The sequence below is a fragment of the Pelobates fuscus genome, chromosome 7, assembly GCF_036172605.1.
Source record: "Pelobates fuscus isolate aPelFus1 chromosome 7, aPelFus1.pri, whole genome shotgun sequence".
Taxonomy (NCBI): Eukaryota; Metazoa; Chordata; class Amphibia; order Anura; family Pelobatidae; genus Pelobates; species Pelobates fuscus.
In genome coordinates this window covers 37,103,976-37,392,333 of record NC_086323.1, presented here as the reverse complement: position 1 = coordinate 37,392,333, position 288,358 = coordinate 37,103,976, and the positions used below count along the sequence as shown (strand labels likewise).

At 41.3% G+C, this 288,358-nt stretch overlaps 3 protein-coding genes across 11 annotated transcripts; 1 reads left to right on the top strand and 2 right to left on the bottom strand.

Annotated features, from left to right (window-relative positions):
- Positions 1-10,869: 10,869 nt before the first annotated feature.
- Positions 10,870-27,281, bottom strand: ACADM (acyl-CoA dehydrogenase medium chain). The gene is made up of 12 exons (XM_063427230.1): positions 27,189-27,281; positions 22,316-22,415; positions 21,153-21,250; positions 20,908-20,977; positions 20,718-20,818; positions 19,271-19,351; positions 17,737-17,867; positions 16,739-16,847; positions 15,346-15,486; positions 15,132-15,227; positions 12,592-12,840; positions 10,870-11,236 (listed from the first exon to the last, which is right to left on the bottom strand). Exons 1-12 carry the CDS (start codon positions 27,210-27,212, stop codon positions 11,165-11,167), a joined length of 1,272 nt encoding a protein of 423 aa, XP_063283300.1. The 5' UTR covers positions 27,213-27,281; the 3' UTR covers positions 10,870-11,164.
- A 24,084-nt stretch (positions 27,282-51,365) lies between these two features.
- On the top strand, positions 51,366-201,372 carry SLC44A5 (solute carrier family 44 member 5). Of its 6 annotated transcripts, none has more exons than XM_063427938.1 (23): positions 51,366-51,452; positions 127,701-127,749; positions 152,504-152,577; positions 158,945-159,029; positions 161,106-161,190; positions 164,809-164,925; positions 166,118-166,178; positions 168,291-168,414; positions 169,440-169,472; positions 173,933-174,016; positions 174,337-174,449; positions 175,218-175,349; positions 176,943-177,042; positions 177,908-178,000; positions 178,175-178,262; positions 180,899-181,161; positions 181,450-181,544; positions 183,455-183,558; positions 183,644-183,717; positions 184,702-184,772; positions 187,636-187,724; positions 189,727-189,811; positions 201,247-201,372. In XM_063427938.1, the coding sequence occupies exons 1-23, from the start codon at positions 51,443-51,445 to the stop codon at positions 201,357-201,359; spliced, it is 2,142 nt and encodes a 713-aa protein (XP_063284008.1). In that variant the 5' UTR covers positions 51,366-51,442; the 3' UTR covers positions 201,360-201,372. The 6 variants fall into 6 exon arrangements, with proteins under 6 accessions (XP_063284008.1, XP_063284007.1, XP_063284005.1 ...); XM_063427937.1 differs by lacking the exon at positions 51,366-51,452 and adding an exon at positions 57,461-57,615; XM_063427935.1 differs by lacking the exon at positions 51,366-51,452 and adding an exon at positions 111,604-111,767.
- An 11,063-nt stretch (positions 201,373-212,435) lies between these two features.
- LHX8 (LIM homeobox 8) lies at positions 212,436-231,836 on the bottom strand. Of its 4 annotated transcripts, none has more exons than XM_063427930.1 (9): positions 231,610-231,835; positions 229,315-229,392; positions 225,533-225,700; positions 218,693-218,814; positions 218,355-218,575; positions 218,144-218,247; positions 217,537-217,632; positions 216,487-216,670; positions 212,436-213,037 (listed from the first exon to the last, which is right to left on the bottom strand). In XM_063427930.1, exons 1-9 carry the CDS (start codon positions 231,682-231,684, stop codon positions 212,961-212,963), a joined length of 1,125 nt encoding a protein of 374 aa, XP_063284000.1. In that variant the 5' UTR covers positions 231,685-231,835; the 3' UTR covers positions 212,436-212,960. The 4 variants fall into 4 exon arrangements, with proteins under 4 accessions (XP_063284000.1, XP_063284003.1, XP_063284002.1 ...); XM_063427933.1 differs by lacking the exon at positions 231,610-231,835 and adding an exon at positions 229,502-229,533; XM_063427932.1 differs by lacking the exon at positions 231,610-231,835 and adding an exon at positions 229,481-229,522.
- Positions 231,837-288,358: the final 56,522 nt, after the last annotated feature.

Genomic DNA, 288,358 nt, shown 5'->3' with positions numbered 1-288,358 from the left:
TTCTCTACGGCTGCACCCCTGAACTTCTGCGTGGACCTCCCTTCGTCTCGGCGCCACTGGGCCGTTGTCCAGGAGATCATCGGCCTCTACGTGAGAAGTGCTGGGGTGTCCCCGTCGATGAGTGTGAACTCAGGTTCAGGAACGAGGAGGTAAGATAACTGCTGTTTTAGACGGCAGGACCCACTAGGGGTATACCGATTGTGCGGTAGGCCCAAAGGGGTTTTGAATCTGTGTATCTGCCCCCTCTGTCGGAGGGAAGGAGCGAAGGCGCACCGCTCGATCGAACGCTCTTTAGTCAGACCGTTTGATTTGGTTAGTCAGGCGGGGTTCTGGTGTAAATAGCCCTAGCCGGACACCGGTGTCTTGTCTAGACTAGCGTTCTAGGGTGTATATTACGTTCGCTAGGTCGGAGGGACCGGGAGACTAAGCGGCGCCTGTGTAAATTCGGTTCGCTAGTTCTCATCCTATCTGGGCTAAGTGGGAAGGCGTGTAAATTTGGAACCCACTAGACTTTTGATAGTGCGACTAAGAGGCGCCTGTGTAAATTCGGTTCTCTAGCTCGCTATATATGTGGTGATTGGGCAGTGTGGCTAACCAAAACGGGTGTATATAGTTTTAGGTAGTCCATTCAAGGTACTGGCCAATAGTTTAGTTGGGAATTGTAAATGTGTTAACGATTGTTTTAGTAAAGTGTATATCTTGTTAGATAGCGCGAGCTCAGCCGTCTAGCGAGAGTGTTAATAGTGTGTTGCTGTATTATAGTGCACGGTACCATAACCCTGTATATTTACTGACACTGTATATAAGTACTAATCATTGTCGTCCATTGCATGATTAACACCATAACCACTAATAATTGTATTGTGACCTTAACTTGTGCTTTGACCTATGCTAACCGTACTGTAACCGCTATTTGTAAAAGACGATGTTACTGGGGTGTGTTATAGACGGGTAATTCGTATATAGAGAATTATAGCGTGGGTGACTGTATAGTTACGCCAAAGGGCATAATATTGATTATATAGTGACTGGTGTAACAGCTGTGTGTGTACGGGAATTCCCTGAGTGTTTATTGTTATTGTGTACGTTTCACTTGGTAACCGTACCACGTGGTGCTGTTGCCAGAGGAAACGGGTGTGACTGTTGAATAGTACGCGTGTAAAGTATTCATTGTCGACGACGTTCCATTGTTAAGTATGGGTGCGTCGCAGTCAACGATTCCGGATCCCTTAGGTTGTATGGTGAAGAATTTTAAAAAGGGATTCAAAACTTGTGATTTTGGGGTTAAGATGTCTCCTGTACGTTTAGTTACTTTGTGCACTAGGGAGTGGCCTACTTTGGTTGCGGCATGGCCGCCACGTGGCAGTTTGGATCTAACTCTGGTACAGCGCTTACACGTGGCTGTATCAGGTAGGCCTGAACTTTACGGCCAGTTTCCTTATATTGACTGTTGGAGACAGGCCGTAAATGACTCGCCAAAATGGCTCCAGACATGCCACGAGGAGCAGTGTCGCCTCATGGTAGCTAGGACTTGTTCGTCCACTAGGACTGGTGTTAGGCCCATTTTGGACACGCCCCCTGAGTCCGAGATCCCTTTGCCGCCCCCTTACTTTCCGTTAAGAAGAAGTGACGCAAACGCAGGAAGCCCTGCACCCCTCCCCTCATTACCCTCATCCACTTCCGCTTCCTCCTCCAGTACAGGATCCACCCCCCCTCGTACTAAATCTCCCCTTCCGGAACCAGAACCCACCCCCATTAAAAACGAATATCCTGATTTGGCGCCACTTCAGACTTCCGGTCAAGCTTCATCTAGCTCGGCTCGAAGTGTTTTATTTACGACCTTTTCCCAAAACCAACCTCCCACATCCCCATACCCTACCTCTCCCCGACCGGAACCCATGACTGACGCCTCTCTACGTAGCCCCATCCAAACCCGACAGTTGACTGGTGCCCAACAATTAAAGCACTATCAGATGCCTCTTCGCCTAAATCCCGGGTCAGCTTATATCGATGCCGCAGGTCAAATGGCACACGCTGACCCAGTCTTCGTATATGTCCCATTTACCACTACCGACCTTTTAAACTGGAAGACCCATAATTCCTCGTATACTGAGAAACCACAAGCCATGACTGATCTGTTCACCTCAATAGTACAGACGCATAATCCGACATGGGCTGATTGCCAGCAGTTATTAATGACTTTATTTAACAATGAGGAAAGGACAAGAATAAATCAAGCAGCCATTAAAGCATTAGAAGATAGAGCCCGTGCTTTGAACCAAGCTAATCCAGCAGCATGGGCCGCAACACATTATCCCAACACTGATCCCGATTGGAACGTAAATGGTGCTGATATGGTTCAACTCAGAGCCTATAGAGACGCTATAATTGCTGGCATGAAAGCAGGAGGAAAGAAAGCCATTAACATGTCGAAGACAGTTGAGGTGATCCAGAAAAGCGATGAAGCGCCCAGTGTCTTTTATGACCGATTATTGGAGGCATACCGCTTGTATACCCCCTTTAATCCGGAAGACGCAGACAATTCCCGAATGGTTAACTCCGCCTTTGTCAGCCAAGCATACGGAGATATTAAGCGCAAGCTACAAAAGTTAGAAGGGTTTGCAGGTATGTCCATCACCCAACTAATGGAGGTAGCTAATAAGGTTTATATGAACAGGGATACAGAAAGTAAGAAAGAGGAAGAGCGCAAGATGCGTAAAAAGGCTGATATGCTAGCGGTAGCGATCGCAGGCGTAGATAAACGGGGCCCAGATAGAGGCAATAATAGATGGAGTAGGGAGACTTTGAGTAGGGATCAGTGCGCGTATTGCAGGGAAGAAGGGCATTGGAGGAACGAATGTCCGCAAAGAGAGCAGTACGAGAGAGACCAACCCAGGGCAGGCTACGGAAACTTTAGAGGCAGAGCGAGAGGTAGAGGAGGCCCCGGAGGGAGTAATGGTTATAGAGGGAGTAATGGGAACAGAGGAAGTGTTAGGGAAGACAGGTATATTCCAGCAGCGCAAAGGTCCCGCGATAGAGAAGGTAGGGACTTCGTAGGATTGGCTGACACGGTCATGGAGGACTATTGATACCGACCGGGCTCCATCCCCCTTGGTCGAGCGGAGCCTATGGTCGATGTATCAATAGGGGGAAAAAGGAGTGCGTTCATGATCGACACTGGTGCTGAACATTCAGTGGTGACTAATCTAGTTGCTCCTCCATCTGGAAGGACTATTACTGTGATAGGAGCAACTGGAAGAAGTGCTGAAAGACCGGTTCTTAAAAGTCGACTCTGTACATTGGGAGGCCACGTAGTAAAACACCAATTCCTTTATATGCCTGAATGTCCAGTCCAATTGCTGGGACGTGATATGCTATCAAAATTACAAGCGCAGATTACGTTCCTACCAAATGGAACAACATCCTTAAAGTTTAATGGACCTTCAGGTATTATGACTTTATCCGTACCAAAGGAAGAAGAGTGGCGACTTTATACAGTGTTGACTAGCCAAAACCCTAGGAGTGATGAGACATTATTTAACATACCAGGAGTTTGGGCAGAGAACAACCCACCAGGACTGGCCCGCAATATTCCACCTATAAAAATTGAACTAAAACTTGGGGTTTATCCAGTGAGCCTAAGACAATACCACATCCCACAGAAGGCTAAGAAGAACATCCAATCCTATCTGGATAAGTTCATACGGTATGGTATCCTAAAATTCTGTACTTCCCCCTGGAACACCCCATTGCTGCCTGTTCAAAAGCCCGGTACAGATGAGTATCGACCTGTGCAGGACTTGAGAGCAGTCAATGATGCGGTTGTTAGTATACATCCAGTTGTACCCAATCCATATAACCTGCTTGCTTTAATTCCGGGCGGGGCTACTTACTTCACAGTCTTAGATCTCAAAGATGCCTTCTTTTGCCTCCGAATTGCCGCAGAAAGTCAATGTATTTTCGCTTTCCAATGGGAGAACGCTGTAACGGGCTCAAAACGCCAAATGACTTGGACAAGACTGCCCCAAGGGTTTAAAAATTCACCTACCCTATTTGGTTCAGCCCTAAGTCAAGATCTACTGGATTTCGAGTCTATCCCAGGAGAATGTGTATTGTTACAATATGTAGATGACTTGTTGATAGCAGCAGTTACAAAAGAAATCTGTCAGCAAGCAACGCACGATCTACTGCACATTCTCTGGAAGGCAGGATACAAGGTGTCCAGGAAGAAGGCTCAGTTGTGTTTGCCAACTGTCAAGTATCTGGGATTCCATATCTCTGAAGGTCAAAGGATTATGGGGCCAGAGAGAAAAGAAGCTGTCTGCCAAATACCAATACCCAAGAATAGAAGACAAGTGCGAGAATTCTTGGGGGCAGCAGGCTTCTGTAGGATATGGATTCCCAGCTATGCGATACTAGCAAAACCTCTGTACGCAGCTATCAAAGGTACAGAGCACGACCCCTTCTTATGGACCCAAGAACAGCAAACGGCATTTGAAGATGTGAAGAAGGCTTTGATGAGTGCCCCAGCATTAGGTCTACCTGATCACACACGACCATTCTACTTATATGTACACGAGCAAAGAAGAATGGCTGTGGGAGTATTGACACAGTACTTGGGATCATGGCAAAGACCTGTTGCCTACATGTCTAAGCAACTGGATGCAGTGGCCAGCGGACTTCCACCTTGTCTAAGAGCCGTAGCTGCAGCCGCCCTGCTAGTAGCTGAAGCCGATAAACTCACTCTGGGTCAAGAACTTTATGTACGAGTCCCACATGCAGTACAGACGTTGTTGGATTACAAAGGAAATCATTGGTTTAGTAACAGCCGTATGACCAAGTATCAAGCAATGTTGTGTGAAAACCCAAGAGTGCATTTAGAGACTGTAAACACCTTAAATCCAGCTACCCTTTTGCCACAACCTACTGAAAGTCAACATGATTGTTTGGAAGTAATGGATGAAGTATTCTCAAGTAGACCAGATCTTCGTGATTTTCCCATCCAGAACCCCGATGTTCAATATTATACCGACGGCAGTAGTTATGTGAAAGAAGGGATCCGCTATGCAGGATATGCAGTAACAACAATAGACAAGGTGATAGAAGCTCGGCCACTGGCGAAAGGAACATCAGCACAAAAGGCAGAATTAATAGCACTAACACGAGCGTTACAATTGGCTGAAGGTTTAAGAGTGAATATCTATACGGACTCTAAGTATGCGTTTTTAACCACTCATGCCCACGGAGCTTTGTATAAAGAAAGAGGACTACTGAATTCAGAAGGCAAAGAAATCAAGTACGCAGCTGAAATCCTACAACTATTGGAAGCAGTGTGGGAGCCGAAAGAAGTCGGTATCATACATTGTCGAGCGCATCTGAGAGGAGATGGTGATGTAACCAAAGGAAATCGGATGGCAGATAGTGCAGCTAAGCGTGCTGCTGAATCAGGAAGACAGGAGTATGTGGGGCATATAGCTGCTCTAATACCAACCCCACTGTCTCAATGGACTCCAGTTTATACAACTCAAGAAGAGGAGTGGTTAAAGACTGAACCGGGAAAGTATTTGGAGAACAAGTGGTATCAGCTAGAAGATGGAAGAATAGTCATACCAGCATCACTAGCGGTAGAAATTGTCCAAAATTATCACAACGGGACACATTCTGGGAGAGACAGTACTGAAGAATCTCTCAGGAAACATTTCTACATACCAAGATTGTCCAACTTGACTCAGGCCATTGTACGCAGATGTGTAACGTGTGCTAAGAATAATGCAAGACAAGGACCAGTAAAGCCACCAGGAGTCCAGTTTATGGGGGGACTCCCCATGTCCGATCTACAAATAGACTTTACAGTGATGCCTAAATCGGGTGGACATCGTTACCTGCTGGTAATTGTGTGCACCTATTCAGGCTGGGTAGAAGCATGTCCTACTCGTACAGAGAAAGCAGGAGAAGTTGTGAGATTCCTGCTACGAGAAATAATACCCCGATATGGACTACCCTGTTCTATAGGATCGGACAATGGTCCAGCTTTTGTTCACCAGTGCCTACAACAACTGACTCATATGCTTGGTATAAAGTGGAGGCTTCATACTGCATATAGACCCCAGAGTTCTGGTAAGGTAGAGAGAATGAATAGAACTATTAAGAACCAGTTGGCTAAAATGTGTCAGGAAACCCAACTTAAGTGGAACGTTCTCTTACCTATAGCTCTATTGCGAATCCGCAGTACCCCTACCAGAAGGATGGGCCTCTCTCCTTTTGAAATTATGTATGGACGACCACCTCCCGTACTTGGTAACTTAAGGGGGGATTTGAGTCAGTTGGGAGAAGGAATTACTCGGCAGCAGGTTGTAGAGTTGGGTAAGACTATGGAGGAGGTACAGAAATGGGTACAAGATAGATTACCTGTGAATATTTATCCCCCTGTTCATAGTTATCATCCAGGAGACCAAGTGTGGATTAAAGAGTGGAATAATGTACCGTTAGGGCCCAAGTGGAGAGGTCCTTATGTTGTTCTTTTGTCTACCCCTACAGCGATAAAAGTAGCAGAAGTGACTCCGTGGATACATCACTCCAGGGTTAAACCAGCAGCAGTCGATTCTTGGCAAGTTACAGCAGATCCAGAGAATCCCTGCAAGATCCGGTTGAAACGCACTACTCAGTCGGAGTAACGAGGAATTATTGTGGATTACAAATTTTATTGTTACAGGTGTGAGTGAGAAGGCCATAATAAAGCCTGTCCGCTTACCAACACATAGTGTATAAGCCAGGAAAGTCTCGAAGGGACACCTGTGAAGACGAGCAGAACTCCATTCCCTGCAGCCCTCACATCCTGGAAGCTGAGGTTCCATCGCACGGACGAAGACTGAGGATGACGGCGAAAGATGTGCTTTTGATTGTGTTTATTTATATGTGTTTTTATATTCAGGAAGGTAGAGGTACCGACACTCCTAGCTGTGAGGTATGCATTAAGACTACGAGAACAGGTAACCATATTTCCCAAACCCTAATTTGGCATTCACAATACGAGTGTAAAGGAGATGTATCGAGATGTAGATACTTAAATATAGACTATAGTGTGTGCCATTTAGGAGTAGGAGAACCTAAGTGCTTCAGTCCGGAGTATCAACCTCGTACAATTTGGTTGACTCTCAGGAATGGAGATCCTCAGGGGACCCTAATTAATAAGACGGTGTTAGAATCCGTACATTCTTCGGGTGTTCTGCTATTTGATGCGTGTAAAGCGATATCGAGTGGTAGAAAGCCGTGGAATGTATGTGGGGATCTTAGATGGGAGAGGACGTATGGGTCTAATGATAAATATATTTGTCCCAGTAGTAAAAATAAATATGTAAGTCCTAGATGCCCAAATAAAGACTAGAACTTTTGCCCATATTGGTCTTGTGTGGGGTGGGCGACTTGGGGACAGACAGTAGATAAAGACATGATAGTGACTAAGTTGCCGACTAGCCCTTATTGTAAGTCTATGGAATGCAACCCAGTCCATATACTTATTAATAACCCCGACAAGTTCCTAGATAAGTATGGCAATTTATTTGGGTTTCAGATATACGGGACGGGTTTAGATCCTGGGACATTATTGTTTATAGGAATAGAGACTGATACGGTATCCTCCCAGACTCATCAAGTATACCATTCCTTTTATGAAGAGATGAGTATAGATAATAAGATCCCCCATAACGCTAAAAACCTGTTCATTGACCTAGCTGAAAGTATTGCCGGTAGTCTTAATGTTACCAACTGCTATGTGTGTGGAGGTACTAACATGGGAGACCAATGGCCTTGGGAAGCAAAGGAGGTAATGTCCGGTTCTGAGGCAGTTGACCAACTAATATCTACACAAGCCGATTATCATTTGAGTGTTAGAGGTAAATCTGAGTGGAGATTAAAGACCTCCATCATAGGTTATGTTTGCATAGCAAGGAAAGGAATAATGTATAATACTTCTGTAGGAGAATTAACTTGTCTAGGGCAAAAAGCTTATGATGATGATACAAAGAATACAACTTGGTGGTCGGCTTCAAATGTCTCAGAACCATCTAACCCGTTTGCTAGATACGCCAATTTAAAGGATGTGTGGTTTGATCTATCCATCACATCTACCTGGAGAGCCCCAGCAAATTTGTACTGGATCTGTGGTAAGAAAGCCTATTCGGAGCTGCCACAGGACTGGGAAGGGGCATGTGTGTTGGGTATGCTCAAACCATCCTTCTTCTTGTTACCGATTGAAACAGGTGAGACTTTAGGTGTTAAAGTGTATGATGTGAATCATAGGAAGAAAAGGGGACCCATAGAGATAGGCACCTGGGAAGATAATGAATGGCCTCCCCAGCGTATCATAGATTATTATGGGCCAGCCACGTGGGCTGAGGATGGTACCTTTGGTTATAGAACCCCTATTTATATGCTCAACCGCATTATAAGATTACAGGCGGTGGTTGAGATTATCACTAACGAAACATCACAAGCGCTCAATCTTCTAGCGAAGCATAACACCAGGATGAGGACAGCAGTCTACCAAAATAGATTAGCCTTGGATTACCTTTTGGCAGTAGAGGGAGGTGTATGTGGGAAGTTTAACCTAAGCAATTGCTGTCTTCAAATAGACGACGAAGGGCAAGCAATAGCTGAGCTTACTAGCCATATGGTTAAACTAGCGCATGTGCCTACTCAGGTATGGAAAGGGTACAATCCAAGTAGTTGGTTTGGTAGCTGGTATGAGTGGTTTGGAGGGCTTAAGGCAGTGGTAGGTGGAGTCCTACTGATTTTACTGTTGTGTCTACTCCTACCGTGTCTTATACCCTTAGTAGTTAGGTCTGTGCAAAGCCTGATAGGAAGTATAGCAGAGAGGAAGGCTGCTGCACAGATAATGGCGATATATAAGTATAAGGCTCTAGATCAAGGAGAACCAATGCAGGAAGATGAGTGTTAAAAGATTCACATCATAAGATAAGTCTGGTTTGGTTCAAGGTAACTTGCGGTGTAAGCAAAACTAAGGTTATGTGATGCCTCAAGTAATTGTAAAATATCAAGAGGCATCAAAGGGGGGAATGTGGTGGAATCTCGGTAAAAATAAATTTAGTAGGCCGAGATTACCACGTGGCATGTGTACGTGCATATGCTGACGTATCGATCAGTTGGTTGCACGAGGCAAGATACGATCAGTAGTGTACGGAGCATGTGCAAGAATACAGGATATAGTATTCCCCCTCCTCCATTGTGCTGGACAAGCCATGCGGTCAAACAGGAAGTTAATTCTTATTTGTGTTGATTGGTTAAGAGAATGTGCGGGTGGAGCTTAATATGGGAGGAGTTATATGCCTATATAAGGAGCCTGCACTATTGTCCGGGGCTCAGAACTTGCTGTATTTTGGTGACATTAGTCCCTCTGAGTCCCGATCGGTGATCCAATAAAGAATCTCTTCCTTCCTGAAGAAACCTGTGTCCATCTCTCTGTGCTTGGCTTCCGTCAGTTTCTCCGGTATCAGTACCAATTCTAGAACCATAACCATTCTTCTAGACACTCAAATCAGAAGTCCAGAGATTTAAATGGAAAGGCAGATCGCCGAGAGTGGCACACTCCCGACTGACACTGCCCAAATTGAGAGGATTGGCACTGCCGGACTTAGAAAAATACTACCTTTTGGCTCACTTCGAGGCTAATCAGCTGGACGGCCTCACGAGGAGACAAGGAGTGGGTGCGTCTGGAGGCAGACAGTATACGAGGGGACCTCAGAGCCCTACCATGGATTGATAGCAAAGGTGGAAGAAGTGAGGCAGCCCTGAACCTGTTCATCACAGCAATGCTACGCCTCTGGCACAGTCATGGACCCAAACATTACCTGACAATGGAACCGAGCCCCTTACTCCCTATACGGGGCAACCAAGATTTCTGAACGCGACATAGGTTACACAGTGGGTGTATTATTGTCTACTGTACACAGTCCTATTTGTTTATGCTATGTTTTAATGCCTGACCCAATCTGCACTAGGCTGTTCATACTTTTCACTTACCTTTAAAATGTGCTGGAACGAATGTATATGCGCTACCTTACTCTGCCTCAATATCTCATAGTAATCTGCCTAGTGTATACTGTGCAACCTTTATGTATATCAAGCACAACCAAACTAACAAATTTAAAATATAGGGGCTACAATGACACAAACTGTTACTAAATACCACAAATTACTACTTTACACTCCTCTGCGTAGGAGAACGTTTCGTAATCCTATAGTGTACCATTTCAAACAAATTTTAGTAAAATTCCAATACAGTCAATCTGAGTATTTTATAAAGATTCTATGTTTATGAAATACTCATTTGGGGTAGGGGTGAATTTGTTCTACTTTAAAATTTGAAATTCATTTTGCATTTGCTTGCAATTCTTACTTTAGTAAATAACCCAGGAAATATAGATACACATTTTACATGCCATCGATTTATACATATATAGAAAAAAATACAATACCCTAACAGTGCTCCATTGATCATTTCATAGGTAATGCTCTCACATCATCACATAATTTGGGTGGAGCAGAAACAGGGGAGTTAGGCCAAACAGGCATCAGACAGCATTGTTCAAAATAAAATTCAGGCGATATATGAAATCAATTACTTTCAGCATAGCCAACTCCTCTAATGGCTGAATACATTTTACTATGTGGAACACACAGTGAAGGAGAAATAAACACATGTGGGTCCCCTCACCATATTAGACAGTTGGCAAGGACAGAAACCAGAAGTGGAAAACTATCAGATAAAACAGCATGGAGCATTTTTAATGAATTGGAAAAAAAAATTAGATCGATTTTCATGATATAGAAGAACATAATGACAGACTCTGATTTCTGAAAAATGTTTATTCTTCTGAGATGGATTCAATTTCTCATTTAAAAAGGAGGTACAAAGAAGAAATTCATTAGATTACAACATAAAATGCAGCCACTGTATTTTACACATTTTTCTACAAGGAGCAGTAATGCTTTATGTGCCAAACATTCGCAATACCAAAAGGGTTACCACCACTAGTTTATATTCCAATGAAATCTTTGGGTATTGTCATCAAGAAATCTTGTGATTAAGGCATCTTATTATCAGCAATCATAGATAAATGAGTTGTTATGAACTCCATAGCAGGATTCATTCTTTATGCCTGCTTAAGTGCTCACGAGCAATGATGACTCTCTGTATCTGAGCTGTGCCTTCATAGATCTGAAACAAAGAATGACAAATAATAGTTCAACGCAGCAATTCCTTTAGACTGTAAGTGGTTTTCAGCAATGCCCTCACTACAATCTTGTTGATCTTATTTATAGGTCTCATTGACACACTGTGTCACTTTCTACAGGCTTTATTAATGTTCCCATCATAACAGAATTTGGAAATCCCTAAACTATTGTGGGTCGATAAATCCTTGTTTAGCAACCACTGTCTAGGCAATCACAGAAAAAAGAACACCAAATTATGTTTAACCCTTTAAGTGTCAGAAGTGAGCTCAACATATTGTATGCTACATCTCTGTAACTCAAAAAGGTCAAATATTATGCATGACTTGGTGACTGTATCTATGAGACCATCTGATAGAAACAGTCAACTTTTACTCTGTTACTTTCATTGAGAACACGAGGTCTGGTTAAAAGGGATACTATAGGCATCCAGACCACTTCAGCTCATTCAAGTGGTCTTGGTACAGTATCCATATGGCACTTAGTGCTGCAATGTAAAACATTGCTGTTCCAGAATAAAGGCTAGGAATTACCCCAATGCTTTATAAAAAGCCTGTTGGGAGACTGACTTTTTTTTTTTTTTTTTTTATTTTGTATTTATTGTGAATTTAGGATTTAACTAGTTTGAGGTCTGTTTGTATTTTTTTGTACCATGCTGCATATTATTCAACAGGCAGAGTAAAAAGATCCACCTTGTGGAGATGATTTGGAGGTTACTCATTACCAAGTGCTGTCCTTTTTTGAAATTGGGGTGAATATAGTTTATTTGTAATGTTTTTATTTCTTTTCTCAAATCCAGCACTTTTCCCTACATTTTTCAGCTGAGTTTTCAATTAAGTACAGTTCGGTGTTCAGTGAATAAACCCACATTTTGTTTTTAAAACACAGATTATTTCAATGAATTAGATAGAATGGTGGACGTCTCAATGATTTAAAGGAGCATTAAAGAAACATTAAACTGTATAATATTATATGCATCTTGGTATGAATGTCAGTTTGCTAATCACCTTGGATTGTAAGTGATATAGAAATTATATGCACATGGTTTCATTTCCTGTATGTATATACCCAGCACTGTCTAAGCAAACATTGGTTCAGTTGGTCATGAATGTGTGAAGTCCTGCATTGTCTGAGCCAGCCTATTATCCGTGCATTACGTCAGGGTGCCACCTGCAGGCTAAATAGCTGCATGTCTAATGAAACCACAAAAAGGCATAGCCCCGCTAGCTATAAAACAACCACTATTACACTGAATGAGTCATTATATACTGGAATACATTGATAATTCTAAGCTGCTTTTGTTTTGCAGATTTTAACTCGCGATGTAATTATTGCGCTTACCTGGTAAATTTTAGCATCTCTCATTAGCTTTTCCACTGGGTATTCACTGTTAAACCCATTTCCTCCAAACACTTGGACGGCATCGGAGGCCACCTGGTTTGCAATGTCCCCAGCATAGGCCTTGGCAATAGATGCGTAGTACGTGTTCCTTCTCCCAGAATCCACTTCCCATGCGGCCCTCTGATAGGCCAATCTAGCAAGCTCCACCTTTATCGCCATCTCCGCCAGCAGGAAGGATACTGCTTGATGCTGGCATTTACATGAAAAAAAGGGGGTTTGTTAGTTTAGAATTCATCACATTTCACATTATTATTATTGCCATTTATATAGCGCCAACAGATTCCGTAGCGCTTTACAATATTTTGAGAGGGGGGATGTAACAATAAATAAGACAATTACAAGAAAACTTACAGGAATAATAGGTTGAAGAGGACCCTGCTCAAATGAGCTTACAGTCTATAGGAGGTGGGGTATTAGAAACATTAGGATAGGAAATATCAAGTAGGAGTGAAGCAGAGCTGGAGGAGAGAGCAAAGCACTATCCCATAGGAGAGCAAGAGACAGGTATGTAAGGGAGAGATTACTCTGGGAGGCCATAAGCTTTCCTGAAGAGATGGGTTTTAAGGCCCTTCTTAAATGATTGAAGACTAGGGGAGAGTCTGATGGCAGTAGGCAAGTTATTCCATAGGAGAGGAGCCGCCCGTGAGAGGTCCTGCAAGCGTGAGTTGGCCGTACGGGTGCGAGCAGCGGTCAGGAGGTGGTCGTGGGAAGAGCGGAGGGTACGAGGAGGGGCATACCTCTGGATCAGTGAAGAGATATAAGAGGGGCTGGAATTGTTCAGTGCTTTGAATGTATGGGTTAGCACTTTGAATTGACTCCTATAGGATACAGGGAGCCAATGTAAGGACTGGCAGAGGGGCGAGGTGTGAGAGGACCGACTGGATAGGAAAATCAGTCTAGCTGCAGCATTCATTACAGACTGTAGCGGGGCAGTACGGCTTTTGGGGAGACCAATCAGGAGAGGGTTACAGTAATCCATGCGGGAAATTACTAGAGCATGGACAAGCTCCTTGGTAGCATCTTGCGTAAGAAAGGGGCGGATGCGGGCTATGTTTTTGAGTTGGAACCTACAGGACTTGGCAACAAACTGGATGTGAGACTCAAAGGTGAGACCAGAGTCAAGTATGACATTAACACTGAACAATTAAAGCAAGTTCTATATTATTGCATTTGTATTTTTACGGTCTATTTTTTACACATGACATGATTTCACTCTGTAAGCAAAGCATGATCTGAGGCAAAGGGTGCACATTTTAATCTAATTAGTCCATTCTAAGATTTTTGTAAACACTGTGTGGAAGATTGGAGAACACTCATGGGACCAGCTGTGATACATGACATACGTTTATTTAGTGACTTAATTTTGTGATTTATTAATTACACAGCATTGAGGAGATTGTTATTTGAATAACTCTACCCATTGTTTAGCCGCCCTTGATAGAAGGCAGAATTCAGATATGGAAAAAAACAATATCCTTTGGTATGTCTGGAGGATAGGCTTTCAGCTGGGTGCATCATATCAATCCTTAATTATATTATCCTCTACCAAGGGGAGCATAAAAACTACAGCAGATCCCGGTTATCGAAAAGGATTAAATTGCCAACAAAAAGTACAATTAAAATGTTCTCATTTTCTGGAGTACTGGTATATGCTTTTATCTCTTAAAGGGAAACTACAGTGCCAGGAAAACAAATGTATTTTCCTGGCACTATAGCTCTTTATATTGCTTCCTCCCCATCTCAGTGCAGAAGGGGTTAAAAATCCCTTCTGTCATTTACCTGGGTTCAGCGTCAATGTCTGTCGGCGCTGGATTGGGTCCGCCTCCGCTACTCCACCGCGGACCTCAGCCGGCGGGAAAGACCTACTGTGCATCCGCTTGCATTAGGATTTCCCCCATAGGAAAGCATTATACAATACTTTCCCATAGGGATTCTGGTGACACTTGAAGTCCTCATGCATAGTGTGAGGACGTTCAGCGTCAGTTAGGCAACCAAAAGTCGACCAACTATACGGAACTGCCCCTAGTGGCTGTCTAAAAGACAGCTACTATAGCAGGAGTTAACCCATGAAGATAATTATTGCAGTTTATAAAAAAATTGCAATAATTACCTTTGCAGGGTTAAGGGACCTGGGACACTGCACCCAGACCACTTCAATGAGCTGACACTATATAAGTGTCACTTTAACACGCTGAATATCTGAGACTGTTCTGGTTACCACATACAAGACAGATGTCAAAATGTTTTCTGGAGCCGTTTGAAATTTAACATTTAGACTGGAAACAAATACATACAGAAATCGGGTGATTGGCTGGGCTGGGATTTAAGCCCAACTCCTGGTGGTAAATATGTACTCACTAAATCACCAGAGGATCAGCCTGACCATCAGGAACGTGTTTGAACCAACAACATAAATTTGTGATAATACTACGTAGTTAAAGATAAAAGAAAATTTAAATAAAATCGTGATGTTTACTGACCTCAGCAATAAGCCTTCCAAAAGTCTTTCTTTCTAAGGAGTATTTTGTGGCTTCATCCAGTGCCCTCTGTGCTAATCCAACAGCCCCAGCTGCCACCTGTGTTTTTGTGCCAAAAAGTACATTATCAGTCAGGGGGGAAATTATAAAATAAATTAAATATATATCACTTTTTTTGTGCAAAGTTTAACATCTCATAATCCACAAATTGCATTACCGGTGGTCTGGTCTTATCAAAAGCTCCCATTGCAATCTTAAAACCGGCTCCTTCTGTAAGCAGGACATTTTCAGCAGGAACGCGTACGTCTTCAAAAACAATCCCCCTGGTGTCAGAGCATCTCTGGCCCATATTTAGTTCCTGCACTCAAGAACAGACAGGGTGGAAATAGTTAGCTATACTGCTGATACAGATATACATTTTATTTTCCGAAGGATATATTCTTTTACCTGTGGATGACGTGATCTCATTCTAGAGCAAATCATAGCTCAATTTCTGCATGGTGAGTAAATGTTACTTCTTTTGAACAATTTTCCTTTTAATGCAGCTAATTATAGGCTGCTAACTCCTAATTATTACTGTTGGTCCTAAATAAATTACTTAACCCATTCTTTTTGTTCTTTTTTTTTTTACGATACATTATAGATACATGTAATTAAAAAGTATGCTGAAATAATACACTAATAATAGGACAATATCATACCTGATATTCTTGCATAACAGGATTCAGTCTTTAAGCTTGTCAAAGTGTCATGATTTTTGCTTAACCTATTATGGACTGCTGGTTTTAACTCAAACAGTGCAGTATGTCCACAGCAAATGTTTCTATTGTAGAAAGCCAAGAGCCAAAATACAATTTCCAAAAACCCAAGATAATCACATACTACAGTAATTTGTAGCACAACCGGAGAATACAGCATGTTGGAGGGAAGTGTAGACTTATGGAGTAAAACTTTTTTTTTTCTTCCCCTTTCTAACTTAACCCCTTAAGGACACATGACGTGTGTGACACGTCATGATTCCCTTTTATTCCAGAAGTCTGGTCCTTAAGGGGTTAAAGATTTAAAAAAAAAAAAAAAAAAATCATAATGGTACTCCCACTGTGTGCAGGTACCTCAGATCGGGATAAAAGTGTGTTTACGGGTAGAATTATATATCGAATAAAACCCAGTTTAAAGTTTAGGAGGAAAAAACAGCCTCCATGGACCAATATATGATGCTCCTAAATAGTCAACTCTCTGACTGGTCTGGTAAGGTACCTCTGATGCTATAGCTTGCGTGTGGATGTGCAGCAGGAGCGTTAAAAGGTAGTATGAATGTTTTATTTAATATATTATGTTTGCATAATATTAATGCACTATCTATATAAAATGGGGGTCACATCCTGTAGGTTAAAGAAACATTACAATGGTTAAAAACAGATTCCATTTAATATGGATTAAACAGCTCGAACTTTTTAAGACACATTATTTTCAGTTCACTATGTCTTTTTGTTGGACAATTGTAACAGACCCTATATAAATTTCTGGGAGCGTAACACTTTGTGTAATTGTAACAATAATTTATACAAATTATATATAAATTGCACCATCCTGCTTAGAACACTATTTACCTTTCTACCAATCTGTACACCTGGAGTATCAGCCTCTACAATAAATCCAGTGAATGCCTTTCCTGTAGGCACTTTGGGGTCTGAGTTGGTGCGTGCTAGAAGGAAATACCTAAAAAAGAAAGAATGAAAGAAAGAAAAAAAAAATACAGAAAACAACAAACCTTAGAAGATATACTCAGTAGAATATTTTAATACATAGAACAGGTCTAAGGACATCATTGCTCCTTTCATTAACCACTTCATCAGTACTGTTTCCACTTAACCACTCCCAAAACAAATCCAATCAATCTACTTATTAAATAAGGAACACTGTGCACCATTTTACTAAATAAGATTCAAGTCTTCATTTTGAAGGAACACTATAGTGTCAGGAATACAAATATGTATTCCTGACACTATAGTGCTGGAACGCAGCATTAGGTGTCTCGACCGCCGCCTCTCTCTGCAGATTAAGGTGATTTTACGCACCTTTTCTCCCACACCGCGCCGGTCTCACTGCGGTTGGTCCCACCTCCATGGCTGAGATCATCAGTTTTGATGATTTCTGCTAATCCAATGATTTCCCATAGGAAAGTATTGGGTGGCTATTGCACTTGCGTGGCAAAATGCCACTCTGTGCCAATCAGCACCTCCTCATGGAGATGCATTGAATTTCTCATGACCTCTCATGACTATTTCATTGTAGTCTGTGTGCTTTGTACCCGTTCCCTTAGCCCTGCAAGTGAAAAAATTGCAGTTTTAGAGAAATTGAAATGATTACATTGCAGGGTTAAAACTGCCTCTAGTGGCCACTACAGGCGCTTCCTGCTATTCCAAGACGTTTAAAATTACACTGGACATCCTCACGGAGGCAGAGTGACACTAATTTTAGTAATACAGTTTTGTATTCCTAACACTACAGTGTTCCTTTAATTAATCCTCTTTGTATGTCACATGAAACACAATCTTTCCCGTCTTTATCTCCTAAAATATAAATAAAAATAAATATAAAACTATACCAATTAGCTTTTCCACCATTTGTGATCCACATCTTCTGCCCATTGATGATATACTCATTGCCCTTCTTTTCAGCTCTGGTCTTCAAACCTGCAACGTCCGACCCAGCACCTGGCTCTGTTACACAATATGCCTATAGAACACAGATAAAGATCTGAGCTATACAATATACATATTTATTAAAGAAAAAATTAAAATGGTGCCTATTGACAAGCCAACAGCAAACATAAACCAGCTTCTATAATGTTGCACAAGAGTATCATGTTTTCATGAGTAAAAAAAAAAAAAGAATTTAAAGAGGAGAGGTGAAATATGTTCCTATCAACAATAAAAATTTCAGGATTGAAAGTAATGTTTTAGTCACTTCCGAGTCTAGGTAGGGTGATCTGACAAATGTTCACATTGTGAGCATTTGTTCTATTAAAAAAAACCAAAAAAAACACTAATATAACCGTAATGAACAGTACACCATGCATCTTAAAGGGACACTATTGTCATCAGAACAACTAAAACTTAATGTAGTGGTGCTGGTGTCTGCAGCTTGTCCTTGCAGGCTTTTTAATCTAAACACTGCCTTTTTAGAGTGTTTTTATTATTGCCTAGTAAGACCTTTAGTGGCAGTCACTCAGACGGCCACTAGAGGTGGTTACCGGGTCAGTGCTGCACGGTGTCAATGGAGGCGCTGAACACTCCCCATAGAGATGCATTGAATCAATGAGAAGATGCTGATTGGTCATTTTGCCACAAATACGCAATAGACTCCCAATGCTTTCCTATGGGAAAGCATTGGATTGGATGAGATTGTCAAATCTGATCTGATGATCTCAGCCAAGGAGGAGGAGTGGGACTGGGCCAGTCACAACTAGACCAGCGTGGCACAGCAAAAAAAGTGACTAAAAATTGTTAAACAGTGCATTTGGAACTAGAATGTCAGGAATACGACAGTGTTCCTGCAAACACACATTCAATTTACTGTTCTAATCACATTCAATTGGCATCATCTTTTAGTTTCCAAGTCCATCAGGCACCATCTTTATTAAACTTAAATTAAAGTGTGACTGAGACAATCCAGAACATAGTAGCCGGATGTAAGATGTTAGCAGGGACAGCATACACCGTAAGGCACAACCAAGTTCCTGGGATTGTGTACTGAAATATCTGCACAGAATATGGGCTGGACCTGTCCAAATCCAGATGGGAGATATTGCTTCCGGACTTCCAGCACATGTCATTAAAAACACAAACACTGCATATGTTCACTATTTTAATCTAAGAGAGAGGTTATTGTAAGAAGTTATAGAGGACTTTGTTTATTAAGTTGACTTCCCACCATAAATATATGTTCCAGCTTTTCATGCACGGTGCATAGATAAGAAAGCAATATAAATGTAGTATATTACGTTATCCACTCTTTGGCAAACAATGTGAGACGTGACCAACCTACGTCCAGGTCCCTAATTAGAAAGATAATCTGTGCCCCATTAATTGGGGATTCCTACCATTCTATGTGCATGTACTCAATCAGATATCACTTACACACATTAAAGGCTCTTCGGTCATTCTTCCCAAATACTTCTTTTGTTGGGCTTCATTTCCTGCCAGTATAACTGGCATTTGCTATAAAATAAAGAAACAAGACCTGTTAAAAAAACTGTCCAAAAACTGCTTTATATAGTGTCTGCTTCCCAAATGAACAGGTTATTGTAAGAAAGAAAAAATAAAACATTATTTTAGTCTTCCATCATTTTTTATACAAAAATCCCATATTACTGGTATAAAATTGGTTTGCTGAATAATTATTGTTGGAGAAAATAATGGTTTATATATGAGTGTTAATCCCAGTATGCATTATTAGTAGGCAATAACACAGTATTATACATTTTGATCATTCTTTGGTGCTTATAATGGAATGATCATTTATATTTTAAGTAAATGTTAATTATGGACTTTTTTATTTAATAATGAGCTAGGCTGTCCTGGCAAATCATAAATAGTTACATAGTAATCAAGGTTTTTTTTTTTTTTTTTTAAAAAGGCTCAAGTTCATGGAGTTGAACCTTTGAAACAAATCTTTGTATGCTGCAGATCCAAAAAAAGGCAAACAACCCAATTTCAAGCAATGGCCAATTATGTCACAAAAGAGGGAGGGGGACTCTTTCTTGACTCCATAATCACCAGATTTCTTCTTGGATCAACAACCTGTTTATATACGTACATGCTAATGCCTTGAAAATTCAGATTTTCCAACAAATCATGCAGACCTTTTAAAAAAAAAAAATTATCTACAGAATTTGATAAGACAACTTATTTGGAGATTCCACGCAATGAAAGTTACTTAATCCCCAAGTACCCCATGCATAGTTGCTATGGAATGAATATTCGACTGCTGCTGGAAGGTTAGCTCGGCACATTCAGCCTATCATTGCCATCCAAAGTTTGAAAAGTCGATATGCAGCATAGGGCAGTAAACTAGGTGTCAGCATAGCTTCATTTTTTGGAAAACTGGAGTAATATGATTTGACACTAACCATTGTGAAGGAGGGAGGCACGTCTTTACACGTTGACTCTTTCCACCATAAAAACTATAATTAACTGTAGTGGTTGTGGTGGTTAGAATGCCACATTTAAGAGTGAATAAGAAAATCAATTATGAAATTAAATTTGGCGACATATGCACAAAGCAGGTAAAGCACAGTTAAGAGGTCGTTATTACACGGAAACGGGCAATACTGTGGATAGCTGGCAGAAGCAATTGGACTACAAAGATTTTATAATGCTAAAAAAATAAAAATGCATCCTTCATTAGATAACCAGGAAAAAATATATATTATATATGAGCTTTTAACCTAAAAACGGACTTGACAATTTCAAAATGTAGACAAAAAAAAATAGCAAAATTGGAAGACAAGAAAACCTTGTAATTCAGATGCTTTTTAAACACTGCATTTTTTTTGCTCAGTTTTGACATATATAGATGGCCTACCCCAAGTGAATTGGCTTCTATGGCTGTTTGGATCCCAGTGCACCCATAAGCAATTTCTTCAGTAATAAGGCACGTGTCGAAAATCCCAAGGTTAAGGCCTCCTGCCAGGATAATACATGAAAAGGATTGATGAGTTTTAACATCTCAGCTTGATAGCAAATATAAGCGGACTCTACTTGTGGGTACTTACCACAATGTTCAGGTATGTGCCCATTCATCAGGCCAAGCTCCCAGGCCCTTTTAATGAGAGGTACTGGGTACTGAAGTATGAAAGAAACACAGGAACAGAATATATGTTAAACAAGGACTTCACTAAACCATACCCAACTTCACTAAAGAATTGACTGTAAGCGGGCATTTATATTATTTAGTAATGCTAGTCTTTATCGCAGCAATGTTTTGTTATGTTCCTGTGGGCAAACAATCATTATATACCTCTCCAGTTCTGTCATAGTTAGCAGCCACTGGAATTATCTCTTCTCTTGCAAATTTCCGAGCAGTGGCCTGAAACTCCTTCTGCTGCTCACTGAGTTCTGGAAGAAAGAAGTTACATAGTGTAAGAATGCCCTCCCTATACTTCATCCATACAATTCCGTGGACGTTAAACAGAAAAAATTACAACTAGCACTTTCCTGTAACCAGTGTTAATTTTGGTGGCAAATTCCAAATTAGTTTTAGTCGTATTTTAGTCATCTGAATTGTTTTAGTCGACTAAACCTCAAAAGTTTTAGTAGAGTAAAATCTGACTAAAATTGTTAGTCGACAAAATTAACATTGCTTGTAACACTACAGTGTAACCTCAGAAAAACACGAGGGTGCATTGACCCCAACATTACTATTCCAGGGTTCTCGGTGTGTGAAGTTTACCAGGTAAGGGTTCCGAAGCATCCACAGTCACACTATTCCTGCTCTCGCACTGCCTTGTAGTGTAGTGTCTTATACAAAGGCGTGACTACACGGGCATGATTTTTCACACAATATCCTTATAAATGCTATGGAATATACTCTGTGCTGCATTAACCAACGCATTTTGCATCTGCTCCTGTCAAGCCATATTCCAGACTCTCGGTACTGTCAAACATGGGACGTGAGTTCACTCCCAAAGTTTGGCAACAAACATAAAATGTAGCTGATTTTAGATAATGTATAGAAAGTTTGCGTTTCGATTGGTTACTGCTTTTCTGTAAGTAATGAGCTCTGCTCCAGACTAGACAATTCAAAAGGTATTAGTTCAGTTTTGGCATACAATCCCATCGCATGATGCTTAGTTATTTTATAAGATGGGTGAAGATCCTATGATTTCATTGATGGTCTTCTCGGAGTTTCATATGAATGGCTTGGTAGAGCACCTTTAAATTTTTTCTTAGCCATTATTATTAGTAAGTTAAATTTAAGAATGTATATACTTCTTTACCAACTCAGTTAATAAACAATATATTTTCTTTATTTGTTGACTGACAAACTGTCCTGAGCCTCTGCTGGCCAAGAATATGATCTGCTCAGCTCTCCAATCTTACTAACAGGCTGCCAAGTCTTAAGTCTACTGAGCTAATTATAAACACCCTTCGCAATGCCAAAAAAACGTGCTCAAAACTTACCAAAATTAAAACCCTGTCCGGCAGACGAGGAGGCAGATGTTGCGGCATGAGGAGCAGTAGACTGGGCTCTCCAGCCATGTCTTGCAATGTTCTGCAGGACCTGGGAAATAATACAGATTATATATTTGAAATCAAATAGTTTCCACAGTATATAAATGGAACCTCACTGTCATGGCATACAAGTCCCTATAATACCAATGTATTTTCTGGATTGAAACGGCTACGAAATGTAGAATGACCAGACAGTAGTTTATGGACATGCACGGCACTGCCATTGAAGACAACAGGGGGCTGGCTAAAAGCTTCCTGGTAGTGAGGAACTCAAAACACATGAGCTTTACATTAGTTTATTATATTTTCTTCCATTTTAATAACACATTTACATTAAGTATAAGATGGGAAGTTAGAGCACAAGCTCGTACATTGTTTTCTCACCAACGTAATAGCTCAAGGTACTTTAATTCTTTGTTTACCCCCATTAAGGTCAGCTGATGCAGCAGTGCTCCTCAATTACAAGTTTTTGTAATTGTCTCATTTATTGTTAAATCTCCCCCTTTGATAATGTTGTGAAGCGCTACGGAATATCTGGCGCTATATAAATACCAGTAATAATAATAATAATAATATTTTAAAGAGTTAGTTTTCCCTTCAAGAGGTCTTAAAGGAGTACTGAAGTCGCCATGAAAAACATAATTTAAATGAAGTGGTTTGGGTGTCGTGGCCCAGTTATTTTTGTCAATTTTGTAAAAACTGCAATGTTTATGTTGCATGGTTAAACACATCTGTAGTGGCTCTTTTCCTGCCAGCCATTGGTCAGTGGCAAGAGAGCTGGATGATGAAGGCGTGGGAATCTCGGCGCTGGAAAAAAGGTAAGTGGGGGAGGGGAGACTAGCCATTTCTCACTGGCTCAGTCTGTAATGAGGGGGAATTGCAACGGTCACTTGCTCCAGTGCCCAGGTAAAAGGTGGGTTCCGAATTAAAGGGTTTACCTTTACCTTTGTCTGGTTTGGCATGTTTATAAAAGAAAAAAAAAAGTTTGAGACACAGAAAATAGAGCTGGAGACCACCTATTAAGCGTCCATTCTAGTCCATTACATGCATGTGCCCCTTTTAAGAATAGCATTTGGATCCCAAATGCTTGCATTGTATTTACCCAAACTGTTTCTGTGGAATATCCTTTCAGATGTGTTGGCTCTACAACAGTAATCTTGAGGGAGGTTTTTCCCTTCTTAGCAATATTTTGGATGTGACTATCAAGTCCGACCCTGTGTTGGCACATTTGAATGGGTATCCCGTAATGCGTTGTTTAAGACCTGCAGCACTGAGGTTAAACCACAAGATCTGCACTGCCACTAAAATTTGCGTAGCCAGGACATATAAGGATTCTGTTTCAGCTTTCAAAATGTTTATGTCTAAAAGGTTTGTCTACAATACAAAGAAATTCCTATAATGTCCACAATAAGACCTCGTATGTAGTTATAAGCAGGTAGGGGGATGTTCTGTATTTTGGGAGACGCGGGTTGTGCACACAGCTGCAACAACTAAATTGCTTTACATACAGGTGCCAGTGAATGTTTGGCACTGTAGGTCTCATGCAGACTAATTTTTACATCTTCAATACATCCGATCCATTTTCTTTAATTTTCTCTCAGTCTCTTTACGGTTAATCTGCTTATAACAGCACTTCTTTACATTGTATTAATATCCTTTATCGGTATGTTTTACTTTTAGCTTATTTTATTTAGAATATTAGATTCTTATTGGTTGGTTAGTTTCTATTTTGCCACGTTTTTTTCTGTTCTAGAATAAAGAAGGAAAACATACATGGAGAATGAGATCAGGGATGCTTTCCCTTCCTTCTAAGGCTTTATGGTTAGAGTGACAAAATGCGAATATTTATTGTAATGGTTGAATGTTTTGCTTTGAATGTTTTTTTTTTTTTTTTTTTTTTTTTTATACTTTATGCATTTTGTTTGTCTACTGTGGAATATTACTGTATCCATCTCTCCCCCCCTAATAATATTATACATGGGGCAAGTGAAAGAGCAGAGAGAAACCAAACCTGGGAGGAATTGGAGGACTGAGAGAAGCACCCCAGCTAGTCAGGTCGAAGGGGAAGGTCATTTCCGACAGAGGACGACACCCACCACAGCAGTAAGAAAAGGGTGACTACAGCAAAGCAGGGGAAGCAGTTGTTAGGGGGTGAAATGAGGACAGCTGATGTCATAAAAAAAAAAAAACATTAGGTGAGCTGTAAGCACGAGGCCAAGCCCACAATGTTTATAGGCAGAGGCACTGGTGTGATCCTTCTCACAAGATTAACTACAAAGAGTGAAGGGTTCTTTCAATTCAGTGGCAGCCACTAGTATAGACGGTGGACTTTATAGGGACACTAGTCACCAGAACCACTACAGCTTAATGTAGTGGTTCTGGTGCCTATAGCATGTCCCTGCAGTGTTTACATTGCTGCCTAGTAACACCTCTAGGGGCAGTCACTCAGACGGTCACAAGAGGTCCTTCCAAACTCAGTGCTGCACAGTGTACACACTGGCAGTCAGCGTCTCCACGCTCTGTATGGAGGTGCTGAACATTCCCCATAGAGATGCATTGATTCAATGTATCTCTAAGAGGCAATGCTGATTGGTGCAGTGTAGCATTTTGCCACACATGCTCAATAGCATCCAAATGGTTTCCTATGGGAAAGCATTGGATTGGCAGAGATCTTCAAGATTGATTATCTCAGCCATAGAGGTAGGGCCAGATGCGGCTAAACCGATGCGGCGTGAGAGAAAAGGTAAATAAAAACTTTAGCTCCCCAGCCCCTCTCTCCAGGGCGATTAAACAGTGATTCCTGTGCTGTAGTGTCAGGAATACATGTCTGTATTCCTGCACTAGAGCGTTCCTTTAATGTATCATCTGACGCACAACATGTATCAAATCTATGATACTATATATAGAATATAAAAATAAAACAAACTCATTGTCTCTGATTACCATGTTAGTCAATGTACATGGCATATTATAAACTATTGGTATACATGTTAAAGTGCTTTATGTATCTGGACCAGACATATTAGTGACAGTTTATAAAAGTGCTGATTTCTATTCTATATTTGGGAACAGAAACATCTCCCTGGCTCTCACTCAATCAGTTAGGGTGGTTTTATTTCACTTCTGTTAGCTCCACGGAGCTAATGGAAGTGGTAGGCGCGCTGCGCTAGTGCTTTTCAATGGGAAGCACAGGAACTCATGGCTCAAACACAGAGGCTTTTCAATGACAATCCTCTGATTGGAGAATTCCCCATCAGCAGGGTTAGAAGAGAAGATCTGTTGTCTGATGCTTTCACCCCTCCCCTCCCCCCCTCCCCCCAAACAAAAATATTACATAAATAAATACATGCATGTAGGTAGGTTTTCATTAGGGGGGGGTATCTGCTAAATATTCACTTGGGTTATATTTACCCCAATATTATAGCGTTCCCTTTCAATGTTTTTGTTTTCTTTCTTTCTAAAGACTGTATAATTCTATAGGCAAAATCTGATAATATTTGGAGACAGAAATTAGTTCACTCTACATGCTTTGTTTCTCTATTTTCAAACATGTTCTGAGATACACTTATGTATTCACATACATCTAGGGGGGATCTGTGAGTGACACCCCTGGTAAGACTGCTTATTAATTGAACAAAACACATTTTCAACTGCAAATTAGTTGTTTTTTTTTGGAAATAACCTTGACAGTGACAAAGTAATTAATGCTAAGACCAAAACTAAAATACTTCAAACTATTTGGGTTTCAAAGAGCTGTCATTTTTAAAGAAATATGCTACCATTGCCACAACTGTAATCTAAACATTTTCGGTAAAATGTACACAATAGTAGGATTTGTAAATAAAGTAATGTACACATTTTTTTTTACACACACTGCCTTGGCATACACAGGGTTAATAATTCTGCGGATGATTAAATAAACACTGTAGTCACATTGCTTTTCACCTTTGCTCTACTTAGTCTGTATCTGCAGCCTGAACCTTTGTCATAAGGTCAGGTTACAATATGCATGAAAAGAATGCACTTGAAAAAGACTGGAGTCTCATACAGAGAGCTGAATCGCAGGAGATACATTAGAAAACAAACAGAATATAGTAAATCTTTAAACCAAGCTATTTATTGTACCATATTTCCAAACATAATTCTAACATTTCATCCATATCTTTCAATCCTTAAATCTAATCCTAATCTTTAATCCCAGCCCTCTCATCTAATCCTAACCAGTCACACCAAATCCTCATGGTCTAAACCTAAACTCTCATCTCAATTCTTAAAGTCCCATAATCCAAACCTAACTTCTCATTCCATTCCCCCCTCTAATCCTAATCTTTGACCACAAATCCTCACTGCTCCAATCCTAACCTGACCCCAATTTCTACCTTCTCACAATTTAAACTGACCCCATTCCCTCAAATATCTAGTTATAAACTTTGACCCAATCCCTCACCCCTCTAATCCTAAACTCTGACCTAATCCCTCACCCCTCTAACCCTAAACTCTGTCCCAATCCCTCACCCCTCTATCCCTAAACTCTGTCCCAATCCCTCACCCCTCTAATCCTAAACTCTGTCCCAATCCCTCACCCCTCTAATCCTAAACGCTGTCCCAATCCCTCACCCCTCTAATCCTAAACGCTGTCCCAATCCCTCACCCCTCTAATCCTAAACTCTGACCCAATCCCTCACCCCTCTAATCCTAAACTCTGTCCCAATTCCTTACCTCTCTCTATCCCTAAACTCTGACCCAATTCCCCCCCGTCTAATCTCATCTCTGATAGCTGCACAAACAGTGTCCAGGTCCCCACCCTCCCAGCTCCTCTTACCCTGTGCACCCTTAAAGCCGACATATCGTCCTCTGCAGCTTTTCACCCTCTGTCAGCCTACTCACAGACTCCGCCTCTTTTCAGAATAACACAGCACAGCGGCGTACACTATGTACATCATCATATGCAGCCCGGGTGCGCGGCCATCTTTGTTACTGGCACTGCCCTTAAGGCTCACTGCTGCCCTCAGCTGGGAAAAGAAGGATAGTGTTTTCTATGAGAAATATCTTAAATAAAGGGAGAAAAGGTAATTTAGAGCAAGAATAATGTATCTTATTTACATTCTGATATTGTCATCTTGGCATTAAGATAATACTCACCATTTTATGGATTTTAGTATGATCAGTGACCGGAATTGCCTCTTCCTGCCCCACCATGTTCATACATGCCAATGTAAAGCTAATAACCTTATTGTCAGATCTTTCCAATGATGGCAGCTATGATGGTTCACCCATCTGGGAATTATTCACTAAACTGCAAGTCTCAATAAATCGCAAAATGAAAGACAAACAGTCAAATTGAGATGTTCCCTAATTTCTGTAATTTGGTGTTCAGTTTACCAAAATTAAGTATTCTGCCAGCATACATTTTTCTCTCTTCCCCCTCGTTTCTTTCACCGCCATCCCAAAATACCCCCATATCTCCTAAATGCCGGACCCACTTTGGAACCCCCTCTTCCATCGTCCAGGGTGTTTCCCCTTTCGCTCCTGGGAGCATCAGAAAAATAGTGACCGTGTGATTGGATACTAAAGTAGCGCTGTCTAAGATGGTTGGAGTTGGACATCCCAAGATATTAGCTTTCAACCTCTCTCCTTAATGTTGTCCATCCAAAAGCATTGGTTGAAAGTCTAAAAATATTTCTCAGAAGATGCCTGAAATTTAATTTGTGCTTCAGTCTCAGGCCTTCTGGAGTCCTCCAGAATTGTGCCAGACATATCTTAAAAGCCAATGCTATTTAAAAAGCCATGTTATTAAAATATGATGGACATATCCAAGGGATTTCAGTAAACGTCAAATAGGTTACTAACTTGCAAAATGTAGGCCAAATTAAAATTGGAAAAATCTCCCGAGTATAGAACAGAAAATAAGAAATATGTTTATAATAAATTCTGTATGAAAATCACGGGCAATTATATCAAAATAGTTAAAATCATCTTTTTCTATTCTCCCGGTGGATATATTTTCTTTCCGTTCCACAACCACAGGAACCTGTCTCTTCAATATAATAGATTATCAGTGGACATTGCTGGACAACCAGAAATCACATTATTGTATTTGATTGAAAAAAATAATTCTATCAGATACTTTTATGCTAGTTTTATTTTCCTAGACAAAGATACAAAAGAAAGCATTATAGTGTGATAAAATGAACAATTTGGGAAGGGAGAATGGAAAAGAAAGGAGTGAAAGAGATTCAATAAGGAAAGGAAATTGTTATGGAGCTAACTGTAAGAGGAAAGTGATTGAAATGAACAAAGGGTCCAAGTAAATTCTAAAGGGCAGATTTCGTTTTGATTCCGTTGGTAGAGAATAGAGATGAAGCTCTCCATTAGTCTGCAGCTTAGTGTATAATACCGAAGTAAGGAAATGAGAGCTGCGATCTGGAAATGGACTTGATAGACAGCAGTGCTAAAAACCTGTTATGTACATGTATGGGATAGTGTGCACGTAACACGTAACACTTTTGAGAAAGCTGTAAGCGAAACATGTCAAGTGGAGATTAAGGATTGCCTACAAAGGACTGGTTTTATTTATACTTCTTTTTACTATATAGTTCACTTTTAAATAGTTTTATTTATTCTGTTTATTAATAAAGATTCTGTTTTAATACCCAGTCATTCTTGAGCTCCTTATACTCTTACCATCACTCTGCTGTTCCTGATCTACATATATCCCTAGGTGGGGATTGTTCCACCTAAAGCTCCATACAGCTCCATACACTAGAGCAGGTCATTGCTCTAGCAAATGTAAGTAGGTCAAATATTATTTACTTATCCTACTTTTACATACGTACTGTACCATTGGTATACATCCTTATTTTTTTCATATGATGAATCGCACTACCTTGGGAATCTGATACCAGCAAAAAGAAATCCTTAGACGGGGATTGTTCCGTCCAGGCTCCTAAAATAGAGCTTTATAAGCTCTGGAAAACGTGAGTGCCCCTTTGGAATATATCTTTATAACCATATTATTCATAACATACTGCACTATCATTGTACTTTTATTTCCCTTTTTTTAAGAGTAAGACACACAATTGCGAAATCTGCTGCTTCCTGTGTATGTATGATTTTATTATAATAATTCTTAGCGCTGTCCACCTAATTTACTTGCTTGTTTAATAATAGATGGTGTAGTGTGTATAGGGGAGTAGTGTGTGCATAGTGGTACAGTGGGTGCACAGGGGGTGTATATAGTATATGTAGTGTGTAGGTGCCAATGGGTGTTGTGTGTGTGTGTGTCTGTGTATATAGGGGGTTTATATAGGGTGTATAGTGTGTGTAGTATGTAGGACTTGGTGCCAGCAATGTCTAGAAAGACTGCGTATAGGGACATAGATTCAGAGAAAATGTACCGTATGTGTCTGGCATGTGCCTTGGGTGATCCTGACTAACCTGATCAACCATAAAGATTACTTAATGCGCATGACATATACATGCTGGGCTGCACTGATAAGAAAATTTGGTGGAAAAGTTCAGACTATCCATCCCATTGGTAAAAAGGTATAAAAGATGGTGAAACTTGGCACTCACTTGGAGTACTACCCACCTGTAATACAGACAAGTGTTGCTGGTCTTTGCTGTTCCCAGTAGAGTGAGTCCTTCCAAGTCTGACTGCCTGAGTTTCCCCAGTCGTGTGCAGCGGAGGGACAACCAAACTTCTCTAATGGTGATGTATACTTAGGCAGATATCTAGATAATTAAAGGACCACTCTAGTGCCAGGAAAGCATACTCGTTTTCCTGGCACTAGAGTGCCCTGAGGGTGCCCCCACCCTCAGGGACCCCCTCCCGCCCGGCTCTGGAAAGGGGAAAGGGGTAAAAACTTACCTTTTTCCAGCGCTGGGCGGAGAGATCTCCTCCTGCTCTCCTCCTCTTCTCCTCCCCGTCGGCTGAATGCGCACGCGCGGCAAGAGCTGCGCGCGCATTCAGCCGGTCACATAGGAAAGCATTCACAATGCTTTCCTATGGACGCTGGCGTGCTCTCACTGTGAAAATCACAGTGAGAAGCACGCAAGCGCCTCTAGCGGCTGTCAATGAGACAGCCACTAGAGGACATAGGGGGAAGGCTTAACCCATTCATAAACATAGCAGTTTCTCTGAAACTGCTATGTTTATGAAAAAATGGGTTAACCCTAGAAGGACCTGGCACCCAGACCACTTCATTAAGCTGAAGTGGTCTGGGTGCCTAGAGTGGTCCTTTAAGCTGTTCCCTTAAGCTGAATGTGCTCTATAGGTTGAATATTGTTACTTATTAATTAAGACTCTGTTAGTCAATAAAAGTTAATATTGATTATTTATAAGTACTTTGTGTCAGTGTCTTTCTCTTTCTCAAAAACTCACTCATCCAATAGGGTTTTGGTGCCCGCCAATATCTTTGAAGACCTTAGGGTAATTGATTATTGCTTTTTGATATTGGTGCTTCATGAATTTTATGATTAGGCACAACAATGTGACAGGGTGTTTGGCTGGATGGGTGAATGGGTGATGGTATATAACAGGCTGGCAGTAACAGACTGCACAACAGGTACATGCAACTAAATAAGCACAGGTAGAAGAGGATGATGAAGGAGACAGGAATGTCTCATGTAACAGACATGCATGCTGTTAATAAGCACGTTGGAGGAGGTATGAGGGGGGACAGGGGCAGGGGGGGACTGGCCTTCTATATAAATACGCCTTATATTCACACACAAACTGACATGCCTTACAAATACACTCCCACAATCTAACTATACACGTGCTACTGCTTATCACATTTTAAGGCCCGCTGTTATATAGGTGGATCGTGTGAATGAACATATGATGTTAGAGTAATCATTGTTCAAGAGAATGGATTGTGGCAAATATCATGTTAAGAACCTTAACCCCTTAAGGACCAAACTTCTGGAATAAAAGGGAATCATGACATGTCAGACATGTCATGTGTCCTTAAGGGGTTAATGATGGGGGCGGGGCCTCACCGCCATGCTGACCGGTCGCAGGCCAGAGAGGCTCCTGACGACTTTGGTCCCCAATGGCACAAAATGTTACCATTAAAGCAATCTGAGTGACCAGAAGCCGTCTTAAGCACCCAGGCAGAAGCCGGAGCCACCGCAGTCCCTGAGATCGGGAGTTCCAGAGCCCCAGTGAGCGATATGGGACTTTGGGGCCTGCGGCCTATGAGGGTGGAGGGCAGGACGGACGGCCGCCGTCCTGCTTGTGAGCCTTGCCGCCCTGCGACAACCTTGGGATGCGCCTCGCAGGCCTCGCTTCCCCCCCCATGGACCAGGGGGGTTATCCCGGTCCCCATCGGAGGGAAACACTGCCCTACAAAGGCCCTACATCAAGCTTACCTGGAGTTATGCGCTACGAGCCAGGGCACTAAAATGGCGGCGCCACAATCCGTAAAAAGGTCGACGAAACCTCGCCTGTTTGCAGATGGAACCACCATGCTGAGCATCACCCCTACCCAAACAAGCCTGCACAGGGTCCTGCCTGCCGACTACATGGCGAGCGGGCTGGGGCTGGAGATGGAGGGCAGCGTCGGCGTGGGGGGCCCACGCAAGCTCCACTCACTCTATGTCCCTAAGGTCGGGTCTGAAAAAGACCGATCGAAGAAGCCCACCAGCGGTAACCGTGCTAAACCACTGACCCTAGCCGACCACAGCAACAACACCCATCGACTACCCTCAACGCCCGCACACAACAGGCACCGCTAACCAAGGTACAGCTTGCCTCTATCACGAGACTCTTATGCATAGCCCCCCATGCCTCATCACACACTCAGGGTGGCTAATACCAGCCTCAGACTTACCGACTACACCATGCAACTCTCTGTAACATTGCAAAACCGATGGAACCTGCAGCACTTTGTGGACTGTGGCATGCAGAGGGACTGATCTATCCACGCTAAAAAGCTTCTGTCTGAAAAGAGCACAATTGGAGAGGTTTCCATTAAAAGAGAATCTGAACAGATCTGAAACACAACACTTAACGATTCTGCTTGCTGGTTTACTAAAAAAAAATGTGTCTTTAAAAAAAAAAAAAAGAGAGAAAATGCTTTTTGCAGTCAGTAAAAAATATGCAATGCTTACTATCACCATGCAAATGGACTTTGAAGTGTTACTCATATCTACTATCCCAGCATGAGAGCAGATTTTGCACTGGGTAGGGATAAAACTGGCCTAAGTTGGTAAAATATAGTTAGAAACATATAGCGGAAACAGCAAAATGCAGTGTTATCAAGTAAATATATACTAATGTCACAATTTATGTCGTTTTCAGAGTTACACAAGTTTGTAAATAGCATTTTGTGCTGAATTGGCTGTGATGTCCAAAGTAAAGCATTGGTCTGTGTTAAATCGATCTGTTGATAGCTGTATTTGCTAAATGCACATTTGCTTCTTAAAGCGGCACTGTCAACGTCTTGGTACTCCGACAGTGACATCGCTGCTGGGTGTTCGGTGGCTGGGAGGGGGGGTTGGCAGGAATTGAGGTCTATGGAGGATTTTGCTCAACATTCTGTTCCTCACACCACCAGATAAACTTGCATGTGTTGATATCCCACCTGGTGGTATATAAAGTTAATGATAATCTCTGTTAAGCTACAGACCTTGTAATTTAATATATATTCCAGTATGTAACAGCCTGAAAATACACAATGGCTTATGCTTGATAACCTACACATCGCAGTTCATTCTGGCTATAGCTGTTGAATATTGCTTGTGAATACTACTACCTGTTTAAATATAAAAAGTGTGCATGCATACTCGACTACCCCACTGTTACATATGTCTCAATAACGCACGAGGACTGCCATCGGGGTAGCTCACATGCGTCTGTTACCTTCAAATGCACTGTAAAAATAAAGAATTAAAAAAAAAAAAAAAAAGAACCTTAATGATAAGGTATATATCTCCATATAGTTATGTAGATGTAAAAGGCAGTGTAATATAACTAGTATTGTTGTCTGGTAATAGAAGGGTTAATAGGCGTTAGTGAATGCTGCGCTGTATTATTGTTTAGCAGTATTGTTATTTTGTAACAAAGCTTTCACTGTTTGTAACTAAGGCTTTGAAGGCCAGCGCATGTATGAGGGGTTGTCCTACTCCCAATTTGAAGAGTTACCCTCCTCCCAATTAGATGAGTCTACTTGTCTGTTCGAAAAATAGACAAAGAATGGCGTATGCTAAGCCTGCCAAGATAAGATTTCTTTCAGATTTTTTTTTAATTCTCTTTCACTGATATCACGTATATATTCAGGATCTTATTGTGTCCCTGTCTCCCTACACACAGAAACACACAGTGACTTTATGGTGTGAGACTGCAGCCCACAAACCCTGCATACTAGCTCCCTGGAGGTAAATTGCCCCCCTTCCCCTAAGTCAGCCCTCCCAGGCACTTGTAGGCAGCTACCTACTCTGACTACTGGAAAAGACACCCTGTGCTCAATATAAAACATGCTATATGTACATTGAAGATACATAATAAAGCCTAATGTATTGTAATGCTATTACAGAGTTGCCGAAAGGCCCAGATGTGTCTGTATTATGATTTTGTTTGTGTGTGCCTTTAGGAAGTAACTGCAATACTGTGCAAAACAAAGCTTGGAAAGATCATTACGATTATACTGTTATGTTCGATATAATCGTTTCAATTTCGATATGATGATTAAATGGTACCAGCTTGGATAGAATAATGAACTCCGCAATCCCTGAGATATCCACGAATCCAGAGCACAATCTGAAACATTATGCTCTAAGACCAAGAGGGAAAAACTGCTCGAGAGCAAACAGATGGTAATGTTACACGTTTTAATTGAAATAATAATCTATGTCAGATAAAAGAGTATTATGGCAGCAGCTCTAACTATGAAAGGTAACACGCTAAATTTATGAAAATACCAGCGAGACATAACAGCACAAAACTGAATAAACACACCCAGCACGCTCTGCTATGAGGAAAACATGTCACTAAATACAAACTTTATTGTATAAAATGACTTTTTAAACTGTCCTTCATCTGAGTACAGAGTTAAGACACATCTAATGAAACAAACCACAATCCCCGCCGTAAACGCAAGAATACTTTACCGGTTGCTCCTATGGTGACCCCACAGCCTTGGATTTGAGTACAAAAGAAATAAAATAGAATATTATCTGTTATATCACACAGTTTGTTTAGTTATGTTCATGAAATGTAAGCCCCAGTCTTATTTGTTGTCCTGTTACAATTCTGGATTTGCAAGAGCAGAGATGGATGGCCTTGTCACGATGGATGTTTCAAAACTACATCTCCAATGATGCTTAGCCATGGTAGTAGAAGACAGATACCTAAACACTTTTGATTAAAAAAACAATATTCATAGCTTTTCAATCAGTTCCAGGTGTTTCAAGGCTGTGACAATAAAGGAACATTTAAACAAATATGGTGGATGTTATTCTGTTACCGATGCTTTATAGAAGAATGAATGGACCTATTTACAGAGACCCAGTAGGGCAGATTTTAATTGGTGGGTTCCATCTTACATGCAAATGGTATAGGTTCTGTCTGTAATGGCACATGTGAGCAAAACTATTTTGAGACCTGAGCAGGGATTTAGTAAAGAGTTTCTCTAAGAGCTCTTATATTCTCTGATTTTGCTTCAATGCATTCACTTAGGGTTTCCCTAAGTTTAAGGGACACTCCACTGTACAAATGCAAAACAAAGAAAAATCACTGTTTAGTAGATATACCCCAATAAAAACATGTATGGATTGAATTATGTAATTTTGGGTGGATCATATCTAAAATCAGCTTGCAAAAGCTGCTGATCTCTTGTCTGAAGTCTTTGCAAGCCCTCCCCTTCTAACCCCGCCCACACTTTCTGTGGCTGTCCAATTACAGACTTCTCAATGCAGCTTAATGAGAAGTCTTTGCAAGGCAGGTGCTCTGGGCAATTGCTTCCTCTTGAGTTTAACTCCACTGAGCTAACCAAACCAGGAAGTAACATAATCTGATTGACAGCCAGGGAGTTGGACCAAGGTTAATTCATATAAGTCTATTGAAATACACACATTTTGTAAAATGAAAAAAAGAAGACACACTCTTCACACATACAGCACTTCAGCAAGCCGACATGCTTTAGGAGTGTGGATTGTTTCTTTAAGAGGATAATTGAGACATGGACCCCATTCTCACTATGCCTACAGGGGTATCAACTATACCCCGCTGACAAGACCTTAGAAAGGCAGAAACAATTGTGTCTGTCTCTTGTGCAGAGGGAACTTACCTGCATTTCGGTTCTGGACTGCCCTTACGGGCGGAATCAGTGATACATGCTAATAGTGTAGGTTCTCTTTGTAATGGCACAAGAGAGCAACATTTTTGAGACTATTTTGAGATGTGAGTGGGGATTTACGATAGCCAAGATACTGAGTTTCTCTAAGTTTGTGTCCATTCTCAGAGTTTTCATATTCTCTGTTTTTGCTTCAGCAGATTTTAATCATTCATATTTTTATGCCATGTGTGAAAATATCAGATTATGGCTATTTGCAGCAATTTTTGTTGTTGTTGTCAATCTCTATTTCATTTGAGGCAATGAAGCATAATATCACACGTATATAGGAGTTATATATTCGCAGCAATTTATTTATACTCTGCACACAATTGCAGAGAATAACGAGTCTAAAAAATGTGACAAAGTGTAGAGGAGTAATAGGAGAGAATTTTAATTTTGTTAAGAGGAGACTCTAAGTACCTTAGCGATGTGTGCTTCTTGCAGAGTTGTTGGAGTGCAGGAGTGTCTCTCTGCATAGTGTGTTTTACAGCTGCAGCAATTTGCAAACATTGTTGTAATTATAATCCAATCCTCTCAAGTATTGTGAGTGATTCTAGGAATTGTAGAACCTGCCTGTTGAACTACAACTCCAAAAATCTCTGCTATGCAGGGGTTTATGCTATGAGCTAAACACTCCCAAAGTAAAATATATCAGCACCGTGAGCTGAACAGAGTCATATCATGATCTGGTAAGAGCTCACTACAGAAGTTTCAAAACCTGGAGATTTGCAGCAAATGCAAGGCATTTGAACTAAGGTATCATAGCTATTATATTTACTATTTTTTGCACATGCTTTTAAAATAAAAGCCCCTAGTCACTCCCCTCCGACCCCCCAATATAAATACTCTACCTACCCCCCCTCACCCTAATAATAGTGAGGGGAGCAGGGGGGCAGTAAACTAACACCATAACCTGCAATTTGACTTAGAGAACTCTGATTGGTTGATTCCAAGTCAACCAATCAGAGTGCTCTGACAAGTAAATGAAGAGACTGACAGGTAAGTCTCTATATTTACCTGTCACGTCACTCTGATTGGTTGGCTTGGAATCCAACCTATCAGAATGCTCTGAGTCATTTTACACAGCGTGGGAAAGTTCTTTGGAATTTTTCCATGCTGTGTAATTTGACTTATAACACTCTGACAGAGTGTCAAATTATACAGCATGGGAAAATTCCAAAGAACTTTCCCAGGCTGTGTAAAATGACTCAGAGCATTCTGATAAAATGTACAATTAAATATAAGCAAGTAGTAATATAGAAATAAACAAGGATATATAATGCAGAGAGAGAACAATAAAAATAATAATAATATATATATATATATATATATATATAGAACATTCCAAAAAGTCCAGTAAAACCTTAGGATGAGAGAACAATCCCAGTTCTATCTGAGGTTGAGATGTCTATGGAGTAGTGGGATCAAGGGGCTCATGGGATCCGAATGAAAGAGAAAAGAAAATCTAATAGTGCAATAAAACCCAAATAGGTAGCAGCCAATAAAAAGGTCTATATGGTCCTACTCACGTTTTTGAGAGCTAAAAACTAGCTCTAGTATAAACAGCGTACAGTGGTATAATCCCCATTTATGGGATATGTGAGTGTTGTAAATAGATATCTCGTCAGATGGGGACCATATGTAACATAAAAAACAACAATAGTGCTCACTGGGATAAAACCAGGAGAGTGTATAAAAATACCAAATGGCTACTCACATTTAATTGGGCAGGCGCCCCGTGGTATAATCTCCACCAAGGATGCTTTGGAGTAGTATCTCTCTGGAAAAGTAAAACTCAGATGCCAGGTAGTAATATAATAAAAATGGTAAAAAAGATCAAATGGCTAACTCACAACAAAGAAAGTGGTCAAAATACCTTTATTAAAATACAGTTAGTTAAAAATTTCCACAACGCGTTTCTCCCCTTAGGGCTTTCTCAAGTGGATAAAAAACTTGTTATAGATTGTGGAGATACCCTTGGGTACCATCGAGTCTCAGAGGCATCAGCTCTCAAAATCCATTGTATCCCTTATTAGGCATGGTTTCTGTGGGATTAAGGAGATGTATCCAGATATTTGTGATCTTGCCATGGCGTGTTTATAACGAGCAACTTGCGTCTGGGAATAGTTCCTCCACTGGGAGCACCTTCCCCTCAGGGCTCACCATATCTCTCACTCTGGGGCAGGGGCTGTCACCCCTCAGGGTATGAATGGCCCCATGACCCCAGCCAGGAAGGCAGGATTATTTCTTATGGGGAGCAGTGAGCTCGGTTCTGTTGTCAATAAAAATGTTGGCCCCCTACTGTGCCATATGGTTAGGGTAGCCATTCATGAATGGGTTGGTGGTAGTGAGTTGCGCTCCTTCTGACTTGACTATCCATGGTAGGGCTCTCAGGTCCATGCGTATACTATCTGCCTCTAGCTGATCCCATTTTTTTTCGCTGTCAGTTAGCGTCCAGCTGATTATTCTTGAGTAGTGCGTGGCTAGGTAGTATTTTTCCAGATCTGGTAGTGCTAGTCTACTAAATTTTGGGAGCATTAGTTGGGAATGTGCTGTTCTGGGTAATCTGTCTTCCCATATGAACTTTCTGATTGCTGCTTAAATAGGCACTTAAATAGGCACCATCTTGAATGCAAACAGTATCTTTGGCAATAATGTCATCTTTACTGCGTTGACAAGGCCTAGCCAGGAGATATAGTGTGCACTCGAGGTGTGTAGTTCCTCTATTGCTTTCCTTAACAGCGATTGATAGTTTTGAACGTTTAGGTCAGTCGGGTCTTTTGTGAGCCATATCCCCAGGTACTCTATCCACTTGAAGAAGCCCTAGGTGAAAGTGTTTCGATATTTTATATTGTGTATTAATTAAAAGTTTTTGGTCACTACCCTGTGCCAATTATCTCTTTTCTTTTACACTGATTTTACGTCCTGGCATTTTACTTTTCCTGTGCTCCAAGCAATCCTAGGTGGGGATCACCACTAATGCTGATACCATAGAGCAGTTAGCCAGCTCTATCCTTGTAAGTACATTTTTATTCATTTTATCTATTGATATCTGTAACGGAGCTCCCCGTACTCCGACCGAGTACCCTCCGTTGATGGACGCTTCCTAGCTTGCGCCGAGGACCACAAGCTCCGCACCGGACACCACAACCACCGCAGACTCCGCAACCGCCATAGCTTGACTGGAGTCTCGTCGTCTTCCTTCCCCCCTGGATCAGCTTCTGTCCTCCAGGACCATGTGGGAAAGATCTCTTCCTTCTACCCTGTATGAACCTCCAGCATCCAGGAATGTGTGGGGAAGACCTCTCCTCCAAGGAGAGAGTATCAGGAACAAGCTCTTAAAAGAGCTAAGTGATTCAAGCTCAGGGGAATATGCAGAGCATAGCAATCCCCAGTGTGATTATAACAGCTCCCTCCAATAACGAGAAGGGGCTACGTTTTGAGGGATCAAGAAGAACTCATGTTTAATGGCAGGTACTCTGCTTTTATGCAGTGCTCACCTGCAAGGGAGACGCCCACAGGCAATTAGGCATTAACCAATCAGATATCGGTTACATCCCACAGATTTCCTACCCTCTGCTTGGGAGATAATTGAGTTTCTTACTGTATCTACTCAATTATCTCCAAGCTAAAACATTTTTATAACTTTCTCATTTTACATAGTACATGAATAAAACGTACATTTTTATGAACACCACAACTTGTGGAACAACATTTGTGAAAATCCGTTCAGTGGTTCCAGAAATATTAAAAAGTCTCTTTTGACCGACCGCAAGCACATTTTCATGCCCAAAACAGTTCCATGGATTTGGGCTGTGCGGTGGGTCTATTTTACACCGATAAATTGACTAAGTCCCATTCGAACGGGAGTTTGAATCTTTGAACGGGACTTAGTCTCCAGCCGTGGTGTCAAAGAAGGTACGGGTCAGCGGTGTTCGTGCAATTGGGTTGCCGCAAACAGTTCCATAGATTTGGCTGCACACACAGCTGACCGCGTTCGAATACGTTAAAATGGCCGCCGCCACGTGTTCGTTTGTCGAATGGCGGCCACTTCGACGACTTCGGCACTTCGACAACTTCGGCACTTCGACTGCATTCGAAGTGCCAGTTTAAAAGTTGTAACACTGCTCCAAAAATCCATTATGCCCAAATGTAATTCCTAAAGGGCAATACATTCCAGGGCCATAGTCGCAGGGCAGGAGGCTAGCGATCAGTCCTCTCTAATGCCCAGTGGCAAAGGGCAGTTTGTCACAATATCTTTTATATTGAGAGCACTATTTGTTGTCTTTCTACCCCTTTCCTGAGTTTTGGATATCGCTCCTGAGGTGGACACTTGCTGCATATCATATAAGTGGGGACAGGGCCGGACTGGCCCACCGGGATACCGGGAAATTTCCCGGTGGGCCGTCGGCACCTGGGGCCGGGGAGACATTTCGGTGACCTGCGGCCGCAGGGAGAACTTGAATGGCGGCCGCAGGGGAAGCTCTTCTGGCGGCCGCTGGGGGAGCAGGCTGTTCTGTCTCTGCTCCCCCACTCTCGCGCGCTAGAAAGAGACTGGGGCTGGAATATGACGTCATATTCCGGGCCCGGTCTCATTAAGCTGTGCGCGAGGGCGGGGGAGCAGAGACAGAACAGCCTGCTCCCCCAGCGGCCGCCAGAAGAGCTTCCCCTGCAGCCGCCATTCAAGTTCTCCCTGCGGCCGCCAGCACACCTATCAGTCTGCCCACCCACACAGGTAGCAACAAGTATGTATGTCAGTGGGAGTGTGTGTGTGTGTCTGTGTCATGCTGTGTCTGTGTCATGTTGTGTCTGTGTGTCATTGGGAGTGTGTGTGTGTGTCTGTATCATGCTGTGTCTGTGTCATGCTGTGTCTGTGTGTCATGGTGTGTGTGTGTGTGTGTGTGTGTGTCTGTCTGTGTCATGGTGTGTGTTTGTGTGTGTCTGTCTGTATCATGGTGTGTGTCTGTGTCATGTCACAGTGTGTCTGTATCATGGTGTGTGTGTGTCTGTCTGTGTCATGTGTGTGTATCTGTCTGTCATGCTGTATGTATGTGTGTGTCTGTGTCATGCTGTGTGTGTCTGTCTGTCATGGTGTGTGTGTGTGTGTGTCTGTCTGTGTCATGGTGTGTGTCTGTGTCATGGTGTGTGTCTGTGTCATGTGTGTGTGTGTCTGTGTCATGGTGTGTCTGTACATGGTGTGTGTGTGTGTCTGTGTCATGGTGTGTGTGTGTGTCTGTCATGATGTGTGTGTGTGTCATGCTGTGTGTGTCTGTCTGCCATGGTGTGTGTGTGTCTGTCTGTGCCATGGTGTGTGTGTGTGTCTGTCTGTCTGTGTCATGGTGTGTGTGTATGTCTGTGTCATGGTGTGTCTGTATCATGGTGTGTGTGTCTGTCTGTGTCATGGTGTGTGTGTGTCTGTCATAGTGTGTGTGTGTCTGTCTGTGTCATGGTCTGTGTCATGGTGTGTGTGTGTCTTTCATGGTGTGTGTGTGTCTGTCTGTGTCATGGTATGTGTCATGGTGTGTCTGTCATGGTGTGTGTATGTCTGTCCTGGCGTGTGTGTGTGTCAGTCGTGGTGTCTGTGTGTGTTTTTAAAAATAGTGTTTTACTCACCTTTTTTTTTTCCCAACGTCGTGCTGGTCTCCCCTCGACTGGCCCTGCCTCTATGACTGAGATCACCAAGCTTGATGATCTCAGCCAATCCGCACTGACACAGGAAGCGCCTCTAGTGACCGTCTGAGTGTCTGTCACTAGAGGTGTCACTGGGAAGCAATGTAAACACTGCCTTTTCTCTGAAAAGTCAGTGTTTACATTCAAAAGCCAGCAGGGACAGGCTATAGACACCAGAACCACTACATTATGCTGTGTGTGTGTGTGCCTGCTAGTGAGTGAGCTTGCTTGCATGTGCGTGTGTGCCTGCTAGTGAGTGAGCTTGTGTTTTTATGTCAATGAGCTTATGTATATTAGTGAAATTGTTTGTCTATGAGGCTGTGTATCAATGAGCTTGTGTGTATCAGTGAGATTGTCTGTGTCTGCATGTGAGTATGCTTACTGTATAATTACATGTTTTACTCTAAAAGGACCAATATTTTATATTAGAAAAAGCAATATATATATATATATATATATATATATATATATATATTACTCAATCATCTGGGATGGCAAGACATAGCCTTACATATTACATGCGACAATATATGGCGCAATGACTTATGGGGCTGGCATAGATTTTTTTTCCAGGGCTGCTTTGTATCCCCAGTCCGGCCCTGAGTGGGGATTATTCCGCTGTACGCCTATTACGCTAGAGCTGGCTATAGCTCGCATAAATGTGAGTGTACTACCATTATTTCTACTTATAACATATCTCTCATCACATTTATTGCACTATCTGCTGTCCTCCTTTTTTATGTCTTTTTTTTTGCAGTGCAATATAGAATGAAATAGAGGCCTGAGGTGCCCCAAAGGCAGTCCTCTGGCTGAGCTGTACTGTATATTTGACATGCACAATTTTTTAATATAGAGAACAGAAGGAAAACAGCAGTTAAAGATCATGCTAGGTTGGTTATATCATAAAGAACGTTATGTTAGTAGGTTGATTAAACAGGTGTTCATTCTAAGGTAACAGTCTAACATAGTAATACAGGCTGGGTTTGGTACGGTCGGTTAGTTTAAGCTTTCCACAAAGTAATCATGACGGTGCGACACCAAAAAACTGCCACTGGGAGGCGTTATGGCCCACACATATAGCCTAGAGATGTCAGAATTATTCAAGCAAAATCCCTTGCACAATAAAAAAGAAAATTAAAAATACAACGTCAGAAACAAGGTAGATAGCAGGTTATGCATACATTAGCTAACATTAGGTGTAGTCATGTGAGGTGACCGTGAATTCAAACTTAAATGTAACTTTACATGTTCTAGTTCAAGCTAGGCAAATTATGTGGTCTACGTTCATGTATACAACAGTACAGGTAGGGTAAGCATGCTAGTCGGCTGGTGTACACTGGGCATGTAAAATGCAAAACAAGCTTATCAACAATCAAGGAACATAATACACTTATTTGACTGTGGCAAATGAGTATGTGTCTAACTATGTGGATTTGCCAGATAAGGAAAGGCTAGTTATTACCTTGATAGGAACATACATATATAGGTTATGCAACAGAGTAAGGTCAAGCTATTTATGGGTAGCCTGGGCGTCATTTCTATGTGACTGTGGAGACAGCCGTGGGCCCCTCGCCGAGCTAGTCCAGGCTGTGTCAACCGATCCCTACTCTGGAGGCCTGGTCTGCCTGCCCGGGGGATTGATCAAAGCTGTCCTGTGGGTCCAGGCCGTAGAGGCGGGCAACCCCGCCGGTGAGGTGTTTAGTGATGCTCCAGCCCTTAGATTGCACTTGAGTTGTTACTTCCCTGCCGTGTACTTGGTGACCGCCAGGCTTAGGCCGTACGCCGGGATTCCACCCCAGCTGTGGAGATGCATGGTGTCTTGATGTTGGGTCTCCTCTCCTGCCCCAGAGCCTTGTGAGAGCTGGTGCCCTACTGCCACGAGCCTGGGAACCGTCTTGGTCCAGGGTCGTCCCTTTCGGCATGGTGCGGGGAGTCTTGGTAGTCGAGCTGGGTCGTCGTTTTGCTGCTCTCCGCCTGTGTGGCCGGCACCTTCGGGTTTTGTGCCCTGTTGCTCTCGGCCCGGGAAGGCATGTAATGTGGGGATTCAGTAGAGTGGGTCTTAGTGGTGCCCTGAAGAGGAGTTCCAAACCTCCCTTCACCTTCGGTCTCATCCCGCTTGGGTAGTGCGCGGCGAGGTGCCACTGGCTGTAAGCTCGCCATCAGCTTGGCCCAAAAGCGGTCGAAGATTGCTTCCAGGGGGTCCCCTGTATGTCCACAGGTATGTGCTGTAGCAGTTTGCTGTTGCCGCCCGCTTCGCTTTGCCACGTGTAAATCCGCAATCTTGGAGGCCCTCAGTGCCACATTGCTCAGTGCAGTTGCAGGGCCCGTCGTGTAGTGTGGTGTTTGGTGCACTCCGTCTGGTGAGGACCGGGATAACCCCTGCCGGTCCATGGGGGGGGGGGGTGGTTTGCAGTCGCTTGTGACATGCAGCCTTGAGTAGGAAGGCGGCCGCCCTTCCCCCCATCTCCTCCGGTAGGCCTCATTCTGCAGCTGCGGTTCCCGGTCATGCCGGTTGTCGAGTGAGGTGTCAGCAGGTTCGTGCTTACTTCCCCAGTCCAGTTGGTTGTGTAGTGGGCAGCTCTCGTCGCTGTACCCCAAGATGTCAACAGAATTCGAGTCCAGACAGCAGGAGCTCTTGCTGAGTGTGTCTTGTTAGTTTGCCAGTCAGGCCCCGCCCCCCTTTTTATGTCTTTTATATATGCATACGGAGTGCTTGGATTAATCGACTCATCTTTCAACTGAGGATCTTTCATTTTTCTATCAAGTACTTTATTTTGACTCTCATCTATGACTTACAGTCACCTATACAAGAGGATCTCTTACTAGGACAATCTCTACTATTATCTGTATATATATCTGTATATATTTTTTATCTTTGGTGCAACCTTTCCTTGTCTTGTCTTGTTTTATATCCCCAGGTAATGCATGGTGGTGGTGCACCACTTAAGAGGTAACTCCCTCGAGAGGTTTTGCCGTTGTGTCTGAGTGACTGTGATTTCCAGAATTTCCGATTTTGTATGGTTGATCCAGAGATTCGAGACATGGCCGTATTCCGCAAACTGCTTCATGATCTCTCTCAGGGAGGTGGCCGGATTCGTCACTAGGAAGAGCAGGTAATTCGCGTAGGCTAGTACTTTATGATGGGTTTTCCCTGTGTGCAGTCCCTGTATGCCTGTGTTATCCCATATCTTATTCAGGAATGGCTCGAGTGTCAGCGCGAAGAGGAGAGGGGACAGGGGACAGCCCTGCCGCGTTCCTTTGGAGATGGGGAATTGGTCTGAGAGGGCTCTGTTTATTCATAGTCGTGCAGTGGGGTTGTGGTACAGTGCTGATATCCATGACATAAACTTCGGTACGATGCCAGCCTTCTGGAGTGTTCCTATCATGAGCCCCCAGTCCACGCTGTCAAATGCTTTCTCAGCGTCTGTTGACAGGAGTAGAACCGGGGAGCCCCCGTGCCTGGCCTCTGCTATCAGGTTCAGGGCTCTTATCGTGTTGTCCCTGTCTTCTCTTCTGGGATGAATCCAGTCTGCACTGGCTCTAGGTAGGAGAAGAGAGATGCGATTGGCCAGGATCTTAGAGAGTAGTTTGAGGTTCACATTCAAGACTGATATCAGCCGGTAGCTTTGGCAGAGGGTCGGGTCCTTGTTGTCCTTGGGTAGGAGCGTGACATTGGCTGAAGTGAAGTGTAAAGTGGGTGATGCGCCCTCCAATATTGAGTTAAATGCTGTCAGAAGTTTCGGGAGTAGTTTGGGTGAGAACGTTTTGTAGTATAGAAGCGGGAGGCCACCTGGGCCTGGGGATTTGCCAGTTTGGGGGTTTTGAGAAGTACTAGTTCCTCCGATGTTATGAGTGTCTCTAGGGATTCAATGTCCTGGTCATTAAAGCGGATCAGGTATGCTAAATTTAGATAGTGCTGGATCTCCTCCTCCGAGATTTGGTGTGGGTCCAATCGGTATCTGTGTGTAGATTATAGAGGGAACTGTAATATCGGTGGAATGTGCTGGAGATCTGATCGGGGAGGTAGTGCATGGTCTGTGATTCATCCTTGATTTTGAGTATGTATAGGTGCGTCTTGCGTCGCCTGAGCAGGTTCGCCAATAGGCGCCTTAAATTTTATTTTTTTTGACCGTTTGAATAACTTTTTTTTATATTTTTATTTATAAACTTTTATTGTTTACATAAAAGGAAATCACAGGAAAACATAGAGGGGGTGATTTGCATTTCTCACAAACAATCCGTTTACATCATTGAAAGGGACCCATGCAGGGGTCACAGCGTATTATACATCATTACATAACAGTTGGAAATCGTTGTGGTTAACTGTCAGGTACCTACTGCCAAAGAGGGTTATGTATTGCTCGAAAAAGTATGTGTATTGACCTAGGGGGTATTGCCAAAACGATAAGTGATGCCCGGGTCTCTAGTGCTGGTGTCACTTTACAATACTGTGGTGGTAAACATACCACGTAGTACATTATGAACCCAGGACATTGTACCCTCTAGTGGAGTGGTGTTACTTGTGTAATTGCCTTACTATTATGGCGTCTATACAGGTTTCACATTCCCCCTATGCTGAATTATATGAGCTTGGCGGGTTAGGAGTAACTTGTATTACAGTGGGTTGTATTTGTTTTCAGTGGTTACCTGCTGTTTAAGGACGGTATGGGTAAGTTCAAGTTTATCGATATGGGTTGGTTGTGAGCAAGGTTCCTGGTTAGGTGGTGGGTGGCTACTTGCTCGGGATCGGGCCAGCATGGGTCTAGCAGATACTACAGTTAGGCGCCTACATTTGTTTCTATGTTCATGGATCATGAATTGGAAGAGCTGGAATGAGCGTTTGATGGATTGGTTAATTAGGGGCGAGAGTTGAGTTCGCTTCAGGAGAATATCTCTGTATGTATCTTTTGCAAGTGTTTGTTTGTGAAGCCTCTCTAAATCCGCTATATCTCTGCTCAGGTCGATGAGGGTTTGAGTAGATTCACGTTTTCTTGCCGAGCATTTCTCAATGAAGTGTCCACAAAGCACTGCCTTGTGTGCCTCCCAGTGTCAGGGTACTCACCTGTGAGACAGACGGCAAGACGTGGTCGCTCCTGGAATTCCCAACAGGGGACTTGAACCGGGGTACTTGTCTATCCCAGTCCTGCTCTCTACCTCTGAGCCACAGCGGCTTTACCTGAGACTTCTAATTCCGGCCTTGTTCATTCTGGCTTGGCTACTACACCGGGGGTTGCACCATGACTTGCCTGCTTCTCACCTGACTCTGATCTCCATTAGCAGGGTATTTAAACCCAGCCTCGCCCTGCACTCATTGTCAAGTCTTTGATCTTTGTTCCTGTGTCGTACCAGTGTTCCTGTTTATTCTGCTTCGTGTATTTGACCTCGGCTTGTGACTACGTTTATTCTACCTCTGGCATCCTTTGACCTCGGCTATCCCTCGACTATCCTGCTGGTTCTGTCCTTGCCTGTCCTGCGAATTTGGTACTGCATCCTGCACAGCCCCCGTGCACAGACCCACAGGCCAGGTGAATTCTTACCTGACCACCTCGGCCTGTGGCTATCTGCAAGGGTGAGCGTCATATCTGCGCTACAGACTCCCAACTCAGGTAAGACCCTGACACCCAGGTCATCATGACTGATACGTCTGGGGTGTTGTTGGTGGCGAAGTAATCTCTGAGTATCTGTTTTGTGTCTTCGACTAGGGATGGATCTGAAAGGATGGACTCGTTCAGGCGCCAAGACCTCGGGGCAGAGCAGTGGTGATTGCAATTGCAGGCACACCAGGCAATGGTCGAACCAAGTCAATCCTTTAAGTAGTGGGAGGCTTGGAAATGGTACGAGAAAATAGTCCAGCCTTGTGTAAGCGTTGTGGTGGAATAAAATATGTAATCACAGGCTGTTGGGAGCAGTCTCATCGTCCTGGCGCACCGATTGTCCGGTCATGGAGCAGTGGTCGAGCATGTGTCCATCTCCAGGCAGAAAGGGAGGTTGATGTCACCCCCCAATCACCAAAGTGCCTACATGACAGAGCATTCGTTTACGTAGTACGGTGTGGAGGAATAAGTATTGTTGCTTGAGTTATTGAGCTATTTTAAGAGTGGTCATGCATGCCCATTCTAATGTATTACTTGTATTATGCGTCACCTGTATGTATAATTTTATGTAAAATCAATAAAATACAAATCGTACTTTTTTTCTTTTAAAAAACAAATTTGCATTTACCACATCCTCCATTCATGGTAAAGAATTATTTTCCTGGAATGCTCCTGCCAAGCTCTCTCTGCAAATAAAATGATGTTGGGGGTCCATGTGTGGGGCCAGCTCTGCAACAGCAACATTTTCATTGGTCCCTTTGAAATTCAATTTCTTGTGACTTTAAATAGAATATATATATATGGCCAATGGTCACTTAGGTAAGATATCATCCTGGATCAGCATTCCAAAATAATTAGATAATTAAGAAAGTGTGAATTGGCAAATACCAGGACAGGCCAAAACATTGTTACAAAAATAAAGGAATGCTCATATACATTCTCTGTGTTCTGTTCCATTTCATTATAGTCCTTGTGCTTCCGAGATGATGCTCCTTAAGCCTCATCGAGAACTGCTAGAACTCCTTAAGCATCTTTAAGACTCCTAGAACTGGAATATTTGTAGTTTCCTCTGTGACAAAATGACCGTGATATTAAATATTGACATTTCAATAGTTGTCAATCTTATTGGTCAATTTCAGATGGTCCATAGAAGCAAGTGGGGCAGCCCATCCCCCAGTTTATGTTGCAATACAAAATAAAATCTATTGGCATGGTAAGGAGTAATGATGTGTGTCTTAGAAAAAAACAACAACCTTTTTGGTGGCTGAGAGACTGCGCAACTATCCATTTATTGGGTATAGATAACTTAGGCTACCTTAGACTAATGTAATAGGATTTTGGACATCGCCCATTAGCTTTGCTTTGGGTCAGCAGATCCTAGATAACCTTAATGATACGCGACCATATTGTTATGTCTTCTAGGGCTGTCATTGGGATGGAGTCTAGCCTCTTTAAAGTGGTTGTGTCCATATATGTGTATCTACAGGTTTATGTTTTTTTTGATCAAGGAGTGATGTCACATTGAATCATTAAATCAAGACTTGAGTACATGAGGTAAGGTGGACAGAACCAAACAAGTCCCAAGTTATGCCTCATCTTCTTTCAACTTTCACGGGCCAGATGCCAAGAGTCTCTTATATCAACTATATGTATAATTATGCCAGCTATTGGAGGTGCGCTAACATGATCATTTTCAATACTGACACATAGCTGTGGTGGGTAAAGGAGTCACTCCATCATATGAAAGATATTCCATCTTTTTTTTCTCTCCATTTTGGGTTTAGAGCTATAAGAAGGTTGCTAAAAATATCTCTTATATCGTATAAGCCTTAGCTTTGCTAGGCTTATGCAACTCATGTCCCTTCTTTTTAGAAAGCTAGCTGAGCAAAACAAGATAAATACAACAAATAATACCAAACAGAAGCAAATAATACTAAACATTCAGATGTTGCAACCATTTGCCGTTTACTCCACCCTGTCTTGTAAGACATTGTGTATATGTTGTAATACGACTGGTACAAAGCAGAAAGCCTTATTTATTAATTACCAGTGTTGTCATTTTTAAAAGATCTTGGTCAAACAGCAGGAAATGGCTCACCGTGTTTAAAGGCCACAAATTAGAAGTCTCACGATGTGGACATTCCATCCGGCTGAAACCTGTATTCTACTAAGAAACAAAGTCAATGTTCAACTGCCTATGGTTTGCCCTGATCTTGTTCTGACTTCTTTCTCTGTTAAACACAATCTTTGTAATTGTATATATAATTCAATAAAAATCTCACTTTCTAAGCTTGTGATCTGTCATAAACGTCTCACTATAGCCGTGTTGATCTCTGTATAAATGCATCAAGTATATACCGGTATCCTCATGGAATGTAAGCTCGTTCGAACAAGGCCTTCTTCTTTTTGTCAAATATCTCCATTTTATAATAGTACAGCGCTGTGGAATATGTTGGCGCTATAATATTAACAGCTCCTCTTGCACACATTTTGAAAAGCAGAGGAAAATGGGTCACCTTAATCAATGATTCCATGGGTATGCTCACACACATTGTGCACTGCACACGCGATGCCTACCTGTCAATTTAGGAATGTGAGCAATTTTCATGCAATATGCATTTTCACAGATTTTTCAATTCTAAATCGATAATAATTAATGACTTTAATTGGTATTTAGATATGCAAGCAGTGGAGGTTCGTCGATAGGGGCACTTGCAGTAGTTTAGAAACTCTAGGATTCTTTTTCTAGAGGAGAGGGTGGTAAGCCCCCCAAAATGGGAAAAAATAAATAAATTAGTGTCTTGTTAATTCCGTAATAGGTTTCAGTTCTGAAAGGTCCCTCCCCCTCATTAGTAGCTGTTTTGAGAAGCTTGCTTGCGAGCATGTAGGTATGTGGAAAAAAAAATAGGTCTGGTTTGAAATCTGCCCTATTTCAGCAGGTTTTGCACATGCCTAGTGTCCTTTAACCCCTTAAGGACACATGACGTGTGACATGCCATGATTCCCTTTTATTCCAGAAGTTTGGTCCTTAAGGGGTTAAGAAGGAATTTCTGGAATTTCCATTAATCTACCATTCAGGCAGGAGAGCCAACTGCCCATGAGTAGACGCATGCTATTGGCCTCTCTATTCAGGGGCCATTATTGGTTCATAGTACCAGAAGCCATCTTGGAAGTAACACAGAGAGACCACAGGAGCAGCTGCTTGCCTCTGTCAAATGTAAGTGTATACTATTATATATTCCTCTTCCCCAATAGCACTGCCTAAGGACTGATTAGGAAAGTGAATTTACTCAAATATTTAATAAATACATGTAAAGCCAAGGAGGGCAAGTGGAGGGGGCATTTCTGACAGAGCCCTGTGCTACATGTCACTAATAGCTTTATTAATAAATATAAAAAATAAAAACGAGGGTTGCACTCCATCACAAAAAACACAGGGTGCTAACTGAGTATGGGTCAGCATACCCCATTGAATATACATTAAGAGAAAAATCTCAGGCACTTACTGTGATACGTTCAAAGCAACTTTAATGGATCCGCAACGTTTCGACCTGTTTTTCTTTTAATAGTTTGAAGTCCTACTGCACATACCATACCACATACCATCTTCTTTAACCCCTTAAGGACACATGACATGTGTGACATGTCATGATTCCCTTTTATTCCAGAAGTTTGGTCCTTAAGGGGTTAAAGTGCTCAGTCACTCTGTAACTGAGACCCGAGACACTCATGATGTAGCTAGTTTAACAGTTGTGAAGATTCAAACTGCAGGACTGGGGCTGTGACTCTGAGGACTGATATGATTCTGATTTTAATAGATTTTAATCTGTAATCATTGTTGAATCTGTTAACCATGTCAGCTACTTCTTGGCTCTGTATTTCCACTGCAGATTAATTATATTGCCAGCTGCAATGATAATAAGGAGTCTATCAGTATCCCGCTGCCTGAACCCTACGTACATTGCGTGCTGAGAGCTAATAGTGAGTCAGGAGTAGCTTACATGGAGTCTATCGGTATCTTGATGCTTTAACCATGCACACACTGTGAGCTGAGGGCTAATGGTTTAGCTGAAATATTTCTTAACAGCAGAAATATTTAATAGAAAGCTAAAGTTATCATAGAAGGAGCACTACTAAAAATAAGATAATGTAAGGGAGAGCTAGGAATATTGAGAGCTAAATAATTTTACAGAAACATATACTATGTTGGGCTCTTTGTATAGCAGCTCTGTGGAAGTTATGGCCACATTCTCCACCCAGACTAAACTCCCCCCCCCCCGCCAAAAGAAAACCTAAGCGGGGCAGAGCTTCACGTGCGGCAGGGGTGGGGCTTAATTAGGTATAGGGCGGGGCTAAAAGCTCCCACTGCCCTTAACGTCTGCACAATAAGTGGGAAGCAGGAAGGAGCCCCTGCTTCCTCAATTACCAGGTACCAGGAACTGCAGTGCCTTCCCTCCTCACTCCAGTCCATAATGGCAAGAGGTAAGTGTGTATGTGTGTGTGACTGTGTGTCTGACCGTTTGCCTGTAACTGTGTGTGTGTTACTGTATGTGTGTATGTGACTGCCTGTAAGTGTGTGTATGTGACTAAAAATCATATATATTTTATATAAAAGTCCAGTAATAAGTCGTTAAAATTCTGTTTATGTAATCCCCATTAGCAGCTTACTCCATAGCATAGATCTCGATATAATATATAAATATGAAATGAGAATAAGTAAAAATATTGTAGTCTGTCCTCTGCACTTCATATTATTGCATTAGACATCTATTGTACACAATATATAGATTGTCTAGATTTTTTGGAACTTTCTATACTTTTTTGAGAAATGTCTTGAATAAAGCAAATTTAAAAGCACTGAATCTCTACTGTGATTGAAGTGGGACAGACTTTACAATATTTTTACTTTTTCTAATTTCTTATATATATCGAGATCTATGCTATGGAGTAAGCTGCTAACGGGGATTACGTGAACAAAGAATTTTAAAGACTTATTAGTGGACTTTTATATAATCTATATGATTTTTATCAATTATTCTTATTTTTATGTATCTCATCACCTGTGAATTTCTTAATAGATACCAAAGACTGAATTGTGTGAGAGCTACTCTATCAAAAGTAGTACACTCAGAGAATAAGGGATATTAGTATGTTTGTCATATGTTGTATATAATAGGTCGTTAGGTTCCCTATTTCTTTTAACCCTTTGTCTCATCTCTCACATTTTTATTTTAGTACAATTTGGCGCTCCACTAACATCCCATTTATGTGTATATGACTGCCTGTAACTGTATGTGTGTGTGACTCCATGTAACTGTATGTGCGTGAGACTGTCTGAAGTGGTGTGTGACAGTCTGTAATTGTGTGTGTGTGTTTGTGTGTGTCTGTAACTGTGTATGTAACTGCCTTTAAGTTTGTGACTACAAACTACAAACTGTGTATGTGTACCTGTCTGCCTGTAACAATGTGTGTGTGTGACTGACTGTCTGTAACTGTGTGCGTGTGACAGATTCCCAGCACACTGGACCACCAGCATGCCTCCTTATTTGCAAGGTAACAACAGGGAAGGGGGAATTAATATTTGTTTTGAAATAATAATTTATTAAATAATCCCCTATAGAAAAACTACACACCTATATACACACACACACTATACATGATGAAGAGGTATGATCGCAGGTGGGGGGAAAGGGGGTTAGGGGAAGGACGGGGTCTGTGAAGATTTTTCGCACAGGGCACCTAATGACCTAAGGCCAGCCATGATTGTGTCACACACACAAATCATTTTGTAAAGCACTGAGGAATAAGTTGCACTATATAAATGCCAATAATAATAACAATAATAATAATAATAATAATAATAATCAATGCTGTATATACATTGTAGCACACACAATCCATGCTGTATATACACTGTATCACACACAATCCATGCTGTATATACACTGTATCACAGACAATCCATGCTGTATATACACTGTATCACACACAATCCATGCTGTATATACACTGTATCACACACAATCCATGCTGTATATACACTGTATCACACACAATCCATGCTGTATATACACTGTATCACAGACAATCAATGCTGGATATACACTGTATCACACACAATCCATGCTGTATATACACTGTATCACACACACAATCCATGCTGTATATACACTGTATCACACACAATCCATGCTGTATATACACTGTATCACACACAATCAATGCTGGATATACACTGTCACACACAATCCATGCTGTATATACACTGTATCACACACAATCAATGCTGGATATACACTGTATCACACACACAATCCATGCTGTATATACACTGTATCACACACAATCCATGCTGTATATACACTGTATCACACACAATCAATGCTGGATATACACTGTCACACACAATCCATGCTGTATATACACTGTATCACACACAATCAATGCTGGATATACACTGTATCACACACACAATCCATGCTGTATATACACTGTATCACACACAATCCATGCTGTATATACACTGTATCACACACAATCAATGCTGGATATACACTGTATCACACACAATCCATGCTGTATATACACTGTATCACACACACAATCCATGCTGTATATACACTGTATCACACACACAATCAATGCTGGATATACACTGTCACACACAATCCATGCTGTATATACACTGTATCACACACAATCCATGCTGTATATACATTGTATCACACACAATCCATGCTGTATATACACTGTATCACACACAATCCATGCTGTATATACACTGTATCACACACAATCAATGCTGTATATACATTGTATCACACACAATCCATGCTGTATATACACTGTATCACACACAATCAATGCTGGATATACACTGTCACACACAATCCATGCTGTATATACACTGTATCACACACAATCAATGCTGGATATACACTGTATCACACACACAATCCATGCTGTATATACACTGTATCACACACAATCCATGCAGTATATACACTGTATCACACACAATCAATGCTGGATATACACTGTCACACACAATCCCTGCTGTATATACACTGTATCACACACAATCAATGCTGGATATACACTGTATCACACACACAATCCATGCTGTATATACACTGTATCACACACAATCCATGCTGTATATACACTGTATCACACACAATCAATGCTGGATATACACTGTATCACACACAATCCATGCTGTATATACACTGTATCACACACACAATCCATGCTGTATATACACTGTATCACACACACAATCAATGCTGGATATACACTGTCACACACAATCCATGCTGTATATACACTGTATCACACACAATCCATGCTGTATATACATTGTATCACACACAATCCATGCTGTATATACACTGTATCACACACAATCCATGCTGTATATACACTGTATCACACACAATCAATGCTGTATATACATTGTATCACACACAATCCATGCTGTATATACACTGTATCACACACAATCAATGCTGGATATACACTGTCACACACAATCCATGCTGTATATACACTGTATCACACACAATCCATGCTGTATATACACTGTGTCACACACAATCCATGCTGTATATACACTGTATCACACACAATCCATGCTGTATATACACTGTATCACAGACAATCCATGCTGTATATACACTGTCACACACAATCCATGCTGTATATATACACACACTGTATTACACACAATCCATGCTGTATATACACTGTATCACACACAATCCATGCTGTATATACACTGTATCACACACAATCCATGCTGTATATGCACTGTCACACACAATCCATGCTGTATATACACTGTATCACACACAATCCATGTTGTATATACACTGTCACACACAATCCATGCTGTATATACACTGTCACACACAATCCATGCTGTATATACACTGTATCACACACAATCCATGCTGTATATACACTGTATCACAGACAATCCCTGCTGTATATACACTGTATCACACACAATCCATGATGTATATACACTGTATCACAGACAATCCATGCTGTATATACACTGTCACACACAATCCATGCTGTATATATACACACACTGTATTACACACAATCCATGCTGTATATACACTGTATCACACACAATCCATGCTGTATATACACTGTATCACACACACAATCCATGCTGGATATACACTGTATCACAGACAATCCATGCTGTATATACACTGTATCACAGACAATCCATGCTGTATATACACTGTATCACACACACAATCCATGCTGTATATACACTGTATCACACACAATCCATGCTGTATATACACTGTATCACAGACAATCCATGCTGTATATACACTGTATCACACACACAAGCCATGCTGTATATACACTGTATCACACACAATCCATGCTGTATATACATTGTATCACAGACAATCCATGCTGTATATACATTGTATCACAAACAATCCATGCTGTATATACACTGTATCACACACAATCCATGCTGTATATACACTGTATCACAGACAATCCATGCTGTATATACACTGTCACACACACAATCCATGCTGTATATACACTGTCACACACAATCCATGCTGTATATACACCGTATCACAGACAATCCATGCTGTATATACACTGTATCACACACAATCCATGCTGTATATACACTGTATCACACACAATCCATGCTGTATATACACTGTATCACACACACAATCCATGCTGTATATACATTGTATCACACACAATCCATGCTGTATATACACTGTATCACACACAATCCATGCTGTATATACACTGTATCACACACAATCCATGCTGTATATACACTGTATCACACACACAATCCATGCTGTATATACACACTGTATCACACACAATCCATGCTGTATATACACTGTATTACACACAATCCATGCTGTATATACACTGTATCACACACAATCCATGCTGTATATATACACACACTGTATTGCACACAATCCATGCTGTATATACATTGTATCACACACACAATCCATGCTGTATATACATTGTATCACACACACAATCCATGCTGTATATACACTGTATCACACACACAATCAATGCTGTATATACATTGTATCACACACAATCCATGCTGTATATACACTGTATCACACACACAATCCATGCTGGATATACACTGTATCACAGACAATCCATGCTGTATATACACTGTATCACAGACAATCCATGCTGTATATACACTGTATCACACACACAATCCATGCTGTATATACACTGTATCACACACAATCCATGCTGTATATACACTGTATCACAGACAATCCATGCTGTATATACACTGTATCACACACACAAGCCATGCTGTATATACACTGTATGACACACAATCCATGCTGTATATACATTGTATCACAGACAATCCATGCTGTATATACATTGTATCACACACAATCCATGCTGTATATACACTGTATCACACACAATCCATGCTGTATATACACTGTATCACAGACAATCCATGCTGTATATACACTGTCACACACACAATCCATGCTGTATATACACTGTCACACACAATCCATGCTGTATATACACCGTATCACAGACAATCCATGCTGTATATACACTGTATCACACACAATCCATGCTGTATATACACTGTATCACACACAATCCATGCTGTATATACACTGTATCACACACACAATCCATGCTGTATATACATTGTATCACACACAATCCATGCTGTATATACACTGTATCACACACAATCCATGCTGTATATACACTGTATCACACACAATCCATGCTGTATATACACTGTATCACACACACAATCCATGCTGTATATACACACTGTATCACACACAATCCATGCTGTATATACACTGTATTACACACAATCCATGCTGTATATACACTGTATCACACACAATCCATGCTGTATATATACACACACTGTATTACACACAATCCATGCTGTATATACATTGTATCACACACACAATCCATGCTGTATATACATTGTATCACACACACAATCCATGCTGTATATACACTGTATCACACACACAATCAATGCTGTATATACATTGTATCACACACAATCCATGCTGTATATACACTGTATTACACACAATCCATGCTGTATATACACTGTCACACACAATCCATGCTGTATATACACTGTATCACACACACAATCCATGCTGTATATACACTGTATCACACACAATCCATGCTGTATATACACTGTATCACACACACAATCCATGCTGTATACACACACACTGTATCACACACAATCCATGCTGTATATACACTGTCACACACAATCCATGCTGTATATACACTGCCACACACAATCCATGCTGTATATATACACACACTGTATCACACACAATCCATGCTGTATACACATTGTATCTCGCAGACCCCTCCCCACCCCCGGTAAGACCCTCCCCTGGTCCCTGTCATACAATCCTCCTCCAGCCTGCAGCCTGATCCCTTTCTATAGAGAGCCCAGGACTCCCCACTGAGCCTCACATGCAATCACCGCCCGGAGCCCCCCACATGCCATCACCGCGTGGAGCCCCCTGACTGAGCACCATGGGCCGCAGGGGGGGCACTCCTGCCCCTCCGTACGGTGAGTCCCCAATCTGCTCTGCTATCTGCTATGGGGGCTGACACAGCGGGCAGGGTGGCATGATTTGGGCTAGCAATGAGAAGGATTTGGGCTCATTCTGTTTGTGCATGTCACTGCCAGGTACCTGGGTCCAGGTAGGCACACATTGGGGTTCTGAGATTGGCAGTCTGTGACCTGACTGTTGTTTGGGGTTCAGGCTGGCAGGAATCTGGGGTTCATGAAGGCAGGTGATTGGGATCAGGTGACTCCAGGCATGTGTGTGGGGTTCTTAAAGGTGCCATTGCGAGGGCTGACAGGTATTGGGGGTCCAGCTGCCAGTATATAAGGGTCGACATATCCGGGCTGGCAATTAATGTGGGCATTTATGTGGGGTTTAAGCGTTCATAGCTAGATCATGCGGACAGTTTAGGAGATTGGCAGGTATTTGGGGTTTATTCTTGCAGTGAATGGGACTGGCAAATATTTGGGACGCATGCTGGCAGTAAAGAGGGGGCAGGTATTTGAGATTTATTATGACAGTTCGGGGGGGCGCAGGTATTTGGGATTTATTATGACAGTGCAGGGGGGGGGCAGGTATTTGGGATTTATTATGACAGTGCAGGGGGGGGGCAGGTATTTGGGATTTATTATGGGGGGGGTCAGGTATTTGGGATTTATTATGACAGTGCAGGAGGGGTCAGGTATTTGGGATTTATTATGACAGGGGGGGGGGGGGGGTTAGGTATTTGGGATTTATTATGACAGTGTGGCAGTTCGGGATGTGTATATTAGATGCATGGCTGGCAGTTCAAATGGCTAGCAGGTTTTTGGGGTACACGTTGGCTGTGCAGGACAACAGAAGGTATTTTTTTGTGGCAACGTAGGGACCTAATAGGATTTTAATGTGCATGCTAGCAGTGTAGGGGGTGGGCAGATTTTTGGGGTGCTTGCTGGCAGTGGGGGGAATTGGGCCTGGCAGGTATTGGGGTTTATGCCGGCAATGTGGGGAGCTAACAGGTATTTGGGGTTCATGCTTGCAGTAGGAGATGGCAGGTGTTTGGGGTTCATGCAGGCAATGTGGGGGGCTAACATGTATTTGGGGTCCATGCAGGCAATGTGGGGAGCTAACAGGTATTTGGGGTTAATGCTTGCAGAAGGGGGATGGGGTTCATGCAGGCAATGTGGGGGGCTAACATGTATTTGGGGTTAATGCTTGCAGAAGGGGGATGGGGTTCATGCAGGCAATGTGGGGGGCTAACATGTATTTGGGGTTAATGCTTGCAGTGGGAGATGGCAGGTATTTGGGGTTCATGCAGGCAATGTGGGGGGTAACATGTATTTGGGGTTCATGCAGGCAATGTGGGGGGCTAACAGGTATTTGGGGTTAATGCTTGCAGTGGGGGATGGCAGGTATTTGGGGTTCATGCAGGCAATGTGGGGGGCTAACAGGTATTTGGGGTTAATGCTTGCAGTGGGGGATGGCAGGTATTTGGGGTTCATGCAGGCAATGTGGGGGGCTAACAGGTATTTGGGGTTAATGCTTGCAGTGGGGGATGGCAGGTATTTGGGGTTCATGCAGGCAATGTGGGGGGCTAACATGTATTTGGAGATCATGCAGGCAATGTGGGGGGCTAACAGGTATTTGGGGTTAATGCTTGCAGTGGGGGATGGCAGGTATTTGGGGTTCATGCAGGCAATGTGGGGGGCTAACATGTATTTGGAGATCATGCAGGCAATGTGGAAGGCTAACAGGTATTTAGGGTTCATACTGGCAGTGGGGGCTGGCAGGTATTAGGGGTTCATGGAGGCAAGTTGGGGGGCTGACAGGTATTAATGCTGGAAGTAAAAGGAGCAGGCAGCACCCTCGGGTTCATTATGTTGTGCAATGGGCTGACAGGTATTTGGGGCTCATTTTGGCAGTGCAGGAAGCTGGGAGATATTTGGATTCTGGCAATGCAAGGGTTAGTACATATCAGGTGACCTGACAGGTATCTGGGGTTAATGCTGGCAGTACAAGGGGTTGGCAGGCATTTGGGGTTAATGCTGGCAGTACAAGGGGCTGGCAGGTATTTGGGGTTAATGCTGGCAGTACAAGGGACTGGCAGGTATTTGGGGTTAATGCTGGCAGTACAAGGGGCTGGCAGGTATTTGGGGTTAATGCTGGCAGTACAAGGGGCTGGCAGGTATTTGGGGTTAATGCTGGCAGTACAAGGGGCTGGCAGGTATTTGGGGTTAATGCTGGCAGTACAAGGGGCTGGCAGGTATTTGGGGTTAATGCTGGCAGTACAAGGGGCTGGCAGGTATTTGGGGTTAATGCTGGCAGTACAAGGGGCTGGCAGGTATCTGGGGTTAATGCTGGCAGTACAGGGGGCTGACATGTATTTGGGGTTAATGCTGACAGGTATTTGGGGTTCATGCTGTCAGTACTGGGGGCTGACAATATTTTTGAGTCTCAATGCCAGTGCAGTGGCTGGCAAATAGTTACAGCTCTGTCATTGTTTGGATTTGGGATTGTGACATTTTAGTACATTAAGCATATTAAAATCCTAATTAATTTCAAGTATATATTGATGGCTATCAGGTGTTTGGGGTTTCTATTTTAGCACCCTAATCCAGGACACATTACTCAGACAGTGATCCCAATACCTCAAAGTACCCCCCAAAATTTGCCTATTTTCTGTAGACATCTGCAACTCCCACCAAGCACAGCCATACTTACTGATAATGACATGATTTAGAGGTTCCCTATCAGCTGATATGGGAGAAAAAGGCATATAGATCACACAATCACTTCATGTACAAGAGGCACTAGATTTTGTAATGCAACCTCAAGGGTTAACCTATGTGCTGAATATTTTCACATTGTATATTAGTACTGAATCATTATTTTTTGGTATCAGATCCCAGGGGCAGTGGGTGTGAACAGACATCTACAGTAACATATGTCTCACTTGTATGTGGCAGAAGAGCTTGCAATCAGTTTAAACCCACAAACACAGCTCAGAGCACAAACATTGTTGTTTTTTTTTTTTTTTACCAAGAAACATAATTCGTATGTATCACTCTGAGTAGAGCACATAATTATAATTATTATTTTTTTTTAATAAAATCAATGGAAATAATAAAACAAAAAGTCTACTGCAATTAAGATTATTGGGACTATTATTATTAGATAATTATTTAATCTATAAATATCTACTTTGTTTACTCACTAAATGTCTTGTGTATATTTGTGCACTAATTGTAGTCCAAGTATTCTGTGAATCCCAAAGTTTTTCTTTGTTCTTGTGCCCATCCTATACACAATGCATTGTGTAGTAACACCAGTCACAGAACATCCCCTTGTGTCCTTGTGCACTGAAACTAGTCACTAAGCATCTCAGCATTCTTGTGAGCTAGCATCAAATGATGTGTCGTTGTATCCTTGTGCATTCACATCAGTCACAAAGCTTTTCATGTCCTTGTGTTCTCATACTAGCCATAGTGTCTCTGGACTCTTGTGCTTTCACACTTATCACAAAGATTCTGTTTAGCCATGTGCACTCTTTCTAGACACAAAGCCTCTCTTTATCCTTGTGCATTTACAATTTGATCATTGTGCACTGACTCTATTCACAAAGATCACTGTGTCCGTGTGTTCTGTCAGTGCCTGTCCTTATATTTATGCAGTTATTATATAGCTAGGGAGTGTAATACACATTGTAATATTGTGTATCGGTTTGTTTCTGTATGCATATATTTCTGTAACTGTCCATCATTTCCTAGTTCTTCAATAAGTAGAGAATAGTCCTTTTTTACATCAATAATGTACATTTTATGAATAAAAAAAAAAACAGTTTTCACAAATGAGTTTTTATCATTTAATTTAAAAAAAAAAAAATATTAATCTGTGTGTCCATTTAATGGAAAACACTTGTGTATATCGGTGTACACAAATGTATCATTCTGTATTCTAAAGACTCAGATCATTATTAAACAGGCAGTAATTTATCATACCAGCCTGCCATGTTGTGCTGTGATTGCATTAACCAGTTAAGACTTTAGACTGATGGCTTATAGAGAAAGCGCTAATATCTCATCCTGCCTGTATCGTTTACGAATAGCTTAAAATAACCAATTTCTAGTGCGGTTCGATTGGTTCCTGGGATTTCTATCCTTCAGCTGAGAGAGTCCTTAGATGACCTGGACCTGCAGATACAGAGCTGTATTGCTGTGTAACAGAACAAGGTACTAATGGCTCAATAGCTGGAGATTTCACTGTGTAATAAACTACATAACAAACAGAAAAGTTAGCGTATTTTATTGTCTACCAATTTCAGCTGTTTTATGTGATATTGCATAATTCTTAGTAAGTATGACCCAACGACAAGATTTAGGGTACCCAAGAAGAATTAATGCTATTGCAGTAGTATGGAGTCTGTGGTTCTGGGGTGAACGTTCATATATCAAAATGTCAAATAACTCATCGATTTTGGGTTACTGACCCAGTTATTTTTCTTAGTTTATCAAAAAAATTTTTTACAGGAAGACTATAGGCACCCGGACCACTTCATGTTAACGAAGCCCCCCTTTTAACCAAGCAGATGAAACATTGTGCAGGAATGCCTCTGTTTTCTTTGCAGGGTTAACCTGTAATTGTGAAAGCCACTAGAGTTGCTTCCATCAAATAGCAGAGTAAAACGCTATTTTAATTAGATGTTCTCAGAGAGATCGTCTGATTGGTGCACTGCAGCGTTTTTTGCTGCACATGCGCGCTAGCCTCCCAAAGCTTTCCAATGGGAAATGATTGGATTGGCTGAGATCATCGAAAGAGGCGGAGCTTAATGAAGGAGAACAGCGCATTGAAGGCTGAAAGTTAAAGGACCACTATAGGGTCCTTGGGTCCCCCTCACCCTCTGGGTCCCCCTCCCGCCAGGCTCTGGGGGGAGGAAGGGGTTAATCCCTTACCTTTTTTCCAGCGGTGCTGGGGGCTCTCCTCCTCCTTTCCAGTCATCGGCTGAATGCGCATGCACGGCACGGCATTCGCAATGCTTTCCTATGGACACTGGCGTCTTCTCACTGTGAAAATCACAGTGAGAAGCGCGGAAGCGCCTCTAGCGACTGTCAATGAGACAGCCACTAGAGACTGGATTAACCCTAACGCAAACATAGCAGTTTCTCTGAAACTGCTATGTTTACAGCAGAAATGGTTAATCCTAGATGGACCTGGCACCCAGACCACTTCATTAAGCTGAAGTGGTCTGGGTACCTATACTGGTCCTTTAAGTAAACTAGCCTTATTAAACATGGCAGCGCTGGCCCGGACACCTAGATGGTGACTCGTGTGCTATAGCGTTAAAATACATATATGTATACTTAACACTATAGTGTTTCTTTAAATTGTGAAAAGGTGCATTGATTGTAACATTGGAGAGCAGCAAGATTTTCTTACATACAGCACCCAGTCTGTGTCCTCTTTGCAGGTAGCGGGGACTAACTAACTTCAAAAACATTGTAGCTTCATGAAGGGCCAATTCACAGGCAAAGTAAGTGAAAACTCACCGTTTAGAGAACAGATTAATGGTTTTTAGTGAAGAGATCTCTGGGGCCTCCAGCCAGTAAAATAATGAATATTTTAAAGACCAAAGTAGCTGAATTTGAGAATGTTTACAGTTTGACTATTTTCACCTTGGATTTGAAATTCACTTTGAATTCTCACTTTAGTGTATAACCCCGGTGTCACAGTGTAATTAATAGACAATATTAGGGTTTAGGGATGGGCTTAGGACATGGTACAGAGCTAGTTTTAGGAGGGGTTTAATTCAATACAAGCAGGAGGGGGTCATAAAATGTACCCCTGAGCTGAACCTCCGGGTCTTGTTGCCACCTAGCAATGCCCCTGTTTGGGAGCCAGTTTGGATAACAGCACTAAAACAGATAACCCAGGTGGACCCAACCACTATAGGTGTCTCTTAGTGGAGCACTAAGAAAAGCAGACTTACCCCTGTTTTTTTGCATTATATTTTGTGTGTGAAATTTGGGGGTATTCACACGAGTGTGAGCTGCTTTTTCACCTGCATCCATTGTTTGGTTTATCTACTAAGCGCCTTTATAGACAGAGCACTCTTTTCTGTATTGGATAACAGCACTATTGGGCACATTTGATCCTTAAGGCGTAAAAACCTGAGAAGGAACAGTGCGTCTTTAAATCAATCTTATCACCCAGGCAGAGCGTTTGCCAGATGGCTAGAGAGTAAAAATAGAAATATGCAATGCATGGGAGGAATGTCAGTAGATCCAAAATCAAGAGATAAATCTGTTTAAATTAGCTCAACCACTCCCGTGTGTAAATTAATCCTAAAGCATTGTAGAAACTCACATCACATGTGTACCCCATTCCATCAGTGCCCACTGCACAGGTGTACCCCATTATATAATCCACAGGCATATCACATCCAGTGCGCACTGCACATGTGTGCCCCATTCTAACATCAACGGGCATATCACATCCAGTGCCCACTGAACATGTTTGCCCCATTCTACCATCTACAGATATATCACATCCAGTGCTCACTGCACATGTGTGCCCCATTCTCCCATCCACAGATATATCACATCCAGTGCTCACTGCACATGTGTGCCCCATTCTCCCATCCACAGGTATATCACATCCAGTGCTCACTGAACATGTGTGCCCCATTCTAACATCAACGGGCATATCACATCCAGTGCCCACTGAACATGTTTGCCCCATTCTACCATCTACAGATATATCACATCCAGTGCTCACTGCACATGTGTGCCCCATTCTCCCATCCACAGGTATATCGCATCCAGCGCTCACTGCACATGTGTGCCCCATTCTCCCATCCACAGGTATATTGCATCCAGCGCTCACTGAACATGTGTGCCCCATTCTAACATCAACGGGCATATCACATCCAGTGCCCACTGAACATGTTTGCCCCATTCTACCATCTACAGATATATCACATCCAGTGCTCACTGCACATGTGTGCCCCATTCTCCCATCCACAGATATATCACATCCAGTGCTCACTGCACATGTGTGCCCCATTCTCCCATCCACAGGTATATCACATCCAGTGCTCACTGAACATGTGTGCCCCATTCTAACATCAACGGGCATATCACATCCAGTGCCCACTGAACATGTTTGCCCCATTCTACCATCTACAGATATATCACATCCAGTGCTCACTGCACATGAGTGCCCCATTCTCCCATCCACAGGTATATCGCATCCAGCGCTCACTGCACATGTGTGCCCCATTCTACCATCTACAGATATATCACATCCAGTGCCCACTGAACATGTGTGCCCCATTCTACCATCTACAGATATATCACATCCAGTGCTCACTGCACATGTGTGCCCCATTCTCCCATCCACAGGTATATCGCATCCAGTGCTCACTGCACATGTGTGCCCCATTCTCCCATCCACAGGTATATCGCATCCAGCGCTCACTGAACATGTGTGCCCCATTCTCCAATCCACAGGTATATCACATCCAGCGCTCACTGAACATGTGTGCCCCATTCTCCCATCCACAGGTATATCACATCCAGTGCTCACTGCACATGTGTGCCCCATTCTCCCATCCACAGGTATATTGCATCCAGCGCTCACTGAACATGTGTGCCCCATTCTACCATCCACAGGTATATCACATCCAGTGCTCACTGCACATGTGTGCCCCATTCTCCCATCCACAGGTATATTGCATCCAGCGCTCACTGAACATGTGTGCCCCATTCTCCCATCCACAGGTATATCGCATCCAGCGCTCACTGCACATGTGTGCCCCATTCTCCCATCCACAGGTATATCGCATCCATCGCTCACTGCACATGTGTGCCCCATTCTACCATCCACAGGTATATCGCATCCAGTGCTCACTGCACATGTGTGCCCCATTCTCCCATTCACAGGTATATCGCATCCAGCGCTCACTGCACATGTGTGCCCCATTCTACCATCCACAGGTATATCACATCCAGCGCTCACTGAACATGTGTGCCCCATTCTACCATCCACAGGTATATCACATCCAGTGCTCACTGAACATGTGTGCCCCATTCTACCATCCACAGGTATATCACATCCAGCGCTCACTGCACATGTGTGCCCCATTCTACCATCCACAGGTATATTGCATCCAGCGCTCACTGAACATGTGTGCCCCATTCTCCCATCCACAGGTATATCACATCCAGTGCTCACTGCACATGTGTGCCCCATTCTCCCATCCACAGGTATATCACATCCAGTGCTCACTGCACATGTGTGCCCCATTCTCCCATCCACAGGTATATTGCATCCAGCGCTCACTGAACATGTGTGCCCCATTCTACCATCCACAGGTATATCGCATCCAGCGCTCACTAAACATATGTGCCCCATTCTACCATCCACAGGTATATCACATCCAGTGCTCACTGAACATGTGTGCCCCATTCTCCCATCCACAGGTATATCACATCCAGTGCTCACTGAACATGTGTGCCCCATTCTCCCATCCACAGGTATATCACATCCAGTGCTCACTGCACATGTGTGCCCCATTCTCCCATCCACAGGTATATTGCATCCAGCGCTCACTGCACATGTGTGCCCCATTCTCCCATCCACAGGTATATTGCATCCAGCGCTCACTGCACATGTGTGCCCCATTCTCCCATCCACAGGTATATCACATCCAGTGCTCACTGCACATGTGTGCCCCATTCTCCCATCCACAGGTATATCGCATCCAGCTCTCACTGCACATGTGTGCCCCATTCTACCATCCACAGGTATATTGCATCCAGCGCTCACTGAACATGTGTGCCCCATTCTACCATCCACAGGTATATTGCATCCAGCGCTCACTGAACATGTGTGCCCCATTCTCCCATCCACAGGTATATCACATCCAGCGCTCACTGCACATGTGTGCCCCATTCTACCATCCACAGGTATATCACATCCAGTGCTCACTGCACATGTGTGCCCCATTCTACCATCCACAGGTATATCGCATGCAGCGCTCACTGAACATGTGTGCCCCATTCTACCATCCACAGGTATATCGCATCCAGCGCTCACTGCACATGTGTGCCCCATTCTACCATCCACAGGTATATCACATCCAGTGCCCACTGAACATGTGTGCCCAATTCTAACATCCACAGGTATATCACATCCAGTGCCCACTGAACATGTGTGCCCCATTCTCCCATCCACAGGTATATCGCATCCAGCGCTCACTGAACATGTGTGCCCCATTCTACCATCCACAGGTATATCACATCCAGCGCTCACTGCACATGTGTGCCCCATTCTACCATCCACAGGTATATCACATCCAGTGCTCACTGCACATGTGTGCCCAATTCTAACATCCACAGGTATATCGCATCCAGCGCTCACTGCACATGTGTGCCCCATTCTACCATCCACAGGTATATCGCATCCAGTGCGCACTGCACATGTGGACTGTGCCCCATTTTACCATCCACAGGTATATCACATCCAGTGCCCACTGCACATGCAACCTCAACTTGCATATCATATTCAGCACCAGCTACCTCCAGCACCCACCTACATATCACATTCAGTACAAAATGTATATTACTTAAATCACCAAAATGTACAACACATCCAACACCTACATCTCCCTCAACTATATGGAACCCACGTGTACTTTATATTCAGCGCTAGCAGGCACATCACACTGCCTTTTCCTGAAAGCCGCTCTGTCACTTTGCAGGTTTTGCTTTGGAATAATTATTTTTTTTACTCCTCTATCTCCCCTTGCTTTTATGTAATGTTTTAATCCACCTTAGTTTAGTTTAATTATATGTAAGAAGATGTAGGGACTTGTGTGGGGAGTGTGATATTTGTAAAATCTTGGCAATGAACGGATCTTAAGCACATTTCCATTTTAATTAATAAACTAATTTACCCACCATTTATCAGTCAAAGGAATCGGACAGAAGGGCAAACTGCAGACATCATGGACAGAGGAGAACAAAATGGAGGCAGTAAGGTTTTTACATCTTGCGCAAGAAAGAAAAGATAATAAATGTAAATAAAGGCAAATAGCTAAGTGGGAAGTATAATCATCTGATACAAGGGGCATAAGGAAAGGAAAACTGGAAAAATTAACATGTGACTGAGCCACATTCACATATTCAGCATTCGCACGTGTATATTATGCCAGGTGCCCATAAGACACTCGCCACAACAAATCTACACATCTGATCTTTTGACATTGAGTATGACACTGGCAACAAGAGGCCGCATGGAAAGTGATGATAGTCAGGGTTAAGTGTGCAGACCTCTATCACACCAATTACACGGGTAGTGGGCAGCGATATGTAGGACACGGCATACAGTGAGACACTAGGGGGACCACAAAGGTGCCAGGAGACAATTGTAGACAACGTGCTTGGGATTTGTTATTCTTTTTCACTTGTATCTATTATATCTCCATGACATCTTCAAGGGTTCATGTTTAAGAATGACCACAACGTTTTGTAAAGGCTGTGGAACATTTTCAGCTTTTGTGAGAAACAAAATATTAGCACATTGATTTTTGACTTCAACCAATGTTGCTCAAATTCCATTGAGTAAGGCCTCACTAGTGAAGAAACTGCTGATGAAAATATCGGATGCCTGGGGACATCTGTGTGACAATCCATTTACCTGTCTATATTTCAGATGTCATATGTGGGTGGGTGTTTAAAATGCCATCAAGGTACCCGCTCTTTCCATGCGGCTGATCTACGCTGATTCAATTTGATCAGACAGGCAGACAGCTGAGGGGGTGAATTAGAAACATAAAGCAGTCAGTGTGGAAGATTAAATGCGTGTAGATAAGACAATAAACTAAAACACAAACTAATTAATTGCAAAGGAAGTGAGAGCTGTTAAATAATCAGGGGATAATGAGTAAACACTTGTGGTGGGGATGGAAGGATAAGGAAGAGTGGGTGGAATGTAATACAATTTCAATATAATATTCATTTAACCCCTTTACTACTCTGTACGTGTCTCATCGAAAAAATGAAAATCCTTTTTAATTTACCCTGTGAGTGTGAGGTATTGTGAGACTGAGATAGTATATTGTGTATGTGCATCCATCTGGCACTCGGAGTGAAAACAACAATTGCAATTAATATTTTATTTTATGTAAAATCAGATTTAAGGTACATATGTGAAGACAGCAGAGTTAAATTATAAAGGGCTGATTGTAACCACATGCAGTTTGCTTGTATTTTGTTTGTTTTTTTGCCAAACCATTTTTGAGCAGTTTAAAAAAGAAATCAAAGCAAGGGCCTCGTAGCATCCACAGCTTATCCAATGCCCACATACACATCACATTCAGTACCCACATACACATCATATACAGTACCCACATGCACATCACATCCAGTACCCGCATACACATCACATCCAGTACCTGCATACACCTCATATCCAGTACCCACATACACATCACATCCAGTCCCACATGCACATCATGTACAGTACCCGCATACACATCAAATCCAGTACCCACATGCAGTGGTGTATTTAGGATTTGTGCTGCCACCACCCCCCAATTTGAATTTCCCCAACCCCTTCCTGTCAAGGCCGCACTTTTACTGACAGACGCACACTTACTGACAGACGCATACACTCATTGACAGACACACACTGTCATATACACTGACAAACAATGACAAACGCACACACACTCACTGATTTGACACACTGATAGTCAGACACACACTATTACTTGGACACACACTGACAGACACACACCCTCAATGACAGACGCACACCCTCACTGACAGACACACACCCTCACTGACAGACAGCCACACAGTGACAGACATAAACACAATCACTCAGATACACACTGACAGCCAGACACACACAATCACACACACTGACAGCCAGACACACACAATTACTCAGACACACACTGACAGTCAGACACACACACACACACAATCACTCAGACACACTGACATACACACACTGATAGCAAGACACACACAATCACTCAGACACACACTAAGAGCAAGACACACACAATCACTCAGACACACTAACAGCAAGACACACACAATCACTCAGACACACACTGACAGCAAGACACACACAATCACTCAGACACACACTGACAGCAAAACACACACAATCACTCAGACACACACTGACAGCAAAACACACACAATCACTCACACACACTGACAGACCCTCCCTCTCCCCAACATTAATTAATAAAGGTAACTTTTTCTATTTTAGTTTAAATCCACCCAACCTCCCTACATTTGTAAGAGCTGGGTAAAAAAATTTTTTATAAGTAATAATGGAACCAGCGCTTGTTATAAAGTAATTTTTAAGACAATATCAAATTTGTTGATTTATCAGCTGCTTTTTTTTTTTTTTTTAACCTGGGGTCCAGTGGGTCTTCTTGCAGGGAGGGATGCAGGCACTTGGGCGGCTAAGTAGAAATCCAGGCGGGCGGCACTGGCGAGGGAGCACTGATTAGTGAGCTGTCTCTGCCCAGCTTCCTCGCATGCCGCAGAGTGATGCTGGGAGACGGAATATGCCAGTGCCGCCCGCCTGGATTTCTCCTTAGCCGAATGCCGCCAGGCTAACAAGGTATTTGCCTGGGCATTTGGAGGCGGCGTTTTTTGCAGCAAATACGTCCCTGCCCACATGCACATCACATCCAGTACCCACATGCACATCACATCCAGTACCCACATGCACATCACATCCAGTGCCCACATACACATCACATCCAGTACCCGCATGCACATCACATCCAGCACCCGCATGCACATACACATCACATCCTGTACCCACATGCACATACACATCACATCCTGTACCCACATGCACATACACATCACATCCTGTACCCACATGCACATACATATCACATCCTGTACCCACATACACTCTAGTATCAGCATCCAGCAACTACATACACACTGCTTCCAACTCCCTATTGGACATCATCATGCAGGGCAAACAATGTTTAAAATAAAGTGTATTATTAAATATTCAACTCCCATATGACAGTTTTGCTGAGTTCAATGTAATGTTTCAGTCCTCATAAAGTGGATGCAGTCTCATATGAATATAATAAAAGTTGCCTGACATAGTCCCCTACATTACAAAAGATCTGTTAGAATGGCTGCTCTGTTCATCCTCCTATGTGTGTTAAGACCGGGCGCCGTAGTCGCACACTGACATTTCATACTGAACTTTAATATCACAGCTGTATACACAGAGGATCTTTGTTTAACAGGACAATTGGCAAAGCAAAGAACAATACAACAGTACAATTCTGTAACAGCGATCTTTAAAATGAATCCCTTCCATTCTGTTGCAAAGTACTGCCACTTAACAGGAATTTTAATATTATGTTTATATATCTCCTACAAATATGTTTGTAAAGACAAAGAAAAAAATAAAATAAAGCATAGAAATTAAAACGTTTGTATTTACCCTTAAACGGAAACTGATCACCTCCATCATGGCTCCCTGTCAACCATCATTATAAGCTCTGCCTTTTGCTCCTGTTAGTCAGCATAGAGAGAGCAGAGCAAGCGGAGGAGAAACAGAAACAATGAAAATGTAGGGCAAACGCATAAAAGGGGAGGAGTCACCAGCGAAATGCGCCGGCTGATCCCACTGGTTTTCATGTTGATTATCTCGCTATTTGCACTTCAGATCACTTTCTAGAACAGAGCACTTTGATAGATTTGGCCCAGTGTTTTGCTTCTCCTCCTTTGATGACATTTGTATCTTAATTATACAAAAATGAAGCTGGATTGTGATGTCAATTGCTAAATGTTTAATAGACGTTTAAGAAAAAGCTGAATCAGTGGGGCAGACTCTCACGATCTCTCTAGAGCTCCGTACTATATTGCTGATCTGTTTTTCTCTGGAATTTTAACCCTATGTTTATTAGTTTGCCTCAGCCTCTTACTGGCTATCACTGCCTAAGTTGTACATTATGTGTTCCTATTCTGAATAGGCCTTTTGGGGTTCATACTTAAAGATGTTACTATAATCCTTCTCTCTCCTGTTTTAATAATGCCCTATTTTTAATCCGCCCCCCCCCCCCCCTAAAAAAGTCCTACAAAAACTTTTACAAATAAGTTTAACTTACCTTAATCCAGCGCCATTGCAGGAGCAACAAGGAGAAAGGCAGGGTAGACACAAAACACAGGAGAAGCAGAGAATGTCTGTCATCAGTGTGGAATGCGCACAGACAACAGACATAAAATATGCACAGAATTGACATGAGGCAGCCCGGTGCAGAGTTCCAAGCTGCCTGAGTCACTTTTGCTTGGGGTGTAACTTGCCTCTGGGCACACAATTAAAAATAACTCTGGATGTGCAGTATTTCAAACTAGAACACTGCACATCTAGACCCCTACAGCCATGACCACTTAAAAAAGTGGTCATGGTTGTTGGAATAACCCTTTCAAAGAAAAAAAAAAAAAACCCTTGTTCTGGTCCTTGATTGTATCAATGTGAAGTTATAACTTTGTACTTGGCTGACTTTTTCTATCATACCATTGTTTTAATGCTATACTCTGTAGAGGAACATGTCAAAACTATAACGATAAAAGAATACGATTATAAGATGGAAAAACATGGTTAATACAGTTTGTAGATGATTTTCAATGGTGTAATTTCCAGAAATGTGACATTTCTCTTTAAATTTGTATTATGTGCAGCCAGACTGCAAGCAAATGCATTAATTACATTTTATTTAATAATGAAGACTTTTGATAATATTTATAAGGCATTTGCGTAGAATTTTTAACAACCGAGATATGTGTCATGGCATATCCCTGTCTTTCTGTGTTATGTCACCACCTCTCAATCCATGAAAAGTTGATTCTGATGTTATCTGGGATCTGAATGAAAAGACAGATGGAAACAAGCTTATGTTGAACAGCCAGCACATTACTAATGGAGGGGCCTGCAGCAAAGTTCTGCTCCATAGCACTGCCTCCCAACAGACACCAGGAGGCACCACCCCTCCCTCTAAGTAGCATGGTATAGCACTGTACTGGTGATGATTCCTTTAATAATAGGTGGCTGATTTGTGAATTGGCTGCATGATTTAAAATTAAAAATGAAAAAAAAAAAAAAAAAAATCTTCCTAACCCCTTCACCAAGTATTAAACCCCCAACATCAGCATCCTGTGAATTGAGATGTCGATGGGCAGAGCAAAACGAGATTGTCCAGTTGTACGAATTGTGTCAATGGTGTTGCCCAAAGGCAAGAACCTTCCTGGTAAAAGAGGAAAATCCATGTGAAGAACTGGCATGTCAGCGTGGCGTGTGCACTTCAGGGTTCCTGCCAATCACACAGGACAGCCCACTGACGGTGGACCATGTTTCAGTGCTCTCATCAAATCCTAACAGTCTTAGAGTAGTGTGTGTACGTTAGTGTGTGTACAAATAAAGACTTTAGAAGAGAGAGAACGTTTTCCTTTGGGATACGTTTTTCAAACGATTTACACATGTACACATTGGAAATATAGGGACTAAGTCCGCCTGGCCCCCCAGATGGCCCAGGCTGCTTTCATCCATTTTGGCCGTCCCCTCCTAATAGCAGACCTGCCAAAACTACACACAAATACACTTCAGCATTCAAACGACAACACTACACACAAATACACATCAGCATTTAAGCATAACACTGCACCCAAATACACTCCTGCATTCAAACACCAATACTACACACAAATACATGTCTGCATTCACACACTCCATACAAAAATATGAAAACATTCAAACACACGTACACTACTCACAAATGCAACAATGCAAGGATGGACGAATGGTAGATGCCTTAGGAATTGTGGGAGTTTTATGGCAGCTGAAGATCTACCTTTTGGCCATGTGGTTAGCGAAAAATGTTTTGCACCTGGGCCATCTTTTGTTAGTTCCGCCACTGCCTGTGCCCCTTCACTTTATTGAGGAGGTTTTGTGGTCTTCACCAAAATCAAGTGCAGATCACTCTAAGAGCTCCCTTGTTAAACTTTTTAATGACTCTGAGTGCAACAGCCCGTGCTCTGAGTTAAAACACAATGTTCCTCCACCAAACAACATTGCTTTAGTGTGCATCCACTGGACCTCCAGAGATATCACCCCCTTCTCTGACACACCAAGACACCTCTGTAAACACAACACCCACAATCCTCCACACACAATATTCAGCCACCGCACACAACACTCATGAAGAAACTCCATGGGTTTGTTTTGTGTCAGGTGCTTATGGTGTTTGGATGTTAATGAATTAACAATGTTTAATCAGATCATTTCCAAGACACAGAGATGCCTGGGCAGGTTTATTATTGTTTCTGTTGCAGACCACATGCTGGGGGTCTGGGTATAAATATATGTGATTCCCCAATAAAGTGTCTTTGTTTACATCCTTTATCGAGTCTTTGCTGACGTTTGGGTGGACGTGCTATAATCACTAAAGATTTAAGATTAGAAGGGCTGCTTGGCCGAGATACTCAGCCGGAGTATCTCACTATACACTCTACATTCACTCAGTCTTCCCCACACACATACAACACTCACAGAAACACAACCCAAAGCTCTAGAAGTGGTTCCCAATCTAGCACCCTGTCTAGGGCCATGGAAATCTTAATCATGCTGTATGAAAGGTAAAGAAGACTCCTTCAAAATGGCCCACAACTGGATTGATGGCCAAAAGACACTCAGGCAATTTGCAAAAACATCAGGGATTGTGGTGAAACACAAGGGAGAGAGTGAAGAGGGATGCCCATAGAGAACCAGTCTTTGAAAGAGACAAAAACAGGATCCAACAAAAAACATAATACCGTGTTTCTCCGAAAATAAGACCGGGTCTTATATTAATTTTAGTCACACAAAACACACTAGGGCTTATTTTCAGGGTAGGGCTTATTTATTTACGGTACCGGTATGTACATTGAACCCCCCCTTTAATTAATCCACCCCCTCTAATTAATCCACCCCCCTTTAATAAATCCACCCCCCTCTAATTAATCCACCCCCCTTTAATTAATCCACCCCCCCTCTTTAATAAATCCACCCGCTCTAATTAATCCACCCCCTTTAATTAATCCACACCCCCCTCTAATTAATCCACCACCCCTTTAATTAATCCACCCCCCTTTAATTAATTCACCCTCTTTCTAATTAATCCACCCCTCTAATTAATCCACACACCCCCTCTAATTAATCCACACACCCCATCTAATTAATCCACACCCCCCTCTAATTAATCCACACCCCCCTCTAATTAATCCACACACACCCTCTAATGAATCCACAACCCCCTCTAATGAATCCACAACCCCCTCTAATTAATCCACAACCCCCCTCTAATTAATCCACAACCCCCTCTAATTAATCCACAACCCCCTCTAATTAATCCACAACCCCCCCTCTAATTAATCCACAACCCCCTCTAATTAATCCACACCCCCTCTAATTAATTCACATCCCCCCTCTAATTAATCCACCCCCCTTTAATTAATCCACCACCCCTTTAATTAATCCACCCTCCCTTTAATTAATTCACCCCCCTTTAATTAATTCACCCTCCCCTTTAATTAATTCACCCCCCCTTTAATTAATTCACCCCCCCTTTAATTAATTAAGTCCCAGACATAAAATACCGGTATCTACTCACAGTTCAAAGAGTCCGACCACTGGGTGCCTCACCGCCCGGAATGGATCCTTCCGCTGAAGATCCGTGAAGGCAGACTGACGGCGCTGCGCACGTCGTCATCACGCTGCGCACGTTATCATCACGCTGCGCGATGCCGCGGCCCGCAACGCTCCTCCCCCTCCTCCTCATAGAAGAAGGAAGTCCCGCCGGGCCGCAAAGGTAAAATGCCTAGGTCTTATTTTCGGGGTAGGGCTTATATTGCAGCCCACCCCGAAAATTCAGCTAGGGCTTATTTTCGGGGTAGGTCTTATTTTCGGGGAAACACGGTAGTAGAGAAAAAACAACAACCCAAGACAACACCAAAACCGCCCATCAGACCAGGGACTGGCAAGAGGCATGTCGGTCAACTGATTGTATCTTATTTATGACAGCAAACGATATTTCTGCCTTTCTATAAAGTGCACTGTTCAGAGAATGGATTTTGGTTGTCTTAGATCTGGTAAACTAAGAGGTGTTTAAGAGATGTTTAAATACTGATATAATATGATCATGGCCAGCAATGGAAAATGTGTTAAGCAGGAAACATAACATTTGGTTTGCCAGATGATTTCCTGTGTCTCAGACTCTACTTTTGCAATCTTCTCTCAAAGCCGTTACTACACGACATACTTACAATACATGATATGTCACATAAACCACTCCTTTAGGAGAGAAGAAAAATGGATGTTAGGAATGCCCCATTAATAAGCTTGTTTGCAGGTGTACAGAAATGGTAATTGTTTAAGATTTAATCATAAAGTTATTTAGGGTTATATTCACTAAAATAGCCCAGTAAAGTTAACTTCAAACTTGAGTCTAGAATAGCCAAATCGGAAAAATGTTCTCAGTCCGCAATGTTTCCAGTTAAACTAGTTTGCCCCGACATTTACAATTCACTGCAAATTTAACATTTCTGGGCAAAGAAGCTTGTGGTTTAGCGATCTGGCAGTTATTCACTAAACTAGAACTTTTGATGAACTGTCGTGGGGATTGCACAATTTTAGGCAAAATAGGAAAGCCGAGTAGGAGAATAATTGCAAATGATATATTTTGCCCCAAAACGCAAAATTCCCTTAATTATTCTCTACAAATTCTGATTTTGTACATAAACCTTTGGGATCACGTCTTGCCATTATACCTTATGGGTTTCTAAATTCTATGATTTGTTTCAGAAAATAACTACCTGCAAGGCTAATGTATTTATTTTTGTGTACTTTAAATCCGTGTGTTCAAACATTCCCTGTCCTGTAGAATATGAAAAAGAAAAGAGAATTTGCTGATCTGTTGTCTTGCTAGATGTGGAACTTGATATTTTTAGTCCAAACAAGTCTAGTCTCCAGCGGAGCTTTTATTATTAGTAGTGCTATTCCGCATTCAAAGTTTTTTGTTTTCTTCTAACAGTATAAGTCTAGAGGTGTGGAATTTCGATTACAAGGGTTGAATCACAGGCAATTTAGCGACACATTTAAAGCCTACCTAATCCGTTCGTATAAACAGGGTATTTAATAACATAGTACTTGGGGGAATTTTTCATATTTCCCCAGTATGGCCTTAAATTGCTAAAAAAAAAAAAAAAGATATTGCTGATTGATATATATAAATATATATAACAGGCAGATCATGATTTAGAATCCTGTACTGAGTTTGCCTCCTGGAGAATAATGCTTTGTTCACCTTGTTCGCATTTAGTTGTGCCTTGAACTTGGACATATTTATATATGGCTAAGTAATAAATAATCCGTGGGAAGACCAAACCTTACAAACCTCCCCACTAGCTACTGCAAGTTTAAAATGTACTGTTGCACATCAACTACATATCTCAAATCATGTATCCTCAATTCTCGCTGAATTACTAGCTCAGCATGCATGGACTTCCAGACTTCATCTCATAATAATAAATATATTAGTATTTATAGGCCTCAATATCTCTTAACCCAAGTGGCTACAGTCTAGGCATTCTGAGAGATAACCGTATAGTTTACTTGGTTTTTAGAGACAGTTTTCTATACATGGTGCAATTAGCTAAAATTTCACTCTTTTTCGAGAAGAACACAATTGTCGAGCGGTAAAATAAACCCCTTGGTTATACAAAGCTTTTTTTTCTCTGATGCGTGTAATGTATAAGATGATTCCCTTTGTCCTGAGCTATGGGAGTGTGTATTGATCTGTGATAAAAGCCATTGAAGATCAATTTGCAGGATTCTCTCTTCATACAGTAGCTGAAATAAAACCGTTTACTCTACACAATGATCTTAAGCAATGAGACAGTATCTATTGCGTGATATCATCCTGAAGTGGTGTCATCAGTTAGTCTGCAGCAATACTCTGTAATAAAAAACAAAACAAGAAAAATGTTTTCTTCAAATTTTAATATTGCGTGAATGGTGACATATTTTATACCTACACATCTATCCATCCATCCATCCATCCACTAAAATGCCAGGAAAATAAAGTAGCACCATAGCTGTCCACCCCCTTCCCCCCCAGCACCCTCCAACCCCCACCATAGTGCAGATAGGGTTAAAAAAAAACCTTCTGTCACTTATCTCAGTCTATATCCAATGTCATTCGGCCGACTTCACTCCTCCCCTGCTGAAGTGGTCTGGGTGCCTATAGTGTCATGGAGTATGTTATAGGGAGAGTGTGTTAGGTTCCTGCTGAAACCTTTGGGGGATATCCCCTATGAATAATGAAATTCAATAAAATTAACATATATGAATGGAAAGTGGAGATAATACCCTCCTACTCTGACTTTCATAATAGGAAGCAACCCGAAGTAATCTAAGATATATATATATACACACACACACACACACTTAAAACATAACATTTAATAGCATAATCCATAGAAAGTGCAAAAAAGTATTTGCACCAAAGAGAGGCTCAGTGAGCATTGAGAAACAAAAAATGAAATACTTAAGACAATAAATAAATAAATGAAATACTTAAGATAATAAATAACACAAAAGTTTAACAAGCGTGTGTAGTAAGTATCGTAGCTATTTTAGGACACAGTGTAACTGCCGGGAATATCATAGCCACCGCAGCTACAGTGTAACTACCTGTCAGGAATCGTACCTGAGATGGGAGTATTTAACACAGATATGTTTGCTCGCCCTTGCAGATAGACACAGTCCAAGGTGACCAGATAAGAAGCCACCTGGACTGTGAATCTGTGCACGGGGGCTGTGCAGGAAAGGATTCCAATGCAGTACCGACAAGGACATAAACAGCAGGTGTGGCGAAACCAGCTTCGCCACTGTGAACTGGAGAGGCCTGGCTGCTGGCCTTCTACCCGCTGACTATGGCCCCTGGACGTGTTGCACTTTAGAAACTATATTTGGGCAGGTAATAATTTGTATTGCTGCTGCTGGCCCTTTAAAAGCAGCGATGGACATATTGGAACTTTTGGGACTACTGTACCTTTAAGACTGTGGAGCGTAGTACAGTAATCCTGCCTTTAATACTTTAATGTCATGTATGTATTGTTGTATGCAGTTACCTGGGTTATATATATGTACAGCATTCATCTGATTGTTCGGTAGAATCACTCCATTCATTGTATGGAGGAAACTACCGAACAACCAGACCACCCAGGACTAAGTGTGCCTCCAATTACCGTTTGCAACAATGTTGCAAACGGGTAATTGGCAATCATGTAATGTGTTCTGTGTCCTCTGGGTGGCCGCCATTCAGGAAACAACCACGTGGCGGCGGCCATCTTTAACTGCCGAACAGCGGTGTTTTGCCGTCGAGTGTCTGGAACTGAAATCGGACACTCGACTAGGCAAACACCGCTGAGACCTCCAGACTTCCAGGATTTCGTGGGGAAACTACCGAACGGCCCGCCGTTCGGTAGAAAGAAACGTACGAACTAGGGGATTCATACGAATTCCCCTTAGTCTCTATAACCCCAGTAATTCGTATGTTTCATTCACCTGTTTGTGACCGACCGCAGGGCCAAAATGCATGGAACTGTTTTCGGATACTTTACCCATGCGGTCGGTCAATACTTTAAAGTCCCATAACTCCTGAACCATTTATCCGAATGGGCTGATTCTTGCATATGTTGTCCCCCTGAATAAGGGCTATCAGGGGATACCGGTTTTGGAGGTGTAGCATATGTATTTGGGGTACATCCAGGAATTGGGGAAAAAGGTGTACAGTATAATTGTGTTAAGTGTTAATCTAAGGGGAGGAAATGTGTGGGAGGTACATCCATGTGATTGGTTCATTTCATCCTCCCCCTGGGAGTGTCCTGTATGTACTTGTTGGTAATAAAAGCCAGACTGGGTGTCCCAGTCTTGAGTTCTTGCTTAACCCTCAAAGCGATGTGTCGTCTCGGTCTTTGGGGGAATGGGATTGTATGCTGACTGCCAAGAGTGTAAGCCGATGTATGCTTTTCTTGTTCAGCTGTTCCAGTGTTCGTGTGGTTCCAGTCGGGAGAATGGTGTTTGCAGTAGCTGCCTGTGCATCTGGAAAGGGGATTATCGCCTAAACTGGGTTTTATCCTCTTGTAAGTGAAACGGTCCGTTACAATTGGTGGCAAGCGGCGGGATCGTTCCTACAACCAGAGGGACAGCTACAGACAACACTATTTCTGGATTACAAATTGAGGGCAACGCTAGTATCCGTACAGCGACCCTATCTACAAAGGAACTCAGAAAATGGAGAAGAAGCTTCAGGATGTAATGTCCAGTTACGTAGGCCTGTGGGCTGGAGTAGTCCCAGAGGAGGACATGATGAGGTACAGAGATATGGCCAGAGCCAGATTGTGGGACGAAGCCCTAGAAGAAGTACAGTATTCACGAGGGGATCGGCGCCGCAGCAGAAGGCAGCGAATTCTGGCTAGAATGGCAGAGCGGATGCCCCTCCTGAGAAAACAGACCACAGAAAAGTGGGTGACTAGACTCGAGATTCTAGTATACGCAGAACTGACGCTCGACAACGCGTACCAGGCGCTACAGTGGTACGCGGCTCAGTGTGTCCCCAGGATGGCAGAGTATGAGTTCCCAGAAGGCGGAGAATACACTGGCCCCGGTCTATTTTGGGATAATAGTGGTGACGGGGACTTTGGGGAAGATGCCGACTATCGTTTTTGGGACCTGTACGGCATCCGGGAGAACATGCTGGGTCTCTTTGGCGCTGTGGACCTCGAGGCAGACCTACGATATTTGGTCACTAAGGAATGGAACCTGGAGGGGGATTACCTGCGACTCATCAATGAGGCCTGGGAAGAGACAACCGGTCCTCCCGCCCAACAGCAACCAGCAGTACCCGAGGTAGCAGAGTTCCTAGACTGGTCCTGTGAGCAACCCCAGGGAGATGAAGGTGTCATCCTTCCTCCCCAGCGGCAGGCTGAGTTACAGGGGGCAGAGGTTGTTGTTCCTGCCCCCCAGCAGCAAAGTGATGTGCCGGGAGGGCAGTGTGAAGTGAAGGGAGAGGAGAGCAGCGTCCTCCCTCCCCAGCGGCAGTGTGTACCCCAGGGAGATGAAGGTGTCGTCCTTCCTCCCCAGTGGCAGCGTACACCCCAGGGAGATGAAGGTGTCGTCCTTCCTCCCCAGCGGCAGGCTGAGTTACAGGGGGCAGAGGTTGTTGTTCCTGCCCCCCAGCAGCAAAGTGATGTGCCGGGAGGGCAGTGTGAAGTGAAGGGAGAGGAGAGCAGCGTCCTCCCTCCCCAGCGGCAGTGTGTACCCCAGGGAGATGAAGGTGTCGTCCTTCCTCCCCAGTGGCAGCGTACACCCCAGGGAGGCTGAGTAACTCAGCGGCAGGCTGAGTTACAGGGGGCAGAGGTTGTTGTTCCTGCCCCCCAGCAGCAAAGTGATGTGCCTGGAAGGCAGTGTGAAGTAAAGGGAGAGGAGAGCCGTGTCCTCCCTCCCCAGCGGCAGGGTGTGTCTCAGGGAGCAGAAGGTGCAATCCTTCCTCCCCAGCGGCAGTGTGTACCCCAGGGAGCAGAAGGTGCCATCCTTTCTCCCCAGCGGCAGTTTGCCATCCAGAGAGAGGAACTTGTTACACCCTCTCTCCCACGGCAACCTAACCCACCAAGGGGAGATGTTAAGCCCCACAACTGTGCAGATGGGACCGTAGTCTCTGCACTTACAGCACAAGGGATAGGGACGGTCGGTCCTGTTCCCCAGCCTCAGTGTGATGGATCCAAAGGGGAGACAGTCGGTCTCCCCCTCCAGCAGTCGAGCTGTGCACCTAAAGGGGAGACAGCCAGTCTCCAGCAACCAGACGCCCACCAGACTACTCCCGTGGTAGTGCTGGCAACAGGACAGAGTACCGCTGGTCTCTGCCCCCTCAGCAACCCACCAAGGCAGCCTACCCGTCTCCCACCCAGCAGTGGTGAAACACCAGAACTTGGACAAAATCCTTCCTCACCCAGATGTAGTAACCGGTTAGTGTGGGTGGGCTGCTCTGTTATTTCTGTTTTGTGGGTGGGTTGCTGGACTAACCAGGGCACTGACCGGCAGAAAGTCAGGTACCCTGTTAGTCTAATTGGCAAAGGGGAGAAATGTGGCGAAACCAGCTTCGCCACTGTGAACTGGAGAGGCCTGGCTGCTGGCCTCCTACCCGCTGACTATGGCCCCTGGACGTGTTGCACTTTAGAAACTATATTTGGGCAGGTAATAATTTGTATTGCTGCTGCTGGCCCTTTAAAAGCAGCGATGGACATATTGGAACTTTTGGGACTACTGTACCTTTAAGACTGTGGAGCGTAGTACAGTAATCCTGCCTTTAATACTTTAATGTCATGTATGTATTGTTGTATGCAGTTACCTGGGTTATATATATGTACAGCATTCATCTGATTGTTTGGTAGAATCACTCCATTCATTGTATGGAGGAAACTACCGAACAACCAGACCACCCAGGACTAAGTGTGCCTCCAATTACCGTTTGCAACAATGTTGCAAACGGGTAATTGGCAATCATGTAATGTGTTCTGTGTCCTCTGGGTGGCCGCCATTCAGGAAACAACCACGTGGCGGCGGCCATCTTTAACTGCCGAACAGCGGTGTTTTGCCGTCGAGTGTCTGGAACTGAAATCGGACACTCGACTAGGCAAACACCGCTGAGACCTCCAGACTTCCAGGATTTCGTGGGGAAACTACCGAACGGCCCGCCGTTCGGTAGAAAGAAACGTACGAACTAGGGGATTCATACGAATTCCCCTTAGTCTCTATAACCCCAGTAATTCGTATGTTTCATTCACCTGTTTGTGACCGACCGCAGGGCCAAAATGCATGGAACTGTTTTCGGATACTTTACCCATGCGGTCGGTCAATACTTTAAAGTCCCATAACTCCTGAACCATTTATCCGAATGGGCTGATTCTTGCATATGTTGTCCCCCTGAATAAGGGCTATCAGGGGATACCGGTTTTGGAGGTGTAGCATATGTATTTGGGGTACATCCAGGAATTGGGGAAAAAGGTGTACAGTATAATTGTGTTAAGTGTTAATCTAAGGGGAGGAAATGTGTGGGAGGTACATCCATGTGATTGGTTCATTTCATCCTCCCCCTGGGAGTGTCCTGTATGTACTTGTTGGTAATAAAAGCCAGACTGGGTGTCCCAGTCTTGAGTTCTTGCTTAACCCTCAAAGCGATGTGTCGTCTCGGTCTTTGGGGGAATGGGATTGTATGCTGACTGCCAAGAGTGTAAGCCGATGTATGCTTTTCTTGTTCAGCTGTTCCAGTGTTCGTGTGGTTCCAGTCGGGAGAATGGTGTTTGCAGTAGCTGCCTGTGCATCTGGAAAGGGGATTATCGCCTAAACTGGGTTTTATCCTCTTGTAAGTGAAACGGTCCGTTACAGCAGGTTAGTCAAGGGATAGCCGAAGTCAAAGGATGCCAGAGGTCAGGATTACCGAAGTCAGAAGCCAGGGTCAATATGGAGTTGAATTTCAAGAGACTGGAACACAGGAACTGAACACACACAACAGGATCATTGACTTGATAAAGTTCCCAGGGCGAGGCTGTGTTTATATACCCTGCTGATGACTGATCAGAGTCAGGTGAAGCACAGCAATAGATGAAGTTCAGCCCCTAGTGCTGCAGACAAATCAGGATGAACAGGACTAGAAATATTCCCAAGGACTAGGAACTGCTGTGGCTCAAAGGTAGACCTCAAAATACCCAGGTTCAAATCCCCTGTTGGGCGCTTCTTGGGAGACCACTTCTGGCCATCTGGATGTCATGGTGAGAACTGTGACAGGACACCCCCTTTAACAAAGCCCTCCGGGTGTGAACAGGCTCTTCATAATGGCAGCACACCTCATTGTTGGTTTCACTATCTGAATCAAGAAAGTTCTTGTAGTCAAAGTCCCCAGTGTGGAGTCCCCTTTCAGCGTGGGGCTCCTTAGTACCAGCTTCTGACACGGCTGGAGAACAGTAAAGCTCTTCTAAGATCTGGGAGCGGAGTTCGTGGCCAACAATGCCTTTTCGAACTTTTGTAAATCCTCTGTGCAGACTATCGTACCATTAGAAGCAAAGGCACAATCCGAAGGTAGATCTTCTTTGGGATGGCAGGAAGTAGTGATGGTTTTACTAGAAGTAACTTCAGGAGCAGATGCAGGTGACTCTAGAGCAGGAGACGGCGGTTTTCTCATAGAGGCCAAGCATGGGCAGGCATGATGGCTTCTTATAGGACGTAGAAAGGTAGTAGCCAGTCGGAGAGCTGGAGGCCTTGTAGGATGAAAAGGGCAAAGCGTGATAAAATGCCCTATTTCTCCACAGTCGACGCATATGCCATGGCTTCTCCTCCGGTCTCTTTCTTCACGCGTCACTTTGAATTGGACGAGTCCTATTTCCATAGGTTCTTCAGGATCGAGAGGAATATTGGTTGCCTCTGGATTTTTTCTAGGAGCTGAATTAAAATGATTCCTACTCAGAATTATTAAGTGGTGGTTTAGTGTAGCCCTCAAAAAAAGCATATTGCTAAATCAGCTGATGATAATATGAATAAATCTCAAGTAGTAAAATATATTCACAAGGAATTTACTGGGAATAGTGACTAGCGATAATTAGTCTCTCATCAACTAGACCAGGGGTAGGCAACCTTTTAGCAGCACTGTGCCGATATAGGATTGTGATGTCACGTAGCGTGCCGATCCTCAGGCCCGTCACTACCAGGCAAGCTAACCAAGCAATTGCTTGGGGCCATGAGCTGGCCTGGGCCCCCAAGCAGGGCCGGCGCTTCCTATAAGGCTGTAGCCGCCTGAGCGCTCTATAGAGAGCCTCAGGCGGCTGCAGCACTGCCTCTCTCGTCACCTCCCCTTCCCTGTAGCGTGGCCGAGCTCCTCTTCCTCCTGTCAGTCTGGCCGGGTACCACGTGGTACAGGAAATTCAGTTTCCTGTTCCCGGCCGGACTGACAGGAAGTGCACCTTGAGCTCGGCCACGCTACAGGGAAGGGGAGGTGAGAAGAACATAAAGAGGGAGGGGGGGGGAGTAATGTCCATTTTGTTTGGGGCCCCCAAATTCCTTCAAACGGCCCTGCCGATCCTATTTTTTTAAATTGAGGTGTGTGTGCTGCCGTATTCTGCTTGTGTTATATATACTGTAATTGCTTTGTATCGTATTTGTGCGTATATGAGCTATTATATTGTATATGTTCATTAGTAGTTTATGGTATCGTGTATGATACATATGAATGTGGGCTGTGTATGAGGGCTGCTTGTGGAATTGTGTGTGGGTGGATATGTCACATTGTGTGTTAGGTAGTGTATGGGGGCTGTTTAGGGTTTTGCATGTGAGAGGCTGCATGTGGGATTGTGTGCATGTATGTAATTGTTAGTGGTGTTGCGTTTGTGGGGATTGTGTGTATGTTTGTGTGTGGGCTGTTATTCTGCAGGTCTGTGTATATCTAGCAGTGTGGGTGGCTTCCCTGGGTTCCACTGGGGACCAGCTTGGGCAGGTACAGGTCAAGGACAGGAGCTGCAACATCAGCTGTGGGCTGCTCTACTACAGTGTGGATTCCCATTCACAAGTGCTGGGAGGAAGTGATCACGGATCACTTCCTCTAAGTGCTGCAATGCATACATTGAGGATTGTCCTTCACTTCCTCTTTGTATTAGCAGATATCTGAAGTTTCACTGAGACTCCTGACCAGATCCTGTTTGGCTCTAGCAGCCTTGAGTGCCGTGGAAAGACACCTCGAGTGCCGTGCATGGCACTAGTGCCGTAGGTTGCCTACCCCTGAACTAGACAATTGATCTATATGTAATGCTAAAATTAACATCATAACGATAGAGGGCCACATTATGTATAATCATAGATGGCAGTAGCAGAATCAATAATATGCAAAATTATTATTATTTTTTCTATCCTGAGCAGGACAGTCAGTTGACATGAAGAGTTAGGAGAAGGTTTAATTTCTGTTGGAAAACAAATAAATAGAATTAATAGAGATTTTAGGTCCCTGATGTCAGCGTTGTTCTTACTGATATTCGCTATTGGAAAACAGTCCTAACAAAATAATAGAATATTAATGTGTAAGACATCAGATAAGAGAGCAGAAGGAGAGAATGGACCAAAAACATTATTATTAAAGGACCACTATAGTGCCAGGAAAACAAACTCGTTTTTCTGGCACTATATAGTCCTTAGGTCCCCCCCACCCTCAGGGCCCGCCTCCTGCTGGGCTGAAAGGGTTAAAACCCCTTCAGCCACTTACCTTAATCCAGCGCTGGCCTCCCTTGGTGCTGGTGACCTCTCCTCCCTCTATGATGTCAGCTCCCAAGTGGAGCCGCACGCGCATTCAAACCGCCTACAGGAAAGCATTACTCAATGCTTTCCTATGGACGTTCTGCGTGATCAATTCGATTTTTGCATTGAGCGTTGCGGTAGCGCCTCTAGCGGCTGTCAGGAAGACAATCACTAGAGGCTGGATTAACCCTGCAATTTAAACATAGCAGTTTCTCTGAAACTGCTACGTTTACAGCTGCATGGTTAAAACCTGGGGGACCTGGCACCCAGACCACTTCATTGAGCTCAAGTGGTCTGGGTGACTTGAGTGGTCCTTTAAGAGTGGATATACAGGGTAAAATTCAATTCTTTGTTTAATCCTTTTGAAAAGAGTCTTGAAGTAATAGATCCAGCGTGACTCAGCTCTCAACAGAATCTCCCTCTCTCTCCAAAAGAATTAAAAAATAATTTAATTTTACCCCGTATATCCACTCTTAATAATAATAATTTTTTTGGTACATTCTCTCCTTCTGCTCTCTTATCCATCTACACCAAGGGGAATGCACGTCAGGACAGTTTTACATGAGGGTAGCATTGATCTAGGGATGATGCTGCAGCTTTTCTTTTTTTTTTTATTTCTTTCTTTTTCTTGTGCATTAGAAAACATAACAGATGGTCCTGTAGTGCCACGACAGCTAGTACAGGCATTTCAATAGCAAGCATTGTCATAGCAGAATAATACAGCACATTTTTTATAGTTATGAGATTTAACAGACTAGGACTACATGAATAGGACTATATTAGCGTAGTTAGTCTACGTATGCATGCTTGTATATTAGTAACGGGTTCAGTAGTATTTATAAAAGTTAAACGTGCACAGTTTTAAAAACAAAAATAGAACAGGCAAATCAGTATTTCACTTGTAGTTTAGAAATAGTGTGTTCAAGTTGTATAGGTTGTATAGTTAGGGTAAGAGGGTAAACATGAGGCACCTGTGTCTAGGTGCAAGTTAAATTCTGACTAGTTGAAGGGGCCTTTTTTTTTTTTTTTCCCCCAGAGGGTTGTAGAGGAACTGCTTGGGGGTCATGCTCCCCTATAAGTAGGCATAAAGGTATTTCCGGCTGTAAGGTGATGTCACCGCTAGGTGCAAAGTGAAACATATATTTATACGGTGTTATAAAAGAAAGGGTATGTATTTAAGCTGGTGTATACATGGAAAGCCTGTCAGCGTGAGGGGAAGGCTATGTGTGTCTCACCCATCTGTGGTTATCAGCATCCGGCTGATCTTTGCAGGTCGTTGTGGGTCCCTTGAAGCCGTGGGTTAGCGGCGGGAATATGAGTAGTGAACTAAATATTTAAATAAAAACATCTAAGCACTTCATGAAAACATGTAGACATTAAACAACATATATGTCGAACTTTTGTCGGGCAGTCGGTATGCGACTACCCTCCGATTGTCCTGACCGCGTTTTGGGAGCAAGTGGTGTGCGGTCTGTCCTCCGCTGCGGGCAGTCTGAAATGTCATCTCCGCCCCGTGCCTTCAGGTTGTGACCGAGGCATATGTAGACCCCTGGATCCCCCGGGGTATAAAGGTGGTGACGGTCGCTGGGTCCCAGTTGTGTGGAGTGTTCTCCAGGTGGTGCTTGGCCTTGGAGAGTGCGTCGGGAGGGAGTCCCAGCTTCCCCAGGATCGCGGCTGCCTCTTCTAGCGTGTGGATCGTGTACGAAGCCCTCTCATGGGTGATCATCAGCTTTTGGGCCGGTCTCCACCGGTATGTGATGTTGTGTGTCCGAAGCTGCAGTGTGAGAGGCTGTAATGATTTTCGCCACTTCAGTGTGTCCCCTGACAAGTCTGCAAAGAAGGTGAGGGAGGAGTTCTCAAACTCGAAGGGTGAGTGTCCCCGTAAGGCGTTCAACACTGTAGTTTTGTCTTGTCTTGTCTGGAAGCATATAATTAAGTCCCTAGGCGCCTCGGCAGGGGCTCTGATGGGTTTGGTGACTCTGAAAGAGTTATCGATTATCATTGATTTTGCTTGTTTCGGGGGCAAGATTGTGCCCAGTAGGCGCCTCACAAAGTGCGGTAATTCCGCGTCAGGCACTGTCTCTGCTACCCCTCTAACCTTTAGGTTTGTGGCCCGTCTGGCGTCCTCCATAGATGTGACCTTTTGTTCCAGGTCGGCATGGTGTTTCTGCAACGATTGCAATTCCGTTTGCAAGCGAGTTACTTGTTGCCTTGTGTTGTGGGAGTCTGTTTCTAGGGCTCCCATGCGGCCTGTCAGGCCCTGGAGGTCGGTGCGGAGTGCAGTAACGTCCGCGTGTATATCCCGTCGGAGGCCCGCCAGCAGCTCTTGCATGTCGGCTTTAGTTACCGGCGATGAGGTCTGCTCGGTCTGGGATAATGTCGGGGTCACTCTTGGTCTGTGTGGTTCCTGCAAGAGGAGGTCTCCATCCCCCAGGGTGTGATCATCCGAGAAATCGGAGCTGGTATCAGGGTAGGACGCCATCTTGTCTAGTGAGGCGCCATGCGCTTGCCGCCACATGTCTCCGATGGTCAGTCCCAGGGTAGGTTTGTCAGCCCTTTGTTTCTTGGTCTTGCGTCCCATTTCGGACCGGGTTGGTCGGGGGTCCCGCAGGGTTGATTTTAGCAGGTTTTGGGTGGGTTTTGCACGTTTTTTGGGTTCGATTACCCGGAGCTCAAGGGAGATGCGACCGCTCAGGTTAGGTGCTAGGCTCCGCCCCCGATGCTGCAGCTTTTCTAACGACACTTTGGGTTACCACCCAATATTTTATTTTAAAATTATTCTTTTGTTATACTTTTTCCTCTCTTTTATCACTTACCTATTAGTTATCTCCTGTAGACAGTCAGGCAGGGGAGTTAGAATTTATTTAAGGGGTGCCCTTGAAGGCACGATAGTTGATATTTATCTTCTGTTATCTTAGGGGTGCTCATACAGGCACGATAGGGATTTTCACGCCCTACCCTCTCTATCTAGACGTTCGATATATGTTTTTTAACCTTTTTCTCCCGTTTCATTTTTCTGTCTGAATTGACATTTGCTTGATAGTTACATTGTTTCTATTATAGCTATGAGACTTACTTAATATACGCTTGGTAGTTACACTGGTGGCTATGATATTCACGGCAGTTAAACTGTGTCCTAAAATAGCTACAGGGTTGTTAGACTTTTGTGTTATTTCTTATCTTATTAATTATTTTGTTTTTGTTTCTAGACTCTCAACGCTCACTGAGCCTCTCTTTGGTGCAAATAATTGTTTGCATTTTTTTTTGGATTATTTTTAGTTATGCTAATAAATGTTACATTTTAGTTGTATATATCTTAGATTACTTTGGGTTGCTTTATGAAAGTCAGAGTAGGAGCGTATTTTCTCCACTTTCCTTTCATATATGTACGTTTTGTTTAATTTGTTTATTATGTGATGCTCAGAGAAAGGATTGTACTTGGTCTGCAGTAAACTCACTGTAGACTCAAAGCCTATGTATTGGTTCTTGTGGAGTGGGGAATTGGGATATTCTGCATACATCAAAGTTTATTTTATGGACATATGATTCCTGTTAAACTCATGGAATTGTTTTTTTTATGTCTAATTTTTGTTATTTTATCTTTTATTCATGCTTCTTTATGATATTTGTTTTCTACTGTCAATGGTTTAGGGTAAAATACCATTTAATTTTGTACACAGAAATCTGTGTAAACATTGATTACGCAAGGCCCATGTGATGGTATAATTACCAGAATTTACAAAAAAGTAAAAACAAAGATTGGTAAACAAAATTCCTGTTTTACTCGGAAAGAAAAACAGTGTGCTTAAATATATGTGTTTCCTATGTGTAAAAGCATGCTGTCATTTATTTAAAGAGCTTAATGTAGTTATTCTGGTGAGTATAATAGCTCCCATCAGGCATTTTCATGCAAACACTGCCTTTTCAGACCTGAGGAGACCTGTGGAGAGCTGATAATAAGGTTTTAACCCATTCTGAGGGGGCTAAGGGGGAGTGGTGGTGGGGGGGGGGGGGGGGGGGGGGTCAAGCCACCTACATGGTGGGTTTTCACTATAGGGTCAGGAATACATGTTTGTGTTCCTGACCCTATAGTGAGCCTTTAATATTTTGCTTCTATTCACTGTCAAGATTGCTTTATATAAATTAGTTTGTCCTGTTTTGGACTCTTTATATGTTAAGTGACTTGGGAATGGATGTATATTAAGGTGGCAAAGTATTTCCTTCAAGGGAAGTCGGTGATGGAAAATATATGTCAGTGTCTGAAATCAAAGTTTTGGTAATGTGCAGGCTGATATTTTACTTAGAAATGTTTATCGTTCAAGCACAAATGTAGTAGAGGTTTCTGTCTGTGGTGTCAATGGGTGCCGTCTGTGTATGTGGCTGCGTATGTGATGTATTTGTGATTTTGGTGTATGTGCATTTGTGAGGAGTTTGTGTAGTGTATACATGTAGGATGTATGTTCGTGTTGAGAATTTGTGTGCACATGTTGTGTATGTATTTTGGAAGTATGTACGGTGCCTTGTGGTGTGAATGTGTGTTGGTTGTATGCGTGATCATGGGTTTTGTGTGCGTATATACATGTGGGGTATTTGTGTGAATAGTGTGTGTTTCAAATGTGTGTGTGTAGGTATAAAACATGTCAGACTTGCAGACATTCGTTCCATCTCTTGCAGTAATGCCGGAAAACCATATTTAATAAGGGCTCGTTGTTCGTCCGTAAAAAGTACCATCCTGCATTTATTCAGAACACAATGTTCATTTGTCAGGGTTCATAAAATGCATAATACATCTGCAGATATAAAACCCAGTAATAAACAATGAATTTGGTGACTAAATATTATTTGTTTCTGTCCCTTATCTCCTTCCTGCAATATAATCAGAGATGGAATTACTTCACACAAAGTTTTGCAGATTTGAGGAGCCAGTCAGCTAGCGCTAAAGTGAACATTGACCTTTAAAAGTTTCAATATCAACAATTTGGTTTTGCAAACAATATTCAGCTTTTGGGATCACTGTGAAGAGCTGCATTGTAAAGTAAAAAAGCATATCTCGACTCTTCCGTTGTGTTGTGTGGTCTGGTGGTCACAGAATGCCCAACTTTAAAATGATCTGTCCTACAATTTCACTTTGAGTGAGTGGGCACTCTAAGCACCATAACTCCTACAGTGCAATGTAGTGGTTGTGGTATCAGGAATCCCCTAGCACTGTCTCGCTGGTAAGAGTCAAAATAGTTTTGAATGGTATGACACTTACCTGGATCCTTTTGGGGGCTTCAGTTCAGCCCCTCTTCACTGATATCGCTAAAACAAAACTTCCTTCTTCTAAATTAGCAAATTGTCTTCGGATGGAATTAATGAATTGTTGGAATAAATCTCTGTAAATAAATATATTTAAATAAGTAACTCTGTGTGGCCACAAAGAATATATTTATAGTGTGCCCCGGATATCATGTATACATTAGAAATTTGTTCTTGAATATAGCGGTAGATTTTCACTTGTGTACATCTATGGGTTAAGTAACCTCTATTTATTTTAAATTAAGTGATGATCTCATTTAATAGGCTGTAAATTTGTTTAAATTGGTTCAAATGTCTTTTACTATCTCTCCTTCTGTACAATAAAATCCTATTCCCAGCAATTAATCTGTCTTTGTCTGTTTAACAGTCACTTCTCTGTAATGGATGCATCGAAATGAGGTCATATTCTTTTCTTAGAAGTGATGTCATTCACTTGGCACCTGGTACGCATGACATAGCCATTGTTGGTATATAGAGAGTGATATCAGCCAGCTGAATGGAAAACGCTGAATGGTAATCCTTCGCAGGGGATAAACAATGAATATTATTTGGATTTAAAGTGCGAGGTGTCATGTTGAGGGTTGCAGAGCAAAACTCCCTAAAAGTAATAAGAAAAACTAATCTATGAAAGTGGCTCTTCGGATGATCTCATCCTCTTATATTAAAGCATTTAACCTTAAATTATCCAACCTTGGCACTGCCTCTGGAAAGCCTAGGGGTTCACTAAACTGGGTTCTATCCAGTCATTATTTTAATTTCTTTAGATCGAAGCTGATATATAGAATTGAAATTGTATCTTTATTGAAAGATACAGGACACGTTTTATTGGTCCTCAGAGACTATGACGTTAATGTTTTGTGACTGATTATAAATCACTTGATCTTTGATTTAATACTGACCGTTTTAGCGTTATTTCTTCTTCAGCACACATCGGCGGTGTGAGTCCATTAATACCAATTATGTTTGATTGCTTTTAATGTAAAGCCATGCTAATTAACTCTTTGTTGTGCATTGTAAGTACAGTCTGAGAGATTTCTAAATCAGTAAATCTGATTGTAATAACTCCAACTATTAATAATGCCATGTATACGCTCACAATTTGCATGTTTATATATCTGCTAATATCTGCATGGGATGGGGATTGCAGTCAGTGTGCTAGGTTTTATTTAATTGCTTTCTCCCGATCCCCTTCCCATGCTTTTAAGAAGTAATATTTGATTGTGTTTTGTGTTACACTATGCTGTTATATTTTATATTTTGTGTGGTTGCGTCACCACAAATTTAGTGTTTAATGCTATGCTGCTGGAGGCTAGACTTTGTGTTCAGTAATGCAGCTTTGGCATTCTTGCCCCCCACCCCCAAACATGAGTGTTGTCTCTGTTTTTTTTTTGGGGGGGGGAGGCTTGGTGTCAGTCTTTTGACCTGTGTGCTGAATCGATTGGGCCAGTGTCTGTGTAAAGACAATCAGTGAAAGTGATACCTACATGGAAGGAGTGCTTGTTCTTGGGTAGAACATTGGCTTAAAAACAGAGTACAAAGAGTTGTCATTAATGGTAAATTTTCAAGCTGGACAGAGGTGACAAGTGGTGTCCCTCAGGGGTCTGTTCTGGGACCCCTTCTATTTAAAGCGGCACTGTCATGCCGAACTTACCTTTCCTCAATCTCTTCCTCTTCTCCCCCTCTCTCAGGATCTGTTATTCATTTCTTCCATTCTTCTTTAGTTTTCTTTAAAATCATAAGACAAAGTAGGGACTCTGTCTTATGGAGGATTCCTCCGCTTGACCAGCTCTGACCAGCGGAGGAGCAAAGTGTGCTTCATTTCCGCTGGTCAGAGCAATTTTCCCATGATCCCTAGCTTTCCTCCCTGTTCCCACAATGCTTCCTGTCAGTATTGCCGAAAGTCCTGTCACTTAGACAGAACGCCGGAAAAACTGCCGAATTGCATCCTAACAGAATGAGCACTGTTTCTCACTTGGTGTTAGGATGCAATTCGGTACTTTGTTCGTATCGGAATTTCATTCTAATGAATGAAACTCCGATCCTATTCATTGCTGTGGCTGCATCTTGCAGCCGCTTAGTAGATAACTCCCTAATTCCCACGGTATCAGGGAGCTATCTACTAAAAGGCTGAAAGACCTGAATTGGTCTTGAAGCCAAATGTACTAATACTAAGTAAAGATTACTTAGTATTAGTAAATAATATGCCCCTACTCGCTATACCGTGAGTAGGGGCATGTCTAGTAAGCAGTGAGCAGCCTGTGGCTGCTCACTGTAAAAAAAAACAAAAAAACACCTAATAAACCCCCCCCCCTGCGCGGGGGTTAAAGATGGGGGGGACCTACTGTCCTCCCCCCTGGCCCCCACCCCTGCGCGGTGGGTGGGGGCCCTAATAAAATAATAAGGGGGGGGACCTACTGTCCTCCCCCCCTGGCCCCCACCCCTGCGGTGTTGGTGGGGGCCCTAATAAAATGATAAGGGGGGGGGACCTACTGTCCTCCCCCCCTGGCCCCCACCCCTGCGCTGTGGGTGGGGGCCCTAATAAAATAATAAGGGGGGGGACCTACTGTCCTCCACAGGACACAGAGCACTGTGATAGGATGGATTTCAAGCCATCCAATCACAGTGCTCTGTGTCATTTTACAAGCGTGGGAAAATTCCAAAGAACTTTCCCAAGCTTGTAAAATTACATAGAGCACTGTGATTGGATGAAAACCATCCTATCACAGTGCTCTGTGTCATTTTACAAGCGTGGGAAAGTTCTTTGGAATTTTCCCACGCTTGTAAAATGACACAGAGCACTCTGATTGGCTTAAACCAACCAATCAGTGTGTTCTAAGCCTAATTGCAGGGCGGGGCAAGGCTATATAAGCCTTGACCCACCCTGCGGAGCTCAGTACGCGGCGTGCCCTCCATGGGTGAACATGGATTAATTTTTTTTTTGCGCTCGGTTTTTTTTTGTTTTTTTTTTAAAGTGCGACGGGTATGATGGATTTTTATTTGGCCTTTTTGGGGGCTGAAGAAAGAAGAATTTAGAAAAAAGAAGACGTCAAATGGTAAGTTTAATTATTTTTTTTACAGGTTAGTTATTTTATTCCCCCCTCACTATTTTTAGGGTGAGGGGGGTAGGTAGGGGTTAGAATGTTTTGGGGTGGGGGGGTGGGGTGACTAGGGGCTTGGGACCCCTAGTCACCTTGATGGGGGGGGTTCATTTAGGGCCCCCACCCACCGCTCAGGGGTGGGGGCCAGGGGGGGGAGGACAGTAGGTCCCCCCCCCCTTATTATTTTATTAGGGCCCCCACCCACAGCGCAGGGGTGGGGGCCAGGGGGGAGGACAGTAGGTCCCCCCCCTTATTATTTTATTAGGGCCCCCACCCACCGCGCAGGGGTGGGGGCCAGGGGGGAGGACAGTAGGTCCCCCCCCCTATTATTTTATTAGGGCCCCCACCCACAGCGCAGGGGTGGGGGCCAGGGGGGGAGGACAGTAGGTCCCCCCCTTATTATTTTACTAGGGCCCCCACCGCGCAGGGGTGGGGGCCAGGGGGGAGGACAGTAGGTCCCCCCCCTTATTATTTTATTAGGGCCCCCACCCACAGCGCAGGGGTGGGGGCCAGGGGGGGAGGACAGTAGGTCCCCCCCCTTATTATTTTATTAGGGCCCCCACCCACCGCGCAGGGGTGGGGGCCAGGGGGGAGGACAGTAGGTCCCCCCCCCTATTATTTTATTAGGGCCCCCACCCACAGCGCAGGGGTGGGGGCCAGGGGGGGAGGACAGTAGGTCCCCCCCTTATTATTTTACTAGGGCCCCCACCCACCGCGCAGGGGTGGGGGCCAGGGGGGAGGACAGTAGGTCCCCCCCCTTATTATTTTATTAGGGCCCCCACCCACAGCGCAGGGGTGGGGGCCAGGGGGGGAGGACAGTAGGTCCCCCCCTTATTATTTTACTAGGGCCCCCACCCACCGCGCAGGGGTGGGGGCCAGGGGGGAGGACAGTAGGTCCCCCCCCTTATTATTTTATTAGGGCCCCCACCCACCGCGCAGGGGTGGGGGCCAGGGGGGAGGACAGTAGGTCCCCCCCCCCCCCCTTATTACCATTTATGTTTTTACAGTGAGCAGCCACAGGCTGCTCACTGTTTAGTGGGCATGCCCCTACTCGCGGTATAGCGAGTAGGGGCATTGGGGAGATTTTAATCTCCCTTGTGCTATTATGGGGGTCATATTGACCCCCATAGAGTGAGGGGGGGACCTGGGGGGCTTCTGTCTTTACATATTACAAGGAGGGAGCTGCACGTCGGTAGCTCCCTCCTTGTAATAAACTGATCGAACAAACGAACACTGATACTCAGTGTTAGTTTGTTCGTCTGATTTTTTCTATTCATTCATTCGTCTGTCTGATGAATGAATGAATAGATGAAATTCCCGTTCGCATGTCCAGGTGTTTCACTGGGCATGTGCGGGAATCTCAGTGCTATCTAGTGTGGGCAGATGACGTGTCCCACAGGGACTTCACCTACCCACACAAAGATGGCGGCGCCCTGAATAAAGATCGGGGCAGAAGATACAGATTTAAAAATAGGTAATCTGGGGGGCTTAGGGGCATTTGGGGGTGACTAGGGGGTCAATTGGATGTAGTGGAGGCGGGAGGGGGGTTAAAAAAAAAACGGGATTCGGCATGACAGTGCCGCTTTAACAAGTGATTTAAAAAAGATCTTGAAGAAAGCATTGAAAATCATGTTTCAGTGTTTGAGATGACAAAAAAAACTCTAAAGTAATACAATGTGAGTAAGATATTACTTTGCTGCAGAGGGATTTAGATAGACTGGGGGACTGGGCACTCAAATGGCAGATTAAATTTGATGTAGAAAAATGCAGTTTGAAAAACTTCAATAAAAAAATGAATAGTGAAAAAGAAAAATGCAAAGGTATGCACTACGGCGTAGAGAATGTACAAGCAACGTATACCTTTAATGGAAGCGAATAAGGGATAACAACACACAAGAAGGACTTGGGAATTGGTATAGACAACAAACTATGCAACAATGTGCAATGTCAATCAACAGTGGCTAAGGCCAGTAAGGTATTGTCATGCATGAAAAACGGCATTAATTCTCAGGTCAAGAGGGATTTTTTTTCCTAGTTTGTTTTAAACTGTTTTTTTTTTTGCCTTCTTTTGGATCAACAGCAAAAAACAAAAAAGAGGAAGGCTGAACTTGGATGGACACGTGTCTCTTTTCAGCCTATGTAACTATGTAACCCCTGTAACCCCTTTATATGCTACGATAATGCCATGTGTATGGTACAAATAAAATATTATACATAACCCTGCATATGCTATCTGACCATGAATTCTATCAATCACAACATTTTACCAATCTCGCCATGTATATTCTGCCAATCATGATGTGTGTATTCTAACATTCTAACATTAGCACCATGTATATTACCATTAACACCATGTGTATTCTACCAACATACCACTCATATTCTACCATTACTACTGTTTAGATTTTGCCAATCACGCCATGTATATTCTACCAATAACACCACATACAGTTGCAAGAAAAAGTATGTGAACCCTTTGGAATGATATGGATTTCTGTACAAATTGGTCATAAAATGTAATCTGATCATCATCTAAGTCACAACAATAGACAATCGCAGTCTGCTTAAACTAATAACACACGAAGAATGAAATGTTGCCATGTTTTTATTGAACACACCATGTAAACATTCACAGTGCAGGTGGAAAAAGTATGTGAACCCCTAGACTAATGACATCTCCAAGAGCTAATTGGAGTGAGATGTCAGCCAACTGGAGTCCAATCAATTAGATGAGATTGGAGGTGTTGGTTACAGCTGCCTTGCCCTATAAAAAACACACACCAGTTCTGGGTTTGCTTTTCACAAGAAGCATTGCCTGATGTTAATGATGCTTTGCACAAAAGAGCTCTCAGAAGACCTACGATTAAGAATTGTTGACTTGCATAAAGCTGGAAAGGGTTATAAAAGTATCTCCAAAAGCCTTGCTGTTCATCAGTCCACGGTAAGACAAATTGTCTATAAATGGAGAAGGTTCAGCACTGCTGCTACTCTCCCTAGGAGTGGCCATCCTGTAAAGATGACTGCAAGAGCACAGCGCAGACTGCTCAATGAGGTGAAGAAGAATCCTAGAGTGTCAGCTAAAGACTTACAAAAGTCACTGGCAAATGCTAACATCGCTGTTAGCGAATCTACAATACGTAAAACACTAAACAAGAATGGATTTCATGGGAGGATACCACAGAGGAAGCCACTGCTGTCCAAACAAAACATTGCTGCACGTTTACAGTTTGCACAAGAGCACCTGGATGTTCCACAGCAGTACTGGCAAAATATTCTGTGGACAGATGAAACCAAAGTTGAATTGTTTGGAAGAAACACACAACACTATGTGTGGCGAAAAAGAGGTACAGCACACCAACATCAAAACCTCATCCCAACTGTGAAGTATTGTGGTGGGGGCATCATGGTTTGGGGCTGCTTTGTTGCGTCAGGGCCTGGACGGATTGCTATCATCGAAGGAAAAATGAATTCCCAAGTTTATCAAGACATTTTGCAGGAGAACTTAAGGCCATCTGTCTACTAGCTGAAGCTCAACAGAAGATGGCTGTTGCAACAGGACAATGACCCAAAGCATAGAAGTAAATCAACAACAGAATGGCTTAAACAGAAGAAAATATGCCTTCTGAAGTGGCCCAGTCAAGTCCTGAAGTCCTGACCTCAACCCGATTGAGATGCTGTGGCATGACCTCAAGAAAGCGATTCACACCAGACATCCCAAGAATATTGCTGAACTGAAACAGTTCTGTAAAGAGGAATAGTCAAGAATTACTCCTGACCGTTGTGCACGTCTGATCTGCAACTACAGGAAACGTTTGGTTGAAGTTATTGCTGCCAAAGGAGGTTCAACCAGTTATTAAATCCAAGGGTTCACATACTTTTTCCACCTGCACTGTGAATGCTTACATGGTGTGTTCAATAAAAACATGGCAACATTTAATTCTTTGTGTGTTATTAGTTTAAGCAGACTGTGATTGTCCATTGTTGTGACTTAGATGATGATCAGATCACATTTTATGACCAATTTGTGCAGAAATCCATATCATTCCAAAGGGTTCACATACTTTTTCTTGCAACTGTATATTCTGCCAATCATGCTGTGTATATTCTACCAGTCATACCATGTATATTCTACAAAGCACTCCTTGTAAATTCTACCAGTTACGCTGGTAATAAGGGGCTGTCACCTCTATTGAAATTACAGTTCTGCTTTAAGGGATGTCACCTGTCACAAGCATCTTTTGTCTAATTTGAAAAAAAGTTGGTGTTAAAATGGTCTGTTTTCCCTTAAATGTTGAATTGTTGATAATTCAGCAGATTATCACTGTTTTATCACAATAAGACTTCAGTACGTCTCTCTCTCATTTCTGCCTTTTGCAGATTTCTGTAGAATACTTTGTCATTATTCAACCTGAACTTCCTCTAGTGTAGAAGATTTTTATCCCTAATCCAGAAAAGCCGTTTAGACTCAGCAGAGAATTTGCAGGATCTGGATTATATTGATCCGAGGCTCTCCTAAACTGCTAATTTGTTAAGCATTGTTTAGAATCAGATAATCCCTGTGTGGAGGGAATAGAGACTAAAAACATATATTATGGTCATTCAAGAGAATGTTAGAGGGAAACAGGGGTATGGGGGCCCTATTTTACTTTATAAACATAACACAAATAAAAATAAAATACAAATACAAATATACCACCATTTGAAACCTTGACACACAGTGCAGCATGGTGTTGTGTATGGTTTTCTCCAATGCTCAGTAATATCAGGGCTATTTAATAACGTGAGAATTCCAAATTAAGTTAAAATGTAAAGTAGCCAAACAAAGCATCGCTGCCTTTTTCCAGTTCAGCTATTTGACCTTAAATTTGAAATTCTATTTGAATTCAAGTAAAATTCTAATTTTAGTGAATAACCTTGTATATCTACAAATCTGTTTAAAATTGCAAATGAGCAGATATCCTCGAGAATCTGAAACAATTCTTCCAAACAAACACTACTTCTGACTCCAACCGAACTACAGTCTGGGAATCCCATAAATGCACGATTCGGGGCCTCTTGATCAAACACGGAGCACACCAAAAAAAGCTACACACACAGGAGATCTCGGAACTCATAGCTCAAGTAGCGGAAATGGAATCGGAACATAAAGCCATGCTAGACGAAGATGCATACAAAAGACGGACGGCAGTCAGAGCGAAACTACAATCAAGACTCACGGCCAAAATTAAATTCCAAAATTAAATTCCAATTCAAGCTCGCAAGAAAATCGTTCTATGAATATGGCAACAAATGTAGCAAAATGCTCGCTAGAGCCTTGCGCGCCAAAAGACAGAAAAGCTTTGTACAAGCCATCAACTTCGGGAGTGAGTGCTATAGGACCCCCAAGACAATTGCAGAGGCCTTCAGGACGAGCGGTGAAGCTGGCCAAGACGGGGAAGAGCCCAGGACCGGATGGATACACCGCTCAATACTATCGGACATACGCGCAAGTTCTGGCGCCACATCTATTGGCGGCCCTCAACGCGATCAGAACGGGAGATGAGCTGGAACCAAACATGCTCATGGCACATGTGGTGGTGCTGCCAAAGGAGGGGAAGGACACGACGGACTGCGCCAGCTAAAGACCGATCTCCCTGTTGAACGCCGACCTGAAGCTCTTCACGAAGATCCTGGCCCTCCGCATTCAGACCTTCTTGCCGGGGCTGATACACCCAGACCAGGTGGGATTAGTGCGGAGCCACGAGGCCCATGACAACACAGTGAAGGTGATCAACTTGATACACGCGGCCCAACAACAAGCTTCCCCGTCACTGCTGATATCGACGGATGCGGAAAAGGCGTTCGACAGGGTGGATTGGTCCTTTCTCATGACGACACTCGGACAGGTGGGCTTCGGACCCCACATGATGTCCTGGGTCTGGGCTCTCTACCGAAAACCAGCGGCTGGGGGCCTGGTGAATGGCATCCTGTCCCAACCATTCGACATACGAAATGGGACTCGACAGGGATGTCCCCTGTCGCCTCTGCTCTTTGTTCTTAGCTTGGAACCGTTTCTCAACGCGATACGAGAAAACACCGGAGTGCGGGGAATAAGAGGGGCATGTGGAGAAAGCAAAATCTCGGCATACGCCGATGATCTTCTCTTCACAATCACAAATCCACAGACATCTCTACAAGAGATTATGAAAGAATTCGAAACATATCACCTCCTCTCTAACCTGAAAATAAACTACAGGAAATCAGAAATTCTCAACATAGGATGCGATCCACACACAGTGCAGAAGATCCGTACTGCATTCCCCTTCCACTGCAAGGAAGCCCTGGGATACCTAGAAGTGTGGATACCGGCAAAGCTGACGGAGCTGTTTCGGCTCAACTTCACACCTCTCTTGGGAATAATTCAAAAGGACCTCCAACAATGGTCACTTCCACACATCACATGGTTAGGAAGGATAAATATCCTGAAAATGAATGCCCTCCCCAGGCTTTTGTACCTCTTTCGAACACTGCCAGTGGACATACCCAGGGAGTTCCTGGCCAAGGCACGCAGATCTTTTGTCCAGTATGTGTGGAACGGAAAGCAAGCACGCCTGAACCACGGGATCCTGACCCAATTGAAGCTGAGGGGGGGACTGGGACTGCCGGACCTGACTAAATACCGCTGTGCAGTGCACCTACATAGGATCGTGGAGTGGACCCAAGCTCTGGATAGCGATAGAAGGCAGCTTCTCCGAGACCCCTCTGGCGACGCTGCCGTGGGTGCTGAAGGGAGTGGAGGGGATGGTGCCAAGGGACCACCCGACCATCAAAGCCACAATGTCCATCTGGAGGATGTTTGCCCGGAGGGGGAATTTGGCGCTGGAGGTGTACCCCTTGCACCCTATCGCAGGAAACCCGCTATTTCGGCCGGCAGCCTCGCCGCAGTTCCTGACAGCCCTGGGTCTGCCGAAGCAGTGCAGACTAAAACATATAAGCAAAGAAGGGGGACCACCCCAGACCCATCGGGTTTCCTGACCCAATTCAGATACCACCAACTGGCGAGATATGTTAAATCCATCCCAAACCTGGAATCACCAAACAGACAGCTGACGGCCTACGAAACACTGTGCGACCAAGATGCCCTACCGGCACACTGCAACTCTATACTGTACCAAATGATTCTCCCAGACAGAAACGGTAACCCACTACCATACTACACTAGATATTGGGAGAGAGATCTAGGATTCTCCCTGACTGAAGATCAATGGCTAAACGTATTCGTGAACATACACAAATCTTCGATCAACACAAAATATCAGTGCTATCAGTGCGACCCAGAATGCTGGAGATGTGAGAGGGAGCTCGGCACGCAATTCCACATATGGTGGAAATGCCAAAACATTAAGCCCTTCTGGGAACAGGTCCACAGAGCTATCACCAAGATAACGGACGCTGATATCGAACTCACACCCGAGGCATATCTCCTGCACGTCACATCAATGCCACCCACGCGATATAAAAAAACGGTGCTCCCACACCTGATTAACGCAGCGCGCAGCCTTAAACCTAACCATGGAAGACATACAAGAGATAGAGGAGCCTATCCTGGTGGAGGCAGACAAGGCCCAGCAATACCATCAGACCTGGTACCACTGGACGAGGTGGTTGGCGGAGGCGGATGGGACCGAGGGGCCCCGGGGCGGCATAGACAGGGCACTCGCTCAACTCCCCCACCTTTCCCCGGTGTTTCCCCCTCTCCCCGCTCTCCCCCCCCCTCTGTCTACCCACGGGGGAACCGAGTGGCCAGACAGGGGGAGGTAACGGGGGACGCCCTGACATAGTACGACTCCCTCATAAGAGCCTAACCTGAGGGTGACGCACGAACCCATACACCAAAAGACTAAAGCCAGGAGCTTATCCCCGACAAAATAACGACCAGCATCACACACCCATCGACGGGACCAACGGGGGGAGGGAGGGAGGGATGGGATGGGCGACATAACCGCCCGGGGTGACGGACAGATAAAAGGAGGCTGGGAAACTCAGTGGACCGCGGCCCAGAAGAACCCCGAATCATACTGCCATTGACAAGGCAAACGGGAGAAAACAAATGGTATTGCCCATCCCCAGTTAAAGGGCAACAGCCGAGAAGGTGATTGACACTCACAATGACACACCCAATTAGGGTAAGGAACTAGTTCTACCTTAGAGTTCGGTTTCTGTTAAAGTTTACACCGATGTTCATGAATAAAGAGGCAAGGTACACTTCCACATGCAACGCAGCAATCCACGCATATATCTATCAATAACAGATAAGTCCAAAGCAAACCTATGCACAACAATGAGAGGGAAAACACAATCCACTCTACCAAGGCAAAAGAAATTTGTTGACCTCTGTATAACACTATATGCATGTAACAATAAAATGCTTTAATAACTAAAATTGCAAATGAATTTTTTATACTTACAAATTTTTTACTAAATCAGATTTCATATTGGAGGTCCATAGTTTTTTGTTTTTTTAAAATAAGTATTACACTCTCATTGGTTAACACTGAGCTGTCTAGCATGTGTACTGACATCTTAAAAGGGACAGTAAACGTTCCAGAAATCTGACCCACAAACACATATTTTGCTGCACAGAATTTTTGCCACATTATTATTTTTTTTTTTTTATAATAATTTATTTAGGTTTTTCATAGGTTAACAAGCAAGGTTGCACTGCCATAACAGCTGGTGCAAACACATCATTAGACAGAGGTAAACACAAATGTGGTTTCATTTACATGGCACATTTTTGTTATAATAGAGGAGTAAATACTGAGGTAGAAATTCTGGTCTAGACTAGCAATGTCATACATTCTTACATGAGGTTAACTAGCTAGACTAGAGTTTGGGAAACATTTAAGATACAACATGCGCGGTTGTACGCTAACCTATATATATGTGCGATTAGTTTGAAGTCGATTCACTTAGAGAAATAAAATAAAATAACAAAAGGAATACAAATATAGGATTTTGTGTGATGCATCTTGATCTGTATTGCCGCCCATGTTAGTGCTGCTGGTCAGATATGAAAGGGCACGTTTCAAGTAGGCCGCTCCAGGTGGTGAGAGATGCACACAGTGCTGTTAAGTATTACACCTGACAGCATTATACACGGGTGGCGAGTTAGACTAGATTCAGACGGGGGAGGGAAGGAGGGGAGTAATATGGTCGATCGACCATTCGTTCAGAGGGGTGTAATAAGCATACTAGCATTTTGTGATAACAATATAACTATAACTACAGAAACCCTGGTACGTTGTGGTATAGTGTCGGGCATGCTTCAGGTAGTTACTGCCACATTCAGATCTTTCTTGGATCCAAGCGGAACAAAGGGTGTCACCCCTTCTGGGTTCCATCGGTGAGCCGGCTTGGTTGCTCCTTGGGGCACAGCGGTGTGCAGAGAGTCCTTTGGACATACCGCGTGTTTGACTTCTCCATGCAGGATCTGCAGTGTACAAGTCTGATGCCATTTGTATTGTAATCCGTGGTTTTGCAGGAGTGTAGTGAATGGCCTGAGTGACCTCCACCAGGCGAGTGTGCCCCCAGTGATGTCCGCGTAGAAATATAGTTCCATCTATTAAAATTTATAGGGTGAACAGTCTCTGGTCGCTGCATTACTGCAGGTGCCATGGTAGGTACTTTGGCCGGCTTCGGGGCACAAAAGAAGCCATCCAAGTTAATTGTCTTAGCCTGCCGTGGTGATAGCAGGGCCACTAGTAGGCGTCTCAATAAATATGGTATTTCGGCCGCCGGGGTGTCCTCCGGGATGCCCCAGTCCTTAAGATTGTTAGCCGGGCATGTGTCCTCCAGGGCCACAAAACGACGCTCATGTGCCTCATTCTGTTGCTGAAATCCCTGGACCACTTGCTGCAGTGAGGTGATTTGGTCAGAGCAAACACTGGAGGCAGACCCCAAGGCTCCCATTCGGCTTGTTAGACAATGTATGTCAGCGCGGAGCGAGGTGACGTCTGACTGGATGGTCTTCTGGAGGTCTTCGAGGAGCGATTTCAGGACTGCTGTCGTCACTGGTGAAGCATCAGCTTTCTGGATGGCCGGTGCCGGTCTTTGCACCAGAGGTAAGTCAGGAATTTGTCCGATAGCTCAGAGTAGGTTTATGGGTAGGCAGCCATCTTGGGCCCAGTGACTCTGCATGTCTGCCGCAGGAGCTCGGAAATATTTGGTCCCTGCCGCGGTTTATCCGGTCTTAATTTCTTTGTCTTGTGAGCCATCTTGCTGCCTTGTCGCCAGCAGCACTAGAGAGGAACCCAAAATAGAGTTTGGTTGTTCCAAATTGGTAGATTTGGGCCTGAAAATGCAGGAGCTCTTTTGCCATGCTAAGCTCCGCCCTGCCGCCACATTATTTTTAACCTGTGAAATTTCAGAACAGGAATTTTAAAATAAAGCTTTCACAAGTGAACTTTTTGTACAACCTGATTAAAAGTTGCTTCAGACAGCTTGCATGACAATATAGATCATCATTAACCCTAACATACCTAATTTCATTCCATGTTTCACAGAGATACAGCGCCAAACAATGGCTGCCACTTAACAAGCGCAGGTGTGCCCAGGTAAATTGTAATGCTGGCACAATTTGTTCTTTCTGCCCATTTTTTAGGTCACTTTAGCATAAATTTTGGTTAATCACTATATGGCTGCTATGAGAAGCATGAACATTTACCGTATTTATATTTATATGCTTTATTATCACTTAGAACAAAGAGGGGATGTTTTGAACCATATTTTTTTCAAACTTGTAATTTTTAAAGGGTTATTCCAAGTTTTCACTATAACTTTATTTGAATTTATAATGTTCTCTTGGACAAAAAAAGAGTAAACTTACTAGGAATCCAGCGCTTTTTGACGCCTGTTCGTTGCCATGTTACATCACTGCTTCTCATAGAGAAGCATTTAATTGGACCGATCTCCAGGCTCAGAGTACATGCATATGCTATGACCCTAGGACGGGAGGGAGAGAGTGTCAGGTGGACAACAGTAGAAAAATGTAAAAATCCCCTCCTCTTCCTTTCTTCCCTTCCACTTCCTATCCAGCCTCACACACAGACAATGGAGGATCTGGGACAGCACTGAGTTTTACACCCTCTATTACTGATCCTGCAGCTCTGCTATTGAGGCTGATTGAACTACAGAGGGCACTGGCCAGGGCTCCTGGTACGTATCTCTTCCCAGCAGTCTATTTACGCTCAAAAACACACATTATAAGTTCTGAAAACAGGCGCCTGTAGGCAGGTGCCTACTCTGCCTTATGGGAATTATAGCAGTCCCGCTATAATTATTCATCGTCTAAATTCTGACCGAAACCTGCCTTTTAGTGAATAACCCTTGTGGTTGACACGATTACTAGAACAGCAACAGTGACAGTAAATGTTTAGATAGGATTTTAACACATTTAATAATAGTTTTTTTTATTGTTTGATTTAAATTGAAATCTACACTGTAGAAGTCAAGATAGATCATTTAATCTGATAAAACTAAGTGGTATTAGAAAAGAAAGCTTAATGCTGGATAATAAAAAGCTCAGTTATCTGATATTGTCTTTCATGTGTTTATTATTAATTTGAACACTTTATTGGAATTTAATTAATAACCGGATCCCTGAAAAATCCCTTGTATCTTTGGCGAGACGCAACTAATGACAATTAATCACAATAATGGAAATTCGTTTAAATATTCATGATAACAGAGAGCTGAATCCCTGCTTTCAAATTAATTCCCTCCTAAATTAAAGAGATTCTAATTGTATTCATATATATTTTTTATTATATTAATTTAAAAATACCATACTGCATTTTGACCCACATTTTTTTTATTTCCTTAATAAATATATTGTTTTGGTTATATATTGTTTCTTCCATTTCCTGAGTTTTCTAAATTCTATTAAAGATAAATCTTAGCCCAGTTAAACGAGTGAAAGTAAAGATGGTTGCTGCCATGATAATACACATTGTATCTTCATGTGCCACGGAATCTCTTTGCATCCACAAGCAAGGGCTTACCTCTTTACACTTACATAGGAGATCCCATCTGAGACTGCTTGACTCTGAGGCTACTAGTGATGTGAAATTAGCATCTGATATCCAACTGCAGGCAAGTGATGCTAGAAGAGCGTTGTACTCAATGAGCTAATGGAAAATATTACATTATTGCCATCTCACTAGAATATTCACTAATGTGTAAACTGCTGGGAATTCAAAGTGAATTTCATATTTCAGGTCACAAAAACGTATAAACATATTTTAGTCCATCTAAATACCTTGTATATTACTGTCCAACTGTCCATTGTGCTTACTACACTATTTAATGAGACACGGTAGGCACTCAGACCACTTCATCTTAATGGTTGTTTTGGTCCTGCAATGTGGGTGATACATCAATCTTTATATTGCAGGACTAAACACACCTCTGCTGGCTGTCATCAAGACTGCCGCTAGAGCCACTTCCACACCCACAACTGAGTCAGACTCGGTTCTTTGATGTTCATTTGTTTCACGCCAAAAATCCTCCAACACATTGGAGTCAGTGGTTCTTTACGAGAAGCATTTGATTGGAGGAATGCGGTCCTCGCTGCACACACTCTTTTTGGCCACAAAGCTTCTCTATGAGAAGCATTGGATCGGACTGGAAAATTAAGTGGATTCAGCCTACAGGTAGACATAGGGAATGGATGGGGGGAGGTGCTGCAAGGACTGTGTCTTGGCGTTGGAAACAAAGTAAGTTAAACGCTTTGTTTTATTTAATTTAGGAGGGGACAGATATCTAAATATGTACTAGAACACTATAGCATTGGGAATACATGTTTGTATTCCTAACACTATAGTGTTTCTCTAAACCTCTAAAGCTATTCACCATCGCAAACATTTTAAATTAAGAATGTAAAAGCTGAATTGAAAATATTCTCCTAGTCAGCTATGTGGTCAGCCTATCTATTAACCCAAAATCCGATATTCCTTTTGAATTCACTTTGAATTCAAGAGAATTCACCCTTTAGTGAATAACCTTGAGAGTGTATTCTACAGAGACACACATGCTAGATGTTGAGATTGTGGATACATGCCAGAACCTTTTGTTACCTGACTCAATGTGTCAGCATCTGGGGTTAATCCAATTTAAAATCCCTGTAGATCTCCATATGATGAACCATAATTTAAAAGAGCCCTAGACACCCCCACTGCTAACAAAGGAAAATAAGCAATTTATTTAATGGACCAGTAGAGCTGTAGCAGGCAGCATCCACTTTGACCTTGATATAAGTCTATTTCCAGGTCAGTGTGCACCATGCAATGTGCTAGTGGTTATTAAATTACTGTTAAGGCACAGCTTGACAAGTATGAGGCTTCTACACATGGACACAGCCATATACTTGCTGAATGTGATCATGCAATGCTGGGCATCAAATGCTCGAACACACATGCACGGAAAATCTCTTTTGTCTTTAAAGAGACTGTATCAAAAAAGACTTAAATGTTGCCTGTTATTTTTGCATCTAGGATGCTGAACCCTACTGGGAAAACAGAAAAATTGAAAAAGAAAAAAATGTCTGGTTTTAGCTCATTCAACGTTACCTCTATGACTGCAATATGCTGGCAAAAACTGGCTATAAACCATCGATTTTTATTTTTCAAAAACCTCTCCTGTGTGCCCAAAGATCTACAGCGTATGTTGCTGACATTACAGAACTACTGCCGTTATATCAGTGACACACTCAGGAGAGGGATGGTAGCACACCTGATGGTAAAGAAAATCAATTCACAGCCGTTATTGTTCAGTGGAAACATGACTTTAAGAAGGATGATCGCGCTGACTATTTGAATGTCACAGACAATCGACTATTACAGATATGCCAGCACACATAAACTGATCACAGTTTGCAAGTGTTTTAAACTGTTAGAGCTGCGTTATCAGTTTCAAAGGATAAGGTGAAAGAATTCTAGAAGGCTTTTGGAATGAATTGAAAATAAAATGCAGGAGAATTAAACTCAGATTATTAACAGATGCCTAATGCACTCTAGGGCCCCGATTGACCTAGATAGTGTACACAGTAAAATTAACAACTACATGTTTGGAATTTACCAAGTGTTAATAAAATTACCCAATGTCTCTATGAATCATTTGGTGTTGTTATCTTCATTTACAAAAATTTCCACATGGAAATATATCTATAAAAAAAAAAGAACCGGCGCTTGCTTGCAGCTGCTTGGTTTCAGGAAGCAAATAGTGGCTCTGGAGGCCCGGAGACCAGATCCCTTGCGCATATCATTAATTGGTGCCCAACCATGATGAGCTATACTTGGGCACCTCTCAACACAGCTCCTGGCAGCTCGCACTGTAGCAATGCATAACATCACTACAGAGCAGGTTAGGAGGGCACTGGGTTTAGAGCCAACCCGAGTACAGCTACTCAAGGCTCCCTCACTCCAGTGGACACCAGGGATGAGGCTTGGTTTTGACCAAGCTAGTCTATCAATATTCCTAATCTTCATGATCCTAACCTAGATAGTCTATTGTGGTTCCTCTTCTTTATAATCCTGACCTAGCTAATTTATTTGGGTAGTTGCGTTTCTGGTTTTCTTGGCCTAGGCTTGTTATCTAACAAGACTTTTCTTTCTTGACATTGGTTAAGCCTAGCTGTTCCAAGGATGATTAATATATCTACTATCATTGTTTTCCTTTTGTCTCATTTGGTAGGCAACTAACTTATACTTTGAGTGTTGGATCCCATTTGTAACCTGACCCTTGCCTGCTGGTGATAGAGTTGAGTTGTGCATGACTTGGCCAACTAAACAAATTAGTCTCAAATGAAGGACCTTGATTCACATGAGGACAGTTGAGATGATTGGAAACAAAATACTTATTTGTCAAGATTCCCACAGGCCAATAGCAAGACAGATTCTGAATTTAGCATTCTGAAGAATTGGTGCAAGATAACTAAGCATGTGGTGGCTAAAAGCTCCTCACTCACAAAACTTTGAATGGAAATGTTGGCATAGTTGATAGAAACCTCTGCTTTAATAAAAATAAAAAAATAAAACATTTGTTGCATGCCTTTCTAATGGAAAAATACTGTTCTCTTCCAGCCATAACTGAGTAACAATTTGGAGATTTTTTTTTTAAATCTGGAGATTTGTTTTAAAGTATTTATTTTTTAGCTTCTCTTTTTCCTTTTATTCCTGTTTTTTTTAACTTCTCTTTTGTCAGTGTTAGCAATAGTTTCTATCAGCAGGACACTTTGTATTTTTTGGTTTCTGTATTGTTAAATAGCTTAGTTACAGTTACTTGTATGTTTTTATTAACAAGTGTACCATTCTGCAGAATATTTTAGCACTTTATCAATAATAACATATAGAGAGAGTTGTGTACGTCTTTAGTGTACCACTTCCTGTCCCCGAAGGCTCTTACAGTGTCAAGCATCAGGTTTCCATGGAAACTGTTTGCCTTGCAGAGTGAATGAAAAGTAACAATCGGACTGGAGGAGTTGATGCAAATAGGACAAAGAGAGCGAGAGACAAGCATTGGAACAATTGGAAAAAAAACCCCACAATTTTGCATGCGGAATGTGATTAGATAATAAAGAGCAGGAAAAAGGTAAATTTTTACTTTACTGCAAAAACATTATTATATGCATTAATGAGACAGGCAGACAAATGCCATAGGTCAAAGAAAATACATTGGTACTTTTGTGCAAAGACATTTTTCGTTTTCATTCATCTCTACCGATGTCAAAATTAGAAAGCAGAGGTCGAGCCTACAAGTTGCATTTTCTTCACTGGCTCTTTTGCAATGTGTGAACCTTTAAAGGACCACCCCACACTTCCAACCCCCCTCCCCCGCACCTAACCCCCTCCCCCACCCCACAGTTCAGTAGATATACCCGAAATAAATACATGCATGCATATTTTCATGTATGTATTCATTGGAAGTATAGTCTAAAAGAGATTACAAAAGCTGTAGTTCTTATGACTGCAGGCTTTGTAAGACCTCCCCTTTTTTCCCAGGAAAATAATCAGAGGCTTCTCTGAATTAGTCCCGAAAAATGCACGTGCCGGCTAATGCACGCAAGTTGCATGCACGTGTACTGACTCCGTACATGCAGGGGTGCTAACGAAAGTAGGAAGGCTTCTCTCTGGCTGTTTGATTGACAGCCAGGTGGGAGTCCCCTAGTTAATTTATAAAAGTGCTGAAATGTCATAGAAACCAGCACTTTTATAAACTGGGGTTTAATGAGGGTGTTCCTTACCCATAAAGCACTTCAGCTTGCTTTTGGGAGTGTAGTTGTCATTTGAGAAAAAAATTATAATATATGCTAGACCTGCATCTCTCCCTGTATGCTGTGGTGGAACTGGCTGATGTGCTTATTCCCAAAATTCTCTCTATAGCATTACAATACCTGGGACTGGCCTGTGGCTAGTCACAAGTCTTTCTTTGGTCCTGCAGTGGACTGTAGTGGTCATGGTGCCTAGAGTGCCACTTTAAGGTTTCTCTACAGAATGCCTTTTCCCTGTTTTAGTAATGTTCCCCATCACAACCTAGTATTTCTAATTGCCCAGCTGGCGTAATTTCTTTTTGGTGCCACTTGGTGCGTGATACAGTTTTATGCCATCTGATCATATTTTTATGTTAAGATCTGAAATGCTTGTATTTTATGTTTCAGATTTGCCACTAAAAACTATTTATTTTCAAATAAAAATATCAAATTACAAATAGCAGCATATTTTGATATTTTCTGTCTTTCGCTCTGATTTCAAAGAAATATATTTTTCTCCTATTTCCAGTTTGTGTAATCACTGTAGTTTTCACAGGGCAAAAACATATTTAGAATAAAACGTATCCTGTATAAATTTTTTTTGGAAAATTGCAGTTTTGTAAAAAAAAAAAAAAATAAAAAAAGAAGAAAACAATCTTAGTAAAAAATTATTTGCCAATGATTTAATAATTCTAGATTTTTTTTGTGTAAAGTTTTATCAGTTTATTTAAGTTCATCTCATAGTTTGAAAAGTTTTTATTTAAAAAAATAAAATTAAAAAATGACTGAGCAGGTAGCGAAACCTCTAGTTACAAAACTGGGAAGTGCATGTAATCTGCTGTGTGGGTTGGGAATCAAACATTCTTTTCATTATTAACCCAGCCTACTAACAGTAGCAGACGCCTCTCAAACAGGTTTATTTATATCTTAGTTAAACCTTGCTTTGTACGTATGTTCCTAGACTGGAAACGGCAGTTTAATATTTCAACTAAAAATAGTTAATAAGACGAAACACTGCATATTGATATGGGCAACACAGAGGAAGAAAATTACTATGGAAAACACGGTAGGAATAAAAATTAATATTTACCAGCATTCCAAAGGGTCATAGTACAACATATGAAACACTTAGTAACCTCTTTACAGGTTTAAAACCGTCTCTACTGGTTTATACCAAAAAGGTTGCGGAGTTTCTGTATCGTAAAAAGCCAGTTTCATACCTGCTTCCTGGGTACTTCCTTTGAAATTCAGAGCTGGTTGCTATGTCTATGTTCATACATTTTGAATGTTTTAATTAAAAGGCAATATAATTGTCATCATGACAAATAGTGCTGAATATTTCTTGTTTGTAGCCAAATGACTGTATAGATTTTTAATGTGCCATGCGAGAAGAGAATTTTACTCTTTGAGATATTTTTACTGATGTAGCATATAAATAATGTTCTTTGTGTAGTTTAATTTTTTATTTATTTTATGTACATTTTAAAGCACTGGAAAGTGGCTGCAAAATTCTTCAGACCAGTTTAAACTTTTCTAACTCCAGATATTGTGGACTGCATCTCCCATAATGCTGGCAAAGCATCAGGGGAGATGTAGTCCACAGCATCTATACCGAAGGTTGCCTACATTTCGGTTTTCTTTCTATGCTCTATCTTCTCCCCATTGTTGCTGTGCATTAGAATTGTGCAAAAATGAGTTTGTCCAAATCAACATTTTTTTCAAATAAAATTCAAATGGCTCGTCTTGTGAGAGAAGACTATTACTGTGCCCTCCAGAACATGGGGACTGGTGTCTGATACTGCGATACTGAATTCCCACTAGTATCCAATAAAACAAGCATTTCTGTATTTAATTGCTGATGTGTTCAGTTGGTTGGACAAGGGCAAACCTCAAGTCTTTACATCATAACCTTAATCATTCAAGCACTGCTAGGTATGTTTCTTTTTTCTACTTTGTAATTGGCCAATCTAGTGTTCCCTAATTAGAAGTCACATTTTATTCTTGATTTAGTTTTATGCTCTGGGAAGCTGCATGTCTATTCATAGCCGTCTTAAACTCTTCTCTGTACTAGTCTATATGCATGCCTCCCAACCATCCAGATTTCGGTGCGACAGTCATGATTTTCAGGTCCTGTCCCATTGGCCCAACTTTATTTCTTGAAAACCGATAGTTGCTATTGTCTTCCCCGCATTCTGTGCATGGAGTGAAGCAGGGAAGACTTAATGCCATTTTTTAAACACGGTCTGACCCACAGTGCACGTTTATGGCTGGTAGATCTTGTCATATACTAACGGTAGGGATGAGCTTTTTTATTTATTTTTTTTACACATATTTCATTTTAAAATATCAATTTCCTTTCAAAACTTGACGATAGTATTATTATATTGAAAATAGTTTTGAGCAGTATTGAATGGCCATATCAGTTCAATGAGCACTAGGTATGGTTTTCTGTTTGTAGAGGAGTGGTGAGTGGGTACAGCGGTATGTAGAAACTTAGATTCACTGGATAAAATCCATAAAGAACTCAGGTGTGACTACTTTCTAAATAAAGTACTACTCATGATATACAAAGTAACATTCACACCTTCCTTCTACCAGTCTCTCTTTCTATACACCCACGGGTTCTCCTGTTTATTGATGTTCGTTTTATATACAATAATTTGGGATAAAGCCCAGCTCTGTTTTTTTCTATCTAGGTGCTGGTATAATTCTCTAGCATGTATTGTTTTGGATATTTGTGCTCTAAATGCCTAGTTTTAAGGTTCTTGCTTTTAGTTCCCATTACTTGTGTGTCTTGAAGAATATTTCACACCCCATGAATGGGTAAGCTTGTTGCAACAAGAGGAAGAGGAAGATTGCACGTAATATAATTTGAGAATTATTTTTAATGCATACATATAAATGTAAAATGCTGTAAGTTTGGGGGTCTGGAATGGATTAATTCATTTTACACTAATTCTTATGGGAAATGTTGATTCGGCTCTTGAACAAATCGGAACTCGAACAGCCTTCCGGAACGGATTACGTTCGAGTTCCGAGGTTCCACTGTAAGTAGAAAGGTGAAATAGAAACTCCACAGTCCACAATAGATAGGTACCTACCCTGTGCAATAGTGCATTTTGTTATCTAAGAGCTGGGCTGTATACAACTCATACAGAGTTTATACTAGTCAGATACTGTGTCCGAGACTGTGTCTTCACACCAGATCATACAGATAGACTATATTTGATCGCATATACTAAGGCTGTGTAACACAGAGGTTATTTTGTTCTCAAATGCTAGACATATAATCCAATGCATTAAAGGGACAGTATAGGCACCCAGATCTCTTCATCTCAATGACATGGTCTGGGTACCAGGTCCCCATTGTTTTAACTCTGCAAGTAGAAACATTGCCATTCTGCAGGAACAGTTCACAGTGCAGGGTTAAAATGCCTCTGGTGGGTGTCACTCAGGGAGCGTCTATTTCGATCAGATGTTTTTTCTTAAAGAGCATTTGATTGGCACAGAGCGGTCTTTTGCCTGGCATGCACACTAGCCTCCCAATGCTTTCCTATGGGAAAGCATTAGATTGGCTGGAATCATCAAGGCCAAGGATGTGAGGCTGACCATGGAATGAGCACCAAGGCGAGGGAGAAACGGTAAGAAAACTACCTTTTCGCTCCACAGAGTAACCTAATGATTGAGCAGGTCACCATAGCTTTAGGAATACACGTTTGTACTTGTAACCTTGAATTAGTTAGCAAGTATGTATGAGACCATATAAGCATATACTCACCTAATTTGTCAAGAGACACTGTAGTTACATACATGTGGCTTCTAAATGCACTTGAAATAGTAATAATTATTACTTTAATTTATAAAGCTCCAACAAATTCCACAGCGCTGTACAATCGGAAAAACCTAAGTAAAATATACACAGACCAAGAAAAACAAGGGCCCTATCATGGTTGTCAAAGAGAAAAAAGGATAAGTACAGCCACTGGTATAATGTCGAGTGTAGAGATGGAGGAAAAATTAGTTAGATTTCGATTCAGTAATTTCAGAATTTCAGTTCATCCAAAATGTAAAAAAATATTGATGAGGTATGAAAACATTCTTTATTTGTTAATTTCAGAATTTCGTAAAACCACTATTCTATTAATAATAATAAAATAGCATAACTAGGTATAACTCTGTTAGGTAACTGTAATGTGAATGGTAAATGTAACTATTATTAATCAATAGTGTAATAATTATATAGTTACATAGGCTAAAAAGAGACGTGTTCACATTCAGGCTTCCTCACATTTGTTTTTTTTTTTGCTGTTGATCCAAAAAGAAGGCAAAAAAACCCAGTTTGAAGCACTTCCAATTTTGCAACAACCTAGGAAATAGGAAAAAAATCCCTCTTGACTCTGGCAGTCAGATTTATCCTTGCATCAAGCAGTTATTACCCTACATTGAAAGATTATATCTTTGAATATTCTGTTTTTGCAAGTATGCATCCAGTAGCTGTTTGAACATCTGTATCGACTCTGATAAAACCACCTCTTCAGGCATAGAATTCCACATCCTGATTGTTCTTATAGTAAAAAAAACCTTTCCTTTGCCTTAGACAAAATCTTCTTTCTTCCAGTCTAAGCGCATGACCTCTTGTCCTATGTATAGTTCCTCTTTGCAAATAGATTTCCACACAATGGAATGGATTTGTATTGGCCCTGGATATATTAGTATAATGTTATAATATCCCCTCTGATGCAAAGTTTTTCTAAACTGAAGAGGTTTAAATTTGTTAACCTTTCTTCATAGCTGATATGTTCCATTCCTTTTATTCATTTTGTGGCCCGCCTCTGCACTTTTTCTAGTGCCATAATATCCTTCTTCAGAACAGGTGCCCAAAATTGCAAAGCATATTCAAGATGTGATCTAACCAGTGATTTATAAAGAGGCAAATTATATTCTCATGTGGATAATGAATGCCTTTTTCAAGCATGCCATTACCTTACTGGCCTTAGCTACTGCTGATTGACATTGCACATTGTTGCATAGTTTGTTGTCTATAACAATTCCCAAATCTTTCTCGTTCTAACTGGTTTAAAAAAAAAAAAAAAAAAAAAGGTTTAATACTTGCAAATTGCAGCAGGAGTATAATTAATAAAATATACTCCTTTCTTTAATTTGCAAATGTAGTGGACCACGGGTAACCCGACCGGTTACCTCTGCTAGTTCCCTTCCTTCAGCCAGTCAGAAACCACTTAAAATGTACAGAGATCAATTTCCTCCCCCCCAGTAACTGGACGAGACCGAGTTCTGGAGGTACAACAACACTTTATTTACCACACTCGGCTTTTTAAACAAAACCCCATGCAAAGGGTGTACACCACACAGTCACAGTGTCCCCTCCCCAGGGTCCTTTCCCTCCCAGGGGTCTTAGCGGGACACAGGAGTTCCAGTCCCTTTGTCCCCTGTTCCCACCACCCAAGTATAGGTTCTCCCACTTCCGGTGACGGGGGGTCCTCTTCCCAGGATTCACTTTGTCCCCTGTTCCTGCCACCCAAGTACAGGGTTTCCCACTTCCGGTGACAGGGGGTCTTCTTCCCATGAGCCTCGGCACCTGGGAGTCACAGCGCGGGAAAACCACCTGCCTCTTTGACTACCAGTTACAGAAAGCCCGCCCAACACAGCCATTGTCCCCAAAGGATGCCCACACCCAGGGCTCGAGTCCTGCAGGAACGCGTGGGAACGGCGTTCCTGCACTTTCTTTTGAGCAGGAACGCCGTTCCCACTGTTGCTGCAGGACTCATGCCGCTCCCAAATGCCCCCCGTGTTCCCCCTGTCATGGGGGGGCCCGAGAGGTGGCCTAATGGCCACCTGCTGGACCCCCCCCCCGGCGGGAGGCTCTCTCTCTGTCACACGCGGCAAGGGAGATGTGTCGTCTCTGCTCCCTCTCGCCGCGCGCCGTTTGCTGATGCTGGGAGCCGGACTATGACGTCATATTCCTGCTCCCAGCATCAGCAGACAACCCACACGGCGAGAGGGAGCAGAGAGGACACAGCTCCCTCGCCGCGTGTGATATGGAGACAGACGCCTGCCCCACTGGACCCCAGGAACACGTCCACGCCAGCTCTCCAGGTAGGGAGGCTGGGTGGACATTTTTTAGTTAAAAAACAAAAACAATTTCTGTGTGTGTGTGAGTGTCTGAGTATCTGTGTGTCTGTGAATGTATGTGTGTGTGTGTGTGTGTCTGTGAATGTATGTGTGTGTGTGTCTGTGAATGTATGTGTGTGACTGTGAATGTATGTGTGTGTGTGACTGTGAATGTATGTGTGTGTGTGACTGTGAATGTATTTGTGTGTGTGACTGTGAATGTTTGTGTGTCTGTGAATGTATGTGTGTCTGAATGTATGTGTGTGTCTGTGAATGTTTGTGTGTGTCTGAATGTATGTGTGTGTCTGTGACTGTGAATGTATGTGTGTGTGTGTGAATGTGTGTGTGTGTCTGTGAATGTGTGTGTGTCTGTGAATGTGTGTGTCTGTGAATGTATGTGTGTGTCTGTGACTGTGAATGTATGTGTGTGTGTGACTGAATGTAAGTGTGTGTGTCTGTGAATGTGTGTGTGTATGTGAATGTGTATGTGTGTCTGTGAATGTATGTGTGTCTTTGAATGTATGTGTGTGTCTGTGAATGCATGTGTGTGTCTGTGAATGCGTGTGTGTCTGTGAATGCGTGTGTGCATGTGAATGCGTGTGTGTCTGTGAATATGTGTGTGTGTCTGTGAATATGTGTGTGTGAGTGTGTGTGTCTGAGTGTGAGTGTCTGTGAGTGTATGTGCATGTGTCTGTGAGTGTGTGTCTGAGTATGTGTGTGTCTGTAAGTGTGTGTGTCTGAGTGTATGTATGTGTTCTGTGAGTGTGTGTGTCTGTGAGTGTGTGTGTCTGAGTATGTGTGTCTGTGTGTGTGTGTCTGAGTGCATGTGTGTGTGTCTGTGTGTGTGTGTCTGAGTGTATGTGTCTGTGAATGTATGTGTCTGTGAATGTATGTGTGTGTGTGTCTCTGTGAATGTATGTGTGTGTGTATGTTGCGTGTGTCTGAGTGTGTGTGTGCAGGCGTATATGTATATGTGTGTCTCTGTGTGTGCACGCGTGTGTGTATATACATGAATACACAAGTGTATTTTATTATTTTTTTGGGGGGGGGAGAGGGAATCCTGGTAGAGTTCCCACACTTTATTCCCCAGGACTTGACCCCTGCCCACACCAACCCCAGGAACCCCCATAACGGTACCTTTCACGAACAGCCTCCGTGTGAAACCAGGCAAGGGATGCGTCTCCTTTTGGGATACGAATGCTCCCCTTGGTTGGCGCTCATCTATACGAACAGCGGCCACCCTTGGAAGCACTCATTAATTACTTCCCTAGCAGTTTCACACTTATGTTATGCGTTGTTAACATTCTAATTGATTGGTGTGAACATTCCAATGGGCACTGAGTAGGTCCCCGTTCAGGAACCGAACTGGGTGGGCAGCAGTTCACGAATGCTCCCCCTGGATGGCGTTCGTCTTTACGAACTGGCGGCCACTCAGGGGACGGCACACGTCGAGCTGAGAACGTTCTAATGAGCATTCTAAATGGATTATTGGAGTAGTCCCCGTTCGGGAGGCGAATGGATTCCCTTCGTGGAGGAACTCCCGAATGGGGAGCAGGCATTTTGCATGAACACACAGGGTAGTATACATAATAAAGACAGGGGAAATACACATACAACCGGGGTTTCGTCATAGCAAATATTAAAAAATATTTAATAATTACATTATAATTTAACATTAGTTACTTTACCTATGTATCTACCCTTTCCCTCCCACTGTTTCAACCAGCCCAATTAAAACGAAGACATCCATTTATTTTCATTTGTTTAGTTTTGCACTCATAGTGAAATTCAGACACATTAGAATTGCCGAATTAGCTGAATGTTGGACTAAATTCGATTTGCTCTAAAACATGAGGAGGTAATTGAGTGACATGTCAAACAGCTAGAGATGCATCCTACAAAGTAAGATGGAAACTGAGTGGGTTAGTGCTTAGTGAGAATGAAGTTTCTCTTTTTTATATTGGATGGTTAAATGGATAGAAGACTTTTAAACAGGAATGGAGAATAGAACACCGGTGATAATATTTACTTCTTAGAGGGACAAGGAATAGAGAAAGAGAGGGGCTACGTAAAGCAAACATTTGTTGTGTCCAGAGTTAGTTTGTTATATACAGCTGAAACATTTGCCAACCAAATTATATCACCCAAAATATTAATTACTACATGTACATTAAATACATTAGATATAGACGAAATACAATATTCGGCATCAACTATGAATTGTTTAATTCACTGGAAGAGGTTAATGAAACAAATATATAAATCGGGCATCATGTAAAGAAATCAGTATCTGTTTAACACTCTGTTTTATCTTTATTTCCTTCTGCATATGTTCCATCTTTGACTTTCAGTTTCATTACAGCTTCACAGCTTCCATTGATTTTTTTCTATTTTTTCTTTTTTGTTTAGTTTTTTTACATGTAAAGTAGTTTTAGTTCTGATTGTTTGTGCGTTTAATTAGGTTGGAACATTATTCTCCATTGGGTATATTGGCCATATATTTCCTCTTATCAATTCTACAATTCTACACAATTCCAAGTTTAGTCAATATGCAGGCATGGCTGTATGCAGGGGTTAGGCTAATTTACAAGTGTAATCCTAGCACATAAATTATACATAGTTAAACTTGGGTTTTATTATTATTATTATTATTATTATTATTATTATTATTATTAGCAATCCAAAACTAACTGAGGGCTGGATTTAATATTATTGGGTGAACTTTCCAAATGATTTAATTATTTTTGGCTTCATTTTTAAACTGATTTAATTTTATGAAAAATATTAAAATTGTATAACATTTTGATATTTATTGCTATATTTTTTTTATATATTATATATTTTTATATGTTGAAAAAAATATTTAAAAATTTTATCCCAAAAAATATTATTTATTTAGAAAGCGAATCCAACAATCTTAAATTGAGGCCTCAGCTATTCTGTAGTGTAAAAATCTCACTAGTGACAGTTCTGACGTTAAGCTCCTCCCATTACACCTGCTCGTGTTTAGTTGATGCTCAATGTGTCAATATTGAATGCGTTTGAACAGATTGCAAGGCACTTCCATTCACATCACACAGTAGCAATCGCCAGTGATCTCTCTGGGCTGGTAAGTCTGATAAGGGATTTCTGCTTCAACAATGAAAGTACAAAGTCTCAAGGTTAATGGGTTTGGAAACTGAACCTGCAGAAGCATCAGACACAGTATATTTCCTTTGTGTGATTTTACTATATATATTTTTTTCCGGTCCCTTAAATTTGTGATTTTATTAACTAAAAAATTACTTATAGTGATTCGGCAAGCTATGAATTGCCTGACAATATCCCAGATTGTTTAGTTCAGGGGTAGGCAGCCTTTATGTGGACTACATCTCCCATAATGCTCTTACCACCATAATGCTGGCAAAGCATCAGGGGAGATGTAGTCTGGCGTGCCCTATGTTGCCTACCCTGGTTTAGTCATTGCTCTCTCGTGTGTTTGCACTACAAATACAGATTGTTATAAGCCTAATAACAAGCTAACAGCATTGGAGCAATACACCATGATCTCTGATCTCTGAACTATTATAACGGGGCAGATGCAAGTATATTTAATTTGTCCATTGAAATACGATGATGAAAAATTCCAACATTTTATGTAATTTACCTGGCCAGGCTTAGCGCTATGACAGCAAAGTCAAGCAGGTGGCAAACAGGTAACGGATGACAACGGGCTCACTGTTATTATAGAAATCTGGAGATGTTGTTTCTACACTTGTCACACTACCTCTCACTGCCATTTTTATTTAGAGTCATTTTTGCGAGAGAAAATTAACACTGAAGTACGTGATATATTTGGATTCACAAACATGAATCAAAATAGAGCGATGTGACGTGCTTGGCATCAACACAGTGTGTGAACATGCGTAGCCAGCCCGTGGCTTACAGCCAAGATGGGGGCATGTACCCATCCTCCCACTAATCTGCATAGTGGGATATGACTGGTGGCCCCACAATGCTTTGCAGTAAGAGCAGATAACATTCGCTATTAATAATAGTACAATCTGGCTAATGTTCCATGTCATTCCGGATTATAATGCTGTGCCACCCCCAGTTCCGTGCATTCTTTTCTTATGGTTGAGGCTTTAACCTACTGTACATAACAGTTATTTACCATACCACACCTTTGACTAACATCATTTATCACATTTCTGACACCTTACCCCGATTAAGTCATGTAACATGAGCAGTTGTGAAATAAAATAACACTGTATATATTGAAGATGTTTTATAGAAAAGTGGAAGAGTTTTTTTCATAACCCGTGGCTAACTACAAGTTATCTATGATTTAGATTATTTGATTTTTTTTTTTTATTCTTTATTTTTGCAGGTGATGCATTATAAAACATTACAAAATACAAGATACGGATGGCACATGTGGTACACGTTAATATCCAATATTGCTCATTGTATACAAATAGCTAACTTCTGATTTTTTGTTTTTGGTCGATAATTAAACTGGTAGTCGAATCTCGGGTACTGGGCTCTGCAGTCAATATTTCGTCTAAGCTTTGGGCCCTCATAAGGGGTTTATGGTCTATTGTTAGGAGCCCGTCCGATTGCACTAGGGCCTAAGTGACCCTCGTGGTTGTGATTATTTGATTTTTTTATTTAAATTTTTTATTTTTTTGTTGTGCAGTTGAACATTCACAGATATACACATATAAGCAGACAAACAATATCATTGTTTTGAAATAAATGTATTTCAAAGTAATATAAGCAGAGGTGCAGCATCAAAAGCAAGAGAACATATCCGTCATAGTCTGTCATAATAGCAATATGGAGTAAACTGCACTTTTTAATTTATTTTAATATTAAGAGCGAAAGAAAGATAGAAGGCAGCTTAATCTTGAGTATTATTATTTTATTTTTTTTTTTAATTCCAACTATTTTTATTTTTAATATATATTGAATGCCTGGTTATCCTGGCACAGCCAGAGCATACCATGCAAATTAATTTAATCCTCCTGCAATTAAAATGTAAGCCTGCTGACTGCAGTGCATTCCGGGCAGGGCCGGATTAACATAGGGGCTGATGGAGCTGCAGCTCCAGGCCCAGGCCCATGGAATAGGCCCATTTAAAAAAAAACAAAAAAAAAAAAAAACTTTTTTTTTTTTTTTTTTTTTTACACACTACTCTTAGGTTTGCCACCTGACTGGTATTTTACTGGCACAGCCGGTATTTGAGGCTGCCTGGCCGTGCCGGTATTGCATTAATACCAGCAATACAAATGCAGGTATTTTTCTCAGAATAAATGGAGATTACTCTGCAATACCAGCACCGGATAGTAGTGGTCACTGTGTGTGGAGAGAGGCAGGGATAGGAAGTTACAGCATATCCCTCCCTGCCTCTCTCTACTACTCACTGATCCATGAGGGAGCAGCAACACAGCACAGAGTCCAGACAACAGCTCTACAGTAAGTGAGGGATGGGGTGAAAGATAGTAGGGACACATGGGGACACTGAGACACTAGGGGACACTAAGGGACATATGGGGACACTCAGACACTAGGGGACACAGACACTAGGGGACCCTGAGACACTAGGACATATGGGGACACAGACACTGGGAGACCTGGGAACACAGACACTTGGGGACACTGAGACACTAGGGGACAATGGGACACATGGGGATGCTGAGACACATGGGGACGCTGTGAGACATAGGGACATTGGGAGACACTGAGACATTGGGACACAGAGACACTATGTCCCCATTTCTCCCAGTGTCCCCATGTCCCCAGCCAGTGTCCCTAGTGTTTCAGTGTCCCCAAGTCTCCCAGTGTCTGTGTCCCATGTTTCTCAGTGTGCCTAGTGTCCCCATGTGTCCCTATATGTCCCAGTGTCCTCATGTCTGTGTCCACAACTGTCCCCATGTCTCCCAGTGTCCCCAAGTGTCTGTCTCCCAGCCAGTGTCCCCTAGTCTCCCAGTGTCTGTGTTCCCATGTCTCTGTGTCCCTAGTGTCTTAGTGTCCCCAAATGTTGCAGTGTCCCCATGTCTCCCAGTGTCTGTGTTCCTAGTGTCTCAGCGTGCCTAGTGCCCCCATGTCTCCCAGTGTCCCTATATGTCCCAGTGTCCCCATGTCTATGTCCACAACTGTCCCCATGTCTCCCAGTGTCCCCAAGTGTCTGTCTCCCAGCCAGTGTCCCCTAGTCTCCCAGTGTCTGTGTTCCCATGTCTCTGTGTCCCTAGTGTCTTAGTGTCCCCAAATGTTTCAGTGTCCCCATGTCTCAGTGTCTGTGTCCCTAGTGTCTCAGTGTCCCCATTTCTCCCTGTTTCCCTAAATGTCTCAGTGTCCCCATGTCTCCCAGTGTCCCCATGTCTGTGTGTTCCCGGGTCTCTCAATGTCCCCATGTCTCTCAGTGTCCCCGGGTCTCACTGTGTCCCCAGTATCCTAGTGACATGGGGACACACTGAGACATTGGGACACTGGGAGAAATTGGGACACTGAGACACTGGGAGAGTAGGGAACTGGGCGACATGGGGACACTGACACTGTGATACATAGGGACACTGAGACACTGGGTGACTTGCAAGACTGAGACACTGGGAGACAGGGAGACATTGGGAGCAATCCATCTATACATCAGAATCAAACTGTGAGTAGTTTGTTGGTGATTTTACAGAATTTTCTCTGATGTCACTCCTTGTGATTATACAAATGATTAAGGCTGGTATTTTTTCCCAAGAAAGGTGGCAACCCTAACTACTCTTCACATACTCTTGCTTAAAGGAGCACTACAGGGTCCGGAACACAATCATGTATTTCTGACCCTATTATGTTAAAACCACCACCCTGGCTCCTTCTTGCCTCCCTAAGTATAGTAAAATATAACTTGTATTCAAGTCTGCAGCTGTTGGCTCTGCCTCTGAACTGACTGTCTGCTGACATCATCAGAAGTGGTGGTCTGAGCAAATTACAATACTTGCCCATAGGATTGGCTGAGACTGTTAACTAGGCAGATCAGGGGCAGAGCAAGCACAAGTCCAACATAGCCCTTGCCAATCAGCATCTCCTCATAAAGATAAATTGAATCAATGCATCTCTATGAGGAAAGTTCAGTGTCTGCATGCAGAGGGTGGAGACACTGAATGGCAGTGCTGCACACTAGGCAGTACTGCCCCAGGAAGCACCTCTATCAGCCATCTAAGGAGTGGCCAGTGGAGTTATTTTCTCTGAAAAGACAGTGTTTACTGCAAAAGGCCTGAATGGAATGATTCTACTTACCAGAACAAATACAATAAGCCGTAGTTGTTCTGGTGACTATAGTGTCCCTTTAACCCCTTAAGGACCAAATTTCTGGAATAAAAGGGAATCATGACATGTCACACATGTCATGTGTCCTTAAGGGGTTAAGTTTGGAAGCTTAAGAGGGATGTATGGGAACAAAACCTGTGTGGACTGGCTGACAATAAAATTAGTTTAGGTAATGCTGTTGGTCTCTCTAACACTGTGGTATGTCCCCTCCTTTCTTCTACACTCACTACATACACCTTTTCTCTGTCTCAGACTGTATACCAGGAACTTATGCCTGCTAGTAAGAAGATAAGGAGACAAGTGGACCAGCGAGTGCTAGGGGACAGTCCTTAGAAAGCATGGAGTGAGCGCATCATTAGACGCATTTATGTCAAGCTCAGAATGCTGCCTGCATAGTATGCCCTTAGTTGGGCAGCCTGCAGGATTGGCGGGCAGCCTGACATGCATTCATGCCAGGCTGTCCTTCAAATTCTTTGGACAGACATGCCCCCTTTTTGGGCATGTTCTCCCCTTTTGGGAGGTCTGGTGACGTGATTCGCACCAGTGGCCCATCCTTTTACCCCACCCATTGACTTCACTGGACACTGCTGTTAGGGGGTATGGATTTACTTGAAAGATGAAAGCATAAATTAGAGAGAGATTAGCATAGAGTATGTGTTTTCTTATAGCTGCATCCTATGAGTTTCCCTCCAACACCATCTCCATCAGATACATGACGCTTGGGAGGTATGACCGTTTTAGTGTTTTTGGTCGATAAGATTCTGTAAATAGGCCCATCATAATTGTCAGCACCAGGCCCACTGAGCTCTTAATCCGGCCCTGATTCCGGGGCATTGAAAATGCAATGAGGACAAAAAATAACCAAAACAATTCTCAATATGAAAGGTGAATATTGCCAATCAGTTATAAAAGAAAGTACAGTATTACCAGTGGAACACACAAAAAACAAGAGATGCTCAAAAACACGTTAGTGAGTACCCTTTACCTTCACATCAAACATAATTTACATACAATATAAGGTGGAGTATCTTCTTATCTAAACAAATGATGGTATTGCCTAGAGATAAAGCAGAGAAAACACATAATGATGCAATATTGTCTAGGTCATATGGAAGGTACAGGAAATGGGTGAAATATCACTCACAAGACAGGAGCCTATAGAAAAAGGCTCAATTTCCCAGCGTTGTGGGATTTAGGTTCCCACTCCCTTCTTTATACTGCCAGGAGGTTGTAAGTAGTTCAATGTCCTCTCAAAGGTAAGTATAAATATATAAAGTGCTTTATTGAAATAAGTGCACAGATGGTATAAATAAAAATATAAAAAACAAGACCTTACAATTGAAGGTAGACTTGTAGAGATAGTCTCTGGTTACAAAATGCGTTTTGCCTCGTTTAGAAGCTTCCTCAGTTGCTGTAGTTGCTTTCTGTAGGTGTCCATTAATATAACTTGTATTTGGCGCCTTTTTCCTCGGGTAATTGGCCGCGGCACTTCCACTTCCGGGGTTTTGCGTTCCATCGGTGGAACGCACTAAATTGATGGCTAGATGATGTTTCCGTTTTCGGCGTTTGCGTTCCAACAGTGGAACGCATATGTCCTAGTTCCGGTTTTCGTATGATGGAACGCATCTGTGCGTTCCACTTTCGTTCATCCGTTTATGACAGTCTTTATTATGCAATATAAACTAAAAAACAATCTCTCCAATCACGTTTAACTTCTTTGATTGCACAGAAAAACAAATTCTCTGGATTTCGATTGTGGATTTCTTTAAAATGCTGAGATACGCTGTGGGTTTCCAAACCATTTTTAATGTTACGAATATGTTCGGCGATTCTGACTTTTAAAGGTCTAATGGTTCTCCCTACATATAGCAGATTACAAGGGCATTTTAAAATGTATATAATGCCCTTAGAATGACAAGTAAGGTGGTCTTTAATAATGTATGGTTTTTGAATAATGCTCTCTAAATCTTCCAAATGTCTTTTTGTGTTTTTGGTAGTTCTACATGGGAGGCATGTACCACAACCATAAAATCCTTTAAGATCTTGAATAAAGTGCTTAGGTTTTTTTGGGTTTAAATGGCTCTTTACTAAAATATTTTTAAAATTCTTTGCTCCTCTATATGTGATCTTAGGTTTTGTGGGTAGGATTTTATATAAAATTGGGTCATCTTTTAGTAGGTGCCAATGTTTATTTATAGTTTTATGTATGCGTCTATTTTGTCCATTAAAATTACAAATAAAAGGAACTTCGTTAGTATCAGTTAGCATTTTCTTTGGTTTGTATTGGATAAGATTTTCTCTTTTTAATTTTTATACCTCTTCCAATTCTTGATTCAAAGATGCTTCGTTATATCCTTTTTCCATGAACTGGTGTTTAATATAATTAGCCTGTTCTAGATAGTCTCTTTCTAATTTGCAGTTGCGACGAATCCTTAAAAATGGGCTCTTAGGAGCATTATGGAGCCAGGGTTTATGGTGGCAACTGTTGATTTAAATATAACTGTTGGCATCTACTGGTTTAAAATGGTTCTTAGTGACTATCATGGCATCCTGGATACTGATATCAAGATCTAAAAAATTGATATTTGATTCACTGTAGGAGCTGGTTAGGTTAATTCCATAGTCATTGGTGTTAAGATATGTGATAAACTCTTGTAGGGCCTTTGTAGTTCTAGTCCATATGAAGAAAATATCATCTATAAATCGGCAATAGGACACCAAACCCGCCTCCCATGGGTGTCCTTGGAGTGCATATGCCTCTTCCCAAAATGCCATGAAAAGATTAGCATAGCTGGGGGCGAATTTGGTGCCCATTTCCATGGCAAAATTGAGCCTTTTTCTATAGGCTCCTGTCTTGTGAGTGATATTTCACCCATTTCCTGTACCTTGGTGTTATCTGACATGCAAGACCACATCTTACAAAGATAAAATATGAATGTGCAAATATGACTAAGAATAATATCAGGGTCACAAACCAAGAAAGTTATGGTGGGAAAAAATAGCGATTGAAAACCCCTTCCACCTGAAGTCAGTGGATAATCAATACATAGATAAACATAGATCTGAACCATTGCAGGAAAAATATTGCTTCACTTGGAATAAGTAAATATTTGTGTTCACTATCACTAAATATATAGCGCCTACTGTTTGCCTGTAGATATTTCTTTTATAGATCTGAACCAGTCAAACCATAAGACATGCTTTTTCCACAAAAATCTCATATTTGCAGTTATGTTACTACTGCAAGGGATTCTGGGTGGGCAAATGCAAATTAAATCAACAATGATATCAGGGTGTAGGTACCAGTCATATATCTGATGTTATAAACAGCAAAATAAGTAAATGCACACCATTTTCATTATAACATTTGTCTATCAAAGGTTTTCTTAATCTTAAAAACAAAGGTCTTGCCCCAAATTCCTATAATTATCAGCAGATTTGTTCATCTGAAATCAACAAATGAAATCAACAAAGCAATGATCATATTTATCCTCATTACTTTGTTGTTGTAACTACATGTAATTACGTGCATGTTTAAATCCTGGCTTTGTTTTTTTTTTCTACTTTGTAGGCGAGCCAAGAAAATTTGATCCAAAGTTTAAAGGACCCATTGGGAACAGGTAATCACTTGGTCTATTAACACATAAAGAAAGATACAATGAACATTTGTCAATGTTTGTTTTGAGAAGTATATTTTGATCTGCATTAAGTTCACTTGCTTTTGGAATATGTCAACATGATATGTTAGATTCCCAACATATTTGTTACTTGTCTGAAATTATTCTTGCATTTGGCATAAACAAGGGTTTGATCACTATACAGGTGATACTCAATAAATTAGAATATCGTGCAAAAGCTCATTTATTTCAGTAATGCAACGTAAAAGGGGAAACTAATATATGAGATAGACGCATTACATGCAAAGCAAGATAGTTCAAGCCGTGATTTGTCATAAGTGCGATGATTATGGCTTACAGCTCATGAAAACCCCGAATCCACAATCTCAGTAAATTAGAATATTGTGAAAAGGTGCAATATTCTAGGATCACAGTGTCCCACTCTAATCAGCTAAGTAAGCCATAAGACCTGCAAATGGTCTCTCAGTCTGGTTCAGTAGGAATCACAATCATGGGGAAGACTGCTGACCTGACAGTTGTGCAGAAAACCATAATTGACACCCTCCATAAGGAGGGAAAGCCTCAAAAGGTAATTGTAACGGATCGCCTGGCACCCCGACTTGGTACCTCCGTTAAAGGATGCTCCTAGTGCTTCCTGAGGACTCCAAGCACTCTGGCAGACACCACAATCACCGAATCCGAGAAACCTTTTAAATTCTCCCAAGCATATGAATGCTGTAGACCATTGAATAGGAACCATACGAATAGGCTTGTACTCCTAGCAGTCAACTGGAACAGCATGCAATAAATCCTTCCCCCCAATAATGAGACGACACATCACTTTGAGGGTAAAACAGGAACTCTGGACTGGCTCATCCAGCCTGGCTTTTATTTCCAACTCACACATACAGGCCACACCCAGGGGGAGGCATAAAAGAACCAATGACATAGATGTTACCTCCCACACATCCCCTCCCCTTAGTGTGACACATAATCCCATTATGCATACAGTGTAAAATATACTTTTACACAACTTTCATAACTTTAAAACCATACATCACATTCACATAAAAATACATATCCACAATCAATCCATTCAGGGGAACAACATATTAAAAAATGGCATGAATCCGACCAGGGGTTCAAAAGTTACTAAAAGTATCTTTTGTTCCTTTCTGGCTGGCAGAAAAACATCCCCACAATGCACCCTGGTTTCCTCCCTTCTGCCCTGGAGTTAATTGGAGAAGTAATCCAATTACCCAGGACTAAAGGCAGACTCCATTAACCACATGGTTGCAAAACAACATAAAACACTTTAAAATACATAAAGTCACATTTACACATAACACACAGACATTTCACCTATCCCCAGATAGCTGGGATCTGCACGCACAAAACTACCGAATAGCGCGCAGATCCTACTCACACAGTACAATTGCCATGGAGCTAAAGTCTTTCCCATAGTCTTTCATTCTATGAATAGGCTCCATGGTATGGCTATCTGGGGTATCACATACCCATAAAGTCTGGTCCATAGTCCAAAGGCAAGAGGCGGGCAATCAGCCCCCTCCAAGGACACGTGGCGAGGTCGGTTTCGCCACAGTAATTGCGAAGGAAGTTGGATGTTCCCAAAGTGCTGTATCAAAGCACATTAATAGAAAGTTATGTGGAAGGGAAAAGTGTGGAAGAAAAAGGTGCACAAGCAGCAGGGATGACTGCAGCCTGGAGAGGATTGTCAGGAAAAGGCCATTCAAAAATGTTGGGACTTTTACAAGGAGTGGACTGAGGCTGGAGTCAGTGCATCAAGAGCCACCACACACAGACGGATCCTGGACATGGGCTTCAGATGTCGTATTCCTCTTGTCAAGCCACTCCTGAACAACAAACAACGTCAGAAGCGTCTTACCTGGGCTAAAGAAAAACAGACCTGGTCTGTTGCTCAGTGGTCCAAATTCCTCTTTTCTGATGATAGCAACTTTTGCATCTCATTTGGAAACCAAGGACCCAAAGTCTGGAGGAAGAATGGAGAGGCACACACTGCAAGATGCTTGAAGTCCAGTGTGAAGTTTCCACAGTCTGTGTTGATTTGGGGAGCCATGTCATCTGCTGGTGTTGGTCCACTGTGCTTCATTAAGTCCGGGGTCAACGCAGCTATCTACCAGGAGATTTTGGAGCACTTCATGCTTCCTTTCGCAGACGAGCTTTATGGGGATGCTGACTTAATTTTCCAGCAGGACTTGGCACCTGCGCACACTGCCAAAAGCACCAAAGCTTGGTTCAGTGACCGTGGAATTACTGTGCTTGATTGGCCAGCAAACTCGCCTGACCTGAACCCCATAGAAAATATATGGGGCATTACCAAGAGAAAGATGAGAGACATGAGACCGATCAATGCAGAAGAGCTGAAGGCAGCTATTGAAGCATCCTGGTCTTCCATAACACCTCAGCAGTGCCACAGGCTGATAGCTTCCATGCCACGCTGCATTGAGGCAGTAATTGCTGCAAAAGGGGCCCAAACCTGAGTCCATATGCATGCTTATACTTTTCAGAGGTCCGATATTGTTCTATGTACACTCCTTGTTTTATTGATTGCATGTAATATTCTAGTTTACTGAGATTGTGAATTTGGGGTTTTCATGAGCTGTAAGCCATAATCATCGCACTTATGACAATTTACGGCTTGAACTATCTTGCTTTGCATGTAATGCGTCTATCTCATATATTAGTTTCCCCTTTTATGTTGCATTACTGAAATAAATGACACAATATTCTAATTTTTCGAGTTTCACCTGTATACCAAATTTCTACAAACATTGTAAAGTTTTGGCAAAAACAGCCAAGTTATGTTGGAGATTTTCTCCTAATTATCTGTTTTTACTTAAAAGATACTTGTCACCCAGATTTGCTAGCAAATGTATAGATTGGGAGAAAAGACTATTTAAAGATAGGTCTTTCTCCCACTCTTCAGTCAAATGTTCATCGTAGACTCTATGTTGACATGTGCTGTGGTTGCTAAGGAAACTCCCTAGCCAACACTGCTAGCGCTGGCTAGTAAATATAATAACAGAGTGATGCCACTCCTTTCAGACGCTGGCATGTTGGCTGTGGCGGATCAATTTCATGTTTTATCTTTTATCCATTCGTGATTTATGTATCCGAACACTCTACATTAGATTCCCTGAACAAGGACCACCCCGATACCCCCATTAGAACGTTCTCACCAATTAACTTTGTTGCAAAACCACAAGGGAAGTAATTAATGAATGCTTCCCCTGGGTGGTCGCCATTTTGTGTAACCGAATGCACGTGGTCGGCAAAAGAGTGGCAGACATTTTGTCTCCCGAATGTGGGCAGCAGCACTTGGCTGTCGAATGCCTGGAACTCTTTCCGTCTAGGCACTCGCATGAACCCCGGTAAAGGTTATACCGCTGCCCGTTCTATTTCCTGACCAACTATGCGAACGACGTTTGGGAGATGGGAACTACCAACTGGGGGGAGCATTTGCTCCCCGGAATCAAGACAATCCCTTGCATGGTTTTCGCACAGGAACCTCCGAACAGGGACCGGCCGGGGCATTTATTTACCTGGAACTGTTTCGGGTTATCACCTTGTGTCCTGCTGATCAAAACTTTACCTCGGTGGCAATCCAATTCTACTGAACGTATCTGAGTGGTACTTGACCAGTTTCTACACTCAGATCAGAGCTATCCGGGGATATAACTTTTGTGGGGTTCCTAGTTATGATGGGGGTACATTTGGGGTACTGTGTATTTTGTGTAGGTTTTTCTGTACCTGAGAGATAATTGAATTATAGTTTTTCTCACACAATTATCTCTCAGGCACAAAGGATCCTGGGAAGCAACACCCTGTAATGTTGTGTTGGAGAATCCATGTTGGGGGAAAAGCCGTGTGTGGCCTGAATAAAAACAGTTGACTCCCAGAATTTTTAGTTTGGTTACTGGGGGAATGGATGCTAGCATGAAAGGAGATATTAGCGGAGGTAACCAGTCAGGTTACCCGGGGTCCGCTACAGGCAACAAAACCAGTGTGTTTCTGTCACTGACAAGGTTTGCCCGTCTCCAAAAAGGGCAAATCAAAGAAGACCAGAGCAAGAGCAGCGGATGGACCGGAGATGGGTGGTACCATAAAAAGAAACACTCACAAAGCTCTGAAGATGGCAGTGCCGGTACGGAAGTGAGTATATCTTAATATTTTACATTGAATACATAATGTATCTCTGTGATTTATGATGTATTCAATATACGTGGGGCAATTTAAAGGAAACTGAGTTTTACATTGCAGGTTCACTTTAAATATTGCAGCCCTCACATTCATTTTCTTGAATTTGCTGTTAAGTGAATGTAGAAATCTTTATGCATAAATTAGTTTCATCCGAATCAACATTGAACTAATTGATTTCTCCCGAGATTTACCTGTGGAGTCATATTCATTTAATAAGACTCCACAAGTTCATCTGGACAAATTGATTTGTTCGGCATGGGTTTAAAAGGCTTTAGAACAAACTAATTTTTGCACAAGCCTAGAAATCATGTCCGAATTGACATGAATCAAATAGCAAATTTCCATTAAATAGCAGAAATCCAGCCTATTCTCCTGCAGAACATGTTGCAATGCCATCTTTATCAGTCAAATTGCAATCTGATGTGTAATGTGGGCTGTGTTGTGCCCTGTTACTTTTAAATTACATTTGCTGGAGTCAGATGGTGCAATATCAATCTCACGGCTCAATTTCTCTGTTTATTAAACTGTTCGTAAACAGATTAACCCCTTCATCACCAGGGCAAATTGAATCCCTTTATTTCAACTGACAGAGACAAAGGTTGAAGAGGTTATGAAATTATACAGGAATAATAAAAATAAAAGTATACCATTTCTATACTTTTTTTTTTGTTAGTACAGTGAAGAGATGTAGAGGGAACTTGATGAAGGCAAAACAGGTGCTATTCAGGGGCAAAATCTGAGATCAATAGAACATGCCTCCCAATTTTCCCATTATCAGGTGCCTTTTGAAGTTAAAGTAGTGGTTAAAGCCACCATAACCACTACTGCGCACTGAGTGTTCCTTTGACAATATTTATGAGCAAACTCAACTTTTTTAAGCTGTTGGAATCACATCACTTTGAACAATGATACCAGCCTCGATAATTCAGCTTTTGTTGAGCTTAAATACCCATTATCAGTTGTATAGATGTACTATAAGAACAGCCAAGCCTTGATTTGTTTTAGAAGAGACAAGTACGAAGATATTTCATATTTTTCAGACTTGTCATTTTATTAGTTATTCAACAACATTTACACGATCACACCTTGGGTCAGTGGAAGCCCCTGGGTTGGCAGACAAATGGTTCCTGGCAGGGCCAGCCAGTGTAAATTTCACGTTTGTATAAAAATTCAAACCGTAAGTCACAAGAACATGGCCACACATCGTGTCCCAAGGCTCCATTATCTGCCAAACAGATTGTTTTCCACTGCTCAGACAAGTTAGATCTTACTTGCAAGCTTATTTACTAGAGTGTGAATAACAAGGAATTCAATGTGGATTCAAAATGAATTTCAAGCTTAAGACTAAAATAGCCAAACTGGAAACATAACTGACTTGGAGAATTTCATTATAATTCAATTCAATTGAAAGATTACATTCAATTTCCAGTTATTGTTTTTTAACATTTTAGCTAATAACTTCGTTACTTTCGTTTAAAGGATACTGTAGTGCCAGGAATACAATGCTGTATTCCTGGCACTACCGATCCCTCTACCTCCCCCCTCCTACCCAGTAAATAACGGGTTAAAACCCCTTTATTTACTTACCTTATCCCAGCGCCGATGTCCCCCTGCGCTCTGTTGAACCTCCGCCTCCTCCTCCATACCGCGATGTCTAATGCGCATATACGGTAAATGCCGCAAGTGCATTACACCTCCCCATAGGAAAGCATTGAATCAATGCTTTCCTGTGGGGAAAAATCTGATGCTGGATGTCCTCAACGTCCAGAGTCAGATAAAGGACCAAAAGTCTGTTACGAATCCGGAAGCGCCCCCAGTGGCTCTCTGGTAGAGACTTTCTCTGAAACTACAATGTTTAACATTGCAGCACTAGGTGCAAAAGGGACACAGCACCCAGACCACTCCAATGAGCTGAAGTGGTCTGGGTGCCTACAGTGTCCCTTTAACTTTAATGGATTTGTTATATGCACTCAAAACTAAATTACAAAATATAGGCAAAAATAGCTGACAAATTTAGGAAATTTAGGAAAGATTCTTGAACTCTACTATCGCCACAACTAAATTTTGCTTTTTGATTTTCAGTTCACTAAATTCACAAGATTTACTGTAATTTGTTGTTAAAGGGGAAATGTCACTTTAAAAAAAAAAAAAATTGAAATTGCACCCCCGAGTTAACCTTTTCTTAAAGGACCACTCTAGTGCCAGGAAAACATACTCGTTTTCCTGGCACTAGAGTGCCCTGAGGGTGCCCCCACCCTCAGGGACCCACTCCCGTCGGGCTCTGGGAGGAGGAAGGGGTTAAACTTACCTCTTTCTCCAGTGCCGGGTGGGGAGCTTTCCTCCTCTTCTCCTTCTTCCTCGCGACGTCATCGGCTGAATGCGCATGCGCGGCAGTAGCCGTGCTCGCATTCAGCCGGTCGCATTTACATTCGGTCAGCCGAAAGCATTTACATTGAGAAGCACGCAAGCGCCTCTAGTGGCTGTCAATGAGACAGCCACTAGAGATTTTGGAGGCTGGATTAACCCTCAGTATAAACATAGCAGTTTCTCTGAAACTGCTATGTTTATTAAAAAAAAGGGTTAATCCTAGAGGGACCAGGCACCCAGACCACTTCATTAAGCTGAAGTGGTCTGGGTGCCCAGAGTGGTCCTTTAATTTGTGTTAAACTTTTCTTCATGTGATGTTCCATTTCCTTTTAAATATAGATTAAAGCTTTTGCATGTGTCTTAAATTCAGTTCAAGCACAGTCAAGGCACACAATGCAAATAAGAAAGCGTAACAGACATTAGCAGAGATTTACAAAAAGTATCACAGGTCATTTTCATGTTAGAATTTTTATGCATATTCTGTTCCTGCCAATAATTTTCTATCTGCGCTACATTTTTCATGTTTGGCACCCATTCTGAGAGTTATGTCCTGTGCTTCTTTTTTATTGTTTTAAATATTGGATTGATATATAAAAAAAAGTGGGGTGAGGATTTTTTTCCCAACAAAATGTCAGAGTGACCGAGTGGTGTATTTCCTGGAACAAATTTGCAGATTTCTTAGGCCTTCATTTTTGTTTAAAATTCTTCAAATTGTGAAAGCGCATTTCCTTCCTAGTAATATGACTCCTTTGTCTTGTAAATGTAATTAACCCCTTAAGGACCAAACTTCTGGAATAAAAGGGAATCATGACATGTCACACATGTCATGTGTCCTTAAGGGGTTAAAGGTAAAGTCAACAGGAAAAAAGATGAGCAAAAAAAATCTTTAAAAGTGGTAGAAAAACTTATTTTGGCGCACTACAGAAAAAGTGAAAAAATAACCTTGTAATCTAAAGGGGGAAAAGAGTGTGGGAACTCACCCAAGATCCACCCCCTCTAAAAATAATTATACACTTGTATGCAAATATAAAAGCATGCCCAACACACATACTCAGACACACACACATACACTCACACACTCACAGACACACACACATACACTCACACACACGCACACACTCACACACACTCACACATACACACACATACTCATACACTCACACACACATACACTCACAGATGCACACACTCACACACACGCACACACTCACACACACTCACAGACGGACACACATACTCATACACTCACACACACATACACTCACAGACACATACACTCACAGACACACACACACACTCACAGAAACGCACAAATTATTCATATTTTTTTAAATTTACAAATGTCCATCCAGCCTCCCTACCTGGAGAGCTGGTGTGGACTTGTCCCTGGGGTCCAGTGGGGCTTCAGTGAGGTGCGCGGCTGTCTACCTTTCAGACAGCTGTGTTCTCTCTGATCTGCTCCCTCACGCCGCGCGGGCTGTATACTGATGCCGGGAGCCGGAATATGATGTCATATTCCGGCTCCCGGCATCAGCAAACGGCTTGCGAGGGAGCAGATTAGAGAGAGCACAGATCTCTTACCGTGTCTGACAGGTAGGCAGGCTCCCGCCGGGGGTGTCACATGGCCAGCAGGCCACCTCGTGACCCCCCTCCATGACAGGAGGAACATGGTAGTGCTTTCAGTAGCAACGGGAATGGTGTTCCTGCTGTGAAAAAAGTGCAGGAACGCCGTTCTCACGCGTTCCTGCAGGACTCGAGCCCTGGTTTTATACATGAAAAATTGGTGCACATTCACAAACCTAATGCAAATGTGAGAAGTTTAATAAATGATCACCACTTATTCTCTTCTCTGTATACTTTGGCTATGCTGACTGCCAGGTTCAAAGGACAGAGCTTGTAACAATAATTGTCATCGAACCATTCTATATTTAAAGAGACATTATAGTCATCAGAACAACTACAGATTGATTTAATTATTTTGAGTATAGTTCTTTTGAAGTTTAATCAGTCCCTGCAGCCTTTTTGCTGTAAACACTGCCTTTTTGTGGAAAAGGCAGTGTTTACATTTCTACATAGGGACACCTCCAGTGGCTGTCACTCAGATGGCCACTAGAGGTGCTTCCTGTGTCAGTGCTGTCAGTGCTGCACAATGTGTAGCACTGACGTTCAGCATCTCCACCCTCTGCATGGATGCGCTGAACATTCCTCAAAGAGATGCATTGATTGAATGCATCTCAATGAGGAGATGCTGATTGGTCAGCAAAGTGTTTGACTCCGTCCCCTGCCTTACCTCATTGGAGTTAATCAGAGTTGACACCCATGGAAAAGCATTGGATTGACTGAGATTGTCAACTGTGATGCTCTCAGCCAAGGAGGTGGATCAGGGGTGGAGCCAGCTCCAGCAAACCTGAGTGGCTCTGGAAAGTTTTTAACTTATCTAAGGTGGTAAGAGGTGGCTGGTCACCTAAATAGTGGTTTTAAGCAAGTATAACATTAAGAATCCTGGGCAGTGACAGCTCCCCCTTTTAAAAATGATCTATTTGCAAGCAATTTTCCTTGCTGAAGGCAGTAGGTCAACTATCGCGATCGTAGCTGCGACCGGACCAGTCATCACAGGGGGCCGGCCACCCTGCGGACCCCTTGCGACCCCTGCGATCGAGTGCCTGCCACCATGTGTTGCGGCCCCGGCACGCGCAGTAGAACCACCGGGCCGCACGTTAAGTGGTCCATCGGATCTCCTGCTGTTATGGCCACCCGATGGCTATGGATTTCCAGGGGGCCTAGTCAGTGCTGCGGCGGTTTAACAGCGGGACCGGGCCCCCTGAGATGATGTCAGATGCTGGGAGGAAGTTGGTGTCGTGTGGGAGGAAGGAGGAGGGAGTCGGAGTGGGAACTCTGACTCCCATAAGGCTGAGCCACCACTGGACTCCAAGGAAGTGACTTAAATATTTTTTTATATATGTATATGTCTGTGTGTGTGTTTGTGTATGTGTGTGTTTGTATGTATGTGTTTCTCTGTGTGTGTTTGTACATATGTGTCTGTATGTGGTGTGTTTGTATGTATTTGTGTGTCTATGTGTGTGTCTGAGGGGGGAAGGGGGAGGGTAGAGGTAAGGGTGGAGTGACAGGGGGTAGACGTATGGGAGCGGGTCCCTGGGCAATTTTCGCACCGGGGCCCCATGGCTGAAGGTATACTGATAATTTTTTCCTGAATTCACAGTTTAAGTATATGCTGTCCCCAGAGTCCACAAATATAATATAGTACGGGCTAACCTTCTCAAAAACAGCGGTATATCTGTGACTTTCGAAGCGTCTTGTGTTTGCTTAGCGGGCAGACACAACATTTATAAAAGAAAATAAATCCTGCATAAATCTTATTTTGTGAAGTTCTGATCATGAGCTGTTACTCAGAATTACTGCCGGTGGTTTAATAAACTATACGGGGTTTACATAGCACAAGGGAGGCTTGTAACCAGAATCACTGTATTTACTGTTCTGTGTAGGATTAAGGATAACACCCTGTTTCCGCACATCTTGGATTTTGAGAATCATTTTCTGTTATAAGAAATATAGGTTATAACATTGTCATCATTACTTATTGTTTGCTGCTGGCTGTGTAAAAAATTAGTTAATGGTGTACGTAGTCACGCAGTTTAATCCTATACATTGACTCTGCAGATTGGTATACTGGCTTTTCAGGAAGGCTTGGCACACTTGTTTATTAACACTTGGTTATTTTATAAAAGTGTATATGTTGCGATAAAATGACATTGTAGCACTGTTTGGAGGATACGGTTTGTTGTTTACATTGTATTAGAAAATTCATGCAGTCCTTTTATTTGAATTGGTTTCTCTGTGACCATGCATCAATGACCTTGGTATAAAAGTAAAGACTAAAGACTTGTTTAACAAACAGCTACGTATGGAGCAACTGGACTCCAAATAGCACAGTAGTATCCCATAATTCTATTCAAATATTTGTTATTGAATATTTATATTAGAACAAAATAAACATTGTGAGAATACAATTAGACTAAGGGAAAGGGTAAAGAAGGAAAGAAAGGGATACAAAAAAAACAAAAAAAAAAACACTTCTCATACCTTCCCCAATAAGGAGTACAATTGTGAAAAAATATAAAATATTGTTCACAACACGCAGACTCTCAATATAAATATGACATCACTGCAACATAAGTATACATATAAATTCGAAAAATATTCCACATGATATGCAACTGCGACAGAACATGATATATAAAAATAAATAAATGAAAGAATAGAAAATAAAGCTGTCCACAAAAATTGTTGGGGGGGAAGGGGCAAGGGGTGGGGGGGGGGGGAGCGGAAGACGTGTGATTAATAAAAGTATATACAAACTAAAGTAGGCCTTTGGAGGAGAAAAATATATAAAAACAGACCTATAAGGTGGAGGTTAAATGTATACAGTCATCTGAATGGCATTCAGATCTAAGGCTGATAATTCAATAAAAAAAATTATAAAAAGAAAATGTGTTGATTTATCAAAGCTATGTAACATCTCATAGTTCTTAACATGCAGCATCATTAAATGACTGTGGTATGTTCTGATCCACTGGTACTAATTGTGCTCAGCTTTCATTATGGACAGTACCATGCCACTTTACTTAAAGGGACACTGCTGTAATATTTCATTATCATCACATGCATGGTAACATCTGCCCTTGATTGGATTATTTTGAATAAGCTTGTCAAATGATCAAAACCTGGCCTTTGTTTATTTGTTTGAATCACTGTCAGAAATGATTCTAAACTTCTAGAAAAAAAAACACTTGAATTGATTTATCTATAGAAGTCACCATTAACATCTATGGGGAATTTTGAAGACAAATCATTTTTCTTTCTTAATAATAGAGTGCAATAATTTCTTATGCTGAGTCAAACACATTTAATCGAGGCCTCTAGCCTAATATTTTTTAACAATCTTTTCGAATGATCACGATCTGATAGAAAAAGCTTTTCATATGAAAAACCTCCCATAGACTTTAATGGTGACTCCTGCAGATAATTCATTTAAAATGTTTCTCTAACAGAATATAATTATACCTGGTTCTGATTTAAATGGAATTGAGGCCAAATTGTGATCATTTAAAAGTGTATCCAAATAAATTCAATGAAGGCCTCTGTGTATACATTTGTAATAGTAAATAGTGCATACCCTGGTTCACCATTGCACACCTCCCATAAAGCAGAACACTGGTGGGTGGGCCAATGAAGGCAGACCAGTGATACGAGAGTATCACTGATGCCACCCAAAGTATGGGCCCAACTGGAAAAGGGACGAGCTCCCACCAGAAGAATAGGCATGCTAAGATGGGGTGAATGCAGGCCAGGCTGAGATTGTCTGACCCCATTAATGATGGACCATGCAGAGAGAGCCTTTATGCTTCTTCGTCACTCAAATATCCCCTTTCTATTACATTTAATTTTTTTATAACACCGCGCAAATACCTTTTTCTTAAGTTTAGGACTAAGTAAACATAATATGAAAAAATCTTGGGACATCACATGATTTGGCAGATCATTGGCTGGTAACCCAATGGCAAACCCCCCACCATCCTAACAGTGTTCACCAATATTACAAAGTAAATTCCCCTCTTTAGACAGCCTTACTGAGTATAAAGCATTTCAGCAAAATCAGAGATAATGAATTTGCTCAGAAAGCTGCTGGACTGGGCTGTATGTAAGTATCACAAAAGCCGGTTTCAGATCTGACCACTATTCGACTGGCTGTTTTCGATCATAAACATTGTCCAAGCTGTCTGATGGGCTTTGTGTGCCAAAGTGGTGGGATGGCGCAATGCTGACAGATGCCACAATTAAAATAATCTAAAAGAATTCCAAATATGTATCTATTTCAAAATTTCTCGCTTCTAACAGCCAACCCCCACATAATTGCTATATCACAAGGACACTCATTCTTTATTTTGTCTTTCCAGTGTTCAAAGCAATTGTCTGTAAATGTGATCTAATGTAACCGCTCGTTTAATTAGCACATTCTAGATAGTATGCTATTTTTTTCCTCTCTAAAGCATTTAAAAGTTGGTTTCAGCCAAACAAAGTTACGTATGTCATCTTTATAATACTGTGCCAGCCTTAGTGCCAGTGATATTTTGATTTATTGTAAACATTTAAATGGTTGTTGTTCAATGTCTGTGTATAATCCTGAACATAAATTCTCTGTTTTAACGGTAAGACCAAGAACGTCTGATGTATACGAAGGAAAGACTTTGATATCTTTCAATATATCTAGAATAGTGACATTTGTTTTTAGTGTTAAGTGATTTAGAGAGAACTAAGTTATGGTTTAAATGAGATCCATACAGGTTTATTCAGTAACTATGAATGTTTCAATTTCACCAATGAATTTAAAACTATGGGCCAAACCGAAAATGTTCTCTAAGTCAACTGCTTTCAGTTGAGCTATTTTGGCGTAATATTCGAGCCACCAATTGATAACCCTGTGATTGCTAACAATCACTATAACAATTAAAAAAAACTAAAGGGAGCTGAAAACAATGTTTACACAAAGTGCAGCAATTCTAGATTCGAAGACCAAAGTAGAGGGTGCACAAAAAAAAAAAATAACTGCTAACAATGAACAATGAATTAAAAACACTGCTAACAATGAACAATGAATTAAAAACATTTACAATAACAGATGTTGTAATCTTTATATTTCAAGAGCAAGTTAAAATGTTTTAGGCAGTCCCTGGATTATACAGATTACGACACGTGTTATTTGAAGTTTTTTCAATAAATCAAACGACGACCGCCATATTGTAAGGTACTGATACAATATACTTTGTACCCTGCCCAACATACTAAGAATTCTTACAGGGTTATTTGGTTAAGTTTGAATTTTTGAGAATGCAGTATAAACGTCAAATTATCTTTATCAGACCATTACCTTTGATTCCATTGAGTTTCATAAAATGGTTTAAAAATAGAAATAGAAATTGATCGAATTGTTTTCGGTGGAAATATTTGTAGTCAATTTGATTTTGAGCATGTAGAACCTCTGCATGACTTGATATATGGCCAAAGGTGGATGAAATATTAAATGAAAACATAATATATGATATTATATCATATTCCTCTGGCAGTTACTGTTTTTCTGATTTTAATGAAAACTTTGTTATTGTGTTTTTCACAAGTCGGAGATAGTGATGTCGCAAACATAAAATTTTCGGTTTGCGAACGGCGAACGCGAACTTCCGCAAATGTTCGCGAACGGGCGAACCGGGCGAACCACCATAGACTTCAATAGGCAGGCGAATTTTAAAACCCACAGGGACTCTTTCTGGCCACAATAGTGATGGAAAAGTTGTTTCAAGGGGACTAACACCTGGACTGTGGCATGCCGGAGGGGGATCCATGGCAAAACTCCCATTGAAAATTACATAGTTCATGCAGAGTCTGGTTTTAATCCATAAAGGGCATAAATCACCTAACATTCCTAAATTCTTTGGAATAACGTGCTTTAAAGCACGTAAAATAAGGGGGGGGACCTACTAAATAACAATAAGGGGGGGCCTACTGTCCTCCCCCCCTGGCCCCCACCCCTGAGCGGCGGGTGGGGGCCCTAAATAAAGAGAGGGGAGGGACCTACTGTCCTCCCCCCGGCCCCCACCCCTGAGCAGTGGGTGGGGGCCCTAGATAATAATGGTGGGGGGACCTACCATCCTCCCCCCGGCCCCCACCCCTGAGCGGTGGGTGGGGGCCCTAAAAAAACAATAAGGGGGGGCCTACTGTCCCCCCTCGGCCCCCACCCCTGAGCGGCGGGTGGGGGCCCTAAATGAAATTCCCCCCCCAATCAAGGTGACTATGAGTCCCAAGCCCCTAGTCACCCCCCCCACCCAAATCCAACTATCCCCTACCTAGCACCCTCACCCTAAAAATAGTGAGAGGGAAATAAAATAACTAACCTGTAAAAAAAAATTAAACTGACCATTTGACGTCTTCTTTTTTCTAAAATCTTCATTTTTCAGCCCCCCAAAAAGCCAAATAAAAAGCCATCATACCCGACGAACTTAAAATAAAATAAAAAACCCGAGCGCCCCCAAAAAAACCTGACGAAAAAGAAAAAACCCGAGCGCAAAAAAATAATCCATCTTCACCCATGGAGGGCTCCGCGCAGACTGAGCTACGCAGGGCGGGGGAATGCTTATAAAGCCTTGCCCCGCTCTGCAATTAGGCTAAGAATACTCTGATTGGTCCCCCCACCTTGATTGGGGGGGGGATTTTAATTTAGGGCCCCCACCCGCCGCTCAGGGTTGGGGGCCGGGGGGGAGGACGGTAGGTCCCCCCCACCATTATTATCTAGGGCCCCCACCCACTGCTAAGGGGTGGGGGCCGGAGGGAGGACAGTAGGTCCCCCCTCTCTTTATTTAGGGCCCCCACCCACCGCTCAGGGGTGGGGGCCGTGGGGGAGGACGGTAGGTCCCCCCTTATTATCTAGGGCCCCCACCCACTGCTCAGGGGTGGGAGCCAGGGGGGGAGGACAGTAGGTCCCCCCCTTATTGTTTTTTTAGGGCCCCCACCCACCGCTCAGGGGTGGGGGCTGGGGGGGAGGACAGTAGGCATTCCCCTCTCTTTATTTAGGGCCCCCATCCACCGCTCAGGGGTGGGGGCCGGGAGGGAAAGTAGGTCCCCCTTATTGTTTTTTTAGGGCCCCCACCCACCGCTCAGGGGTGGGGGCGGGGGGGAGGATGGTAGGTCCTCCCCCACCATTATTATCTAGGGCCCCCACCCACTGCTCAGGGGTGGGGGCTGGGGGAAGGACAGTAGGTCCCCCCCTTCTCTTTATTTAGGGCCCCCACCCACCAATCAGGGGTGGGGGCCAGGGGGGAGGACAGTAGGTCCCCCCCTTGTTGTTTTTTTAGGGCCGGCGGGGAGGACGGTAGGTCCCCCCTCTCTTTATTTAGGGCCCCCACCCACCGCACAGGGGTAGGGGCCAGGGGGGGAGGACAGTAGGTCCCCCCATTATTGTTTTTTTAGGGCCCTCACCCACCGCTCAGGGGTGGGGGCCGGGGGGAGGACGGTAGGTCCCCCCCACCATTCTTATCTAGGGCCCCCACCCAATAAACACAGGTTACTGGCTATGGGGGGATAATGTATAATAAACACAGGTTACTGGCTATGGGAGGATAATGTATAATACACAGGTTACTGGCTATGGGGGGATAATGTATAATAAACACAGGTTACTGGCTATGGGGGATAATGTATAATAAACACAGGTTACTGGCTATGGGGGGATAATGTATAATAAACACAGGTTACTGGCTATGGGGGATAATGTATAATAAACACAGGTTACTGGCTATGGGGGATAATGTATAATAAACACAGGCTACTGGCTATGGGGGGATAATGTATAATAAACACAGGTTACTGGCTATGGGGGATAATGTATAATAAACACAGGTTACTGGCTATGGAGGATAATGTATAATAAACACAAACACACAAAAAAAAAATAATACAAAAAATAAAATAAAATGAATGCAGCTTCAGAATTAATCTAAATTGTATGCTGTCTAGGAGGTGGGAGGGTCTGGGAGGGAGGGTCTGCTGCTGATTGGCTGGAATGTGTCTGCTGACTGTGCGGTACAGTGTCAAAGTTTACTGCCGAATAGGGGGCGGACCGAACATCGCATATGTTTGCCGTCCGTGGCGAACAGGAACATGCTATGTTCGCCAGGAACTATTCGCCAGCGAACCGTTCGGGACATCACTAGTCGGAGACCCTCATATGGGCATATTGCACATTTTAATATGAATAGATGAATAGACCTGTTTTTAATCAATATAATTTTAAATTCATTAGGGACAATATTTTGCTATTTCCTTGATGGATAGGCCCAGTGTATTAATAACATTAGTCTCTGATGTATTGATGAGCCAAAATCTTCAATCCAAAAGAGGAAGTCAATTTAATCTCATCTACTTTAACTGATGTACAGTAAGATGTCTTGTTCATAATGGTGTAATATATCCATTCTCCCTTTGCTGGAAAAAGAGGTGTAATAAAGTATCCAAGCCTATTAAGTAATTTTTTTTTATTTAATAATTTTTATTTTAACAGAGATCAGATAGTCAATGATTTATGAATAATAATTTGCTCACCTGTTAAATGCAAACATTATTTGTGTTTTTAACAAAGTTAGTTGAAAGTTATTTTGCCAAATACATGAACATGTTTTTTTTTTCGCTGTTATGACATTAATATTTCTAATAAAAATATAATTTGCCTAGTAAAAAGTCACTTTTCTGTTGCACATATTTTACTTCTGTATTGCTTGTAAAAAAAAAAAAAAAAAAAAAAAAAAAAATCAAATAATTGGATGTGGGAAAATTGTAATGGCTATTTTTATTACCGTTCCATTTTTCACAGTGATCATATAATATGAAATATTAATTGAAATGAATTCTGTCTTGAAAAAAATGCTACGTATATAGTGAAAATTCTGCTAATTCAAAAGAGTTTATGTTTACAGTAAGCCATAGCTCATATATATTGTTTTCTGGCCTTTTAGTGGCTAAAATGTACTGTTTTTATCTTCTGCAATATAATGTATAAGGCAAAGCCATCTCGCAGAGCCCAATTTGGCAGGAATTATTTGGAAATGGAAAGCATTCTATCACCTTGTGATAAAATCTAATCACTTGCTTCAGCGACAAGACTGATATCAGCACAGCGACAGGCGCTGACGGGGGAAAATCTCCGACAGACAGGTCTGGATTTCACACAGTCTCCTGCTCTTTTAACAGTGCTGTTACAAATTTCAATAATTTAATATTTCTGGAAGCTAACTTTTTGTGACATGATTCATTTTCCTATCGCCTGAGGCAAATGCAAGTCAAATTGGAAATAAAACTTAAAAACTCTGTGTCGCACACCGCTACCATGATAAATGTGGTTGGAGACGCCTGACAGTTTTTGTAGCAAGGGGACAATGAAAGATGTGTTTTTATTTGTTAATTCTTTATTTTTAATTGTATATACTTGTTTTCACTTTCCCTGTGCCCCTCTATTAACTCATTAGAAAGTGGTGGCTTCAGTCAGTCATTTAGGAGCAATGGGTGCTCTGGGCAATTCTGATGCAAAATTCTAAAGATGTAACAATCAGAGGAAGCATTCAGTTAGTTTCCATGGTAACTGCACATCTTTTTAAAACTTTTCCTGAATTGTTCGCCTACGGTTGCCTTCTGCTCTGACTATGGTCCTCTGCAATTAATGCAGTTAATGGTATTTTTTGTCTGAAATGCAGGTAATTAAGACAGTTCTTCGCTGGATTCTAACCCTGAGATCTGTGTTAATAAATACAAGTAATTGTGCCTTTACACTGCATATATTAAACCCGTGGGATGTATTTAGTCAATGGAATGGAATGTTTTTACAATTTTAGTATTTGCTAAACAATTGCTAGGCAGCTGACAACTCAATACAACCAATCACCCAATTAGACAATAGATATTGTAGTGGTATAGTGCTCTAGAACAGCAGGTAGCTAAAACTAAAGTATCCCCTATGTTCCAGGGGTCAATTGAAAACTGAAATGTTGGTTGCTCGGGTATGCCATTTCCTAGACTGGCTCTCTTAGGCCTGAATTCTTGATAGAAGGGGACTCTAAGATCCTAGAAATGTAAATGGTCAGGTACTTTGTGGATGTAACATTGACATCTCATGAATGTAGTGTCTATTTATTAAGCAGGTTTCCAGGTGGATAATAAAGAAAGAATGGGAATAGAAGATAATGATAGGTGAGGGTGCTAAAGCTATGGCCGCCCAAGAGAGTAGATCCTGTCCTGTAAAATAAACTGGACCATTATGGAAAATGGTGAGATGATTTGGTGAGCATGGAATCATGGGTGTATCACACTTGTGATGAATTGAGGGAAATGGCATTGCATTGAGATGATGTATTGAGGGAAATGTTCATGTGTGGGACAGGGCTTCGTGTGATGATGAAAGAGAGAAATATATGTTGTTAGAAACAGAACCTGTATGAGCTGTATATTTACCAAAAGGGACAGATCGGGAAACTGTACTTGCACTACGGTTCTTTAACTAAGAGAAACAGTGTCTGCAAGATGGATAATGATAATTTTAATGTAGGAGAAAGTTATAAATGCTGCATGCTTTATAACCTGACTTCAGACCAAATTAGAATAGCCATTTCAGATTTCTGACTGTGCCCAGGTCTGGTCAGATTATTTCCCAGCATTGTTGTATCACCTTTGAAGGGACACTGTAGGCACTATAGCCAATTAATCTCATTGTTTTGGTTATTGTTCTAGAGCGCTGTCCCTTCTTTCCGCATTAAAAGATTTAGTTTAAAACTTTATATGGTTCTTTGACCTCCAATGGTCCAGCCTCGTCTGCAAGGTGCCGCTAAAGCAGAGATGACAAACTTCCTTCTAGCCATACTGATTCATACTAACAATAGGAGCTGTTATAGGCAAAACGTAGTCATTTGACACTCTCAGTCAATCACAGCTCCCGATTGCTGCTCCCTTAACTCCAACAACACAAAGGAGAAGGGTTGCCATTCTCCGTGACGCTCTATCTCTGCCATTCTCTATGACGTTCTATCTCAGCTATTTTATATGACGTTCTATCTCAGCCATTCTCCATGACGCTCTATCTCGGCCATTCTCCGTGACGCTCTCTCAGCCATTCTCCATGATGCTCTATCTCAGCCATTCTCCATGACGCTCTATCTCAGCCAATCCCCATGACGCTCTGTCTCAGCTATTCTCCATGACGCTCTATCTCAGCCATTCTCCATGACACTCTGTCTCAGCCATTTTCTATAATGCTCTATCTCAGCCATTCTCCGTGATGCTCTATCTCAGCCATTCTCCATGATGCTCTATCTCAGCCAATCCCCATGATGCTCTGTCTCAGCCATTCTCCATGATGCTCTGTCTCAGCTATTCTCCATGACGCTCTGTCTCAGCTATTCTCCATGACGCTCTGTCTCAGCCATTCTCCATGATGCTCTATCTCAGCCAATCCCCATGATGCTCTGTCTCAGCTATTCTCCATGACGCTCTATCTCAGCCATTCTCCATGACACTCTGTCTCAGCCATTTTCTATAATGATCAATCTCAGCCATTCTCCATGATGCTCTATCTCAGCCAATCCCCATGATGCTCTGTCTCAGCTATTCTCCATGACGCTTTGTCTCAGCTATTCTCCATGACGCTCTGTCTCAGCTATTCTCCATGACGCTCTGTCTCAGTCATTCTCCATGATGCTCTATCTCAGCCATTCTCTATAACGCTCTATCTCAGTCATTCTCTGTGACGCTCTATCTCAGCCATTCTCCATGAAGCTCTATCTCAGCCATTCTCTATGACGTTCTATCTCAGCCATTTTCTATGACGTTCTATCTCAGCCATTTTATATTACGTTCTATCTCAGCCATTCTCCATGACGCTCTATCTCAGCCATTCTCCATGACGCTCTATCTCAGCCATTCTCCGTGACGCTCTATCTCAGCCATTCTCAATGACGCTCTATCTCATCCATTCAACATGACGCTCTCTCAGCCATTCTCCATGACGCTCTGTCTCAGCCATTCCCCATGATACCCTCTCAGCCATTCCCCATGACGCTCTCTCAGCCATTCTCCATTATGCTCTATCTCAGCTATTCCCCATGACGCTCTGTCTCAGCTATTCCCCATGACGCTCTCTCAGCCATTCTCCATGACGCTCTGTCAGCCATTCTCCTTGACGCTATGTCTCAGCCATTCTCCATGATGCTCTGTCTCAGCCATTCCCCATGACGCTCTGTCTCAGCCATTCCCCATGACGCTCTCTCTGCCAATCTCCATGATGCTCTATCTCAGCCATTCTCCATGACGCTCTGTCTCAGCTATTCCCCATGACGTTCTCTCAGCCATTCTCCATGACGCTCTGTCTCAGCCATTCCCCATGACGCTCTGTCTCAGCCATTCCCCATGACGCTCTGTCTCAGCCATTCCCCATGACGCTCTCTCAGCCATTCTTCATGACGCTCTGTCTCAGCCATTCCCCATGACGCTCTCACAGCCATTCTCCATGACGCTCTGTCTCAGCCATTCCCCATGACGCTCTCTCAGCCATTCTTCATGACGCTCTGTCTCAGCCATTCCCCATGACGCTCTCACAGCCATGCTCTATCTCAGTCATTTTCCATGATGCTTTTATCTCTGCCTTTCTCCATGAATCTGTATCTCAGCCATTCTCCATGATGCTCTATCTCAGCCATTCTCCATGATGCTCTGTCTCAGCCATTCCCCATGACGCTCTATCTCAGTCATTCTCCATGATGCTCTATCTCAGTCATTTTCCATGATGCTTTTATCTCTGCCATTCTCCATGAATCTGTATCTCAGCCATTCTCTATGAAGTTCTATCTCAGCCATCCCCTATGACGTTCTCTCACAGCCTCGCTCTATCATTCTCTATGCCAGATACGATAATAAAAAGTGAAATATATACAGTATATATTTTTATATACATTATAAGATACATTTCTCCAACACACTTCCTATTTCAGAATAATCTTACCAATCTCAAGCTCCCATGTTTAGACTGTCCTTGAGTCCTTACACAGCAATCTGTCCAGATTCCATTTACCTTGAAATTCTTATGTAATGTTCTGTCAATCTATTAGGAACACATTATTTTTCCCCACACCTTGTTGGTTCTTTTTCTTTAATCTTTAAATACTGATAAATATAGAGCTGTGTTATTCTTTAACAGCTTGTGGGATTTTTTTATTTTAATGAGTATTGGCATAGACATTAACAATGATCGATATTCTGCAGAAGGTCTGGAAATGATGGTATCAGACTTAAACATGCAATAAATTGTGAAACATATATAGATGGAAACATATTTATTTCGAACCATACACACAATATGCTCACTTCATCTCCAGCCAACGTATTTTTGTATTGTTTGTATTGTTTGATGCTGTACATCACGTATCTTAAACCACTCCATCACTCAGAGATTGCTGAACTACAACTCCCATGATTATCTGGCCATTTACTGCTTTTAAAGAAGTTGGGAGTTGTAGGCCAGCAAGATATGGGGGGGGGGGGGGGGTCTTTTTTTATTTTTTTTATTTTTTTTATTTCTTTATTTTTGGTGCAAATAAGATTAACAGACATTCCTGTGGTGCCACGACAGCAGGCACAGGTGAAGTGATGCTTACAAAGTCGTGGTAATATACAGTTGCACATTTTTTTTTTTTTTTATGAAATAGGATAACATGTTAAGGAAACAGACTAAAAACATAAGCTTATTTCACAAGGTCCGCATAATAACAGTGAGTTGGATCATAAAGATCTGTGCTTATAAAGGTCGTAGTTAAATTCTCGGTAAAAGTAATCAGGTCGCCGCAGTGTGCATACTGACACCAGCTTTAGACTCAACAGAACGTACAACATATAGCATGAGTATATAAGGCAATATAGTATAACGATTAGGCACAGATATAACATGAATGGCCATAGTGCTGCACGTGTTATAGACAATAAGCATTTCTCGTGAACCATTAGCATAACGATTAGGTAAAAATAATGTACAAGATAGCAGTAAAGTAGTGATATATACGTAGCTTTTTGAGGAAATAATCATACTAGAGCCCTTGCTTATACCCACATGCTGTGTCTCCCCGTGGCTGCTAAGGAATACAGGGAGAGAGCAGGCCATATAAGTCTAGGTAAGATATAAGAAATGCACGTTTTAAATTATACAATACGATAATTTCAAGAGAAATCTCAGGCTAGGCATGCTAAGATTAGTAGCGGCAGAACTAACAGTGTGAAGTGAGTAATTAAAACATGCAGATTCAGCTATGTATTCACACTCCGTTGTAAAAATAGGATAAAAAATAAAAAATGAGAGAACAAGAAACAAACATGGAATGAGCAGTGAGTGATCTGTCCCGATGTTCAGCCCATACCCTTTGGGGGTAGGATGTGATCATGCTTACGATCACCGATTCGGGACACCTGGCCCTTGTGCGAGATTCCCAGTCCCGGTAGTACACGTGAGTGAGGGCCTGCTATGGGCATCAACCCGTCGGTAGCCTGTCTGAAAGTCACGGGTACCTGCCGGTAGGTTCCATTGGTGAGTCTCCCCTCTGTACCCTGTGCTTGCTTGTATGCATCTCTCAGGTAGGGGATTAGGTTCTTGCCGGTTCCCATATGTTGCTGCACTTTGATTGCTTGATTATGTCCCTTTACTCCGCTGTCTCTGTTGAAGAGGTCGGCTCTCACGGTGCCCCGTGGAGTGTGCAGCCGCACGGTCTCCCTGGTTGCAGGTAAGCCCAGTAGCATGTTTGAGGGGGAGGTGGAGGCCGTGGAATGAGTTCGGAGGAGGCCTGAAGTGCGTAGCCGGAGCCCCTTTATTAATGCCGATTCCCTTCGCAGGGTTTGATGTTGAGCCCAGAGGGTCTCCTTTGCCCGCCAGGGTTGTGCATTAGGGTGTTCAGGGTGGCTCTTCCGGCGGTGCTCCGAGTGTAGCAAGGTCCGACGTTTAAGTTTGTGGGCCCGCCGGGAGCTCCGTCTAGGTTGTCGCCGGCTGCCGGCCCTGAGGGAGAGTGGGCATCCGCGGTGGGGTTTCATCGGCAGTACCTTCGGTGGGCTCAAGGCCCTTCTGCGTGCCTCCGCTAGACGCTCCCTAGCCGCCACTTTCTCCCAGAATGCGGCCATTATAGCATCCAGCCTGGACTGAAGGTCGGTTCTTTCCTCATTTAGTGCGCACATGGCGACGGCCATTTTGCAGGACTGTGCGTCATCTCTCTGCTCATATGCTGCTTTCTCTAGATTCTGTGCCCGAGTGTGTACCCTTAGAGTTTGGCCGGGATAACCCCCTCCGGTCCGGGGGGGGGGACAGGGTGCTTGCGGGTCTGTTTCTTCGGTACATCGATTGGGGGAGCGGCCGCCTCTCCCCGTTTTCGTCGCTTGCAGGCCCCAGCTAGCCATATTAGGTTCCCGGTCACCGAGACGCTCGGGAGAGGTGTCAGACTAGTCACCAGGTCTTCCTGGATGCAGGTAACGAATCCCGGTTCTGTTTGTGACACGGTTTTAGCACTTTTTCGGCAATAATCGGTGGTTTACTCGGGAGCTCTGCTTTCAGGCGTCTGCTCTGCTTGCTGGCTTAGCCCCGCCCCCCGGGGGGGTCATTTTTTGAGATCCCTGCTGTATATTTATAAAATATCATACCTCCCGCTCCCACCGGTCCCTATTAAGGAGGGACAATCCCTATTGTGGGCCCAAATTCCTCTGTCCCTCTATTCTATCCTAACCCCCCTTTTCTAGGAGCTCCATATTGTTGGTGTGTCTGAGGGTATAGCAGAGCAATAATACTCCCAGTAATGTGTCTTTAATCTACAATAAATGTGTTTAGAAATCAGTCTGTGTAAATAAGATACATTGCTCTTGTTCTAACATACAGTCGCTCCCCTGACCACACTCCAACTACATCCCTAAACTTAAAGGGACACTCTAGTCACTACAGCTTAATGTAATGGTCCTGGTGTCGGTAGCATGTACCTGCAGCGTTAGCACTGTAAACGCTGTTTTTTCAGAAAAATGGCAGTGTTTACATTTGGTGCCCAGGAACACCTGTAGTGGCAGTCACTCAGACGCTGCATGTTTGATTCAATGCCTCTCTTTGAGGAGATGCTGGTTGGCACGTGCGCAATAGCCTTTCTATGTTTTCCTATAGGACTGGTGATCTCAGCCATGACAAGAACTGCGCATTATGGGCGCAAAGGGAAGTAAAATCACCTTTTTAATGCACAGAGAGGGGGTGGTCACCTTAACAGCCACGTCAGCACTATAGTGTAAGGAATACATGTTTGTATTCCTAATCAGGGCCGGCGCGTCCATAAGGTGGCACACGTGTTCCTGACACTATAGGGATACTTTAAAGTCTCCGCCTTTATCCAATTGAAGCGTTGGGAGGTATGCAATAAGCATATTCTCTCCTGTCAGTTTAATATTTTTGTGTTGTTTAATATTGTTCACTGTACATACGATATGCACTTACTTGCTTGCAAAATTATTTATTTTTCTTATATTGTTTTATCAATAGACACTGTACAGATATCCTTTGCTGCATTATATTTGTCATCGTGATCATAGGATACATTGCACTAGGAATAGTAGGTAAGTGTCTATTCCCTCCCCTTATCTATCCTGTGTATTCTCTATACTCCTGTTTCCAGGTATTAATCAGTCTGGGTGTTATCCTCAAACCAGCAAGAGATTTGTTGATTTGTTTATTTCCTCAATGGAAGTGTAATAATAATAATAATAAAATAACTGAAGAGAATGTCTAAATTATTATTGATATATAGATTAAAATGCTGTCATGTTTTGTGAGCACGCTATAAAATATTGCAAAGTTTTTTGTACTTGTGAATCTGACACCATAGCTGAAATGTGCAGAATAGAAGGCGAGATACGTTGCCTGTTAAATTATTAAATTGTGATGGTAAAAAAACAAGACGCAGTTTAATGTTGCAATATATTTTCTTTGCAATTATATTATTTTCTTGTCCCCGTGTCTATTTTAATAATTGTTGATGGAAATATTGCAAATAGTATTGCAGTTGTGAATGGTAGAAACAACAAACAGAGACCCTTCCTTAGTTTGGTAAAGAATATTATCCCTAAGAAACACTACACCTATTGCTCTGGGGTTGGTGTGACAATATATAAAAACGTTTATAATATAAAACTTTACTTCTTTACTTTCACCAGTTAGTATCTTGAAGCTAATCACTTATTGCATAGTATAGTTTATACAACTCTTCATTTATACAATGTTACAAAATTATTCTAGCCCATTATTATGTCAATACACATATCTTCAGGAAACGTGTTATAAGTGTCTCTAATTGCTGCCCAACCACTGTTCTGTCCTATCAGCTCACTTTATATTCATTGCAATCTCTAAAAAAATGGTGTAGATTCAGACTGCAACCAGCTCAATTTCAAAGATTTTAGGCTACACAGGTGAAGATGCTTTATGCCCCCACTCTCCTCGCACTCTTCTACCCCATGATTGTCAGTCTCTCACATAGGTATCATGAGCTTGTTGCCCTGTACCTAGGATGTTTACGTGAGAGCTGCACAATCGTGAGTTTCACACCCAAAAGACTTTTAATGTGGCTGTCGGCACAACATTTGAGAAACACCCACTACTCCCTTCACAAAAATCAAACAATACACACACACACACATTCTGTTGCACACATACATACACATCCTCAGAGAAACATAGACACATAAATACGCACACCCATAAATACACATTTGCACACATACACACACATGAACATTCTTACACACACACACACACATATAGATTCTCATAAACCCACCTAAACATTCTCACACACACAGTCTCACAAACGAACAAATTACTTTTTATCCTCCCTACCTCAACCATGGGGACCTGGAGTGGATCCTCTTCCTAAAGGCTAGTATGGTCTGCCAGGATCACCGTGCTCTGTCTGAACAGCTCCCTTGCGCACCTCGCAGTGACATTACGCGGCATGTGAGAGAACTGTGCAGCCAGTGCACAGTGTGACCACAGCTCCCTCGCTACCACCCCCGTTTTCCCCCTAGACCTGGTACATTTTAGTAAGGTAACCACCTGTAGGTGCCCACTTTGCCTTAGTGAAAGCTCAGAAAGCACCCTGGGTCCCTTAGACTCACGCCAGCCCTGAACGCAATAGTAAAGTGACATTTATCACTGAAAGCCACGTGAAATAAAAAATAAGCAATGTTTACTCAACATAAGGTGCTGTTTAAAGTACCCCTTAATGCGTATATTTACTGGTGATCTTGCCAGCACAGTTCCAAAGGTTTCTTTGTCACCCACATATTTTGTAGAAGTCAAGTCTGTTACGGTTACATAGCTCTAAATTGCTCTAACTCTGCCAAACCCATATTCACAGATGCTGTGTTTTGCATGAATGCTTTAGTAAATTGCACACAGCTTGGCAGTTGGGTTGTGAGCATATTGTGAGTGGATCTGGTGGGGGAGAAGATAGTGAATTCTGAATGCGATCGGATATGGAATCTTTTTAGTGCCTTTTAAATGGACAGACCAAGCAGCAATATCCCTTTATCGTAATGAAATGATTTTGTGGCACAGATGCTGCACCTGCAGCCGCGCAAATGAAAATCGTGCGAGAGACATAAAAAGTTTACATTTTGCAGTTTCCACGTCTTTAGTGTCCGTCACTCAGGTAGGGCGACTTCCAGATTTGAAAGATGTTTCACTTCACGACAGAAATTGCATCTAAAATTTTAACGGAACACTTCAAACACCAAAACCACGACTGCACACAGCAGTAGTTATGGTGCCCTCACATTGTAAATAGTAAAGCAATTTTAGAACAATTTGACTATTTACCTGGGGTCTACCGAGCACTGCTCCCTGCCTTCTCACAGTCAGAGGTGAGAACCGTTAGTTCCTGCATGGAGCTTCCATTAGCTCTCCTGAGCTAAGCCCTGCAGTGCATGCAAAGCTCATTGGCTGAGAGCATCAGCTGATCACTCTCAGACAATAAACTAAGCCCTGCTCTGCCATGCCTACCTCAGAGCTGAAAGCTTCTGGCCGAGAGGAGACAGGAAGTGGCGCATGAATGGCCCAAGATAAGAAGTCAAACCATTACTAAATAATTTGACTACTTACATTGAGGTTGCCAGGGATCACCCCTTCATTTACATATATGGACCCCCATTTGCATCCATCCATTTGGTGACATAATACAGAGAGTAAATTTGTGGAACGGTCACCATTTACAGCAACCATGAAGTAAATATTATTTGCCTTACAAAGTATAATAAAATAAATAAATGGCTTGTCACTTGCAAAACAATAGACTGTTGCCACGTTATATTATTTACTGAAATTAGAATGCAAATTTCGAAGCTAAAGGCATTAACGAGAGGTGAGGACAGTGCCTGGTGACAATAGTAAATGTCACTAATACATCACACACGATGCGGGTTAATATATATTGCAAGTAACTACATGATTTGCAAAGTACCAAGCTTAAAATGGACAATAAAGCAGGTCGTTTCCCAGTAAGCAACGGACCTTGTCACATAAAATCCAAAGATTCTATCGCCAGCAATTTGTGATTGACATTATTCTCTGCATTACCTTGGAGCTGCTTGAAAAGCCACAGCAGGGCTACAACACAAATCAGTCCTAGAAAAATCTATCCGGCTCCTTCTAATTAAATTACATGTGAGTGTTGAAAAACAATTAATATTACGCCATGGAGAGGTCTGTTGTTTCACTCCTGGTCAACTGGTTAAAGGGCAACTGTAAACTCCCATGGCACAGATTAAACCTAATCCCAGATCTAGACTGTGCTGTTGAATACTTTCAATCTGAACACCTTCAAATTTGGAATTTGCATGCCCCGCTGCGTAAGGTGAGAGTAAAAGGGACACATATGAATTGGATCACAGCTGACCTCATCCAAATGTACCAGTTTAGGGATTCTTTGTGGTCAAAGTTCAAGCATACTGGCTACATGATCACTCTACATATAGACAATGGCGAAATATATGCACAAAACAAACAAAATTGGCCATATTTCTGTGAAAATCTGAACAATAACCTATCAAACCCTAGAAACTTTTGGAAAGTCATAAATCAATTACTAGCTCCCCAATCCACTCCCAACCCTCCAATGTCAAAGTGGATAACCAAACCCTGCAACTACCCTTATACGTAGCAAATGCCTTTAACAATTATTTTGTCGGTTGCTCCACTGCCCTGATTGCCAAGCTAATAAATGACACACATCCTGAAAAGACAAATGTGGATCAGGCCCCACTAAATTTGCAAAGGCCCAATATAGACAAGTTCATTTTTAGACCTGTACCTATTAGTGTCATTAGAAAAACACCTTAATAATCTAAAAATTAAAAACCAGTCCGGACCTGATCAAATCCCAGCAATGCTGTTGAAGCTCAGTGCGCCGGCAATTGCTAAACCCGTCGCAACCCTAATTAATAATCCTTGGTGTCTCGTTACATACCAAACTTTGGAAGACTGCGAGAGTAGTGCCTATCCATAAAAGTGGTGACACTACTTTGGTTTCTAACTATCGCCCAATATCATCGGTATCGGTATTGTCAAAAATCTTAGAAAAATGTGTCCATAAGCAACTTTGTGAGTATTACCAACAATCAGACTATCTGATCCCTGATCAAACGGGCTTTTGCTAGAATCACTCCACTACAACTACCCTATTAAAAGTTTGCAATGACATCCAAACTGGCATGGAACAAGGAGACCTAACTGGAGCTATTTTCCTTGATTTTGCAAAGGCCATTGACACAGTAGACCACAACATTCTACTGCACAAACTCAAAAACTCAGGTATTGGTGATTGTTCGCTAACCTGGTTTCAATCGTATGTATCGGACCGCTCGCAATATGTGTCCATTTCTGACAGCGACTCCCTCCCTCTCCCAATCACGTGTGGTGTTCCCCAAGGTTCCATTCTTGGCCCCCTACTATTTAGATTATTTATAAATGATCTGCCTAATGTCTGCAAATCCTCAAATGTACACATGTACGCAGACGACAAAGTAATCTATGCGAGCAAATCCAATCTACCGCAGCTTGAGGCTGTGCTCCAAGACCAGTTTACAGAGGTAGAAAAGTGGATCGCAAAAAACAAACTCTTCCTAAATACTGACAAAACTGTCACAATGATCTTTGGAACAGTACCTAAATTACACAAATTACACAATTTCCACCTATCCATCAAAACAAATTCAAATAGCACACTGAACGCAGTCCACTCTTTCAAATACTTGGGTATGTTGTTAGACCCCAATCTATCTTTTGGCCTCCACATAGAAAAACTTGCATCTAAACTTTATCCAAAACTAGGTGCCCTGTACAGAAACAAATCTTGCCTAAGTTCTACAGTAAAGGAAAAGATTGTACAGCAAATGCTGATACCAATTATTGATTATGGGGATGTAGTATCTGCACTGCAATCCCACATTAATAAACTCAATAATTGTATAACTTGACGATTTGTGCTACAATGTAATTACAGGACCCACTATTGTAACATGCTAAAATAACTAAACTGGCTGTCGCTGGAATCCAGACGCACCCTTCATCTTCCAGCCTTGTGTTTAAGAGCTTTTCTGGGAAACTCCCGCCCTACCTGAGCAAAATGCTCTCCTCGGCAGTTCCCACCTCCTATAACCTCCGATCCGGTACCAGCCCTTTATTTAGTCTACCTCAATACAAAAAGAAAGCAGCCCGATCCTCCTTCTCCTACAGAGCACCGCAATTGTGGAACGACCTCCCGCACAATTTAAAATGTTCCCCAAGCCTAAAGTCCTTTAAGAGATCCCTCTCTACATACCTCAAAACAGAATGCACCTGTCATGGTTGATTATATATTTCCTACCTGTCCTATGTTAAATTTTGTGTATTAATATTGTTTTTGTATTTTATTGTACCATAATGTATCAATGCAATGTTTTGTAGACCCAGGACATACTTGAAAACGAGAGAAATCTCAATGTATCTTTCCTGGTAAAATATTTTATAAATAAATTTCCCTGAACAGAATATTATGTTTATGTATGTCAATTCATTAATAATCATGCTTCTGTGAGGTTTACAAAAAATAAATTAAATGTAGAAATCTACATTACTGTATTACTTGCATCCTAGAACTGGGTGCCTCCATCTTGCATTCCTTTCAGTCATTGTTATAAGATCAGTGCTAGAGAGGGCACAGGAAAAAGGAGGAACTGAAACAATGTTTCTATTTCTCCACCTTCAGTGCATTGCATGCCTTGTGTGTGCCTGGACTAAACTGAATTGTGATGTCAATTGCTAAAGCTTTGAAGGGACACTTTAGTCACCAAAACAACTTTAGCTTAATGAAGCTGTTTTGGTGTATAGGTCATGAATTCTCTGCTATTTATGAGTTAAATCACTTTGTTTATGCAGTCCTAGCCACACCTCCATGCATGTGACTTACACAGTCTTCCTAAACACTTCCTCTAAAGTGTCATCTAATGTCTACACTTCCTTTATTGCAAATTCTGTTTTATTTAGAATTATTTCCTGCTCTGTTAACAGCTTGCAGGAGCCTCCTGTGTGTGATTCAAGTTCAATTTACAGAACAGGAGATAAAAATGTTTAAAGTAAGTTACAAATGATTGAAAATTAAATTATTTTGTTTTCATGCAAGCTGTGTCAGTCATGGGCAGGGAAGGTGTGGCTAGGGCTGCATAAGCAGAAACAAAAGTGATTTAACTCCTAAATGGCAGTAAATTAAGCAGTGAGACTGTAGGGGCATGATTTATAAAAAAAAAAAAAAAAAAAACTGCTTCATTAAGCTAAAGTTGTTTTGGTGACTTTAGACATTTTTTGTATCGGCCATTAGTGTCTATTTATTAAATCAGGTAAACGATGTAGATGCATAGAATGTTGACATCTGTCACATGTTTGAATTTGCAGCATGGATTCATGGGGATCCAAGGAAGATCGTCTACCCAACAGATAGCTATGGACAGTTTTGTGGACAAAAAGGAACCCCAAATGAGTGAGTCCTTTAATTTATGCTAATGATGCATGTCACCGATGCTGGTTATTGGCCACGAAGGAGAATATTATTTATTGTGGCTGTTCTGAGGAGTGACTGGCAAGCTTTGTATAAAGAGCAGTTCTTCCAGGGAATTTCTAAATGTAGAACACCAATGGCATCCGCCTGAACATTCCACTGGTATCCATAGTGATTGCATCATATTTAGAACTTTGCTACAGAATTACAATTTATATATTTTCCCACTGTATGTGAGAAGGAATATTTGTGCATTGTACCATAGATTGTCCTCCATCATATCACAACTATGCATAGGCATATAACCTTACCAACAATTCTACTGTATTACACTGTGTACTGTGTGGGAAAATGTATTAATGTCAATCTAATGTTAAAGGATCACTCTAAGCACCAGGACGCATTTGCATGGTTGCAAGGTTATAGTACAGGGAGTATGGTGCACGGGATATCATACAAGCACACGCCATTTTGAGAATGGCTTATAATGGCAGCAGATTTAATTGTCAGCTCCACTGCTCAGACACAGCAAGGAAGATTATTAATTCATCAGAGAGGCCCTAGCCATCCCCACAAAAGGGGATTTAGGCCAGAGCGCAGGTTACGTTCTCTTTGTTTTTACTATGTATTTTAAGCTGTTGGATACTAAGCTACTGCTGCTGTAAGCGCGGTGCTTTATCTTTGTGCAGCTAGTCGCTGGCTCTTCTGATCACTGCACAGAGTCTGGCTGATCAAACTGCAAACTGTACTGTGTATACATTAATACATGTCCTGGTAAGGCTGGTATTAGTTTACTGAGCAGTTCAACTAATTCTGTGGGATGAGTCGAACTCCTACTGGAGGGGATAAACCATTTATCCCATAATCCTCTGCTGCACAGGGTTAAGAGCTTAAATCTGAGCCCACAGACCAGAATGGGAGCACACTGATTGGCAGAGACTCTTCCTGGTCTGGGAGGGGTTATTCTATTTCTGCAGACAGCCTTTCTCTGCAGTGCAGCTCCAGAATTATGCAGTTTTTATTTTAACTTATACATTTTTATGCATGTTTAATGCATCATCTGTACATTATAGAAAGTGAATAGGCTACTTATATTTCCAGGATTTAAACGTTCTCACATACGACAGTTCCTATTAAAATGTCAAAGCGTGTGGGAGTTAAATGCCTTCATTTTACTCCACAAAATCTGTTTTCGTGCAAAAGTTTTACAGAATAAAGATCATATTTAGAGCTTTAGATGACATTCTTACTCTTTAAATAACCAGTCAAATAAGCCACTTCCTACAGTAACAGTCTGTAGGAAAATATGAAAAGAAGAAACAGACATTTGTTTGCTGCCCCCTTGTGGACACTGATTTGTATGTATTTGCAGCAAGGAGCTGAGGATCTGCTCTAGGTTTGAGATAATCCCAATGTATTTAGTAATGCTTAATGTAGATAGTGTATTGAAAATGCAGACTTGGCAATGTCCATCATGTTCGTAATGTTGCTGAATTTAAAGAACACTATTGAATGGATTTAAAGTACAGTCAACAAATTGATTTGGAGTTTTTGCAGTATATTTTTTACAGTGTCTCCAATGCAACGTGTTAATGTTATAGTGCATGGGAGTGTCCCTTTAAATACTTTTTAATAGACCAGAGGGTGTGCAAAATTGGGCAATTGTCCCATTCGGCTCCTTGCAGAATATTATGGTAAACGTAGATCATCAGCTGATTTGCCAAAGGTGGGCACTCTTGATGTAAATATAGAACATTTTCTGTTTTATATCCCATGATTGTGGTGAATTATTTTGTGCTGCACGCACTGTATACAACTTGCTTCAATTATAAAGAATCATTACGTCACTTTTTCCTGTTGCCATATTTTGGCAAAAACAATAAAAATGAAATAGTAATAACTGCCTTAACACTGTGACGAAGTGATGAGTAACATCATAATTTCCCTTTGGAAATGTATTTCATTGTATTCTTGCACATTATTTTACTGAGTACATATGGCCGTTGCACACAATAATGAACCGATCCTTTTTCTCATTTTTAATCTATTTCTGTCCAGGAACAAGACGTACTTGATGTATTTTAACATCCTCCGCTGCGCAAGTCCTGTTGTGCTGATAAACCTGCAGTGCCCTACGACACAAGTAAGAGAAATGATAATAAAAAATACCGGGATTTGTTGTATCTTTTCCAATGGCAACATCTAGCTCATCGGCCACCTCTTAAAACAGAGTTGCCGACAATTATATAATAATGTGAACATTTTTATAAACATACTAAACTATCCTTGAATATAACATATCAAACTTTATCTTTGTATTTTCATATCCTTTTTGAGTTCTTCTAAGTTACCATATAATATTTACTATATTTTAATGCTGAGGGGAAATAGGGTCTAAAAGCTTTAAACACTATTAAACAATTAAGCATTGTTTGTAGCAATAGATATTGCTGAATAATAATTATTTGTGTCCTACCCTTATTTAACACAATTACCTTGAACTGCCCTCTTGTTGGCACAGCCACCTTCCACTTCATGTTTAGGTGAGTGCAGCCCTCCTGACTTTGTATATATATATATATATATATATATATATATATATATATATATATATATATATATATATAGAGAGAGAGAGAGAGAGAGAGAGAGAGAGAGTTGTAATCAAACTTATCAAACAAAAGAAATTAAATTAGCTCAACACAATTAATGCTGGTGGTTTCCCCAAAATCAACGGAAATTGCATCTTATAATGATTTCTTCAGTCTCAAAATTATTCAACCCCTTCATGGCAAGCATCTTTACTATGTAGTAGAGCACCCTTTTGCTGTTATGACCTGCTACAAATGAGATGCATAACCAAACACCAACTTCTGGCAGAGTTCCTGAGGAATCTTAGCCCATTGCTCATGAGCAATAGCCTCCAATTCAGTAATATTCTTGGGTTTGCGTGCTGCAACCGCCTACTTCAAATCCCACCAGAGATTTTCTATGGGGTCAGGTGACTGTGATGGCCACTGTAGAATTTTTCAGGACTTCTTCTGAAACCAAGTCTTGGTGGAATTTGAGGTATGCTTGGGATCATTGTCCTGTTGGAAGGTCCAATGACGCCCAAGCTTCAACTTGACGTTTGGCATGATGTTTTCTCTTGGGATTTCCTGCTGCTTCAATGAATCCATCTTGCCTTTCACACACTGCAGGTTTCCAATGCCAGAGGATGCAAAGCAGCCCCAGAGCATCATCGAGCCACCACCATGCTTAACTGTAGACAGAGTGTACTTTTCAGCATATATTTTATTTTTCTTCCTCCAGACATACCGCTGATCCATTAGGCCAAAAAGTTCCAGTTTTGTTTCATCGCTCAACAGGAAAGAATCCCAAAACTTTTCTTGTGCTTTTGGGTCAGTAGTGGTGTACATCTTGGAGTTCTGGCATGCAAACCTTCTGCATTTAGTATGCACCTTACTGTGCCTGTTGCCATCAAGACATGCTGCAGGTCATTTGTATTCACTCAAGGGTTTTTCACAACCTGTCTAATCAGAAATATGGTTGCAGCCATTGATAGCTTCCTTTTTCTGCCCCGTCCAAGTAGTATAACCACTGTTCCTTTAACTTTCAAACTATGATTCCAACGGTGTGTCTCTAGGAACATTCAGTGCCTTCGCTATCTTTTTGTATCCTGTTCCATGTTTGTGAAGGGACATGATCTCTTCTCCATACTTTGAAGACCATTCTTTTGCCATATTTCTTTTTTTTAATTTATAATTCTTTATTTTTGCATGCCAATAGACAATGATCACAATCCAAATAAAAACTGTGCGTTTACATCATGGTCATGAAATACTTCTTACAAAACGTTGACAGGTATATAAAGGACCACAGCAATCGGCAAGAAATTCCCAGAAAGTCATTGCAAAACCTATGCATGTCTACAGCAAGAATTTATGGTTTTGTAAAGTATAATAGAGAACTGAACAATAATTGAAAGAAGAAAGAAGTATAAAGGGTAGAAAGAGCGTTGAACCAAGCTTATGATTCCCCCCTGTCTCTGGCGAGCGATAGCCATCTGAACGGGTCGCATTAGCTATGTCGAAAATGCCCTCTAGGAGATAATCCCAGTTCCATTATCTGGCATGTGCCTAGTACATAGAAGTCTTATGCGAACAGAAGAAAGGTAGAGGAGCGGGGGTGGGAAGGAGGAGTGGGGTGGAAAGGTGGAGGAGAGATGAGGGGGGGTAGGAATGCCATCAAGTGGAACCAAGCAGGAACATGCGAAAACATCCCGTGTGGGGTCCTATTGCACCTCTCCCAGTCGGGGGATCTACCCACACCTAAAGAGTGTCATACCAGAGGCGGGGTTCGGGATTCTGTTAACCAGGTCACCCCTCTCCCAGCTCCCGCCTCCCCCACCCCTCCAATTCTCCACCGCATGAGCTCCTAACCCCCTACACTGGTGAATGCCAGGGTCATCTCTCCAGTTCCCAGGAGTGCTCGATTAATTGTGTGTCATGAGATCTATAGCCTGTCTTTATAATTGTGCCAGGGTTCCCAGATTTTGTAGAATGAGGCAAGGAAGTTATGTAGGGTCGCTGTCGCTGAAAGTTGATCCATTAAATGATTATCTTCTATTTTGGCCCTCACCTTACCCAAGGACGGTGAGGTGGGTTGTAACCAGTGGGCTGCAAGGACTCGTCTTGCTGCTATAGTGATTATATTGTATAATTTCTGTTCGCGGTGGGTCAGTCCCTCTAAGGGCTTGGAAAGCAAAAACAACCAAGGGCCCAGCTCGAACGGCCTACCGAAGACCTCCTTAAAGATGATCTGTATGTCCCCCCAGTAACGTGTCAGAGCAGGGCAATCCCACCACATATGCGAGTACGTCCCTTTCAGTCCGCACATCCTCCAACAGTCATTGCACATCCTCCAACAGTCATTTTAAGCAGCTGTACAGGGGTGGTGTGCCTCCTAAAGAGGATCTTATACATCTTTTCTTGTGAGACGACACACACACAGACCTTCGCTGCGGCTTCCCACATATCCTGCCATTCATCGCCATCAATGACCCTCCCCCCGCACAAGTCCCTCTCCTACTGATCAACATACCTTAGGGAGACTAAGTCATATTTATAACATGTAGTCATAGTGTGTATTTATCACAACTCTGCAACAAATACAATATGCATTGTTTTTTGGTTGAGGGATTGACATTGTGCAGATAAAATATGTTGTTGGTCTACATGGTGTGTGATAGTATACCATGTGCAAAAGGTGTGCGTGCACTAATGTGCGCATACAGCATGCATTATGTTTACATTGTGTGCGATGGAATAAATAGGAAATACAGCTATATTTCTAACATGCAGTCAAGCGTGACACTCAACAAACCCCTAGCCAGTTCAGATATTTCAAGTTTTTCAGCTCAAGCACACCTGGTGCAACTAATGAAGCCCTTTTTTTTTGCGTATTTGTGCTGTTGTGAGAGATTTTATTCAGGGGATTGAATAATTTTGAGACTTAAGAAGTCATTATAAGTTGCATTTCAAGTTAAATTTGGGGAAACCACCTAAAGCATTCGTTGTGTTGAGCTATTTCAATTGCTTTAGTTTGATTTGTTCATTGCAAACAGCTGAAATTATGTAAATTTTGACAATAAACCTGATCTTGATTGAAAAGCCTTCTTGAAGAAGGGAGCTTGCAGTAATTATTTAAAGGTTGAATACTGCACATAATATACGTCTGAGTATGTCTGCCTCTTTTCCAGCTCTGTGTCTCTAAGTGCCCAGACACCTTTGCTACCTACCGGGAAACAAGGTCTAATAAGAGCTACTGGGATTATTACAAACAGTTCTGCAAACCTGGATTTGATAGAGTTGGGAAGGTGAGTGGTTAAGCAGAAATACACAAAATAAAAACAAATATTAATTTACTGTATAAAATATCTGGAATGAAAGTGATGTATTAATAGGGGTAAAACATGGAAAGTGTGGATCTGCTACGTTTGTTACAGCCTTGTATACGAAACATACACTAATCAGCCACAACGTTAAAACCACTGATAGGTTAGGTGAATCACATTGATGACATCGTTACAATGGCACCTGTGGAGGGGTAGAATACATGTGTTGGCAGCAGGAATAACGGGCAAGCAATATCACGTACCACCTACCTACAGCTTGTCACTAACCATGTACATGGCAATGGTGTTCACTGACAGCTGTAGCCTCTTTCAAAAGGGATTAATTGAAGTGATTATTGTGTTGGGAGTCTCTGGCAATGCCCTTTTTTTTCATTGTTTGAATGTTTTTTTTTGTTTTTTTAATTGTTATACATTATTCCGCAGCAGACTACCCCCCATGTTCAACTAGAGATAATGAGGAAGTATTAGCCTGAGCAGCAATGGATGGCTGTGATTGGCTGAGGGTGTCAGCTGACCGCATTCAGTCAACTGTTGGCATGATTTGATATGACTATAAGGAAGTGTATAATCTCTGCCTTAGCCACACCTCCAGTCAGGGCTGGGCTGTGGGTACCCAGTTACTCTTATTTAATGTAAGACTAATTAAAAATGGTTTAGCAGTGAATGGAGGGCAATGCCAGAGGATTCCTGGCACTATAACCACTTAAAAAAATGGAATAGTATAGTGAATGCAGTGTTCCTTTAATAAAGTTGTGGGAGGACTCTAAACCGACTGACAGCTGCAAAGGAAAGTGTTTAACAATGATTGACAGAGAGTCAAGATTTAAATACCTATTTCCAGATTCAGATTAAGTACAATGGTGTGGATTGCTATGTTTACTCTTTTTTTTCAAATCTCACAAACACATATTTGCTAAATATAAGGGAGAAATATTAAGAGATTGGATGTGATTGTTACACTTTAATGTGAATTTGGGTTATTTCTCTGCCGCTTCAGCAATGAACATAGTTACACTATTACTGCACCCCCTGTACATAGTTATAATAAAATATATTATGATAAGAAATATGATAAAGCATACGTCTTGTAATGAGAGGACAATGTTTCCACAATATATGTGATTACATCTATTCACTTACTGTGTTATCTCAGTCTGTTGCAGAGGTTCTAAGCAATGAAGATTGTCCTTCAATGTTAATTCCCAGCAGGCCTTGTAAGTGGCAGCCATTTTTATTATTTCATTATTTAATGTATAGTAAAGCACGTGCTTCTAGGCCTACATAGATGTCTATTAATATTTTAATAAATACTAATTATAGTTACATAGTAATCTAGATTGGAAAAAAAAGACTCAAGTCCATTGAGTTTATCCTTTAAAACACGTCTTTTTATGCTGTTTTTTTATGATGTGATCCAAAATCACCACCTTCCCTCCCCACCCCCTCCAAACCCTCCCCCGCCCCCTCCCTCCAACAATTTAAAGCAATGGTCAATTATGGCAAAACATGGGGGAATCAATTCCTTTTTGAGTCCATAACGATAAGATTTATCTGCGATACAACAACCCACATACATGTTAATTGTATCCTTGAATATTCTGTTCTTCGAAAAAGAAAGCATCCAGACCTTTTTTAAAAAAAATAAAATATATATATATATATATATATATATATATATATATAAAATCTGATAAGACAGATTCTTCAGTCAGAGAATTCCACATCTTTATTGCCATAGCTGTAAAGAACCCTTTCCTCCGCTGTAAGTGAAAACTCCTTTCTTCCACTCTCAATGGGTGACCTCTTGTCTGTAGTATATTCTTGCTAATGAACAGATTAGCACTCAGTGGTTTGTTCTGACCCTTTATATATTTGTTTTGTGCTATCCTACCCCTCTAGGTTTATTTTTTTTCTTTTAAGAAAACAAATTGAAGTTTTTTTAGCCTTTCTAATTAATGATTTCCATATCCTTACTAATTTTGTAGCTCCCCTCTGCACTTTTTCTAGTTATGCAATATTCTTCTTTAAACCTGTTGCCCAATTTCTTTCTTTAAACCTTACCAGCCTTTGCAGTCACAGATGGGCATTGTTCACTACTGCCTAGGTTATGATATATAATTGTTCCCAAGTTCTTTATATTTAACGTTATCCCTAACTCAACCCAATTTAATGTAGAAGTTGCTTGTAGATTATTTATTTCAGAATGCTTGAGTTTGCATTTATCTGCCACTTGCCTCTAGCTTGCCCAGTCCCCCAATTTATTCAAATCCCTCTGTAGATAAATTACTTCATGTTGAGACCTAGTTTTTGTGTCATCTGCAAACACCGACAAGTGACTTTCATTGTCCACTGGACCCAGGACAGAACCCTGAGGCACTCTATCTTTAAGCTATTGTGATACTCAATAACACCATTTGTCATCTACATCAATTCATTTTCACTTTAATTTTAACCTTTTGTGTGGAACTGTATCAAAATGCCTTAGCAAAATTCAAGTAATTCACATCTACTGGATCACCCTGATCTACTCACTTCTTCAGAGAATGCAATTAAAGGAACACTATAGTCACTTAAATTACTTTAGCTAAATAAAGCAGTTTTAGTGTATAGATCATTCCCCTACAATTTCACTGCTCAATTCACTGTCATTTAGGAGTTAAATCACTTTGTTTCTGTTTATGCAGCCCTAGCCACACCTCCCCTGGCTATGATTGACAGAGCCTGCATGAAAAAAAAGCTGGTTTCACGTTCAAACAGATGTAATGTACCTTAAATAATTGTATCTCAATCTCTAAATTGAACTTTAATCACATACAGGAGGCTCTTGTAGGGTCTAGCAAGCTATTAACATAGCAGGGGATAAGAAAATCTTAATTAAACAGAACTTGCAATAAAGAAAGCCTAAATAGGGCTCTCTTTACAGGAAGTGTTTGTGGAAGGCTGTGCAAGTCACATGCAGGGAGGTGTTACTAGGGTTCATAAACAAAGGGATTTAACTCGTAAATGGCAGAGGATTGAGCAGTGAGGCTGCAGGGGCATGCTCTATACACCAAAACTGCTTCATTAAGCTAAAGTTGTTCATGTGACTATAGTGTCCCTTTAAGGTAGTTTGCCATTATCTGTCTGTCATAAAACCACAATGGTTCCTACTAATGATATTGTTGTTCAAAATGAATTCTTGATTATTATCCTTCAACAGCCCTTCAAATAATTTCCCATGTTCATGGTTCTGTAGTTTCCAGGTTCAGCGCTTGACATTGTTACTAATTGTATATGTGTGTGTTTATATGATCAGAATGCTGTTTTGTCCCCCCATAAAATCCTAGTTCTGCAGAGGTGCTTCCCTGATTTCTCCACCAGAAATGGCGTGCTAATGGTCGCAAATAAAACTATGTTCAAAGATGGAGATGATCAAATGAGAAATGTGACAGATCTTCGCGAGGCGGCAAAGTAAGCATTTATTAATTATTTCGCTTGGTAAACGTAGCCAAGGGATGAGCTTTCTTACAAGTGATTCATGTATTTTTTGTATAGTTGAAGATGCAGTAATGATCATTAAAACATTCTAAAAAAAAAATTAAAAAAAAAGAAAAAGGAACTCAGTATGTATCAGATAGGAGATGGGATTTGTACACTTCCTATGCACTTTGCACATGTAAAGAAAAGCTTTAGAGATTAATGCTGCAGCATGATAAAAGATGGAAAGGAATTGTCTCACTGTTGCACTGTAGCTTCCTCTTAGTGGATAAATGACTATAACAATAAAAAGCAATAGCAAAGGCATATTTGTAGAATCCATTGGTGCAAACACATATTTATTATTGAAGAGCAATTAAAACCACAGGCATTTCAGGATCTACTCCTTTATCAATTAGAAAATGTGAGTAGTGGGATGTTGTGTGTGTATAGGGGTGGAATAGGGGCTTTATTAAAATAATTATAATTAATAAAAATAGTTTTTTTTTTTTTTAAAGATATTCAGTCACCCTACCTCTTTTTACCTGCAGGTAGGGGGGGGGGCATTCTGGCCCATGGTTGATCAGTGTCCTGGATAATGTCAGGGGGAGGGTACCCGCAGCTTCTTGTCTGCGCCACAATGTCAGTCTGACTGACCGTAACTTGGGAGACAGCAACATATGGTCTGCACCTGGCAGAGGTGCAGACCGGAGTCTGCCTGGTTCTCCCGCAGCATTAGAGCAGAAAAGACTGTGTTGGGTCCCCACACCCGGGGTCACACTGACCAAGCTGCCAAGTTCCCTCTCGGTATTGGGCCCTCTGTTCGTGACAAGTGCTCGATAGGCACGGACTCTGCTATAAGCTAGAATCCAGCTGAACAGGTCTCCTGTGATCTGTGCATTGTGTGTTCCTGTATTAAATCACTGTTTGTTTTTGTTTAAAAGTGTGTATGGAACAAGCATAAATGAACTGACATCATCTGGTTTTATTTTCATCACAGCATTTATTTTGTCTTGTAGCCATGTAAGAGTCATTCAACATGGAACTAAAAGGTTAAAAAGCAAATGTTTTTCGTAAATTTTGTTCATTGTACGATTACATGTGTTCAGCTGGGACACAGCAATACTAACTGCAGTAATGTATCACAACACCAGGAGTTTAAAATTTAACAGAGAAAATAATACATAGTAATCAGACACAGGGAAACATCTGGCCACACCTCAGATGGCTGCTAGAGGTGCTTCATGGGGCAGTGCTGCACTATGTGACTGACATTCAGTGTCCCCTCCCTCTGCATTCAGACACTGAACTTTCCTCATAGAGATGCATTGATTAAATGTATCTCTGTGAGGAGATGCTGATTGGCCAGGGCTGTGTCTGGCTTGTGCTAGCTCTGCCCCTGATCTGCCTCCTTTACAAGCTCAGCCAATCCAATGCTATCCTATTTGAAAGGATTGTGATTAGTTCAGATCACCACTTCTAATGATGTCAACCAACGAGGTGGACCAGGGGCAGAGCCAGCAGCAGCAGACTGAAATAAAGGGGTAAGGGGGAGGGGAAGGCAGGGCAGGGGGACTAAATGGTGTTTTTAACACTATAGGGTCAGGAATGCATGTTTGTGTTCCTGACCATATAGTGTTCCTTCAACTCCTCAATCACTGCAAAGGGGTCAATGGAACAGGGGGTCCATAGCACTAGCTGTGTTTTGTCATGGAGGGGTCATAGGGTTTCTGACACATTTTATGTACCAACATTCTGTTATTCTGATGAATAGATGGGCGATGGGTAGAGTGCTGCAATTGAGGTTTCCTATTCATTTCACTGCATTGAAAAGCTGCATCACAGTCTACAGGACATTGCAGAGCATGCTACTGTATTGTGATTGAAAGATTACATCCAGACAATCTAGATACAAACAGAAAAAAACACCCATAAGAGACAAGGAAATTAAATGTTCTTCCCTTCTGGGTAGTCCTACTGAAAAACAGATTTAGATCAATTAAAGTATAGAACGTAAAGGGAAGAACGATTCTTGTTTATCTGTAACACAGTTCTGTTTAGAACAGTAGAAGTTCGGAGAGGGCTGTTAACCTGGGGAGATGTATTTTACATGGAGTTTAAGGTGTCAGGACATGGCTTTTAATCTGGGGAGATGTATCTAACATGGAGTTCTAGGTGTTAGAACATGGCTGTTAATCTGGGGAGATGTATCTAAGATGGAGTTGGAGGGGCCAGGACATGGCTGTTAATCTGGGGAGATGTATCTAACATGGAGTTGGAAGGGCCAAGACATGGCTGTTAATCTGGGGAGATGTATCTAACATGGAGTTGTAGGGGCTAGGAAAGGGCTGTTAATCTGGGGAGATGTATCTAACATGGAGTTGGAGTGGCCAGGACAGGGCTGTTAATCTGGGTAGATGTATCTAACATGGAGTTATAGGGGCCAGGACAGGGCTGTTAATCTGGGCAGATGTATCTAACATGGAGGTGTAGGGGCCAGGACAGGGCTGTTAATCTGGGGAGATGTATGTAACATGGAGTTCTAGGTGTTAGAACATGGCTGTTAATCTGGGGAGATGTATCTAAGATGGAGTTGGAGGGGCCAGGACATGGCTGTTAATCTGGGGAGATGTATCTAACATAGAGTTGGAGGGGCCAGGACAGGGCTGTTAATCTGGGGAGATGTATCTAACATGGAGTTGGAGGGGCCAGGACAGGGCTGTTAATCTGGGGAGATGTATCTAACATGGAGTTGAAGGGGCCAGGACATGGCTGTAAATTTGGGGAGATGTGTCTAACATTGAGTTGGAGTGGCCAGGACAGGGCTGTTAATCTGGGGAGATGTATCTAACATGGAGTTGTAGGGGCCAGGACATGGCTGTTAATCTGGGGAGCTGTATCTAACATGTAGTTGGAGGGGCCAGGAGATGGCTGTTAATCTCGGGAGATGTATCTAACATGGAGTTGGAGTGGCCAGGACAGGGCTGTTAATCTGGGTAGATGTATCTAACATGGAGTTATAGGGGCCAGGACAGGGCTGTTAATCTGGGCAGATGTATCTAACATGGAGGTGTAGGGGCCAGGACAGGGCTGTTAATCTGGGGAGATGTATGTAACATGGAGTTCTAGGTGTTAGAACATGGCTGTTAATCTGGGGAGATGTATCTAAGATGGAGTTGGAGGGGCCAGGACATGGCTGTTAATCTGGGGAGATGTATCTAACATAGAGTTGGAGGGGCCAGGACAGGGCTGTTAATCTGGGGAGATGTATCTAACATGGAGTTGGAGGGGCCAGGACAGGGCTGTTAATCTGGGGAGATGTATCTAACATGGAGTTGAAGGGGCCAGGACATGGCTGTAAATTTGGGGAGATGTGTCTAACATTGAGTTGGAGTGGCCAGGACAGGGCTGTTAATCTGGGGAGATGTATCTAACATGGAGTTGTAGGGGCCAGGACATGGCTGTTAATCTGGGGAGCTGTATCTAACATGTAGTTGGAGGGGCCAGGAGATGGCTGTTAATCTCGGGAGATGTTTCTAACATGGAGTTGGAGGGGCCAGGACAGGGCTGTTAATCTGGAGAGATGTATCTAACATGGAGTTGGAGGGGCCAGGACATGACTGTTAATCTTGGGAGATGTATCTAACATGGAGTTGAAGGTGTTAGAACATGGCTGTTAATCTGGGGAGATGTATCCAACATGGAGTTGTAGGTGTTAGAGCATGGCTGTTAATCTGGGGAGATGTATCTAAAATGGATTTGAACGTGTCAGGACACGGCTGTTAATCTGGGGAGATGTATCTAACATGAAGTTGGAGGGGCCAGGACATGGCTGTTAATCTGGGGAGATGTATCTAACATGGAGTTGCTTCCATGACATTCTTAGAATGGAAGACACTGTGGCATATAGGGGAGTTCAGACATTGCTGTGTTCCTTAGCTGAACACAATGCATGCAGCCCGACACTCGAACTAGGAGTGTAATAATCGTACTGTTCGCGGGAACCATTTTCTTTCACAAGTTGCATTTAATGCGGTAATAAGTGTGTGATGGTGGAAGAATCTGCCCATGTCTGACGATGAAACACTCTACTGTGCTTTGGCTTTGTGCATGAGAAGGCAGTCTGATTAATGCTTATTGTAAACTAGATTGGTAAAGCGCTGGCACATGGCTAAAGTCGCACTGTGGGCCCTATTCAATGTGGAAATAATAACAAAAATATGAATTACTTAAAGGACTGCTACACGTAAATGGGAGGATTTGGGGAATAATTGGTAGAATAGAGTAGGGATCAACCACTGTAATTTTTCCAGAGCCAATGACTTTAAGCGGTGCTGATAATCTGTACATTTAACGTTTTGAAAAAAACGCAACACAAATCTGGCTTCAACTGAACATGCGGTCAGCAATCACACTCTTATCACTCTCAGGCAGCCAGTACAGGCCGGGTTCAGCAAGATCCTAGCATGTACAGTGCCGTTACTGACAGCAGTGGGGTTAATGCAATCACACTCCTATCACTCTCAGGCAGCCAACCCAGTAAATTATAGTAGATTATTCACTGTCTCACATCCTGGGATAAAGTGAGGTTGCCTCTTTGGCTGGCGGCTGGAGTTTCCAGATGTGGAAGACGGTGTGCGGTGACTTAGAGAGTTGAGCAAGTTATGTGTAATATCGGTAAATTCCAAGACCGACACTAATAATCAGAAATATGCCAGATATCAGCTCCAATAATCATCGGAACTGATAATCGGTCTATCCCTAGAATGCAGATATTACTGTTCTGTTAGAGTACAGGAAACGTGGGAGTGGGATGTGAAATACAATTCCCATAACTACCTGTAATTCAAAAGGAGAATTAACTATATGCAGTGGCTATATGCAGTTTTCAAAGTTCTATGAAGAGTATCTGAATATAAAAAATCTTTATTTGATTGACTGAAATGATGGCGAATTGACAAAGTAATTCTAACTTTTAGAATAAACTAGCCCGGATGGATAAAACATAGTATAAAAATACTGGTGATTTTTTCCATTTTGGCCTATTATTTTTTTATGTCAATTCTTCGCGGTTCTCTGTTTGGTCGATAAACCCCTTTATTATTTTCACCCTTGTTTCTTTTGGAAAAGATCATTATAAACAAGTTTTTTCTCTTAATCTTGTTTAGAGAATGACTAAAGACATATTGAATATGGCCCTGTGAATTTTATTTTAGTGACTGATAACTAAAAATCTTCACAGTTGGTGTATAACATCTGTTTGCATCTCCTTTGCCTGCTACAAGCATACAGCGCAATACTAATGTGATCTTAACCAAGCCATATGCAAAACGAGCTTAACTGGAGCAACCTTAGCCGTTTTACCAAGCATTAACCCTGTAAGTGACAGAGAGGTGAGCAGCTGATAGCTTGTTGCTCCAACACATTGAAAAGTTAATGCATTTTGCTGTTGGGAAAAACCTAAAAAATAAATCATGTTTTTAAAACACTTTCCTTTTTTTCGTAACCCAAGTGGTATCAATAATGTGCTCGATGCAAGGTCAGTCGGGATGAAGATATTCGAGGACTTTGCAAGTTCTTGGTACTGGATATTGATGTAAGTGATTCTTTTTCAACTTTTCCATCTAAGCGTAAACTTAAAAGCAGGATGTACCGGACATATCTTAATTATTTGCAGGCTGGGACAGTTTATGGAAACACAATCTGACGAGAGGAATTTTTTTTTTTTGATCTTAAAGTGCTCATGTTTAACAAATCTATGCACTTTCCTATGTCAAGATACATAAACGATATTGCAAACAACAAATAATCTAATTTTCTCCGGAGACTTATACAGTCGATAGATCTCGCATACCTTCCTAACCCTAAACAAACAGACTTTCCTTAATGCTTTTTTTTTTTTAATTCTCTTTCCAGAGCCCTTTTTATCGCAATGGTTGTGAGCCTGCTTTTCTTAATACTTCTGAGGTTCACAGCCGGCGTGTTTTTCTGGATTTTTATTATTGGAGTGATTGGAGTTGTGGGGTATGGTAAGTGTAATATTTTACAAATCTATTTTAATTTGTGTGTGTTTAAAATGATCTCTCGCATATAAATTGTAGACTAAATGCCCGGATGTGGTAACAAAGTGATCAGAAAAAAAAAATCTAAAATAATTGAATTGTAACTGACACTCAATAATATCTTGAAGTTGTATAGTCTGCCTTTAGATCCTTATGTAGTTATTTACTAAAGTGATAATTGTATATTTATTTAAGGCCAGAGTGACCAAACTGGAGAAATCTAGCTATGCTTCCAGCTTGTCCACTTTGGATTAAAATTTAAAATGAATTTTAAATTCCTGTTTAATTCCTGACAATTCTCACGTTAGTAAATAACCCCGACAGCATGGCAGGCCTAGTTATTTCTGTGTCTCGGTTTTCAATAAATATTTCCACGTTTCCTTTACTGAAAGCATTGAAAATCACTTTTAACTTTTGCGATGCTCTGATTTCTTTGAAATGTGTTTTGAATAACTAGCAAATGACGTCATAGCTCCAACTCAGTTAAGTCTAGGCACAGTTAAGGCACGCAATGCAAATGAGGGAATACATTTTCTGCACAATGTATACTTTGAATGATATTTCCGTAAATACTATGTTCTAATGCAGTTTTATGATAAATGCTGCTCATGCGTGTCTGCTACTTTATAATTCTACAAGTGTGGTAATATGAATCTCTCCTATTCACAGAATAAACTGAGTCTGTGCTGTTGCTTGAAGTAATTTGCTCTTATTGAATACTGTTACCATTTTCAGGCATCTGGCGCTGTTTTTATGAATATTACAGCTTAAAAGGAGTCCCCGGGGCTAATTTAACCATATATGACATTGGATTGCAGACCGACTTCAGGGTGTATCTCGAACTGCAGCAAACATGGCTGGTATTCAGTAAGTACGATTGTGACGAGATTATGGCTGTTTGAAATGGGAAATCTGTTTCCTTAAATAAGTCTACCCATATCTGGACCTTAAAGGCACACTCTAGTCACCAGCTTAATGTTGTGGTTCTGTCACAAGGAGACTGTCCTTGCAAGCTGAGCAGTGTAGACACTTCCTTGTCTTGAAATTATGGAACCCCACTATCCATCCTCTTTTCACTTATATTGATGAGAGGCCCCCTCATTTTAGAGAGTGATTTCAAATCTCAGAAGACAGTGTCCTTAAGATATTTGAGAGACACATAGGCCTCTATTTAATATTGTTTAGATAAACTTTCCAAATGATTAAATATTGTTGGATAAACTTTTCAAATTACCTTTTCAACATATTAAAATATCAAGACGTATATCATATATAAAAAAATATATATTTTATAAAAAAAAAAAAAATAGATTTTCTCACCCCTCCTTGGTGGTATGTTTATTTCTCATTCTTGGGTCCTCTACCAGAGTCCTGGGAGTTTGAGGGTTCCTAGCTGTTCCTAGAACTGCACTCTTCTGGACAGCGATCTCAGCGATGTCCCACCTGGAATCTGTTGAAGCCACTCCCCCAACTTGGGAGTCACAGCCCCGAGTGCTCCTATCACAACTGGGACTACTACTGCCTTCTCTTTCCACATTCTTTCTAGTTCTTCTTTCAGTCCTTGGTATTTGTCCACCTTCTCATGTTCCTTCTTCCTGATGTTATAGTCACTGGGTATTGCCACATCCACCACGACTGCAGTCTTCCATTCCTTGTCTACCACCATGATGTCGGGTTGGTTGGGTTTGTCTGTCTGGATCTTGAAGTCCCACAGGATCTTAGCCCTGCATTTTTCAAGAGAAATCTAGTGTCACAACTGGAATATATATATATATATATATATATATAATAAAAACATTATAATAGTTTTTATAATATTAAATCAATTTAAAAGTTTATGCAAAAATATTACATCATTTGGGAAAACCTCTCCAACAATATTTAATCGGGGCCTTTGAGTCTGTAGTGAAAAGTCCAATATTTTAGTCCATTTTTAAACCCATATGGCATGACTTTTCAAGTGATTTTAAAGTTTCCATTAAAGACTTCACAGATTGTATGCATGATTTAGATTTTATGTTTACGTTGTCGAGTCATGCATTTTTTAAATACATTTCCTAAATTTTCCATGCTAAGTCCATGGAGGTGATTGTCACCAATTTTTGCATCAAAATAGCGATCTTGCTATGCATTGTGGGTGCTATAGCACACTATGTTAGCAACACGCTTGTTCTGCAGTGTGACTATTGCTTTAGCCAAACTGGCCACATATGGCAATGGATTAATGTAAAACATGCTACGGTGTAATAGTTTAGTCAATTTGATCTGGTGGGAGAAAATATCAGACTTTAACATTGTATCTAGTTAAATTAAACAGATAAATTTTCTTCCCTTTTGTTGGGTTTGTGAAATTCTAAATGATGGATCACTCTGTGCAGTGCTATAGCATGGGTTCTACGTTATCGATTAAATAACATTGTTAACTGTGACATGGGACTGAACCGGACTCTTTCCTTGCAGTGATAATTCTCTGCATCGTTGAGGTTATTATCATCCTGATGCTGATCTTCCTAAGAAACCGAATCCGAATTGCAATCGCACTTTTGAAAGAAGGAAGCAGGTGAATGGATTTCCTGATTACTGCTGAAATCTATATTTCAATTGGGTGTGAGGAACATTGCCAGAAAACACAGCAAACATGTAACATCACAGAAAATGTGCAATTTAGTATAAAACGGTGCATGTAGCCTAAATGATGTTTAGTAGGGTTTTCGATAAGCTTTGCCACTTATTACATAATAGCCACGGTGTTCATAATTAACCATCACTGAACTGAGTTTTTTGGGTTTTTTTTGCTAACATAAACAGCAATAAAGCAATAAAATAAACATTTATATTTATAATTTTATAGCTTTATATTTGTAAGTGCCACTCAGGTTCCTGCATTAGAACGTTTTTTTAAAACATTAGTCCAGCAAAGTTCTAATAGTGGAGCAATCTTCATGAAAACTAATAGGACTTTCTTGCTGGTTGTTACAAGTTAAAGGCTCTGCCGCAGAACTGCTTTTTGTTATCAAGTCTTGTGATTAAATACTAATTGGTGCTTAAGGCTTAATTAATGTGGGATCTGATGAATGGAGTGAAGCTATTGTCCTACACTTAGGCTCCACCTGACATTCTCAGCTAAGTGCATCTATCACCACTAGAGGGAGCTGCAGGTCTATTTTATTTCAGCAATAAGCACTACTGTATATTTGAATAATGCACTTTAAATTATTTAATTGCTGACAAACAGATGTATTTTAAGGAACTTCTACAATTTTCTTTAAACTTATCCAGGATTTAGAATAATGCATTAGTTACATACTGGACAGCACACCGTAATAAACTAACTCAGCCCTTTAGAATATAACCAAATCTAGCTAGATGGGTTATTTATATCAGCCTTAGTCTTTAATATTGCCTGTCTCTACTTTTAATTTCAGGGCAATTGGATATGTCATGTCTTCGCTTTTTTACCCCATCATCACCTTTCTCCTAATTGCGATCTGTATCTCCTACTGGGCGGTCACTGCAGTGTATCCTCTTTGTCAGTAACAAATTTTGGCGACACTTTTGTCGTTATGGCATCACACTCTTGCACCTAAGTTCCAGGGACTCGAAAAATGCATTTGATTGTATTCCTCAGCTCCCCAGATTTTACAAATATAAAAACGTAATCAATGTAACTGATTTTCCTTAATTTACAACAGTTTTATGGCCACTTCTGGGGAGGCCGTATACAAAGTTATGGGCAATAAAACGTTTTGCAACTACACTGGTTCTACATGCATCCCAGAGGTTAGTATGGTACAGGGGGTGTATATACGCAGAGAAATCCATGTACAGGTTGTGTGTCTGTGTTCAGGAGTTACACGGGGTCCCAGTTTGAAGCTACGTGTACAGGTATGGGATGGCATCAACTAAATGTTTAACCCCTTAAGGACACATGACATGTGTGACATGTCATGATTCCCTTTTATTACAGAAGTTTGGTCCTTAAGGGGTTAAAGAAAGGAACGAGACTTAGCATAGCTTACAAAGGAAGTGATATAATCTGTTCACAAAAACAATTACCGTATATACTCGAGTATAAGTTGGGTTTTCCTGCTCATTTTTGTGCTGAAAAAACCCAACTCGACTTATACTCGAGTCAATGTCTGTATTATGGTAACTTACATTGCCATAATACAGACAATGGGGCTGTGTAGGAGGGGGGCTGTCAGGAAGCTCTTACTTACCTCTCCTGCAGCTCCTTCCTCCTCCGCGCCGGTCCGGTCAGCTCCTCTGTCAGCTCCCAGTGTAAGTCTCGCGAGAGCCGCGGGGTCATAGCGTGGCCGCGAGACTTACACTGTGACTTGCAGAGGGAGCTGACCGGACCGGCGCGGAGGAGGAGGGAGCTGACAGGAGCTGCAGGAGAGGTAAGTAAACGCTCTCTGCCTGCCCCCCTCCACTGAACTGCCAATGCCACTGGACCACCAGGGAGTGAGAGCCCCCCTCCCTGCCATGTATCAAGCAGGGAGGGGGGGCGAAAATACAAATACATATAATAATAAAATACATATAATAATAAAATAAAATAATAATAAAATAAAAAATAATTAAATAAAAAATAATATAACAAATTTTTTTTATTAAAATAATAATAAAAATGCCCACCCCCCACCAAGGCTCTGCAACACACACACAAACACACACTGCATCACACACACACACACACACACACACACACACACACACTGCACTCATACACACACACTGCACTCATATACACACACTGCATTCATACACACACTGCACTCATACACACACTGCATTCATACACACACACTGCACTCATACACACACTGCACTCATACACACACTGCATTCATACACACACTGCATTCATACACACACACTGCATTCATACACACACTGCACTCATACACACACACTGCACTCATACACACACACTGCATTCATACACACACACTGCACTCATACACACACACACTGCACTCATACACACACACACTGCATTCATACACACACACTGCACTCATACACACACTGCACTCATACACACACTGCACTCATACACACACTGCATTCATACACACACACTGCATTCATACACACACTGCACTCATACACACACACTGCACTCATACACACACACTGCATTCATACACACACTGCACTCATACACACACTGCACTCATACACACACTGCACTCATACACACACTGCATTCATACACACACTGCATTCATACACACACACTGCATTCATACACACACTGCACTCATACACACACACTGCACTCATACACACACACTGCACTCATACACACACACTGCATTCATACACACACACTGCACTCATACACACACACTGCACTCATACACACACACTGCACTCATACACACACACACTGCATTCATACACACACACTGCACTCATACACACACTGCACTCATACACACACTGCACTCATACACACACTGCATTCATACACACACACTGCACTCATACACACACTGCACTCATACACACACTGCACTCATACACACACACTGCATTCATACACACACACTGCACTCATATACACACACACTGCACTCATATACACACACTGCACTCATACACACACTGCATTCATACACACACTGCATACACACACACTGTAAATAAATATTCAATTAATATAATTTTTTAGGATCTAATTTTATTTAGAAATTTACCAGTAGCTGCTGCATTTCCCACCCTAGTCTTATACTCGAGTCAATACGTTTTCCCATTTTTGGGGGGTAAAATTAGGGGCCTCGGCTTATATTGGGGTCGGCTTATACTCAAGTATATACGGTATTTATTTTTTATTTAAGGAATTAACACAGGTTGTTTTTTTTACGTAAACTCACTAATTAATTTGTACACCAGAAAGACATCTAACATTAAGTTTTATCTGGTTTGAGACATTTGGTTTTATCTGTCAAATGCCAGTCTTAAACAATATATTGCTCTTATAGGGTTAATGTGGAACATGTTGGTGCTTTGAGAAAAAAAAGAAAATGAAAACAAATAAATAAATAATTATACTTATAGTTTAGAATGTATTAACCATATTAGTCCAGTAGACAAGATGGCAAAATATCCGAGTACTGCAGTATGCAACAATACCTTTTTTTTTTTTTTTTTAAACTAACATAATACTTTTAAGACATTATTATTGTGAAGACTTGCTTCAGGCCTGAAGAAGTGAGTAAAACTCTTGAAAGCTGTCTTTTAAGTATTATGTTAGTCCGATAGAAATGTTATCATTGCATATTACAATACTCTGGTACATTGGCAGATGTGTATAGATATAATTTAATTATTTATTGTTTTATCTTTGATGTAAGTGTTTTTCTGCATCTGTCTTATATGTATATTGTTTTTTGTTTCCCCACTCTCAGACGTTCAATACAACTAACATAATTAAGACGTGTCCGGGAACCAAGTGCACCTTTGCCTTTTACGGGGGTGAAAGCTTTTACTATCAGTATATCCTGATCTTTCAGCTCTCTAACTTGTTTGTCTTCTTATGGCTGGTGAACTTCTCCATCGCTTTGGGTCAGTGTACCATAGCTGGTGCCTTTGCCTCCTATTACTGGGCTTTTAAAAAGCCAGCAGACATCCCGGCTTGTCCTCTTTTCTCTTCTTTTGGACGAGCAATAAGGTGAGAAATGCATTGGTAATAGAAGCAATGCAGACATTTTGGTTTTAGTTTTTCAACAAAATGCAGTGTGTGTACACGTGTTGTGTATTTTTTGTGAGTGTATTCACACTATGTAGTGAATGTTTTTTCTAGTATACTTTTTAGTAAATGGTTTTTCGAGAGTCTAATTGGGTAGTGTGCACTTTTTGGGGAGTGTGAGTTTCTTTATGATCCCAGGGAGTGAATATAAACAAAACATTGCAATCTGTTGTTTTCTAAAATAAATAATATAACCTTTTATCGTATCAGATACCACACGGGCTCTCTGGCATTAGGATCACTTATCCTCGCACTCGTTCAGTTTATCCGCATAGTATTGGAATATTTGGATCACAAACTCAAAGGTAAGAAGTCTTCATGCATGAACATTGGCTTCTCAATACATCTCTCACACCATGCTTGGTTTTAGCTTTTCGATGTTGAAGCAGTGTTAGCAGTGTGTTTAAACACTGTGCAGCTGAACAAGTCAACACTTTTTTGAGAGAATTACCAATACTAAGCTCAGTTTCAGAAAAACAATATTTTGTAATTATTCTCATTCATAACCAGTCTTCATTCTGAAATATGAGGTTTTTCATATATCCACTTAGTGGAGACCCCTTCACTTCTCACTCCCTTTGGACTTTTTTAATCCTTATTCCCAAGGGTTCTATTTATTTTTACATGATCTAAAGGGACCTATTAATTTCTATCCTAATGAGAGACCTAAGCATTTCTCTATGTCCTAAGGAGGAGCAGACCAGCAGAGAATATACACAACCGACTCAGCAGGCTAATGACTTGCTCTGCTTACTGAATAGTAGACATATCATTTGATTTCAAACAAACTGAAATTCGTCTGAATTTTGAGTGATCGCCCAACTATCCGAATTCTGTATTTATTTTTGTGAGTGAGCAATCAGGTGAAAAGGCAATAATCATACATAACACAATAAGTAGCAGGCGTCTGTGAAACACAGCATGTATCAATGCAGAATATCGCACATCGGTGCATAAGGGCAACCTGCTCCCTACATCCCCGTGTCTTTCTGTCGTCTTTTCCTCCCTAATCCCTAGTTCCCAGTTTCTAGATTATTATTATTTTTTTGATAACCACACTCATTATCTAGCTAGGCCTCAGGTTGTGTGTGGTCTATAGGAAAGCTTGGTGTTGCCTCCACATTGCTTTTTACCTGGTGGTGTAAAGCGCTGTCCGAATTCTGTAATTCTGAATAGCCATGTGATCGAATGACAAAATAAATAAAATGGACACAAATATTTTAATATGATTAGTGATTCAGACTCCTGTCCGTGGCACCAAAAAAGATCATAAATATAGCCACTTAATGTTGATTTTGTTCACAGACAAATGAGAAGTGACCAACAGAGGGGAAAAATATATTTAATAAATATACAGCATATCAATATAGATTTTATTTCCGTTTTGCTTCTCCTTTGCCATTTATTGGTTACTTTTGCTCACTTGACCTGTAATTCAATTGGCAGGAAAATGCTCCTATCGTTGTACTTGAATATTTATATTATGTATATTTTGTAGTACACTGATTGGCTCATTTTAGTGCTCGTTTGGTTAACCCAAATCGCTTGTCCAGAATTCTTGTGCAAAATGTGTCTGAAATAACATTCCTATGGACAAATTTCAGGCCACAAAAACAAAATCTTTGTTTCCAGACCAATAGATTCACCCAAACAAAATGTTTCTGTCATGCACAAGTCTATTGAGTAACAATTTTGCTATAGACTTCAGTTAATTAATTTCTGCTCAGTAAGCAGAGTAAATTCTGCTAGGAGAATCCAGCACATGTTCTTTTGAAATCCTGTTCATAGGCTCCATCTGTGCTGACCTCTAAATCTCATCCAGTGTGAGCTGACTTTCTGGTCCTGCTGTTGGGGTGTGAGTGCCAATGAGGACCTTATTGAGGAACCAATTCAGTGTTTTCTATTTAGCAGAATGATAAGTAATGATGAGTAATCAACATTATGGGCAACATTCTCCACAACAGCTGCAGTGCCAATGGTTCCCCATCACTGCTTTAGTTCATAACCCTACACATATCATAAGCGTTCTCTCTCTCTCTCTCTCTCTCTCTCTCGAGCAAGTAAGTGAAATGCGTTTCCAATGATAGCTAATCGGTTATTCATCACAGCTGATAAAACACGTTTGATGTACTGTTCCATTGCAATTTTACAGTTTCTACGTAAAGAACAATAATACAAGTCAGAAGGGATTAATTACATGTATTTCTTTCTGTAGCCGCCCAGAATTCCTTTGCAAAGTTCTTACTTTGCTGTCTGAAATGCTGCTTCTGGTGTTTGGAAAAATTCATAAAATTTATCAATCGAAACGCCTATATCATGGTTTGTATTCCACTTTATTGGTTAATAAATTCAGTTAAACGCCCTCTGTCTTCGTTACGCTCACCCAGCTATGCTTGTCTTACAGATCGCTATTTATGGGAAAAACTTCTGCACTTCTGCAAGAGATGCATTTTTTTTACTTATGCGGAATATAGTCCGGTGAGTTTGTGTCGTCCATCTCTTAGCACCATGGGAGGGCTGGCAATTGGACACAAAGGACATTTTCCCCTAGGTTGCTAACTTATAGGGGATGTGGTTTGAGCAGCATAACACCTATAGCTAATTCTAGTCATTATCGTGGTATTAGTCTATGGGCGCCGTCTCTGGTTTTACTTCTGTCCCATTGGTAGGTTTAATACTCAAATCCTGTTCCCTCTGCAGTCACCCTGACATTAATAATTTTTATAGGTAATGTAATGTAATTTCTACAATATCCAAGTGGCTGCAGTGGCCTGGGTGAGGGGGTAGACTCGTAGCACCACAACTAACACAACAAGCTGTTGAGATTGTGCTGCTTAAAGTGATCCTTTTATAGTGTCTGTTTTTATGGAAATGTAGTCATTATGAAGATTTGCAGAAATGTTGACATCTCTAGAGTGCTACATCTTTCCGATCCTTTATCATTAAATCTATCCTTTCTGTTTTACAAAATTAGAAGCTTGCATTCTGGCCACCAGGTGGCAGTACTAGATCCTTGAGCCTTTCGTGATGGGGTGTTTGCCCACATGAGTGTGTGCCTCCACTGAAAGACTGCCCTTCTAAGCTGGTGTATATTATGCTGCCCATAGACAAACAGGACCTCCATAGGCTCATTATATTTCATTATATTATATTATAGTAATACGATTATACCTGGTTAGCCACTAATAGCAGTGTAAGAATCCTCACAATCTCTAAAATACCATACAGCACCAGAAGATCCAGGAATATATTGGACTAGTAGTCGCTAGTAGGATATATGGCAAGACACTAAAATATGTCAGCAGTTATCCCCATCTTTAAATGGCTGGTTTCCATCTTAAGATGTGCATCCCAGAACACAGAAAGAAACAGAACAATTGTTTCATTTGCTGTAAAATGTATTTAATGTTGTTCTAAGCTGACATGTGGGTCTCAATACTCATTAAACTCGTCTGTTCTCAGGGTCGCTGTTTTGGACAAAGTTACTGATTTCTTACTGTTTTTGGGAAAGCTTCTTGTTGCTGGCTCTGTTGGTAAGTTTCTTATCATCGAGGGAACTCTAAATTAGGAAACTCGTAGAATTTAGGGGCCAAGTCAGACCTCCCTGCCGCATGCAGCCAGTGGGTTCTGCGAATGTTGGAAATATAGTTGAAGGATTGACCAATACTAAGCACAGCTCTGGTGGAATCTTTCAAAAGTGCCATCTTAGAAGTCAATAACGCTAGAAGAGAAGGGTTATGAGAGGATCTCTCCCTCTCTGCCTTATCTAACATAAGCAGAAGGGGGCCAACAGCATCCGCAATTTTGAACTGTATATTGCGAAACGTCTGATCCATGGGATCCCCAGAAACACTGCTTCCTGTATTGGATAATAGTGCTGGATCAATTTCAGGAGCCACTTGTGCCTGAATGTCAGGGATATCAATATGGTTTCTAAGGAGTAGATCATCCTCTATAACTATTGGGGATCTAAAAAGTTAGAACAAAACAAATCTATACAACACCAAAAGGAGGAGTATAAATCAAAGAAGGGGGTAGCTCATAAATACAAAAACAATACAACCTGTCTGACAGGGGATATTCTTGAAACAATCTGAGAATAATAAAAAAATCACACAATAGTGAAGTATGTAAAAACAAAGGTGGCTCAAGCCCCGGAGGTAGAGAACTTACAAGAGCCACTGGTGATCTGCGCTTATCTCCCCTGAATATTCCACGGGGTGTCTTTAAGAAGAACTTGTCTTTCTTGTCACAGGTACAGTATATATGTCAGATCCTCAGAATGGAAGAAAAACCATATAGGGCAATATTGTAAAAACAGAAATCAATTTATTACACTGATTGCACTTACATACACACTGCAGTCAGTCAGCATATATCCACTAACAAGTGGAACCATGAAGTATCCTTAGGACCAGCAAACAGAATGATGATCACAGCGCAGCCAAAAGATGTACACAGTACACTTTTTGATATATCTAAAAAGTTAGTTTGGCAAAATCCCTGACTTCTGATTTTTGTTCGATGGCCCATCTGGAATGAAACAATTTTGAAGTGAGCACTTTACCTAAAAGGCTCACCCTGGCCATCTGAATGTTGCTCAAAGTCCTTCGTTCAGTGGAAGCTGCAGAGCGAACCACCTCTTCAGACTCCCAATCAATCTCAGGTGATCCCTGTCTGGAACAGGACCGGCTTACGGAGGATGAATGAGCAATCGCTCTTGAGGAGGACGGTGACCGCACTCAAACGAGTTTTATCCCTTTTGTGTGAAAACTGCTTAGAAACCACAAATGAAGGAAACACATGTTTAGCTTTTGGAGGTACTGTCCCTTTAAATTGTCGACTACTCAAACGAGAGTGAGGGGAAGAGGGACCAAAATCATGTTCATCAGAACTTGAAGAAAATGAAAGGCAGACTTTTTTTCTTTTACAAGTGACTGAGACCATATCCTCATCAGAAGATGAAGAAGAGAGTTCCCTGGCAAGGAAGGCTCTCTTATGGAGCCTTCTAACGTTGATGGGGCTGTCTCTAGGAGAGACATCCACCATATCTGTAGCAGACACAGAAATTGAGTCCTCCATCAACGTTGTCATTTTAAAATCTGAGGTGATCAGGGCTGCCACAAGCTGCACGGCTGCCTGATCACCTGATTGGCTAGAAACACTGTTGCTGTGCAGGTGCACAGCACGAGCGTTTTTAGCGCTGCAAAATATTTCTCCTAGCTTTGTTTGGTGGTTATGCCTCCCGGAGGGACAAAAATGCTGATGTCTGCTAATTTGGGATCAGGTTACTCCAGGTCTAACTTAATTAAGATCTGGGGTTTAGTTAACAGACCCCAGGAGTATGTACTGTGTCCTAAACTGTTTCTACACTGCACTTCTTTCAAAATGCTAGTAATATAAAGATTCTGTAATGGGACCAGGCATTCCATATTTAGTATTTTCTGTCTCAGTACTGTGCTACTATACTACTCCGTTCAATACTTTGCGTATCGTATGGTGGGGGACTTTACAGTATTAAACTGAAATATTGAATCGTGAATAACATAAAAAGCTACTTTTTTTTCTGATGGATAAAACGTATTTAGACTTCTTTATGTAGACCACAATGAAACAAAGGCAAAAACAGGCCAATAGGACAACGTTTAATGTAAGAAATGGAAAGATTGTTTGACAATAACACACTGTGTGTCCAACCCCATAACTTTCACACACTTTCCTGAAAATCAGAACGTTCTTGGAGATCAGGCTCCAGCAGATTCAGTATCTTCTTTAGATCATGAAGATACTACAGTTCGTAAACAAATGTACGTTTATTAAAAACGAGTCAGAATATGTATTGTTCACCTATATGGGTATCTCCTTTTTAGAGAAACACAAGCAATATTAATGGACCAGTAAACGTTTTTGGGCTAATTCGCAATTCCCTGATCAGTTCCCAGTAATTCTTGGTTTAGTGAGTAACACTAATAAAATAAGGTAAAATATCCTTTTTAGATAAAATATGGTAAAATATCCTTTTTAGATAAAATAAGGTAAAATATCCTTTTTAGATAAAATATGGTAAAATATCCTTTTTAGATAAAATATGGTATAATATCCTTTTTAGATAAAATACGGTAAAGTATTCTTTTTAGATAAAATATGGTAAAATATCGTTTTTAGATAAAATATGGTAAAATATCCTTTTTAGATAAAATAAGGTAAAATATCCTTTTTAGATAAAATATGGTAAAATATCCTTTTTAGATAAAATATGGTATAATATCCTTTTTAGATAAAATACGGTAAAGTATTCTTTTTAGATAAAATATGGTAAAATATCCTTTTTAGATAAAATATGGTAAAATATCCTTTTTAGATAAAATATGGTAAAATATCCTTTTTTCTTTGCAGGAGTCTTGGCTTTCTTTTTCTTTTCAAGAAGAATCCCGGGGATCAGCAGCGAAGCCCCAAATCTGAATTACTACTGGGTACCCCTGCTGGTGAGTTTAGTTTGCTACAAGTTCCATGAGCAGAACATGCGTGCAGCACATTCCAGGCGGCTGGGAACTAATTTATTTATTTATCTATTCATTTATTGATTTCAATCAATCAATCATGAATAAACCATAAAAAATGGTTACATTCTATGCATTAAACAAACTAAAACGACATTACTTTGTAATTAACATTACCAGATGAAATAAATAGAAAAAAGAAAATTAGGCACAGCGTATGAACATTTTGCGCTGTGATAACCAAATCTATTTTCTAATACAGTAAATGTTGTTGGTTTTTTTCATGTTTTAAGCAAGAATAGAGAGGACAAGCATCATGCACATCTTGTAACCACATATGTTTTAGAGCAGGTTTCCCTAAACTCCGGCCCTCCAGATGTGGCTGAACTGCAACTCCCATGATTCTCAGCCTATCTATTTCATTAATAGAATCATGGGAGTTGTAGTTCAGCCACATCTGGAGGGGAAGCCTGTTTTAGAGTGCAAGCTTCCTTGCACACACCTTCGCTACCTTATTATACACCTAATAGCCTGCTGTGGTTTATTCACCATTTAAACATTCTGTGAACATTCTGGAAATTATATTTGATCCAATTAATCTATTCTACCTGTGTGGATTTCAGGCAGCATAAGTTATATTTTATTTTAGTACCATATATATTTTTCTTAAAGGGACACTATAGCCACCAAAAGAACTTTAGCTTACTGAAGCAGTATTGGTGTATAAACCATGCCCTTGCAGTCTCCCTGCTCAATTCTCTGACATTTAAAAGTTAAGTAACTATGTTTATACATCTCTAGTCACACCACCCTGCATGTAATGTGCACAGCCTTCCTTAATACTTCCTGTAAGTGAGATGTAATATTTATACTTGCTTTATTACACAGTCTGTTTCATTTAGAATTTCTTATCTCCGGCACTGTTAATAGCTTGCTAGACCTTGCAGTAGACTCCTGTGTGTGATTTCAATTTACAGAACAGGTGATAAAAAAAGCAAGTTAACATCTGATTGAAAATTAAACCATTTTTTTTAAACACATGCTGCATGGGCTAGGGCTGCATGGACAGAAACAAAGGTGATTTAACAATATTTACTCACAAACTGCATAATTAAGCTAAAATAGGTTTTGTAACTAGGGTGTCCCTTTAGTGTATTCATTTAATAGTGTACAGCTAGTTATCTATGATATGTTGGCGCTTTATAAATGCCAGTAATAAATAAAAATACATTTATTTATGAGTATACAGTTACCGTGTACAAAAATATATCAGCATAAACTGCTATAATGGACACAATACACACATTTTAAATGAGCAACAGTTTATCAATGAAGTGAATAGCTCCCACACCATAAATATAACAAAGCGCTACGGAATCTGTTGGCGCTATATAAATGGCAATAATAATAATAATATGTTAAAATGTTTGTGTACAGTATAAATAAAAAAGACATAATAAAATATCTGATAAGCAGTAGTTTTGGCATCTTCCACAAGGTGGCGTGTGAGCCCAGAATGTCTGCAGGCTTTGTGAGAATCCAATGGTAATTCAAGGTGAATTTAAAATGGAAGGCCAGGCTAAACGAACTAAAAGCATAGCTTACAGATTGTTTTACATTTCAACTATTTTTACCTTAAATTGTAAATTTTAAAAGCACTTATTGTGGAATATTTATCAGTGTTCTGAAACGTGGCAGTTTTTTTACATAGTAAATACGGCCATTTTCACTAAAATTTCCATTTCAGAAGATTGGCAGATTAATACTGGCGGAAACATTCTGACACTTTTCTGTGGGAAAAAGTGGTGAAAACATTCATAAATTGATGATTTATCAGTAAAGTCTATGAGGCTTGTTGTGGATTAGAAAACGTCTGTGGAGGGTTGTAATTTAATTGGAGGGAGAAAAATGAGGTCATGGCTGATTGTGTTGGGATAATTAATGCGGGTAATTCATGTTTTAACCAAACTATTTATATTCACTACAGACTGTGATTGTAGGATCTTACCTGATCGCTCATGGATTCTTCAGTGTCTACGCAATGTGTGTCGACACACTTTTCCTGTGCTTTTGTAAGTATTTTTTTAAGTGTTTTTTTGCATATTTTTGTCATTTTCAATAACATTTTTCAGAGGACACTCGCCTTTCTCAGTCCGAAAAACAGTCACAGCGCACTGTGCCAAATGTACATATGTGACCCATTAAATAATTCCATGACCCGCTTTTGGCATATTTTCACATACACTTTGCATGTGATACCGATTTCAACATTTTACTCAGTAATGGAAACAATATCATTTGTTGTTAAAGGAAGACTGTCAGCATTTTCCCCACTATGCGCTATATTGCAATACATGCATATAAGTAAACACCTTGTTTCAGACCCATCATTAAAGGGCTACTCCAGTGATCATGACCACTTTGCACTGTATCCTGGTTTACCCATCATTAAAGGGTTTCTCCAAAGACCATGACTACTTCAGAGTGTTATCCCTATGCTGCCAGAGATGTAATAACACCTCCAGCAGCGCCAGCGTCAATGGGGCATATACAGTATTGGCAGCTGGTGACGATTAAAGATAGTGGGGCACTGCCCCTCTGACCAATTTAACCCATGAGATGCCATGCCATGCCCTGTCGGTAGCATCTCCATTCATGAGTGGAGTGCCAATGTCATAGTTGCAATCTATTTTTTAAGACAAACAGCTGGGCCGTTTTCAAAGCATATGCATGGAGCTTCTGCACAAATAGCCTGGAAGTTCATCTGTCCCTCCCTTTATAGCCAGTCTATCCTAACACATGACTAGTTGCCGTCATTCTGGGCTAACACATGCCAGGTTCAGCCAGTCTGGGCTACATACCTCGCAACATTTCAAATGGATAAATAGGGCACTGTTATTTTAGGGGTGTGAGTGGGGGTGTAGTCAGCGGCAGGGCTGTTCTAAGACAATCTAGGTGACTTAATATCAATTTATGTGACTAAAATGTAATTTACAACAAGAAAACTATATCTCTTTTTTACACAGACTAAATTCTAAATACATGTAGTGTAGACACATTACTAGGAGTATTATTGCTCTGGAGCTCTTTATAGACTCAGACACACCAACAGTATAGAGCTCCTAGAAAAGAGGGACATCAGGATAGAAAAGAGGGACGGAGGGATGTGGGTGTAAATAGGAACACTTCGGAGGGACTAATACATGAATAGTTCCAGTCAATCTTAATAACACAGGGCTAGTTCCAGTCCGTCTTAGTAAGACATAGCTAGTTCCAGTCCATCTTACTAACACAGGGCTAGTTCCAGTCTGTCTTACTAACACAGGGCTAGTTCCAGTCCATCTGACTAACACATGGCTAGTTCCAGTCCGTCTTACTAACACATGGCTAGTTCCAGTCCGTCTTAGTAAGACAGAGCTAGTTCCAGTCAGTCTTACTAACACAGGGCTAGTTCCAGTCCATCTTACTAACACAGGGCTAGTTCCAGTCCATCTTACTAACACAGGGCTAGTTCCAGTCTGTCTTACTAACACATGGCTAGTTCCAGACAGTCTTACTAACACAGGGCTAGTTCCAGTCTGTCTTACTAACACAGTGCTAGTTCCAGTCTGTCTCACTAACACAGGGCTTGTTCCAGTCAGCCTTACTAACACAGGGCTAGTTCCAGTCGGTCTTACTAACACAGGGCTAGTTCCAGTCCGTCTTACTAACACAGGGCTAGTTCCAGACCATCTTACTAGCACATGGCTAGTTCCAGTCCGTCTTACTAGCACAGGGCTAGTTCCAGTCAGTCTTACTAACACAGGGCTAGTTCCAATCTGTCTTACTAACACATGGCTAGTTCCAGTCTGTCTTACTAACACAGGGCTAGTTCCAGTCTGTCTTACTAACACAGTGCTAGTTCCAGTCTGTCTCACTAACACAGGGCTTGTTCCAGTCAGCCTTACTAACACAGGGCTAGTTCCAGTCGGTCCTTCTAACACAGGGCTAGTTCCAGTCTGTCTTACTAACACAGGGCTAGTTCCAGTCTGTCTCACTAACACAGGGCTTGTTCCAGTCAGCCTTACTAACACATGGCTAGTTCCAGTCTGTCTTACTAACACAGGGCGAGTTCCAGTCTGTCTTACTAACACAGGGCTAGTTCCAGTCCATCTGACTAACACATGGCTAGTTCCAGTCCGTCTTACTAACACATGGCTAGTTCCAGTCCGTCTTACTAACACATGGCTAGTTCCAGTCCATCTTAGTAAGACAGAGCTAGTTCCAGTCAGTCTTACTAACACAGGGCTAGTTCCAGTCCATCTTACTAACACAGGGCTAGTTCCAGTCCATCTTACTAACACAGGGCTAGTTCCAGTCTGTCTCACTAACACAGGGCTTGTTCCAGTCAGCCTTACTAACACAGGGCTAGTTCCAGTCGGTCCTTCTAACACAGGGCTAGTTCCAGTCTGTCTTACTAACACAGTGCTAGTTCCAGTCTGTCTCACTAACACAGGGCTTGTTCCAGTCAGCCTTACTAACACATGGCTAGTTCCAGTCAGTCTTACTAACACAGGGCTAGCTCCAGTCAGTAAACTAAGACATAGTTAGTTCCAACCAGTCTTACTAACACAGGGCTAGCTCCAGTCAGTCTTACTAACACAGTGCTTGTTCCAGTCAGCCTTACTAACACAGGGCTAGTTCCAGTCAGTAAACTAAGACATAGCTAGTTCCAACCAGTCTTACTAACACAGGGCTAGTTCCAGTCAGCCTGGGCTCAATACAGCCTGGGCATGTTTCAGCCAATTTCGGTTAATGCTGATCTAGTTTCATCCAGCTCCTGCTTCCCCATCTGGGGGTATTGCCTCTCTACTTGTGCCTAGCTCTTAAAATTTCTGTCTGTGATTTCTGAATATTTCTTTATATAGGACTGCTATGTATTAAATTAAACATTTCAGACTACAAATTACACCTCTATTAATGCATCACTTGATGGCCAGGAAAGATTAACTCATCCCATACTGTGGTTGAATGCAGAATGAAGGCACCACGGATGAGTGGGTACATTGGTTCTCATTATTCCAGCAAAACAGCTTTAACTCAAACAATATAACAAACTTTGTCTATATAGAAAAGTTTGCCTGGGAGCATGGACCCAGGGATAAACCCTTTCTTAATCGCATTGGGGTACAGCGGGTCTGAATAGAATGTGGACATATCTGGGAGTACCTATGTATAACACTACTATAAGCTGTATTGCTTGATTTAACATAAAAACAATGTTTCTACCACAAGACTGTGGCTGCCATTTTGTGCAGTGAAGAGGTGTTATCTGTAGATGGAGTTCTATCGATGATTTATCTGCTCTTTTCTCTCTCTTTGTTTCACTCCTGGCTTATCTTGCTTTGCTGTTTGCCCCTACGTGACTCTTCTGTCAGGTGAAGATCTGGAGCGGAATAACGGATCTGCCTCCAGGCCTTACTACATGTCACCCAACCTGCATAGGATTCTGGGAAAGAAGGAACAGAAAACTAAGGCAAAATGCTAATTTATTGCACTTTCTATATTTAACAAAATGCACTTTTTAACATAATAACTGAATTATGCGAGGAGTACATGAAGCTTGGACGAAGGTTTCCAAATTGTACCTGAACAGCAGTCAAACAAGGACACGCTGGTCAGAGGGACCACAAACTGGCAGATGACGTAATATCTTGCAATTCAACATTACATTTTTAGTGCCTACATATAGGAAATTTTCCTATAAAACGCTTTTAGGGTCTTACTATTTTTATAAAGCTTTTTTTTTCTGTATAACAGGAATGGGAGCTTTTTCTTTTCTTTTTTTTTTAAAATCCTTTTCATAGAGAAATACTTGATATAAATGGTAAATTTTTATGACTAGCCATAACAAAATGCATTTCTTTATTATGAGAGGTTTGGCAAACAAACTTTACTTTATCCAAATTTTTGGTGCTCGGTCCATTTTTGCACTTCACAGGGCAGCCATTTAAACTGTGATTTTAAGATGCGCCGATTGGATCCATGGTGTGATGATGTTTGACGGCCATTTTGAATCAGCAGGTGAACACATTAGTGTGCTGCAAAATGGGACTGCAAAGTGTTGGTACTGACAGTCTGCTGCAGATACTCACTATTTAATGTGAGCAACTGTAATTTTATTTAATTACCTCCACATCCAACTGATCGCGAACAGTTTATAGCGTCAACACTCAAAGTAGACGAACAATTGATATTTGGTATTCATGAGACTAATTTTTCTAAAACTTGATTTATAATTTTTAAATTAAGAAACCTGATATGTTTTATTTGTTTGTTGCCTTCCTTGTTTGTATTGTTAAATAATCTTTGTAATAATTCTTTTTTACTGGTCTAAATGCACTCTGCCTGTCTGTGTGATCCTGCTATGATCACATTGTTTCTAGATATATGAATAAGGAGCTGTCACCAGGCAGGTGATGTAGATGTGCTGAAAAATATATTATATGTGTATTTTTTACATTTAAAAGATTGAATTTTAGGGTACATTTTGACTCCATTTTTTTAATGTACAGATTGGCGTTGCACACTACTTTGTCTTTTATTTAACATCTAAAATGTTTTCTTTCCAATTCAACGTTACTCGTGCTAGCATTCATGGCTAGATTTGTCATAAGACCACCGATCGGGCAGCAAGTAGAAAACGGGTGGAACTTACCCTACTAGCAGTCATTTATTTATGCATTTTATTTTATTTTAGTCTGGTGCCGATCGATTTTTAAGCTGTGCATGTGTTGAAATGTATTATTGCTTTTATTTGTGTGTGTGTGTATGTGTGTGTGTTTGTGTGTGACTGTGTAAATGTATTTGTTTGTCAGTGTGTACCTATGAGTGATGTATGACTGTGAGTGTGTATCTCATATTGTGTGTCTGTGTGATTGTTAAATGTATATGTGCAGTTGTGAATGTTTTTCTACGTTTCTTTGAGTGTGTATCTATGAGTCTGTCTGAGCCATTTACTTTGACGGAAACGCCCCTTCACAGCCCTTACTCCCCCCCTTATTCCCATACAGCTGCTGTCTTTCTCTCAACACACACACCCATCTACCACCAACATATATAACAGTCCCTATTTCTCCCAAACACATACTACAGTACGAATGCCCTGCATACATACACTACAACTCCAGTTTACCACACACACAAGCTACATTACTAATTCCCCCAATACACACACACTACAGACCCAATTTCCTCCCAAATACACACTACAGTCCCATTTCCCATCAAACACACACTAAACTCCTTATCCTCTTAAACACACACTAGAGCCCCTACATTGAAAACAGTCCCATCCACACACAACCCCCCTCTTACACATGCAACACTGCAAGCAGTGTTCCCCCTCACACACAACCACACAAGCTGCATCCTCCCCCACACAACCCTTCAAGCAATATCCGCAGTAAAAAAGCAACTCCCCCAGTAGCCTACCATCATAAATGCACACAACAAAAAACCACCCAAGCACACGCAGGCCCAGAAGTAGCATTCATACTACAATAAGCCTCCCCACACACATATATACACCCAACTTCTTCCAGCTCTGTCCAACCTATCATCCAACCATCCACCTAATCACATTCACCATTTAATGTTACCCCAATCTAGTCACATGCACACATCCAATCAAAGACACCAAACTAGTAACATTCACACATACAATCAAAGACGCCAAACTAGTAACAATCACACATACAATCAAAGACGCCAAACTAGTCACATTCACACATCCAATCAAAGGCGTCAAACTAGTAACATTCACCTATCCAATCAAAGGCGTCAAACCAGTATCAATCACACATCCAATCAAAGGCGTCAAACTAATAACATTCACCTATCCAATCACATACACAAAATGTTCGTGTGCATATATATATATATATATATATATATAATGAAAAAATGGATGCTTGGCACTCTCCTTACACATGAAATAAAGATATCTTGCCTGGCGTCCAATACATAGAGAAATAAAAAAAATGGGATGCACTCACAGGTCTGATCTTGAAAAAGACCCGGCAGGGTTGAAACGTTGGTCGAATTTTGTATACACTTTATGTATCAATAAAGCACTATTTTTCATCTATATGAAGACCTGTGAGTGCATCCCGTTTTCTCTCTCTCTCTCTCTATCTATATATATATATATATATATATATATATATTATGTATATATTTTTTTTACATTTAAAAGATGGAAATTTAGGGCACATTTTGACTCCATTTATTTATGTACAGATTAGTGTTGCACAGTGCCCCACTGATAATATATATGATAGAAAAAAGGCTATAATAATTAAGTTTAGAATTTGCAAGTTGATATATTATCAGAGCCCTATCCAGCACATTTTGTAATCCAATGCATTTCACTTACACAGCTAGGCAACAACTTTTTAACAAGATGCAATCACTTCTTGAGAATTCTAGCTTTTTTGTGCATAAAATGTGCATTTTCTGATTTTACATACTTTGAGAGACTGGACAATGAAACTGTTTTCCAAACATGTCAGAGTGAGTGACAAACTTGAGTGTCACAGCAAGTCCTATGGCACACTTCACATGGAGAACAGGAGGCCAGTCATTCTATGTTTACGCAGGGGAGGTGAAAAGGGTACACTCCAAAGGCTGGCAAAGCATGAAGAAAGTTGTCGTTTTGTGTCATATAGGGATCTTCTTGTCTGGTTAAATGAATAGCAGAGCTTGGAGGATTTACAGGACATTGCATTCAGTTGTATTTTCTGATATATATATATATATATATATATAAAAGAAGGTTTGTATCAAGTGTCAAAGTGCACAGTTTACCATCACAGAGCAAGATGCATCCCCTCCGAAAAGCAATTGGAGTTTCACCAATAGATATAAGTTGAAACAAATTCATGTGTAGCAACATCTGTCCTTAAAGAAAGTATCATCGTGTTTATTACTTAAAATAAATGATTACATGCAATATAGACTTGTTGTGTGTTGTGTATTATTTTGTAATGGAAAAGGTAATAATTCTTTCAGTGAAACCCCTGGCTTAACCTTAATCTTGCCACCTAATGAGGCCATCTTTAGCCCTCTCTGGTCAAAAGCACAGGTTTTCTGCTAACACTATCCACAGTTTAAAGGCCTGAAACGGTCCCAGAGTGCACTTCTGTGATGCCCGGCAATTGCACATTATGTAAGCGTTTGTGATAACCTGCTCTGTTTTTGATCTGCTAAGCTGTGCTTCTACCATAAGGGTCTTACAGACGGCTGCCCCTATAGTGCAAGAGTAAACCAGGAGATGCATTGAAGATAGGTATTTACTTTCTGTATGCATGAAATAATACACACATAGGCTATGATACATGTAAATTTTATTTTAAATAATAAAGGAAAACTGTCGTTATTTATCTCAGATGCTCACTTACATTTATGCGAGCCATCCTGCTTAACCCCTGCTCATTTGTTGCCTTTAGGGTGGCAACTGTTTCCTTCTACTTGTCCTTTCTCCAATGTACATTAATATACAAAAGAGAAAACTAATGGAGAAGATGGTTCTAATAGAATAATCCGATTTGTGAGTAGCTCTGGCAGATAAAATCAGACTCACATAATCCAGAGCCTATAATCTGACTCTGGGATGAACCATTACTACAATTAACAACTGGGAAAAAAACTGGGGTGCAATAAATACGTTCAATAATAAATTCAACATCGTAAGTCAATGGTGTTTGCATGCACTTGTGGCTTCTGATTCCCACCCAACCTCTGCAACAGTATATAATGTGATTGCCTATGTACGTCTTGCCTTAAGTCAGTGATATCAGCAGTGACCCAGCACAGCCCTAAACACATCAGGATCTAGGTCAGAGCTGCACATCTTCACAGGGGTGTATGGAGAAAAACCCAGGTTTATATTAGACTTGACTCAATATAATTATTCTAAATTTGCAATCCTAAATGTGTCAGCATTATTGGAGCAGTAATTGGTGTCTAATAAAAGATGATGTGTATATTGGATAAATCAGAGTCAATATCAGAATATTATGTACTCTGACCTGAGACATTACTTCATTCTAATATATCAAATAGAGAATGCACACTAGAATCACCAGAATGTTATGCAAATACTTTAATAAACCAATAATTGGTACAATAAGCATAAAGCAAAATTACAAAGTGACAATATAAAGGCATAACAAAACAAACCGTAATAATTACCACAATTCTAACAAGACTATTATGACGGAAACACGAGCCCCCAATACACCTAACGTTTCGGCACCTCCTGGCAGCCTTTTTCAATGGTGTTAATAGGTTTATTAAAGTATTTGCATAACTCTTTTTAATGATTCTAGTGTGCATTCTCGAATTGATATATTTAAAGGGACACTATAGTCACCTGAACAACTTTAGCTTAATGAAGCAGTTTTGGTGTATAGAACATGCCCCTGCAGCCTCACTGCTCAATCCTCTGCCATTTAGGAGTTAAATCCCTTTGTTTATGAACCCTAGTCACACCTCCCTGCATGTGACTTGCACAGCCTTCCATAAACACTTCCTGTAAAGAGAGCCCTATTTAGGCTCTCTTTATTGCAAGTTCTGTTTAATTAAGATTTTCTTATCCCCTGCTATGTTAATAGCTTGCTAGACACTGCAATAGCCTCCTGTATGTGATTCAAGTTCAATTTAGAGATTGAGATACAATTATTTAAGGTAAATTACATCTGTTTGAAAGTGAAAGCAGTTTTTTTTTAATGCAGGCTCTGTCAATCATAGCCAGGGGAGGTGTGGCTAGGGCTGCATAAACAGAAACAAAGTGATTTAACTCCTAAATGACAGTGAATTGAGCAGTGAAATTGCAGGGGAATGATCTATACCAGTGATGGCGAACCTATGGCACGCGTGCCACAGGTGGCACGCCGGGCCCTTTCTGTGGGCACGCGGCCACAGGTCCGCCATCACTGCAGAGTAGGCACCTGCCTGCCCGAAACGGCAGGCGCCTACTCTGCTTCCGGTTCGGGAGGCAGGGGAGGGATCTGTGATGCTGATCCCCTGTCCTCCCGCGCGATGCTGTGTGGAGCGTTGCCGAGCGTTACCATGGCAACGCTCCACACAGCATCGCGCGGGAGGACAGGGGATCAGCATCACAGATCCCTCCCCTGCCTCCCGAACCGGAAGCACTGCCTGCCACCACCGGACCACCAGGGATGACGGTACCACCACCGGACCACCAGGGATGGCTGTGTCCCCCCCCCCACTTCATTAAAGGTAAGAAGGAGGGAGGGGGGATACTGATACACAGCACCCCTACCCCCCCAGAAGTACCCTTACACCCCCAGCACCACCCCTAGCCCCCACAGCACCCCCCAGAAGTACCCTTACCCCCCACAGCACCACCCCACCCCCCCAGAAGTACCCTTACCCCCCCAGCACCACCCCTACCCCCCCAGCAGTACCCCTACCCCCCCTCAGCAGTACCTCTACCCCCCCTCAGCAGTACCCCTACCCCCTCTCAGCAGTACCCCTACCCCCTCTCAGCAGTTCCCAATACTCCTTGCACATTCCAGGAAGCGGCTGACATATCCCAGCCCATCCCTTCCTATGAGATCCATAACTGAAGTACCCTTTGGCTGTCAATCAGACAACCAGGGAGGCTTGCTTCCGCTTTCCGTTAGATCCTTGGAGCTAACAGGAGTGACAGGCGAACCTGCCTTCTCCTATAGGAGTTAGTGAGCCTGTGCACGCACATTCCCTTGGTTCTAGATCTTAACTGTACCCTTACAGACAGTCTCTCAGCCGGTCCCTAAATGCAGGACCATGCTGAGATTACTGCTGAAGCACAGTGCCAGCCACACAACCCTAGCGAGTCTAATGATGCCCTTGCTCTGCCCTGCCCTGCCCCAGGACAGTTACCTGGTGTACATAAATACGGACAGGACCCTAGAATAGCAGGATAGTTGGGAGGCCTGAAATTTCTTTTTTTCTTTTGATGTTTACATACAATAGATGAAATTTATCAGTGTTTTGTATTCTGAAAAGTGGTGCAAAGATGAAATATCCCGGTTGAATCTATTTCCATTATAACCACTTTTGAGACCCTGAAACACGGATACTTTAACCCCTTAAGGACACATGACATGTGTGACATGTCATGATTCCCTTTTATTCCAGACGTTTGGTCCTTAAGGGGTTAAACTGTTTAAGAATTCTTTGAAACCAACTATGGGTTTTACCGGTGCATAGAAACTGCCCCATTCTTGGTTGCTTTGATAACACTTCACAATATTAATGCCAGTTTCATGTTACCTGCATTGTTTGGCTGAGAGTGCTGGGGGCATTGCACTGTCATACAATTATTGGTGTCCAGGTTGGTTAAAATTCACAGTGGAAAATGCAGGATTCCTTATTGTTAATTCCTTATCTATGTTTCTTAAATGGGCGATCACCCGACCCTGAAGAGACATTTGGTTTATATTAAACCGTTATTCATTAAATATCGAATAATTTTGGAAATCAAATTATAAAATGAAAACAGGCAAGCTGTGATTGTAGCAGAGTGAGATTCTATCTTCAAATATCTGAACATTAAATGCAAGGCACACATTTTAAGACCTTGTCATCTTCCCCAAACTGCCTGTTGGTTTGTTTTTTTCACGTCCCAATCTTTTACAGGCCTCTGTAGTTGATACAGTGCTTCATGAATGGGAATGCTGCCATGGCAACAGCAGTTTAACTTAAAGGCAAATTATGAATGTATTTTATATGCAGACACATTTCCATGGCAACATACAGGGCTGCTTTTCAACGAGTGTGATTGCACTGAGTGCAAATGAAGATCGAATAAAGGTATCATAAAAAGTCTTACTTGGTGTAATAAATTTAAAAAAATAACACTGACAGAGTAATTCACTAAACTGTGAATTGTGAATTCAAAGTAAATTTCAAACTTAAAATTAAGGCCAATTTGGGAAAATACATTTAGTGAATGATGCTTTGTTTCTCGTGCAAAGGAAATGTAGGAAGTGTTTTAGGAACAAAGTAGCGTTGACAATTAACAAATAGACTGGTACGGACACTAAAACAAGCATTGGGTTTGTTTGTTTTATTTATATACGTCAATGCGTGCAGCTCTGTCGGAATGGGCCATATTATTTGGATATCGTGTTGTTCAGAAGCAAGTTAATTCTTAGAAGTGTCTTAGTAATGTACTTATTACATTCCACGCAGTTTGTATCTGTCTGGTTACACTTAGAGTAACATTACCAAGGGCTTTTTATTGCCAATTTTAACAAGTTTCATTCGCCTCTCCACTGAACAACATCCACGATAAAAGATATAAAACTGCAAGTTAATAAAAAGATTTCATAATGCTTTGTTAGTGGATAATACAGGGGTAATGTTGGGGTTTTCGGCTTTATAAGAACATGTAAATTTGCACGTTATATACCAAGGAACGCAGAGTTACTGAACCTTGTACTATTTCTGCTCCTAGTGGAAGATTTAGAGAGACATGACGGGTCTGCAGAGAAACCTTTTTACATGAACAAATCACTCATGAAGATCCTGAACAAACACAACACACCAGTACCAGTACCAGTACAGTAATAAAACAAAAACAGAGGGACCCTTATTTCCAGGCTGGTGTGACATGAATACAGGTGGAACTTTTAATTTTTTTTATGAAGGTCTTCGTTTTCAAGTTAACATGTATTATATGTGTATATCTTATACCAAAGGCTTATAGGCCAACTACAGGAGGAAAGTACTGTACAGATTTGTAAAATATCACGTTCGCCATTGCAGGATCAGGATATTAATACAGACTCATTCAGGTTTGTGCATAGATTTTTAAATCCTAATAGATCAAAAATGTTGTAAATATTTTTTATTGCGTAGAATAAAAGTGACTCGTTCAGAGATAACTTTTGTTTAAACTTACGAGGACCAGTTATTCATTAAAGTGTGAATTCCAAAAGTTAGGAAACAAATTGCTGAATTTTAAGGGGATGGGGTGAAAAAAAAAAATAAGTCCCCTATGTTTTCAGATGTCAAGTTCTGTTCCCCAACATTTCATACTTTAGTGGATAACCTTGTTACTCCATCATTTAGTGCCTTAACAGGAAGGGCAGGTTATTAGCAGTGTGAGTAATCTTGGCCCAGAAAAAAAAAAAAAAAATTATCTGGGAAAAAGCACATCCAGGAGAAGACAGCGATGGTACGCCTTTATCCATTGAAAAACCCGTTACCAATAAATAGGTCAAGGAGTTCATCGAACTCTTGCTCTTTAACTCCTACTCCCAAAATGACCAGTCCTAAACTAACAAAATACATGGGAGTTGAGGTTAAACATTGAGGGTTACAGCCTCACACCAGGGATCTAGAATATATATATATATATATATATATATATATATATATTAAAAAAAAATAAAAAAAATAAACTGCTCAGTTCTAGCGGTTCTTTAAAAGGACAACTATGTTGAGATTATTGAATATACAAACTTGAACAATATCCTTTGCATATTTTGTAATTTATACGTACAAATAAAAAAAAAAAAAAATACATTTTTCCATAACGTCTCTTGTCTTACTATATGTGCTTAGTCGTATTTAAGACCCCCACTTATCTGACCCGAAAAAAGAAAACATGTCTCAAATCGCTAGAATGCTTTCACAAATAGACATATTATGCACAAGAGCTAAGCATCTCCAAAAAAGTTTCCAATGATGCAGTGAATAAGTGATGTTTCTGTTTATGGAAAGCCAATCCACCTGTAGGAAATGTAAGCTAGGAGATTGCATTCATAACTGAAAATTCTGTACAATAAGATCTTACATGTTATAAAAATTTTAAAAAAAAAAAGTCTGCCGTGCCAAAAATATTTCGGTGTTAACCAGTTCTCCCTCTTTACCCAAGATTTGTGCATGACATATGCACCGTCGTTATTCGGCAGGTGCCATTTTAGTTTACCTTAAATAAAACACTGACACCGAATTTATCTGTTGGATTATAACGTCCACAGCTTTATTAATTATTAAATATGTAAATAAATAAATTAACAATTTAGGGTCATTGTCCATCTAACATTATATTACTATCCCCCCGTACAATACCCCTGACAATGACCCTATCTTTTGAACAATAATTAACATTCACTTAACATATAACCAGAAACACACGGCCTACCAGAGAGGCCCCAAAACCATCTGTTAACTGTAGGGGTGTACCCAGACACCCCTACCCCCTAGGTTCGTAGCCACCGAAGAGCTTGAACCTACCAACATCTAATCCATCTGGCCTACTCCAGCCTAGGCCTTGGCCTGTCCATTCCCAATTCCATCTAACTCCTGGCTTTAACACGCCCTGTTCCCGCCGCTGTGACCAAACGGGATCAAACTCAACTATAGGGAGGGAGGGTGGGACAAGTGACAGGTCAGTGCAATTCAGATTAACTGGCTCCTCACTTAAGATGGCCGCCTATTTACACTACCTGACTCCTCCCCTACTTAGCCCCGCCCTGAACATCCCAAACCTTTCCACCTGCCTACTTCCTGGCCTTGTCAAGGCCCACTCCCCTGTTTCACTGTTCCATGGGCTTCATGACATATGCACCGTCGTTATTCGGCAGGTGCCATTTTAGTTTACCTTAAATAAAACACTGACACCGAATTTATCTGTTGGATTATAACGTCCACAGCTTTATTAATTATTAAATATGTAAATAAATAAATTAACAATTTAGGGTCATTGTCCATCTAACATTATATTACTATCCCCCCGTACAATACCCCTGACAATGACCCTATCTTTTGAACAATAATTAACATTCACTTAACATATAACCAGAAACACACGGCCTACCAGAGAGGCCCCAAAACCATCTGTTAACTGTAGGGGTGTACCCAGACACCCCTACCCCCTAGGTTCGTAGCCACCGAAGAGCTTGAACCTACCAACATCTAATCCATCTGGCCTACTCCAGCCTAGGCCTTGGCCTGTCCATTCCCAATTCCATCTAACTCCTGGCTTTAACACGCCCTGTTCCGCCATAGCACATGACTTGATCCCTTAAGGACATGTGCGCCCCCCACCACCCTGAAACAGGGCCAAGCTAATCCCTTCCTGAAAGCCTAGATTGAGCAAGTCACAACCCACGTCTGACAAGTGCACCCCGTCTCTCCTAAAATAGCCCGGAAGCATGTCCTCCAGTTCCCTATGCCGAACTACAATACCCCCCACTCGCCGCACAAAACTCGCCATTGCCCTGTTAACCTTGCCCCTGCATCGAGCCACTGCAGCTGGATCCCTGGCGTGCCGCCACGTGAAACGGGGGACCATTTCCGACCACACTACCACCACGCCAGGGACCAGGTCCAACAGCCGATCCACGTCTCTCTTCATCCGTCTAACCAACTCCCTTTGCGGAATCAGACCCAAATCATTCCCACCCCCGTGTAATAAAACTATGTCCGGAGCAGACCCCCCGGCCAACCTGCTAAACAACAAACTACTAAGGCTTTGCCAGCTAAACCCCCTAAAGCCAAACCAAGAAATCGACACTTCTCCTTGAGTAAAACCCAGCTGTGCTCCACTTCTCCGAACAGCAGCCCTCTTCTGAGCCCAATAGACATACGAGTGGCCCCAGATCCACACTTTCCATCCTGCAAAGAAAAACACGTTAATACCAAACAGATGGATTCCACTTCCATCACAGCATCCCATCGCCCTGCTCACACCAGCCTATCTGGTCTAACGTATGATCTAAAACGCAAGGATTCCCACCTCCCTATGCGTTTAATCCTCTCGTCCCCCAGTCCCAGCCGTGCGGCCTCAGTTGCCGCCCCAATTCTAAAGGAGTGAGTCCCAAATTGCCCTGGCTCTAGGCCCAGCTTACTTACCCCCATCCTAAACACCCTCGCGAACTGGAAGCGCGACAGGGCCGAGCCATCCTGGTGCACCAAGAAGCAACCATCACCCCCCGGGCGCAATGCCCGGTACTCCGACCCCTTTTCAACTGGGCACACCCCTGACCCAGGCAACCCGAACAACACAACTGCGCAACCTTTGCCAAAAATGTCCGTCTTCGAACGGCGTAACTGAATTCGCACCCTGTCCTCGCGAACCTCCACATCTGTGAGCTGAAGACCCCCAAGGCCCTTCTTGTTTGCGCTCACCAACTCCCCGATCCGAAAAGCCCCGAAAAAAGCCCACACAAATGCCACCGTGAACAACGACACCTCAAATGAGGAGCTGCAAATACCCGGAAGAACGCCCACCAGCTCCCGCAACAATTCAAAGGACACTGGTCTACGCGAGTCTACCGTTTTCTTCCCCCTCTTGAATCCCTTCACTGCCTGACGGACCAGGAAGTGTTTGGTATCATCAACCCAGCCATTGAACTTAAACAGGAAAGCCAAGGCAGAGAGATGCCTATCCACCATGGCAGGCGACGCCTGAGCCGCGAACAGTCGACAGAGTAACCACAAAAGTGCATCCAAGCGTTGCCCCTCCGTAGGGGCGCTACTCACCTGAGCCACCGTCTCGTCCCACAGTTTCCAAACCTTTACGTAGGACGCCCACGTGCTCGGCGCCAGTGACCTCCTCACACAGTCTCCAAGCAGGCCGTCCCGAGTTGCCACATCACACCCGGGCACTCCTGACCCTGGGCCAGCGCGTCCGGCGCAGCCTCCCGGAAGCGTTCCCACTGAAAACGAGACAGTGAGTCAGCCACCACGTTCTGGAGCCCCGGGATGTGCCTAGCCCTGAACACTATGTTGAATGACATACAACTAAGTACTAATTGTCGAAGCAGGCGTACTACCGGGGGCGACGAGGCGGTCAAGCTATTGATCGCTTGCACTACCGCCATGTTATCGGAGTAGAATACCACCTTTTTGTCAGCCAACTCCGTACCCCAGAGTACCACCGCTACAACGATGGGAAACAACTCCAAGAACGCCAAGTTCTTAATCAGAGGACTCACCTTCCACGGTTCCGGCCACGCCTCCGCGCACCACTTACCTGCCAAGTAGGCCCCAAAACCAACACTGCCGGAAGCGTCCGTAAACAACTTCATTGCTGCCGACGACACCGTCGGTTCCCGAAAGAACACTGTCCCGTTAAAGTTGCCCAAAAACTGTTCCCAAACCCCCAAATCGTCCTTCATCTCGGCCGACACCCGAATGTAGTGCGACGGCCGCCGCACCCCACTCGTTGCCTGCGCCAACCTCCGGCAAAATATCCTCCCCATGGGGATCACCCTGCACGCAAAATTAAGGCTCCCCACGAGGGACTGGAGCCCCCGCAAGGTCACCTTCCTTGCCCCCTTGACCACGTCCACTAGCTGTCGCAGATGCCGCAGCTTATCCCTAGGCAGCCTGCATTCCCCGAGCTCCGAATCAATTTCGAGACCCAAGAAGCTAAGGCACGTGGTGGGGCCCACCGTCTTGTCCCCCGCCAACGGCACCCCAAAGGTATGCGCCACCCGCTGAAAAACTTTCAGTACCTGAGCACACCGCTCCGAGTCCCGTGGGCCGACACACAGAAAATCATCCAGGTAGTGCACTACAGCACCCCCGGCCGATTCCGTGCGCACCACCCATTCCAAGAAGGTACTAAACCTCTCGAAGTAAGCACAAGAGATGGAACAACCCATAGGCAGACACAAGTCCACGAAGATTGCACCCTCAAAGTGACACCCCAACAGGTGGTGACAGTCCGGGTGTATGGGCAGCAGCCGAAAAGCCGCCTCCACGTCCACCTTGGCCATCAGCGCCCCACGCCCCGCTCTCCTAACCAGCTCGACGGCTTTGTCGAATGACGTGTAGGAGACCGAGCATAGGTCGGCGTCGATGTCATCATTCACCGAAGACCCTTTCGGGTGCGATAAATGATGAATCAGACGAAACTTTCCCTCTTCCTTCTTGGGAACCACCCCCAATGGTGACAACCTCAAATTCGCCAAGGGCGGAGCCGGAAATGGCCCTGCCATCCTCCCAGCTTGCACCTCCTTGGCCAACTTCTCCCGCACAACCCCCGGGTGTTCCCTGACCGACCTGAGGTTCTCACAAGGTGCCCCCGGCCCCGTGGCTTTGAAGGGAATTTTGAAACCCTCGGCAAATCCCGCCCGAAGGAATTCTGCCACGGCCTGATCAGCGTATTGCCTTAGCCAAGGCAACATCGCGCCTACCTTCACTGGTGACACCCCCAGCGGGAGCTGTGGGAGCGGCCGCTCCCGCTGCTCCTCCCCCTGTGGCCGACTTACCTTTCTTGAAGCACCTGTTGACCCCGTGGTTCCCGCCGCACCCTGAGCATTCGTGCCGGAATCTACAAGCGGATCCCCACTTACACTGTCCTTCGTTGAAGGCCCAGCAGGCACCTTTCTTTTGACCTGCCGCCACCGCCCCCCCGGGAGCGGTGCCGGCAGTCCCTGGAAAGGGCGCACTCTTTTGCGCCATCATTAACCGCATCCAAAGCGGCAGGTCCATTTGGTCCCAGCGCATGGAAGGGTTGGCCGCCAGTCGCTGGCGGAACTGCTCGTCATACCTCCACCATGCCAACCCTCCATAGGTGCGGTATGCGTCCCCGATTCCGTCCAAGTAACAAAACAACTGGGAGCAGCACTCCGGCCGCTTCTCCCCAATAACACTGGCCAAAATGCAAAAGGCTCGCAGCCAATTGCCGAAGGTTTTCGGTATCTTGCGATACCTCCGCCTTTTCTCCTCCTCCTCCTTCTTGGCGTCTTTTTTGTCCTCCTCTTTTAAATCTAAGAATTCCTCCAGGGGAAGAAGGGAAAATATTTCCACGAATTCCCCTTTCGCAATCTTCTCTTTCACCTCCCCTTTCAAATGGCAACCCAACGGCCCCGCGAAGGACACATGTACATTCTGACGTGCTGCCTCCGTAATGTCCCCCCCCGTCACGTCGAGTACCCCGTCCCCCACCGATGATCCGTCAGGCTTATCAGTGGGACGCGTTTCCTCCCTAGTACCACCTGTCACTCCTGAGGATACCCCCACCAACCCCGACCCACTGCCTTCACCTGCTGACCAAACCCTATCGAACCTAAGTGGCTCCCTATCCTCTGACCACGAATCTATAAATGATTTCAAACAATGTATGAATGTCCCCGGGTGTGGTGTAGAGGTAGACTCACCGCTGATGCCCCTGGCCGCCGCAGGCCGCGGGGTTGCTGTCCCTCCATCCGCCATTTCTGACACTGGAGCTCCCAGTAGACGCCGACTCCTGCCCGCCTGGTCCCTCCTCGGAACCGCTGGTGAGTTACTCCGCGACCTGTAAGGAGAAGACATCCTGGGTAGTCTGCCCGAGTAGCTCCCTACCCGCCCTTCCTCCCTACGCTCTTCTCCGACTGCCCTGGATCCTCTCCACTGCTCTTTCCGACCTCCCTTGCTGAGCTCTCCCCGTCGCTGCTCCCTGAAGCTCCTCTCTGAAGATCTCGATCCACTGTGCCTTCTGCTCCGCCTCCCCTCCTCTGACCTGGACCTCCTTCTCCTCTCTCTGACGCTGAACCTGGACTCACTGCGGCCTAGCCGTGAATGGCTCCTGTCCCTGCTGTCCCGTCCTCCCGACCAGCTCCTGTCACTGCTGCACCTGGCGCTGCTGCTGCGCCGCTGGCCGCCCCGGCCCTTTGCGGCCGCTTCCTTTTCACTAGGCCGTACCTGAGGGCAGCCGGATGGGCCCCCCCGCTCTATACTGCCATCTCTAGTTCCCCGGTATCGTGCTGACACCACAGGCTCTCCCACAGCCGCTGCGCCTGGCCCCCCACCGGCCGCCCCGTCTGACTCTGCCCTAGCCCCTAAGGATAGGCCGCCTGTCGCTTTCCTAGCTCCAGAGACCCTCTGAGCCGCCCGACCCGCTCCGCTATCCTCTACTCCTAGTCTACTGCTCTCAGTCCTGGCCCTCCCTCCGGCCGCCCCTTTGGATCCCTTGCTGGCCTGGTCTCCCCGCACTGCCTGGCGGACCGCTGGTGCTGTAGTAACCCGACTAGTATTCCCACCTTGCCCCTCAGTGATACCGCTGGAGGTTGACTCACCGGGACGCTCAGTCCGTTGCCCACTGGCCGCGTGGGTGAACCCATCCGCAGCCGCATGGTCCACTGGAGGTGCCGCAGTCCCTCTTTCCGCTGTCCCGCCGGCCGCCATTACGCGGGGCGCCTTCTGACTTCGTGGCCTCCGTTTTGCGCCCACAGTCGCCTGCCCGGCGGGTCCGCCCGAAGGCGCCTGCCGCATTCCCTCCGCCGTCGCCGTGCTCGGTCCGGCCTCCGAACCGCCGACCGCTGAAGGGCTCCTCCGCCGCCGGGCCGCTGGGGCCTCTCCCGGGCTCAACCTCTGTGGCGGCCTGGTCCTCCGCGCCGACCTCCTCTCCGGTCCCTCCGCGTGGGTGGCAGCAGCCCCGATCTGTTCATGCAGCCACGCCAGCCCTCGATCACGAACCGCCGCCCGAACTCCGTCCAAAATCTCCTCTAGGGACGCCATTACCTGCAGAGGGAGAAAAAGAAAAAAGAACTCCGCCGACCAGCCACAAGTGACAGGTCAGTGCAATTCAGATTAACTGGCTCCTCACTTAAGATGGCCGCCTATTTACACTACCTGACTCCTCCCCTACTTAGCCCCGCCCTGAACATCCCAAACCTTTCCACCTGCCTACTTCCTGGCCTTGTCAAGGCCCACTCCCCTGTTTCACTGTTCCATGGGCTTCATATATCATGCTGAGGCCTTGCACACAATATACCCCAGCATGCAAGTCATTTTTAAACTACCTTGTAATGCATCAATGTTTATGAATGGGGGGCTCCATAACGAAAACTTGTCGCATGATGGCAGATTTTAACTTAACCCCTTAAGGACCAAACTTCTGGAATAAAAGGGAATCATGACATGTCACACATGTCATGGGTCCTTAAGGGGTTAAACAAATTAAACTCCAAGACACATGCAGGACAGTGGTGTGTTCTAAAGTCCTAAAAAGGTGTGCAGGAAGATAGAAATATTTAAAAATAAATAAATTTAAAAAAAAAAAAAAACTTAATTACCTTTTAAAAATTGTAAATCTACCTTGAGAATATACAAAGGTTAAATGTATAAAGTGGATACATTTCCATACTTATCTTCGTATGGTGAGCAATATAACTAAATATTGACGCAGAAGTGTAAATGGGAACATGGAGAGGTTGTGAGAACACACCATTTGTACAAGCCTCTGTCTTAAAGACTGTACTAAATTCAAGTGAATCTAACCTAGATGTATTGCCAAAACCAGCATCACCTCAAATCAATATGACAAGGTTTTAAACTATACATTTTATTCCTTTGTTGGGTCATTAGTGACCCAACTAACCACTCCGTGCCGTGCCAATTAAAGGGTCCCTTTGAGACCATCTGATTGAAATAGCATTTCATTTAACTATTTTTATAGAAGCACCTCTAGTGGCTGTTAGTATAACAGCCACAGAGGAATTGAAATCCTGCAAAGTAAACATTGTTGTTCCTGGGTAGAGCGTATTATGCAATAACCAAAGGGAATAGGAGGGGGAAAATTAGGTGCTACTCAAAAAAGAGAGACTCTCCAAAATGTCAAAATCCCAGGTTTCTATGAACAGATGCACTCCAGCTAATTTCATTTCATATACAAACTCCATTGCTTACAGAATAAACGCACAATGTACAACAATCACAAAATATTAACTAAAAAGTGAAATAAGACTTTTATACAACTGGCCCTTGTGTCACATTTTAGTAACTCACATTGTGTGATTCTTGTACATGCCCGTATTCTGAGTGTAATAAAGATTTTGTATATGAAGATTAGTTGGAGTGCATCCTTTTGTTATTCGTTCCTGTAGAACAGCAATGTTTCACTTGCAGGGTTAAAACAAGAAGCACATGGCACACTGGTCACTTCATTGAGATCTAGTTAGGACAATGCTATAAAACTCCATCATAGCAGTGATATCTCATCCAAGCATTATGAAAGTGGTAAGAAGGGCCAAGAAGTTAACCATCAGTGGTGTATTCAGTTCAGATACCAGAAAAGCTTATATACAACAAGTGCACTGAGTAAGTGGGTTGCGGAACAGTTTTCAGGAATACATTTTTTGCAATATAGCAAGGATTTCATCCTCTGCAATTAACAAATAAGGCAATGCAAATTAATATACATGGAGCCTACCTTCAATTTTTTATTATTATTATTTTTTTTAATGGCTTTTATTTAACCTGTTTTAGATGTGCCCAGGTAAAGCTCCATGGTCCATTATGGTCTGCTTCTGCTGTGCAAAATATTTTTTTTCCTGATTTTAAAATGTTTGATGATTTTGAACCTAGATTCTGTAAAGTGATGATATTTTGCTTGGAAAAAAACAAACTGATGGAACAATTCTTCCTAAAACGCGGTTATATTTTTTTAAATAAAAGTTTCCTACAGCGTCTGAGTATCACACATCCTGAAAAACATGTCAAGCTTAGTGCTGGTACCCTTTTCTGAAGCCAACTAGATAGTTTTTTGTCTTGATAAACTGTCCACTTTTGTTGAATTAAAGGTCCATTATGCACCCAATAGTTTTGCTTAAGGACCAACAAATGTAGCAAGACGCATTTCTTTCAGAGGATCAAGGACCTACCACCAGGCTTAACCCAGGCTCTTACGGCATCAAGTACCAGTTAAGCAGAATTAAAACCCAGATTAGTTTTTTGGCAAGCATTAAAGGGACACCTGTAGCCACACAAACCACTTCATTTTAAAGAATTGGACTGAATGCAGTGGTCACGTCCTTTTAACGCTGCAATGCAAAATAATGCAGTTTTGAAATTTGTTTTTTATTAGAAACTGCAATGTTTGCATTGCAGGTTATGCCCACATCTAGTGGCTGTCATACTAAATGCCACTAGAGGTGATTCTGCTGCGCTCACAGAGTAAAGTTCACGTGTCATGAAACCAATAGTACAATAGTAAAGCATTGACTGCAGTTCTTTCCTATGTGGAAGTTTGAATGCACGTGTGGCACTCATTGCGCATGCACATTAGGTACCCAATTCTCCGCTATGAGGAACATTGGATTTCACCATCGCAGGAGACTTAGAGGTGAGCAGCACTAAGGGTGTAGCAGCGCTAGAAAAAGAAACACAATTTTAATTAATTTTTTTGATAAAAATTTCTTAGTGCACATAGAACTAGAGTCAGACTGTCCCCAATAGAGAAACATTTACCCCAGCAACTATTTAAACCAGCCAGCCTTAAAGTTATCATTTGTCTTAGCAGCACCATGTTTTGAATGACCATATAAAGCCAAACAGAGGGAGGAAAGCGACAGGATCAGACAATTTAAGACATTGAACCTTTTCTATTGGTAACAGCATGCTCCAGGAACTGATCAAATTGCCCACTTTCATTGGACCAGTGATGTTCAACTGCACTGAAGATGTCTAAATGATGTCTCCCCTGATTCTCAAGTCATATATTTAAGAAATAGAGTCTACAAATCTCAGACAGTTCCAATGTTAGACATCAGTGGACAAGTATTATGAAGTTCATGAAATGGAGATAAAGCCAAGCTGCACAATAAAAAAAATTAAGCTTTCTTTTGATTTGAAAAGTAGGAAAAAAAAAAAGACCTTTAGCAATATGTACTCCAAGCTTTTATTCTGTTTATTTCAAGGAGACAAAAAAAAATAAACTGAATTTGCCAGTTCACAGATGCAAATTGAGAAGTTTAAAGTAACGCATACATATGCACTTTTGTAATAATTTACAGATACAAACTAAATGACAAAAACTACAATTTCACAAAAAAATTGTAAACATTTGTTGCACACCTGTCAGTCCTTTTTTTGGCTAAGTGCTCTTATGATGACAAATAAATTAAAACAAACAACTAATTTGGACTATTTCCAGACAGTACAAAAAAAATAAAAAAATTTAAAGGATGCAGAAGTGGAAGAATTTAGTGGTACTTGACGAACAACCCTTTAATACTTACACACCCTAAAAAACATGGAATTCGACTGTGCATTGAAATTCCTTCACTGCAGACGGTTAGCGGAACTTTGGGTCTTTCAGCACCAAGTGGAGCCATACAAAATAACTTGTGCTCTTATTCAGATTGTATACACAATAAATGTTTCAATGTTATACCCAAACATTTACATTCTTGTTGAGGGGGGAGAAATGTGGGGATCCAAGAAAAAGGTCTACGCGTGACTGATCGGTAGCTGTGTCATGGAGTGAGGCAGGAGAGACTGGAGACCAAGCGCAGATGGAGAATGAGCTGAAAGAGAGAGCAGAATTAGTGTAAGCAAAAGTCTACATAGCTGCAAGTCAAAACAAACTTAGGAAGGAGCAGGTGGATCAGTCTAACCCTACACACAATGGTCCCATGTCTCACCAATGATGGAGTCCATTCTATATTCACATGTAACTACAACCCTTCCATGAACTATTTACATTCTAGCTTTAAAACAATAGCAAGTGGAGAGCCATAGGGGAAGCCATGAGAAAGTGCTCAATGCAGATGTTCTCAGCTATCTTTATTTCCTCCGGCATAACCAGATTAACAAATAAATATGGTAGGCAGGAACAAAAATGCTTAATACATTCAAGACCTGATCAGTCCTTAAAGGAAGGCAAGAGACTGGGAGGAACCTCTGCATCTGGCAGCTTCTAGGACTATTACGGTTAAGTTATTTTTTTTTATATTGCTTAAACTAGAGTCCCAAATTTATCCTCCTCACATTAAGAGCCATTTATAATCCACTGGCAGTAAAGATCGGATCCGTTAAAATCCTATGCCAGCTTAAAATGTGCTCTTTGTTAAGATTAGAGTCCTGCTAATGCCAAGTAGAAAAATGACCATCAACATTCCATGCCAGTGCACAGTCTATTTCCTGTTAACATGCTGTGCCAGATGGTGCAATACCCATCAACATCCCATGCCAGAGCATGGTCTAAACTCCATCAGCATCCCATGCCAAAGCATGGTCTAAAATCCAGTAGCATCCCATGCCAGAGCACAGTCTAAAATCCAGCAGCATCCCATGCCAGAGCACAGTCTAAAACCCATCAGCATCCCATGCCAGAACATGGTCTAAACTCCATCAGCATCCCATGCCAGAACATGGTCTAAACTCCATCAGCATCCCATGCCAGAGCATGGTCTAAACTCCATCAGCATCCCATGCCAGAACATGGTCTAAACTCCATCAGCATCCCATGCCAGAACATGGTCTAAACTCCATCAGCATCCCATGCCAGAGCATGGTCTAAAACCCATCAGCATCCCATGCCAGAGCATGGTCTAAAATCCATCAGCATTCAATGCCAGAGGATGGCCTAAAATCCATCAACATCCCATGCCAGAGCATGGCCTGCAAGGAGCAGAGCCTCTTGAAGACTTTCAGTAACCAGTGACTGCTTAAAGAGACACCAAAAAGTATATACAAGAATACAAAAACAGATCCTAAGCTACAAAGGGTCTTACAGATCAGTCTGCAGCCACTCAAATATTGCTGAATTACAACTCCCATGATTCTTTCAATGAAAGAGATATCAAGGGAATCATGGGAGTTATAGTTCAGCAACATCTGGAGTGCGCAGGTCTGACAGCTCTACCCTGTAGAAATGAATGTCACCTGAGCATGCAACATGCGCATATACATTGACTTCAAGGCTGCACATTCTAGGCACAAGGCCATTGTTTAAATACATCATGTGAAAATGACTGCTAAACCTACTACAACGGAGTTAGGCAAACTGTTTAATCTGGAGTTGTTAAAAGATCCATTTGCCAATTCCTGTCCTTCCATGGTTTTCACTGGAAACTATCCTAGGTTAATCAGGGGTTTTGAAAATAGTTCAGCACTCATCACAATTCAAGCTGTAGGTTACAGTGTACCTGTTCAAGTTTCATTAACAAGTGAAGCAGATTTTAATAGGGCATTTGACAAAGCTCTGGGGGCAGAGAGAGATGCACAATATGCGTGTATGGTGAGGCAAGACAGAGAGGGAAAGAAATGCTAAGCAACTAAAAGTTACAGAAAGCCTTCGAAGGATTTTAAGATTTGATTTGTTTTAAGTGTTTTTAACTCTACTTGAGAAATAACAGCTACCAACAGTCTCTCTCTGTGGTCCGATTTATACCTGGTGTATCCGCTGAACTCAAGGAGCTTGAAATCTCCAGGGCTCTTAAAGCGAGTGTGGCACACAATCCACTCAAATGCAGTGAGTTTGATACCGTAAGTTTTAACTGTAAATGTCGACGCTCTGCACTAGATGTTATTATATTTGTATTAAAGGTTCAACGCAAGCAACTATTAAAGAACGTTTTATATAAGTATCATCAAGTTTGTATATGTTTGTTTTGAGCACCCACATTTTGGATTGTTTTATGTATGGGGGATATTTGCTTATATTCATTGTTGGCTGCTGCAATTTTGTCACAATAAGCACACACAGATTGCTATTTACTATTGCATTGCACTTTAAATTGATAGACTAGTTACACTGTTATTCTTGCAAGAAAGTGTTCTGCTTTGCACAAAATATTTTGCACTTTAAAGGGATATACACCTAATTTTTATTCCACTGCTTTTTTAGATTGTTAAATATTTGTGAGCGCCTGTTTTATCCACTCATTATTGGTTATCTAAACCGTTTACTTACTCGAGTGATTTGAGTCTGGTATCTCAAATGGAAAAAACCTATGAGCAAATTACATTAGCAAAAAAAAAAAAAAAGAAAGAAATAAGCACTTTTGCAATCCTTAATTTCAAAGTTGAGTAAATTATTTTGTTCATTTTTTGGAAACTTGGGGGGACTCCTGTATTTAACTAGGGACAGTAGCACTGGAGCGCTAGATAAACAGATTTGCATTCTTAACAATGTATTGTCCCTTTAAACCCTACTTTTATACATACAGCTTATGTAATATGGAGCCCTAAAGCAATGATACATGTTAGAATGTGAAGTTTGTGTGTTTATGGGTCAGTGTATCACAACCACATACAGTTGGAGCACACGGCACGCCACACAATGCACATCATGTAATGCAAGTAGATTGGGCTACCACTTTAGTCCCTTGGACTAATAGATTAAAACAAAAAATCCACACATACCTGTAGATTACTCTTCTATACAACATTATTACAAAGCATCCTCTTAATAATCAAACACACATATAAGATGGTTTCCTCTTCACCATTTTCCAGTATATGTCTTGACAATGGATTTAAAATGTATAAAGATTACACAAATGTGTGGGGAAATAAAGAACACTGAGGTCTGGGACAGTCAGTTAATGCACAAATCTGTGTATTCTGCCGTTCGCCCATATCATTCAAATTATTTTTTTGTTAACAGAAATGAGATTCCTATATTAAAAATGTATGCTATTTTTTCCAAGGGTTCCCTGGCTGGACAGTTCATCAGGGCCAAAAACAGGTTGAAACAATTAGATGAGAATATGGAAAATTAATACCACTTTAGAATATTAATCTGCAAGAAACATGCATTGGAATGTAAATCTCTCAGGCCATTATACAATTTATCCTAGAAATTCAATTTCCATAATATATTTAGTGGATTGAGGTTAGGAATGTATCACATGCCAGATTTAGCTCTTTGGGATGTTATTTTACACACGTTGAATATTAAACACTTTGCGGACAGAGTGGAATGGGGTGAATTTATTAACGGATTGATTTTGCATTAAAGAGTACATACCATCCATGTAACTATGCAAAGCAGTTAGCATCGGTCCATCTTGAGGTACATATGCAGAATAGGTCATTTCATCCAACATCGGTGGTGAAAGCCTTGAGGACTGTACGGCTGTCACTGGCGCAGTAGACGAATGATTAGGACTGACGTGTTTCTTGTGGCGTGCCCGACAATTCTGAAACCAAACCTGAAAATGGAAAACTGTTATGTCAAACAACCGCTCGCAGCCAACACGATACAGCACAGTAAGTGTTACCATAACCACTGTTAGATCTCTTGCAAATATCTAGTAACCATCTACAAACTAAAGATAAAGGAAAATAAAAATAAAAAAATTACAAAACGAAAAGAAGTTGTTTATTAATGTCTTGGTAAAATTATTTGTTCAGGATGTGATGCATCAGTTTCACCATGATTGCACTATTCAAAGTAGAGGTTGTATTTAGGAAGTACCTGCACTCAGGATTCTGTGGACTGTAACCAAAATAACTTTTAGCCAAGTAAGACATGACTTAAAATGGACAGTAGTCCATAGTATCTCCAGTGTTCACAGTGAGTAGGGGATAAATCTCCTTCAACCAAAATGCTCTTAAAAAAAATGGGCTTATAGCTCGGAGAAGCCACTGTCCCAAAACCAAGACTGTGTCCTAAACAGTAAAACAACATTATAGCAGCTGCTATTACTGTGAGAAAACCTTTAATACACCGTTTCCACAGCAACATACATACATTTCAAATACTGCTGCTATTAAGAGCAGGACCATTCAAATGGCTTGCTAGGCTCAAACGAAAGCTGTGCCAGCTACATTTGCTGGACACCGAGATCACTGCGCAACTGCCTTATGGACTCTTTCTCAGATGCTAAAATGTTCCACTTGGATGCACAAGAATTAGGCAAATTATTATTTTATTATTTATATAGCGCCATCAGATTCCGTAGCGCTGTATATGAAATCTATATCAAAGATCTTGACCTGACAAATGCACTAAAATACGTTTACTCTTTGGACATCAGCAAGTCTTTGTACATAGACTTTCACATCAATCATTTACCTGTATTACACGCCTGCTTAGGCCTGTCCTTTCAGACAATTTCTGTAGGGTCTGTGCATCTGGGTTGTTGTCTTGGGCAAATTGTGCTTGCATGACCTGTAATGGCAATAATCACAGTAAAACCAGATGTCTGATTCGGTGTAGCATATTTGCACATGAAGGTGCCAGGTTAAAAATAAATATATAAAAAAAAAAAAAAAAAATCCAAATCCACTCCTGTTTATCTATTCTTTCACGAACAATTGCCTTCCACAACTCTTATCCTTCTAAATGCATTGGTCAGAAATAGCTAAAGGAAAAAGATGATATGGTTTCTTTCCAAGTTATTACTATTTTGCACCTGTCCCACAAAATCTGAATAATACATTTAAGACACCAAATACAATTTTGAGAAATAAAATATAGTATTTATGAACAGTATTCAATGTCTGTTACAATCTGCAGTTGTGTGTTTGTGTAGAATAAAACAAAAATTAACTCATAAATGGCATGGCAAACAAAATAATCTGGATATTCAGACAATTACAAGATTGTAATCTCTCTCCAGTTTATGAACACAAACCAAGGAACATTTGAGCTCTGCACGAAGACCTAAAGAAAAACGCACCTGGAGCTGGTCTGCCGTGAAGCTGGTCCTTGCTCGCTTAGCAGGCTTAGGCTGATTAATGTCTTGTTCGGTTAACAAGGCTCCTTCTACACTAACTCGATTCCCTGAGACGAGAGGGAAATAAGGATTCCGTTATTTTTTTTCTACATCGTTCAGCTTTGAATAATTAATCACCGATGTTTATCTTGGCTGAGCTGTTCCGAGAACATACCATTTTCCACGGCTCTTTTTAAGTTGTCCAACATGCAGTCGTAATGCACTCGGCAAACCACTTTTTCTTCTACCAAAGCAAACTCTTCTCCCGTGGACAGCTGCCTCTTGCAAGAATAACAGGCAAAACACGCCAAGTGATAGACATTCCCCTTAGCTCGCCGAACCCAGTCAGTGGAATGGATGTGCCGTCCACATCGGGAACAGCGCGTTCCATATCGTCTAGTGGCACAAAGCACAGTAAAGACATTACGCTTTCCACAGTCACAATCTGCAGACAGAACACCATGTGGAAACAGGCAAACACACAGTTATGATGAATACATACATGTATAGTACCTAAAATAATCAAGTTTGCAGAATATGTCTTTATCTTTGATGTAACAGCTGGTATGTCTTCCCAGGGAGGTTCTGCACACACTACAGGACAGACAACGGACGTGCCAACAGAGGTCATTCACCTGCGAAAGACAAGACCAATAAAAGTAATACTTTTAACTCCAAAGCCTCATCTCACACTCATACTCACTTATAGGAACAGTGATTGTGATGCTCTACATTTAACATCCTGCAGAAACTCCCACGACTTCCAGGTACTGACTGAAGCTTGGAAGATACTTCACCTCATGTATTCTTACATTGCTACTATATCATCATGTGTTACTATTGAATTGTTTCCAATTATACCTGTAGTTTGCCACTGTAATTTTCTATGCATGCAGTTTTTATCATCGTCATTTAATGTTTCTGACCAATATTTCATGTACACAGTTAAGATTTTGGGTGATAGGATTTGGTTGCTAAAAAATTGTATATAATACATTGCAACTCTGCCTCCCCCCACCCCCTTCTTCCACATAGGAAAATATTGTATTCAATACTATCCTATGACCTTCCATGTCAAGTGACAGATATTCCATGAGAGCAGCGGAAGCGCCTCTAGAGGCCATAAGGAGGACAGCCACTAGGTGAATTTAACCCTGCAATGCAAACGCTTAAGCTTCTAAGAAAACATAACAGCAATTTTTAATGTTGTAGAGTTAAAGTTAAAAGGACAGGACCACTGCACCAAGAGCACTTCATTGAGACTTCATGGCCTTTTAAAAGGATAAACAGAAGTGGTTGCCAAACCAGTCCTTACAACCCACCAACAGTCCAGATTTTGTCAGTACCTCCATTGGAATAATAATAAATAAATAAAACTACATAAATCCAGGATTGTTGGTGGGCCGTGAGGTCTGGTTTGGGAACCAGTGATGTACATTGTTGCTTTTAAAAACAGGTCATGCAAATATGGTAGTCTGAAACCACAAACAAAAAAAACAAAAAAAAAAAAAAGGAATAAAAAAGTCAAGCAAATACAAATTACTTTTTTTTTAAAAAAAAGTATTTGATTGAAGTGTTCAGCATATTTAACGCCCTCCACAAATTTTGTAATAACTGAAATGATTACATTTCTAGGGTAATTTTTATCTTGCCGTTTTTCTATTTTAATATTGTTTTTATGCACATCTCAAAGTCCTTTACAAAGTTTGGTTAATATTTATCAATTTGCACATTTAAAGAGAATCATAGAAGGTTAACATTGGCAATTGAGGAGACATCCCCCCACATTAACCGGAAATACTATGTTGTAATGTAACATTAGCTCTCCAAGCTCCTGCTTCAAACAATGACCTGGCCTGGATTCTATATTATTCAAAAAACGTTCCCCGTAAACATTTGAAATTAGGGATAACAGAAATCCTATGTGAAGGGGCACCCAATATATTTACAGTAATATTTTCTTAACGTTCTTCAAGCTAATGCCACATACTCTAAACTCAGTGAGTTTAATTAGAATTTACATAGCAAACAAGAATATGGCAAGCCAAATCATTGGGATTAGGGAAAACTGATTCAACCTCACAACATACTTTCATATACCAACAACAACAAAAAAAAGTCATCTATCCACAAAAAATACTTAAAGTCATAAAAACATAGGGAGAAAGTTAGACACAGACAATCTGTAAAGAGAAACCAAGGTTTAAATTCAACTAGGGTAAGTGATTCTGGACAGGTTAGTGGTCACAATAATCCTGTAAATCTTTGAATGTATCCAGCGTTATTAAAATCTGTCCCATTTCTATAAACCAGTCTAAAATTCATGATATGCTTAGTTTTTACACAGTCAGGGACACAGATTGTAAACACAATTACCACTACATGTAACGGGATCTAAAGCATACATTTCAGCCATCAACAGAACTTGCAAAACATGCTCAATACAATTTCCAACACGTGGTACAATAATGTTCTCTTGAGATAATATAAATAAAACTAAAAATTCCTTCTGGTTGTCTGATTATTGGAGGTCAGTTTTGGAATATGTTTTCAGATGCAAAATCCTACAAATGGTAATAGAAACTTTGAATGTGTACAGTAGTAACCACAAGTCTTGTAGTTAGTATTGAAAAATAGCTCTAAAAATTTTGGGCCTCCATCTACAAACCAGTATCTATACGTTGCTACTTACTGAAAGGTTAACATATGCCACCAAAAAAAAACAAAAAAAAAAAAACACAAAACAAAACAAAACCTGCATAGGTAATGGACAATATAAATTCTTGATAAACTGAAATTCTGATCAACCCTCATCTAAAAAAAAATTTTTTTTTTAAATTTACAAAAAAAAAAAAAAAAAAAAACGACATTTGTAGACTTGGGTACATTAGGTAGGTGGTAAACTCACTTTTAAAACAGAATAAAACTTGGGCAGTTATGGGTGCTTGTGTCCATCTGCACTGAGCAAATTGAGAACAGGATTTGCAAAATAAACCAGGGGATAGCCAAAAAAAAAAAAAAAGTGCTCAAGCTACGCTACATTCTCAAGTCTACTGCAGAGTGTTTTTAAAATGCAGCTTTCATTCACAGTTTTATGAATAATTCCCTGAGTTCAGTTACCTTACGGTTCCTGATTTATCTGGATTCCAACACAGGTACAAATTGTGTTTTTTTCCCCCATTTAACCATCCATAACATACCTTTTATTGGTTTCCCAGACACTAACACCATATCTACACATTAAAAATATATCCGGTCCTAAAAAGTGTGTGGATTGGAGAAGAATTGGATATTTTGCATAAGCTGCACATTTTTTTTTTGTAAAGAGCCTTTTCAGGAGCCATATATTTACCCCAATGGCCTGTCAAATTTCAATTACTGTGTGCAAATGTCAATTGCTGCCAAAAAAAAGCTTGTAAAGAGTGGAATATGTTTTAAAAGCAAAGAAAAGCAGAAAGTGAAAATCACTGGAAATAGTGCATGCTCTATAGCAGCACAATGGTGCCAACATTTAGCATTAACATTTAATTGTTTTCCCCAATTAAAGATCCTGTTACTGCAGTTATCTTGCTGCACGTGGCATTTAAATGCTCTAAAAATTACTGGTGCGACCGACTTCCAGATCCCAGGCTCAGCTTACTTTATATGGGAATATTAGAAAAATACGCATTCTACAATGTCAGTTCCATCCCTGTTGCTAGCCTCTAGCTAAAACGCATGTTTATTTATATGTGTGTTGGAATTTGTGAACTTTTTCTCAAAAAGAGCACAAAGTGCTAATACCAGATAATTAACCAAACACGTGCCGTAATGGCAGATGTGCAGTGGGGGGTGGAATAAACACTAAAAATAAAAAATACAAAATGGTTGCAATTTATATCATGTATGCTCGCATAACGAGGACAGATTCGAGAACGTAGCAAATCAACGCTAAACCACTAACTCGACTCAAACCCATATTGTTTTTTTAAATAAAAACCAAGAAGAAAGATAATCACACCATAAAAACCTTTGGTAAAATTTGATACAAGCATAAACTGGTGTCCCATCACTAACAAAGCAACACTAGCTTTAAAAAAAAAAAATAACAAAAAAATAAAAAAAATGTATGCAGATGCAAATCTATAAATCCTCACCTCTAGTAACAAAACAAAGATATAAGAAAATGGAATTTAAATTTTACTTTCTTTATTCTTATCAAGATAGGCTTTTATCAATTGTTGTTCTGATTTCAATGTTATTTGCATACAAGATTCTTTTTGATAGCTGGATAGGTTTATCAGTAAATCTGGCTAAATTAAGTCAGCAATTCTGTACCAAGACTGATTAAGCAAATTACCTAATGAAAATTTGAAGCAGAGCAAAATGTAATGTGGTACATTAAACAACAAAATATAAATCTGCATTACAAAATGCAGGCCAAGAGTCGCAAACTTGGAAAAAATTATTTTTTTTTCCTGCCAAAACAGCTAGTCTTAGCTTGACTATTTAAGACAGACGTCTGCAAATTGGTTTTTAACCCACTTCATCCCAAATGCTATCGGAATGGAACCTGATGTTTAATTTAAGACAGACTAGTCACTAGTGCATGCATCCGAACAAAAAAAACTAAAAAAATTATAAATAAATAAATAAATAAAAAAAATAAAAAAAAAAAAAAGACTTTCACTGAACCATCAGAATCACTACCAGGCTTCTGTGATCTCACCATCTCAGGGTAAGATGGGCCATGTTAACCCCTTCATAATACCAAAAACCTTTGAAATTCTGCCAAAGCTAGAAAGTAATGAAGGTTAAATTATAGAGCGAGAACACACAATCATCGAACATTGTTTTATGGAAAATGCATTTTATCAAGGACAAAAATGTAATTTAAAAGCAAAAAGCAAAGGGAATTAAAAACAAATTCCCAGTTTAATGTCAAGTTTATTCAGTAATATGTGAATTGCTGGAATATTAAGACTGAAGGCAAAATAGCTGAAAATGGAGCTAGGATTTAATTTTGTTTACTTGGGGCTAAAATTAAATTCCTGATAATTCATAGTTTTGTGCATAACTAAATTCTAGAGAATGTAATATTTTTATAAAATATATAACAGATTGTCAGCACTGGATAAATTGAAAAATTATTACAGAGAATGAAGACAGACAAGATACAGATTTTGAGATCCCAGTCCACAAGTGTACAGTCTATATCAGCTGACAAATGCTGGGCGCACTGATTGTCACAGTCTGTATTTTAACCTCAGTCTAGAATCCCAGTAACTGTACAACAGAAAGCAGGTCCACAGTCTGTAGAGCATCAGAAAACCATCATTAAGTAGATACAAGCCAACTGACAACCCAACACAAAGAAATAGCACATGGCTAACTACAGCATGAATACAAAATAAGAATGGCAAGAAAAATTCTCTCAACTTTTTACCTAATTCTGAAATTTTGGTCCAGAAAATTGTGATTTGATTGTAAATTAACAGTTTAGCAAAAAATAAATAAATAATAATCCTTATGCAGTGACATCTACATGTTTAAATACAAAGATTCAATGGGAATGATTAGTATGGAGGGTACACAGTGCATAAACCATCAATCCAAATACACCTAAATAATAAAGACCTAAACCAGAGAAAGGTGCTCCCTCATCACAATTCCGTTCACTATGGAGTTAATATATTTCTCTTAATAGAAACAGAGGAGCACTATATCTATATCTATATATCTTCATTACAAACCTGAGGAAATATATAAAAAAAAAATACACAATAAATACAAAAATAAACAGAGTAAAAAAAAAAGATATATGTCAGACAGCAATATAAATAAATCCAGCCATACGCAATAGATCCCTAGTATAACACCCTTCACACCCCAATATATCAAAAAGCATGAGAGGAAAGGAAAAAGAAAATAAGCTGTATAGCAATATGAACTGGGAATAAAGAATAAAAAAAAAGGACGGACACCAAAAAAATTAAAACATTTTAAAAAAGTCACAGTTTTTTTTCCTCTATGAGCCTCTCTCAAGGAAGTAGACACATGAACCATAAACCCTTTTATACCTTATTGGGGATTACCAAGAAAAGCGCTCACCAATGGTCACATGACTGCAAATGAGAGCATCTTAAAACATGCATAAAAGATAAATGAAAGAAAAATAAAAAAAAGAAAAGAAGAGGGGAAAGGAAGAATAAATGAATAAACCATCAATACCAGAAAGAATGTGCAATGAATAAACTTTGGATGTGATATCTGCAATATAAGAATCCAAATATAAAGTCAAATATTCTGCACTCAGTCGAGATTTGGAATGCACATGTATTCCAACAAGATACAAAAAAGTCCACATTCCCCTATAACAAAAGGGACAAGAAATTGTGGCATCAATAAGTCATCAAAACAAAAATACATGCAAGGGAAGGGAAAACCTGTGATGATATGATCCAGATGCTCAAAATCATACATCTAAAGTGTAAAATTTTTAAAAAATAAGAAAGAAATCCAGTCGAGGCGTGGAACGCAATTGCGTTCCAATGGAAGGACGTCCTACAAATGGCACCAAGAAAAGGCTTGGAACGCATATGCGTTCCAAATGACAATGATAACCCCCCCACACACACATTCGTTAGAGTCAAATACACATAGCATCCAAGCAAAACAAAAATAAAAATCCATGCAATATGATATATTAATAGAAAACCGTATGTATCTAAGAACATCTGATGTTGAATCGTGTGCATGTGTCAGTCACATGACATAATATACCTAAAACCACCCCACTAAAAACCAAATTACGAAGACCAGGGAGACTTTTTAGTGTGTCTTATATTTTTTTTTTCCCCAGTTCATTTTGATATGCAATTTATTTATTTTTTTCTCTCATGTTTTTGGATATATTAGGCATATATTACGCTTACTAGGCATATGGCTAGATTTACTTTTATTACCGTCTTCTGATAAATATCTTGTGTGAAATTTTTTAATTTTTTTTTTTTTTTTTAATAGAGTACCGTATGCTCCTCTTTGCTTCTATAAGTTATATTTTCCTTTGAAACTTTTACCAACTATGAAGAAAAGCAGAACAGATTCTAAAAAAGGAAGCGTAGAGGAAACAATACAAGAAAGGTACGTTTGGGGTGACCGACACTGATATGAGTTGCTGGGGATACAAAGTAAATTATAAGAGAATTGCATGTTTTAGGCCAAAATACTCAAACAATTTTTTTCAAGTAAATTTGGCTAACATTCTAAAATTTACTTTAAATCTAATGAATAACCCCAGACAGTCATTGTATCAGCAGTGGGGGAAAAAAATAAAATCTGACCTCCAGTACCGATCTGGTAAAAGCATCTTACCTTTAGCAAGTATTTATCGACTATCTCCAAGCCGCAGCTGCTGCAGATACTCTTGCCCTGGGTAAGACCAGCTGATGTCATGGAACGAGGTGAAGACGATGACACAGGGGACAGAGGGGACGATGAACATGAATCTTCATCCAGAGCTGCTCCTGGACTTCCTTGGAGCTAATGGAAAGCATAACAGCATGAGAATAAGGAAGGACTGTGTGGGATTTCCACGGAATGTCTGTTCAACCAACTAAACTGTTCACACGATTGGTACCACAATATTTTTATCAGTTACATTTTTTAGTTTTGATTTCTGCCACTAACTTCTCAGTACAAATGATAAATATTTCTCTCTGCTAAACAACAATGATGATTTGCATGGTTACAATAAACACTTAGATCAGAAAATGCTTTGATAAAGCATGTATTAAAAAAAAATTTGAAAACTTCTGCAGAATTGTAACAGGAATGCACCTGCAAATTAAACTGGTTTCCATGGTGATTGTACTAATTTTCACTCACTGTGTAAACTGCCAAAGCATCATGAGAGATGTAGTTACCAAAAGTCGAGGGCCTACCACTTGGCCATTTCTGGTTTACACTTGAGTATATATATATATATATATTATTTTTTCACTAAAGTGGGAATTCAAAGGGAATTTCATATCCAAGGCCAAAATGGGAAAATTCTCCAAATCAGCAATGCTTCCAATACTTCCAGTTCCACCATTTTGGCCTTCAATTGGAAATTGTGGCAAATGCTAATTTAGTGGACCAGGTAAAAGAAAAGAAACAACAATCTGAGCTAGAAACCTTGTTGCCCTGAGTAATTACAAAAAAAAAAGGAAATTCAGTGACTTGTGTTTACTGGCAAATACTCCACTCCCTATCCATACAGGGTTATTTACCAAGCTTTAGATTGTAGCAAATGGAAATAAATATTTAGTAGATATATCCAAAATGAAAGCATGCATGTAAAGGGACACTCCAGGCACCCAGACCACTTCTGCCCATTGGAGTGGTCTGGGTGCCAACTCCCATCACCCTTAACCCTGAAACTGTAATTATTGCAGGTTTTATAAACTGCAATAATTACCTTGCAGGGTTTAAATCCTCCTCTAGTGGCTGTTTATCAGACAGCCACTACTGGGACTGCCGTGTTCTTAATAATGCTTTCCTATGGGGAGGTCTAGTGCACGCGGCCATTGCAGCGCATACGCCTTAGGTCTCCACCGCCGGAGCGTGGGTAGAGCCTGACCCAGCGCCGAGGGACATCGGCGCTGGATTCAGGTAAGTCACTGAAAGGGTTTTAACCCCTTCAGCAACATGGGATGGGGGTGGGCGAGAGGGGGGAACTGCAGGATTCTGCATTGCCAGGAAAACGGGTTTGTCCTTCTGGCATTGGAGCGTCCCTTTAATTGTATTTTTTTTGTTGTATAACTAAAAATGCTTGCAAAACCTGCAGTTCTCTTGGCTGCTGCCTTTGCAATCCCTCCCCTTCTGACCCCACCCAGACTTTCTGTGGCTGTTCAATCACAGACTTCCCAATGCAGCTCAATGAGAGGTCCTTTGAAAAGCAGGTACTCTGGGCAATTGCTGACTCTTCAGTTTAGCTCCACTGAGCTAACCAAACCAGGAAGTAATAGGACCGGCTGTCTGACAGCCAGGGTGTGTAAACAAGGTAATTTATAAAAGTGTCCATTTCTATTAAAATTAGCACAATTTATAAATTGATAAGAGGACACACTCTTTACACAAAACACTAAAGCAAGGCAAGCTGCTCTAGGGGTTTGAGTTCCTTTAAAGAATTGTTCCAAATCAGTTATTTTGGCCTACCTTTTGCCAGCTAGCTATAGTTTGAGATTATGACTCTCACAGGCAGCACCCAGCTTCCAGGCCTCACATATACAATTCCCCCTCAGAGCTTACATCTGTCACTGCCCACTAGAACATTTTTATATACAAACCACATCCAATACCCCCATAACATCCTGCCACGTGGAACCACCACCCATCATACCACATCTACCCAGATACTACTTAAATTCAGCCACCTAGACCTCCTTACATACCACCACAATCGCACCTCAATCCCAGTCATGTCCCCCCCACAATATCACCTCAATCCAGTCATGTGCCCCCCCCCACAATATCACCTCAATCCAGTCATGTTCCCCCCCCACAATATCACCTCAATCCAGTCATGTTCCCCCCCCACAATATCACCTCAATCCAGTCATGTTCCCCCCCCACAATATCACCTCAATCCAGTCATGTTCCCCCCCCACAATATCACCTCAATCCAGTCATGTTCCCCCCCCACAATATCACCTCAATCCAGTCATGTTCCCCCCCCACAATATCACCTCAATCCAGTCATGTCCCCCCCCACAATATCACCTCAATCCAGTCATGTTCCCCCCCCACAATATCACCTCAATCCAGTCATGTTCCCCCCCCACAATATCACCTCAATCCAGTCATGTTCCCCCCCCACAATATCACCTCAATCCAGTCATGTTCCCCCCCCACAATATCACCTCAATCCAGTCATGTTCCCCCCCCACAATATCACCTCAATCCAGTCATGTTCCCCCCCCACAATATCACCCCAATCCAGTCATGTTCCCCCCCCCCACAATATCACCTCAATCCAGTCATGTTCCCCCCCCCCACAATATCACCTCAATCCAGTCATGTGCCCCCCCCCACAATATCACCTCAATCCAGTCATGTGCCCCCCCCCACAATATCACCTCAATCCAGTCATGTCCCCCCCCACAATATCACCTCAATCCAGTCATGTCCCCCCCCACAATATCACCTCAATCCAGTCATGTCCCCCCCCACAATATCACCTTAATCCAGTCATGTCCCCCCCCACAATATCACCTCAATCCAGTCATGTCCCCCCCCCACAATATCACCTCAATCCAGTCATGTCCCCCCCCAATATCACCTCAATCCAGTCATGTTCCCCCCCCCAATATCACCTCAATCCAGTCATGTCCCCCCCCCCACAATATCACCTCAATCCAGTCATGTTCCCCCCCCACAATATCACCTCAATCCAGTCATGTTCCCCCCCCACAATATCACCTCAATCCAGTCATGTTCCCCCCCCACAATATCACCTCAATCCAGTCATGTTCCCCCCCCACAATATCACCTCAATCCAGTCATGTTCCCCCCCCACAATATCACCTCAATCCAGTCATGTTCCCCCCCCCACAATATCACCTCAATCCAGTCATGTTCCCCCCCCACAATATCACCTCAATCCAGTCATGTTCCCCCCCCACAATATCACCTCAATCCAGTCATGTTCCCCCCCCCCACAATATCACCTCAATCCAGTCATGTTCCCCCCCCCCACAATATCACCTCAATCCAGTCATGTTCCCCCCCCACAATATCACCTCAATCCAGTCATGTTCCCCCCCCCCACAATATCACCTCAATCCAGTTATGTGCCCCCCCCCACAATATCACCTCAATCCAGTCATGTGCCCCCCCCCCCACAATATCACCATAATCCAGTCATGTCCCCCCCCCACAATATCACCATAATCCAGTCATGTCCCCCCCCCCACAATATCACCATAATCCAGTCATGTCCCCCCCCCCACAATATCACCATAATCCAGTCATGTGCCCCCCCCCACACACAATATCACCATAATCCAGTCATGTGCCCCCCCCCACAATATCACCATAATCCAGTCATGTGCCCCCACCCCCACCCCCACAATATCACCTCAATCCAGTCATGTCGCCCCCACCCCACATACCAGGACTGTCTCCTCGTTTTTCCGGCTGCGCCCCATGGCTGCTCCTCTCCCGCACTCCTCGGACATTAGGGCCACAAACTGCGGGGTAAAGAGAGGGTATTAAAACCAGTGAGACCCGGAACGCGCCAATGCTTCGCGCGATGTACTAAGCGATCGCGCTGCCCACCCTTCCTCAATCACTACCCACGTATCGGCAGACTTTCCGCCGGCGATAGTTAGTGTTGACCTGGGGGGCAAATAAAGCTGCACGTGACAGGCTCCTCCCCCAAGGGGGGCAATTAGAGCTGCACGTGGCTGACCCCTCCCACCAAGGGGCAATTAGGGAGGCAGGTGATTTAACTCTTCTGATTACTATTAATTGGCACAAACCAGCAGAATGTGTGCAGCCATGGGTAATTGAAACAGATACAAAAGCACATTAATAAGAAACTTTTAAAAAAAATGACAAATTAGTATTTACTAGCAGAAACCATTACAGAACACAGGGATTTTATTTAACATTAAAATATCCTTTGATGACATTTCTCAATACTTCTGTCACAGCCCCAAGTCTTAATAGACAAGTAAAATGAGGGTATTTGATATCACAGCACATTTAAAAAAAAAAAAAAAAAAAAAATTATCAATCAAATACCAATAGACAAGTAAAATGATATGTTACAAACTGATATCACATTTCTCATGTTATTTAACGTTAGGTATATATATATATATATATATATATATATATATATATATATATTCACATTTAATGGAATAAATATACATTATAATTATATATTAATATCAGACTTTGATAACGTTCTATTAATTATTCAGAGACTGCATCCCTTGTCACATTTAGTATTAAAATGACACTAAATTATATGTAATCGAACAGTTCGAGCTGTGTGGAATATTAATGTTATTATAGTGTTATTTTATATCGTATACACAATATTACAGCAAGCATGATATAGTCCATACCCACACTATAACATTTCTATCCCACGCTATATTGGACCAAATAATGCTCCACACTTGCTTTCTGTATCACACATTTATATTGTAATAGAATTATACTTGTGATTTAGTTTTGTTGCATTATAGATCACTGTACACACCGTGTATATATTACAATGCATCACCAATCCTATACCCGCGTACACCCCGTGTATATATATTACACTGTATCACTAATCATAAATAATACCCCAGTACACACCGTGTATATATTACAATGTATAACTAATCATAAATAATACCCCAGTACACCCCGTGTATATATTACACTGTATCACTAATCATAAATAATACCCCAGTACACCCCGTGTATATATTACAATGTATCACTAATACTAAATAATACCCCAGTACACACCATGTATACATTACACTGCATCACTAATACTAAATAATACCCCAGTACACACCATGTATATATTACACTGCATCACTAATCCTAAATATTACCACAGTACACACCGTGTAAATATTACACTATCACTAATCCCAAATAATTCCCCAGTACACACCGTATCACTAATCCTAAATAATACCCAATACACACTGTGTATATATTACATTGTATCACTAATCCTAAATAATACCCAATACACACTATGTATATATTACAATGCATCAATAATACTAAATATAGGATATAGGCTATACACAGTGTGTACTGGGGTATTATTGAGGATTGGTGATACATTGTAATATATACACAGTGTGTACTGGGGTATTATTGAGGATTAGTGATACATTGTAATATATACATGGTGTGTACTGGGTTATTACAATGTATCACTAATCGTAAATAATACCCAGTACACACCTTGTATATATTACACTGTATCATTGATACTAAATAATACCCCAGTACACACCATGTATATATTACACTGTATCATTGATACTAAATACCCCAGTACACACCATGTATTTATTACACTGTATCATTGATACTAAATAATACCCCAGTACACACCTTGTGTATATATAAATAAAAAAGTGCCATTAGTCTGCATTAATGTTAGTTTACACAAAAAGTATATATTACAAAGTAACACTAATCTGAAATCCATCCGTACTCACCATGTGTGTATTACAATGTATGGAATATTACTAGAGTACACACATTCAATATACTACACTGCGAGACCAAAATACCTACTAATCCACACAGCGGTTATTTCATTTCTAATTAACCCATTCTTCGAGAATCTGCGTAAAACTCGTGTGTTCTCCGAACAGAGCGATCCCCTTTATATATCACACATATTATATATTGAGTGAGTTATTGCATGCCCTTACCTTATCAGATGATACTGCAGGGATATCCTTATCTTCTAGTTTACATAAAAACATCTGCTCGCTCTTCCAATACATGGCCCGGCCAGACCAGCTCACACAATAACTCCACAAGGGCCCCAGCTCCGGAGTCCAGGTAAATCCAGGGCCCCAGATCCAAACACTATGCACCTACAACCTTCACCCCCTGGAAGCCCCCAGACCCAAACACTACTGCCCTAAAATCCTCACCCCCTGGCAGCCCCCAGACCCAAACACTACTGCCCTAAAACCCTCACCACCCCCTGGCAGCCCCCAGACCCAAACACTGCTACCCTAAACCCCTCAGCCCCTGGCAGCCCCCAGACCCAAACACTACTGCCCTAGAATCCTCACCCCTGGCAGCCCCCAGACCCAAACACTGCTACCCTAGAATCCTCACCCTTGGCAGCCCCCAGACCCAAACACTGCTGCCCTAGGATCCTCACCACTGGCAGCCCCCCGACCCAAACACTGCTGCCCTAGGATCCTCACCACTGGCAGCCCCCCGACCCAAACACTGCTGCCCTAAAACCCTCACCCCCTGGCAGCCCCCAGACCCAAACACTGCTGCCCTAGAATCCTCACCCCTGGCAGCCCCCGGACCCAAACACTGCTGCCCTAGAACCCTCACCCCTGGCAGCACCCAGACCCAAACACTGTTGCCCTAGAACCCTCACCCCCAGAACCAATCACAAGTGCCTTAGAACCCTCAATCCCTGACAGCCCCCAGACCCCCTGGTTACTGGCACCCTGTCAATTTACACACTCTAGGAGTCAACAGTCTGACCTTCACAGCCTGATCAGACCCTGTTAGCCCTCTGACACCAGAAGTCAGCCTGCAGGCCCCCTATCCCGGGCAGCCAGCCTGTAGCCCCCCCTATCCCGAGCAGCCCCTGACAGAGGACCCTCACACGCTGACAGTCAGTATGAAAGCTGGCAGGCTGCAGTAGGAATAAAAGTTTTGTTTTGGGGTGGGTGGGAGCTCTGCACACAGAGGGTTTAGCTTGCCCTGTGGCCCCACCTCCTGCTGACACTCCTCCCTCCCTGCCATACAAGGGGGTAATCAATCCAGCCAAAATACCCCTGAGAATTACCATGGGGGAGAGACTCAGAATGAACCTTAATATGTCCATAACACCCCCCCCCCTCCAAGTCGTGTTACACATCTCCCCCTACAGCAATGTAACTTGGAGGGCCAGGGCCTCCTCCAAGGGCCACAGGCTGAGACTGGCAACACTTGGGCACCTAGTTCCTGCCTGCGTTTGGCCACAGAGCTCCCCATTCTCTAACCCAACAGCTATCCCTTTGCCAAATCTGCAAATCCTTATTATAAAGCTAACTCATTAGGATAAAAGGGGAACATGTGAGGCCCACAGTCCTGTGTGATGACTAGCATGGAAATCACGCTCCAAAAAGAAGCAGTATGTTGCTAATTAGCATCAAGCCCCCAGCCTGACACTGAGAAAGCCAAATAATTGGAGTAAGTGCTCTAGCCCTGTCTGTCTGGGAGCAGTCTGGGATCACACAGCCCATGGGCACTGCCTGGCTCCCTTCTGACACAGCTTCTGCAACAGGTGAGGAGAAGGTTTGGGGGTACATCAGCCCATTCACAGGAGGTCACATCTGCCCTTAATCATAGGCATGAGATAAATAGACATATATTATATAGCATTTCATCTCTGGGGTAACATACATTCAAATTCCCATTATGCAGAAAAAACTCATTTGTTTTTTTATTATATGTTTTTTTTTGGGTTTTTTTAATGATAAACATTGAGTAAATGCTAATTTATTTTAAACCCAGTTTATACATTTTATATAGTAATGAAACTGCTGTGCAATATGCTGCACTATCTATCTATCTATCTATCTATCTATCTATCTCTATCTCTCTATCTCTCTCTCTCTCTCTCTCTCTCTCTCTCTCTCTCTCTCTCTCTCTCTATCTCTCTATCTCTCTATCTCTCTATCTCTCTATCTCTCTATCTCTCTATCTCTCTATCTCTCTATCTCTCTATCTCTCTATCTCTCTATCTCTCTATCTCTCTATCTCTCTATCTCTCTATCTCTCTATCTCTCTATGTCTATCTATCTATCTATATGTCTATCTATCTATCTATATGTCTATCTATCTATCTATATGTCTATCTATCTATCTATCTATTCTATCTATCTATTCTATCTATCTATCTATTCTATCTATCTATCCTCTGTCCATCCTCGACACCCGATTAAAACGAAGTTAGATGTAAACCTGGACGAGTTATTTCGGTTTCCAAATACATATTGAGAAAGTCATGTTTTTATTGCAGCCATAAACCCCCAGATCGAATCGTGTTTTGGCAGTGTACCCCGAAATATAACTGTGCATAGCTAATGGATCCGGCAAACAATGAATGGAGCGTGATACATAATCGAGTCCACTTCCAAATACTAAATTCATTGTAACGACTTGTTAATATTTCGCGATTAAGGTATTGGAGAAAATAATACTTTGCATTTAACCGCAGATCCTGGTGGTTTTTAGTGCTTAGTTAGTGTAATGTTCAAATAACGTTATTTTATTCTATATATAAAAATATATATGCGTGTGTGTGTTTTCTCTTATTTTAATTTTTGCCCCTTTGCTAGCAGACTGGCAGTGTATAATATGGGTGCAATAACTGCACTGTTGAACTTGTACAAGATTGTATGACTTTTTATTGTGATTATTTTACTTTTTTGAAAATGTTTTTCCCAGAGATCTAATTTACCTGGTAAAAAAAAAAAAAAAAAAAATTATGCAGGATTAAATAAAGAAAATCACACTGTACAAACACCCAGGAGAGTGCAATATATATATATATATATATATATATATATATATAAAATCACTTGGTCCAGATGCCCATATACCCCCTGCAGAACTGGGCCTATGCCTCTTCTTTCTCTGCTAAGGTCCATGTGTTCTAATTTTGCTGTAGGTTCTTCCCCAAATGCTGCCAAGCAAAAAGTGACCCAGGTACACTGAGAGCCCCCTCACTCAGCTATAAACTATTTAATCTCATAATGCTGGTACTCTTACCCAAATCAAAAAGGGTAGATCTCTCCCTCACACACAGCTCACTCTGCAGGCAATACCTGCTCTCCCTCATCAGCTTGGCACAATATACCATTACTAGATCCTGTTAATAGAAACTTGATATTTAAATGCAATAAATCTGAATTAGCAAATTATTACTTAAGTCGTTAAACCGAGCTCCATCAAGCATTTTCATGCTGCACACAGGGGATAAACACATGTTTGGCCTGATTCTGTGGATGCATTGGTATAATTGGGGCAGGACTGTAATGCAGAGAATTATAGTCATTTTTTTTTTTTTACCCAAAATCATCACTAAGGACTTTTCTTTGATATGATCTGATTTCACACCTTGCACAAGTGTTGCTTATCCTGCTGCAATAATAAGTATTTTGGACTGATATTATAATTATTATTCAGGAAGAAATTAAAATATCTAACTACTTGGGGATATATATATATATTCTATTGGTGTGAGAATACAATACTTTTTTTTTTTTTTTAGAAATCTTTGCTTGGGGAGAATCATTGCAGAATTTAAAATTAAATAGATATTATCTGATATTTTTTTAAAATCATTTTTTAATAAGTGATTAAAAGCAATGTATTTCATTTGTAGGAAATTTCAACTTCTGGAAATTAGGCTGATTTGTAATTAAAATATAATTTAAATTGAAAACAACCAATTGTTTTTTCATTGTGATATTTCAGTTTCATAAAAACTGAATCTTCATTATATAAATGACACGATTTATTCTCATTATCTCGTAGATGTATAAAAAAAACAACATATTTAATGTGATTTGTGCACTGACCAAAATTTTAGACTCAGAATATTAATTGTTCACTTTACACTGTAATGTTAAAAACATGTATTTAATAATTATCACTATAGTGAATAATAGATTACTGACTTACACATTTAATGTGAAAGGAATTCTTTAAATCACAGATATATTCAAAATGTATCTCCCAATAAACCCTCCTTCCTTCGTTGCTGAGAAATCAGACTACATTTTTTGAAGTTCTACGATCATTGAAACCCATTACAATTTAGATTGGTCAGAAAGAGTGAAAATCCCACATTTAAATATCAGACCTCTCTCCTGCTATTATTGGGGACCATACAATGTGTATTAACTAGGGCCTGCAGGAAAACAAGTTGAAGAGTACAATATAAAGGGAGATATATATATCTTTCACTTTGCTAAAAAATAAATTAAAAAACGAGAACGTGTTTTATGTTTATGTTGGATATAAGTTTTAGTTTATAATGTGCTTGTAAATGTATAAATGTTTATAAAATCTATCTATTCTTATTATTAGTATTGCCATTTATATAGCGCCAACAGATTCCGTAGCGCTTTACAATATTATGAGGGGGGATTTAATTATAAATAGGACAATTACAAGAAAACTTACAGGAACGATAGGTTGAGGAGGACCCTGCTCAAACGAGCTTATACTCTATCTATCTATCTATCTATCTATCTATCTATCTATCTATCTATCTATCTATCTATCTATCTATCTATCTATCTATCTATCTATCCTATTCTATCCAGTCTCTTGTAAAACAATATTTTGTTGCACAATATTAATGTAATTATAGATATTTAAACATTTATATTATATTTGTCTGATTAGAATAGGCTGACATGAATAAAGCAGAATGATGTACAGTGGACGTCTATAATCTGATTACTATTACAATAATCTTAGCAGAATTTGATAATATTCCAAGCCATTCTTGCTAACATTTGGCTCCTTAGCTTTTGGGGACTCCTATCCTATGATGCCCAGCCAGCCATCCCTGCCCTCAGGTATGTAACACATTTCTAAAAAGGTCTGTTCTATACTTTGTCAACATTATAGTGACATATCCTAGTACAACAATAATAATAACAATTCCGTATGTTTTTATTAGTATGTAGTAATTCAGTAATATAATAACTCTTATATATATATATTATATAGTGATCTATCCCAACATAATAATAAACCAATATATTCTATTGCTATCCAGATGCATCCTATTACAATAAATATTCAACATGTTCTATACGTAGATTATATCTTGGTATAGAACAACCCAGTTTCTCCTATACATTGTGATATATCCCAGTTCAATGATAATTCACTACGTTCTATTTGTTGTTGTCCAGTATAATAATAACCCCGCTTATTGTATTAACAGTCTGCATATCAGCATCATATTAACCCAGTGTATTCTGTCAGTACAGTGACATATTACAAAAAATGAATAACATAAATTTAGTATGCCCCATTAGTATATTGCACTCAAATAAAATAACAGCCAAGATTATTCTATTGATTTAATACAGCGATATCTTAATATAATTCTGTGTGTTCTATTTGAATATTGTACCCTAATAGAATAACCCAGTTTATTTTATTACAATGGGGGTACACCCAAGTAAAATACTAACAGTTTTTCTTTTTCTAATGATATATGCCTGTAATAATAATTCAGTATGTTCTATCAGTATTTTGGACCAGTAAAATGATAACCCAATTTATATCTTTAGTATAGTCATGTATCACATCACAATATCCAGTTTATTCTTTTGCGTTAATGGTGCACCTCAGTATACTAACCGTAACCCTAACACAATTTATTCTATTATCATAGCGATATAATTCCAGTATTATGATATTGCAGTTTCTTATTTATATAGTTGGGTATCCCAGTTGAATAATAATTCAATCTAGTCTAATAACTCGGTGTACCAGTGTTATAAATTTGTACATTGTACTATAGCACTGTGCCCAAGTGTAATAATTTTAGTATATTGTATTAAAACACTGTACCCCGGTGTAATAATTCAGTATATTATATTATAGCATTGTACCCCCGTGTAATAATTCAATATATTATATTAAAGCATTGTACCCCTGTGTAATAATTCAATATAATATATTAAAACATTGTACCCCTGTGTAATAATCCAGTATATTGTATTAACGCACTATACCCCGGTGTAATAGTTCAGTATATTGTATTAAAGCATTGTACCACGGTGTAATAATTCAATATATTGTATTAAATAACTGTACCCCGGTGTAATAGTTCAGTATATTGTATTAAATCACTCTACCCCGGTTTAATAATTCAAAATATTATTTTCAAGCACTGTACCCCTGTGTAATAATTCCGTATATTGTAAAAAAGCACTGTACCCGGTGTAATAATTCCGTATATTCCATTAAAGCACTGTACCCCGGTGTAATAATTCACTATATTGCATTAAAGCATTGCACCCCTGTATAATAATTCAGTATATTATATTAAAGCACTGTGCCCCGGTGTAATAATTCAGTATATTATGCACCCCTGTGTAATAATTCACTATATTATATTAAAGCACTGTACCCCTGTGTAATAATTCACTATATTATATTAAAGCACTGTACCCCTGTGTAATAATTCACTATATTATATTAAATCACTGTAGCCCGGTGTAATAATTCAGTATATTCCATCATATCCGGTTAATAAATGACTATTAATAATAAGCGTTTGTAAGTTACTGATTATTACAACATATAGCATAATTACCACATATGACATTTATTCACTATGTATACTCGATAAGCCGATAATTATTACACCACAAATCAATGTTAACTGATTATCACCTTCTATACTATTTAATATGCAACACATCCCGTTAACAAACAACTAATTGTTAAATTTCATATCATTTAATACACAACAAAATAATTTGTTAAAGGCAGTTTCCTTACAGTTCAAAGGTGGGGGATATTTGAAACTGCTGTATCTACACAATATGTCTATACCGTATCTATGCTGTATCTACACAATATGTCTATACCGTATCTATGCTGTATCTACACAATATGTCTATACCGTATCTATGCTGTATCTACACAATATGTCTATACCGTATCTATGCTGTATCTACACAATATGTCTATACCGTATCTATGCTGTATCTACACAATATGTCTATACCGAGTGCTTTTTGTACATTTTCTGACACTTTCTCATTGTTAGTGTAAAGAAACAACCCCTTCCCCCCCAGAAAGTTTATTCCTTAAACATCGAGTTTTGGTGAAATAAATCGATGTGTAAATCTCAGGCTATACTGCCCAACCTGTGACCAGAGCTCAGTTGGAGACTTTTTTTTCAAGATCAGCTGTTTTGGCATAACTTTTGCCATTTGGATTTCAATTCACCCAAATTCGCTGCTTAGTGAATATATATCCTGGTCGATTTGAGATGTGAGTGCACTTCCTGCATTCTATGATATTTACTGTAATTATACCATGCCTATATTCTATTACACCTATTATTCCCCTTAGCCCCTGGCACTGACTGATTAATGAGACCATGCTAACCTGATCTGACATTTTACAATACTTAACTCGTGGGAGGGATTCTATCTATCTGTGATCGACCTGGAGTGATACTTTGTATCATTGATCAAACTGGAGGGATCCAATCTGTGATCTACCTGGAGTGATACTTTGTATCATTAATCAAACTGGAGGGATCCAATCTGTGATCTACCTGGAGTGATACTTTGTATCATTGATCAAACTGGAGGGATCCAATCTGTGATCTACCTGGAGTGATACTTTGTATCATTGATCAAACTGGAGGGATCCAATCTGTGATCTACCTGGAGTGATACTTTGTATCATTGATCAAACTGGAGGGATCCAATCTGTGATCTACCTGGAGTGATACTTTGTATCACTGATCAAACTGGAGGGATCCAATCTGTGATCTACCTGGAGTGATACTTTGTATCATTGATCAAACTGGAGGGATCCAATCTGTGATCTACCTGGAGTGATACTTTGTATCACTGATCAAACTGGAGGGATCCAATCTGTGATCTACCTGAAGGAATGATTTCTGTCTGTGATCTACATTGAAGAACCCTTCCTTTATGTGATCTAGCTGGAGGGGACCTGTCTGTGTTCTAAGTTCAGGGAATCCCTTTTCACTGATCTTGATTGAGAAATCACACCTGTCCATATTGTCCTTCTAATTGGAATTCTCTGTCTGTAGGCTCATTGGTGAGCCTAGCTGCCTGTGATCGGAATGTTCTGAGAGATCACAAATATCTGTGAAATCATTGAAGAAATCTGGGAGGATCCAAAATATTTTAGAATATTTTGGGTTTGTTTAACAAAACATTGAATGTGTCTGTAGTTTTCAGAAATCCACAAATTGCACCTGAAACTGAAATTTAGGCATTCACCATGACATCATTTTGCAGGAGAGTTCAGAGTGTGCATGTTTAGAGCAGTTTGGAACCTGCATGGAACTTTGAAGTTTAAGGCTATATCTTTAGCAAAATTTAGTGAATTTTGTTTATCAAACAACTGATTACCCCCATTTGACCATTAGGGGTGCATGTGAAGATTATTGCAGGAACTCCCCCCTTTTCCTAGCTACATGTTTGGAAATGTGTTTATAAAATGTACCTAATAGTTTTCAGTAACCATGGATGGGGGAAAGAATCCTCTAGAACAGGCACTCCAGATGTTTTGGACTACACCTCCCATGATGCTTTGCCAGCATTATGGGTGTAAGAGCATTGTGGGGGATGTAGTCCACAACATCTGGAGGATGCCTATCCCTGCTTCTAGAATCTAGAAGATAATCTAGTGGGGGTAATGAGAGTGGTAATATCTTCCCAGTCATGACCATGTAACTTTTAATAGAATGTGTTTTACAGGTTAAGAAAATGGGAAAACAATCATAAAGGGGTTGGTTATATTCTCCACATAGTTTGCGTATTTAATTTTATTTTTTACTACATTTCAAATATCAGTGGAAAGACTGAAATATACAACAAATGTTAACATTTATATACCATTAGTGAGTACTTTTTTTTTTTTTTGTGAGAAATTAAATACTTAAAATATTAAAAAGGTGAGGTCAGCTAGCTTAACCCTTTCGGTGCCTGAGGTGAAGCAGCGACTCCCAATGCTTTGCAATGTCCTGGTTATATCCCTGGCCGTCACAGTTAAATACACCTATATGCCTTTTGTATTAATAGTATCTCTAGTGATACTGTATCAATTTGTCTATAGTGAACAACATGGTGTAATGTATGCTTCATAAGGGGGGTGGGTTTGTTATGAAAGGAACCCCCCCTGAACCCCCACATTTGCTCTGGTTTTGGTTTCTGTGCAGCATCTCTTACACTGTCCCCCATGTTGTGATAAAGCAGGCTAGGCCTCCCTTATTTTTATTTTATTTTATAAATGGTGGCCGCTTGTGTTGGTTTTGGAGGAATGTTTGCACATTTTGGCCAATAGGAGATGGTAAGTTTAGTAAATATGTAACAGAATACAACAGTCTTTCCCCACCCCACATTTCGACAAAGAATGGTGGTTTGGTGAATTCTCATTTATGTGACGCAACAAACTCTAGTAATACTACAGCTCATTGTTGTGGTTATGGTGCTTTGATTCTGAGCTCTGCCTCAGGCCTGGCCTGCCTGCAGCTGCAACGAAAATACAGAAATTAAATCTATATATTTCCAGGTGCGGGTTCATCCAGTCTAGGTGGCATGGTGCTAGTGACAAACTGGGTCCCATTTATATAACTTCAGTCAGCTCAATGTTTTGGGGATAATACCCCCTAACTTTTTAAAAAATCTTAAACTAAGGAAGGGTTATTATATCCAAAACATTGGTGTAACTCACTGATGGCCTGAAAATAACGGTTTAGTGTTGAGAGGGACAACAACACTGTCACACTCCGATTTAACCTTTTTTACATTTTTTTTTGTATTTTTTGTTTACTTCTAGAGTCGCAGTTATATCGTTTTTTTTTTTTTTCTCTTTTGTTTTGTGCACACGTTGGGTGGCAGGCTGAGTGCCCTGCGGATGGGTACAAGAGGCAGTTGGCATAGCTAATGTCTCTTTGCATTTACCTAAGATAACATGTGGAATAAAACACTTGAACATTTTCAGGTTAACCCTTTAACGCTCATAGAATTTCACATATGTCTGGCTCTCAGTGGGTTAATTAAGCAGCTGACATCCTGCAGCGGTATCTTGTAATCGTTCCCTCATGGCCGGTAGGAAATCTCTTGACCTTGGGCTTTAAGGTGTGACTCCCAAGAGGATACAGTTGCCCCCAGACCTTGGATTTTGGCAATGGCCTTTACCCCCCAGGATGGATGTTTATCTTGGCTCTCATTCTGTTCAGACACAATTTTAACTCAATGTCTGCCAGCGGGCTGTACAAAGCATTCATATTTTTCTGTTCTCCAACAGGATTTAAGGTAGTCACCAAGATTTTATTTTATTAGTGTCAGTCACTTGGGATGGTTTACTAAAGTAGAAATTCAATGTGAATTTCAAATTCAAGGTAAAAATAGCCAAATTGGGAAAAAAATCTCTAAGTCAGCTAAACTTCACAAACGTCCTTAACCCCTTAAAGAGGAATTCTTATTTGTGCATTTATTGCAAAAATTTGTAAATAAGAAGCAATATGTTAGAAATGGATCATACGATTAGTTTTCTTAAATGAAATCTAAATCATATAAAAATATTGCTTTACTTTATTAACAAAATGTAGATTTTTATGTAGTCAAGGTATTGTCTGGCATATAATGTAGATCAGCCGTGTCCCATGATGCTGTGTGCCTGGCTTGCGACAATAAATATTTTATTAATGGGTGGTTTTATACGATGTAAGTGTGACGTTTTGGAAGTGCTGCAGAGATAAGTTTGATGCACATATTGCTCCATTAAACACCTTAACCACATTTACAGGAGCGAGGGAAAGAGGACCTGTTCCTGTAGGAAAATAACAGCTCCACTTAAAGGAAGCTTAAATCTCCTGCTCGAATTCAATCAGCAGATGGCACGAAGTGTCAAAATCATTGTGGCAATGCCCCGTATGAAGATACATGTCAGAGGAGTAATCACATCATGTTAAATGTGAAAAGCAATGAGGTGCATATGCAACCAAGTAAGGGCAAGTAGGGGGCCTGAAAGTTCTATGCCTGTAGGCTCTTAATAAGCAATTCCATGCCAGCCTATGATGCTTATACAACAGTACAGAGGTAGGCAACCTTCGGCACTCCAGATCATCCCCATAATGCTCTTACACCCATAATGCTGGCAAAGCATCATGGGAGGTGTAGTCCAAAACATCTGGAGTGACAAAGGTTGCCTATGCCTGCAACAGTAAATCAATATGGGTACTCCAGCCATATAATTGGTTAAATATTATGCTTTATGACTGTCAAACATATTGTATGTTTATGCTGGGAACATTTAGGGGTAGAGTCTCTAATAAAGGAATAGTCTAACATTAAAAATATATGTATGTATATCTAATGTTCGTGTTTTTCTATCTATGTAGCTTATTGGGCCTCCCTGTAATGTTTAATAAAGCAGATTAATATTCAACGTCATGCCAGACCTCCTGGTTGAGAGTTTCAGTGACGACAATCTCAGCCAATGCAATACTTCTAATAGAGATTCATTAGCTCAATGCATCTCTACAGGGTGCATACAGTGTCGCCATGCAGAGTATGAAGATGACGAATGTCTGACTGCAAAGATTGCAGGACCGCACTAGGGAGGGCGTCTTGTGGCTGTCTGAGTGACAGCTGTTAGAGGTGTCTTAAGCAAGCAATGTTAACACTGCCTTATCTCAGAAAAGGCAGTGTTTACATTGCTGAGACTGCGGAGACAGTCTGTTTGCACCAGAAGCACTACATTAAAGGGAACATGTCATGCCTCTATATACTTTAGCTCTTTTAAAAGAGCTTACAATTTCATCTATACATTGTGCTAGAAGTTATGGTACATCTCTGGAACAGTGTTTCAGTGGCAAATATAAAGGTGAGTCTATGAAAGTGGCAAAGGGTAACAGTAACATAATGGTAGAAGATACATGGAATAGCATTCCAGTGAGTGTAGTAAGGGCTAACTTTAATATGGAACAGCTTGTATGTATCTTTAAAAGCATTCCTATGGTAGTTGTACATGCTAACAGTTCTAAAAGGTAGTATATACATGGAATGGTCTTCCAGTGCAAGAAGTTAGGGCAGACTGTGATATAAAATGGTTAGCCTTGCAGTGTAAAAGGTAAAGGCTAACCATGACATTAAAACTTTAGTGGATACCTGTAATAGCGTTTCAGTGTTACCTAAACAGAAGGTATTGCAAGTGGGGTTTCAATACCTTTGGTTGTCTACTTTTTTAAATGGTATGCCATTATGGGGGTAATTCTCATTCCTGGGCTACCACACCGTCTCAAAGGTGACATTACCAATCTGGCAAATTTCTATTTGAAAAATGGAACGTTCTATATTTGACCCTGTAACTTTCCAAAACACCATAAAACCTGTTAATGGGGGATACTGCTGTACTCGTGAGACATCGCTGATTACAAATATGTGTATTATGTGTATTATGACATTCACAGCTAAAATGTCAGACGGAAATACAAATTTAAAAATAATCTTATTTTCTCACATTTTTTTTAAAATTTTATTCATAATGAATTATGTTCCATATATGAATAGTTAATGATAAATTAAAGCCCTGTTTCTCCTGAACAAAATTATATATAATAAGTGTGGGTGCATATAATATGAAAGAGGGGAACTACGGGTGAACAGACATATAGCGCAAATTCCAGTTTTTGTTTACGTTTTGTTTTGATCAGAACGTGCACTATTGACTCCGTCCTGAAAGGGGTTAAGGTTAACTACTACGAATAGAATATCAGGAATTTTACCAGAAAAAAGCAAATTTAAGCCCAAATTAGCTGAGATGGAGAACTTTTCTATTTTGGCTGACAATTTACAATGGCCTTCCCCAAGAAAGTAAATAAACATTCTGTTTCACAACCAAAACAACGTTTACAAAAATGTTGTATGTCCCGTGCCACGTGGTATTTAACATATTAAACCTCTGCGTTCTATAGATTGAAGAACTTGCGCTGTCGCAGCTGGTTTAGAGTTTGCCATTCTATGTTGAAAGGATTTCTCATTTCCATTTATAACATTAGAACCTGTTTATTTGAAGAAGTTGGAATAAGTTTACACATCCACATTCCTCTTCAGCCAAATCTTTCTCTATTATAGTGAATTAAAAAAAAAAAAATATCAACGTGCAAAAACAAACTCATGTTAATGTTAACAGATCACAGTAAAACAAGCCTGGATTGTAATTTAATAAATTAACAAATTAGAATGTTTAAAAATATTTAAAATGAAAAAGAAAAAAAAAAAAAACAACGTTGGCTGGATCTGCTCCACATCATGGGATGAAATTGCAGTTATTCCTTTGTGCTTTTTCATTTTTCATTTTTTTTTTGTTACATAGTGAATAAATATTGTTTTATTTTCCATGGTAACTGAAAAGCAGAATCTCTCTCTCTTTATTTTTTTTCTTACCCAGATGTCACATAAAATATGAAATCTTTTTGAAATCTTCTTTGTCAGGTCAGCACAAAGTCAAGTAAGCAAGACCGCTCAAAACCCCCCCACTCCTTTGCTATGTGGGTGAGTGGGATTAGCACAGAGTTGTATAATCGAGAACTTAAATTCTATCTAAATTTACCATTAAATATAAATAATAATTTTATAGTAGATTATGCAGAATAAATGAGGGATGGCATAGAGCTACCGTGACATATTTCCTATGGTTAAAGTTAATGCTATTTTTTTTTTTTTTTTTTAATAAATTCTGCATTTTAACACCAGCTCATGTCCAGATTTTAGTAAGTTACAGGGTTCTAATAAGACTTCAAACTTAAAGGGACACTATAGTCACCATAACGACTACAGCTTAATGTTACTGGTTAATAAGGTCAGTCCCTTCAGGCTTTTTTCCGAGAACCGTGTTTTCAGAGAAAATGCAGTGTGTACATTATAGCCTAGGGATACCTCCAGATGGCTACTAGAGGATCTTCCTGGGGCAGTGCTGCACACTGTGCAGAACTGCCATTCAGTGTCTCCACCTTCTGCATGGAGACACTGAATTTTCCTCTTAGAGATGCATTGATTAAATCAGGGCTGTCAACCTGCGGCCCCCCAGATGTGGCTGAACTACAAATCCCATGATTCCCTGGCTATCTATTTCATTGAAAGAATCATGGGAGTTGTAGTTCAGCCACATCTGGGGGGGGGGGGCGCAGGTTGGACAGCCCTGGATTAAATGCATCTCTATGAGGAGATGCTGACAGGCCAGGGTGGGGTTTGGCTCCATCCCCGGCCCACCTCCTTGGCTGTGATAATCAAATTTGCCAAACTAAGTCAAACCAATGCTTTCCTATGGCAAAGCATTGTGATTGACTGAGATCATCACTTCTGATGATGTCAGCCGAAGGGGCAGATCAGGGGCAGAGCCCTCAACAGCAGACTGAAGTAAATGTAAGATTTTACTATATATAGGAGTGCAGGGGAAGGGGCCATTGGGGGGCTAGATATTTATTTTAACACTATTTGGTGAGGAATACATGTTTGAGTAGCTGAATGGAAAGCATAGCTGACTTAGAGCCTACTCTATTTATTTATTGTATACATCAGCAGTTCCCAAACTGGGTGACGCGGCACCCCTGGGCACTGTGACAGGCACACAGAGGTGCCGCAGAATGTTTTCCCGGTGCTATGGCAATAGCACCAGGAAAACATTACTGCTGAACAGGGGCCCGGTTGTGTGCCACAGTACTTTAAGACTACGACCGCGCCCCTGTAATGCCGGCCGGTTGGGTGGAATGGACAGCCTTAAACCCACCAATCGGAGTGCTCTGAGCCTAATTGCAGGGTGGGGCAAGGCTTTATAAGCCTCCCCCGCCCTGCAGAGCTCAGTCTGCATGGAGCCCTCCATGGGTGAAGATGCATTTTTTTTTTTTTACGTGCGTCGGTTATTATGGATTTTTTTTTGCCTTTTTTGGGGCTGAAAAAAGAAGATTTTAGAAGAAAGAAAACAATCAAATGGTAAGTTTTATTTTTTTTTACAGGTACTTAGTTAAAGGTCCCTCCCTAATTTTTTTTTTTTTGGGGGGTGACTAGTCACCTGGGGGGGTAAGATTTTTACTGAGGGCCCTGCCCGCCGCTCAGGGATGGGGGCCGGGGGGAGGACAATAGGTCCCCCATTGGTATTTAGGGCCCCCACCCGCCACTCAGGGGTGGGGGCCAGGGGGGAGGACATTAGGTCCCCCCCTTATTTTACTGTAGGGCACCCACCCACCGCTCAGGGGTGGAGGCCAGGGGGGAGGACATTAGGTACCCCCCCTTATTAGTATTTAGGTCCCACACCCACTGCTCAGGGGTGGGGGCCAGGGGGGAGGACATTAGGTTCCCCCCCTTATTCTAATTTAGGGCCCCCACCTACTGCTCAGGGGTGGGGGCAGAACATTAAGTCCTCCCCCTTATTAGTATTTAAGGCCCCCACCCACCGCTCAGGGGGGAGGACATTAGGTCCCCCCCCTTATTTTACTGTAGGGCCCCAACCCACCGTTCAGGGGTGGGGACCGGGGGGGGGGGGGGGTGTTAGGCTCGGATGGGGACCTTTTTTTTTTTTTCATAGGCTGCTCACTGTTTAATAGACATGCCCCTAGTCATGGTATAGCGAGTAGGGGCATAATTTACTAATACTAAGTAATCTTTACTTAGCATTAGTAAATTTGACTGAAAGACCAATTTAGGTCTTTCAGACTTTTAATAGCTCCCTAATACCGACTGGCTAAGTAACTTACATTTTATATAAATGTATGTGACTTGATTTTTGTAAGTGTTGCAAATGCTTACAGCTGAATCCTGGTTATGTTTGTATACTTTTTATTTCAAATTGTATACAGTGTAATATTCTTAATTCTTCCACTGGGTAAGTATATTAGTTCTTAGGCAATACTGTGCTTCGGCACTTCGACATTTCAGAACTTTGGCAACTTTGGCACTTCAGCACTTCGGAAATTCGACAATTCATCTATTCGGACATTCGGAAGTACCCGAATATCCGAATTACCCGAAAATCGTCCGAATTAACATTCGGACCAAAACGAATTGCCCATGTCTACTACACCCAACTCACCACATGGCCTTTACATTGAAGTTGATGCTCATCCTGAAACATTTCAGATCCTGGCTCCTGTGAACCAGCCTGTGGACTTACCTTCTTTGCTTCAATCCTGCTTACTTCCAACCCTGCTCAATACCATCCTGAACTACTCCTCAATCCTGCTTACTCACAACCCTGCACAATACCAGCCTGAACTTCTCCTCAATCCTGCTTACTTCCAACCCTGCTCAATACCAGCCCGAACTACTCCTCAATCATGGTTACTTCCAACTTTGCTCAATACCAGCCTGAACTACTCCTCCATCCTGCTTACTTCCAACTTTGCTCAATACTAGCCTGAACTACTCCTCAATCCTGCTTACTTCCAACTCTGCTCAATACCAGCCCGAACTACTCCTCAATCCTGCTTATTTCCAAACCTGCTCAATACCAGCCTGAACTACTCCTCCATCCTGCTTACTTCCAACCCTGCTCAATACCAGCCTGAACTACACCTCAATCCTGCTTACTTCCAACCCTGCTCAATACCAGCCCGAACTACTCCTCAATCATAGTTACTTCCAACTTTGCTCAATACTAGCCTGAACTACTCCTCAATCCTGCTTACTTCCAACTCTGCTCAATACCAGCCCGAACTACTCCTCAATCCTGCTTATTTCCAACCCTGCTCAATACCAGCCTGAACTACTCCTCAATCCTGCTTACTTTCAACTCTGCTCAATACCAGCCCAAACTACTCCTCAATCCTGCTTACTTCCAACCCTGCTCAATACCAGCCTAAACTACTCCTCAATCCTGCTTACTTCCAACCCTGCTCAATACCAGCCCGAACTACTCCTCCATCCTGCTTACTTCCAACTCTGCTCAATACCAGCCCAAACTACTCCTCAATCCTGCTTACTTCCAACTCTGCTCAATACCAGCCTGAACTACTACTCAATCCTGCTTACTTCCAAACCTGCTCAATACTAGCCTGAACTACTCCTCAATCCTGCTTACTTCCAACTTTGCTCAATACTAGCCTGAACTACTCCTCAATCCTGCTTACTTCCAAACCTGCTCAATACCAGCCTGAATTACTCCTCAATCCTGCTTACTTCTAACCCTGCTCAATACCAGCCTGAACTACTCCTCCATCCTGCTTACTTCCAACCCTGCTCAATACCAGCCCAAACTACTCCTCAATCCTGCTTACATCCAAACCTGCTCAATACCAGCCTGAACTACTCCTCAATCCTGCTTACATCCAAACCTGCTCAATACCAGCCCAAACTACTCCTCGATCCTGCTTACTTCCAACCCTGCTCAATACCAGCCTGAACTACTCCTCAATCCTGCTTACTTCCAACCCTGCTCAATACCAGCCCGAACTACTCCTCCATCCTGCTTACTTCCAACTCTGCTCAATACCAGCCCAAACTACTCCTCAATCCTGCTTACTTCCAACTCTGCTCAATACCAGCCTGAACTACTACTCAATCCTGCTTACTTCCAAACCTGCTCAATACTAGCCTGAACTACTCCTCAATCCTGCTTACTTCCAACTTTGCTCAATACTAGCCTGAACTACTCCTCAATCCTGCTTACTTCCAAACCTGCTCAATACCAGCCTGAATTACTCCTCAATCCTGCTTACTTCTAACCCTGCTCAATACCAGCCCAAACTACTCCTTAATCCTGCTTACTTCCAACCCTGCTCAATACCAGCCCGAACTACTCCTCAATCCTGCTTACATCCAAACCTGCTCAATACCAGCCTGAACTACTCCTTAATCCTGCTTACATCCAAACCTGCTCAATACCAGCCCAAACTACTCCTCGATCCTGCTTACTTCCAACCCTGCTCAATACCAGCCCAAACTACTCCTCAATCCTGCTTACTCCCAACCCTGCTCAATACCAGCCTGAACTACGCTTTCTTACCCACCTGATTTCTACCAGCCTGATCCATACAACTTGTCTGCTGCATACCTACCCGCATATCATCAATCTGGACTCTGTCTCAAAGTAATATTGTATGGTGTTATTTTCCTGCTTGATCAATACTCCTTCTAATTGGGGGCTGATTAACTAGATTTCTCCTTTTCCTGTAATCCTGCAACCTATTGGTTCTGTTTTATTTGTCCTTCTATTTTAACCTATACTTTTATCTATAGGTTTTCTTATTATTTACTTTCATTCCTGTTTATAATCTATTTAGGGCATATTGCCTAAGCCCCTTTTATTCCTGTTTTCACTCTTTCTTTCCTATAATTTCTATTATAGGGTATCCATACTATTTCTAAGAGCACAAATAAAGTAGTTGAAGTCAACCCTGACATAAGTTTCCTCTCTGACCTGCTCAGAAACATGACAATGTCGGTGTGTGTGTGTATGTGTCGGTGTCTATATATATATATATATATATATATATATATATATATATATATATATTTGTGTGTATATATGTGCATACATCCAAGCAGTCAACACCAGCACAACATACAAACACACTCCTGCAATCTAACACAAATATTATATACAAACACAACCTTTCATTCAAACACAAATATGTCACACAAATGTACACCCGCATTTAAAAGTGAACATTACGTTCAGACACACCCCTGCAATCAAATGCAAACATTACATACAAACACACCCCTGATTGGTTGACTTGAAATCCACCAATCAGAGTGCTCTGTGTCATTTTAACAGCGTGGGAAAGTTCTTTGGAATTTTCCCACCCTGTATAATTTGACTCATAACTCTCTGATTGGTGGATTGAAAGTAACCAATCAGAGTTATGAGTCAAATTACACAGTGTGGGAAAATTTCAAAGAACTTTCCCACGCTGTGTAAAATAACACAGAGCACTCTGATTGGTGGATTTCAAGTCAACCAATCAGAGTGCTCTGAGCCTAATTGCAGGGCGGGGCAAGGCTTTATCAGGTAAATGTAGAGACTTGCCTGTCAGTCTCTTCATTTACCTGTCAGAGCACTCTGATTGGATGGCTTAAACCCACCAATCAGAGTGCTCTGAGCCTAATTGCAGGGCGATGCAAGGCTTTATAAGCCTTCCCCCACCCTGCAGAGCTCAGTCTGCGTGGAGCCCTCGCCGGGTGAAGATTTTTTATTTTTTTATTTTAAGTGCGTCAGTTATTATGGCTTTTTATTTGGCCTTTTGGGGGGCTGAAAAAAGAAGATTTTAGAAAAAATAAAACATCAAATGGTAATTTTTTTTTCAGGTACTCAGGTACTACCTACCCCCTCATTATTTTTAGGGTGAGGGGGTAGGTAGGGCTTTTTATTTTTTTGGGGGGAAGGGGGTGTCTAGGGGTTTGGAGACCCCTAGTCACCTGGGGGAGGAGGTGTTAATTTTTTTATTTAGGGCCCCCACCCGCCGCTCAGTGGTGGGGGCCAGGGGAAGGACATTAGGTCCCCCCTAATTAGTATTTAGGGCCCCCACCCACTGCTCAGGGGTGGGGGCCAGGGGGGGAAGACATTAGGTACTTCCCTCATTCTAATTTAGGGCCCCCACCCACCGCTCAGGGGTGGGGGCCAGGGGGAGGACATTAGGTCCCCCCCTAATTAGTATTTAGGGCCCCCACCAACCACTCAAAGGTGGGGGCCTGGAGGGAGGACATTAGGTTCCCCCCCATTATTTTACTTTAGGCCCCCACCCGCCACTCAGGGGTGGGGGCTCGGGAGGAGATACCCTTTTTTTTTTTTTTTTTTTTTTACAGTGAGCAGCCACAGGCTGCCCACTGTTTACTAGACAAGCCCCTACTCGCGGTATAGCGAGTAGGGGCATAATTTACTAATACTAAGTAATCTTTACTTAGTATTAGTAAATTTGGCTGAAATACCAATTTAGGTCTTTCAGCCTTTTGGTAGATAACTCCCTAATTCCCACGGTATTAGGGAGTTATCTACCAAGTGGCTGCAAGAGAAGTTCCGAAATTCCGAAGTGTAAACGTGACGAAGTTACCGAAATTCCGAAATGCCGAACCGAAATTTTTTCCCATGCACATGCCTAATAAACAGATGTAACAGGGTTTGCCATGAATTGAGGATGTGTGATGGAATGCTTAGTGTTAACACTGAGTTATTCAGTGAAGTGAGCATTGTTGAGAATTAAAACTTAATTTCAAGTTTGAGACCATGATAGCCAAACTGAAAACAGTGTTGACTTTGAGAACGTGTCCTAGAGTATTTGTGACCTAAAAAATGAAATTCCCTTTGGATTTACTATAAACGCACAATTCACACTGCAGTGAACACTTCTGAGCAGATTACACACGGAAGAAGAACGTGTTGAGTTATAATTCAAAATGCAAAATTTAGTCTGAAATACCTAATTTTGAAAAATTCTCTACTACAGTCACAGCTTTTCAACGCAATTCTCTCCCATATACTCTTTAGCAAACAAACCCTAGAGAAGTAAGTGAGATTTCAAATGGCAAATCATAGATCTACAACAGGCTGTTTAACAGTGAAATAAACATTGATTCGTAATGAATACAGATAATATTGGCCTATTTCCTTCTATCACACTCTTGCATTACCATAATAGATTAATGAAAGGATTCCAGTGTGGCTCTCGTTCTGTAGTGCTGTTTTCTAAGAAGAATTATCCATTTATTTCCATTAAAGTTCTGTTACATCTGTTGGATTGAACGTTGGTTTATTCATTGTTCTTGTTTGACTCCTTTTAACCATTTTATCTGAAAGAATGTCCCATTATAGTGTTGCTCATGAAACTGGATCACAGATGGTTAAATCCATAATTTATATGGAAACACTTTAATTTTCCATGCGATGATTATTACATTATTGTCTTTTTATGATTGCTTTATTGCTATAATCTAAATATTTAATATTCTATCTATTACAGTTTTGTGGGTAACCATAACTATGCGGAAGAGGCTAGAAATATAAAAAGTCTATTATAGCCAGTCTATTATAGCCAGTATTCCATATCTCAGTTACCCCTAACACCCCCCATAACACAATCTAGCAATGATTCACTTTATGCGTAAGGTGCTTCTCTAATTTGAAAACAAGTTTAGTAATTCCAAATGTGGCCACAAGGGGCATTAGTAAACATGTAGTCGGGTCCAAATTCAGGATTTCTAGTTTGATTTGGACCCATTAATTATTCCTCTAGGACATTCAGGATATTCTGCAATAGTTATGGCTAGGAAAACAACAGTGGAACTGCAAGTCTACGACAGTTGGGGAACTAACATTTGGTCACTCCTTCTCTATAGGCAACTATCAACTATTCCTGCTCTATTGATATTTAAATAACACCTGTCTGGATGCAATTGTTTGTTTATCAATTAAATTGAGAATTTAAGGGAAATTTCAAATTTAACCCCTTAAGGACCGGACTGTTTTTGCGATGTTGTACATTTGCCACCAGGCCTCTTTTTACACTTTTGTGGTGTTTGTGCTCATGTCCCATACAAATTATATATTGTTTTTTTTCAGGACAAAAAGGGCTTTCTTAACATACCATTATTTATATAATGTCATGTAATTTAATTTAAAAAAAATATTTATTTTTTTGAAAAATTAGAAAAAATAAAAAATTTTTACTTGAAAAATCTTTTACTCATCTACAAAAGCTAATGAATAAAACTGCTAAATAGATTCAAAAATTTGTCCTGAGTTTAAAAATACCCAGTGTTTACAAGCTTTTTTTCAAGCTATAGGGCTATAAGTACAAGTAGGATATTGCGGTTTCAAAACATACATTTTTAAAATTTATGAATAGTGACATTGTAACACTATTATCTGTCATAAATTTCTGAATCACACCCCACATGTACATATTTTGTGAAAGTAGACAACCCAGGGTATTCAATATGGGGTATATCCAGTCGTTTTTAGTAGCCACTTAGTCACAAACACTGGCCAAAGTTAGCGTTCATATTTGTTTGTGTGTGAAAAAAGTAAAAAACTAAATTGAACGCTAATTTTGGCCAGTGTTTGTGACTAAGTGGCTACTAAAAAAGACTGGACATACCCCATTTGCAATACCTTGGGTTGTCTACTATTGCAAATGGTATGTCATCATGGGGTAATTTTCATTCCTGGGCTACCATATGGTCTGAAAGGCAACGTAACCAATCTGGCGAATTTCAATGTGAAAAAACTGAAACGCAAGCCTTATATTTGACTCTGTAACTTTTGAAAACACCATAAAACCTGCACATGAGGGGTACTGTTATACTCAGGAGACTCCGCTGAACACAAATATTAGTGTTTCAAAACAGTAAAACATATAACAACAATTATATCGTCTGTGTAAGTGCCATTTGCGTGTGAAAAATGCAAAAAATGTCACTTTCATACATAATATAATACATTTTACTGTTTTGAAACACTAATATTGGTGCTCAGCGAAGTCTTCCGAGTAAAACATTTTTATAGTGTCTTAGAAAGTTACAGGGTTAAATATAGTGCTAGCAAATTAAGTTCCCTGTACTTTTGGCCTGGGTTGCAGGCAGGTCCCGCAAATTGTAATTAATAAAATTACCTAATTATGTAAAATTATTACATAAATATATACGTAGAATTATTATATGTGTGTGTGTGTATATATGTGTATACATATAATATAATTTTTTTTTAATATATATAGGTGTGTGTGTAATATATACATATATATATATATATATATATATATTTTTTTTAAACATATTTACACATATATTTATTTTATATATATAATGATAACTATATATATATATTCAATATCATTGTAAGTGTACTTTGATATTTATATATATATATATATATATATATATATACACTTAGATCATATATATAATAAATATATATATGATCTAAGTATATATCAGTTAGTTAGTTTTAAACATTTTTTTTTTCAGGCAGCAGGGGGAGTACCTGTCATTACAGGCACTCCCCCTGCTGGCTATGCCGTCCATGTGATCGCGAGGTCGCCCCAGGGGGGCCGAAACAGATGGAGGGTGACCGGGTAAGTAGAAAGGACGGCGGGGAGTGCTATGCCACCCCCCGGCGTTTAGAGTCAGGTCCCTAAGGACGGCATAGCATGCCCGCCGTCCTTAAGGAGTTAAAGAAACACTTCAATGGTCAAAAACTATAAATAGGAAATCACTATTTCATGGATATATCTCCAATGAAAATATGCCTGCATTTATTTATGCATTTTTTTCACTGGGGGTATATCTAAAAACAGCTTGCAAAAACTGAAAATCTCTTGGCTCATTGAGCAGCCTCTGATTTTGAGCCACAAGGAACTTTTTAATTTAATTTAACAAGCTGGTCAGGCAAGCCAGGGAATCCACAGGTATGGGGAGAATGCTGGCACGCTCTAGTAGAGGATGCCTCCCACTTTCGTTGGAAGGAGAAGATGACTTTCGCAGCTGTCTGAGGTGTTTCCTCAATTATTTAGAAAAGTGCAAATTTCAAATAGAAATCAGCACATTTATAAACTGCCAATAAAAGCTGAAGTGCTTTGTGTGTGAAGTGTTCCTTTAAATATTATTGTGGCAAAAAGCCCAACCTGTGTCATTTTTTTTGTACCTGGGCACTTTCCTTGGTTTGTTTCTTTATAAATTTTTACAAAAAACATTAAAGTGGATGTGAGAAAATCATCCTTTTCTAACTTAGCTCGTGCAACATTTAAGATTTTTGTTTATATTTCGATTATTTGTTTGGTAGTTGTCAAACTACCGAACAACCGACCACCCCTCTGGCTCATTATTATTACAGGAAACCTTCAATTAAGCGCTCTCTATGTGTGGCCGCCGTTCGTATAGCCGAACGCCACGTGGAAGAGAAAACGGCAGCCATCTTGTTTGCACGAAAGGAGGCAGCGGGACTTGGTCTTCGAGTATCTGGAACTAAAATCGGACACTCGACTTCCCAAAACACCGGTCAAACTGGCGAATGACTGCTTCTTTTTCCCGAACAGCTAGGAGAGCGCTGTTCGGTAGTTTGGTTCCCACAAACCAGGGGAACAATCACTGCTATGAGCCAGAGGGATCCATTCATGTATTTGTTCGGTTTTATGACTTAACAAAATAGACCGACCGCACAGGCTAAACTCATGGAACTGTTCTGGGCACGAGCCTCGTGTGCGGTCGGTCAAATGGTGTCAGGGTACCTGGAGTCTCTACCTTTGAGAGAGGTAGAGACTTAGAAGGTTATCCGTCCGGACGCCATGTCTCCTCGGTCTCCCGCGGTTCACTCGGTCTTGCTAACGCCGGCCGCGAGGGAGTCACTTCCTTTTATAACAGAAGGACCGGAGGTAGACGTCATGACGCTAACCCGAAACATCCTGCCACTCAAATCTCGGGAGACGAATCAGGACTCGCCGGAGGCGTGTCCCCTCTCCCTAGCCAGGATACTTAACGGTGGTTCTCTCATTCACTCATTGCCCTGTCGTGGTTCTAGTCCGCCTAGTCACACAGTGCTTTATTATTCACTTGTCTTTTGGTTCTGACCCGGCTTTGTTGTTTACTCTCCTGCCTTTCTGTTATCCTTGACCCGGCTTGTCTCTCGCTTACCTGTCCTCTGTTATCCTCGACCTCGGCTTGTCTCTGACCATTCTATTGTAGTTTTACGTTAGTCCGGCCATTCTAAGGACCGGTATACGTATCAGCTACTCTTTGTACTCTGCGTGTTGGATCCCTGACCCGATCCTGACATTACGACAGGGCCATGGATCCTGCAGGTACAAATTGTCAGCTTGGTTCTCCTGATCCTAGGTTTGACGCCATGGATCATAGGATGGATCAGATGGCTCTGGCACTACAGGCGCTGCTGTCTCGCCCTATTAATCCACCTGAGGAGAGGCGTAACACTTCTGCTTCTTCTGTGGGTTCAGGGTTAGAGGTAGCTACTGTAGGTGCTTCTTCCCGAGTTACCCCACCTGTACGTTATGCTGGTTCCCCTGAGAGGTGTCGTGGCTTTTTGAACCAGATCAGTATTCATTTCGAGCTACAGCCCCGTTCATACCCTACTGATAGGGCAAAGGTGGGATTTATTATTACCTTACTCATTGAGAAAGCTCTGAGATGGGCGAATCCGTTGTGGGAGAATGATAATCCATTAGTCTATAACTATAATTCCTTTGTAGCTGCTTTTAAAAGAACTTTTGACCCTCCTGGCAGGAAGGCCAATGCAGCCAGATTACTGTTGCGCCTTAGACAAGACAACCAAACACTTGTGGATTATGCACTAGAGTTCAGGTCTTTGGCGGCAGAGGTAAAATGGAATGAACAGGCCTATATAGACGTATTCTTAAATGGATTATCTGATGTAATACTTGATGAGGTAGCTACAAGAGAACTTCCCGAGAATCTGGAGGACTTAATTTCCTTTATCTCCCGTATTGACGAACGCCCAAGGGAGAGACAGAATACTCGAGATAGAACCGCTAAATCTTTCTCTAGACTAGTACCATCATTTCAAGTTGCTGAAACCAAAGATCCACAGGTTTCAGAACCTATGCAGTTAGGCCTTACTCGTCTCTCAGAGGAGGAGAGACAGTACAGGAGAAGAGAGGGACTGTGTATGTATTGTGGGTTCAGAGGTCATGTACGTTTGAGCTGTCCCAGCCGTCCGGGAAACGCTCGCACCTAAGTTTCTCTAGAGGACAGACCTTGGGTGTTTCGATTTTGTCCTCTACTCATAACTACAAAGAACATAGACTCCTATTACCGGTCTCTTTAACTTGGGAGAAGGGAACTTTAGAAACTATGGCATTGATAGACTCCGGCGCTGCTGAGAGTTTTATCGACCAAAAGTTTCTCACCAAACACACTATCCCATCCCAGTTAAGGAAGACACCCTTGGCTGTTGAAGCCATTGATGGTAGACCTTTAGTTGAGCCTGTGATTTCCCGGGAGACCACACCTCTTTACTTAACTATTGGTATTCTACACAAGGAGGAAATATCCCTACTACTCATTTCATCCCCTTCTGTTCCCATAGTCCTGGGATACTCCTGGCTTAAGAAACATAACCCCGTTATAGATTGGAGATCAGGGGAAATAGTTTCTTGGGGCCAGAATTGTCAAGAGAGTTGTTTAAAGAAAGTGTCACCTCTTTGTAGTGTCAACCCACTTAATAACGCTACTGACTCTACCAAAGTACAGATACCGTCCTTGTATCAAGATTTAAAGGCAGTATTTGACAAAAGAAAGGCTGATACCTTACCACCACATAGGCCTTTTGATTGCAAAATTAATTTACTTTCTGGTACCATGCCCCCCAGGGGTCATGTATATCCTTTGTCCACGAATGAAAACTTAGTTCTAGAAGAGTATATTCGTGAAAACCTAGACAAGGGGTTCATTAGAAGATCCTCCTCTCCTGCTGGGGCTGGATTCTTTTTTGTTAAAAAGAAGGATGGTTCTTTAAGACCTTGCATTGACTACCGAGGTCTTAACAAGATAACCATCAGAAATGTTTATCCGATTCCCTTGATCACCGAGCTTTTTGACCGATTAAAAAGTTCTAAAATTTTCACTAAGTTAGACCTTAGAGGTGCTTATAATTTGGTGAGAATCCACGACGGTGACGAGTGGAAAACTGCATTCAATACTCGATATGGGCACTATGAGTATACTGTAATGCCTTTTGGTCTCTGCAATGCTCCGGCAGTATTTCAGGACCTTATTAATGAGGTTCTTAGGGAGTTTCAAGATGACTGTGTAATTGTATACCTTGATGATATTCTTATACATTCCAGGGATATTGAGACTCACCACAGGCAAGTCAGGAGGGTTTTACACAAACTTCTTCAGCATGGCTTGTACTGCAAACTAGAGAAATGCAGCTTTGACCAATCCCAAACTACGTTTCTTGGTTATGTGATTTCTGGGGAAGGGTTTGAAATGGATCCGGAGAAGCTCCAATCCATACTAGACTGGCCTTTACCTCAGGGTCTCAAGGCTATCCAGAGATTCATTGGTTTCTCTAATTACTACAGACGTTTCATTAAGGGATACTCCTCTATCATTGCTCCCATCACTAACATGACCAAACAAGGGGCTGAGACTAAGAATTGGTCTACTGAAGCTCTTCGGGCTTTTGAGACACTCAAAGAGCTGTTTGCTTCCGCACCAATTTTAGTTCACCCTGATACTACTCTACCTTTCCTACTCGAAGTAGACGCTTCTGAGACAGGTATAGGTGCTGTTCTGTCCCAAAGGTTGGGTGTAGATAAACCATTACATCCTTGTGGATACTTTTCCAAAAAATTGTCCGGTACTGAAAGCAGATATGACATTGGTGACAGGGAACTACTAGCGGTTATAATGGCCTTGAAGGAGTGGAGACATTTATTGGAGGGTACTTTGCATCCTGTTACTATTTTGACGGATCATAAAAACTTATCCTATATTGGGGAGGCTAAACGACTATCATCTAGACAGGTTCGTTGGTCCATATTTCTCACTCACTTCAACTACGTACTCACATATAGGCCTGGTTCTAAGAATTCTAAAGCCGACGCCTTATCTCGCCAATATGAACCTGCTGCCGTATCTGAGCCGGTTTTGTCCTCTATAGTACCCAAGTGTAACATTATCGCTAACACTACTCTCAAAGTTCATTCCCCGCTACTTGATCAGATAAGGAACTTGCAGCATCTGGCACCTAGACTGACTCCGGTTTCCAGACTTTTCGTTCCTCCTGAACTTCAATTGGAGCTCTTACAGTGTCTTCACGAGAGTAAGGTGGCTGGTCATCCGGGTGTCCGCAAGACGTATTCTTTGATCTCCAAGGATTTCTGGTGGCCGTCGTTACGGAAGGATATTAAGGATTTTATCGGGGTTTGTGTGGTCTGTACTAAAACCAAACTACCGCATACGCTTCCTTGTGGCCTTCTACAACCGCTGGAAATTCCTGACAAACCTTGGTCCTGTGTGGCAATGGACTTTATTGTGGATCTGCCGGTTTCTAAAAAACACACTGTTATCCTCACCGTAGTCGATAGGTTTACCAAGATGGCACATTTCGTACCTTTGCCTAAACTCCCGACTTCTCCTGAATTGGCGGAGGTCTTTGCTAAAGAGATTTTTCGTTTACATGGGATTCCTTCTGAGATCACTTCTGATAGAGGCTCCCAATTTGTTTCACGTTTTTGGAGGTCGTTCTGTTCTCAATTAGGCATCAAATTGAATTTTTCGTCCGCCTATCATCCTCAGTCTAACGGAGCTGCTGAACGAACTAACCAGAAGATTGAGCAATACTTACGTTGTTTTGTTTCCGAACACCAGGACGATTGGGTCGGTTTGATTCCTTGGGCAGAGTTTGCGCACAACAATCTTGTTTGTGACTCCACGCATTCAAGTCCCTTCTTCATGAACTATGGCTTTCATCCATCCATTCTTCCCCCGGTTTCTCCTTCCCAAGGAGTGCCGTCGGTTGATGTCCATGTGGCCAACTTGAGGAAGTTGTGGGATCAGACTCGACAGATTCTTCTACACAATTCTGTACTGGTAAAGAAACATGCTGACAAACGTAGAAGGGCGGCTCCGAATTTTGTTCCAGGCGATAGAGTGTGGTTGAGCACTAGGAATATTCGTCTTAAAGTTCCTTCCATGAAATTCGCTCCTCGTTATATTGGTCCCTACAGGATCTTGACTCGAATTAACCCAGTGGCATATCGTCTAGCTCTTCCAGCTACTTTACGCATCCCGAACTCCTTTCACGTGTCATTGTTGAAACCTCTAATCTGTAACAGATTCTCCTCCACAATCGCCCCTCCGCGCCCTGTTCAGGTGGAGGGTCAGGAGGAATATGAGGTTAACTCCATTATTGATTCTCGTGTCTCCCGGGGACGAGTACAATATTTAGTTGACTGGAAGGGATATGGTCCTGAGGAGAGGAGTTGGGTACCACAAGAGGATGTTCATGCTCCTCGTCTTCGCAGGGCATTTCACTCCCGCTTTCCATCTCGCCCCGGCTCCTTCCGCCCGGTGGGCGTATCTGAGGGGGGGGGGGTACTGTCAGGGTACCTGGAGTCTCTACCTTTGAGAGAGGTAGAGACTTAGAAGGTTATCCGTCCGGACGCCATGTCTCCTCGGTCTCCCGCGGTTCACTCGGTCTTGCTAACGCCGGCCGCGAGGGAGTCACTTCCTTTTATAACAGAAGGACCGGAGGTAGACGTCATGACGCTAACCCGAAACATCCTGCCACTCAAATCTCGGGAGACGAATCAGGACTCGCCGGAGGCGTGTCCCCTCTCCCTAGCCAGGATACTTAACGGTGGTTCTCTCATTCACTCATTGCCCTGTCGTGGTTCTAGTCCGCCTAGTCACACAGTGCTTTATTATTCACTTGTCTTTTGGTTCTGACCCGGCTTTGTTGTTTACTCTCCTGCCTTTCTGTTATCCTTGACCCGGCTTGTCTCTCGCTTACCTGTCCTCTGTTATCCTCGACCTCGGCTTGTCTCTGACCATTCTATTGTAGTTTTACGTTAGTCCGGCCATTCTAAGGACCGGTATACGTATCAGCTACTCTTTGTACTCTGCGTGTTGGATCCCTGACCCGATCCTGACAAATGGGACTTCCCTGAAATTCAAAAACCCCTGAACAGATCTAGGGGATTTTTGGATATGTTGGACACCCAGATCTGGGCTATCAGGGGATGTGACACTTGTGGGGGTCCTATATGCTTTGGGGTGTTTTCCAGAGATTGTGAAAATTGTGTCCCAGAGATAATTAAGTTATTACTTTATCTGACCCAATTATCTCCAGACAGAGAGGAGGGGATTAACTGTTTGTACTGGGAGTGTCACTGTTTTGCTCTGTATTACTATTGGTTGTACTAAGTTGTGTCCCTGTTTTCCACCAGGTCCAGGGGGGTGTGCCCCTGGCCTGGAGACTTGCATAAAAGCCAGCGTTGCACAATATTTTTTTTTCCTGTTACACCCTTCATCATGTTTCAGCTGATGTTTGGGTACCTGATTACTGCTTTGGGGGAAATTCAGCTTGAGCGCTTCATCTACTCTGGGATAACAGATGAGCGGAGATCCGAACGGCGAGCTATAATCACTCTTGCTCTTAGCCGTTCGGGTAAAAACCAACGAACTCCTAGCTACCACTTCAGGGTTTGTTACAGTGGATGCTAAATATATTAAAGTAACTGCCCAAGAATGATGGGACTTTGTGCACATAATTAATATATAATTGATTTATCTGGCATTTCATTACCTTGTTACAGTGCAGTCGACTACCACATGTGATCCCTATTTATTTTAATTTGTTTGGAGGGGAGGGGTAAGAATTAACACTTCTGCGGCATGAGGAAGTTTCCTTCTAAGCTGAAAGCAGACTTGAAATTGCCAGGTGAGCTTACACTTTAGTCTTAAAAACTTCTGTTATTTAAATTGACGCTATAGGCACCAACACTACTTGAGCGTAATAAAGCAGCTTGGGTGTATAGATCATGCCTCTGCAGTCTCACTGCTAAATTCTCTACTATTCAGTAGTTCTACACTAAAACTGCTTCATTAACCTAAAATAGTTTAGATGACCATAGTATCCCTTTAAGTGTATATTGAGGTTTGGGATAATGAGTAGTTAAGTTGTTTTTGTCTTGGATAGTAGAAACAAAGTGTATGATAAAGCAAAGCTTTATTGCGACAACACTTCTACTGCACAGAACATACTTTTTTTTTTTTTGTTTCTGAAAAGTTGGGTCGTAGTGATTTTGTATATAGAACAACACATGGTGTGACAGTACAATGTAAATAGTAACAGCAAAACAAAAAGGAAAATAACCCGTATAACAATGTACATACATGACAATCCTAAATCCATTGAGGTCACGCAGGACCCAATGATATGAACTGCCATATGTAGTAAATAACTTGCTCTGTGTACAGATCGAAAGGGGAAAGTGGAAACCAGGTGGGGTGGTGAACCATATAGAAATTTAATGGTCGTTCTACTTCATGAATTGTAAGTTGTAAAAGTACCAAAGCTTAGCTGAACCAATATCCCATCTATATTCAAAAGAGGCCATGTTTAGTGGTGGGGAGCAAAAGACTTTGGAGGAAGTCTATTTATTAATATTATTATAATAATAGTAGTAGGAGTAGGAGTAGTAGTATTTATATATTGTGACCACTATATTCACATTAAAAGGGGAATTTAACAAAGGAAACACTAATAAAATATTACAGGAACATTAGGTTTATGAGGACCCTGCTCAAACAGGCTTAACGTCTAGAGGAGGTGGGGGGCATAGAACACATTAGGAATATGTAGATCAAAATTAATAGAGAAAGAGAAGAACAGCCTAGCTATGTGAAGAGGAAGGTAAAAAAAGGAAAAATCTCAATAGACAAAAACAAAAACAAAATATATATATTTTTCTCATAATAATGGCCAATCCATGTATTTCATTAAGTGAAACCAATAGCAGAGCTCTGTATGCACTCTGTAGAGGTTACATAGGGTGGTGTCTGTTCTAAAGGAATGGATAATCTTGCCCCAGACTGATGCCATTAAACTCAATGACAAAGATGGGCCTGTTTTTATTTTTTTTCTGAGACTGTGGAAACATTTAAAATACTTTTATATACTCACTTTTGTTCTTGTTTTTTTTTTTTTTCCTTTTAATCACATCTGTTTTTTATCTTTTTTTGTTGTTGTTGTGTTGAGTTAGCCGAATGTCATACCCTGGGAGGACTGCAACATTTCTTAGGGAGTCTAACCCTAAAATTCTTTATTTCTAACAGTGAATTTCTCGTTCTCTTCGCTATAAACATTTACATGTTTACATTTGATGACAGACGTGCACAGTTACACAATTATCTGCTTATAGAAACCATTTCAAAGGATAATAACTTTGTAATACTCCAAAAAATGCATACTATATATACAATGGAAACTTGATATGCATTTTCTTTATTAATGTAATTGCATTTGTATTATTTAGTTAAGAAACAAATATTTATTTTATACGTATATTTATGTGTGTCAGTGTGTGTGTATGTATATATGTGTGTTTGTGTGTATATGTATGTATATATCAATATTTATGTATATACATGGAGTTTTATTTTTATTTTTTTATAACCCTTTGAGTTCTAGAGGTAGTGGCCGTTACACTCCCAAATTTACGAGAGAGTCAATAAATGGCATTTAAGATTTTAGAGAAACCTGACCTCCTTAAGTCATATGGGGATAATAGCAAGCATTTGTTGCCGCTAGTGAAGTCTCTTCTGTTTTGTTGCCAAGTATGAATACATTTTTTTGTTGTTATTTTTAAAAGGTCACAAAGTACTCTGACATCTTCGTAACAAGTAGTAACTGTTGCAAGTGCTCACCTGGGAGTGAATAAGTATAATTACAACCAGAATGAGTCCATCAATCACCAAACAACAAAGGCCGGGAGAACAGCTGCCCACAAACTGCCCATAAGTCTTGGTGCAACGACCCATAAAAAAAGGCCTTGCCCTACCCTGGGCCCCTTGAGATTGGACGAATATGGCAATATGATGCTTCAGTGACACTCTGTAACTCTCTATAAAATCTGTCTACTTACGGACACACCAGTACCTAGTTTGGAGAGGACAAGTTGACACTAGTCACAGCAAGGTGTGTTAGAATTGTAGCTATATCTTGGGACTCTGCTGTGATTTACTGTTTTAAGTGGTATAAAACAAATGCTATTTCCTTGTTTAAAGTTCACGGTAGCTGTATACATTGGTTTGAAAGTAGAAGTCCTGCGCTCATTCTCCCATCACTCCTGGACGGCAGTAACGACCATAGTACACATCAGCCCCAAAACATTCAGTAAAAAACAAAGAAAAAAGTTACCTGCGCTTTTCCCAAATTCCTATGCATATTTAAACAAATAGGTTATTTAGTTTCTCCAATGGCCATGAAAGACTTTAGCCCACCTGCCACGTCAAGGCAAACCTCTCAGGTGGGTCCTACACCTTTTTGTATCACATAGCTGTGTTACAATGCTGCCACCCATCCCATGTGTTCCTTATTAGGGGTTAATAAGCTTGTAGGGGTGTATATAAAAAAAATAAAATGAATACCCCTTTCTGTCTTATTAGAAAGATCTTTGCCAGAAGCTCAAGGAAGCAAGGTGAAAGGTTAGTGGACCCACCTGGGAGGTTTGCCTTGACGTGGCAGGTGGGCTAAAGTCTCTCATGGCCATTGGAGAAAGTAAATAACCTCCATTTGTTTAGCATTCATGTTGTAACAATGAGATGTAAATTTAAGCAATATATGTTTATAAAAAGAATTCACCAAGAATAGTTTCTGAGATGCGTGACAAAATTTGTATATCACATTGTACTATGAGCCTGACAGCCTTCATCCTGATACTACAATATTAACAGTTTCCATGCCTCCACTAACCAATAACACAGTGTCAACAGTCTCCACGCTGATACTTTTACCGTATCTTAGTTGAGTACCAGCAATTGAAATGGCCATGCCTGCATTATCCATTTCATAACTCCCATGTGGCACATGCAAGGTTAAGGGGCCGTAAAGGAAGCCTTGCCTGGGCAGAGGTTAAACAATAACCCAGACATGTTCTGCTCTCTGTCTGCCTGCCCCCAGTCTCAGAAGGATATTTCTTCTAAGGATAAACTGCAATTAGCCCTTAATTACAGGTGCACCAAAGTCTGAGTATTGATACCATCCGGCTCAAGTTTGCAGTGGGAGTGACTATCTAACAACAACAAAGGGCTGGTTTAGTGGATATCAAAATAAATTTTAAAAGCATAAAGTGTTCTGTGTAATGCAGATACAGTTTTCATTATGGGAACACTCCAAGCACCATAACCACTACACAGCGGTATTGTTACGGGAGTGCTCTGGTGCCCCCCTCCCCAATTTAATTGGTCAAACACTTTTTGAACCAAATGATCAGCAGGTACGTATTGTAGATACTAATTTTATTTTTTTTAAACAATCAGAAATCCTATAAGTTTTAAATGTGGTTACTTTCTCTAAATTTAATACACATTTAATTTTACTATGATGGGCAGGGCAAGTGATAGCTGTTTAAACCGCATCAATGTTTAAATTATTTGATAGAATGCTACAATTACAAAATATATTTGTAATAATACCCCTGACATTCTACTTACCTGTGCCAGCGATATGCACCTAACCACATACCTCTGCCATAACTTCAGCTCCGATCCCTATTTATGATTGGTCAGAAACAGAAGGCTAATCGAGGTGTTTGGAAAATTTGTTGGAACAAATTGAAAAAAATCTCAGTGTGGTCAGTCTAAGTTCTCTGATAGTATATGCTCTATGCTTGGGTTATCCTGCATGCAGTTCTCTGCAGATAATACTTTATAATTATATTTGTAAAAAACAAATGCAGCAGCAATCAGACTGCCTTTATGAATGTGGACAAGGTTACGCTCATTGACCTCCAAACTCGATACAGGTTGTGTGGGTGACAAGTCCGTAGTACCTGTATATTTACCCCTTTTTCCGTTTGTTTGATATTATTATTGTTTGGTTTATTATGATAATTAAAATGTTCAATAAAACATTTGAAAAGGAAAATCGTACATGAGAAAAAAAAAACATTTAAACAAATGACCTGATGTAATAGTTTTATAATGAAACTCAACACGTCTGTTCCTAATATAATATATACCTTTTTTTTCCTTTTCTTTTTCCACTCAGGGCCATGTACGACTTTAAAGAAATGCTCTTTTTGAGTTATACACATTTTCTTTATATCTGGCCTCGCACAGAAAGGGCACATTCAAAAATTTGACTTCCTCCAAATCTGGCTCTCCAAGAGTTAATGGCAGAACGTTTGGTAAGGATGGTTTGGTAATTAATACATAAACACAGTTACAGAGCTAAACTAAAGCTTTGGAAGACTAATGCATGTTGTCTGGTGATAAATATTATTTGCAAAACATCCCAAATTATCTCCAGAGATTTGGCTGAAGTATGAAAATGTCAAAAAGGAAAAGCAATTCAATTTTCTCTGTTTTTCTTGTTAGAGGTATAATGCTATCCGATTACTTAGCCTTGTACTTGGACTCTTCTGTACAAATGTGGCCAAATTCACTAAATATAAGAAAGATCTTACATCTTTCACAATCTTCACAGATGTCTTATAACTTTTTGTTTAGGCTTGATGGGTCGTCACGCCTGGACACACGAAGTGTGCAATATCTGTGGCTTCCAGAAAAAGATTTAAAGCAATGCTATAGCATTAGGAAGACACACGTGTATTCCTAACGCTATAAAACCCTACTAACTATTTAGGTGTTATGCCCTCCCATCTACAATAAAAAGATTTATCAACTTCTAGCCCTTGCCGCACTGGTCTCCTTGCTGATGGTCCAGCCTCTTTGGCCTGGATCATAAATCTTGATGATCTCAGGAAATCCTATGATTCCCCATAGTGAAGCATTGGGAGGCCTGTGCACATGTTCACTGTGCCAATTAAGTGCTCATTTGATTGAGAACAGAGTCTGATATGGTTTTCACAGAGGACGTGCCTCTAGTGGTTGTCAGGAAGTTATCCACTGGAGGTGTGTTAACCCTGCAATCAAAACATTGCTGTATCTACTAAACAGAAGGGTTTTACCAGACCACTTCATTGAAATGGGTGCTTCTAGTTTTCCTTTAGTTGCTGTAGATGGTATAGGGTGCTGTGGTCAAGTTACTAACTTAACTAATGAGCATTTATAATGTGATACTAGTGCTGCACTGTCCATCCAGGGCTAGAATTCTATTTCAGGAGCCTGATACTGAGATATTTTAGATTAAAGTTATGTGCAGAATATGACTGCTGGATGTAGACGAATGTTGTGTGTGTGAATGCTGTGGAAAGAGTCTAGAAACAGAGTGTAGAGTGTGAATGTGGTGTGCAAGGTTTTAATAATGAGCGCAAGGCAGGGGGAATGTATATCCTCCAAAAATGATGCTCCAGCTAAGGAGCAATCAGAGCGTTTATGTGCTGAAAAAGAGAGTGAATTAATGTAGTTCCATTGGGAGACCTACTTGATAAAATTAAATTTCTCTTCTGCAGTCCATGAGTTCTACATTGCAGGGCAGCACTTTACATGTGCTGACCATCAGAATGAGCAGTGGAGGTTTGTCCAGTTTTAAGTAGGGAAAAAAAGTTGCAGTAGTTTAACCCCTTAAGGACCAAACCTCTGGAATAAAAGGGAATCATGACATGTCACACATGTCATGTGTCCTTAAGGGGTTAAAAACACTAACTCTCCTATCCTCAAGGTGAGTTAAACATGCAATCAGGGATGATTCATCGCCATTCCAGATAAAGAGAATATCATCTATGTATCGGCGATAGGCTACCAGATTTGCATCCCACCTATGATGTTCAAAAATATGTCTGTTCCCACAGAGACAGAAACAAGTTGGTGTAACTCGGTGCGAATCTGGTGCCCATCGACGTATCATACAATTGAAGATAAAAGGATCTTTGTTCCAAAAATAATTATTAGTTAGTATCCAGTGGATTCCTTCTAATATAAAATCAATTTGAGCTGATGGAAATTTGTCTGAAGTTTCTAAAAAGTACCTGGTTGCTTCACAGCCTCTGTCATGCGTGATAATTGTATACAAGTGTTTGTGTTGTGTCCAGCTCTGTGTATTGTAGAGGTATGTTTGTTTTGTGTACAGCTCTGTGTATTGTATAGGTATGTTTGTGTTGTGTACAGCTCTGTGTATTGTAGAGGTATGTGTGTCCAGCTCTGTGTATTGTAGAGGTATGTTTGTGTTGTGTCCAGCTCTGTGTTTTGTATCTTTTGTTTTCAGCCACTCTGTTTGCGGTGTCATTACCTCTGTATAATACTCAGCTCTATGTATTTTATATATATCTTTATGTTGTGCCCAGCTTTTTTTTTTCTTGTATGAGCATCTCTGTATTATACTCAGCTCTCTATATTGTATGAGTACCTGAGGGAGGAGAAAATTCTGGGGAAGAGTCTGGTGGCCCACCATGCTAAAACTTCACCAGCCGCCACTGAGAATGGGGTTGTGATATTTGTTGAGAAAACCATGGTGTATCTAGCAGCCCTAGATGACACATCATCTACTCTCTGTACTGGTTATCTTTAAAATAGTGAGTATGCTTGCAGACTCTTAAAGCTACACACAGGTTGGGCTCAAGCTATATGAAAGGGCTGTCCCAAAGTGGCAATTCCAAACTTGATTCACAGGTCATATGAGAAAAGTGACCAACTGAGGAGCAGTAAAAAAATCTATAGATTTGTGTTGTATATTTAATAAATATATAGATATTTTTGTTTTTTTTAAAAACCTTTTTCCTTCTATTCCATCTTTACACTTTGCTTACTTCTCACTTGATATGTGAATAAAATCAACATTTAGTGGCTGTCTATTAACCATACATATTTTTTTTCCCACCTATCAATCACTTATTTTGTTTTACGCCATGGGTGGACACCCAAATCATGAAACAAACAAATATGCTTATCCAAGTTATACAGTTAAGGAAGTTGGATGACTTGCTGATCGCCCCAAATGTGGGCAAATCCTAGCTTATTTGAAAATGAATGCACAATTCTGTTATAGATCTGAAATCCAACACACAGTGCATACTCTCAACATAGTGAATTCCAAAGCAAGAAATGCAAACTGACAACAAGGTGCGCAATATCTGACAAAATGTGGTAATTGCATGAACAATAGTGGAAACCAATCACTCAGACAACCCCCTCTGCCATCGTGTTTCGAAGGCAATACAACTGAGGCAAACACATCACATGTTCTCTGCCACCAAGTCTCAAAATAAACTCCCCGCACAAATACTACCTTCTGCCACCCTGTGTTAAAAGGCAATAGAGGCAAACCCACCGTATTCTGTGCATTCTCTCTGTCACCATATGTTAGAGGGCAAGACAAAGGTTGCAACCTGCTACAACGTATCACAATAGATTCAAACCCGCCCATTAGAGCAGGAGTAAGCAACCTTTGGCACTCCAGATGTTTTGGACTACGTCTCCCATAGTGCTCTTACAGCCATAATGCTGGCAAAGCATCATGGTAGGTGTAGTCCACAACAACTGGAGTGCCGAAGGTTGCCTACCCCTGCATTAGAGTATCTTCTCATTAATGGAAAAGATAGGTGCATTTTTCTGCTAAACACTGAATGATCTGGAATCATGTAAAGTTTCTTCTAAATGAGTCACTAAAACGTCAATCCAGGTGATTCGTCTCTGAAAATACCATTAATGTGTCGTATAGATTAGACGTTCCTCACAATGAAAATACCAACAGGTGGCTGTTTAGCCATGCTCTCTCCCCATGGAAGCTGTCTCTTCTCGCTTAGTTGCCTGTAGGTCCTTCCAGAGAGAAATCTCTTTCACCCATCACTCTGTCACAACATGGCGGTCCGATCTCTTGTGTTTTCAAACAATGGTGTTCCCTCCCCAGGCCATGACAAAGATAACAGTTTGAGGGTCACTAGCATTCTGTCACATTCCAAGTGATCTGACAGCTCTGAGCTTTTGTTACGGTTTCATTACCTTCTGCAATATGTCTACACCTGACCAGGCGAAAGAGCAGCTGTTTGAAGAATCTGTTTTGCACCTCTTCTAGAGGAATGTGTGAGTGTTAAAAATCCACTCATGTACTAAAACCACCTACCAAACAGGCAGATTTCCTAATAACACAAACATTTAAAATTTTATTGGACCGAATACTTTGTTCTGCTAATAAACTATCATTAATTTTAACATGTATCAAAACTGAATATCATATTAACGTAGTAAAAAAGTCAAGCAAATAAAATTATAGAAAAAAAATCCCTCACCTTTCAGCAGCCTGTATTTCTGCTTTATTTCTTTATACAATTAACACCGAACCATAAGAGGTTTAAGGGATATGTAGTTAATTCAATAGCCACAGTTCCACTCATTTCCAAGGATAAGTGAATTTGCTCAATAGAGACAGGCTTAGAGCTGGAGCGATTTAATGCAAATGACTGCAGTTATAAGTTACTCTCGAATGGGCGATGGTGCATTATATTCTCTATACCAAAGTTTTTGCGATAATGCAAAGTTGTCTAATGTTGTCTAGGTTTGAAAAAAGACTAAAGTCTATCATGTTCAACTGTGAAGCCAATTTTATTTGCTGTTTATGCAAAATAAGGCAAAAATATCATATCCCCTCTGAGGAACCTTTTTTCTAAAGAACACCAATACCGTTTTTCATGTGTTTCCTCGTAACTAATGTTTTCCATCCGCCTTACTAGTTTTTGTAGCTTGCCTCTGCACTTTTTTCTAGTTTTGCAATATCCTTCTTTAAAACTGGTGCCCAAAATTGCACCGAATATTCGAGGTGGGATCTTACCATTAAATTTGGAAAGAGGCATAATTATATTTGGATCATGTAAATCAAGACCCCTTTTTATACACATACTTTTGCCTAATTTGTGATCTCTATAAATGTTCCCAAGTCCTTTTAAATTAATGTTATCCTTACCTCTACCCCATTTATTGTATAAGTGGTTTGTGGGTCCTTATTCCAAAATGCATGATTTTGCATTTATCTGTATTGAATCACATCTGTCACTAACCTGACCAGTCCCCCAATTTATACAAATCCCTCTGCAGAGAAGTTCATGTTCAGATTGTATTTTCTTACCTAGTTTTGTGTCATCTGCAAATACTGACCATATGACTTTCAATGTCCACTTTATAAATAGATTAAAGAGAAGTTGACACAGGACAGAACCCCAAAGCACTCTTCTTGCCACTTTTGTCCAATTTTAAAAGTTTCCATTTACAACTGCACTCTATTTTTAAGCCAGTATTCTATCCAAAAATAAAATTTTTAATCTAAACCAACTGATTTTAATTTTACAAGTAACCTTTTTGTGTGGAACTGTAGCAAATGCCTTGACAAAATCCAAGTAGACAACATCTACTGGGACAACCTGATTTTATATTTCTAATAATTTCAAAGAATGCAGTTAAATTTGTTTGGCATTACCTGTGTTTCATAAAACCATGTTGATTCATGCTATCTATATTTTTGATCAAAATTAATTATTTAATATTATCCCTTAACAGCCCTTAAAATAATTTCCCAACCACAGGTGCTAAACTCATGGTTTCTGGTTTGAGTCTTTGAATCCTTTTTAAATATATGCACCACATCTGCCTTTCTCCAACTCTCTAGTACAATTCCTAAAAGAAAAGAATCCTGATATAAACAAAACAGTGGTATGGATATTTCTACATTAAGCTCCCTAAGCACATGTGGGTGAATACCATCTGGCTTTGGTGCTTTGTTTACATTAAACTTTATTTAATGTCTGAAGCACTTTATCCTGTGTTAACCAATTAATTGTAAAGTTTGTTATGTATATGGGTGGCATTCGGAGGCAATATTTTTCCTTGAATGCCAGAAGCTAAACCCTGGATCCAAGTAATAGTAAAATATAATCTCATTTAAAATTAACTATATTCATTATTAGAATTCTGCCCAAACACATGCTTTATGAGCTTTGTTTAAAAATGAATGCAAAAAATATAGAGTCCTTCCTGACACTAGCTGACCAAATCCCATTGGGGGTATGCAGAGATGTGTGGTATGAACTATGAAATGGAAATGGGATATCAACGGGCAGGGAAGGGTGGCAGAGGGAAGTTATCTCTCATGTTGTAATTGGTGTTGAAGTTATCTTCTGCAGGTGAGGATTCTGGAACTGAGGCTATTGGCGCAGGGTGGAGGCACCATTTCACTCTTGGACCTAGACAGAACAATGTTTTGAAGCAGCCCAGGTAATCACTTACACTTTCTGTTGATGGTTATATGTAACATTGTTACTGCCCTTTCATAGTTCTTTTTGTTTTGATTGTATATATCTTGATTTGTTGCAGAAATATTTTTGTTAGAGGGCCTGATATTGACTTATTGGGGTTACGTACAAAAATACTCTATTCTAAAAAGTGGTTCAAAGTACCATTCATTTGGGGACTGCTACTTTTTTCATATTTACAACACTTTTCAGAGCAGACACTTTTTGGTTAATTTAACACCATAGCCACCCTTTAAGCTTCCTGGTTTGGCATTCGTGTTGTGTCTAAAGTTTCACAAAAAGTTTAAATAAACATCCTCACAGGTATTTGATTTGGCCGTGGTTTGTTTAAATTTGCATCTTGAGACTTTTGAAATGGTTTACTTAAGAATTAATAGACATCTTTATATTGCATAGAATGAAAAGCACACAGCAGCGCAAATGCTAAGCTTTGTTTTAATGCACCAGTCACTACTGAAAAATACCGCAGTGTGTAATAGCTGTATATAACTACTGTAGGGATTATTCACTAAACTGCAAATGGTAGTGAAAAAGAAATGGAACTGGAAAATTCAGGTTAAAATTGTTGATTTGGATAAATTCCAATATAGTCAGAACTTGGCTATCTTAGCCAAAGTCTTGCCATTCAATTTGAACCAATGATAATGATGTGTTTAGCGAATAAGAACCCTGTTATTTGGTTATTTACCAAAAGATGAAAATGCACTATTGAATTCAGCTAAACTCATCCAGCCCTGATTGATTCTGTCTAGGGTATTAACCGCTTCCCTACCAAGCGGTTTGCAGAAAAAACACCCCCAGTATTTTGGATGTCCTGGAAAGTAATGTTTAATTTTGTAATTTCAGTATGCCTAGATAGGACATTATTAAATAAATAAATAAAAAGTTAAATGTTTTGGCAGAAAAATCATTTACCAATTAATGAGGCTAGGGCTACACATAGAACAAAAGAGTTGTAAATAAATAACATTTCTCAATATATAACATAGACTTTTCCCTCACATAATCTATAATCCTCTCACCTACACATTGTCCAATATTCTCAGTTGGGTGTATGCAGTCATGGGAAAAAGAAAATACACCCTCTTTGAATTCTATGGTTTTTACATATCCGGACATAATAGCAATCATCTGTTCCTTAGCAGGCCTTCAAATGAGGTAAATGCAAGCTCAGATGAACCACAACACATGACATATTACACCATGTCTTTAGTTGTTTACAGGAACATTCCACTTCCCAAAAGTGCCAAAACCAATCACTGTTTAGTAGAACTACCTCTAATGTATACATGCATGAATTTTTCATGTATATATTGATTGGATATATTGGAGAGCTTGCAAAGGCTGCAGATCTTACTGCAGACTTACCAAGCCCCTCCCCTTTCCCCCCCAGAAGTGACTTCCAGTCTCTTCACAAGGAAAAAGCCAAACATATGCCTCTCATTGAAAAGTTTCTAAATTGGTGCCCACATGCATGCGCCAGCACCAATGTGCGCATGTCTGGTCTGGAATCTGGAGTAGCTGATCTGAGGTCTGTTTGGGATTTTTGTGCCTGTCACTTCCATTAGCTCAGGGGAACTAACTAACAGAAGGAGGCTGCAAAACTCCCCGGCTGCTTGATTGACAGCCAGGGGGAATTCCCTAGTTAATTTATAAAAGTTCGGATTCCTTATAGAAATCTGCACTTTTATAAACTATATGGGGCTGAATGAGGATACTCCTCACCAGGGGTGAAGTCCTGGGGAATAAAGTGTGGGAACTCACCCAAGATCCACCCCCTCCCCCACCCCCCAAAAAATAATATACATTCATATATATATATGCGTTCACACAAACTCACAGACACACACACACACATACTCAGACAGACACTCAGACACTCAGACACACTCACAGACACACATACACACACTCACAGACACACATACACACACTCACATACACACACACACACTCACAGACACACATACACACACACACACACACACACTCACAGACACACATACACACACTCACAGACACACATACACACACTCACACACTCACATACACACATACACACACTCACAGACACACATACACACATACACACACTCACAGACACACATACACACACTCACAGACACACACACTCACAGACACACATACACACACTCAGACACACATACACACACTCACAGACACACACACATACTCACAGACACACACTCACATTTTCAGACACACATATACACTCCCACTCCCTCACAGACACACACATACACAGACACACACACATACGCATACACACACAAATTATTATTATTTTTTTAAATTTAAAAATATCCACCCAGCCTCCCTACCTGGAGAGCTGGCATGGACCTGTCCCTGGGGTCCAGTGGGGCTTCAGTGCGGCGGGCAGCTGTCTACCTGTCAGATGCGGCGAGGGAGCTGTGTTCTCTCTGCTCCCTCTCGCTGCGCGGGCTGTCTACCGATGCATCAGCAAACGGCACGCGAGGGAGCAGAGCAGAGAGAACACAGCTCCCTCACTGTGTCTGACAGGGGGATAGGCGCCCACCGGTGGGGTCCATCAGGTCACCTCTTGGGCCCCCCATGACAGGGGGAACACAGAGGGTATTTGGGGGTGGCATTTTTTGACGCCCCCTGAGTGCTTGCAGAAGCAATGGGAATGGTGTTCCTGCTGTAAAAAAAAATGCAGGAACTCTGTTCCCACGCGTTCCTGCAGGACTCGAGCCCTGCTCTTCACCCATGAAGAGCTTTTGGGGTGTGGACTGGTCCTTTAATGAAAATAAAGCCAAAATGGAGAAGCCATGTGTGAAAAACTAAGTACACCCTTACTGCTTCCACCTTACTGCCCCTGATTAATCAGCAAGTGTGACCACATCTGTGAAAAACAAAGTTTTAGCAGTTTGCTGGACTGGAGCATTCAGGTGTGACAGGAGGAAAGACATCAGTAATGATCTTAGAGAAGCAATTGTTCGTGCCCATCAAACTGGGAAGGGTTATGAGGTAATTTCCAAACAATTTAGAGTCCATTATTCTACAGTGAGAAAGATTATTCAAAAGTGGAAAACACTGAGGATAGTTGCCAATCTTCCCATGAGTGGACATCTCTGCAAATTTAACTCAAGGTCAGACCGTGCAATGCTCAAACAAATTCTAAAAAAAAAACAAGAATTACATCTCAGACTCCGCAGGCCTCAGTTAGCATGCCAATCTTAAAGTTCATGACAGTACAATTGAAAAAAAAGACTGAACAAGTATGGTTTGTTTGGAAAGATTACCAGGAGAAAGCCTTTTCTCTCTAAAAAGAACATGGCAGCATGGCTTAGGTTTGCAAAGTTTAATCTGAACAAACCACAAGACTTTTGGAACAATTATTCTTTGGACAGACAAGACCAAAGTGACGATGTTTGTCCATAATGAACAGCGCCACATTTGACAAAAATCAAACACAGTATGTCAGCACAAACACCTCATACCAACTGTCAAGCACGGTGGTGGAGGGGTGATGATTTAGGCTTGTTTTGCAACCACAGGACCTGGGATCATTGCAGTAATTGATACGACCCTGAACTCCTCTGTATACCAAAGTATTCTAGAGTCAAATGTGAGGCCATCTGTCCAACAGTTAAAGCTTGGCCAACATTGGGTCATGCAACAGGACAATGATCCCAAGCACACCAGCATATCTACTGCAACAGAATGGCCCAGTCAAAGTCCAGACCTCAACCTGAAATGATGTGGTGGAACCTTAAGAGAGCTGTGCATAAGAACTTAAGCAAAATTGTAAAAAAGAATGGACCAAAATTCCTCCACAACAACATGAGATGCTGATAGTCATACAGAAAAAAAATGACTTCAAGTTATTGTTGCTAAAGGTGGCTAAACAAGCTATTGAATCATAAGGGAACTTAGTTTTTCACACAAGGCTTCTCTATTTTGGCTTTTTTGTTGTTAAATCATGACATGGTGTTATATGTCATGTGCTGTTGTTTATCTGAGCTTGCATTTACCTAATTTTAAAACCTGCTAAGGAACAAATTAATGTTATTCTATCCAGATATGTAAAACCATAGAATTTAAAGAGATTGTACTTTCTTTTTCCCATGACTGTATATTTCCCACTCATTACTCACTCACTTATCACCTGGATGAAAAGACTTCTGAGTCCATGAATGCTTTTTTTTGTTGTAAAATGCAAATTCATTGATCATCGGATTTAAATGAAACATGTTGACCTAGAAATGTTGAACATTTAAAATGTCACTTTCATTACAATGATTCTATGTCACCACACCACATGCTGATGTAAATTCTACTTCTGTACCACATGTATTAGATTAAAGAAAATCTAGAATTAGGGTGTAATCAGTGAATAATCCAGTAAATCCTTTGAACCCTAACGTGAGAATTCAACCAGATATTGTGGACTGTAACTGCTGTCACTCTCAGCCAGACTTCACCACTCCAGTCCTATTCCCAGGTAATCCTTATGCTACAGACCTAATAATACAATCATCTTCCTTAAGATAACTACCTTAACCCTAACATTTTCCCAATCTAATCCTAACATTCACATCAGCATAATTATCATTATTATCATTATTATTATAAATGACATTGTCAATAATGAAGACATTTTACAGTCAATTCATAGCACCAAAGACACACATCATGGTGCAAATAAAAATTAGTTTCTCATGACACATGACTGTTTTAGTGTAACAATTTGTGAAATAGCTGTAGTATTAAAAGGGATATGTCTTTGTGCATTTAATTCAACGCTCCTATAAAAATGTGAATTATAATTAAAATCTAGGTATGTGGATTCTGTACAAGTGTACGTGCCATGGTAACTGTGGTTTACTAGAAAGCACCAGGAAATGTGAATATTCTGATAGTGTTTTAGAATGAAATGATGGTATCGAACAGGAAACAGGAAACTGAATTCAGAGCGGGGCCGTGGAATTGATGTCTAAACAGATCCTTTATCTATAGCAACAATTCCCATCTGTTTCAAGATTCCATCACAGAACAAGTTTCTTGGTTCCATTAACTTGGCTAATGGATCACCATCCCCAAAGGCGTTGAAGAATATCTTCCTCTTGTTATTTCAAGTTTATTCCTAAAAGTCAAATGCACATAAAACAATAAGTTAATGGTGACAGCTAAATAAAGAATTTCATCCATTTGAAATGTTCAAAGAAACCTACTTCATGGATTCAACCCTCCAAAAATATATGCAAAGCTTTGATTTGTGGAAACAAATTTCCACAATAAACTCGTAGGCCACACAATGGTTTCAGAACGGATGAACAGCGGATGCAAGTGTGCTTTTAATCCCACACAGACCGAGGGAAAAGAACATTTAACACAAACAACTGAATCTCAGTATTTCGGGAGGAAGATCACAGAAATAATATATTTTCTACATTCTCTTGGTTTTGCGATAATTACAGTACACCAGTATTTGTATTGTGTGGTTTTGCACATAAAACACATTCTGTTTTTTGAAGATCACCAAACCAAAAACAAAACTAATACACTTCCAATCCTCTAGCCGCTAGCAACGTCAATGTACTCCATTTTAAATCAAGCAATGTGTGTGCAGGAAGGCAGAGGTGTGGCCATGTTAACTAAACAATGAACAATAAAAGATGTACATGATAGTTGCAAAATGTAGGCCAAATTAGGCATGTTTTAATTATTTCGTAAATAACCCAATGTTTTAAGGGTGCAAACCGAAATGCAGCGTAAAAAAAAGGTACAATAAAGAAATAATGTTTCAGTCACCCCATTGGTAATATATATATAATTTTTGTTGATGCTCACTTTTCAATAAAACTATTCATTTCTGTTTGGAGACTGTCTTGTAACATAAACCTCAAACACTGATCACCACTTGGTATGATAGATTTGCGTTTTGCTTGGAAAAAATTCAACTGGCATTTTAATGAAGAAGTGAGTGCTTGTTTTGTCATAGATTGAGCATTGCTACGTGTAATAGCTTATGTTAATTTTGTTCCTCTCCGCATTTGACACCTGCAGGGAGGGGCTGCCCCCAAATTAGTTTGTTGAGTGTGTAGGCAGCTGTCTGTCTCTGTATCTCCATCCATGCTCAGAGCAGCTGCTTGAAGAACACACAGGCCAGAAACACATTTTGATTTTAATTTCACTTTTCCTTAAGTATTTTTTCCACTGACTCATTTTTTTTTTTCCTGTCCCTTGAATCAATCAGATTACATAGTCACTTAGCAATTTTGCCTGGAAAAAAATCCAGATGCACCAATTTTAACCTTTCGCACATCCATGTTAACATTGTTAATCCAAAAGAAGGCAAAAAAAAATAAAGAAGATAAAAATCCCACCATAATGCATATTCCATATTTGCTTCAAAAAGTGCGGATTTTCTTCTTGACCCCAAAATGACAAATCCATTTCTCTGAGGTTACAGTCATTAATAAGATCTTTCATACTTTGCTAAAAATGTATCCAGATGAATTTTTAAAGACAGTCGTTTACTCTGGAATATACGTGGACAGGATCTGTAGACTGGGAATTTATTCCTTGACTCTCGATGGATTATTCCGAAGACCTTGTACAGTTCTGTTAATGAACAGATTACCAGAGGGCTCTTTGTATGACACGTACATTTGAAATGCTGCATTTGGAAAAGCTGGTTTTAAATGTGGCTATAAAATAGGACAATGTTGTAAAGACAGTACAAAACTAACATGACGGAGAATGACACTGGTAACCAGGGTTTAGGGACTGGCTTGCCGTTCAGGTTTAGGACTGGGATTAGTTGAATTTAAGTGCATGTTTTGAATTCGTAACATCTGCCCCACAAAACAAAGTGTGTTGTACCTACCACATGGCTAAGGGTTTGTTGTTACAGTTATTGAACCGAGTGGTTAAAAGTCATTGCGAACTAGAACTTGTTGACCTTGGTAAACTGTCATGTGAAGATTTATTTTCACCTGTAACTTAAAACCAAATTTCAAGTCATTGGATAATCCAACAGAGCTATCCAACCATGCAAGACATGAACCTGCCAGGACTTTATTAATGTGTCCTTTAAGGACGGAGGCAATTGTACCAGTTCAGACCAAAACAAACCCTGGAATTTGTGCTATATGTCATTCACCCACAATTTACCCTTTTCGTAATAAGTGCCCCCACATTTATAATATATAATTTTATTCAGGAGAAATAGGGCTTTCATTTCCCATCAAATAATTATAAATGAAACATAATTTAATATGAATAAAATCTAAACAAAGTGTGAGAAATTAAGAAATTATTTTATTTTCCAAGTTCTGCATGGCATTTTAATCGTGAAAGTCATCATACTGTGAGCGTTTACTGCAAAAAAAATACACATATTGGTATGCTATGATGACCCATGAGTACAATGCTGCCTTCTGTGTACAGGCTTTATGGTGTTTTGGAAAGGTACAGGGTCAAATAAAGAGCTTGCCCATTTCAGTTTTTACACATTGAAATTTGCCAGAATGATTATGTTTTGCTATTGAGACTGTATGCCAGCCCAAAAATGAGAATTACCCCCATCATGGCATACCATCTGCAAAAGTATTCAAAATGGGGTATGTCTAGTCCCTTTTAGGAGCCACTTTTTTTAGTAGCCACAAATGACGGCCAAAATTAATGTTCACATTGGTTTTTTGCATTTTCCGTGCAAAAAAACACGCACTTTCACTAATGATGATATTACCATTATATGTTTTACTGTTCAAAAGCACTTCTGTAAGTAAACGGAGTCCATCACAAGAACACATGTAGCTCTTGTGCAGATCATGTGAATCAGACCAATACTAAGGTTGGTCTAAATGAATTTTTCCGTTCGCGAATGGCGAACGCGAACTTCCGCAAATGTTCACGAACGGGCGAACCGGGCAAACCGCCATAGATTTCAATAGGCAGACAAATTTTAAAACCCACAGGGACTCTTTCTGGCCACAATAGTGATGGAAAAGTTGTTTCAAGGGGACTGCCACCTGGACTGTGGCATGCCGGAGGGGGATCCATGGCAAAACTCCCATGGAAAATTACATAGTTGATGCAGAGTCTGGTTTTAATCCATAAAGGGCATAAATCACCTAACATTCCTAAATTGTTTGGAATAACGTGCTTTAAAACATCAGGTATGATGTTGTATCGATCAGGTAGTGTAAGGGTTACGCCCGCTTCACAGTGACAGACCAAACTCCCCGTTTAACGCACCGCAAACAACCGCAAACAGTCCATTTGCACAACAGCAAACTCCCTATTTGCACAAGTTTGGATACCAAGCTAGCCATGTCCCGTTCCTTGTCCTCACTGATGTCATTGAAGGTCTCTTCCTCCACCCAGCCACGTACAACACCAAGGGTCCCCGAAAGGTGACAACAAGCCCCCTGTATTTTTTTTAACCCCTTAAGGACCAAACTTTTGGAATAAAAGGGAATAATGACATGTCACACATGTCATGTGTCCTTAAGGGGTTAAATGTACACTACTGTTACACCAGATATGAGTTGCACTGCTGTAACACTGTGCCCTGGCAGGCCCTGAAACGCACACGTGTGAAGGAAACTGACTGCTATTATTTCACAGTCAAGTTTCTAGTTTTTTTTTAATGTACACTACTGTTACACCAGATATGAGTTGCACTGGTGTGACACTGTGCCCTGGCAGGCCCTGAAACGCACATGTGTGAAGGAAACTGACTGCTATTATATTACAGTCAAAAAAGTTTTTTTTTTAAAATGCAAGCTATTGTGACACCAGATATAAGTGGTGGCACTGGGCAAGTGGGCACAGTATACGCTGTGAGCCACACACGCTGGTAGGCAGGCAACTGCAATTAGATTACACAGGAATAAAAAAAAAAAGCAGACTGATGTTCTAGCCCTAAAAAGGGCTTTCTGTGGTGCTGTCCTTACAGCAGAGATCAGATGAGTCCTTCAGGACTGTAGTGGACACTGAATACACTAGCCTAGCTATCGATTTCCCTATTAAATCAGCAGCAGCTGCACTGTCCCTTGTCTCACTAAGAATGCAGCTTCCGGGGGGCGGGGCCTAGCTGTCATGGAGGAAAGACACACTTCGTGTGAGCTCCCTCAATATCTCACTTTAAGCAGCTATCAACAAGCGAATTTCACCCCAGAAGGGGATGACCCAGCAATGTTGCTCCTACCTGACCGACCCGACATGCTTAATAGCGGTCAGCAACTCGACAGAGTCTTACTTACCTCCGTGTGGCAAGTGTGGCCTGGTGCTCACCGGGCGGGAGAGGCGGCCGATCTCCCAATCCTGGGATGCCCAGGAGCAGCTACTTCCCGGCAGGAGCTCCGTTACGCCCCCCCTCGGACCGGTGGGGGTTATCCCGGTCCACCCCTGAGAGGCTGTCTGGAGCTGATGGACGCACAGAGCACAGCCGCCCAGGCTGACATACTCATCTGCGACTCTCCCAATATGGCGGCAGCCGCGTGTCCTCCTGGTACCAGCAAAGCATGGCAGGATATTGAGTCTAAGCTGGACAGACTCTTTAATCAATTTTGGAAGCAAATAACAAGCAGGAAGCCCCAACAAGCTCCACCACAGCCCCAACAAGCTCCACCACAGCTAAGCGTCTTTCAGCCTTTTAGTAGATAGCTCCCTAATGGGAATTAGGGAGTTATCTACTTATTCATTCCTGTCATTACACTGACCGGCCAAGTAACTTACATTTTATATGAATGTATGTTACTTGATTGTTGTAAGTGTGGCAAATGTTTACAGCTGAATCCTGGCTATGTTTGTATACTTTTTATTTAAAATTGTATACAGTGTAACATTCTTCTTCTTCCACTGGGTAAGTATATTAGTACTTAGGCAATGCTGTGCTTCGGAACTTCGGCAATTCGGCACTTTGGAACTTCTGCAATTCGGCACTTTGGAACTTCTGCAACTTCTGAACTTCGACACTTCGGAAATTCGGTAATTTCTGAACTTCGGGACCTCGGTAATTCGGCACTTCGGACATTCAGAAGTACCCGAATGTCCAAATTGCCCGAAATTCGGCCGAATTCATATTCGGCCCGAAACAAATTGCACATGTCTAATGTACATGTCTAAAAATGCCATCCGTAATAAGCACTGACTTCAAGCACTGCACAGAACTCATCGGTTAGTCTGGTTAGTCAGTAATAGTCTACTCAGAAAACTGGTACTTATCTGAAATTTACAGCATTGTACTAACCGTGGAAAATCCTCTATAATTTGTAATAACCTTTTTCCCCCTCAGGTAAACACACACACATCATGCCATATTAACCCATGAATATAAAAAAGAAGTTAATAATAGTATATACAGTAATACTAATAAAGCTACAGGAATTTAATAACACCGCTCATTATATAATAACCGTGCCACAAGAATTTTAAAATAGCACACATAACATTCTAATAATACCAAAGGATAATTAACGTGTGAATTTCCTTCCAATAATATTATATATTATATTCCTCTTATAATATTTTAAAGTGCTACGGAATCCATTGGCGCTATATAAATGGCAATAATAATAATAATAATACAGATATTTAATTTTGTAAGCAAGTCGATTCTATAAATATTTGCTAAGATGAATTCTTACTGAAGGACATTTTTAAAGTGACCCTGTCATCACAAACTTACTTTTCTCCTATTCTTGATTCTTCTCTCCCTCTTTCAGAATTTGTTCTTCTTTTATTGGTTTCTGATCTATTTCTCTTTGAAAACACAAGACAAAGCAGGGACTACTTTGTCTTATGTATATTTCCTACGCTTGACACATCTTACCTTTTTCAGATAACATTTTCCAACAATACTTACATTTCATCTAGACGATCCGCTGTAGCCTTGTGAGATCACCTCTCTTCATTTCCAAATGCCCAGTACAACTGCCTTGGCTTACTGGCCATGCATAATCAGAGTTCCAGAGCATCTCAAAGTGATGGACATCCCTACATCACCATATATGGTCATAGGGTGTCCATTAAGGACTCCACATGGCCATTGATGACTGATCTGCATCAAGCATATGCGGCAATTGGAAATCGTTGCATGCCAAGGGTAGACAAGAGCAAATGAGAGTACATCACTGAAAGTAACTTGAAGATGGCCTCACCTTTAACCCCTTAAGGACACATGACATGTGTGACATGTCATGATTCCCTTTTATTCCAGAAGTTTGGTCCTTAAGGGGTTAAATAGGGTCTTGTGAAGTGGACCACTGCTAACCTAAAAGTGATTTAGGGGGAAAATCTCAATATTAAATAGATTGGGGGGAAACTAAGGATTTGTAGATGGGAGACACGAAAAAAATTGGGGTATGGCTGTAACAGAACTGCTTTAAAAACACACAATCAGTGACACACTCTGCTCTAAATCAATACTACAAAATAAGTAATAAAAATAATCATATTGATTTGACAGAGATAATGATTGCGTTGAATTCGTTACATTAACTAGGGTCTCCTTTAGGTCAATCCACAAGTGGACTTATATCAAACATTCACACTTTATTTAGGGAGTCCAATACAGGAAAGTGAACAAGATATTTTTGGTAAAAAAAAAAATAGCAATATTTTTCCCAATACACGCTTACGCTGTTATATGTCTTTTATAATATATAACATGATATTTTAAAATTGAAACCAATACAAGGCCCTGCCAGGCCTATTGGAAACAATAATAACATATTTTACTAAATGAAACGATTTGTAGTTGGGATATAAAGTGAGTAGAGATGCAGCCAGACACTTGGGTTTAAATTGAGCCAAAATGTAGGCTTGCATGTGTGTTCTCTCGCGTCGCTCACAGTGTTTACAACAGAGTAATGTGGCCCCTGGGCGTGGCCCTTGTTGACATGGCAAATTAAGTTACTTGTGGTTCTTTCATATGGGTTTGTGGCTTTTAAGAGAAGTCAGATTTCGGGACATGATAAATAGGATAGGGCATTAAACATGTAGAAAAGCGGCAGCCGTTTAACAGATTACTGACATTCTCTCTTAAAACACTAATTATATTCATACAGATACAGAGATTTTGCGATTTCAAACATAGACCTCTCATTTAAGCCAGATGCAGCAAATCTCGTTTGATATAAGCTGGAGACGATAATTTCATATTTGCAATACTGCCCAAGCGTTCTTAAATTGGCACGCAAAGTCATTTGTTTACTTCTTGTGAACAACATAAAATCTTAATCTCCTGCCCATGTACTCATTAAAATATGGCATATATATGATTTAAATGCAAGGCACAGACACCTACAATGTACACCCTTTACCTGTATTATGGTGCATTGAATCATTTCTGTGAGATTTACTAAGAAACAAGCTATATATAATACATAGTTAACTATAGCTATATATATATCTTTATTTTATATTTTGTCATGGAACTCTCTGATAATACAACATAATACCTAACTTACTTTTCATTAAGGGCCAAACAAAGCTAATGTAATAGTAGTACTATGAAAAATAGTGAATATACATGTTCATGGAAAATTTATCTTGTAGTACATTCCTCCTATATTGCCAACAGAAATCTATTTGTTGAACGTTTCATTAAAAAATCTGGATAATTAATAGAGAGCTGGTCATCTCTTTGCCGCTGTAACTACCGGTACCTCCAGACTTCTGGAAAAGTTTTCAAGTTATTGAAACATTATTGCAAGGTTTTGCATGCATTCGTTGTGTTGAGAAATAATGTTGGACTATAAAACAGAAAAGGCCTGACTCATATCTGGTATTCCAATGCAACCCAAACATAGTTGATGGGGTGGCAAGAAGGTTACTTTCATGCGGAAACTGTAAATGGTCTGCAGAAAACTGTTGCTGCAATTGTGGAAATAGAATTGTCCTCGATGGCCATTAAGATATCTTTTCACTAGGATTGGGAGGCCAAGGCAAAATGATAAAATATAAGCCCCCATTACTATTCTTTCATCAAAAAAGTAAGTTGTTACTGTGAAGTCCGTCCGGTTGCACTCTCTGGCATAATCCAAAAGTAATTATCCATCGAAAAAGTATTAAAGAGACACTTTAGTCACCAGAGCAACTACCGCTTATTGTATTTGTTCTGGTGAGTAGAATCATTACCTTCAGGCTTTTTGCAGTAAATTCTGTTTTTTGCAGAGAAAATCCAATGTTTACATTACAGCCTAGTGATAACTCCACCGGACATTCTTCAGATGGCTACTAGAGGAGCTTCCTGGGGCAGTGCTGCACAGTGTGACTGACATTCAGTGTCTCCACCCTCTGCATGGAGACACTGAACTTTCCTGAGATGCTGATTGGCCAGGGCTGTTTTTGACTTGTGCTGGCTCTGCCCCTGATCTTCCTCCTTGACAGTCTTAGCCAATCCAATGCTTTACTATGGGAAAGCATTGTCATTGGCTCAGATCACCAATTCTGATGATATCAGCCAAGGAGTGGGGGTGGGGTTGAATGGGGGTGGCAAGGGTGCTATATGACTTTTTTAACACTATAGGGTCAGGAATACCTGTTTTTGTTACCGACTGTACAGTGATCCTTTAATTACACCAGAGAGTACACTTCCACTTCTCAGCGTCTAGTGGTGGTAAGACTTACACCTACAAGGTCAAGGCTTAACATTGGAATGGTGATTTTAGACTCGTCTACTGCATTTGGTCCATTGAAATACATTTCATGAGGCTCTGAATGAGCAGTTCATGTGTTCACATTGACTCCACAGTTTGGAATTCAGCAGCAAGCTTTGCAGCTGAGGACAGACCGTATTTAAGTGCTCTACATGATTCAACACTCAATGTTCCCAGTCTGTGGGTTTTTGCAGCCTTCCAGTTTATGTATAAGCTGTTGTTACTCATAGACATGTACATTTCTCAGTGTTTAGGCTCTGAAAGGACAGAAATTCAACAAACTCACTTGCTGCTAAGCAGATATTCTTTAACATCATTGTGTTCTTCCATATAAAGCATTCTACGACCATCCGATTCCTAAAATGTCATAGATTTGCACTTGTTTTTATACACCTGCTAGGAATGGATATAACTGAGTGCTCAAGCAGACGTTGTGTTTTATTTTCTGGCTGCAAATATACAAATCTTTATATAGTTTATGCAATTATTGAGTATAATTAAATATAGTATTAAAAAAAGAAAAGAAAAGAATTATATAAATTTTATCATAATGCACATAATAAAAAAAAATAAGCATGCAAAGTTAAAGACACAAATGTCATATATACATTTAACACATGTATATAAATCACAATTGTAAAATCTTAACAAAAGAACTGAACTGTGAATTGCCTAAATCGAAATAAAAAATAAAAAGTAAAAAAATTCTCCCTAAACACATCAGATATTTCTCTTGGGACTTTAATGGGTTTAGTCTGTCGCATTTCCTTTGCAATGACATTATCAGAAGAAATTGCCCTGTATCATTACTACTGGTCAATGAGCTTTGACAGGACTCGTTTCTCTCTGCTTTGCTATACAAAAGGGTTGCATGCGATTCTCTGCAACAGGAAAGCCTTGTCTAGACGTGCTCTTTTGAAGTTACTCTACCTCTCTCCTCGAGTCCAATAAGTCGCACTCTTTGTACTTTCCAGAGCGAGCACTCTAAAAATTGTTGGTGTTTTACTTATTTCAAGTATTTACTGTACAGCTCAACACTCAGGCAAAGGAAACTACTGTATGGAAGTCTATATAATGAGCTTCATTCCAATCATGGGTGGTCGGAGTTTGAGGTTTGACTCAGTCAGAATGGAATTATGCAAACTGTAGAGAGCGCGGGTTCTGAGGATTACTGGGAATAGCATGTGAGATGATCATAGTTTTTGAGGCACAGAACTGAACACATTATCGGCTATAACGAAAAAATACATTCTGTATCAGATTTCTATTTTTGAAAGGCATTCATTTTGCACACTGTGCCCAGCACACAGGCAATTTTTTTCGTTACACTCATTTTGCTTAAGACCACTGACCCGAGAAAACATTTTTTGTAGATTTTATTTCAGCGGTTTTAATTTACTGACTGTAGTTATAGTTTATTTATTTGCACTTCAAGATTTTGTCTTATCATGCACTAGGGCTCACTAAATTAAAGGGACTTCCAAGGTCTAATTGACGTCCCACTTTCAAAGGGATTTAATTTTTTTTCTCCTGCATTTAAAAGGTATTTAAAAACAAACAAAAAACCCCATACTTTTCTAAAACAAAATAATCATTTATACTGATTATAGAAATTCACAATTCCTGCAGTAAATATTGCATGCAAGCACAAGCAATCAACTTTATGTCTTTAAAAGACTACAAGTTACCACAACAAGAGGACATAGTCTTAAATTAGAGGGGCAAAGTCTTAAAAATAATATCAGGAAGTATTACTTTACTGAGAGGGTAGTGGATGCATGGAATAGCCTTCCAGTTGAAGTGGTAGAGGTTAACACAGTAAAGAAGTTTAAGCATGCGTGGGATAGGCATAAGGCTATCCTAACTATAAGATAAGGCCATGGACTAATGAAAGTACACTGGACAAAATTATAAACGCAACACTTTTGTATTTGCCCCCATTTTTCATGAGCTGAACTCTAAGATCTAAGACTTTTTCTATGTGAACAAAAGGACTATTTCTCTCATATTGTTTACAAATCTGTCTACATCTGTGTTAGTGAGCACTTTTCGAGTCTTTGCTGAGATAATCCATCCACCTCACAGGTGGGGTATATCAAGATGCTGATTAGATAGCATGATTATTGCACAGGT

What these genes read in the sequence shown, in the direction of transcription:
- ACADM (XM_063427230.1), bottom strand. Translation starts at nt 27,212, where the DNA reads ATGTCGGCTTTAAGGGTGCACAGG. An exon ending in TTGGAAGGCTTATTGCTGAG is followed by an intron (nt 12,841 to 15,131) that starts GTCAGTAAACAT and finishes TGTAAATGCCAG; the next exon opens with CATCAAGCAGTATCCTTCCT. An exon ending in GAGATGCTAAAATTTACCAG is followed by an intron (nt 11,237 to 12,591) that starts GTAAGCGCAATA and finishes TCTTTGTTTCAG; the next exon opens with ATCTATGAAGGCACAGCTCA.
- SLC44A5 (XM_063427935.1), top strand. Translation starts at nt 111,728, where the DNA reads ATGGGCAACACAGAGGAAGAAAATTACTATGGAAAACACG. An exon ending in TGCAGTGCCCTACGACACAA is followed by an intron (nt 161,191 to 164,808) that starts GTAAGAGAAATG and finishes CCTCTTTTCCAG; the next exon opens with CTCTGTGTCTCTAAGTGCCC. An exon ending in GTTAATTCCCAGCAGGCCTT is followed by an intron (nt 166,179 to 168,290) that starts GTAAGTGGCAGC and finishes ATAAAATCCTAG; the next exon opens with TTCTGCAGAGGTGCTTCCCT.
- LHX8 (XM_063427930.1), bottom strand. Translation starts at nt 231,684, where the DNA reads ATGTATTGGAAGAGCGAGCAGATGTTTTTATGTAAACTAGAAGATAAG. An exon ending in AAAACGAGGAGACAGTCCTG is followed by an intron (nt 225,701 to 229,314) that starts GTATGTGGGGTG and finishes GCTTTCCATTAG; the next exon opens with CTCCAAGGAAGTCCAGGAGC. An exon ending in TCGATAAATACTTGCTAAAG is followed by an intron (nt 218,815 to 225,532) that starts GTAAGATGCTTT and finishes TGTCTTTCGCAG; the next exon opens with GTGAATGACCTCTGTTGGCA.